Below are 288,358 nucleotides of genomic sequence, written 5' to 3'. Positions count from 1 at the left end.
CAGTGAAACTTTCCTGGGTCAACAAGCGGAATGATAATCATCTCTCCATAATAGAGGGGGTTAAATCGCGTAAATATAAATGTGTCGTTAAACCCGCCACCACCCGACACAGCCAATTAGTTAAGGCTTGTCACGTCAAAAAAACATGCCAATTAGTTACTAGTACAGCACACCGGTGTGTTGGAGAGTAAACGCACAACATTTACAATTCGAGTACGACGTTTCGCCAGCGATCACAACCGGCATAATCAGGCGAGAGCCAGATTTGTTATGGATATTATTGGTCGCGAAAACCTCCGTGCTAAGTCATCATCTCTGTCGGGGTCGTTATCTCTTGGTTGCCTTATCTGCCCGTCTCTGTCTTTCTGTCTCTATCTCTACGTATCTGTTTCACCGTCTCTGCACTGCAAGAGATACAGCGCCGCGGTGGCGAGATGTTAACAAACTCGCCTGGTATACAGGATGGGTTGTGGGTTCGATCCTGACTGACGCCTGCTGTTGTATATTTGGAGTTTGCGTGTCTCTCTCTCTCTCATCATCATCACGGTGGCTAGGAGATGTTAACTACCTCGCGTGGTCTACAGGAGGTCGTGGGTTGGATCCCGACCCTGACGCCCGCTGTTGTATATTTGGAGTTTGCGTGTTTCTCTCCCCGTGGTCGTTTGGATTTGTTCTGGGTCCTCCGGTTTTTCCCTCCACATTAAAGTATTTGGCTGTAATAATAATTTCCACGTGATAAGCCACTTCGTTGAGTTATCATTTGTGGCCATGTCGCTTCTGAGTTGGGCTTTACTTGGTAAAATAAAAAATACTTAATAGTTTAGTTTTTATGTTTTACGTCTACTACAAGACAAAGACCCCCCGTATAGCTTTAACAGACTTTTGGGGCAAGTGTTATGCGCGAGCACCTATCAACGACGGCACACGAGTGGGTGGGTGGCTAACACCACGCCCGGCCGCCTTTGTCTCTGCAGTGGCGATGTTTACACATTGCACCAGGCACTCATTTGAGGATGAGATGACCTAAGGGGAGACCCAGAATCGGTTTAGAAAATCGTCACTCTTATTGCGACGAATATCGGGAGCGAGAATCGAACCGGGTTCGTAGCGCAGCGTGCTAACCACTGCACCACCGCTCCCCACCGATAAGGGTACAGACACAGACACACTTTATACATGGATGTCGCTCTCTCTGTCTCCATGACTATGTCTCCCCATCTCTCTCTCCGCGTCTCTCCTGTCTCACTTTACGCATGCGTCACTGATAAACGTATAGATTCTTCTAATTCACAAGCTGATTCAATAATTATCTCCCACTCTTGTGTGTCTGGATGTGTATGTGCGTGGCCACCCAACCCCTCGTGTGCCGTGCCGGCCTTCATAGGTCCCACGCTAATGGCACTTGCCTCAAAAGTCTGTTAAGGCGTAGTACTAATCACATACCTGCATTTCCCATAAATATGCTAAATAAATATGCTAAATTCCTCTTGATATGCAAATTATTTTGTCAAGGCGCCCTTCCCCCCTTCCAACCCAGCTTAAATATACGCTCCAAGCGTGGTGGTGTTTCATTCAGACGCTGTCTCCCCGACAAACCTGGTCTTCACCTGAGGACGGCTGCTTGCGTTGTGGCCGAAACGTCGTGAGAATTATTTTATTATGTTTTATTTTTATTATTTTATTACTTCCCTTCTACGTGACTTTACCGAAAGAACCAGCAAGATGAATCCCTGCAGTCACGAAAGCTTTAAATCGAAATTTAAATCTGTTAAGGCTATACGGGGGATCTTTGTCTTTGTAGTGGGGAGCGTTTGCGCAGCGATCAGCCGTCGAACCCGCGACCCGAGCTCGCTTCTGGCTCACGGCCAACGCCGGTGGCGATCATCTGAACCGGTCCTAGTCCTTCCCTGGATCGACTCAGCCTCAAAATGAGTACCCGGCGTGGGTGTGTAAACATCACCACTTGGCAGGCAAAGGCGGCCGGGCATGGTGCTGGCCACCCACCCCCTCGTGTGCCATGCCGGCTTTCATAGGTGCTTCTCGTGGACAGCACTTGCCCCTGAAGGCTATATGGGGGAACTTTGTGAGTGCGAGATGTACAGTACATCACACCCTCTCCCCCCCCCCCGTGTCTATCTCGTACCGTGTGGCTTTCCGAGTACTGTACAAGAGGTTCTGATAACACCCGTGAGATCATTCTGGACCAAATCATTCCTCTATATCCGATTCGCTTGCGTTCTACATTCATTCATTCATTCCAAGCAACACTCACCCGATCATGCCAACACCCTCCGAACACCGCTGACCGCTGAGTCTCGTCGCTCATGCACAGGAGGAGCCTGCGAGAGCGCTTAGCGGCCTGCGTCCATCGTTCTCCCGGAGTGGGGCAGCTGACAGTTTTATAGAATTGGCAATTAAGCTTAAAAAAGCAGGCTACAGTCGACATTATAGATTACCAGTACGCTCACCGAGATTAAGAACCAGGCTACAGTCGACATTATAGATTGCCAGTACGCTCACCGAGATTAAGAACCAGGCTACAGTCGACATTATAGATTGCCAGTACGCTCACCGAGATTAAGAACCAGGTTACAGTCGACATTATAGATTGCCAGTACGCTCACCGAGATTAAGAACCAGACTACAGTCGATATTATAGATTGCCAGTACGCTCACCGAGATTAAGAACCTGGCTACAGTCGACATTATAGATTGCCAGTACGCTCACCGAGATTAAGAACCAGGCTACAGTCTATATTATAGATTGCCAGCACACTCACCGAGATTAAGAACCAGGCTACAGTTGACATTATAGACTGCCAGTACACTCACCCAGCTGAATAACCATTGCTACAGTCTACGTTATAGATTGCCAGTACGCTCACCGAGATTAAGAACCAGGCTACAGTCGACATTATAGACTGCCAGTACACTCACCCAGCTTAATAACCATTGCTACAGTCTACATTATAGATTGCCAGTACGCTCACCGAGATTAAGAACCAGGCTACAGTCGCCATTATAGATTGCCAGTACACTCACCCAGCTTAATAACCATTGCTACAGTCTACATTATAGATTGCCAGTACGCTCACCGAGATTAAGAACCAGGCTACAGTCGACATTATAGACTGCCAGTACACTCACCAAACTCAATAACCAGGCTATAGTCTATATTATAGACTGCCAGTACACTCACCCCGCTTAATAACCAAGCTACGGTCTACATTATAGACTGCCAGTACACTCACCCAGCTTAATAACCAAGCTACGGTCTACATTAAGGACTGCCAGTACACTCACCCAGCTTAATAACCAGGCTACAGTCTACATTAAAGACTGCCAGTTTCCTCACTCCGATTAAGAACCAGGCTACAGTCTCCATTAGTGTTTTTTTGTTTTTCAATTATTTTCATTTCATTTTTTTTATTCACTTATTTTTATATCTACGCGACTTTACCGGAAGATATTCTTAGGTTTTTTCGGTAAAGTCACGTAGGTAAAACATTAAAATTTATAAAATAAAAATTCAATAAAAATCACGACGTTCCGTCTTCAGGTGGAACCGTCACAGCACGATTGCTGTATCAAGTAAGATACAGCAATCGTGCTGTGACGGTTTTATTTTATTTTTATTTTATTAATGAAAATTTTTAACCTACGTGACTTTACCGAAAAAACCTAAGAATATGAATCCTTGCAGTCACGAAAGCTTCAAATCTAGAATTTACCGAAAAAACCTAAGAATATGGCTATTTTCTTTTTAAAAAATGCCCCCACCTCCGCCACTCCACCTCCCCCACACATTTCCCACCGACGCCCTCTGGCGCCTGGCCAACGATGGAGGAGTAGGCCAAAACACCATCGAGAGCAGTGGTTCTTCACCTTTCACTGCAGCCTTGGACCCCTTTGCTCCTCAGTCGTTAACAACGAAAGCCGTCTCTGGTGTGGACCAATCAGTTTCAAGGACAAATGCACTATATTATCAGGGTGTGTTTTTTGGTTGCATTTTGACCACAAGTATTGTGGTTAATGCACACGTGATTCCTCGTAAAAAGGTTTCAGTTTTGTTGCCAGAAAAAAGGGGGGAAAAAACCCTTATTATTAAAGTAAGTTGTAACTTAACGTGTCTGTGATTAATTTGTGTGTCGATAATTTACCTTCTAAATATAAAAAAAAATCTGCCCGTGTCTCGCACGCACAGAAAGGGCATCTCGCAACCCCAGAGGGTGCGTGCCACCCCAGGTGAAGAGGCACTGGGCTAGAGGCTAGGCAGGTGCATAAGCACAGCACTCGCTGGGCCGTGGCCAGTGCCATCAATGTGTGTGTGTGATGCATCTTTGAGCATCTATTACTTCATCGGTATTGTTATCATGATTATCGTAATCGATGTTCCATACCCCCGCCCTGTACTGCACCAGTGCCGCCTACAATCCACCGCTGGTTGAACCGAGGGGCAGTTCACTTCGCCTTGTCGCTTGTGGGCGGTTTGCTCACAGCCATACTTCACCATGCCCGTCGTCAGCCGGTGTCGTGCGTGCCCCGAGTAACTGATGTCATCGCCGTGCCCGGCAAACTTGACCTTCTGACCTGACCCTCGTATGGTTAACAAGGTGAAGACGATAATTGTCTTTTTACCCTTCTATCTGGCAACAAAACTGACACCTTTTTTTTTTACAAGGAGTCATGTTTGCATAGACCACAATACCTGCAGCCATAATGCAAACAAAAAACATAACTCTGATAATGTATGCACTGTCCTTGAAGTTGATTGGTCCACACCCGAGACAGCTTTCCTTAGAGCCTAGTCTCACATGGGTTGGACCAGATGACGCCAAAAGGCGCACAACTCAAAGACAATGCACCATCAGAGTATGAGAGCTCGGGGTAAGCATTTACACCATTGGAACCTCATTTGCCAGTAAAAAATATGATAATTATTTTTTTACCCTTCTATCTGGCAACAAAACTGACGGGCTACATCGTAGGTGCGGAAACATAGAAGTACAACACAACAATTGACTTTGGGCCGCACTGCCCTCTGCTGACCGCCACGGCACTGCCTGGAATACGCCTGTAATACCTGGGGTGCACGGTGGTAGGTGGGGAGCGGTGGTGGAACGGTTAGCGCTACGCTGCGCTACGAACCCGGCGACCCGAATTCGATTCCCGCACACGGCCAACACCCAGTGACGATTATCTGAACCGGTCCTGGGCCTCCCCTAGGTTGACTCAGCCTCAAAATGAGTACCTGGTGCGGTGTGTAGTAAACATCGCCACTGGGGAGACAACGGCTGGCCACCCACCCCCTCGTGTGCCGTGCCGGCCTCTATAGGTGCTACTCGCTAATATCGCTTGCCCCAACATTCTGTTGAGGCTATACGGGGGATCTTTGCCTTTGCACGGAGGTAGTCGCCCACCCAATCGCGATCCAGGCTCGAACCTGCTTAGCTTCCCGAGATCTGAGTGCCATCGAGCGCACGTCTGATGCTTCGGTCACGGGGCCGTGTCGCCCATGGGATGAATGGGATGAGGGGGCTGGGGGCGGGGTGTTGTTTGACCATACTTCACCGCGCTGGTCAGTGCGGGTTCGTGAAGGGTGGGTGCAGGGGGAGAGATTAGCCGCGGCGGTTGGGAATCGAACGAATGTTGTGGCAGGGATTCTTAGAGCACAGCGCGCTAACCACTGCGCCACCGCTCGCTCCCCCCCCCATATGTATGATTAATATTTACGGTCCTTTGAAGATGAACGGAAGCCATCAAGGGCGCGCTCTCGCTCTCTCTCTCACCTCGTATCTGCTGCGTATCGCTCCTCGTGTCCGTCTCTCCACGCCGTTGTACTGTACTCAGACACGTCGCCCTGAGACGTGGGGGGAGAGGCGATGGAGGCGTCGTCGGGCTGGAGTTGAGACGGGGGATGGAGGAGGAGAGGGGGGGGAGAGAAATGAATAATGACCATCAGCCATGTGCAATCCACTGCTGGATGAAGGCATCCCACCCCCCAATACAATCGCCACCTCCGCCTAGCGCAAAACGCGAACGGTGAAGAATTGTCGGTGTCAGTGTAACGCGTCGGTGTCTTTCGCGAGCAATGTCATCATCCGTAGTAGAGGTGTTTTTTTTGTGTGTCGTCAAAGGTGTGTCACGTAAACGGAACGTGCCAGTTAGTTACTAGTAGAGCACACGGCGGGTTTGTGTGTCGGAGAGCAAATCCACACACACAATTTTTTTTTTTAAATGTGCTGACGGCGGCGGCCAAAGGAGATGTGGAGCCACGCGAACGAGAGAGAGAGAAGGGGGAGGGGACCTCCACCGTGGAGACGGAGTGTGTGAAGGGGTTCTGGATGGATGGATCGATAGATAAAACATCGCGGGGTGGATCGTAAGAGGGAGCAGGGAGAGGATGACTTCATTCAACAGTGGATAGATCAAGGCTCACGCTGCTGCTGATGATGATGATGCAGGATACATTTAAATTGCTATAGTGTTAATTAACATGGTTATTGACAGCTGCATCCGTGCAGCAACACAACCGCGGCGTGTAAAAAAAATACAGAAATCATGAAGACGAACTCAAAAAAAACAGATCGATGTAATATTCTAATCGACAATGAAATTCGTTATTTTTTTTTGGTTGTTAAATTATCCAAACATCAAATGTCCAACTCGAGGTTTGTAGCATACACACCGTGCAGACGCCGTCACAACAACCACCGTCTGTGGCGATGGTGTTGGTGGTGGTGTTGGTGGTGTTGGCTGCGTTGTGCGCTCGTCTCCGATGGACATCCGCACGAAGTGTGTCGTGAGAGAGCGCGCTGTGTGTGTGTGCCGTGTGTGCAGAGAGAGGGAGGGAGGGATGGAGATGGATGGGGAGTGAGACGGTGAGGTGGGAGGAGGAGTTGGTGGTGGTGGTGAGGAGGGGGGGGGTCACGTGACCCGCAGACCAGCATCCGCGCGCCTCGTCGCCAGGGAAACGCTCATCGCGCGGTTGCCTTGGCGACCACCCGCGGAGCCAGACGGAGGAGAGAGAGCGAAGCAATGAAAATAACACGACTGCAGCACGCGGTGCGCGTGTGTGTGTACACGTGTGTGTGTGTGTACACGTGTGTGTGTGTGTGTACACGTGAGTGTGTACACGTGTGTGTGTACACGTGTGTGTGTGTACACGTGTGTGTGTGTACACGTGTGTGTGTGTGTACACGTGAGTGTGTACACGTGTGTGTGTACACGTGTGTGTGTGTACACCTGTGTGTGTGTACACGTGAGTGTATGTGTGTGTACACGTGTGTGTGTACACGTGTGTGTGTGTACACGTGTGTGTGTACACGTGTGTGTGTTTGTACACGTGTGTGTTTGTACACGTGTGTGTGTGTACACCTGTGTGTGTGTGCACGTGAGTGTGTGTGTGTGTGTACACGTGTGTGTGTACACGTGTGTGTGTACACGTGAGTGTGTGTACACGTGTGTGTATATACACCCAGGGATGTGTACACGTGTGTGTACATCCGAGGCTGTGTACACGTGAGTGTGTGTGTGTACACGTGAGTGTGTGTATACACCCAGGAATGTGTACACGTGTGTGTACATCCGAGGCTGTGTACACGTGTGTGTGTACACGTGAGTGTGTGTGTACACGTGTGTGTATACACCCAGGAATGTGTGCACGTGTGTGTGTGTACACGTGAATGTGTGTGTGTACACAGTGTGTGTGTATATACACCCAGGAATGTATACACGTGTGTGTACATCCGAGGCTGTGTACACGTGTGTGTGTACACGTGAGTGTGTACACGTGTGTGTGTGTACACCCAGGGATGTGTACACGTGTGTCTGTATATGTACACCGGGGATGTATACACGTGTGTATGTGTGTGTACATCCGAGGGTGTGTACACGTGTGTGTGTATACACTTAGGGATGTGTACACATGTGTGTACATCCGAGGCTGTGTACACGTGTGTGTGTACACGTGAGTGTGTGTATGTACACGCGGGTGTGTGTGTGTGCACACACGGGTACACACAGATTGGTGTACACCAAGATATGTGTACCTTCTCGTACGCACACGTACAAACACGAAGATCACCCCTATAGCGTTAACAGACTGTAGGGGCAAGTGCTGTTAGCGAGCAGCACCTATGACGACCGGCACAGCACACGAGGGGGTGGGTGGCCAACATGGCTCCCGGCCGCCTTTGTCTCCCCAGTGGTGATGGACACACTCCTACACACACACACCTGTAATGACATGCACACCGTGAACATTCACCTGTGTACACACGTGCACATGTACACACCCCCACCCCCTTGTACACCGAGTTCCTCCGTTCCTACCCCGTGGAGCCACTGGTCACGACTCGCACTCCGGTCCAGTGACTGCGCGATCCGGGCCGGGTGATGCTTCCAGCCCTCAACACGATCACCCTTACCATCATCATCATCATAGCAGATCCATCATCATCATCACTGTCATCATATCAGCAGTATTGCTGCCATCATCATCAACGCATCGTCATCACAATCACCATAGCAGTAACATCACAACCTTCAACACATCATCGCTATCATCATCATCATTATATCAGCAGCATCACTGCCATCATCAACACAGCATTGTCACTGCGACTACTATCATCATCATCAAAAGAGCATCATCACGATCATCATATCAGCAGCTTCAGTACCATCCTCATCATAAACGTATCGTCATCACAATCATCATAACAGTAACATTATCATCATCATCACTACCATCAACACAGTATTGTCACTGCTACTACCATCATCTTTATCGACAGAGCATCATCACGATCATCGTATTAGCAGCATCACTCCCATTAGTCAGCAATACGGAATAATCACAAACATAGCACTATCACTACCCTCATCAACACATACACCAGTGTCATATCAGCAGAATCATAATTACTAATATAGCTGCAATATACTGGTAGGAACCTCCTGGTTACACCAGCCCACAGGGGATTATTGTGTCCGTCGTGCAGGGAGGCGCTGGGTGGGGAGGGAGGGGCTTGAGGGGCTGGGTGGGGAGGGTGGGGAGGGGCTGGGTGGGGAGGGTGGGGCTGGGTGGGGGGTGGGAGGGGTGGGGCTGGGTGGGGAGGTGCTGGTCACCCCGTGGTGCCCTTATACAACTCAACGTTTAACCTACTCACGCCGGCTTGTGCCCACCCTCACAGTCGGGCATATTTGCGGAATACACCACGCCGCCGTTGACCCTGGCCATTGACCGAGCAACCCAACGTTCCTACCAGCTCCCTCCGCAGGAATGTGTTGCCAGCAGCATCACAATCATCAACAAGGCGTCACAATGACTATGATCATAGCGGCAACACAGCATCATCACCATCATCACCATCATCATTATCATCATCACGACCACCATCATCACCACCAATGACAGCATCATCGATTCTTATGAATCATCACAATGTATAATTATGATTGACTGCAGTGTTACGAAGTTGTGTTATTGATTAACCCTTCCGTTTCGCTGACCCGTGGCTTCCTCCTCACCCCCCTCACCAGCTCTGTGTGAAAAGCTGTGCTTGAAAAAAGAAAAGGGCGACGTTTCGGGCAATAGCCCAAAAGATCGAAGTGGTTTTTTTTGTTGCCAAGATTCTGGCGAATTGCCCGATGATGCTGGATGCAATTACCAGCGAAACGTCGTACTCAAATTGTAAATTGTTGTGGTTTCACGCTTCAACACACCGGTGGGCTAAAGCAGTGAACTAATTGTCTTTTGTCAACGTGACACTTTTTTACTGATTGGCCGTGTCGGGTGGTGGAGGGTTACGACACATTTATAAATAACGCGATCTAAACCCAAAAACGTTGATTATGAATAATATTGGTCGCGAAAGCCTACGTGTTAAACTGATGGTACGTATGTTGAACTTCTATTCGCAGTGTACGTAGCCAACGGTGCTAATGGGAGATGCGGGGTAAGGGGTCGTCCATAAATGACGTCACGCACCTTAGGGGGGGGGGGTGGTCAGACATTTGTGACGATGTGTGACGAGGGGTGGGGGGTGTTTGAGAAATGTGACGTCACATCAAAATGCGCAACTTTAAATACATATAGACAACACGTTCTACTTAATTAGACTTTTTTTTATAAATGTTTTCTCCTACAACATCAGAGTGCAGCGCCACATTAAATACGCACTACAATGACAATAGTTTAAAGCGATTTGAAGCATGTTTTATTTGGGGGGGGGCAGAGCTTTGTGACGTCATATTTGAGGGGGGGTCTGACTTTTTGTGACGCCGTGTGACGAAGGGGGAGGGGGGGTCAAAAATCGTCCAAAATTGCTGAACGTCATTTATGGACGGCCCCTAAGGACAACAAACTCAACACAAAAGGCAGTTCTAACGCACCGCATCGATGCAAAATTATCATCGATGCGGTGCTAATCACCTGTTCACAACCCTGAGCCGGTGGTGGAAATTCCACATTCCCATGACAACATCATCACTACCATCGTTGGAACCTCATTTGCCAGTAAAAAATATGATAATTGTTTTTTTACCCTTCCATCTGGCAACAAAACTGACACCTTTTTTACAAGGAGTCATGTTTGCATAGACCACAATACCTGCAGTCATAATGCAAACAAAAACATAACTCTGATAATGTGCACTGTCCTTGAAGTTGATTGGTCCACACCCGAGACAGCTTTCCTTAGAGCCTAGTCTCATGGTTTGGACCAGATGACGCCAAAAGGCGCACAACTCAAAGACAATGCACCATCAGAGTATGAGAGCTCGGGGTAAGCGTTTACACCATTGGAACCTCATTTGCCAGTAAAAAATATGATAATTGGTAAAAAAAGGTGTCAGTTTTGTTGCCAGATGGAAGGGTAAAAAAACCAATTATCACTACCATCGTTTTAACACGGCTCCATCACAATCATTGCAGCATCACTACCATTGCCAACACTTACACCATTAGCATAGCAGCAGCATCACTGTCATAGCATTTTAGCAGCAGCATCACTTCCATCACCACGGTATCATCACCCTCATCATAGCAGCAGCATCATCACTACCATCATCATCAACCGTGTGCTCTGTATGTCAGCGGAGTGGCTCTACTCGGCCTCAAATGAGTACCCGGTGGCGCTGTGTAAACGCCTTCAAATTGTTAACATCGCTACTCGGGAGACAAAAGCGGCCGGGGATGGTGCTGGCCACTCCATTTCCTCGTGCGCCGTTCCGGCCTTCGTAGGTGCTCGCTAACAGCACTTGCCCCAACAGTCTGGTACGGCTATACGGAAGATCTTTGTCTCTGTGGTGCTCGCTAACAGCACTTGCCCCAACAGTTTGGTACGGCTATACGGGAGATATTTGTCTCTGTGGTGCTCGCTAACAGCACTTGCCCCAACAGTCTGGTACGGCTATACGGGAGATCTTTGTCTCTGTGGTGCTCGCTAACAGCACTTGCCCCAACAGTCTGGTACGGCTATACGGGAGATCTTTGTCTCTGTGGTGCTCGCTAACAGCACTTGCCCCAACAGTCTGGTACGGCTTTACGGGAGATCTTTGTCTCTGTGGTGCTCGCTAACAGCACTTGCCCCAACAGTCTGGTACGGCTATACAGGAGATCTTTGTCTCTGTGGTGCTCGCTAACAGCACTTGCCCCAACAGTTTGGTACGGCTATACGGGAGATATTTGTCTCTGTGGTGCTCGCTAACAGCACTTGCCCCAACAGTCTGGTACGGCTATACGGGAGATCTTTGTCTCTGTGGTGCTCGCTAACAGCACTTGCCCCAACAGTCTGGTACGGCTATACGGGAGATCTTTGTCTCTGTGGTGCTCGCTAACAGCACTTGCCCCAACAGTCTGGTACGGCTTTACGGGAGATCTTTGTCTCTGTGGTGCTCGCTAACAGCACTTGCCCCAACAGTCTGGTACGGCTATACAGGAGATCTTTGTCTCTGTGGTGCTCGCTAACAGCACTTGCCCCAACAGTCTGGTACGGCTATACAGGAGATCTTTGTCTCTGTGGTGCTCGCTAACAGCACTTGCCCCAACAGTCTGGTACGGCTATACGGGGGGTCTTTGGTTTTTTTTTAACTCTCGGGGGGGGGGGGGAGAGGGGGGGCAGAATGGTAGAGGGGGGTAGAGAGGTGGGGGGGATAGAAAGGTGGTGGGGAGGGTAGAGAGGTGGGGGGGGGGATAAAATGGTGGGGGGGGGGAATAGAGAAGTGGGGGGGATAGAAAGGGGGGGGGGGATAGAGAGTTGGCGGGATAGAAAGGTGGGGGGGAAACAGATAGGTGGGGGGGGGGTAGAAAGGTGGTGGGGGGGGGGTAGAGAGGTGGGGGGGGGGATAGAATGGCGGGGGGGGGTATAGAGAAGTGGGGGGGATAGAAAGGTGGGGGGGGGTAGAGAGGTAGGGGAATAGAAAGGTGGTGGGGGGGTAGAGAGGTGGGGGGGGGGATAAAGGTGGGGGGGGTAGAGAGGTGGGGGGGGGGGCTAAATCCGCTGGCGCCTTCCAACAATAACAAAAAAAACCACTCCGTCTAATTCTGGCCGCAACTCAATGTCTCACTCGACTACCGATCGGCAGTTCCACAAATTAGGCAACTTCACAGCCAGCAATTGTCAAAACCATTCTAATAATACGCAAACGGTGCCATTTTGTTGGTGATTGTGCATATTTTTGGAACACGCTGGGGCTTATTTGTGGAATGTCTTAATTTGGCGGACGCAACACGCAGGCATCGAACGCTCCATCACCGTCATCCTTCCCAGCTCAGATGGCTCCACAGTGACATTTTGCGAGCCTGTCACCCTTTTTTAAATCCTTTATATTAAGTTCGCTTGCTTGCTTGCGTGCTTGCTTGCTTGCGTGCTTGTTTGCTTGCTTACGACCGTGCAAATCTTTCGGTCGTTTTTTAACCCACTTCCCGTGATCCAATCGAGCTGACATTTTCCACACAGACTCGTTGTGTGTGACAATTAATTTTCGTGCAAAATAATTTCAAAAATTTTACACTGTTTAGGGAAAACAAATTAAATATTTAATTACCAATTGCTTAATACTGGCAGACAATCATCTGACCCATAGGTGGCAGCCATCTCAAGCCAGAGGACGAGAGGACTCTAGCCGCCACGCATATAAAGGATTTATAGTGAAAAACTTTGTTTTTACGGGTTAATTTTTTTATTCTTGGTTCTTTCGGTAAAGTCACGTATAAGGGAAATAATAAAATAATTAAAATAAAACATAATAAAATAATTCTCACGACGTTTCGGCCACAACGCAAGCAGCCATCCTCAGGTGAAGACCAGGTCTGTCGGGGAGACAGCGTCTGAATGAAACACCACCACGCTTGGAGCGTCTATTTAAGCTGGGTTGGAAGGGGGGAAGGGCGCCTTGACAAAATAATGTGCATATCAAGAGGAATTTCAGTCAAAGATAAGTGTGATTTGTAGAGTATCTTGTCTAACTGATCTAGTTCGATGCGCGTAAGTCTGATTTTCTCTGAGATAAGAGCTAAGCTAGTTCTAGACAGAATTCGTTTAGCATTAGAATAAGTTACAGCAGCAGCAGAGGTTAGTGTAAATGCGATTGGTATTACCTTCGAACCTGTCACCCTTATCGAGAAAGGAGAACGAATTTTGCCTCTCTCCATTCCTGTCCCAATTGGTTGACATACTATCTCAATCGTCGCCATCACTTGTCATCATGAGCAATGGCAGAAATCGTTGTCTCTCCACTGATGGATGTGGGCCTCCCCCCGCGTCGTCTGTGCCATCACTCACGGTCAAATACATATTCTTAGATTTTTTTTCCGTAAAGTCACGTAGGTAAAAAATTCAAATTAATAAAAGTAAAATAAAATCAAAAAAATCACGACGTTTCGGAGGCAACACAAGCTTCCGTCTTCAGGTGGAACCGTCACAGCACGATAGCTGTATCAAGTGAGAGAAATTCCAAGAACACAGTATTTGTATATATACTGGTTGAGGGTGGGAGGAGCCAAGGTAGGCCGCATCATCTCTACATAACAAAAAAGGCTCAGTCCCTTTCACATTCACCTTTACATCATCCGCACCTAGTTTACACAACAAAGGCTCATTCCTAACAGCGTGCTTCAGCCGCACCGAACCTCACAAAAATAATATCCAGGGCCACAGTCATCCCTGGGGCACGGCGAATCAGGGCGATCGCCCCGGGCCCCAGGCTTTTGGTTGGGGGGGGGGAGGTTTTTCGATGTCACGGTGTCAGATGTAATACTCGCGGTTCAATTTGAAGGCGTTAGGGGACCCTATACAGAGTGATTTGCCCAGAGATGAAGCGGTGAGTCTCATTTATCGGCCATCATCCCATATGCACCGTATGAACGTTGGTGGCCACGGAAGGTAATGACAGGGGAGTCAGTTGTGAGTGCGAAAGGACTGGTGGCCACCGGAGGTAATTACAGGGGTGTCAGTTGTGAGTGCGAAAGGACTGGTGGCCACGGGAGGTAATGACAGGGGAGTCAGTTGTGAGTGTGAAGGGACTGGTGGCCACGGGAGGTAATGACTGGGGTATTAGTTGTGAGTGTGAAGGGACTGGTGGCCACGGGAGGTAATGACAGGGGTATCAGTTGTGAGTGCGAAGCGACTGGTGGCCACGGGAGGTAATGACAGGGGTATCAGCTGTGAGTGCGAAGGGACTGGTGGCCACGGGAGGTAATGACAGGGGAGTCAGTTGTGAGTGCGAAGGGACTGGTGGCCACGGGAGGTAATGACAGGGGAGTCAGTTGATGAGTGCGAAGGGACTGGTGGCCACGGGAGGTAATGACAGGGGTATCAGTTGTGAGTACGAAGGAACTCACGCACCACGGAGATCCAGTGGTGCGTGCGCACAGCATCAACAACAACAACAAAAACAATATATTGCAGAGAACAAGACAAGGGTCCTTAGGGAATATTGCCCAACTACCAAACGAGGTATTTGACGGCCCAAAAGGAAACACACGCGAGCCAAAACCAGTGTAAATGTGAAGCTGAAAAAGTTAGGTACAGGTACACGTATGTTGAACTTCCTTCGCACCGTACGTAGCCGACCGTGTTAGTCTAACAGTGACATAAACACACGCACACAGAAAGAAGACAGTGAAAAACATGTGGGAGCAGGAGGCGTCAAAAGAGGTTAGGCACACGCGCAAGTAAGCTCTGTGTTTTTTGGTTGAATGGGGAAGTGATGGAGGGGGCAGTGAAGGGAGTTGACCAAGCTGTGAATGAGCAAAAATTGTATGATGTGATTGTAAATTAAATTTCAGTGTATTTTCCTTCCTCAAAAGTAAAAAACGTAAACATATCGGTGAAACTGCAGGAAATGTCGGTGATGCGTCCCTAAAAGGTGCGATGACGAATATCGAAACGACGTAAATCAAAGCCGTTTTAGAAGGGTGTGTCGTGGAGGCGAAGACTGAGAGGTGACGGATACGAGAAAGAACGGACAATGCTGTCAGCAACGTAAGTGTGGATTGAGGCGACGCAAATCGGGTCATGGTATGAATAAATGACGACGTATTTGCTAAACGACATAAATTGGGATATTACTGGATTCCTTCCGATATTAGGAAGCCATAGGAGCTGTGTACTTTGAAATTTAGATCGAAAACTCATTTCTTCATAACTGATTATCGTGTTTAGCTTGTTGTCCTTCGCTCGCACCTCTGTTTCGCACGGTTGGCTCCGTACGGTGCGAAAGAAGTTCAACATATTATTATTATAACATGTATTTTGAGGTGCTGCTATACATTTCCACATGATAAGCCACTAAGTTGAGCTATCATTTGTTGACAGTTCGCTTCTGAAAAATAAGCTAATATCTCAATGGGCTTTACCTGGTAATAAAAAAAAGTTTAGTTTTATTTGTATGTATATTTAAGTGATTTTTTTACCTTTCCTGTACCTTGCACTCCTATTGTGTAGTTTGTATCATTTGTTGTAACAAAGTTTTGACCTGCCCCCTACTGGACTTCTGTGGAAAAAAATTGCCTTATAGCTCATAGGATTCCTCCTCGAGTATTCTTAAATATTCAGATTTTGTGTTTGGTGGGGGGCCATCAGTCTACGTTCCGTTCACAGCGGGCTGCAACTCCTTTCACCACAGCCGCACTTGACATCTGTGACAAAGAACTTCAAATCTCATCTGATTTCCTGCTACAGTCTAAATAAATATCCCCATTCTGAGTCCTTACGTAAGATGGCCGCGGCGCCCAACACTTCACCGGTGACCCCCCCACATCTCCCGTACCCTCACGTAAGATGGCCGCGGCGCCCAACAACCGGTGATCCCCCACATCGCTCGTACCCTCACGTAAGATGGCCGCGGCGCCCAACACTTAACCGATGACCCCCTCCCACATCTCCCGTACCCTCACGTAAGATGGCCGCGGCGCCCAACAACCGGTGATCCTCCCACATCGCTAGTACCCTCACGTAAGATGGCCGCGGCGCCCAACACTCTTAACCGATTACCTCTCCCCCATCTCCCGTACCCTCACGTAAGATGGCCGCGGCGCCCAACAACCGGTGATCCCCCCACACATCGCTCGTAACCCTTACGTAAAATGGCCGCGGCACCGAACACTTAACCGTTAACCCCCCCATCTCCCGTACCCTCACGTAAGATGGCCGCCGCCTGTCTACGTTACGCGGTGATGTCACGGAACCCCTTGGCTGCCCCGCCTCCTCCCCCCCCCATCCCCCCTTCGCGTTATAAAAGCCGCCGCGTCACGTGACGCCGTCCCTTTCCCAAGCACCCCCGCGCGCAGCAGCAGCAGCACGAGGAGGAGCGAGACGCGTGCCCGGCTCACCGCTGTTCGTCGCTTCAGAGAGTTCATCTCATTGTCTGTGGGACGAATACGTCGGCCGGCGGTCACGATGGTGAGCGTCTCTCGCCTCGTGACCAGCACGCCACACTCGCTCGCGAATGGTGTTTGGTGTATCACGCGGTGCAAGTTGACGTGGTGGTGGTGGTGGATTTTAACGACTGGGTCCGCCATTGCGGCCTGTGTGATGCGAGCCCTTGGGCAGCAGGCATTGTAAGAGACGCACTTTCTCCCCGCGTTTTAAAAAAAAAAATATATATATATAAAGGATACGTTGACCCGTGGTGGTTGCGAGCGGCGTTTGGCTATGAGGATAAACCATATATATGACTTTGCGGTGATTCACCTATACGCTATTCTGAGCCAAACGCACCCAACGACAGCACGTGTGTGCAGCGATTCCAACATCCATCAGCCCCTTGCGCGGTCGATAAAGTAGGGTGTGGGATCAACAAGGAGACCTACGTTTTGGGTCTAGGATGTGATTTGGAATACTTTCTCGCGTGACAACTTTGTGTTCCTATATATTTTTGTGCTTTTTTTTTACTTTTACGTTCCGGCAGTTTTTATTTTCTTTGTCATCGCTATATGTATTTGGTCCCTGTATACAATTATTGCAGTGGTTATTAACCTGTGGGGTGCGAGATGCCCTTTATGGGGGTGCGAGAAATGCCCGCATTTTGTTTTCGAAGGTAAATCTAAACGCAAATTAAGCATGGCCACGTTAAGTTACAACTTTGTTTACTCAAACCTATGTATTTGTTAACATACATTTTTTTGCGAATTAGAACAAAAGGGGGGGGGGGGTGCAAGGCTGCAGCAGTCAAGGTTAAGAACCACTGAATTATTGTAAAGCGTTGTGGGATGCAATTAACATGAATTAAAATAATAAATTATTCAAATGCAATTACATATGATTGACGTCATGCACAGAAACGAGTGGTTTACTGGATTGTATTTTTAGTTTACTTAACGGATTAATCGCCCCAAATTTGCCCCTCGACATGAAGAATATATATAATTTATACATCTCATCAGCAACACAGGCATCCGAGAATGCATAATTTAAGCAGCTTCGGAATAATGCGAGCAAACTGGGCCTGTTTTTGACGTTCGTCATCGCATCAGCAGTTAGGCTTACTTGAACCAATTCTGGAGTACTGCCAGATGTTCATAGGCAATGGCCGTCTTGCTGTACATGTATGTTACGTGTTGGATATACAGTAGTGTGTAACCCGTGTGTGTGTGACTCCGCCAGGCATACAAAGACGCAGGCAAGGCTCCCGTGGACTCGGAGGTGTCCATCCATCGCATCCGCATCACCCTCACCAGCCGCAATGTCAAGTCTCTGGAGAAGGGTGAGTGGCCGCGGATTCTTGAATCCATCTGTGCGGAGTGTTGAGTGTGGATATGAAGCCAAACGCGCCCGCTAATGGGATTCATGGCCAAACATCCCCATGTAGTGTGACCCTCTTATTATTTTATTGCTGGTGGGCAGCCCATCCTATAAATCGTGTGACATGATACTTTATACGACTCACCTAAAGCCACTCACCAGTTAACGCAATGTTTTGTTGCTTCCCAATTGACACAACATCAGAGCGCTAGTAACTTTCGTAAACGTAACGTTCAAGGTAGCATTAAGCCAGAATCTAGAGTGCTAAGGCAAGTGTCTTTAGAACGGGTGGTGTTGACAGGTATCTATAAAAATGAGATCTTTATTACAGGTATTTCTAACAATGGTAACATTTGAACAGGGGATCGTTAATATCACAAGGTGTTGTTAACACGGTTAGCGGAGTTGACGCGGTAATAGCGAGCGGCGTTTGGCGATGAGGACAAACCACAGCTATGATTCACAGTGATTCACCTATACGCTATTCTGAGCCAAACACCTCCCACCGCTCGTGTTTGCCGAATTATCATCCCTCCGCGGCCGATAAAATGGTTACCGCTTTGTGGGAAACCAATCAACGAAATGTTGATTAATCTATTACATTTCGATTTAAAGCTTTCGTGACTGCAGGGATTCATCTTCTTGGTTCTTTCGGTAAAGTCACGTAGAAGGGAAATAATAAAAATAAACATAATAAAATAATTCTCACGACGTTTCGGCCACAACGCAAGCAGCCGTCCTCAGGTGAAGAACAGGTCTGTCACCTGAGGACGGCTGCTTGCGTTGTGGCCGAAACGCCGTGAGAATTATTTTATTATGTTTTATTTTTATTAATCTATTACAGTAGGTGCTTGCATTCACCGATAGGCGCTCGACTCCTGATAATTATTTGCCAAAACATGTTCCGTGGTGCCACAGTGGTTGGCATGCCGCACGATGAATCCAGTGACCTGTGGTTGATTTCCTGCCACGGCTAATATCAGTGACGAGTGATGGCTGAACCGGTAACCCACCTGCCCCCCCCCCCCCACCAGCATTCACCAAACCACACTGACCGTAACGTGCTGAAGTTGAAGTATGACAAAATAATATTCTTAGGTTTTTTTCGGTAAAGTCACGTAGGTGAAAAATAAAAATTAATAAAAATAAAATATAAATCACGACGTTTCGGAGGCAACACAAGCTTCCGTCTTCAGGTGGAACCGTCACAGCACGGTAGCTGTATCAAGTAAATGATAAATTCCAAGAAAACAGTCCTTGTATATATGCTGGTTGAGGGTGGGAGGAGCCAAGGTAGACCCTGAATATTATTTTTGTGAGGTTCGGTGCGGCTGAAGCACGCTGCTAGGAATGAGCCTTTGTTGTGTAAACTAGGTGCGGATGATGTAAAGGTGCGTGTAAATGGGAAATAACTCGCACGGTCTGCCAGGTGTGGGGGGAGTCTCTGATCCAGTGGTGGAGTGACAAAAGGGGGCTGTACATGTACAATGTTAACTTGCGCAGGTGCAGAGGAGGTGTGCGCAGTGCGGTCACTTGATTGGCAATAACTGCCTTTGCTGTCTTAATAATTTCCCTCCCCGGGGCGTCTGTCCGCTGCGCAGTCTGCGCCGACCTCATCCGTGGCGCCAAGGACAAGAATCTTCGCGTGAAGGGACCGGTCCGCATGCCCACCAAGGTGGGGCCTTCCTGCACCAGTTGCTCGCTGCTTTCTTCTTGCTTTAGTTATCATCACTATGAGACATCTCCTTTACCAGTGGCAAACTATAGTAATAGGTTTTACTGGTAGGAACGAAGTGAACCAGCCTACAATAGATTATATCGTCCGTCCGATGTCCGATTAGGTGTGGCAACATCGCCCCCTACTGCAAACACTTGGCAGGACCCTACAAAAACCTTTAGACTCAGTGAGGCTTTCCTGGCTAAACAAGTGTAACATTCCCTTATAATTCCCTGAGATAGTTTTTAATTAAAACATTAAAATTAAAAATTAACTCAGCGGCCTAAAGCCTACAGCTAGGCCTAAAGCCTAGAACTAGGCCTCAAACTCTCCCTTCGTATCGTACCCCCGCCATTTCATTTTATTATAGCCATTCATTTGTTCGTTCCTACCAGCCCACCCCGCAGGGACCTGTTTACCCTTTCAACTGGTACAAAAACTGACACCTTTATACAAGGCATCATGTTTGCAATAACCACAATACAAGCAGTCAAAATGCAAACAAAAAGAAACAACTCTGATGATGATAACAGGACAGTGCATATCATTATCATCATCAGAGTTGTTTCTTTTTGTTTGCATTTTGACTGCTTGTGTTGTGTGCATTGCAAACATGATGCCTTGTATAAAGGTGTCAGTTTTTGTACCAGTTGAAAGGGTAAAAACCTATTACTACTTTATTTATCATCGTTCCATTTTTTTTTTTCCAGGCAGATAGTCGATCTTTGCAGTTTTGGTTGCACAACTTCTCTGCTTCTGCTCCCTAAGACTATGTCTGGGTATCTAGGACAAGTGCAAGATTTCGTTTCACTGTGCAGAAACTATGCAAAACAAAACTTTGGATCAGATTGATCTGACAATCGGGAACACATCCCTCCCGTGAAAGACGGCGATGGTTTTGGGGAGGTCTCCATTCGGCGCTGGGATAGTTTCACGGCTGGTGACAGTGGCGACAGCGACGGTGGTGATGATGTCGCTGCTTTGTGCAGGTGCTGCGCATCACAACGCGCAAGACCCCGTGCGGTGAGGGCTCCAAGACGTGGGATCGCTTCCAGATGCGTATCCACAAGCGGCTCATCGACCTGCACAGCCCCTCCGAGATCGTCAAGCAGATCACCTCCATCAGCATCGAGCCAGGCGTCGAGGTGGAGGTCACCATCGCCGACGCTTAGGCTCTCGCCCGATGACTCGCTCACTCACCCGATCGCTCACCCACCCGTTTGATTGCTCGCTCGTGTAAGCGCGTGCTTGTGCGTTTGATTACGTAAAGGAACACTCGGGTGGGCCTGCGTGACCACGTACTCGCACATTGTGTACACCGTACTCACACTGAGTAAGCATAGCGCGCGCGTGCACACAACAGTGTACACGTTGTACGCTAACGCGGGATGGTGTTGCGTCGGGCAGTGAGTGCAGCGGAAACCGAGTGCCATCGAGCAGTGGAGAACCGATGCCCACGTGCATTTGTTAAAAGAATTTGAAAAATAAAAATGAAAAATTTTGAAGTGTCTTGTTTGCTTGTTGGTTGATAGTGTTTGGTGTGTTTTTTTTCATCCTGATCGTGTAAAGCATATGTAATAATCCTTCTTGAGACGGCTTCGGAATCAGTCCTTTTTATTTCCACTTCCACAAATACACTTTACTCACACACTCTCCGTTGCTGGCAGACAACGGAGAGAGGGCAGACTTCACACCAAGTCCCCACCGCGCACGTGGCACCCAGAGCCCCCGTACGCGTGTGACCCTGCTCTTGTCGTTCCCAAGTCTGCTCTCGATCATTCTCTCTCTTAATCCCTTCGTCACGTGGTACCCCCCAGCCAATCCTCCATGGACAGCCTTGACCGTTCTCGATGGTTCCCTGTCAATCCCGGGACCACGCCTCTGATCCGGCTCCCCATTAGCTGGGGCCCCGAATGGCCAGGCCAATCACCCCTGCTGACATGCCGTGATCATGCCGGGGCCATGCTCCCTGTCTCAACCCTTATTGGCTACAAAGCAGGACCGGCAAGCCAATCCCCACGTGAACCCTCTATGGCTGTTATTACACATACATTTGTGAAAAGGCCAGTTGGCTGAAACGCCAGGCTCTTGCTGACGTGAAAACTTGTTTTATTGTTTTTTCTTGAAATAAGTTAGGACTTTAACTTGCACAAATGGAACCGCATTTGCCAGTAGCAAAATATGAAAATTTATTTTTTACCCTTTTATTTGGCAACAAAACTGACACCTTTTTTTACAAGGAGTCATGTTTGCATTGACCACAATACCCGCAGTCGGAATGCAAACAAAAAACAACTGATAATGTAGGCACTGTCCTTGAAATTGATTGGCCCACACCCGAGACAGCTTTCCTTAGAGCCTAGTCTCAATTTCAAGGACAGTGCATACATCAGAGTTATGTTATTTGTTTGCATTTCCGACTGCAGGTTTTGTGGTCAATGCAAACATGACTCCTTGTAAAAAAAGGTGTCGGTTTTGTTGCCAGATAAAAGGGTAAAAAACGAATTATCAGACTTAAATTAATGGATGACTTGTATACCAATTAAACTAATAAATGCCCCCTGGTGGACTGCTATGATCTGTTGGCTGTCCAGCTGCTATGCACATGCCTCAACTCTCGGCGTGTGCAGTCCTCAGAATCAGAATATTTCGACTACAAGAATCCAATAAGCTATTAAACTTTCACGGATGTCCGGTATGGGTGGGTCAGCAAGTTACGACATACTCTTGTGTGGAAACCTCAAAAGGTCCGAGGGCTGAGTCAACCTCCAACCACGATGTGAACGCTCAACCTGCCGATTGTGGCCCACTGACTCTACCGCTGAGCCACCATGCTCGCCTCGTGGTGGAATGTGTCCACTCATTGTCAAAGCTCGGTGCACGATTGGACGTAGAAATATTGTGAGGTTACTTCTAGACTTCACTGCTATCAACAGAGCCAAACTATAACATCAAGAAAGATGACGGTAACGCCAGATTCATAGAGCCAGAATAAGGCTATGTTAAGGGTAAAACACTTGAAACACGAGTCGGATGACATGCTTTATTCGGAACTGAGAAACCCGCCTCTGGCTTGGCTCGGAGCCATGCTGGAGCCAGCTCTCGAGTATGGGTCACAAGCATGCTCAATATTTCTAGATTTGAAGCTTTCGTGACTGCAAGGATTCATACTGTTAGGTTTTTTCGGTAAAGTCACGTAGGTAAAAAATAAAATTAAAAGTTAATAAAAGCAATAATGGAAATAAAATAATAAATCACGACGTTTTCGGAGGCAACACAAGTCTCCGTCATCAGGTGGGACCGTCACAGCTAAAATTGATGCAAAAAAAAAATTGATGCAGTCATTTTAGCTGTGACGGTCCCACCTGATGACGGAGACTTGTGTTGCCTCCGAAACGTCGTGATTTATTATTTGATTTCCATTATGACTTTTATTAACTTTTATTTTTTACCTACGTGACTTTACCGAAAAACCCTAACAGTATGCTCAATATTCACATGAGTTGAGCCAGAGCCAAGGATGAGCCGCTTACTCCTCTGCCGTCGAAAGCAACCGAGAGGGGGAGGGAGGGACAAGCCGGAGCTAAGCCGTGACTCAAGAACACGGACGCCCCATTGACGTGTCACGTTCGTATCTTAGCGTTACAGCTCGGTTAGGGTCTCTCGCGGTTCTGCCCAAAGTTATCCGGGCCGAAGAATCACAGAGCCGCACAATGCGGACAAGCCGGCCTGCAATGAGCATCACCTGGTCGTCATTTTTGGATGCACGACGGACGGACACAATAATCCCCTGTGGGCTGGTGGAACCAGTGGGTTCCTACCAGTATTAACGACTGCACAGCTCTGCTCTCTCTCTGGATGTCTTCCCTCTCTACTGCCGTGACTCTTCCACCGTCGCGTCTCTCTCTCTCTCTCCACGCTCGCCGCTGGCTGGCGGCGAATTTTCTAATGAAGATAACATTTTAAGTTAATGAGAAACCGCTGCAAGTCTGATTTGTGCCTCGGGCGAGGTCTCGGAGCGGCTGTGAAGGCATCCGATATTCCTTCAATGCGATGAGCTTCGCATTGCAGCCACGCCGTTTGCGACCCATTCAGGGCGATGAAAAAGGCACCCATGGCTGCAATGACGATGTCACAACGCTAGGTTGCACTGTGCAGACATCACAGGTGATGGTCTACACTCTACACGCTCGACGCTTTTGCAGTGTCCAAGGGGTTATATGGTGTGGCCTGGATGGTCATGGTGACCGCATTTGAATGCTTTGTTTATAAATGCCTACCATTAAAGATAAGAGTTGTATCACTTTCACCGTAAGGCCAATAACATTAGAAGTTTTTCTTAAAACAAATTTTCAGATCACAACAGCGCCTCCTAGTGGAAATGTCACGAGCCGCCACCGCTTGCCTGGTATGCAGTGGTCGTTGATTCAGCCACAAGTCTTGAATATTACAGGTAGGAACAGCAGTTCCACACTGCCCACCAGGGATTGTCCGTCTGTCGTGCATAGCCTCGCCCTCGATTTGTATTTCAGAGCGCTTCGGGCAGGCTCGGCACCACGTGGCGTGCCACCCCACGCAGCTTGTGCCACGTATCGCAAGAATGTGCTGTCCAACAAAGTTCCTACCTGCCCATTGCGAAGGAACGTGTTTGGAGTTTGCATGCTTTATACTCTTTGTCTTTTCGGTAAAGTCACGTAGGTAAAAAATGAAATTAATAAAATAGAAATAAAATAATAAAAATCACGTTTCGGAGGCAACACAAGTCTCCGTCATCAGGTGGGACCGTCACAGCTAGATTTGCTGTATCAAGTGAGGCAGGGATTCCAAGATACAAGTTCTTAAATACAAGTTAAGGGGGAGCTAATCAGAATGTGGTAGCCAATGAATGGAACGTATTAGGAGGGGGGGGGTGGGGCTAAAAGAGAGCACGATGTGTACATGTTTGTGCACAAGCACCTGTTGGTGCACATGATAGAAGAGAACGAAAATGCCCATGTTTTTACCAGTGTTGGCTGACAAATCAAATACGCATGCTTTCACCACTGTTGTGCGGATTTTTTGCCGGGTCCTCCCGTTTTCCCTCCACATTTACAAACATGTTTTAGAGTATTTGGCCGCTCTACATTTTTTACCAGACGCATGCAAAGGTGTGCTGCTCAGACAACTCGCATCTACGTGCATTTTGTGCAACCAAATTGCACTTACAATGCTCTCAGCCTTGTCTAGACCACCAGCTCAAAAGAACTATTATCGTTTAGGCCACCATTATCAAAGGGAGTTGATGTGACCATCCCATTATTTCTAATGATAAACTCATAACACCATGCCCTTGAAAATCATATAGTTGTTTCCAGGCAATGGACATTCTCACATTTATGTTCTATGGAGACGTACCCGTTGCCTGAAACGCGGCCTATTACGTATATTTCCTTGTAAGGTCACAATGTTTTTGACTAACGTGTTGAGTTTCTTGTTGTCATTTGTGCTTATGCACCAGATAACACTGGTCAACAAAAAAACATTTTTTTCTGGCCTGGACTTTTGCAGCTGTTTGACTAATTTCAGGGTGCCGATTCCAAATCTGATCTCAGATTTGCTCCATCACATCTCATTTTTATGCTAGCGGCATACCCCATTTCATTGATTTTACCCAAAATTAACTCCGTCACTTATGATTGCAAGTTGTTGCGAGTCAATGACTGCTTTAGTGTTAAAATATGGTGCTATATTTTTAGGATAGTGTGTTTATAATATAATTTTATGTAGATATCCACATTTATTTAATATTTTTCTTCTGCAGTTTTTATTGAAAATCCAATATATCTCAAAAACCTGATGTGATAGACAAAAACTGATGCCAGATTTGGAATCGGCACCCCAAAATTACCTTAAAACCGTTGGAATACCTTATGCCAAAAAAAGTGTGTTGACCAGTGTAATGTGGCGTTCATGAGGTTGTGTAACGCGTTTCGAAGAGCTAAACAAACACAACAGGAGGGAGACGGCGGCAGGTTGAGTGACACTTTTATTGTTCCATCGCGATCGTCGGGACGATGCAGGAGCAGCAGCAAGAGCTTCACTTGCCCTTGAAGTACTCCTCCAGCACGTCCTTGGCTTGCGTCTCCTTGCCGTAGTCCTGCAGAGAAGCGCACGCGAAAACACAAATACAAAGATCACCCATGTAGCCTACACAGGCCGTTTGGGGCAAGTGCGGTGAAACAAGCGCGCCTATGAAGGCCGGCACGGCGCAGGTTTGAGGGGACGGGGAAGTGCACGCGAGAACACAAATACAAAGATCACCCATGTAGCCTACACAAGCCGTTTGGGGCAAGTGCGGTGAAACAAGCACGCCTATGAAGGCCGGCACGGCGCAGGTTTGAGGGGACGGGGAAGCGCACGCGAGAACACAAATACAAAGATCACCCATGTAGCCTACACAGGCCGTTTGGGGCAAGTGCTGTGAAAGCAAGCGCCTATGAAGGCCGGCATGGTGCAGGTTTGAGGGGATGGGGAAGCGCACGCGAGAACACAAATACAAAGATCACCCATGCAGCCTACACAGGCCGTTTGGGGCAAGTGCTGTGAAAGCAAGCGCCTATGAAGGCAAGGCACGGCCGCAGGTTTGAGGGGGTGAGTGGTGTCGCCCAGCAGTATCGATGTTAACAAACGCAACACCAGGTAGTACTCATTTAAGGCAGTCGACCTACGGAGGGCCCAGGGTCTGGTAGGACATTCATCACTGTTAGTCTGAGCTGCGAATATAACTCGGCTCGTTACGTTGGCAACGCATTACGCTAACACTCCCTAGTACGAAAAAAAACAAACGTGCAAAAATCCTCGTGATTACATGCTGGGACGCACCAGTCCGTTACATTACAGGAGGACTCACAAATGAGCATGCACGAACACACACGAACGAACACACACGCGCACACATGAACACAACGCTCGTGATGACACGCTGGGCCGCTGAGTCCCACTTATCTTACGTACCTTCACGACCACGCAGCTGCATCCGACCACCTTGCGTGGTTTCCCCTCGCGGTCGATCTTGCAGAGCCCCGACCACTCGCCAAGCTTCTTGTTATCGTCCACCTGTGTTGTGCATCAACACCATCATCGTCGTCATCGTTAGCGTCAGTTCCACTGCTACCACCATAACAATCATCACTGCCACCATCATTAACGTCACTAAATACTACCATCAAAACAAAAATCCCCCGTAACATTTAAAATATTTTTGGGGCAAGTGCAGTTAGCGAGCATCCATTAAGACCAACGCAGCTCATGAAGTTGTGGTTGGCCAGCACCATGTCTGGCCACCTTTGTCTCCCTCATGATATTGACACACCGCACCAGGTAATCTCTTTAAGGCCGATTCGCCATAGGGGGAGACCCAGGAATGGTTTAGATATGTCACGGATGTTGGTCCTGAACGGGAATCAAACTCGGGTAGTCGGGTTCAGAGTGGACCCTGGGGGGGGGGACAAACCACGTTGCTGCTCAGAAGACGTTCTCACTCATAGAGGAGTGATTGGGAATCCGACGTCAAGTTCATCAACACAGCTACGCGGGTACTGGGCCTAGAGAGCCCTGGTGTGGCACCAGGAGCCCTCATAAATAAAAGCAGGCTTCAACCCGACTCAAAGAACCAGGCGCATTAACAACAAAGCCTACACCATCCTAAGGAGTATCTGAGTTTGGCTCTAAGAACCTGAAGCATTAACTTTAAAACTATTGGGACTTGTGTTTTAATCTGCCTCCAAAAACATCAGGTGTTGCTCCACAAACATAAATGTACGTTGTAGTCCCATCAGCCTTTCTTGGTTTTCCAGACCAATGTTATCCAGCAGCATTTGCTTAAGCGAGCAAACTGTTGACCAGGTTTCGACATTTTTGGTTCTTTCGGTAAAGTCACATAGAAAGGAAATAATAAAAATATAAAACTATAAAAATTCTCACGACGTTTCGACTGCAACACAAGCAATCATCATCAGGTGTGAAATCCACAGCAAGAAAATTGTCTTGCTGATAATTTTCTTGCTGTGGATTTCACACCTGATGATTGCTTGTGTAGCAGTCGAAACGTCGTGAGAATTGTTATTGTTTATATTATTTATTATTTCCCTTCTACGTGACTTTACCGAAAGAACCAAGAATATGAATCCCTGCAGTCACGAAAGCTTTAAATCAGGTTTCGACAATCTAGGTCGATCAACAGACAGGTTTGTTAAACAAATGCTGCTGCATTACAAGATGTCCGCATACAAATACATACTTAATTGCTCTAGACGCACCCAAATCACCCTGGCAAGAGGCAATGTTGTTTCACGGCTCTCATTGGGTTCATTGCAAACTCCACACATTACGACAATAACATTGTGTGGCTATAAAAATAAAAACGCCTAGAATGGGTGACGTTCCAGGTAATGGCCCTTCTTCACAACATGTTACATTATTTGTCCTTGTAAGGCCAGTGTTATTATTGATGCACGTGTCGAGGTTGTTCATCGCGCTCACGCACCACTACCAACACAGCAGCAGCGTCGCCAAATATACATGCGCTACCGAATCTCCCGGGATAAAGGACGCACAATCCAGCCAACGGACCTTGATGAGGTTGATCTGGTGCTCGTTGCACAGGGCCTCCACCAGCTTCACGTACATGGGCTCATCGCAGTTGCTGGCGAGGACGCACAGATGGGCGTGCCGCCTGCACACGCAAACACGACACCGCGGCAAAGTTAAAACACAAGAACCATTTGCCGCTTCTTCGTATTGGCCGATGTTGTCATAAGAGCCAGAACTGCGATATTACATCGAGGTGGGCGAGCTGGATAGTTGCGTCAAGAGTAGGACGTCACAACAGCGCTAGAGCCAGGCAATGTGCACTCTGAAGCAAGAGCACTGATACGGCACGCTCGCAACACAACCGGAGTATTGTACACATTAAACAATCACACACGGAAAAGCATGCGTACGCACGCAACACGGAATAATGCACGTACACGCAATATCACGCAAAATATATCAGCAAAGGGTAGCATCACTGCCATTATTATCACACCAGAGCGAAAACAAAGATCCCCCCCCTGCGTAGCCTTAAACTTTTGTGCAAGTGCTGTTAGGGAACACCTCTGAAGGCCGGCACGGTACACGAGCGTGTGGGTGGCCAACACCACGCCCGACCGCGTTCATCTCCCTAGTGGCGCTGTTTACACATCACGCTGCACCACTGCTCCCCACTTGAGCACATCCTCACAACCACGCGCACAAAGGCCAATGAGCACAAGCACGACACGTGAGCTGTTGAGGTTGTTATCTGGTGCCGAGGCCTTTAGATATTGAAGGTGTGTGGCTGCGGCTATTATTTTGTAAGCGTGGCCGCGGTGGCATCTGCACACTGCCGCTCGCTCCTCACTTGTCGAGGGCCTTTGCCGCCTCGCGGAGACCGCGGGCGAGTCCGTCGTGGATCAGCGCCGTCTTTAGAACCTCCTGCAAGGCCGTGTTCACGTCCATGGGTCCGCCGCTGACACTGAGGACGCACGCGCAGTGACACACGCACACGTGAGAGGAGAGTTATACTAAACTATTGCAAACAATATAGCTGAGTTAAATTTCGATTTAAAGCTTTCGTGACTGCAGGGATTCATCTTCTTGGTTCTTTCGGTAAAGTCATCACGTAGAAGGGAAATAATAAAAATAAAACATAATAATTCTCACGACGTTTCGGCCACAACGCAAGCAGCCGTCCTCAGGTGAATAACAGGTCTGTCGGAAAGACAGCGTGACTTTACCGAAATAACCAAGAAGATGAATATAGCGGCGCTTCGTGGCGGCGATGGCGTGTACACGTGTTGTAGGAGTATATCGTCAGTGATCATCTTCATCATAATTATCATCAATGCTATACTGTGGAATTAACCTCATCGTAAATCCGTGAGTCTGCTACGCAATCGCTTTTTAGTACTCGGCAGAGTATGCGTTGCTGGTAACGTACCAGTGAAAGTGACACCAGTACGATACTAAACTTTTTATTTTACCAGGCAAAGCCCACTGGGCTACACAGCTCTTTTTCAGAAGAGACCTGGCTGATCACGTGCTCATTAAGAGCAGCCAATTACTCGAACCTACTGGGGACACGTTCGTGCAGATGCAGTGGCACACGTGAGTGGAGACAATTCGAACACATCCAGTGGACCTACCCCGCTGCTGCTCAGAAGACGTTCTCACTCATCGAGGAGTGATTGGGAATCCGACGTCAAGTTCATCAACACAGCTACGCGGGTACTGGGCCTAGGAAGCCCTGGTGTGGCACCACGAGCCCTCGTCAAAAAAAGTGTGCCGTTCCTGGCCCTTCCCCCCCTCAACCATTATATATACGGGGTGGTATGTCTTGTGATCTCTCATTTACTTGATACAGCTGTCGTGGCTGTGACGGTTCCACCTGAAAACGGAGGCTTGTGTTGCTTCCAAAACGTCGTGATTTTTTATTGTTTTATTTTACGTTTATTAATTTACATTTTTTTACCTACGTGACTTTACCGAAAAAACCTAAGAATATGAATCCTTGCAGTCACGAAAGCTTCAAATCTAGAATAAAAGGAGGCTTCAGCTTGGCTCAAAGAACCTGGCGCACTAGCAACAAAGCCTACAACATCATCGTGAGGGTATCCCCGAGTTTGGCTCCGAAACCCTCGAGAAACTCTTAAAACTATCGCGACTCGTGTGTATTAATCTGCCTCCGAAAACTACCGTGATCACAAATCCATCGAGTGCTACTCCACAAACATAAATGTACGTTTCGATTTAAAGCTTTCGTGACTGCAGGGATTCATATTCTTGATTCTTTCGGTAAAGTCACGTAGAAGGGATTATTTTGGCTTCCGACACCGATTTTATCCAGCAGAATTTTGCTTAAGCGAGCAAACTGTTAAGTGTGAACAAACGCCTAGAAAGCCCTCTCGTGTGTGGCTCTACCTGGGGAATGAAAACTGTACCCCCCCCCTCCACGAAGTGCTCTTGCCAATAACATCTGGTTGTCAGACCAATTGTATTTTTGTTTGCATACACGTGGGGGCCTTTGTTGGCGAAACTAATCTGCCACTCAAAGCGCAATCACATTCATACTCAACATGGCATAATAAAAGGCTAAACAATATATGTTGAAACACGTTTGCGTACATATACATGCGAGGAATACAATTCTGCTGATATTTGAAAAGAACAAATACTTTGGGGCTACGCGCCTCGCACATGAACACAGAACTTTAATAGGTCACAAGTTAACCTCAGTCTGGGCCCTCAATAATTCACAACGGAAATGTAAAATGTTACGAGGGCTACTTAGTCGGCTTGCTATACGGACCTCAATAATTATAACGCAACGATTGGAATCCAGAGAGCCCTTAACTCTGGCACCGCGAGCCATGGGGCACAGCACTTTGGGACTACTAAAGCAGCCCGAGTCGGACTATGAATCTGAAACTTTAACGATGATAATTGAAACCACAAATATGTCCTTAAGTCTCAAGAGCAGACTCGAAAACTCAGCTTACACGACGCCTCACGTGCCACCAGGGAAACCTAAGAATCGTACACAACCTCACGTTTATTTCTAAACTTCGTTAACAAGTTCCCAGATTCCTGCTCAACGATGGCTACAATTAATAGCTGGGGTGGGTGGCTTGAGGGGGGAACGCAAACTCGTCCCATTACAATGCTCGGGTCAACTTTATAGGTCCGCGCGTTATCAACTCGGGTATGTAAAGCAGTGAACACTTACGCCTCCGCCTCCGCCATTTCGCTCGTTCACCTGCGAAAACAAAGGCGACGTGATGAGTGGGGCTGCTCGCCGCGACACCGAGGCGCGCGTACATGGCGACGAAACGCGCGGATGGTGTCGGATGGAGGCGGATGGCGCGCGATGGAACGGAGAGGAAAACTCACTAATGGCTTCCTCGGCTGCCGGGCACGGGAGAGAGAGAAGGCGGACGTGACGTCACTCTTTATATGTAGTGGGGGGAGGCAGTGCCTGCGTGACGTCATGTAACCCGTAGAGTGTTCTGAGCGTGACGTCACGCACTCGTATACCGGGACGGATTACCGGGAAAGGGTTGCGACGTCACGTTCCATCGAGCACGCGGTGGTTGTACTGACGTCATGAAACGCGGTCCTACCGAATACTTATGACGTAATTTTTCCATACACTTTAGCCATAATATATTTGTAAACGTGAAAACATGCACAGTACTATAATAGAGTTTTATTTGGGTTAGATCGCGTAAATATATTAATATATAAACTGGTATACAGGAGGCTCATGGGTTCAATCCCGACCCTGATACCTGTATATTTGGAGTTTGCATTTCCTCCCCGTGGTCGCGTGGATTTTTCTCCGGGTCCTCCGGTTTTCAACCTCCACGTTTAGAAGTATGCCTTGAGAGTATTCGGCTACTATACATTGCCACGCGGTAAGCCACTTGGTTGAGCTGTCATTTGTGGCCAAGTCGCTTCTGGAAAAAAAGAGCTGCACACAACTCAGTGGGCCTTACGTGGTCACAAAAAATATAGTTTCATCTTCTTGGTTCTTTCGGTAAAGTCACGTAGAAGGGAAGTAATAAAATAATAAAAACAAAACGTAATATTATTATTTGGCATTCCTTTCCTTTGTTAATGCTAATCCCTGCACCCCCCCTTGGTGCTCTTCATCCTGCATAGTGCGTGGGCATGGTATGACTTTGAAGCCCCCCCGCCCCCTGCGCATTTCCCATGTATATGCTAAACTCATCTTGATATGCACATTCTTTTTGTTAAGGCGCTCTTCTACCACCCCCAACCCAGCTTATATGTAAGTTCCTAGCTTGAAGTGTCTCATTCTTCACCTGAGGACGGCTGCTTGCGTTGTGGCCGAAACGTCGTGAGAATTGTTTAATTTTATTATGTTTTATTTTTATTATTTTATTACTTCCCTTCTACGTGACTTTACCGAAAAAACCAAGAAGATGAATCCCTGCAGTCACGAAAGCTTTAAATCGAAAATTATTATTTTATTTTATTATATATTTTTTTTTATTACTTCCCTTCTACGTGACTTTACCTAAATAACCAAGAAGATGAATCCCTGAAGTCACGAAAGCTTTAAATTGAAAATATAGTTTAGTTGGAAAGTGTAAAAATCGCTAGATTTGAAGCTTTCGTGACTGCAAGGAATCATCTTCTTAGGTTTTTTTTTTTTCGGTAAAGTCACGTAGAAAGTAAAATAAAATAAAAACAAAAATCACGACGTTTCGGAGGCAACACAAGTCCCCGTCATCAGGTGGGACCGTCACAGCCAGATTAGCTGTATCAAGACTTGACTCCGAAACGTCGTGATTTTTGTTTTTATTTTATTTTACTTTCTACGTGACTTTACCGAAAAAAAAAAAAACCTAAGAAGATGTAAAAATCGCCACGTGGGAGAAAAAAGGAGACATCGCCAGGTAAACACCGCCACGTGGGGATATCTTAGACATCGTAAACATCTTGGTTCTTTCGGTAAAGTAACGTAGAAGGGAAGTAGTAAAATAATAAAAATAAAACATAATAAAATAATTCTCACGACGTTTCGGCCACAACGCAAGCAGCCGTCCTCAGGTGAAGAACAGGTCTGTCGGGAAGACAGCGTCTGATTATTTTATTGTTTTATTTTTATTATTGTATTATTTCCCTTCTACGTGACTTTACCGAAAGAACCAAGAAAATGAATCCCTGCAGTCAGGAAAGCTTTAAATCGAAAAATCGTAAACATCGTAAACATCGCCACGTGGGAAACAAAGGAGGCCAGGCGCGGGTGCTAGCCACCCATTCCCTCGTGTGCCACCGTGCCGGCCTTCATAGCTGCTATTCCCTAACAGCACTTGCCCCAACAGTCTGTTAAGGCTATACGTGGCATCTTTGTCTTTGGTGGTTGCTACGATTTACAGAATTCAGCTATTTCTAGATTCGAAGCTTTCGTGACTGCAATGATTCATACTCTTAGTTATTTCGGTAAAGTCACGTAGGTAAAAATGAAATAAAAATTAATAAAAATAAAACAATAAAAATCACGACGTTTCGGAGGCAACACAAGCTTCCGTCTTCAGATATTTTGCTGTGACTGTTTCACCTGAAGACGGAAGCTTGTGTTGCCTCCGAAACGTCGTGATTTTTATTTAATTTTATTTTTATTAATTTTAATTTCATTTTTACCTACGTGACTTTACCGAAAGAACTGAGTAGAATTCAGCTACGCACCGTTTCCACAAGAGGGCAGTGTTGCTGTTCTGTGGGTACGCTCCCTCCGTGACTCTCCAATACGATGAAAGATCTACAGATATTGACGATTATCGCGATAATATCAGCCCCCCCCAAAAGCATTGTTAATTGAATTATATTAAGCGCTTGTCTTGGTTTGTTTAATGTGCTTTGGTGAACTTCACCTGGAGTTGACTCATCACAAACCTTGCCACGTGACCAAAATAACATTAAATAACCCGATGTGTGTCCTGACTTTTGTGGCCACCCTATGGACAAACTCGACGCGTTTGGGCATGCAGGGAAATATATAATGCCCGACGTTTCGGGGCAATGGCCCTTCTTCACAGCAAATAGAGAGTACTCTCCTTTTGAGTTATTTGTTGCAGCGAATATCACGAACTACAATTACATATTTAAGACGAATCAAATGAGCCGCTGTAAATATCTATTTCTAAATCCGCTTCTGGGAATTGCCCTTCGATTTACACGTGAGCTGAACTAATGACAAAATAAGTGGCATTGCCCGAAACGTCGTCTGCTATTATATTCGTTGTATTTTAAGGTCCCATGCGCGGTGTTATTGACACGGAATGTGTTGAATTTTGTTTGCTTTTTTTAAATCCTTTATATTAAGTTCACTTGCTTGCGCGCTTGCGCGCTTACGACCATGCAAATCTTTCGGTCGTTTTTTAACCCACTTCCCGTGATCCAATCGAGCTGACATTTTGCACACAGACTCGTTGTGCGTGACAATTAATTTTCGTGAAATTTTTTTTCCAAATTTTTACACTTTTTAGGAAAAAAAAATTATATTTAATTACCAATTGCTTAATGGTGGCAGGCAATCATCTGACCCATAGGTGGCAGCCATCTCAAGCCAGAGGACGAGAGGACTCTAGCCGCCACGCATATAAAGGATTTATAGTGAAAAACTTTGTTTTACGGGTTAATTTTTTCCCAAATAAAAATTGGCGCATTGCTAAATCAGGAATCCGAATATTGGCTTATACTGGAAGAATCCGATGAGCTATAAATATGTTTTCACACCAGGAGGGTCTTAACGACACAAGTCAGGTCAGATAATCACACGGCCCTCTACCTAAACATAAACTACGGGATGAAAACAAACGGACGATACGATAATCGCGGATCTTAAATATATAACGTACGATATATTTTTCGACCAGAGTGAAACTAACGGGGCGACGGCTATTTGAGGACACGCGTGTGCTGCATCAATTGCACCACGACACCTCGCTGACCTCGTCAAGGAGGGTAAACCATCACGCCAACTCCGGGGGTCATCCTCGCAGCAGCAGCAGCAACAGCAGCGGCGGTGGCGGCTTTTGGCGAATCATCGAATAAAGACGGGCACTGAATGGCGCGCTTTCAGGATGGGCTTTTGCGGCCGTCTGGAACGTTCCTCCTTCCGATATTAAAAAGCCACTGTAGCGATGCACTTTTCAATCTACACCGAAAACTCATTTCTTTAGAACTTATTTTTCGTGTTTAGTTTGCTGCCCTTCCATCGCGCCTCCGATTAGCACGGTTGTCTACGTACGGCGCGAAAGAAGTTCAACGCAAATACGTACAATTAATATGTACCAGAGACACACACGTGCACACAAAGACAAATATCCTCCGTATAGCCTTAACCGACTTTTGGGGCAAGTGCTGTTAGCGAGGAACTATGAAGGACGGCACGGCAAAAAAAGGGGTGGGTGGGTGGCCAGCACCAAGCCCGACCGCCTTTGTCTCTAGAGTGTTTATGTCTATATATCACACTAGGTACAAGTTTTACGCTGAATCAACCTAGGGGAGGCCCAGGACCGGTTCAGATAATTGCCACTGCTGTTGACCCTAAGTGGTAATCGAACCCGGGTCGCCGGGTTTGTAGCGCAGCACGTTAACCGCTGCCCCACCGCTCCCCGAGCAAAAGACAAAGACCCCCCGTATAGCCTTAACAGACTGTTGGTGCAAGTGTTGTTAGCGAGCACCTATGAAGGCCGGAACAGCACACGAGGGGGTGGGTGACCAGCAACCACCCTCGACCACCTTTGCCTCCCTAGTGGCGATGCTTACACACCACACCAGGTACTCATTTGATGCTGAGTCGACCTAGGGGAGGCCCAGGGCCCTTTCAGATAATCGTCACTGGTGTTGGCCGTGAGCGGGAATCGAACTCGGACGCCAGGTTCATAGCGCAGCGCGCTAACCTCTACACGACTGCTCCCACTGCACACACTCTCACACACACAGACACACACTCTCACACACACGCACACTCTCACGATCGCCCCGGTATCCCTGATCTCCACAGAGACCTCTCTGTCTTTAAAGAGCACTCGGCTCTTTCGTCAGTATCATGAATAATGCATTCAGAAACTATCGCCATTAGAACCACCACCATCAGCACCACCACGATCAGCACCACCATGAGCCAACTACAATCATTAGCACCACCATCAACACCAAAAACAAAAATCCCCCGTATAGCCTTAACAGACTGTTGGGGCAAGTGCTGTTAGCAAGTACCGATGAAGGCCCGCACAGCACACGAGGGGATGGGTGGCCAACACTACGCCCGGCCGCCTTTGTCTCCCCAGTGGCGATGTCCACACATCGCACCAGGTACTCATTTGAGGCTGAATCGACTTACTGGAGGCCCAGGGCCGGTTCAGACAATCGTCACCGGTGTTGGCCGTGAGCGGGAATCGAACCCAGGTCGCCAGGTTCGTAGCGCAGCGTAGCGCTAACCGCGACACCACCGCTCCCCATCAACACCACGACCACCACCAACATTTGCACCACCACCATCAACACCACCAACATCTGCACCACCACCATCAACCCACTAATACTATCAGCACCACCATCAGCATCACCACCATCAGCCAGCAGCACAACCACCATCATCAGGCGACTACCATCATACTATTTTCAGCCCACTGCCATCATCAGCACCAGCACCATCAGCACCACGACCATCAGGTCACTGCCATTATCAATGCCACTATCATCAACACCGCCATCAGCACCACCATCAGCACCACCACCAGCATCAGCACCACCATCTTCAGCACCACGACCATTATCAATACCACGATCATCAACACCGCCATCAGCACCACCATCAGCACCACCACCAGCATCAGCACCACCATCTTCAGCACCACGACCATTATCAATACCACGATCATCAACACCGCCATCAGCACCACCATCAGCACCACCACCAGCATCAGCACCACCATCTTCAGCACCACTACTATCAGCACTACAAACAAGATCCCCCGTGTACACGTTCATTCACCCACACACAGACACACTAATACATGCCTCCCTCCCCCCACACACACAGACAACGATCCCCGTATAGCCTTAACAGACTGTTGGGGCAAGTTCCGGCACGGCACACGAGGGGGTGGGTGGTCAGTACCACGCTCGGCCGCCTTTGTCTCCCTTGTGGCGATGTTTACACACCACACCAGATCTTCATTTGAGGCTGAGTCGACCTAGAGGAGGCCCAAGATTGGTTGAGATAATCGTCACTGGTGTTGGTCGTGAGCGGGAATCGAACTCGGGTCGCCGGTTTCATAGCGCAGTTCGCTATTCACTGCTTCAACACTCCCCAAATCCCCCCACCCACTCACAAACTCACAAATCCACTCACTCACACATTCCTCCAAACACTCACACATTCCCTCACTCACTCGCTCGCACACTCCCCCTCTCACTCACACACTCACTCACTCACACAAACCCCCACTCACTCACACGTCCACTCACACACTCACGCATCCACTCACACACTCACTCACACACTCACCCGCTCCTTCATCCCTCCCTCCTTCAAGCCGCCCACGTGCTCATGAATTATACAGGGGATGGATACCCGAGTGACGTCAATGGCCCGGATAAAACCCGACAGCTCTTTCCCGCAACACTCTCGGCCAGCCGCTCCGCTTTTAATTAAATGCTATTCCTGGGCAGGCAACCCCAATCAATCCTCCAGAGAGACCCTTTATTTAAACAGGTGAGCGCCCACGGACATCAGGCACCAACTTTCTCAATGCTCAGTCCGGTCCCTCCATCGTCGATCCACCGGGCGGGTTTGGCAGTCGGTTGCGGTGGTGGCGGTGATGCTGTCTTGGCTGGGTCACGTAGCCCGCATGCCCAGCCACCGCATGCCCAGCCACCTCATGCCCAGCCACCGCATGCCCAGCCACCACATGCCCAGCCACCGCATGCCCAGCCACCGCTTGCCCCAGCCACCGCATGCCCAGCCACCGCATGCCCCAGCCACCGCATGCCCCAGCCACCGCATGCCCCAGCCACCGCATGCCCAGCCACCGCATGCCCCAGTCACCGCATGCCCAGCCACCGCATGCCCTGGCACCGCATGCCCAGCCACCGCATGCCCCAGCCACCGCATGCCCCAGCCACCGCATGCCCCAGCCACCGCATGCCCCAGTCACCGCATGCCCAGCCACCGCATGCCCAGCCACCGCATGCCCAAGCAGCTTCTGTTTGGCCGGATAGAAAGGGCTAAACGGGGACGACACGGGCTAGAGAAGAGATGGAGTGATGTAGTACAGGAGGATGTGGAGCTGAGTGGATTTGCCGACGACTGGTACTAGCAGTGTCAATATCGGCCTCGATGGAGGAGGCTCGTGAAGGACGCTGCTACTGGGCAGTTGGAGGCAGTCGCCCTCCGACAAGAACTGAGGGCAGAGGAGCGACACTCATAACAACGAGTGGAGCGCCGGCCGGATAAAATTCAGCAAGTTTGCACAGTAGGTGCCTCTGCAAGTCATCTTAGTCAACCAACCCATAGCACCTGCTGGGTCTGTCCCGTGGCCTCCTGTCAGCGAGCCTTCGACACTTCACGTGGCCTCAAAGTGCACCTGGCCTGGCACAGGCGTCGTGGTGACATCACCGCCACTTAGTGGCGAATGGCGGGTGTTGGTATTGGATGATGGTGGTGGTGGTGAGCGGCGTTCTTCATTGTAAGGTCCGCGGGCCACTGGCAGGCCCAGGTGGCCCTTGAGTGCGGCCCCCGACAAAACACAAAGAGCGAAAACACCCCCCACCCCCCACCCATCATTGCTGCCGTCAACCCACCAATGGTTTCAAATGCTGTGGTGGCCCTCACACACACCGATGATGTCCTATCGGCGAAAGTGCCCCTCCCCCTCTGAAAATAAGTGAAGGGGACCACTGGTGGTGGTGGTGGTGAGGGTGGTGGTGGTGGTGGGGGTGGTGGTAGTGGTGGTGGTGGTGGTAGTGGTGGTGGTAGTGGTGGTGGTAGTGGTGGTGGTGGTGGTAGTGGTGGTGGTGGTGGTAGTGGTGGTGGTGGTGGTAGTGGTGGTGGTGGTAGTGGTGGTGGTGGTGGTGGTAGTGGTGGTGGTGGTGGTAGTGGTGGTGGTGGTAGTGGTGGTGGTAGTGGTGGTGGTGGTGGTGGTAGTGGTGGTGGTGGTGGTAGTGGTGGTGGTGGTGGTGGTAGTGGTGGTGGTGGTGGTAGTGGTGGTGGTAGTGGTGGTGGTGGTGGTAGTGGTGGTGGTGGTGGTGGTAGTGGTGGTGGTGGTGGTAGTGGTGGTGGTGGTGGTGGTAGTGGTGGTGGTGGTGGTGGTGGTCCTGGTGGTGGTGGTGGTGGAGGTGGTGGAGGTGGTGGTGGTGGTGGTGCTGGTGGTGGTGGTGGTGGAGGTGGTGGTGGTGGTGGTGGAGGTGGTGGAGGTGGTGGTGGTGGTGGTGGTGGAGGTGGTGGAGGTGGTGGTGGAGATGGTGGTTGGTGGTGGTGCTGGTGGTGGTGGTGGAGGTGGTGGTGGAGGTGGTGGTGGAGGTGGTGGTGGAGGTGGTGGTGGAGGTGGTGGTGGAGGTGGTGGTGGAGGTGGTGGTGGAGGTGGTGGTGGAGGTGGTGGTGGAGGTGGTGGTGGAGGTGGTGGTGGAGGTGGTGGTGGAGGTGGTGGTGGAGGTGGTGGTGGAGGTGGTGGTGGAGGTGGTGGTGGAGGTGGTGGTGGCCACCCGAGTTCGATCCCCGCTCACGGCCACCGACAGCAGTGACGATTTTCTGAACCGGGCCTGGGCCTCCCCTAGGTCGACTCAGCCTCAAGTGAGTACCTGGTGTGGTTTGCGGAGAGCCACGGTGGAGGGATGTTAACTGCCTCGACTGGTATGCAGGAGGTCGTGGGTTCGATCCCCGGGACCCTGACGCCTGCTGCTGTATATTTGGAGTTTGCGGTGTCTCTCTCTCTCATCATCATCACGGTGGCGAAGATATGTTTAACCCACGACGAAGTAGTGAGGGAGACGCCAGGAGACGAGGGGCGAGACACAACGTTTTTTATTTGACTTGATTCGTGCCACGTCGAACAAACACGGGATGGCTGCTCGTCGGCATCTCCTCGCCCCCTCGGTTGAAGTTCGTGAGCTGAACCAGAGAGCGGCACACAGACACAGACAAAGATCACCCGTGTAGCCCTGTGACAATGTTGGGGCAAGTGCTGTCAGCAAGCAGCTGCAGCAGCACCGATGTGTCGCTAGTTTGTGATCCCCCTCCCGCCGCCGCACCTCCGATTAGCACGGTGGGCTACGTACGGTGCGAAAGAAGTTCAACACGCGTACGCACACGGCCGGCGCGGCCCACGAGGGGTTGGGTGGCCAGCACCACGCCCGGCCGCCTTTGTCTCCCCCAGTGGCGATGTTTTTATTTTACTTGACACACCGCTACCGGGGACTCATTTGAGGCGGAGTCGACCTAGGGGGAGGCCCAGGCCCGGTTCCGAAAATCGTCACCGTTGTCGGTGACCGTGAGTGGGAATCGAACTCGGATGGTCCAGGTTCGTAGCGCAGCGCGCCGACCGTTGCGCCACCGCTCCTCACGCTCGGCACGAAGCGTCGCAGCCCCACCTCGCGTCCCATGGAAAACTTATGGGCTCCCAGCAGAGGTCGCAACCGGGTACCCGATACCCGTACCCTACTCGATACCCGGCTACCCGTACCCGGCCGGGTGAGTCTCACGCACTGCACGTGAGTCTCACGCACTGCACGTGAGTCTCACGCTCTGCACGTGAGACTCACGCACTGCACGTGAGTCTCACGCACTGCACGTGAGTCTCACGCACTGCACGTGAGTCTCACGCTCTGCACGTGAGACTCACGCAATGCACGTGAGACTCACGCTCTGCACGTGAGTCTCACGCATTGGACGTGAGACCCACGCGTTAGGCGTGAGCCTCGTGACGGCGTCACCACGCGGCCCAATGAAACATTTGGTCGCTCGCAGCTGCTGGCGAGTTCCGATGCTGCCGTGTTGATCATTCACAACGTTGGGGGGCATTGCACCTCGCGACTTGCGGGGGGGGGGGGGTGATGGGGGGGATGGGGGGGAGGGGCTGTGGGGAGAGGAGGTAAAAGTGGTGGTGGTGGTGAGTGTAGCGGTGTGCGCAACGCTGCGCTACGAACCCGGTGACCCTAGTTCGATTCCCGCTCACGGCCAACGCCAGCGAAAATTATCTGATCTGGTCCTGGGCCTCGCCTAGGCCGACTCAGCCTTAAATGAGAACCTGGTGCGGTGTGTAAACATCGCCACTGGGGAGACAAAGGCGGCCGGGCGTGGTGCTGGCCACCCACCCCCTCGTGTGCCGTGCCGGCCTTCATAGGTGCTCGCTAACAGCACTTGCCCCAACTGTTTGTTAACGCTATACGGGGGATCTTTGTCTTTGGTGGGGAGAAGAATGGAAGGAGCGGTGGTGTAGTGGTTAGCGCGCCGCGCTATGAACTCGGCGGCTCGAATTCGATTCCCGCTCACGGCCAACACGAACACCACTGACGGTCATCTAAACCGGTCCTGGGCCTCCCCCACGTCGACTCAGCCTCAAATGAGTTCCTGGTGCGGTGCGTAAAAGACATCGCCACTATGGAGACAAAGGCGGCCGGGCGTGGTGTTGGCCACCCACCCCCTCATTCTGCCCCAACATCATTTTGAGGATAAAAGGGGGGATCTTTGTCTTTGTGTGTGTGTGTTTTGATACATGTGTAAATCCGCACTCTCTGTGTGTGTGTATCATGTGTATGTGCACGTGGATGGACACAGTGGTTAACGCACTGAGCTACGAACCCGGCGCTCCGGGTTCTATTCGAGCTCACGGCATGTGCGGTGTATAAACATCAGCATTGGGGAGACAAAGGCGGTCGGGCGTGGTGCAGGCCACCCACCCCCTCGTGTGCCGCGCCGGCCTTCATAAGTGCCCTACAAAAGTACTTGCCCAAAGAGTCTGTTGAGGCTATAGGGGGGATCTTTGTCTTTTTGCATATGCGCGCGCCCGTGTGTGTTGGTATCCTGTGGAGAGCGGTGGCGCAGTGGTTAGCGCCACCTCGCTGTGAAGACGGTCACCTGCGTTCGATTTCCGCCACGGCTAACATCAGTGGCGAGTCTTAACTGAACCCCCCTCCCCACCCCCCTTTGACTATCCCCATTAAAATGGTGAAGTATGGTTATGAACCCCTCATGACTGCCACAGCAATCACGGCCTTCATCCAGCAGTGGATAGAGAGAGTTGTAGCGAACTTTGGCGTTGGATGATGAAGAATCACGTGGGATTTAAACATCGTACAATCTATCATTGCATCGATGGTGACGGTGATTAGGGTGATGATGGTGATGGTTATGGTGGTGGTGATAATGATGATGGTGACGATGATGGTGGCGGCGATGATGACAATTATTATGGTGATGCTGTTGGTGGCGATGATGATGGGGATGATGGTCGCAGCGATGGTGATGACAATGATGTTGGTGATGTTGATGGTCACGATGATGATGGTGATGGCGATGATGATGGTGATGATCATGGTAGCTATGAGGATGATGTTGATTCGACGAGGAGAAATTATTTCACAGCGGACTCACAGTCTCGGTTCGATCCCCTGTCATGCTTTGATCAGAGCAAGGATTGGCTCCAGAGCTCGGGGCTAGGGTTAGAACCCGGGACAGGGTTATGATTCGGGCTCGAGTTGAGAGGAAGGGCCATGGCTAGTGCAGGGTGCGGAAACCCAAAGAACAAAAAGAGCGAAACAGTTACACTGGTCAACAACAACAACAACAAATTCAATTTTTTTCTGGCCTGGACTTTTGCAGCTGTTCTAGACTAATTTCAGGGTGCTGATTTCAAATCTGATCTCAGATTTGCTCTATCGCATCTCATTTTTTATGCTATCGGCATACCCCATTTTAATTGATTTTACCCGAAATTAACTCCGTCACTTATGATTGCAAGTTGTTGCGAGTCACTGACTGCTTTAGTGTTAAAATATGGTGCTGTATTTTTAGGATAGTGTGTTTATAATATAATTTTATGTAGATATCCACATTTATTTAATATTTTTCTTCTGCAGTTTTTATTGAAAATGCAATATTTGATATCTCAAAAAACCTGATGTGATAGACAAAAACTGATGCCAGATTTGGAATCAGCACCCCAAAATTACCTTATAAACCGTTGGAATACCTTATACCAGAAAAAGTGTGTTGACCAGTGTAAGCAGTCAACGCCACGCAAGTAAGTCCCTTCAAGAGCCGCCTGGAGCCCCTGGGGCTGAGTGTTCGGGCGACGGTTTAGGTCTCGGGTGTAGCTTCGGAGCTCGAAACGTCGACATTCTGTCAAGTGCCGCGCCTGGAGATCGGAGCGAACCGGTGACCATGACGTCACACGCGCGTGAGTGGCACTGAGGATCAGGCGTGGGAGGCTTTCGCGGACAATATCATCCATAATATAGAGGGGGGAGGGAGTTAGATCACGTAAATATATCACTGTGTCCATACTATTTGGTACTTTCGGTAAAGTCACGTAGCTATAAAATAATTAAATCACGACGTTTCCCAGAAAACCACCTGATGACGATTGCTTGTGTTGCGCCCGAAACGTCGTGATCTAATGTATTTTATTTTATACCTTTACCGAAAGAACCAAAGAGTATGGATCCCTGCAGTCACGAAAACTTCAAATCTAGATATCACTGTGTCGTTAAACCCGCCACCACCCGACACATCCGATTAGTAAGGGTTTTGGCACGTGAACAAACCTATTGGCATGTTCTCTTTGACGTGACGCACCGATACTGTGGATGGCACTGATGGCGTTTGTTGTCATCGATGACGCTCGTTACCCTCATCGGTGTTCTACCGGCAGCAGTCTAACGTCACTCTTCTGCTGCTGCTGCTGCTGCTCTATTTAAGACCGGGAGCAAGATGAGAGCCTCACCATTCTGGCAAATCGCCCGATGATGCTGGATGTAATTACCAGCGAAACGTCGTACGACTCACATTTTGAACGATGTTGATTCTCTCTTCAACACACCGGTGGGCTAAAGAAGTGAATTATTTTGTCTTTTGTCAACGTGACACTTTTTTACTGTTTGGCCGTGTCGGGTGGTGGAGGGTTACGACACATTTATAAATAACGCGATCTAACCCAAACACCGATATAATGAATAATACTGGTCGTGAAAACCTACGTGTTCAACTGAGCAGTCTTACAGTTCAATTATAACAATAGTGACCACGACATTGACGCCGTGCCGCTGCTGATGATGGGTGGATTTATTTATCGATTTAAAGCTTTCGTGACCGCAGGGATTCATCTTCTTGGTTCTTTCGGTAAAGTCACGTAGAAGGAAAATAATAAAATTATAAAAATAAAACATTATAAAATAATTCTCACGACGTTTCGGCCACAACGCAAGCAGCCGTCCTCAGGTGAAGAATGAAACACCACCAAGCTTGGAGCGTATATTTAAGCTGGGTTGGTGGGAGAAGAGCGCCTTGACAAAGGAATTTGCATATTTATGGCAAATGCATTTCCCATAAATATGCTAAATTCATCTTGATATGCAAATTCCTTTGTCAATGCGCTCTTCTCCCACCAACCCAGCTTAAATATACGCTCCAAGCTTGGTGGTGTTTCATTCTTCACCTGAGGACGGCTGCTTGCGTTGTGGCCAAAACGTCGTGAGAATTATTTTATTATGTTTTATTTTTTATTATTTTATAATTCCCATTCTACGTGACTTTACCGAAAAAACCAAGAAGATGGATCATCTTCTTGATGATTCCTTGCAGTCACGAAAGCTTCAAATCAAGAAGATGGATTTATTTACCTTTACTTGATTTGGGGGGGGGGGGGGTGGCGGGGATGGGGGGGGGGTGCAAACAATAAGGGCGAGGCCGGGGACAATATTTTCCGGAGCTCAGCCCCAAAGCTCCAACACGAGTCACGGTGCAGTAGCGGATCCACGGAGTTTGGGGGTGAGGGAGGGGATTTGGTCAATCGCTCGGATGAAGCTGATTATTATTATTGATCAAAAACGAATCGATCCGTCAATGCAACGAGTCCCGGATTTCTGTACCGCAGAGGTGGCAAACACGAGGTTTAATCGATGCATTCATATTCTGGCGCACATCTTATTGATATTCGACGGGTACAAAAAAAAATCATACATCGAATGAATCTGATTATCGATTCAAACTCATCAATGTACGGGGGAGGGTGGGGGGGGGGCACTGTTTAAATAGCTTGACATTTCCAGACTTCCCATCACCACCGCCACCGCCCACCCACAAACTTGAGAAGAGTCTTGAGGATGCGCCTCCCCACGCGTTGCTTTACTCTGACCACGTGGGGAGGTTATGAGCGGAAATCAAACACCCGGACAATCACTGCGTCAGGCGAGAGCACACGGAGAGACACGCAACAACCAACACGACGACGCATATGAAGCAGTCTCGATATCGCAAACACCGATACACAGAAACAACAGCAGCAGCAACAGCAGCCCGACCCGACATCGCATAGCAGTCGGCGCGTGGCACAAGCAGCGGCTGTCACGTGGTACAGCAGCAGGCACATGGAGCCAGGAGGCGGTACATCAGCATCACCGCCGCGGTCAAGCCCACATCATCTTCTTGGTTCTTTCGGTAAAGTCATCACGTAGAAGGGAAATAATAAAATAATAAAAATAAACCAATAAAATAATTCTCACGACGTTTCGGCCACAACGCAAGCGGCCGAAACGTCGTGAGAATTATTTTATTATGTTTTTTTTTATTATTATTTCCCTTCTACGTGACTTTACCGAAAGAACCAAGAAGATGAATCCCTGCGGTCACGAAAGCTTTACATCGAAATTTAAGCCCACATCAATTATCACGCGTCCTCCCGGACCTGAACTTCTCGCCTTGGTGGTGGTGATGATGGTGGTGGTGATGATGGTGGTGGTGGTGATGGTGGTGGTGATGGTGGTGGTGATGATGATGGTGGTGGTGACATTGATTTATTTCCGATTCATAATGGAACAATTCTTCGGAATGGAGTTAGATTGCCACGCGAGTTAAATGTCTGTGTCGTGCACCCTTCCTCCACCCGACACGGCAGCCTATGGATGAAGTTGCCACGCGGTGAACAAACGCGGCCGATATATTTTTCACTCCTTCAGTAGCAGCAGCAGCAGCCAATTGGGAAGTATGGTAGTGACAACATCAGGCAGTCGCGAGAAATCTGACTTGTGGCAAGATTTGTGGCAAACGCCTCACGATGCTTGCTGTATCCACCCGCGAAACGTCGGACTACCCAGTTGTTTAGTGTGTGTGTGTGTGGATCATTCGCTGGTAGCTACATCAGGCAGTCGCCAGAAATCTGACTCGTGGCAACATTTGTGGCAAATGCCTCACGATGCTTGCTGCATCCACCCGCGAAACGTCGGACTATGTTCGCTTCCCGCTCACGATCAAGAACGGTGGCGAATAATTACCCGGTGCGGTGTGTAAAGCATCGCCACTGGGGAGACAAAGGCGGCCGGGCCTGGTGCTGCCACCCACCCCGTCGTGCCGACCTTCATAGGTCCTCACGCACAGCACTTGCCCCTAGCGGTCGGTTAAGGCTACACGAGGGGGGGGGTGGCCTGTGTCTTTGACATTGCCACTTCTCCCTCGTTCTCATTTGAGGCCGAGTCAACCTAGGGGAGGCCCAGGTCCGGTTCCGATAACCGTCACTGGGTGTTGGCCGTGGGCGTGGATCGAACCCGGGTCGCCGGGTTTCGCAGCGCAGCGCTAACCACTACACCCACCGCTCCCACGACCGCTCCTACGACGCGCGCGTGCGGAGATGCGACGCAAACACAACCGCGTCATTCAGACGCTGTCTTTCCGACAGAACCTGTTCTTCACCTGAATACGGCTGCTTGCGTTGTGGCCGAAACGTCGTGAGAATTATTTTATTATGTTTTATTTTTTATTATTTTATAATTCCCATTCTACGTGACTTTACCGAAAGAAGCAAGAAGATGGATTTATTTACCTTTACTTGATTTGGGGGGGGGGGGGGGGTGGCGGGGATGGGGGGGGTGCAAACAATAAGGGCGAGGCCGGGGACAATATTTTCCGGAGCTCAGCCCCAAAGCTCCAACACGAGTCACGGTGCAGTAGCGGATCCACGGAGTTTGGGGGTGAGGGAGGGGATTTGGTCAATCGCTCGGATGAAGCTGATTATTATTATTGATCAAAAACGAATCGGTCCGTCAATGCAACGAGTCCCGGATTTCTGTACCGCAGAGGTGGCAAACACGAGGTTTAATCGATGCATTCATATTCTGGCGCACATCTTATTGATATTCGACGGGTACAAAAAAAAATCATACATCGAATGAATCTGATTATCGATTCAAACTCATCAATGTACGGGGGAGGGTGGGGGGGGGCACTGTTTAAATAGCTTGACATTTCCAGACTTCCCATCACCACCGCCACCGCCCACCCACAAACTTGAGAAGAGTCTTGAGGATGCGCCTCCCCACGCGTTGCTTTACTACGACCACGTGGGGAGGTTATGAGCGGAAATCAAACACCCGGACAATCACTGCGTCAGGCGAGAGCACGCGGAGAGACACGCAACAACCAACACGACGACGCATATGAAGCAGTCTCGATATCGCAAACACCGATACATAGAAACAACAGCAGCAGCAACAGCAGCCCGACCCGACATCGCATAGCAGTCGGCGCGTGGCACAAGCAGCGGCTGTCACGTGGTACAGCAGCAGGCACATGGAGCCAGGAGGCGGTACATCAGCATCACCGCCGCGGTCAAGCCCACATCATCTTCTTGGTTCTTTCGGTAAAGTCATCACGTAGAAGGGAAATAATAAAATAATAAAAATAAACCAATAAAATAATTCTCACGACGTTTCGGCCACATCGCAAGCGGCCGAAACGTCGTGAGAATTATTTTATTATGTTTTTTTTTATTATTATTTCCCTTCTACGTGACTTTACCGAAAGAACCAAGAAGATGAATCCCTGCAGTCACGAAAGCTTTACATCGAAATTTAAGCCCACATCAATTATCACGCGTCCTCCCGGACCTGAACTTCTCGCCTTGGTGGTGGTGATGATGGTGGTGGTGATGATGGTGGTGGTGGTGATGATGATGGTGGTGGTGACATTGATTTATTTCCGATTCATAATGGAACAATTCTTCGGAATGGAGTCAGATTGCCACGCGAGTTAAATGTCTGTGTCGTGCACCCTTCCTCCACCCGACACGGCAGCCTATGGATGAAGTTGCCACGCGGTGAACAAACGCGGCGGATATATTTTTCACTCCTTCAGTAGCAGCAGCAGCAGCAGCCAATTGGGAAGTATGGTAGTGACAACATCAGGCAGTCGCGAGAAATCTGACTTGTGGCAAGATTTGTGGCAAACGCCTCACGATGCTTGCTGTATCCACCCGCGAAACGTCGGACTACCCAGTTGTTTAGTGTGTGTGTGTGTGGATCATTCGCTGGTAGCTACATCAGGCAGTCGCCAGAAATCTGACTCGTGGCAACATTTGTGGCAAATGCCTCACGATGCTTGCTGCATCCACCCGCGAAACGTCGGACTATGTTCGCTTCCCGCTCACGATCAAGAACGGTGGCGAATAATTACCCGGTGCGGTGTGTAAAGCATCGCCACTGGGGAGACAAAGGCGGCCGGGCCTGGTGCTGCCACCCACCCCGTCGTGCCGACCTTCATAGGTCCTCACGCACAGCACTTGCCCCTAGCGGTCGGTTAAGGCTACACGAGGGGGGTGGGTGGCCTGTGTCTTTGACATTGCCACTTCTCCCTCGTTCTCATTTGAGGCCGAGTCAACCTAGGGGAGGCCCAGGTCCGGTTCCGATAACCGTCACTGGTTGCTGGCCGTGGGCGTGAATCGAACCCGGGTCGCCGGGTGTCGCAGCGCAGCGCTAACCACTACACCCACCGCTCCCACGACCGCTCCTACGACGCGCGCGTGCGGACATGCGACGCAAACACAACCGCGTCATTCAGACGCTGTCTTTCCGACAGACCTGTTCTTCACCTGAGGACGGCTGCTTGCGTTGTGGCCGAAACGTCGTGAGAATTATTTTATCATGTTTTATTTTTATTATTTTATTATTTCCCTTCTACGTGATGACTTTACCGAAAGAACCAAGAAGATGAATCCCTGCAGTCACGAAAGAAGCTTTAAATCGAAAAACACAACCGGCTTGTGGACACATCACGTGGGTTGGCGGAGAGGCCTCGTCTCTGCGTGCAGCACGCGGCTGGCTGTGTCGCTCCACAGCTGCGGATGTCGTCAAGAGACGGGGGTGGTGACGAGTCGGCGCCTCGCAGCTTGGCGCAGTGAGCAGTGCACCACCGCGTGGTGGGACCGAGGGCGGGGGGCGCGGGGCGGAGGGCAACACGGGGAAACGGCTGCAACGGGAACTCCGATTTCTGAGCATCACGAGGACGAAGATCTCTAAGAATCATCTCTGAGAATCATCTCTAAGAATCATCTCTGAGAATCATCTCTGGGAATCATCTCTGGGAATCATCTCTGAGAATCATCTCTGGGAATCATCTCTGGGAATCATCTCTGGGAATCATCTCTGAGAATCATCTCTGGGAATCATCTCTGAGAATCATCTCTGGGAATCATCTCTGGGAATCATCTCTGGGAATCATCTCTGAGAATCATCTCTGAGAATCATCTCTGGGAATCATCTCTGGCAATCATCTCTGGCAATCGTCTCTGGGAATCATCTCTGAGAATCATCTCTGGGAATCACGAGAGCACTCCAACGGTGTTCTTCACTCGTTTCCAGAGAGAGAGAGGGGGTGGGGGGCCGGAATTGGAGTGGAAATTTCGCCAAGAAGACATCAACGATATGAGTGTCGCCACACATTTGCAACCGTTTGGGTTGTTTTGACAGCACCACGGGCGGTGTTTTCATATTTGTGAATTGTCAGGGGCCACACTAAAGGCCCACCAGGGGCCGCCAGGGCCCCGCTGGTCCTGACACTTTAACTCGACATCATCTAGATTTCTCTCGTGTGTCTGTGTGTACATATACAGGGTGGTCCATGGGGAGCGGTGGTGCAGCGGTTAGCGCTACGCTGCGCTACGAACCCGGCGACCCGAGTTCGATTTCCGGTTCTGAAAGTCAGGTGCTCGCTGACTTTCAGAACGGGCACTTTCCCCGAACGGTCTGTGGAGGCTATACGGGGGATCTTTGTCCTTGCGGTGTAACGCGACCCGGGTTCGATTCCCGCTCACGGCCCAGCATCAGCGATGATTATATCCGAACCGGTCCTGGGCCTCCCCTAGGTCGACTCAGCCTCAAATGAGTACCTGGTGCGGTGTGTAAACATCGCCACTAGGGAGACAAAGACGGCCGGGCGTAGTTGCTGGCCACCCACCCCCTCGTGTGCCGTGCCGGCCTTCATAGATGGTCGCTAACAGCACTTGCCCCAACAGGCTGTTAAGGCTACACGGACGGTCCTTGACTTTATACAGGGTGGCCCAAAAGTCAGGACACATATGGTACCTTTCATTTTAACACTGGCATTAAAAATTTTAATTGCTTATTATTTCAGTTAATATCGTATCTATTGTCATTATTTATATCTATTTGTTTCTTCTTAATGTTCAGATGACGTTCAAAAATGGAACGAATTGGAATTGAGACGGAAGATAATTGCGAAGTGTTAAAAGGTTAAAACTGTAATTTTTATTTTTTTAAGTCCGAAATTAATTTCAAGAGAGAATTCATGCAGCATTCAGTCATGTTAATGGACGTTAGGTTGAACGATTTGTTGAAGTAAATGCAATAACCCTATGTGTCCCGATTTTTCTGCCACCCTGTATACGTGAAGTATTGGAAAATGACGGCAGGAAACTCCTTGACGGGAACACACTTCTTTTATTAAATCTTGACTTGTAACGATACAACGCGTGGCCTCTCTTCTTCACAATGCGGTCACCATACAACGGTACAACTCGTGACCTCTTCTCTCCGCCCTACGCTTCTCTTGACTCTCTTAGATTCTGTGCTGCTGGCTCTCTGTGCCTCGTGTAGACTCCGCGCCTCGGCTACACTCTTCTCTCGTCTCGTGTAGACTCTGCGCCTCTGCTACACTCTCCACTCGCCTCGTGTAGACTTTGCATCTCTCTCTGGCTACACCGTATGCATACTCGGCTCGTGTAGACCTTTCTCTCTCTCTGGCTACACACTATACATTACTCAGCTCGTGTAGACCTTTCTCTCTCTCTGGCTACACCGTATGCATACTCGGCTCGTGTAGACCTTTCTCTCTCTCTGGCTACACCGTATGCATACTCGGCTCGTGTAGACCTTTCTCTCTCTCTGGCTACACACTATACATCGCTCAGCTCGTGTAGACCGTTCTCTCTCTCTGGCTACACACTATACATTACTCAGCTCGTGTAGACCGTTCTCTCTCTCTGGCTACACACTATACATTACTCAGCTCGTGTAGACCGTTCTCTCTCTCTGGCTACACACTTATACCTTACTCTCCTCTACTCTCCATTACTCTCCTTTACTCTCCTCTCCGGGCTCTATCTCTGCACCTTCGTCTTCATTCTTAGATGGTTCCACTTCTGCCCCCCTACTCCTCTGTGCATCACCTTATATATCTCTTCTTCCCGGGAGACGGAGCGGATGCGGACCTCAACGTCGGCACCGCTCCTCAGTTACCCAATCACCACGCGCTATCTCTACGATCCGTTTCCGCCCAGCGCGTGTTTCCACTCCCCGACCAATCACACCGCGCTGCCACCCGATCACTCCCTCTCAGCGCGTCACCGGCACACAGCCAATCAGCAGCACTACCCCCACCCGCGCACTGACGCCTGCTCCTCCCCGTCAGCGCGCGTCACCACACACACACCCGTACATACGCGCTGGCACACGACGTATACACCCAGCGCGTATCACCACTACATCACCCCCTCCCACATAGCTCGCAGCCGGCTCGGCTGCTAACAACAACCAACCGCAACGATAAGACGACAACCAACAAAAAAAACCCGTAACCCCCCCAGTGTGCCCCGTAACATAACAACAACAACAACAAGAATAACTATGTACAGATTGACAATGAACACGAAAAGTCAACAATAACACGATACAAGCAAATTCCAAAAAACGAACGCGCCCCACGTCCCTGCGACTACACGCAGTGACGAGGCGCTCCAACTGCCCCGACTCCTCACGAGGCAGGTCATGCAAAGTAGCACGACCTGGCGCGAGTCCGTCTGGCTGGTCCGTCGTATGGGGCGGGACACTGACGACCGTCTGGCGGTTCCGGCTGCTCCAGACGGCGCGGAACGGGCCTGAAAGGGCCGGCCCCGCCGCGGAGATCCGGCCGCCGGTGATCGGCAGCTGTCAGTTCCGAGACACCGGGAATTGTAGAGATGACTTGGGCTCTCGGTCGTCGTCCAGCCGAGCTCCCATGGCGCGCTGCCGCGGAGCGCGGCACCCGGACGCCACGTGGCCCCGGAGGCCGCAGTTATAGCACGTGACGAGGGTCGGAGTAGATCTTGGTTGCTCCGACTTTCGGCCCGATCGCAGAGGCGACCGGGCCCCCGGCCTCCAGTCCCCTGGTCGTCCCGTGGCGAACGCCTCCTCTCGTGGGCTGACGACTTGGGGTTCGGTGACCACCGAACCCGGGGCTGCGACGACAGCAGCGTTGCAACCAACGCCTTGTTTCCGTTGTAGGGCCTCGTGCGCTTGAATACTCGTGGCGACTCTCAAAGAAGAAATATCAATCTCGTCAGCTGTGTTGATAGGGACCCCCAGGTCCTGCGCCAACTTAAGCAGCTGCTCCAAAACCATCGCGTCTTGGCCCTCCTCGTCCATCCGAGGGAACGCAGCATCAGCAAGAGCCAGCAACGCCGTGCGATAGGCCAGCGCGGTCTCCGTGGCCGCTTTCCGTCTTGCGTAGAAATGATGGCGGCACGCCGAGGGAGGTCCGTAGACCCTGGCCAACAAACCCAGCGCATCCTTCAGCGTGGAGCGGTCCGACTTCCGTGCAGCCCTGAAGGCCGCGAGCGCATCGTCGTCCAGCATGGCGGGCAACGCCCGCAGCGCCGTAGCATCGGACCACGCTGACATCTCTTGATGCGCCAAAAACCTTCGCTGAAATTGGCCCCAGTCTCCGCCTTCCGCCTTGAAGGCTGACAACGTGGGCAGACGCTGCTGAAAAATGAAGTCATCCGCCTCGTGGTTCCTCTCCGCCTCTCCGTCGGTGTGTAAGATGGCGGCTCCAGCAGCAGACGTAAAATGGCGGACCCCCTCGCGCGCTGATGACGTCGATGCGCGCGCTTGGGAACCCACCACCACGTGGCGCTCGCCGTTCCCGCCAAAAGTAGGCCCAGGCGCAATGGCGGGAATCCCCCATTCGTTTTGGCGGGAATCTGCGGGGCGACCTTGTAAAATGTCCCCCACCGTCCCCGCTCCTCCCGACGAGCTGATCTCCGCCAAGATGGACGCGGCGGCGAGCAGCAGCTCCACCAGTCGGGAGTGCGCCTCACGAAGCCCGGCGTCGGTCCCCGGTCGCTCGGCCGGCGCCGTCGACGGATCCTGTAGCGTGGGCAAGTCCTCCTCCTCACCCCCCGCCACCAGCGGCCCCGAGTCGTCCAGGTTTTCCTCGCGGTCAATCCCGTGGGTCCTACGGGTCTTCCTTGTCTCCATGCTTGGAAGCCCGTTTCACTTCTGACGCCAGATGAAGTATTGGAAAATGACGGCAGGAAACTCCTTGACGGGAACACACTTCTTTTATTAAATCTTGACTTGTAACGATACAACGCGTGGCCTCTCTTCTTCACAATGCGGTCACCATACAACGGTACAACTCGTGACCTCTTCTCTCCGCCCTACGCTTCTCTTGACTCTCTTAGATTCTGTGCTGCTGGCTCTCTGTGCCTCGTGTAGACTCCGCGCCTCGGCTACACTCTTCTCTCGTCTCGTGTAGACTCTGCGCCTCTGCTACACTCTCCACTCGCCTCGTGTAGACTTTGCATCTCTCTCTGGCTACACCGTATGCATACTCGGCTCGTGTAGACCTTTCTCTCTCTCTGGCTACACACTATACATTACTCAGCTCGTGTAGACCTTTCTCTCTCTCTGGCTACACCGTATGCATACTCGGCTCGTGTAGACCTTTCTCTCTCTCTGGCTACACCGTATGCATACTCGGCTCGTGTAGACCTTTCTCTCTCTCTGGCTACACACTATACATCGCTCAGCTCGTGTAGACCGTTCTCTCTCTCTGGCTACACACTATACATTACTCAGCTCGTGTAGACCGTTCTCTCTCTCTGGCTACACACTATACATTACTCAGCTCGTGTAGACCGTTCTCTCTCTCTGGCTACACACTTATACCTTACTCTCCTCTACTCTCCATTACTCTCCTTTACTCTCCTCTCCGGGCTCTATCTCTGCACCTTCGTCTTCATTCTTAGATGGTTCCACTTCTGCCCCCCTACTCCTCTGTGCATCACCTTATATATCTCTTCTTCCCGGGAGACGGAGCGGATGCGGACCTCAACGTCGGCACCGCTCCTCAGTTACCCAATCACCACGCGCTATCTCTACGATCCGTTTCCGCCCAGCGCGTGTTTCCACTCCCCGACCAATCACACCGCGCTGCCACCCGATCACTCCCTCTCAGCGCGTCACCGGCACACAGCCAATCAGCAGCACTACCCCCACCCGCGCACTGACGCCTGCTCCTCCCCGTCAGCGCGCGTCACCACACACACACCCGTACATACGCGCTGGCACACGACGTATACACCCAGCGCGTATCACCACTACATACGTATGAATACTTTTAAACGCCCATTGCTGTTTTGACGCCTGGCACTCACGCCAATATAAATTTTTTATTCACTTCTCCGAGTTGGAATTTGGTCAAACTATTGTGAAAACTACACAAATAATTTAACCAGCTGAGGTTGTATGTTTGTGTGTTTTAATGCAGTGTTTGGTAGCTGGGCTTAGGCTTGATAACCCAGTTTAGCCACAACTCAAGTCTCCGTGAGTGAGTAGGTCTCTGTGTATGTCTATAGGAACCCTATGTACGTTATTGGGTCTCTATGTGAGTCAATATTTCTCGATGTATGCCTATAGGTCTCTATGTAAGTCATTGGGTCATCGCGAGTCTATGGATCTGGCTGTAAGTCTATTGGTTTCCATGAAAGTTTCTGGGTCTCTATACGTCAATATGTATATATATATCGTTTAACACGTAAACTTTATATTATGAATGTATCTACATGTAAGTCATTGGGTCTCGATACTAGCCAGTGGCGACTGAGACCTATGTTTGCCCAGAAGAGCCCCACTGAGGCTCAAGACTCCTTTTCAGGAGGGTCCTGCTACATTGGGATGAATGGCCAATTTTGTTTTCAAATTCACGCAACATATCCACTCTCCGTTGGTGTGGAGCAGCATGGGTCGAATACAAATGCAGGGACGCCTCTACTTACGAACATTCGACTTACGAACTTTCAGAGATACGAACAAACTCGTCCGTATGTCCAGTTGCCTGTTCGAAGCGAGAGTCGTAAGTTCAACTGCCGCGCAATAAATAGCGGTGGTGGCATCTACATCTACAGAACGTGAAGAACTAGTGGCATCTACATCTGCAGAACGTGAAGAACCAGTGGCATCTACATCTACAGAACGTGAAGAACCAGTGGCATCTACATCTGCAGAACGTGAAGAACCAGTCATCTACATCTGCAGAACGTGAAGACACCAGTGGCATCTACATCTGCAGAACGTGAAGAACCAGTGGTATCTACATCTGCAGAACGTGAAGAGCCAGTGGCATCTACATCTGCAGAACGTGAAGAACCAGTGGTATCTACATCTACAGAACGTGAAGAACCAGTGGCATCTACATTTACAGAACGTGAAGAACCAGTGGCATCTACATTTACAGAACGTGAAGAACCAATGGCATCTACATCTGCAGAACGTGAAGAACCAGTGGCATCTACATCTACAGAACGTGAAGAGACCAGTGGCATCTACATCTGCAGAACGTGAAGAACCAGTGGCATCTACATCTACAGAACGTGAAGAACCAGTGGCATCTACATCTACAGAACGTGAAGAGACCAGTGGCATCTACATCTGCAGAACGTGAAGAACCAGTGGCATCTACATCTACAGAACGTGAAGAACCAGTGGCATCTACATCTACAGAACGTGAAGAACCAGTGGCATTTACATTTACAGAACGTGAAGAATCAGTGGCATCTACATCTGCAGAACGTGAAGAACCAGTGGCATCTACATCTGCAGAACGTGAAGAACCAGTGGCATCTACATATGCAGAACGTGAAGAACTAGTGACATCTACATCTGCAGAACGTGAAGAACCAGTGGCATCTACATCTGCAGAACGTGAAGAACCAGTGGCATCTACATTTACAGAACGTGAAGAACCAGTGGCATCTACATCTGAAGAACGTGAAGAACCAGTGGCATTTATATCTGCAGAACGTGAAGAGCCAGTGGCATCTACATCTGCCGAACGTGAAGAACCAGTGGCATCTACATCTGCAGAACGTGAGGAACCAGTGGCATCTACATCTGCAGAACGTGAAGAGCCAGTGGCATCTACATCTACAGAACGTGAAGAACCAGTGGCATCTACATCTGCAGAACGTGAAGAGCCAGTGGCATCTACATCTGCAGAACGTGAAGAACCAGTGGCATCTACATCTGCAGAACGTGAAGAACCAGTGGCATCTACATCTGCAGAACGTGAAGAACCAGTGGCATCTGCATCTGCCGAACGTGAAGAACCAGTGGCATCTACATCTGCAGAACGTGAAGAACCAGTGGCATCTGCATCTGCCGAACGTGAAGAACCAGTGGCATCTACATCTGCAGAACGTGAAGAACCAGTGGCATCTGCATCTGCCGAACGTGAAGAACCAGTGGCATCTGCATCTGCCGAACGTGAAGAACCAGTGGCATCTACATCTGCAGGAGATGATAAACTCTTAAAGCCATTCCCCCGTGTTTAGTGTAGATGCCGTAACACGTTTGGAATCGACGGGTGTAAAGTTGGGAATCGACTTGTGAATAGACTTCTGGAACATAACTCGTTCGCAAGTCGAGGAGTCGCTGGAAATAATTTCGTCACTGCGTAAAAATACAAATGTGTGATCGAGTCCATGGGCCCTCTTTGCTGCTTTCCAGACCAACATTATCCACGAGCTTGTTTGCCCGTCCAAGGACGGGTGTATATTGCAGTAAATCTGAAATATTCAATTGAAAAATTGTTCAGCTCATGACTTTTAATGAGGGGGGGAGGTTGCCACATGTGGAGTGACGTCACCCGCTAATGGTCATTGGGGAGGGGTGCGGCATGTGGAGTGCCGTCACTCCCTCATGGTTATTGGGGAGGGTTGCGGCATGTGGAGTGACGTCACCCACTCATGATTATTCATGAGGGGGGGGGCTTCATGTGGAGTGACGTCACGCGCGGGACACACACACATTCTTGGCTTATTATTCGAGTATGAGCAGCCAGCAGATTGTGTTTAAGCGAGCAAACTCTGAACTGGCTTCGACCCATTCAACTATTATTTGCTCAACTTTTTTTCACCAAGCAAGGCTCGCTGAGCTATGCATCTCTTTTTTCAGAAGCTGCCTCGCCACAAATGATAGCCCAACGAAGTGGCTTATCACGTGGGCATCTATAGCTCAGTGAGGCCTTTTCTGATACGATTTTTAAACGTTTAGCTTAAGTTTATTACAGTTGTACTGGTGTCACCTTCACTGTACTCATCAGCAAACGCATGCTCTGCTGAATACTAAAAAGCGATTGCGTTGCAGACTACGTCACGGATTCACGATTAGATTAATTCCACAGAATATCGATGATGACTGATGCAGATAATTACTGACAATCTACTTCTACTACACCGTGTGTACACGACATGACCGCTACAACACGACGACGACTACCACGCATTACGAGGGACGACATCGCTACTACTCCAGCCTTGGAATCGATAAACTAGAGTGGCCTTTCTATTTTTTTTGTACATAGGAAAATAAAACATTTTCTGTTGTGTAAACGTTCGCACGGCTTCCGAACCCACATCGCAAGTTACGCCCCTCAACCGCCACCGCAAGTTAAGCCCCTCAACCGCCATGGTAAGTCACGTCCCTCAACCACCATCGCAAGTCACGCCTCTCAACCGCCATCGTGAGTCACGCCCCTCAACCGTCATCGTGAGTCACGCCCCTCAACCGCCATCGTAAGTCATGCCCCTCAACCGCCATCGCAAGTCACGCCCCTCAATCGTCATCGCAAGTCACGCCCCTCAACCGCCATCACAAGTCACGCCCCTCAACCGTCATCGTGAGTCACGTCCCTCAACCGTCATCGTGAGTCACGTCCCTCAACCGCCGTCGCAAGTCACGCCCCTCAATCGTCATCGCAAGTCACGCCCCTCAACCGCCATCGTAAGTCACGCCCCGCAACCGTCATCGTGAGTCACGCCCCTCAACCGTCATCGTAAGTCACGCCCCTCAACCGTCATCGTGAGTCACGTCCCTCAACCGTCATCGTGAGTCACGCCCCTCAACTGTCATCGTAAGTCACGCCCCTCAACCGCCATCGTGAGTCACGCCCCTCAACCGCCATCGCAAGTCACGCCCCTCAACCGTCATCGTGAGTCACGTCCCTCAACCGTCATCGTGAGTCACGCCCCTCAACCGTCATCGTAAGTCACGCCCCTCAACCGTCATCGTAAGTCACGCCCCTCAACCGTCATCGTAAGTCACGCCCCTCAACCGTCATCGTAAGTCACGCCCCTCAACTGTCATCGTAAGTCATGCCCCTCAACCGCCATCGTGAGTCACGCCCCTCAACTGTCATCGTAAGTCACGACCCTCAACCGTCATCGTAAGTCACGCCCCTCAACTGTCATCGTAAGTCACGCCCCTCAACTGTCATCGTAAGTCACGCCCCTCAACCGCCATCGTGAGTCACGCCCCTCAACCGTCATCGTAAGTCACGTCCCTCAACCGTCATCGCAAGTCACGTCCCTCAACCGACATCGTAAGTCACGCCCCTCAACCGTCATCGCAAGTCACGCCCCTCAACCGACATCGTAAGTCACGCCCCTCAACCGACATCCTCAGTCACGTCCCTCAACCGTCATCGCAAGTCACGTCCCTCAACCGTCATCGCAAGTCACGCCCCTCAACCGTCATCGCAAGTCACGTCCCTCAACCGTCATCACAAGTCACGCCCCTCAACCGACATCCTAAGTCACGCCCCTCAACCGTCATCGCAAGTCACGTCCCTCAACCGTCATCGCAAGTCACGCCCCTCAACCGACATCCTAAGTCATGCCCCTCAACCGTCATCGCAAGTCACGTCCCTCAACCGTCATCGCAAGTCACGTCCCTCAACCGACATCCTGAGTCACGTCCCTCAACCGTCATCGCAAGTCACGTCCCTCAACCGACATCCTAAGTCGCGTCCCTCAACCGACATCCTAAGTCACGCCCCTCAACCGTCATCGCAAGTCACGCCCCTCAACCACCATCGCAAGTCACGTCCCTCAACCGTCATCGCAAGTCACGCCCCTCAACCGACATCCTAAGTCACGCCCCTCAACCGTCATCGCAAGTCACGTCCCTCAACCGTCATTGTGAGTCACGTCCCTCAACCGACATCGCAAGTCACGTCCCTCAACCGTCATCGCAAGTCACGCCCCTCAACCGTCATCGCAAGTCACGTCCCTCAACCGACATCCTAAGTCACGTCCCTCAACCGTCATCGCAAGTCACGTCCCTCAACCGACATCGTAAGTCACGTCCCTCAAACCGTCATCGCAAGTCACGTCCCTCAATCGACATCCTGAGTCACGTCCCTCAACCGTCATCGCAAGTAACGTCCCTCAACCGACATCCTAAGTCGCGTCCCTCAACCGACATCGTGAGTCACGTCCCTCAACCGTCATCGCAAGTCACGCCCCTCAACCGTCATCGCAAGTCACGTCCCTCAACTGACATCGCAAGTCACGTCCCTCAACCGTCATCGCAAGTCACGTCCCTCAACCGTCATCGCAAGTCACGCCCCTCAACCGTCATCGCAAGTCACGTCCCTCAACCGTCATCGCAAGTCACGCCCCTCATCCGTCATCGCAAGTCATGCCCCTCAACCGTCATCGCAAGTCACGTCCCTCAACCGACATCGCAAGTCACGTTCCTCAACCGACATCGCAAGTCACGTCCCTCAACCGTCATCGCAAGTCACGCCCATCAACCGCCATCGCAAGTCACGCCCCTCAACCGACATCCTAAGTCACGCCCCTCAACCGTCATCGCAAGTCACGTCCCTCAACCGTCATCGCAAGTCACGTCCCTCAACCGACATCCTAAGTCACGCCCCTCAACCGTCATCGCAGGTCACGTCCCTCAACCGATATCCTAAGTCACGTCCCTCAACCGTCATCGCAAGTCACGTCCCTCAACCGACATCGTAAGTCACGCCCCTCAACCGTCATCGCAAGTCACGTCCCTCAACCGATATCCTAAGTCACGTCCCTCAACCGACATCCTAAGTCACGTCCCTCAACTGTCATCGCAAGTCACGCCCCTCAACCGTCATCGCAAGTCACGCCCCTCAACCGTCATCACAAGTCACGTCCCTCAACCGACATCCTAAGTCACGCCCCTCAACCGCCATCGCAAGTCACGCCCCTCAACCGTCATCGCAAGTCATGCCCCTCAACCGCCATCGCAAGTCACGCCCCTCAACCGCCATCGTAAGTCACGCCCCTCAACCGCCATCGCAAGTCACGCCCCTCAACCGTCATCGCAAGTCACGCCCCTCAACCGCCTTCGCAAGTCATGCACCTCAACCGCCACCGCAAGTCACGCCCCTCAACCGACATCGTGAGTCACGTCCCTCAACCGACATCGCAAGTCACGTGCCTCAACCGTCATCGCAAGTCACGCCCCTCAACCGTCATCGCAAGTCACGTCCCTCAACCGTTATCGCAAGTCACGGCCCTCAACCGACATCCTAAGTCACGCCCCTGAACCGTCATCGCAAGTCACGTCCCTCAACCGTCATCGCAAGTCACGTCCCTCAACCGACATCGTAAGTCACGTCCCTCAACCGACATCGTGAGTCACGTCCCTCAAACGACATCGCAAGTCATGTCCCTCAACCGTCATCGCAAGTCACGCCCCTCAACCTTCATCGCAAGTCACGTCCCTCAACCGTCATCGCAAATCACGCCCCTCAACCGACATCCTAAGTCACGCCCCTCAACCGTCATCGCAAGTCACGTCCCTCAACCGACATCCTAAGTCACGCCCCTCAACCGTCATCGCAAGTCACGTCCCTCAACCGTCATCGCAAGTCACGTCCCTCAACCGACATCCTAAGTCACGTCCCTCAACCGTCATCGCAAGTCACGCCCCTCAACCGTCATCGCAAGTCACGTCCCTCAACCGACATCCTAAGTCACGTCTCTCAACTGTCATCGCAAGTCACGTCCCTCAACCGACATCGTAGATCACGCCCCTCAACCGTCATCGCAAGTCACGCCCCTCAACCGTCATCGTAAGTCACGCCCCTCAACCGACATCGTGAGTCACGCCCCTCAACCGCCATCGCAAGTCACGCCCCTCAACCGACATCGTGAGTCACGCCCCTCAACCGTCATCGTAAGTCACGCCCCTCAACCGTCATCGCAAGTCACGCCCCTCAACCGTCATCGCAAGTCACGCCCCTCAACCGTCATCGCAAGTCACGCCCCTCAACCGTCATCGCAAGTCACGCCCCTCAACCGTCATCGCAAGTCATGCCCCTCAACCGCCATCGCAAGTCACGCCCCTCAACCGACATCGTGAGTCACGTCCCTCAACCGACATTGCAAGTCACGTCCCGCAACCGTCATCGCAAGTCACGTCCCTCAACCGTCATCGCAAGTCACGCCCCTCAACCGTCATCGCAAGTCACGTCCCTCAACCGACACCGCAAGTCACGCCCCTCAACCGTCATCGCAAGTCACGCCCCTCAACCGTCATCGTAAGTCCCTCCCCTCAACCGACATCGTAAGTCACGCCCCTCAACTGTCATCGTAAGTCCCTCCCCTCAACCGACATCGTAAGTCATGTCCCTCAACCGCCATCGCAAGTCACGCCCCTCAATCGTCATCGCAAGTCACGCCCCTCAACCGCCATCACAAGTCACGCCCCTCAACCGTCATCGCAAATCACGCCCCTCAACCGACATCCTAAGTCACGCCCCTCAACCGTCATCGCAAGTCACGTCCCTCAACCGACATCCTAAGTCACGCCCCTCAACCGTCATCGCAAGTCACGTCCCTCAACCGTCATCGCAAGTCACGTCCCTCAACCGACATCCTAAGTCACGTCCCTCAACCGTCATCGCAAGTCACGCCCCTCAACCGTCATCGCAAGTCACGTCCCTCAACCGACATCCTAAGTCACGTCTCTCAACTGTCATCGCAAGTCACGTCCCTCAACCGACATCGTAGATCACGCCCCTCAACCGTCATCGCAAGTCACGCCCCTCAACCGTCATCGTAAGTCACGCCCCTCAACCGACATCGTGAGTCACGCCCCTCAACCGCCATCGCAAGTCACGCCCCTCAACCGACATCGTGAGTCACGCCCCTCAACCGTCATCGTAAGTCACGCCCCTCAACCGTCATCGCAAGTCACGCCCCTCAACCGTCATCGCAAGTCACGCCCCTCAACCGTCATCGCAAGTCACGCCCCTCAACCGTCATCGCAAGTCACGCCCCTCAACCGTCATCGCAAGTCATGCCCCTCAACCGCCATCGCAAGTCACGCCCCTCAACCGACATCGTGAGTCACGTCCCTCAACCGACATTGCAAGTCACGTCCCGCAACCGTCATCGCAAGTCACGTCCCTCAACCGTCATCGCAAGTCACGCCCCTCAACCGTCATCGCAAGTCACGTCCCTCAACCGACACCGCAAGTCACGCCCCTCAACCGTCATCGCAAGTCACGCCCCTCAACCGTCATCGTAAGTCCCTCCCCTCAACCGACATCGTAAGTCACGCCCCTCAACTGTCATCGTAAGTCCCTCCCCTCAACCGACATCGTAAGTCATGTCCCTCAACCGACATCGCAAGTCACGCCCCTCAACCGACACCATAAGTCACGTCCCTCAACCGTCATCATACGTCCCTCCCCTCAACCGACATCGTAAGTCACGCCCCTCAACCGACATCGGGAGTCACGCCCCTCAACCGACATCGTGGGTCACGCCCCTCAACCGTCATTGTAAGTCACGCCCTTCAACCGTCATCGTAAGTCACGCCCCTCAACCGACATCGGGAGTCACGCCCCTCAACCGTCATTGTGAGTCACGTCCCCTCTACCGACACCGTAAGTCACGGCGTCATCTCTTCCTCTCCGTGCTCTCTCTCCATCTCCCTCTCTTCTCTCGTGTTGTGAAAAGGCACTTGGCAGTCTGGAGAAGTCCCAACACGTGCAGTTGTCATCTGCGAACGATTACAGACAACAGTCAGCCGTGATCAATCCACTGCTATTTACTACTATAATAAGCCAAGAATGTCTGTGTGTCCCGCGCGTGACGTCACTCCACGTCGGCCAGCCCCCCTCATGAATAATCATGACCAAGTGACGTCACTCCACATGGAACCCCCCCTCATTAATAATCATGAGCAGGTGACGTCACTCCACATCGAACAGCCCCCCACATTAATAATCATGAAGAGGTGACGTCTTCCAAATGGACACCGCCTACATTAAAATTAATTAGCGGGTGACGTCACTCCACATGGGGGAGGGGCGAGGCGCCTCCTCCCCCCTTCCTGGGCGTCAACTGACAACCCTCACTACTACAAAGGCAGAACCCTCACGTCACGTGATCTCCGTCACGCTGTTGAGACATCAAAGTAAAAAGGACGTCATGATGAACAAGGGATTATAACCTTTACATGAAATAGGTCTGTGTCACCGCGCCCTTACAAATTGCACACGAATTGATGCAATGAATATATCACGTCGCAGTCTGATTTTTGCTTGCAAGTTTCAGATTTACTGCAATACACCCGATCCTTGGACGGGCAAATAGGCGAGTTTTATATAAAAGAGGCAACGTAAAACAACTTTTATTTTACCAGGTAAGGCCCACTGAGCTGTATGGCTCTTTTTCAGAAGCGACCTGGCCACAAATGATAGCTCAACGAAGTGGCTTATCATCACGTGAAAATGTATATCAGCTAAATACTCTTAAACGAATCTTGATTGTAAATGTGGAGGAAAAACCCGGTGGATCCGGGGAGAAAAAAACACGGGGAAAGAGAGAGAACTCTAAATATACAGCAGCAGCAGGCGTCAGGGTCGGTATCGAACCGACACGACCTCCTGTATACCAGGCGAGGTAGTTAACATCTCGCCACACACAGGATTATTGTTATTATTTTTATTGATGAATGTGTTGAGTGTGTTGTTGTTTGTGCCGCACTGCCAACGCAGCAGCAGCATCGCCACATAACGCGATACGATTTGTGGCTCAGATCAACGTCAATGATGGTTGATGATCATCATACGAATAATGATTCATATGGCAGATATACATAACTACGATTACTTCTGCTTCTGATGATGATCATCATCATCATACTCACCCCAATTGTAGGTCTTTATCCATGTTCGTGTGCTGCTCAGTGTGATGTGTACGGTACTGCATGTGTACTGTAATGTGTCCTGTACTGCATAATGCAATGTGTACTGCATATGTAATGTGTGCTGTATGCGCGTACTGTACGTTGAACTTCTTTCGCACCGTACAGAGTAGCCAGCAGCGCTAATCGCAGAAGGTGTTGGCTCTGATGTGTGTACGATCGTGTATTGAATGTGAAATTACTTTAATGAATAACAATACAGAGACGCCTCTACTTACGAACATTCGACTTACGAACTTTCAGAGATACGAACAAACCTGTCCGTATGTCAAGAGGCCTGTTCGGACTGAGAGTCGTAAGTTCAACTGCCGCGCAATAGATGGCGATGGTGGCATCTACATCTACAGAACGTGAAGAACCAGTGGCATCTACATCTGCAGAACGTGAAGACACCAGTGGCATCTACATCTGCAGAACATGAAGAACCACTGGCATCTACATCTGCAGAACGTGAAGACACCAGTGGCATCTACATCTACAGAACGTGAAGAACCAGTGGCATCTACATCTGCAGAACGTGAAGAACCAGTCATCTACATCTGCAGAACGTGAAGACACCAGTGGCATCTACATCTGCAGAACGTGAAGACACCAGTGGCATCTACATCTACAGAACGTGAAGAACCAGTGGCATCTACATCTGCAGAACGTAAAGAACCAGTGGCATCTACAGCTGCAGAATATGAAGACACCAGTGGTATCTACATCTGCAGAACGTGAAAAACCAGTGGCATCTACATCTGCAGAACGTGAAGAACCAGTGGCATCTACATCTACAGAACGTGAAGACACCAGTGGCATCTACATCTGCAGAACGTGAAAAACCAGTGGCATCTACATCTGCAGAACGTGAAGAACCAGTGGCATCTACATCTGCAGAGCGGGAAGAACCAGTGGCATCTACATCTGCAGGAGATTATACAACTTTAAAGCCATTCCCCGTGTTTAGTGTACACGCCGTACAACACGTTTCAAATCGACAGGAGTAAAGTTGGACTTACGAACAAATCGACTTACGAACAGAGCCATTGTGACGCAAGGGGTCACGCGGGTTTCATTGCTGCCCGCGAGTTCGAATATTTGATGCTGGCGTGGGCCATTGTCAGGTGGAATCTTCGAGTAAGATGTGTGCGTGTGTGCGTGTGTGCGCGTGTCGTAGACTTCTTCTCCACCTTACACAGCAGCCTTGCTAACACAAGTTGTCACGTGAAGCGTGGTGGCTTGTGTTCTTGGTTCTTTCGGTAAAGTCACGTAGAAGGGAAATAATAAAATAGTAATTAAGCATAATAAAATAAAATTAGCACGACGTTTCGGCCACAACACAAGCAGCCGTCGTCAGGTGAAGAAACAGAGCTGTCGGAAAGACAGCGTCTTAATGAACACTGCTAAGCTTGGCAGCGAATTTTAAGCTGGGTGGGAGGAGCAGAGTGCCTTGACAAAGGAGTTTACATATCAACAGAGGACGGCTGCTTGTGTTGTGGCCGAAACGTCGTGAGAATTTGATTTTATTATATAAAATTTTTATTATTTTATTATTTCCCTTCTACGTGACTTTACCGAAAGAACCAAGAATATGAATCCCTGCAGTCACGAAAGCTTTAAATCGTGGTGCCTTGGTTATGGAACATCAGTGCCGATGAGACAAAGTTCGGCCGGGCGTGAGCGCTGCCGGCCTTAATAGGTGCTCGCTAACAGCACAATGGTACCGCGTGGCCGTATGGCTGAGCATAATGTACGCGGCGTTACGTGTGCACCGCGGCAGGTGAAACCGGTAACCGTTAAACCGGTGACCGATTTGAGGATCGACTACCGGTTCTGAAAGTCAGGCGCTCACTGACTTTCAGAACCTGCACTTGCCCCGAACGGTCTGTGGAGGCTATACGGGGGATCTTTGTCCTTGCGGTGTAACGCGACCCGGGTTCGATTCCCGCTCACGGCCCAGCATCAGCGATGATTATATCCGAACCGGTCCTGGGCCTCCCCTAGGTCGACTCAGCCATAAATGAGTACTTGGTGCGGTGTGTAAACTTCAGGACTGGGGAAGCATTAGCGGTGAGGCGTGGTGTGTATACGTGTGTGTATTTGTCTTTGTGTATGTGCATGCTTGTTTGTGTGCGTGAGTAGTTGTGTATGTGTATATAAGTGTGTTTGTGTGTAGGTGTGTGCGTGTAGGTATGTATGTGTCTTTGGTATATAAGTGTGTACGTGTGCGTGTGAGTATGTGTAAGTTTGTACGTGTGCATGTATGTATGTGCGTGTGTATGTATCTACGCGAGTGTGTATGTATGTATATAAGTATCTATGTAAGTATGTGTGTAAGTGTATGTGTAAGTGTGTGTATGTAAGTGTGAGTGTGTGTATGTGAGCGGTAGTGTAGCGGTTAGCGCTACGCTGCGCTACGAACCCGGCGACCCGAGTTCGATTCCCGCTCACGGCCAACACCGGTGACGATTATCTGAAACGGTCCTGGGCCTCCCCTAGGTCGACTCAGCCTCATATGAGTACCTGGTGCATCGCCACTGGGGAGACAAAGGCGGCCGGGCGTGGTACTGGCCACTCACCCCCTCGTGTGCCGTGCCGGCCTTCATAGATGCTCGCTAACCGCACTTGCCCCTACAGTTTGTTAAGGCTATATGGGGGATCTTTGTCTTTATCTTTGTAGTGTATGTGTGTATGTATGCATGTAAGTATATGTATGCAAGTGTGTGTTTTAGTGTATATGTAAGTGTGTCTGTGTAAGTGTGTGTATGTAAGTGTGTGTGTATGTAAGTGTGTGTGTGTAAGTGTGTGTGTGTATGTAAGTGTGTGTGTAAGTGCGTCTTTTGTGTTTGTAAGTTTGCATGTACGTGTGTGTAAGTATGTGTGTATGTAAATGTGTGTATCTAAGTGTGAGTGTGTGTATGTAAGGGTGTGTGTAAATGTGTGTATGTAAGTGTATGTACGTAAGTGTGTATGTAAGTGTGTGTAAGTGTGTGTGTGTCTAAGTGTGTGTAAGTGTGTAAGTGTGTGTAAGTGTGTAAGTGTAAGTGTGTAACTGTGTAAGTGTGTGTAAATGTGTAAGTGTGTGTAAGTGTGTGTAAGTGTGTACGTGTGCAAGTGTGTGTTTAAGTGTGTGTGTGAGTGTGTAAGTGTGTAAGTGTGTGTAAGTGTGTGTAAGTGTGTGTAAGTGAGTACGTGTGTAAGTGTGTAAGTGTGTGTGTAAGTGTGTGTGTGTAAGTGTGTAAGTGTGTGTAAGTGTGTGTAAGTGTGTGTAAGTGTGTGTAAGTGTGTAATTGTGTGTAAGTGTGTAAGTGTGTGTAAGTGTGTGTAAGTGTGTAAGTGTGTAAGTGTGTGTGTAAGTGTGTGTGTAAGTGTGTAAGTGTGTGTGTAAGTGTAAGTGTGTGTAAGTGTGTGTAAGTGTGTGTAAATGTGTAAGTGTGTAAGTGTGTGTAAGTGTGTGTGTAAGTATGTAAGTGTGTGTAAGTGTGTGTAAGTGTGTGTAAGTGTGTAAGTGTGTGTGTAAGTGTGGAAGTGTGTGTAAGTGTGTGTAAGTGTGTGTAAGTGTGTAAGTGTGTGTAAGTGTGTGTAAATGTGTAAGTGTGTAAGTGTGTAAGTGTGTGTGTAAGTATGTAAGTGTGTGTAAGTGTGTGTAAGTGTGTGTGTAAGTATGTAAGTGTGTGTAAGTGTGTAAGTGTGTGTGTAAGTGTGTAAGTGTGTAAGTGTGTGTGTAAGTGTGTAAGTGTGTGTGTAAGTGTGTGTGTAAGTATGTAAGTGTGTGTAAGTGTGTGTAAGTGTGTAAGTGTGTGTAAGTGTGTGTGTAAGTGTGTAAGTGTGTGTGTAAGTGTGTAAGTGTGTGTGTAAGTGTGTGTGTAAGTATGTAAGTGTGTGTAAGTGTGTGTGTAAGTGTGTAAGTGTGTGTGTAAGTGTGTGTGTAAGTGTGTAAGTGTGTAAGTGTGTGTGTAAGTGTGTGTGTAAGTGTGTAAGTGTGTAAGTGTGTGTAAGTGTGTGTGTAAGTGTGTAAGTGTGTGTGTAAGTGTGTAAGTGTGTAAGTGTGTGTAAGTGTGTAAGTGTGTAAGTGTGTGTAAGTGTGTGTGTAAGTGTGTAAGTGTGTAAGTGTGTAATTGTGTGTAAGTGTGTGTGTAAGTGTGTAAGTGTGTGTAAGTGTGTAAGTGTGTCAGTGTGTGTAAGTGTGTGTAAGTGTGTAAGTGTGTGTGTAAGTGTGTAAGTGTGTAAGTGTGTGTTGTTAGGCGCGGCACACTGGACTCGCCGCCAGGCGAGACAGCAGTCGGGCACAACGCCTGTAATCTGCACACGGGAACATCAACAACATCACCACCATCAACATCAACACCATCAACATCACCACCATCAACATCAACACCATCAACATCACCACCATCAACATCAACACCATCAACATCAACACCATCAACATCACCACCATCAACATCAACATCATCAACATCACCACCATCAACATCACCACCATCAACATCAACATCATCAACATCACCACCATCAACATCAACACCATCAACATCACCACCATCAACATCAACACCATCAACATCAACACCATCAACATCACCACCATCAACATCAACACCATCAACATCAACACCATCAACATCACCACCATCAACATCAACATCATCAACATCACCACCATCAACATCACCACCAGCAACATCAACATCACCATCAACATCACCAGCAACATCACCACCAGCAACACCACCATCAACATCATCACCACCATCAGCATCACCACCAGCAACACCATCAACATCACCACCAGCAACACCACCACCATCAACATCATCACCACCATCAGCATTACCACCATCAACATCACCAGCAACATCACCACCAGCAACACCACCACCATCAACATCATCACCACCATCAGCATCACCACCATCAACATCACCAGCAACATCACCACCAGCAACATCACCATCAACATCAACATCATCAACATCACCATCAACATCACCAACATCAACATCACCACCATCAACATCACCACCATCAACATCAACATCATCAACATCACCACCATCAACATCAACACCATCAACATCACCACCATCAACATCACCACCATCAACATCACCACCATCAACATCAACACCATCAACATCACCACCATCAACATCACCACCAGCAACATCAACATCACCATCAACATCACCAGCAACATCACCACCAGCAACACCACCATCAACATCATCACCACCATCAGCATCACCATCAACATCACCATCAACATCACCACCATCAGCATCACCACCAGCAACATCACCACCATCAACATCATCACCAGCAACATTAACATCACCATCAACATCACCACCATCAACATCACCAGCAACATAACCACCGTCAACATCACCACCATCAACATCACCACCATCAACATCACCACCATCAACATCACCATCAACATCACCACCATCAGCATCACCACCAGCAACATCACCACCATCAACATCATCACCAGCAACATTAACATCACCATCAACATCACCAGCAACATAACCACCGTCAACATCACCACCATCAACATCACCACCATCAACATCACCACCAGCAACATCACCATCAACATCACCATCAACATCATCACCATCAACATCACCACCAGCAACATCACCATCACCTTTAACATCACCAGCAACATCACCACCATCACCATCAACATCACCATCAACATCACCATCAAAGTCATCACCATCAACATCACCACCATCAACATCACCATCAACATCACCACTATCAACATCACCACCATCAACATCACCATCAACATCATCAACATCACCAACATTAACATGATTATCACTACCATCACCATCACCACCATGAACATCACCACCATCAACATCACCACCATCAACATCATTCACATCACTACCATCAACATCACCATCACCACCATCAACACCACCACCACCACCATCATCACCGCCATCATCATAATAAACACAATCAGCAGCATCATGATCGTCACCATGATTACACACATCATCAACTTCATCATAATCATCACAGACATCATCACCATCATACTCACGATCAGCATCAACACCATCGATACTAAAACCATCAACCCCATCAATGCCACAAATGCCGTCACCATCGTAATCAATATCACTACCACCAACAACACAAATGCCATCATAACACAAATCAACACAAAGGCAATCATAACCATCACCACCGTCAACACCGCCACCATCATCACCATCATCACCACCATCACCACAATAATTCAGTGATGAATATCTGAACCTGTCCTGGGCCTCCCCTAGGTCGACTCAGCCTCAAATGTGTACCTGCTTTGGTTTAGGACTGCAAACATCAGAACTGGAGAGGCGAAGGCCCCACTGGTAGTGGCTCTGGCCACGCTACCAGCTGACAGCACTTGACCCAGCAGTCTGCGTGACTATACGGGGGATCTTTGTCTTCGTGTGTTGGCAGTGTGTGTGTGTGCGTGTGTGTTCACTCACACGCGGGTGTCGTGCAGTCACGGGAGGTGTGGTACAGGCGGTAGTAGTGAGCGCTGCACTGCCGAGGGAAGAACAGGTGACCTACACACACACACGTTCACAAAAGACAAAGGTCCCCCGTATAGCCTGAAACAGACTTTTGGGGCAAGTGCTGTTCGCGAGTAGCGCCTATGAAGGCCGGTACGGCACATGGCGGTGGTGAGTGGCCAGCACCACGCCCGGCCGCCTTTGTCTCCCCCAGCAGCGATGTTTACACAATGCACCAGGTACTCATTTGAGGCTGAGTCGACCTAGGGGAGGCCCAGGGCCGTTTCAGATAATCGTCACTGGGTGTTGGCCGTGAGCTGTCAGGTTCGTAGCGCAGCGTAGCGCTAACCGCTACACCACCGCTCCCCACGTGAACACAATCAACACTTGAACACACGTACACAGAGGTGAACACTCACACACGGGTGAACTCACGCACGCAGATGAACACGCACAGATGAACACACACACAGGTGAATACACCTACACACACACACGTCATCACACATAGGTGAACACACACACACGTGAACACACACACGTGAACACACGTACACATAGGTGAACACACACACACAGGTGACCTACACACACGTCATCACACACAGGTGAACACACACACACACGTGAACACACAGATGAACACACACAGGGGAACACACACACGTGAACACACACACGTGAACACACAGGTGACCTACACACACACAGGTAAACTCACACACAGGTGAACACACACACGTGAACACACACAGGTGAACACACACATATGAACACACACACAGGCGAACACACACACGTGAACACACACACACACATATGAACACACACACAGGCGAACACACACAAGTGAACACACAGATGAACACACACAGATGAACACGCACAGGCGAGCACATCTACACACACACGTCATCAAACATAGGTGAACACACACACACGTGAACACACACACACAGGTGAACACACACAGATGAACACACACACACACGTAGGTGAACACACACAGGTGAACACACACCTGTGTGGTGTCTCAGGTACTTGCTCTTCAGCCCGGCATCCCTCGGGACCAGCGCTGCGGAAACACACAGCACACCACAAAGGTCCCCCGTATAGCCTCAACGTGCTGCTGGGGCAAGTGCTGTTAGCGAGCAGCACCTACGAAGGCCGTCACGGCACGCGAAAGGTGAGGGCGGCCAGCACCACGCCCGGCCGCCTTTGTCTCCCCGGTGGCGATGCTAACTACACAACGCACCAGGTACTCATTTTTAAAACTAAGCCTACCTAGGGGATGGCCCAGGATCGAGTTCAGATATTCGTCAAAGTCGTTGGCCGTGAGCGAGAATCGAACTCGGATATGTTAGCGGGTTCGTAGCGCAGTGCAGCGCTAACAACCACACGACCGCTCCCCAAAGAAACACGCACACACACAACTACTTGTGCCAGGCTGGGTGCACCTTGAGGCCACGTGAAGGTTCCTAGGCTCGCTGACAGGAGGTCACGGGGACAGACCCAGGTGCTTTGCGTTGACTGGCTGAGAATGAGATGACCGGCAGATCGATTCACCACCTGCGCGCCCCACAGTGCCAACTCTCTGTCGTGAGCGTCGCTCCTCCGCCCTCCGTCGTTGTTGTGGTTGTTGTTGGAAGGCGACTGCCTCCAATTGCCCAGCAGCAGCAGCAGCAGCGTCATTCGCGAGCCTCCTCCTCCACAGAGGCCGATCTTGACACCTCCGGTACCAGTCATCGGCAAATACACTCAGCCTCCACATCCCCCTGCACCACATCAGCTCCATCTCTTCTCTAGCAACGTTTAGCCCCCTCTATCTCGCCAAACAGATGCTGTTTGGGCATGCGGTGGCTGGCCATTGCGGGCTTGCATGACCCAGCCAACGCAGCCTCGCCTGCCGGAGGCGCTCACTCGATGGGACTTTGTCCAGAATCTGTCAAGGATTATGTGAGATCCTCACCACTGGAATCCGGTCTGGTTAAACCCAGGATGGATCACAGGCGGCCCAGCCTGAATGTTTCAAACCGGCGCAGATGTGCCTTGAAAGGCCTCGGCATGTTGCAAGCAGCCGAGAATGGAGGGACTAACTGTAGTCGAAACGAAGCCGGCAGCATCGTGGGGAGAGACAGACCAGGTAGCTTCCACGCAGCGTTACGCAACCAGATGGAAAGATAACGCCGCTCGGTCGGAGCTGGTCGTAAGCAGACTGCCTAGATCATGGAAACTTCTCCACTCTTGCCCCAAAAAGTACGTGAAGGCGATACGGGGGACCTTTGTCTTTGTGTGTGTATGTGTGTGTGTCTTGCTGTGTGCGCGTGTGTATGTTGTAGGGAGCGGTGGTGTAGCGGCTAGCGCACTGCGCTACGAACCCGGCGACCCGAGTTCGACTCCCACTCACGACCAACACCGGTGACGGGGTCCTGGGTCTCCCCTAGGTCGACTCAGCCTCAAATGAGGACCTGGTGCAGCGGTGTAGTAAACATCGCCACTGGGGAGACAAAGGCGGCCGGGCGTGGTGCTGGCCACCCACCCCCCTCGTGTGCCGTGCCGGCCTTCATAGGCGCTGCTCGCTAACAGCACTTGCCCCAACAGTCTGTTGCAGGCTATACAAGGTGGGGAGGATCTTTGACTTTGTGACCCCCCCCCCCCCAGGCGTTGCCCCCCCCCCCCTCAACACATCGCTTCGGGCCCCCCTCTCGCATGAGCGCGCCCCCCGTGTCAACAGCGCCGGCAGGGAATGCGGCCCGCGCGCTTTGATTGCTGGAGCGTGGGGCGCTGTCTCCAGCGGGGTGCCGCATCACCGGGAGGGAGATGGTGGGGGGAGGGGCAGAGAGGGGGGAGGGGCAGAGAGAGAGAGAGAGGGGGGAGGGGCAGAGAGAGATGGTGGGGGGAGATGGTGGGGGGAGATGGTGGGGGGAGGGGCAGAGAGAGAAGGGGGGAGATGGTAGGGTAGGGGGAGGGGCAGAGAGAGAAGGGGGGGAGATGGTGGGGAGATGGTTAGAGAGAGAGGGGGGGGGGGAGAGGGGGGGGGGGAGATGGTGAGAGGGAGAGAGGCGGACGGAGCGACATGGACAGAGGAGGAAGAAGGGAGATGAAGAGAGGGGAGGAGGAGGAGGAGGGGGATGGAGGGGGATGGAGGGGGATGGATGGAGAGTGGGAGAGGGAGTGTGATAGTGAGAGAGGGGGGGACGGAGGGAGGTGAAGAGAGAGATGGATAATCGTGGTGGAGGTGGTCGTGGTGATATCGGTGGGTAGTTCGTTGTGGTTGCCACTATGTCGGCACGCTCCGAACACAATCACTCAATCCGCCCATTGCTAAATAACCCACGACATCGCTGTGGACACCCAGACAGAGTGCCATGCACACACGCGGTCCCTCCACACGAACGACTGCACAGGTCCCGACCACACATGTCCCATCAGCAGCATTGATTCAGCACAGGCAACACTCTGGATCGGCTTCGCCATTCAATGTCTCATCAGCAGCGCGAGTCAGGCTCGCTCGGACCAATGTTGACGAACTGCGCGATTTTGATAGTCAAGGACCGGTTTTGACACTCCGTGCATCATCAGCAGCAGTCAGACTCGCTGGCGAATTGATAGTGGATGTTTAGTAAAGGACCCCTCCTTACGATATGGGTCATCGTTCGACACAGAATGATGCACTGCACGGCAATACGTAACGCACACTCATCGTGACCGTCGTTGTAGAGAATATCAATAACATCATAGGTGAGTCTTGTAGATAAACACAATAAATAAGTCCCGAGTGAGTGGATGGGTGATTGAGTCGATGGGTGGGTGAGTGAGTGGATGGGTGGTTGAGTGAGTGAGTGGATGGGTGGTTGAGTGAGTGAGTGGATGGGTGGTTGAGTGAGTGAGTGGGTGAATGGGTGGTTAAGTGAGTGAGTGGATGGGTGGTTGAGTGAGTGAGTGGATGGGTGGTTGAGTGAGTGAGTGGATGCGTGGTTGAGTGAGTGAGTGGATGGGTGGTTGAGTGAGTGAGTGGAGGGGTGGTTGAGTGAGTAAATGTGTGGATGGGTGGTTGAGTGAATGCGTGGATGCGTGGTTGAGTGAGTGGGTGGAGGGGTGGTTGAGTGAGTGAGTGGGTGGATGGGTGGTTGAGTGAGTGAGTGGATGCGTGGTTGAGTGAGTGAGTGGATGCGTGGTTGAGTGAGTGAGTGGATGGGTGGTTGAGTGAGTGAGTGGATGCGTGGTTGAGTGAGTGAGTGGATGCGTGGTTGAGTGAGTGAGTGGATGCGTGGTTGAGTTAGTGAGTGGATGCGTGGTTGAGTGAGTGGGTGGATGGGTGGTTGAGTGAGTGGGTGGATGGGTGGTTGAGTGAGGGAGTGGATGGGTGGTTGAGTGAGTGAGTGGATGCGTGGTTGAGTGAGTGGGTGGATTGGTGGTTGAGTGAGTGGGTGGATGGGTGGTTGAGTGAGGGAGTGGATGGGTGGTTGAGTGAGTGAGTGGATGCGTGGTTGAGTGAGTGGGTGGATTGGTGATTGAGTGAGTGAGTGGATGGGTGGTTGAGTGAGTGGGTGGATGGGTGGTTGAGTGAGTGAGTGGATGCGTGGTTGAGTGAGTGGGTGGATTGGTGATTGAGTGAGTGAGTGAGTGGATGGGTGGTTGAGTGAGTGGGTGGATGGGTGGTTGAGTGAGTGAGTGGATGCGTGGTTGAGTGAGTGGGTGGATTGGTGATTGAGTGAGTGAGTGAGTGGATGGGTGGTTGAGTGAGTGGGTGGATGGGTGGTTGAGTGAGTGGATGGGTGGTTGAGTGAGTGGGTGGATGGGTGGTTGAGTGAGTGGGTGGATGCGTGGTTGAGTGAGTGGGTGGATGCGTGGTTGAGTGAGTGGGTGGATGCGTGGTTGAGTGAGTGAGTGGATGGGTGGTTGAGTGAGTGAGTGGATGGGTGGTTGAGTGAGTGAGTGAGCTGATGGGTGGTTGAGTGAGTGAGTGAGTGGATGGGTGGTTGAGTGAGTGAGTGAGCTGATGGGTGGTTGAGTGAGTGAGTGGATGGGTGGTTGAGTGAGTGAGTGGATGCTTGGTTGAGTGAGTGGGTGTATGCGTGGTTGAGTGAGTGAGTGGATGGGTGGTTGAGTGAGTGAGTGGATGGGTGGTTGAGTGAGTGAGTGAGTGGATGGGTGGTTGTTTTTAGAGTGGCTCCTTCACGTTGTTTTTTTTTACATCCCATCAGACCCACGGCCCTCTGGGAGTGCATATTTTCAGCCGCATTGATCGCGTGCTGCTATTGATAACCAAGCGAGAGGCTATATTGCCGATATTGTCTCTCTCTCAAGGGAGACCGGCATCACAGAACACAAACAGCAACACCGACCAGCACAAATCAATACTTTCCCAATATTCTTGGTTCTTTCGGTAAAGTCACAATGTAGAGAGATAACCCAGTCAGAACAGCGGTTCGACTCTGCCGACGGGCCGCCCCGGATAATACTGCAGCTGTGTGCGCATTCACCATAAAATTCCAACGCGCCGTTAGTGTTTTGGTTGAGTGAGTGAGCCGATGGATGGTTGAGTGAGTGGATGGGTGGGTGGGTGAGTGGATTGGTGGTTGAGTGAGTGGATGGGTGGTTGAGTGAGTGGATGGGTGGTTGAGTGAGTGGATGGGTGGTGGAGTGAATGAGTGGATGGGTGATTGAGTGAGTGGTTGGTTGAGTGAGTGGATGGGTGGTTGAGTGAGTGGATGGGTGGTTGAGTGAGTGAGTGGATGGGTGCGTGACTGCGTGGATGGGTGGTTGAGTGAATGAGTGGATGGGTGGTTGAGTGAGTGGATGGGTGGTTGAGTGAGTGGATGGGTGGTTGAGTGAGGGGATGGGTGGGTGAGTGAGTGGATGGATGGGTGGTTGAGTGAGTGGATGGGTGGGTGAGTGAGTGAGCCGATGGGTGGTTGAGTGAGTGGATGGGTGGTTGAGTGAGTGAGTGAGTGGATGGGTGGTTGAGTGAGTGGATGGGTGGTTGAGTGAGTGGATGGGTAATTGAGTGAGTGAATGGGTGGTTGAGTGATTGGATGGGTGGTTAAGTGAGTGATTGGATGGGTGGGTGACTGAGTGGATGGGTGATTGAGTTAGTGGATGGGTGGTTGAGTGAGTGGGTGGGTGGTTGACTGAGTGAGTGGATGGGTGGTTGAGTGAGTGGATGGGTGGTTGAGTGAGTGGATGGGTGATTGAGTGAGTGGATGGGTGGTTGAGTGAGTGAGTGGATGGGTGGTTGAGTGAGTGAGTGGATGGGTGGTTGAGTGAGTGGATGGGTGGTTGAGTGAGTGAGTGGATGGGTGGTTGAGTGAGTGGGTGGGTGGTTGACTGAGTGAGTGGATGGGTGGTTGAGTGAGTGAGTGGATGGGTGGTTGAGTGAGTGGGTGGGTGGTTGACTGAGTGAGTGGGTGGGTGGTTGACTGAGTGAGTGGATGGGTGGTTGAGTGAGTGAATGGGTGGTGGAGTGAGTGAGTGGATGGGTGGTTGAGTGAGTGAGTGGATGGGTGGTTGAGTGAGTGAGTGGATGGGTGGGTGGTTGAGTGAGTGGATGGGTGGTTGAGTGAGTGAGTGGATGGGTGGTTGAGTGAGTGAGTGGATGGGTGGTTGAGTGAGTGAGTGGATGGGTGGTTGAGTGAGTGAGTGGATGGGTGGGTGGTTGAGTGAGTGGATGGGTGGTTGAGTGAGTGAGTGGATGGGTGGTTGAGTGAGTGAGTGGATGGGTGGTTGAGTGAGTGAGTGGATGGGTGGTTGAGTGAGTGAGTGGATGGGTGGTTGAGTGAGTGAGTGGATGGGTGGTTGAGTGAGTGAGTGGATGGGTCGTTGAGTGAGTGAGTGGATGGGTGGTTGAGTGAGTGAGTGGATGGGTGGGTGGTTGAGTGAGTGGATGGGTGGTTGAGTGAGTGAGTGGATGGGTGGTTGAGTGAGTGAGTGGATGGGTGCGTGACTGAGTGGATGGGTGGTTGAGTGAGTGGATGGGTGGGTGGTTGAGTGAGTGGATGGGTGGTTGAGTGAGTGAGTGGATGGGTGGTTGAGTGAGTGAGTGGATGGGTGCGTGACTGAGTGGATGGGTGGTTGAGTGAGTGGATGGGTGGGTGGTTGAGTGAGTGGATGGGTGGGTGGTTGAGTGAGTGGATGGGTGGTTGAGTGAGTGAGTGGATGGGTGGTTGAGTGAGTGGATGGGTGGTTGAGTGAGTGGATGGGTTGTTGAGTGAGTGAATGGGTGGTTGAGTGAGTGGATGGGTGGTTGAGTGAGTGAGTGGATGGGTGGGTGGTTGAGTGAGTGGATGGGTGGTTGACTGAGTGAGTGGATGGGTGGTTGAGTGAGTGGATGGGTGGTTGAGTGAGTGGATGGGTGGGTGGTTGAGTGAGTGGATGGGTGGGTGGTTGAGTGAGTGGATGGGTGGTTGAGTGAGTGAGTGGATGGGTGGTTGAGTGAGTGAGTGGATGGGTGGGTGGTTGATTGAGTGGATGGGTGGTTGAGTGAGTGAGTGGATGGGTGAGTGGTTGAGTGAGTGAGTGGATGGGTGGTTGAGTGAGTGAGTGGATGGGTGGTTGAGTGAGTGAGTGGATGGGTGGTTGAGTGAGTGAGTGGATGGGTGGTTGAGTGACCAGGTGGGCCACTTGACCCATCCGTGAAACACAGCAGCAGCGCCTTCCTTCGTGAAGACAGCTCGAATACCAAATAAACTGTGGGAATGTTTACATCATAACGATAGTATTGTTGTAATTAATATATATCGTTTCTTTAAAAACCCGTAAATATGTCAACACTTTGGCTGCCACTGGTGTCTCCTGGCCGAGTTGCGCTGAGACATCCGATCGCCGCGCCAAAGTGAAATGCGTGTATCGTCTAATAGTATAATAATTATTATTATTGTTGTCTTGATGATGTTAATGATGGGATGTAGTCAATATTGTGAGGTTTAACCGCAGCTCAGAGTCAACTCGTAAACATGTGACGGTCGTGATGATGATGATGATAATGACAACAACGATGTTAACTCGTAACGCTGCGTCGTTGCCATTGCCATACGGGATCCACTCCTCGCTCTCTTAGAAAGAGAGGACGACTCAGAGAGAGAGAGAGGACGACTCAGAGAGAGAGGACGACTCAGAGAGAGGACGACTCAGAGAGAGAGAGAGGACGACTCAGAGAGAGAGAGAGGACGACTCAGAGAGAGAGGATGACTGAGAGAGAAAGAAAGGACGACTCAGAGAGAAAGAGAGGACGACTCAGAGAGAGAGGACGACTCAGAGAGAGAGGACGACTCAGAGAGAGAGGACGACTCAGAGAGAGAGAGAGGACGACTCAAAGAGAGCGGACGACTCAGAGAGAGAGAGAGAGGACGACTCAGAGAGAGAGGATGACTGAGAGAGAAAGAAAGGACGACTCAGAGAGAAAGAGAGGACGACTCAGAGAGAGAGGACGACTCAGAGAGAGAGGACGACTCAGAGAGAGAGAGGACGACTCAAAGAAAGAGAGGACGACTCTGAGAGAGAGGGGACGACTCAGAGGGCGAGAGGACGACTCAGAGAGAGAGGACGACTCAGAGAGAGAGGACGACTCAGAGAGAGAGGACGACTCAGAGAGAGAGAAAGAGGACGACTCAGAGAGAGAGAAAGAGGACGACTCAGAGAGAGAGGACGACTCAGAGAGAGAGAGGACGACTCAGAGAGAGATGACGACTCAAAAAGAGAGAGGACGACTCAAGAGAGAGGACGACTCAGAGAGAGAGAGAGAGGACGACTCAGAGAGAGAGGACGACTCAGAAAGAGAGGACGACTCAGAGAGAGAGAGGACGACTCAGAGAGAGAGAGAGGACGACTCAAGAGAGAGGACGACTCAAGAGAGAGGACGACTCAGAGGGAGAGAGAGAGGACGACTCAGAGAGAGAGGACGACTCAGAAAGAGAGGACGACTCAGAGAGAGAGAGGACGACTCAGAGAGAGAGAGAGGACGACTCAAGAGAGAGGACGACTCAGAGAGAGATGACGACTCAAAAAGAGAGAGGACGACTCAAGAGAGAGGACGACTCAGAGAGAGAGTGGACGACTCAGAGAGAGAGAGAGGACGACTCAGAGAGAGAGAGAGGACGACTCAAAAAGAGAGAGGACGACTCAAGAGAGAGGACGACTCAGAGGGAGAGAGAGAGGACGACTCAGAGAGAGAGAGGACGACTCAAAAAGAGAGAGGACGACTCAAGAGAGAGGACGACTCAGAGGGAGAGAGAGAGGACGACTCAGAGAGAGAGAGGACGACTCAGAGAGAGAGAGAGGACGACTCAGAGAGAGAGAGGACGACTCAGAGAGAGAGAGAGAGGACGACTCAGAGAGAGAGAGAGGAGGAGGAGCCACGGACGAGCTCGAAGGCAGCAGCAGCCACGCAGGGGCAAGGAGCCGGCGCCACCAACAATCCCTCCCCCCCAAGTTCTGCGGTCCTCTCGTCCTTAAGGTGTTTCCAGCCCAATGGCTGAGTCCTCACACGCGAGACCGCTGGGGGCGTGGAGCGGTGGCGCAGTGCTTAGCCCACCGCCAGTGAGGGGGGTGGGGTGGCACGTGCCCCCCCCCCAATGATCCGATCGAAATCCTTTATTTCGATCGGATCATTGGGGTTTATTAGTAATAAATCGGCATTTTGCTACCCCCACTGCCACTGTGTAGCACATTATGATGTGCCAGGGACTCTATGAGATGATGGGACAATAGTCTGAGTCCATAATTGACAATAAGTAACGGCAAAGCAGTTATAAGTGACTCACAGAATTGTTCGCAGTTGCGTCAACAGTCCACACGACTTCCCTGAAGGCATCAACAGCTTCAGCGAGCGCGATGCCGATCACACAACGCGGTTCGAATTCGACCCTCGATCGACGGCTGCATCATCGCCGCACACGCGCCGAACAAGAAGCAAGGGACAAGTCCTTACTCACTAACAACTCCTCTATCATTCTTCATCGCTGGAGGGGGGGGGGGGGGGGGGCAACTCGTAGCTTTGGCCACCAGAGAGGGAGTGAGGGAGCGGGGCAAGGCACCCCCCCCCCCCCGCGCTAAGTTACTCTACTAGTAGACAGGCCATCATCCAGCATTGGATTGCCACGTGGTCGACTTTGAGCGGCATTCGAGACCCTCCCCTTCCTGCGTCTTCTGCGAGAGCGCTCGGGCAAAGGCGATCGGAAGAAGTAGCAGTTCCTTCGAGACTCGCACTGACCCGATTGTTGAGTCGAGTCCGTCGTGGACATCTGCTTTTGAGAAGTGAAAATCTGAACGCATTCGTCAATAGCCTGGGACACGACGAGGAGGAGCAGAAGGAGGAGATGGAGGAGATGGAGGAGATGCAGGAGGAGGAAATGGGGGAGGAGGAGGGGGACGCAGGATGAGGAGATGGAGGAGGAGATGGAGGAGGAGGAGGGGGCAGGAGGAGGAGATGGAGGAGATGGAGGAGGAGGAGGAGATGGAGGAGGAGGAGGAGATGGAGGAGGAGGAGATGGAGGAGGAGGCAGGAGGAGGAGGGGGGGGCAGGAGGAGGAGATGGAGGAGGAGATGGAGGAGGAGGAGGGGGGCAGGCGGAGGAGATGGAGGAGATGGAGGAGGAGGAGATGGAGGAGGAGATGGAGGAGGAGATGGAGGAGGAGGAGGAGGAGGAGATGGAGGAGGAGGCAGGAGGAGGAGGGGGGGGGCAGGAGGAGGAGATGGAGGAGGAGGAGGAGATGGAGGAGGAGGAGGGGGGCAGGCGGAGGAGATGGAGGAGGTACGTCTGTATATTAAACTTCTTTCACACCGTACGTAGCCAACCGTACTAATCGGAGGTGCGGGGGGGTAACGACAACAAACTAAACACAAAAAGCAGTTCTACAGAAACAAGTTCGTCCATCTAGATCGTGATGATGATGATGATTTAAAGTTTGCATAGCTCCCAGTGGCTTCCTCATATCGGAAGGGAAGAACGTTCCAGACGGCCCCAGAAGCGCCATCTGAAAGCGCCTCGCGATGCGGTGACCACCACCGTCCTTTTTGTTCGATGGCTCGCAGCCCAAAAGCCGCTGCTGCCGCTGCTGCTGCTGCGAGGGTGACCCCCGGAGTTCGCGTGCCTGGTGGTTTATGCTCCTGGACGAGATCAGCGAGGTACATGTGTATGTTGAACTTCTTTTGCACCGTACGTCGCCAACCGTGCTCATCACAGGAGCGGGAGAAGGACAACAAACTCAACACAACAAAAGCAGTTCTAAAGAAGTGAGTTTGCCAATCTAGAAGATGATTTAAAAGTGCATAGCTCCAGTGACTTCATAACATCGGAAAGAAGAGCGTTCCAGACGGCCGCAGAAGCGCGTCTGAAAGCGCCCCGCGATGCGGTGACAATCGTCGTCTTTTTGTCCGATGGCTCGCAGCCCAAAAGCCGCTGCTGCGAGTATGACCCCCGGAGTTCGCGTGCCTGGTGGTTTATTCTCCTGGACGAGACCAGCAAGGGAGTTGTGGTTCATCTGTGGCAAGCGCTTTGTGTGTGCAATGAGCGCGACCCTCGTTAGAACCACGTGTTCGTTCGGCAAATCGGAAGCCAATGCAGCTCGGCTCGCACTGGACGGACACGGTCGCATCTCGCAGTGCCCGTCACGACACGTGCCAGAGAATGTTGTACACCACTGCAGCTTGGGGTGGGAGTGGAGGGGGAGGTACAGGATGAGGAGGAGGCTGTGGTGATGATGATGATGTCCCCCAGTGATGAGGGTTACACGCAACGACTCGTTCAGGGCTGAGTCGACCTAGGGGAGGCCCAGAACCGATTCAGATAATCGTCACTGGTATTGGCCGTGAACGGGAATCGAACCCGGGTCGTTGGGTTCCATAGCGCAGCGCGCTAACCGCTACACAACCGCTCCCCACGGATTCACACACGCACACATACTGCTCACGGATTCACACACGCACAGACTACTCACGGATTCACACACACGCCGCTCAGATTCAACACATACCGACAAGGGCTGGTTAGCGAGCACCTATTAAGGCGCGGAACGGCACACGAGAAGACGGCGGTGTGCCCAGAACTACACCCGACCGCCTTTGTCTCCCCACGGCTGATACACGAACGGCGTACGGACACGCGGCACCAGCTGCTCACTTCAGGCTGAGTCGACGTAGGCGAGACAGACCGAGGGCCCGTTCAGGAATCCCTTGCCAGTGAAAAGTGCGCGTGCCATGAAGACAAAGATCCCCCGTATAGCCTTGACGGACTGCTGGGGCAAGTTGTGTGTAGGCCAGGACCACGCCCGGCCGCCTTTGTCTCCCCACAACTGCTTCTCGCGCGCACCGCAACAGGTGCTCATCGAGAAAGGCTGAGTAGACCTAGGCGAGGTCCGGGACCGGTTGAGATATTCGTCACTGAGGATGTTGAACCGTGAGCGGGAATCGAACCTAGGCGTTTGCCGGGTTCGGTGCGCCAGTGCGCTAACTATCGCGCCACCGCTCCCCACAATACAAAGACAAATATCCCCCGTGTAGCCTGTGGCAGTCTGCTGGGGCAAGTGCTGTTAGCGAGTAGCACCTATGAAGGCCGGAACGGTACACGAGGGGGTGGGTGGCCAGCACCACGCCCGAACGCCTTTGTCTCCCTAGCGGCGATGTTTACACACCGCACCAGGTACTCATTTGAGGCTGAGTCGACCTAGGGGAGGCCCGGGACCGGTTCAGATAATCGTCACTGATGTTGGCCGTGAGCGGGAATCGAACCCGGGTCGCGGGGTTCATAGCGCAGCGCGCTAACCGCTACACTACCGCTCCCCACGATTCACACACACACCCGCACACACACACAGACACAGACTGCTCACCCACACACAGACACACACACTGACTGCTCACACACGCACACACACAGATACACACACACTGACCGCACACGGATTCACTCACGCACACACACGCACACACACACACTGACTGCTCACACACGCACACACACAGACACACAAACACACACCCACACTGACCGCTCACGGATTCACTCACGCACACACACACACACACTGACTGCTCACACACGCACACACACAGACACACAGACACACACACACTGACCGCTCACGGATTCACTCACGCACACACACGCACACACACACACTGACTGATCACACACGCACACACACAGACACACAGACACACACATACACTGACCGCTCACGGATTCACTCACGCACACACACGCACACACACACACTGACTGCTCACACATGCACACACACAGACACACACCCACACTGACCGCTCACGGATTCACTCACGCACACGCACACACACACACTGACTGCTCACACACACACAAACACACAGACACACACACACATACACAGACTGCTCACACATACACAGACACACAGACACACACACTGCTCACACACACACACGCACACACACACAGACACAGACTGCTCACACACGCACACACAGACACACACACACTGACTGCTCACACACGCACACACACAGACACACAGACACACACATACACTGACCGCTCACGGATTCACTCACGCACACACAGACACCGACTGCTCACACACGCACACAGACTGGTCACGGATTCACACACACACATACACTGACTGCTCACACACACACAAACACACACACACACACTGACTGCTCACACACGCACACACACACAGACACACAGACACACCCACACTGACCGCACACGGATTCACTCACGCCGCTCAGGTCCAACACGAGCAGGCGATCGCAGTCGTGGTGCGGGTAGCGAGGAGGGCGAGCGCATCGCGTGAATTCTCATCGTGTTCGACAGGAGCTCGAGATGGGGGCGACTTTCGGCGCGAGCGGAGCTGGAGTCAAGTCCCAAGCTCACACCATCGCACACTATTTTATTATTATTGCTTCGGTCTTGCTACACAATAATAATAAATGAGAAACACAAAATCTGGAGAATGTTGGAACGCTCGGAACGGCGGGCGTTGATTTGTTCCACTCACAGGAGACTCTCTCAGTGCAGAGAGAGAGAAAGAGAGAGAGGAGTGATGGAGGGAGGGAGGAGATCCACGTCGCACCGAGTCTCGCTCGAAACAGTTGCAGCAGCAGCAGCAGCATCGGTGGACCGAGAAGTTCGCCTCCAGTTGAGTGCGACGCACAAGGCGATAGAGAGCGAGTGGCGCGTACATCCTCGCTTCACTCGTTCGTGTGCGCACACACACACTGCACACACACCACACACACACACCACACACACACACCACACACACACCACACACCACACACACACCACACACACACCACACACACGCCGCACACACACACCGCACACACACACCGCACACACACACCACACACACACCACACACACCACACACACCACACACACCACACAACCACATACACCACACACACACCACACACACACCGCACACACACACCACACACACACCACACACACGCCACACACATACACTACACACACACACCACACACACAAACACCACACACACCACACACATACACCACACACACCACACACACACGCCGCACACACACACTATCCACACACACACGCCACACACACACATACACGCTGCACACACGCCGCACACACATACACCACACACACACTCTACACACACTATACACACACTCCACACACACCACACACTCGCTCCACACACACACACTATACACACACACTCTCCACACACACACACTATCCGCACACACTACACACACACACGATCAACACACACACTCCACACACACACTCTCCACACACCGAAACCACACACACACACTATCCACACACACACACTATCAACACGTACACACTATCCAGACACACACTTTACACGCGGAGAAAAGACAAAGATCTCCCGTATAGCCTCTAACAGACTGTTGGGGCAAGTGCTGGTATAGCGAGTAGCAGCACCTGTGAAGGTCGGCACGGCACACGAGGGGGTCGGTGACCAGCACCACGCCCGACCGCCTTCGTCTCCCCAGTAGCGATGTTTACTACACACCGCACCATGTACTCATTTGCGGCTGAGTCGACCTAGGGGAGCCCCAGGATCGGTTCAGATAATCGTCACCGGTGTTGGCCGTGAGCGGGGACGCGAACTCGCTTCGTTGGGTTCGGAGCTCAGCGTGGTGCTCCCCGTTGCACTCCCGCTCCCCAAGACAAAGATCCTCCGTATAGCCTTTACCAGACTGTTGGGGCAAGTGCTGCTACAGCGAGTAGCACCAATGAAAGCCGCCACGGAAAGACGAGCGGTTAGTGTGACCAACACCACGCCCGGACACCTTTGTCTTCCCCATTGCTGATTTTTTCCAAAAATTTTAAACACACCAATAACTCATTTAAGGCTGAATCGACCTAGGGGAGGGAGGAGGCCCTGCACCGGTTAGAGATATTCGCCACGGATGTTGGGCCGTGAGAGGGAAAGGGGGGATCGAAATCGCAGTCGCTGGCATCGCAGCGACTTGCGCTAACCGCTGCGCCACCGCTCCTCACTCTACAACGCACCCACTGCCCCAACTCACCGAGCGCGAACTCCAGATGCGGTCTCAGCAGCGGTCGTACCCTCTGCCCTCGCCGCACTCCGCCTCCCTTCTTCACGAGGGTCCTCAACCCCCCGTACTCCATCCCCGCACGCAGCAGCTGCATCTGCTGCTGCATCTGCTGCTGCATCAGCTGCAGCTGCTGCTGCTGCGGCCGCATTTGCAGCCCGAGCCGTGCGGCCGAAGCCCCCACGAGAAGCGACCTGAGCCCCGACGGAGGCCTCGCCCGAACCGTCGAGACCATCGCCGCCGAGGCGCGAGACGGTGGCGCGCTGGACAGCGCCACCGCCATCACCACCAGCGCCACCGCCAGGGCCGTCAGCGGCGTCGGCGTCGTCATTGGCGGTCGGCGGGACGATCTGCTGCCCGCAGTTGTCGTGGGTGGTGCGTGAGTTGGTGAGTCGTTGACTCTCATCGGGTGGTGGGGAATGAATGGGGGGGTGGGGGGGGTGGGGGGCTATAGGGTTGGGATTGGTGGTGGTTGGGGAGGGAGGTTGTGGGGGTTGGTGGTGGTGGTGAGGAGTAGAAGTGTGTGTGCGTGTGTGTGTTTGACGCACCAATGTGCAACACTGAGAGAGAGAGAGCCGCAGTGCAAGCGGGAACACGCAGCAGATGCACCACCACCACCGCCGCCGCCGCCACTCCACCGCTCACACTCTCAGTCAATCGCGCTGCCCTTTATATGGGACCGGGGTCCGGGTGGGTGGGAGAGGGATGGAGCAAGGGGGGGGGGAGGGGGGTGGGGTGGTGCCATTGCATGGGAGAGAATGAGGGGGTGGAGGAGGAGGAGAGGGAGGGAGAGGGCAGACTGTGGTCGAAGGATCTCTCAGAGTCCGAACGCTATAGCCCTCCTCCTCCTGTTGTTGTTGTGGTTGTTGTTGTGGTTGTTGTGGTTGTTGTGGTTGTTCTCCATCCACTGCTGGATGAGGGGCTTCCCCGCGGTGCGTCCGTCACGCAGGAGGCGGGGAGGGATGCGATGATACGGAAGGCGAAAGAGGAGGCGGCGGGGGGGGGGGGAATATGGCACACAGGTGTCATACACATATTCTTAGGTTTTTTCGGTAAAGTCACGTAGGCAAAACATTAAATTAATAATAAAGGCTCAGTCATTTGTTATGCAGTCTATTCGTAGTCTCAAGCCGCACCTTACCATAATAATGAAAAGTGAGCCGTTCCTGGCCCTTCCCCCCCCCCTCAACCATTATATATACGGAGTGGCATCTCTTGTAATCTCTCATTTACTTGATACAGCAGTCGGGCTGTGACGGTTCCACCTGAAGACGGAAGCTTGTGTTGCCTCCGAAACGTCGTGATTTTAATTTTAATTTTACTTTTATTAATTTTAATTTCAATTTTTTACCTACGTGACTTTACCGAAAAAACCTAAAAATATGAATCCTTGCAGTCACGAAAGCTTCTAATCTAGGTGTCATACACGTTTTTAGCTGCGTAATCTTATACACGTGTCCACGTACGGCCCCTGTTCGCGTGTCCGCGGGAGGGTGAGCGGGGCTGGTGTTGAGTGAATTTCTCTGTTGAGTGAATCCCACGAGACGCCTTGATGGGAGAATGCATTATCGATCTCTCTCACACACACACTGGCGTACACACACACTGGCGTACACACACACACTCACACACACTGGCATACACAACAACAACAGCCATTCGCCACTAAGTGGCGGTCACGGCGCTTGTACCAGGCTAGGTGCACGTTGAGGCCACGTGAAGTGTCGAACGCCCGCTGGCAGGAGGTCACGGGGCAGACTCAGGTGCCATGGGTCGACTGACTGAGATGACCGAGATGACTGGCTGATGCTCCACCTGTGCCCCCTACTGTGCCAACTTGCTGTGAGCGTCGCTCCTCCGCCCTCCGTTGTTGTTGGAGGGCGACTGCCTCCAACTGCCCAGTAGCAACGTCCTCCTGTACCACATCACTCCATATCTTCTCTAGCCCGTGCCGCGCCCGTTTAGCCCCCTCGATCCGGCCGAACAAAAGCTGTTTAGGCATGCGGTGGCTGGGCATGCGGGCTACATGACCCAGCCAACGCAGCCTTGCCTGCCGGAGGAGCTCACCGATGGGACTTTGTCCAGATCTTTCAAGGATTTGTGAGCTCCTCACACACACACACACTCACTCTGGCGTACACACACACACTCACACCGGTGTATATACACAAATATATACACTGTGCATACACACACTGGTGTACACACCCACTCACTCTGGCGTACACACACTCTGGTGTAGACACACACACTCACTCTGGCGTACACACACACTCACTCTGGCGTACACACACACGTGTACACACACACTGGCCTACACACACCCACACACACTGTGTGTGCCTTCACAGACTATTAGCGAGTACCTATGAAGGCCGGCACTGCGCAAGAGGAGTGGGTGACCGCCATTGTCTCCCCCGTGACGATCTTTACGCATTGCACCCAATGCTCATTTGAGGCTGAGCCGTCCCAAGGGACCGGTTCAGATAATCGTCACTGGCGTTGACCGCGCACGCGAATCGAACTCGGGTCGCCGGGTTCGTAGCGCAGCGCGCGAACCGCGACGCCACCGCTCCCCAAAGACAAAGATCTCCTGCATAGCCTAAGTATACTGTTGGGGCAAGTGCTGTTAGCGAGCACCTGTGAAAGCCGGCACGGCACACGATGGGGTGGGCGGCCAGCACCACGCTCGGCCGCCTTTGTCTCCCTAATGGCGATATTTTTACGCACCGCACCAGGTACTCATTTGAGGCTGAGTCGACCTAGGGGAGGCCCTGGACCGGTTCAGATCATCGCCACTGGGTGTTCGCCGTGCACGGGAATCGAACTGGGGTGGCCGGGTTCGTAGCGCAGCGTGCTAACCGCTACGCCACCGCTCCTCACATGCACACACGCGCACCGGCATAAATATAAAGACCCCCCGTATAACCTTCAGCAGACTGTTGGGGCAAGTGCAGTTGGCAGCATCTCTCCTGTGAAACCGGCACGACGCACGCGTGCGGGTGGGTGGGTGTCCACGACCACCTCCGGGCGTGTTCGTCCACCCAGCGCTGATGCGGTTGTATTCTTCTTCGAAGGCTGCTGAGTCGACTTACAAAGGGAGGTTGAGTTACCGGTTCGGACAAATTGCCTCCGATATTGACCGTGAGCGGGAATGCGAACTCTGGGGTTCGTAGCGCAGCGCGCTAACCACTGCGCCACCGCTCGCTCCGTGACGCGCACGAAGACAAAGATCCCCCGCGTAGCTTTAACAGACCGTTGGGGCAAGTGCTGTTTGCGAGCAAACTATGAAGGCCGGCACGGCACACGAGGGGGTGGGTGGCCGGAACCACGCCCGGCCGCCTTTGTCTCCCCAGTGGCGATGTTTACACATCGCACCAGGTGTACATTTGTGAGGCTCAGTCGACCTAGGGGAGGCCCAGGACAGGTTCAGATGACCGTCATTAGCGATGTGGCCAGGTTCGTAGTCCAGCGCGCTAGCAACTGCACTACCGCTCCCTCCCACCACGGCATACCCACACACACAGATTTGTACACACACACACACAGATTCGTACACACACAGATAATCGTACATACACACAGATTCGTACACACACACATACAGATTCGTACACACACAGATAATCGTACACACACACACAGATTCGTACACACACATACAGATTCGTACACACACACACACAGATAATCGTACACACACACGCGCACGACCGCGTTAAAAACAAATGCAGTTATCGTGCAGTGTGGACCGCTCTCTCTGCTGGAAAGGAGGTCACGGAACAGACCCTGGTGCCACGGGGTTGGCTTACCGAGATGGCTGGCAGATGCATAAATCCATAGGAATGATAAGACTCTCTCTCTCATCATCATCACGGTGGCCAGGAGATGTTAACTCCCTCGCCCGGTATACAGGAGGTTGTGGGTTCGATCACGACCCTGGCGTCTGCTGTATATTTGGAGTTTGCGTGTCTCTTTCTCTCTCTCATCATCACGGTGGCTAGGAGATGTTAACTGCCTCGCCTGGTATACAGGAGGTCGTGGGTCCGATCACAACCCTGGCGTCTGCTGTATATTTGGAGTTTTCGTGTCTCTCTCTCATCATTATCACGGTGGCTAGCAGATGTTAACTCCCTCGCCTGGTATACAGGTGGTCGTGGGTCCGATCCAGACCCTGGCGTCTGCTGTATATTTGGAGTTTTCGTGTCTCTCTTTCATCATCATAAAGGTGGCTAGGAGATGTTAACTACCTCGCCTGGTCTACAGGTAGTCGTGGGTTCGATCACGACCCTGACGTCTGCTGTTGTATATTTGAGTTTGCGTTTCTCTCTCTCATCATCATCACGGTGGCTAGGAGATGTTAACTACCTCACCTGGTATACAGGTAGTCGTGGGTTCGATCACGACCCTGACGCCTGCTGTTGTATATTTGAGTTTGCGTTTCTCTCTCTCATCATCATCACGGTGGCTAGGAGATGTGAATTACCTCGCCTGGTATACAGGATGTCGTGGGTTCGATCACGACCCTGGCGTCTGCTGTATATTTGTAGTTTTCATGTGTCTCTCTCTCATCATCATCACGGTGGCTAGGAGATGTTAACTACCTCGCCTGGTATACAAGTGGTCGTGGGTCCGATCACGACCCTGGCCCCTGCTGTATATTTTGAGTTTTCGTGTCTCTCTCTCTCATCATCACGGTGGCTAGGAGATGTTAACTCCCTCACCTGGTATACAGGAGGTCGTGGGCTCGATCACGACTTTGACGCCTGTTGTATATTTGGAGTTTTCGTGTCTCTCTCTCATCATCATCACGGTTGCTAGGAGATGTTAACTACCTCGCCTGGTATACAGGATGTCGTGGGTTCGATCACGACCCCAACGCCTGCTGCTGTTTATTTGTATTTTGCGTTTCTCTCTCTCTATCTCATCATCACGGTGGCTAGGAGATGTTACCTACCTCGCCTGGTATACAGGTGGTCGTGGGTCCGATCACGACCCTGGCGCCTGCTGCTGTACATTTTTTGGAGTTTGCGTCTCGCCCCGCCGTGGTCGCGTGGATTTTTGTTCTCCGGGTCCTCCGGTTTTCCCTTCCCACATTTGGAATCAACATCAACGCGTTGAGAGTGTTTCTAACGAGATGAGCTACCTCGCTGAGCTGTCAGCTGTGGCCAGGTCGTTCCTGAAAACGAACTACGTAGCTCAGTGGGCCTTACCTGGTGAAATGAAACGTAATTTAATTTATGTTGGATGTTGAAACGGTCGCTGTTAACGAGTTCGGTTCATGCTCACGCCCACCAACATGAGTGACAATAATCTGAACCTGTCCTGGGCATCCCCTAGGTCGACTCAGACTCAAAAACGAGTACCTGGTGCGTTGTGTAAACATCGCCCAGAGAGATACAAATGCGGCCGTGGGTGGTTCTGGCTTTAATAGGTGCTCGCTAACAGTACTTGCTCCAACAGTCTGGTAATGCTAAACGGGGGAATCTTTAGTCTTTTTGAGTGAGTGGTTGTTTGCGAGTGGAGTTTGTATGATCTCCCCCTGTTCTACAGAGTGAGTGAGTGGAGTTTGTATGATCTCCCCCTGTTCTACAGAGTGAGTCAGTGGAGTTTGTATGATCTCCCCCTGTTCTACAGAGTGAGTGAGTGTAGTTTGTATGATCTCCCCCTGTTCTACAGAGTGAGTGGAGTTTGTATGATCTCCCCCTGTTCTACAGAGTGAGTGTGTGGAGTTTGTATGATCTCCCCCTGTTCTACAGAGTGAGTGGAGTTTGTATGATCTCCCCCTGTTCTACAGAGTGAGTGAGTGGAGTTTGTATGATCTCCCCCTGTTCTACAGAGTGAGTGAGTGGAGTTTGTATGATCTCCCCCTGTTCTGTAGAGTGAGTGAGTGGAGTTTGTATGATCTCCCCCTGTTCTACAGAGTGAGTGAGTGTAGTTTGTATGATCTCCCCCTGTTCTACAGAGTGAGTGAGTAGCGTTTGTATGATCTCTCCCTGTTCTACAGAGTGAGTGAGTGGAGTTTGTATGTTCTCCCCCTGTTCTACAGAGTGAGTGAGTGGAGTTTGTATGTTCTCCCCCTGTTCTACAGAGTGAGTGAGTGGAGTTTGTATGTTCTCCCCCTGTTCTACAGAGTGAGTGGAGTTTGTATGATCTCCCCCTGTTCTACAGAGTGAGTGAGTGGAGTTTGTATGATCTCACCCTGTTCTACAGAGTGAGTGAGTGGAGTTTGTATGATCTCCCCCTGTTCTGCAGAGTGAGTGAGTGGAGTTTGTATGATCTTCCCTGTTCTGCAGAGTGAGTGAGTGGAATTTGTGTGATCTCCCCCTGCTCTACAGAGTGAGTGAGTGGAGTTTGTATGATCTCCCCCTGTTCTACAGAGTGAGTGAGTGGAGTTTGTGTGATCTCCCCCTGTTCTACAGAGTGAGTGAGTGGAGTTTGTGTGATCTACCCCTGTTCTACGGAGTGAGTGAGTGGAGTTTGTATGATCTCCCCCTGTTCTACAGAATTAGTGAGTTGAGTTTGTATGATCTCCCCCTGTTCTACAGAATTAGTGAGTGGAGTTTGTGTGATCTTCCCCTGTTCTACAGAGTGAGTGTGTGGAGTTTGTATGATCTCCCCCTGTTCTACAGAGTGAGTGAGTGGAGTTTGTATGATCTCCCCCTGTTCTACAGAGCGAGTGAGTGAGTGAGTGGAGTTTATATGATCTCCCCCTGTTCTACAAAGTGAGTGAGTGGAGTTTGTGTGATCTCCCCCTGTTCTGCAGAGTGAGTGAGTGGAGTTTGTATGATCTCCCCCTGTTCTACAGAGTGAGTGAGTGGAGTTCGTGTGATCTCCCCCTGTTCTACAGAGTGAGTGAGTGGAGTTTGTGTGATCTCCCCCTGTTCTGCAGAGTGAGTGAGTGGAGTTTGTATGATCTCCCCCTGTTCTGCAGAGTGAGTGAGTGGAGTTTGTATGATCTCCCCCTGTTCTACAGAGAGAGAGAGAGTGGAGTTTGTATGATCTCCCCCTGTTCTGCAGAGTGAGTGGAGTTTGTATGATCTCCCCCTGTTCTACAGAGTGAGTGTGTGGAGTTTGTATGATCTCCCCCTGTTCTACAGAGTGAGTGGAGTTTGTATGATCTCCCCCTGTTCTACAGAGTGAGTGGAGTTTGTATGATCTCCCCCTGTTCTACAGAGTGAGTGGAGTTTGTATGATCTCCCCCTGTTCTACAGAGTGAGTGAGTGGAGTTTGTATGATCTCCCCCTGTTCTACAGAGCGAGTGAGTGAGTGGAGTTTGTATGATCTCCCCTTGTTCTACAGAGTGAGTGAGTGGAGTTTATATGATCTACCCCTGTTCAACAGAGTGAGTGAGTGGAGTTTTTATGATCTCCCCCTGTTCTACAGAGCGAGTGAGTGAGTGGAGTTTATATGATCTCCCCCTGTTCTACAAAGTGAGTGAGTGGAGTTTGTGTGATCTCCCCCTGTTCTACAGAGCGAGTGAGTGGAGTTTGTGTGATCTCCCCCTGTTCTACAGAGTGAGTAAGTGGAGGTTGTGTGATCTCCCCCTGTTCTACAGAGTGAGTGAGTGGAGTTTATATGATCTCCCCCTGTTCTACAAAGTGAGTGAGTGGAGTTTGTGTGATCTCCCCCTGTTCTACAGAATTAGTGAGTGGAGTTTGTGTGATCTCCCCTGTTCTACAGAGTGAATGAGTGGAGTTTGTGTGATCTCCCCCTGTTCTGCAGAGTGAGTGAGTGGAGTTTGTATGATCTCCCCCTGTTCTACAAAGTGAGTAGAGTTTGTATGATCTCCCCATGTTCTGCAGAGTGAGTGAGTGGAGTTTATATGATCTCCCCGTGTTGTACAGAGTGAGTAGAGTTTGTATGATCTCCCCCTGTTCTTCAGAGTGAGCGAGTGTAGTTTGTATGATCTCCTCCTGTTCTACAAAGTGAGTGCGTGGAGTTTGTGTGATCTCCCCCTGTTCTACAGAGCGAGTGAGTGAGTGGAGTTTGTATGATCTTCCCCTGTTCTACAGAGTGAGTGAGTGGAGTTTGTATGATCTCCCCCTGTTCTACAGAGCGAGTGAGTAAGTGGAGTTTATATGATCTCCCCCTGTTCTACAAAGTGAGTGAGTGGAGTTTGTGTGATCTCCCCCTGTTCTACGGAGTGAGTGAGTGGAGTTTGTATGATCTCCCCCTGTTCTACAGAGTGAGTGAGTGGAGTTTGTATGATCTCCCCCTGTTCTACAGAGCGAGTGAGTGAGTGGAGTTTATATGATCTCCCCCTGTTCTACAAAGTGAGTGAGTGGAGTTTGTGTGATCTCCCCCTGTTCTACAGAGTGAGTGAGTGGAGTTTGTATGATCTCCCCCTGTTCTACAAAGTGAGTGAGTGGAGGTTGTGTGATCTCCCCCTGTTCTACAGAGTGAGTGAGTGGAGTTTGTATGATCTCCCCCTGTTCTACAGAGTGAGTGAGTGGAGTTTGTATGATCTCCCCCTGTTCTACAGAGCGAGTGAGTGAGTGGAGTTTATATGATCTCCCCCTGTTCTACAGAGTGAGTGGAGTTTGTATGATCTCCCCCTGTTCTACAGAGTGAGTGAGTGGAGTTTGTATGATCTCCCCCTGTTCTACAGAGCGAGTGAGTGAGTGGAGTTTGTATGATCTCCCCTTGTTCTACAGAGTGAGTGAGTGGAGTTTATATGATCTACCCCTGTTCAACAGAGTGAGTGAGTGGAGTTTTTATGATCTCCCCCTGTTCTACAGAGCGAGTGAGTGAGTGGAGTTTATATGATCTCCCCCTGTTCTACAAAGTGAGTGAGTGGAGTTTGTGTGATCTCCCCCTGTTCTACAGAGCGAGTGAGTGGAGTTTGTGTGATCTCCCCCTGTTCTACAGAGTGAGTAAGTGGAGGTTGTGTGATCTCCCCCTGTTCTACAGAGTGAGTGAGTGGAGTTTATATGATATCCCCCTGTTCTACAAAGTGAGTGAGTGGAGTTTGTGTGATCTCCCCCTGTTCTACAGAATTAGTGAGTGGAGTTTGTGTGATCTCCCCTGTTCTACAGAGTGAATGAGTGGAGTTTGTGTGATCTCCCCCTGTTCTGCAGAGTGAGTGAGTGGAGTTTGTATGATCTCCCCCTGTTCTACAAAGTGAGTAGAGTTTGTATGATCTCCCCATGTTCTGCAGAGTGAGTGAGTGGAGTTTATATGATCTCCCCGTGTTGTACAGAGTGAGTAGAGTTTGTATGATCTCCCCCTGTTCTTCAGAGTGAGCGAGTGTAGTTTGTATGATCTCCTCCTGTTCTACAAAGTGAGTGCGTGGAGTTTGTGTGATCTCCCCCTGTTCTACAGAGCGAGTGAGTGAGTGGAGTTTGTATGATCTTCCCCTGTTCTACAGAGTGAGTGAGTGGAGTTTGTATGATCTCCCCCTGTTCTACAGAGCGAGTGAGTAAGTGGAGTTTATATGATCTCCCCCTGTTCTACAAAGTGAGTGAGTGGAGTTTGTGTGATCTCCCCCTGTTCTACGGAGTGAGTGAGTGGAGTTTGTATGATCTCCCCCTGTTCTACAGAGTGAGTGAGTGGAGTTTGTATGATCTCCCCCTGTTCTACAGAGCGAGTGAGTGAGTGGAGTTTATATGATCTCCCCCTGTTCTACAAAGTGAGTGAGTGGAGTTTGTGTGATCTCCCCCTGTTCTACAGAGTGAGTGAGTGGAGTTTGTATGATCTCCCCCTGTTCTACAAAGTGAGTGAGTGGAGGTTGTGTGATCTCCCCCTGTTCTACAGAGTGAGTGAGTGGAGTTTGTGTGATCTCCCCCTGTTCTACAGAGCGAGTGAGTGAGTGGAGTTTGTATGATCTCCCCTGTTCTACAGAGTGAGTGAGTGGAGTTTGTATGATCTCCCCCTGTTCTACAGAGCGAGTGAGTGAGTGAGTGGAGTTTATATGATCTCCCCCTGTTCTACAAAGTGAGTGAGTGGAGTTTGTGTGATCTCCCCCTGTTCTACAGAGTGAGTGAGTGGAGGTTGTGTGATCTCCCCCTGTTCTACAGAGTGAGTGAGTGGAGTTTATATGATCTCCCCCTGTTCTACAAAGTGAGTGAGTGGAGTTTGTGTGATCTCCCCCTGTTCTACAGAATTAGTGAGTGGAGTTTGTGTGATCTCCCCCTGTTCTGCAGAGTGAGTGAGTGGAGTTTGTATGATCTCTCCCTGTTCTACAAAGTGAGTAGAGTTTGTATGATCTCCCCATGTTCTACAGAGTGAGTGAGTGGAGTTTGTATGATCTCCCCGTGTTGTACAGAGTGAGTAGAGTTTGTATGATCTCCCCCTGTTCTTCAGAGTGAGCGAGTGTAGTTTGTATGATCTCCTCCTGTTCTACAAACTGAGTGCGTGGAGTTTGTGTGATCTCCCCCTGTTCTACAGAGCGAGTGAGTGAGTGGAGTTTGTATGATCTCCCCCTGTTCTACAGAGTGAGTGAGTGGAGTTTGTATGATCTCCCCCTGTTCTACAGAGCGAGTGAGTGAGTGGAGTTTATATGATCTCCCCCTGTTCTACAAAGTGAGTGAGTGGAGTTTGTATGATCTCCCCCTGTTCTACAGAGTGAGTGAGTGGAGTTTGTGTGATCTCCCCCTGTTCTACAGAGTGAGTGAGTGGAGTTTATATGATCTCCCCCTGTTCTACAAAGTGAGTGAGTGGAGTTTGTGTGATCTCCCCCTGTTCTACAGAATTAGTGAGTGGAGTTTGTGTGATCTCCCCCTGTTCTACAGAGTGAGTGAGTGGAGTTTGTGTGATCTCCCCCTGTTCTACAAAGTGAGTGAGTGGAGTTTGTGTGATCTCCCCCTGTTCTACAGAGTGAGTGAGTGGAGTTTGTGTGATCTCCCCCTGTTCTACAAAGTGAGTGAGTGGAGTTTGTGTGATCTCCCCCTGTTCTACAGAGTGAGTGAGTGGAGTTTGTGTGATCTCCCCCTGTTCTACAGAGTGAGTGGAGTTTGTGTGATCTCCCCCTGTTCTGCAGAGTGAGTGAGTGGAGTTTGTATAATCTCCCCCTGTTCTACAAAGTGAGTAGAGTTTGTATGATCTCCCCCTGTTCTGCAGAGTGAGTGAGTGGAGTTTATATGATCTCCCCCTGTTCTACAAAGTGAGTGAGTGGAGTTTGTGTGATCTCCCCCTGTTCTACAGAATTAGTGAGTGGAGTTTGTGTGATCTCCCCCTGTTCTACAGAGTGAGTGAGTGGAGTTTGTGTGATCTCCCCCTGTTCTACAAAGTGAGTGAGTGGAGTTTGTGTGATCTCCCCCTGTTCTACAGAGTGAGTGAGTGGAGTTTGTGTGATCTCCCCCTGTTCTACAAAGTGAGTGAGTGGAGTTTGTGTGATCTCCCCCTGTTCTACAGAGTGAGTGAGTGGAGTTTGTGTGATCTCCCCCTGTTCTACAGAGTGAGTGGAGTTTGTGTGATCTCCCCCTGTTCTGCAGAGTGAGTGAGTGGAGTTTGTATAATCTCCCCCTGTTCTACAAAGTGAGTAGAGTTTGTATGATCTCCCCCTGTTCTGCAGAGTGAGTGAGTGACGTCACGCGATTTTGGACGAGTTTTGACCCCCTCCCCCCCCCTTCGTCACACGGCGTCACCCCCCTTAAATATGACGTCACAAAGCTCTGCCCCCCCCCCCCCCCAAAAAAAAATGCTTCAAATCGCTTTTAACTATCGTCATTGTAGTGCGTATTTAATGTGGCGCTGCACTGATGTTGTAGGAGAACACATTTAATTAAAAGTCTATTTAATTAAGTAGAAAGTGTTGTCTATATCCATTTAAAGTTGCATTTCTCAAACCCCTCCCCCGCCCCTCGTCACACATCGTCACAAATGTCTGACCCCCCGCCCCCCCCCCCAGGTGCGTGACGTCATTTATGGACGACCCCCTAAGTAGCAGAGGGAATGGGTGGAAGCAAGCCAGTGTGGGAGCTGCAGTAAAGTCACGGGCGCCACGGTGCCCGAATGTGAACTCCCTCGCCCGGTGTACAGGAGGTGCGTGGGTTCGACCCCGACCCCTTGACGCCGGCTTCCTCATTGATCGTCACGGCAAGCGTCGTGATAAAGGAATCTCCAGCCGAGCACGGCGAGCGTGATGACAGCGAGTGTGACGATCGCGTAAGCAACTTTGGTCGTGGTAAATAGGAGGACGCACTGATTGGTGGGACTGCGTGTGCATAGATGGACAGGTGAGGGTGAGAGAGGCATGTGAGGGTGAGAGAGGTGAGGGTGAGAGAGGCAGGTTAGGGTGAGAAAGGCAGGTGAAGGTGAGAGGGGCAGGTGAGAGGGGCAGGTGAGGGAGAGAGAGGTGAGGGTGGGAGAGGCAGGTGAGGGTGAGAGAGGCAGGTGAGGGTGAGAGAGAGAGAGAGGTGAGGGTGAGAGGCACAGGTGAGGGTGGGAAAGGCAGGTGAGGGTGAGAGACAGGTGAGAGTGAGAGGGAGGGGTGAGGGTGAGAGAGAGAGAGAGAGGTGAGGGTGAGAGGGGCAGATGAGGGTGGGAAAGGCAGGTGAGAGAGAGAGAGAGGTGAGGGTGAGAGGCACAGGTGAGGGTGAGAGAGGCAGGTGAGGGTGAGAGAGGCAGGTGAGGGCGAGGGGGGTAGGTGAGGTGAGTCAGGGAGGGAGTCTCCTCGCTTGCCGCATTCCCAACTCGGTCTACCGCACACACACAGACACAGATCCCCCGTACAGCCTTCACAGGCTGTTGGGGAAAGTGCTGTTTGCATATTTAAGGCACGCGAATGCACACCCCCCCACGCCCCACACACACCCCACACACACACACCCCACAGACCCCACACACACCCCACAGACCCCACACACATCCCACATACACCCCACACACACATACACCCCACACACACCCCACACACACACACACCCCACACACACACCCCACACACCCCACACACTCCGCACACCCCACACACACACACCGCACACACACACACCCCACACACACCCCACACACACACACACCCCACACACACACACCTCACACACCCCACACACCCCACACACTCCGCACAACCCACCCACACACACACACCCCACACACCCTCCACACACCACCACACACACCACCACACACCCCCCACACACACCCCACACACACCCCATACACACACACCCCACACACACCCCACACACACACCACACACACCCCACACCTCCCCCCCCCACACACCCCACACACACCCCACACCCCACACACACCCCACCACACACCCCACCACACACACCCCACACCCGGACCCGCTGTGCGGGACGCGACTCAGCGAGCGACACGGACCGCAGCCTTCTGCTGCTGTCAATCCGCCTCCTCCTTAAACAGATCCCGGTGATGGAATACTCCTGGCCGCGTGGCTCCCCCCCCACCCCTCCTGTGCCCCCCCCCCACCCCTCCTGTGCCCCCCCCTCCACCCCTCCTGTGGCCGTCTCCCCCCTCCCACTCAAGCCCCCCCCCCACCCCACCTCTCTCTCGGACCCCCTCCCCCCTAAGAAGGATTTCTTTTTTTACGAATCAATTCCAGGGGGTAAAAAAAAAATGTTGCCCTCAAACCGCGATTTCTCGGAACTGGGCGAGTGACCACGGCCACTGCCCCCCCCCCCACCATCTCCCGCATTACGTCAATGGTTGTGCCCCCCCTCCCCCCCAAAACCCTCCCCTCTTCCACCCCTCCCCCCGGACTCGACCCCCACCAAGATTCCAAGACTCGATGAGCAACCCACTTCTCCACCCCCCTCCTCCCCCTCCTCTCCCTCCACCCCCCCCCCCCCCCCCGTGTCGCCTCCAACAGAGTTTTGTCGGCAAGTCTGTTAACCTCTTCTTGGTTCTTTCGCTAAAGTCACGTAGAATAGAAATAATTAAATATAAAAATAAAACATAATAAAATAATTCTCACGACGTTTCGCAAGCAGCCGTCCTCAGGTGAAGACCAGGTCTGTCGAGAAGACAGAGTCTGAATGAAACACCACCACGCTTGGAGCGTATATTTAAGCTGGGTTGGAGGGGGGAGAGTGCCTTGACAAAATAATTTGCATATCAAGAGGAATTTAGCATATTTATGGGAAATGCAGATATGCGATTAGTACTTCTTCTGAAATGCTGTTAACCTGTTAACCTGTGAAGGCCGGAACGGGAGTGGGGGTGGGGGGGTGATGATCAGTAACTACGCCGGACCGCCTTTGTCTCCCAAGTGCTGATGTTGGCACACGCGCACGCAACAGGTGCTCGTTTGAGGCTGAGTTGACCTAGGAGAGATCCAGGACCGGTTAAGAGAATCGTCACCGGTGTTAGCGGGAATCGAACTCCATCAACGCCGCCTTCATCACCACCACAATCGCTGCTACCTCCACCACCACCACCACCTCGACACAGAACAACGTCAATATCACAGAATGATTGTCTCATCTGTTATTCTCATCCGATACAGAACACGCGTCTCATCCAATACAGAACAATTGCAGATTTATGAAACTTCCTTCCCGCAGGCATCTCTGTATATCTACGACTATATTTGTATCTCTGCGGGTCTCTCTATTTGTTTATATGTATCTCCATGAGGATCTATGGCTCTCCTTATCGCTTCGCGTCGCTATGGGTCTCTGTCAGAATCAGAACATTTATTTCTCTTGGAGGAATCCGATGAGCTATCAAGCTATTTTTCCCACAGATGTCCATTAGGCGCAAGGGGTAAGGACGTTAAAACAACAAACAGCACAAAAACTCGATAGGAGCGCAAAGTACAAGCAAGGTAAACAAATCACTCAAACACATTGAAATGAAACTAAACCATCCCCATCCTATAATAATAGGGGGTTTTCCCCCTTTTTTTCTGGCAACAAAACTGAAAGCTTTTTACAAGGATTCATGTCTGCATTAACCACAATACTTGCAGTCAAAATGCAAAAAAAAGCACACTATGATAATATAGTGTATTGTCCTTGAAACTGATTGGTCCACACCAGGGTCGGCTTTCTTTTGAGCCTCGACCCAATTGGTGCTTGACCAGAGGACGCCAAAAGGCGTACAGCTCAAAGGCAATGCTGCACTATCAAAGTAATGAGGCCTCGGGGTGAGCATCTACATCATTAGACCTCCTTTGCCAAAACTCATCGAGGTAAAAACGTATTGTTCAAAAGCGACCTGGCTGCAAAGTGACAAAGCTCAACAGAGAGGCTTATGGCGTGGACATTTATAGCAGCAAAATAATCTAAATCGCCTAAACGCACGTGTCTAAATGTGGGTCTCTATGAGTACCTGCGTGTATCTGTGTATCTCTTTGTAGCGCTGTGGGTCTCTATCTTCTACGATATAGGTGTTTGGGTTAGATCGCGTAAATATGAATGCGTCGTTAAAACAGAGGTGATATTAAAGGAACGAAACGGGAGGATTTCTCCACTAATCTGGCTGTCGCGTGAGGAAGCTGGTTATAATTACTCGCGAAACGTTGTCCTTAAATTGTAAATGTCGTGGATTTGCTCTCAAACACACCGGTGTGCTGTACTAGTAACGAATTGGCACGTTCTGTTTACGTATCAAAAACCTTACTAATTGGCTGTGTCGGGTGGTGGCGGGTTTAACGACACAGTTTTCTATTTACGCGATCTAACCCCCCCCAAAAAAACCCTATATTATGGACGATATCGGTCACGAAAGCCACCGACGTGTTAAACTGGTTCTCGATCTCTACGGGTCTCTATGAGTATCTATGTGTATCTACGTATCTCCATGTGTCGCTATGGGCCTCTGTGTATGTCGACGAGTCTGTATGGGTCTCTCCGAGTCGTGATATGTGGTCCACCGGTGCACGGCGCATGGCCGCGATCGCAGTATCTGTGGCAAGTCGAGTGATTTGACACCCAAGAATCGCAAGACTGACAGTCGCTCTCCGTGGTGCTGAAACGCAGAACGTGGCGTCGAGCAGAGAACAGCCGATGGGGTCCTGAATCAGCACGAAACGGGACCGCCACAGATCCTACACAATCACTGTGTAGAGGTGTTACGGGGGGGCGAACAAATACACCAGGGGTGCATCTTCTTGGTTCTTTCGGTAAAGTCACGTAGAAGGGAAGTAATACAATAATAAAAATAAAACATAATAAAATAATTCTCACGACGTTTCGACCACAACGCAAGCAGCCGTCCTCAGGTGAGAGAACAGGTCTGTCGAGAAGACAGAGTCAGACTCTGTTGCCGAATCAGACTGTTTTCTCGACAGACCTGTTCTTCATCTGAGGACGGCTGCTTGCGTTGTGGCCGAAACGTCGTGAGAATTATATTATTATGTTTTATTTGTATTATTTTATTACTTCCCTTCTACGTGACTTTACCGAAAGAACCAAGAAGATAAATCCCTGCAGTCACGAAAGCTTTACATCGAAATTTACACCAGGGGTGGTTATACCGCACGCGGAAGGATGCTTACATCCACGTCCGCATCGTTTAGCCTGGGGGGCTGTAACGGCGCTGTGATTCCCCCACGGCTCCACCCCTCGGTGGGGGAGTTGCTATATAAGGCGGTGAGCCGGTGGGCTCGTGGTTCAATGTTTAGCTGAAGCCAGTGAAGAAGGAAGACCGGCTAGATAGGCCCTGGGACTCCCCTGGATCGCCGTCCTTCTAAGGAGCGACCAGGGCAAGCCAGTGGCGTGGCCCCGAGAGCCCAGAGCCGATGCTCTTGTAAGAGGCGGTCTGGTGACTAAGGGTGCCGTGATCCCAGCTTGGCCAGAGCTGGGTCAGCTAGCCTCCCCTAGCTCTGTAGTGGAGGACCTGGGAGTAGGCTAGCCGGGATAGAGACAGTGGGATCTCCCTGTTAGACGGGTGAATGGGCCGATACCCCTTCGAGTGTTGTATACCTTGGCCCGTATTGAGTGAAACGTTTAATAAATAAGTGTGCCTCCGACTACGTCGTCCAAGTCTCATTGAACCTACTACAACTGCATCACCGCTCAAATTTATTTTACACGGTGACCTATGAACAGTTGTTCAGCAACTCCTGACGTGCTTGTTGCATAATGCACAGCAGCTCCGAAAACTTTCTGCTCGTCGTATGTTGTGCGTGTCGTTAAGAAATAATGATTTTCCCGCATCCACTATTCATATTGTTGTTCCGCAACGATGGGTCTACTCCCGTGGCTTTACAGAACTGTCATTCGAACTCTGCAATCTGCAGCATCAGCAAGAGCGGCAGCATCACCGGCAGCGGTGGTATCGGTAGCAGAATCAGAATCATCATCATCATCATCAGCAGCAGCAGCAGAACCGTTTATCATACGTAGTGATGGTAGAGTGTTTGTAAATCACGACTGCTGGCCACCCGCCCTCTCGTGTACCGCCCCGGCCTTCATAGGTGCTCGATAACGGCACTTACCCCAACAATATGTTTAAGGCTATACGGGGGATCTTTGTCTTTGTATGTATGCCAAAACCGATGCGTATGTATTAATGTGTGATGTGTGTGGGGTGGGTGAGTGCATGAGTAAATGGATGATTGAGTGGGTGGATGAGTGGGTGGGTGAGTGAGTGTGTGAGTGTGTGTGTATGTATGTGAGCGAGCGAGCAAGGGAGTGCATAATAGTGTGTGTGAATGCGTAGATAAGCGAGTGGGTGAGTGTGTGAGTGAGAGTCTGTGTGAGTGAGCGTCTGAGTGGGTTAGTAAATGCGTGAGTAAGTGAGTAGATGAGTGGGTGAGTGTGAGCGATAGTCTGAGTGAGCGTCTAAGTGGGTTAGTAGATGCGTGGGAGTAAGTGAGTAGATGAGTGGGTGTGTGCGTGAGCGTCTGAGTGGGTGATTAGATAAGTGTGCGAGTAGATGTGTGGGTGAGTGTGTGAGAGTTTGTGTGAGTGAGCGTCTGAGTTGGTTAGTAGATGCGTGGGAGTGAGTGGGTGATTAGATAAGTGTGCGAGTAGATGCGTGGGTGAGTGTGTGAGAGTCTGTGTGAGTGAGCGTGTGAGAGTCTGTGTGAGTGAGCGTCTGAGTGGGTTAGTAGATGCGTGGGTGAGTAAGTAGATGCGTGGGTGAGTGTGTGCGTGAGCGTCTGAGTGGGTGAGTAGATAAGTGTGCGAGTAGATGCGTGGGTGAGTGTGTGAGAGTCTGTGTGAGTGAGCGTCTGAGTGGGTTAGTAGATGCGTGGATGAGTGAGTAGATGCGTGGGTGAGTGTGTGCGTGAGCGTCTGAGTGGGTGAGTAGATAAGTGTGCGAGTAGATGCGTGGGTGAGTGTGTGAGAGTCTGTGTGAGTGAGCGTCTGAGTGGGTTAGTAGATGCGTGGGAGTGAGTGAGTAGATGCGTGGGTGGGTGTGTGCGTCAGCGTCTGAGTGGGTGAGTAGATAAGTGTGTGAGTAGATGCGTGGGTGAGTGTGAGCGATAGTCTTGAGTGAGCGTCTGAGTGGGTTAGTAAATGCGTGGGAGTGAGTGAGTAGATGAGTGGGTGAGTGTGTGCGTGAGCGTCTGAGTGTGTGAGTAGATAAGTGTGTGAGTAGATGCGTGGGTGAGTGAGTAGATGAGTGGGCGAGTGTGAGCGATAGTCTAAGTGAGCGTCTGAGCGGGTTAGTAGATGCGTGGGTAAGTGAGTAGATGAGTGGGTGTGTGCGTGAGCGTCTGAGTGGGTGAGTAGATAAGTGTGTGAGTAGATGCGTGGGTGAGTGTGTGAGAGTCTGTGTGAGTGAGCGTCTGAGTGGGTTAGTAGATGCGTGGGTGAGTGAGTAGATGAGTGGGTGCGTGTGTGAGTGAGAGTCTGTGTGAGTGAGCGTCTGAGTGGGTTATTAGATGCGTGGGAGTGAGTGAGTAGATGCGTGGGTGAGTGTGTGCGTGAGCGTCTGAGTGGGTGAGTAGATACGTGTGCGAGTAGATGCGTGGGTGAGTGTGTGAGAGTCTGAGTGGGTTAGTAGATGCGTGGGTGAGTGAGTGTCTGAGTGCCTGAGCATATGAGTGTATGAGTGAGTAGATGCGTGCGTGGTTGAGTGCTCGCTAACAGCAGTGCTATGGGGAAGCGGAGGTAGTGTCCAACATCACGCCCGGCCGCCTTTGTCTTTCATGCAACAGCTGCCGCCGTTTGTCACTAAGCGGTGTGAAAGCCTCGCTGCCAGGAGGTCACGGAACAGACCCAGGTGCTATGGGTTGCCCGACCGAAGATGACCGGCAGATGCAGCAGCTGTGATCCCCTACAGCGCCAAAATCGCTGCCTTTTAGCCGCCCGGCGCTCCGCTCGTTGTTGTGAGCGTCGCTCCCGCGTCCTCCGTTGTAGCTGGAGGGCGACTCTCTTCAACTGCCCACCAGCCTCAATGCGCACCGAGCATATCACTGCCCAGTAGCCTCCTTCACAAGCCTCATCCACAGAGGCCCATCTTGATATCGCTGGTACCAGTCATCGGCAAGTCCGCTCAGCTCCACACTCTCCCATAGCGCATCAGTTCCATCTCTTCTCCAGCCCCTGTCGCGCCCGTTCACCAACCTCTATCTGAGCAAACAGAAGGTTTACACGATGAGACATCTCCTTTACCAGTGGCAAAATATAGTAATAGGTTTTTACCCTTTCAACTGGTACAAAAACTGACACCTTTATACAAGGCATCGTGTTTGCAATAACCACAACACAAGCAGTCAAAATGCAAACAAAAAAGAAACAACTCTGATGATGATAATGATATGCACTGTCCTTGAAGTTGATTGGTCCACACCCGAGACAGCTTTTTTTAGAGCCTAGTCTCCATTGGTGTTGGACCAGATGACGCCAAAAGGCGTACAACTCAAAGACAGCGCACTATCAGAGTATTGAGAGCTCGGGGTAAGCATTTATACTATGAGACCTCCTTTACCAGTGGCAAAATATAGTAATAGGGTAAAAACCTATTACTACAAACAGAAGGTGTTAAGGCGTGCGGTGGATCGGCATGCGGGCTACATGACCCAGCCAGTGCGGCCTCGCCTGCCGGAGGAGCTTAATGGTGGGGGATTCTGCCCAGATCTTTCAAGAATTTGTGAGCTCCTCACGTAATCCAGCCTGCAGGTTAAACCCAGGATGGATCGTAGGCAGGCCATCTTGAACTTTTGAAACCGGCCCAGATGTTCCTTTAAAGGGTCTTAACATACTTTTGGGGGCAAGTAAGCTTAGCAACCACCCAATAAGACCCATCGCATCAGGTAACCCATTTGAGGCCGAGTCGACCTAGGGGAGGCCCACGACTTGTTCAGATTATCGTGACTGATGTTGAGCGTGAGCGGTGATCGAACTCGGGTCGCCGGGTTTCTAGGGCAGCTCTAAAATGACACACACAGTCACATAAACACACAATCACACACAGTCACACACACAGTCACACAATCACACACACAGTCACATAAACACACCATCACACACAGTCACACAGTCACACACACAGTCACATAAACACACCATCACACACAGTCACACAGTCACACACACAGTCACATAAACACACCATCACACACAGTCACATAAACACACCATCACACACACAGTCACATAAACACAATCACACACACAGTCACACAATCACACACAGTCACACAAATACACTCACACACAGTCACATAAACACAATCACACACAGTCACACAATCACACACACAGTCACATAAACACACAATCATACACACAGTCACATAAACACGATCACACACACATTCACATACACACACAATCACACACACAGTCACATAAACACACAATCACACACTCACACACACAGTCACATAAACACAATCACACACACAGTCACACAATCACACACACAGTCACACAAATACACAATCACACACACAGTCACACAGACACACAGTCACACAATCACACACAGTCACATAAACACACAATCACACACACACAGTCACACAAACACACAATCACACACACACAGTCACACAAATACACAATCACACACACAGCCACACAATCACACACACAGTCACACAAATACACAATCACACACACAGTCACACAATCACACACAGTCATATAAACACACAATCACACACAGCCACACAATCACACAGTCACATAAACACACCATCACACACACAGTCACACAAACACACCATCACACACACAGTCACACAATCACACAGACACACAGTCACACAATCACACAGACACACAGTCACAAAATCACACACAGGCGTGCGCGCACACACAAGTAGACAGGCAGTACACGACGCCTCTCTCTGCACGTTATGTATTGTCCATGGAAATTGCAGGCTCGGGTTAATTACATTGTATGTACAGTTACAAATGGTGAAAACACACATCATACACGACGTCAAATTAGCCAGACAAATTATAAACATCGTTAAATGTACAAAATACTCGAGGTATGCAGATACATATTAATTAGCACAGTCCCAATACAAAGATATATAAACACAACAGCTTGCTCTGCGTGCGCGTGTGTGTGTATGTGGATGTGTGAATGCGTATGTGCCTAAAGTGAGTAATTGGTTCAGCAATGGGGAGACAAAGGCGGCCAGGCGTGGTGCTGGCCACCCATCCCTCGTATACCGTGCCGGCCTTCATAGGTGCTGCTCGCTAACAGCACTTGCCCCAACAGTCTGTTAAGGCTATACGGGGGATCTTTGTCTTATAGGTGTGTATGTAAGGTGTATGTACATGTGCTCTTGGATCTATGTGAATGTCTATGTACATTAACGGGTGTATTCTGTGTGCGTTTGCATGTGTAAGCCTAAAAATATATGTACGTATGTATAAGAGTGAGTATGTGGGGAGCGGTGGCGCAGTGGTTAGCGCACTGCAGTCCGAACCCAACCACCTGAGTGTGATTCCCGGCCACGGTGAACAATCAGTGGCGGGTGATGTCTAAACCTGTCCTGGACTTCCCCCTAGGTCGACTCAGCCTTAAGTGCGTATCTAGCAAAATGCGTAATCATCATTCACCGGCGAGACAAAAGCAGCCGGGCGTGATGCTAACCACGCCACTCACCCCTTGTGTCGCCACGGCCTTAATAGGTGCTCCCTAACAGCACTTGTCCCCAACCGTCTCTGAAGGCTATACGGGGGACCTTTGTCTTTGTGGTATCCGTGAACCCGGCCTGGATCCTACCCTAGATCGACTCAGCCTAAAGTGAAGTTATCATCACGTTAAGATTAAAAAAAAAATCAGCTCTGGGGAGACAAAGGCGGCCGGGCGTGGTGCTGGCCACCCATCCCCTCGTGTGCGGTGTCGGCCTTCGTAGACGCTGCTAGCTAGCAGCACTTGCCCCAACCAGTCTCTCAAGGCTATACGGGGGATCTTTATCTTTGTGTTATCCGCAAGCCCGGCCGAGAACCTACCCCTCTCTTAGATCGACTCCGTCTAAATGACCGTTCTATCACTTTGAGATGAACATCAGCTCCGGGGAGACAAAGGCGGCCGGGCGTGCCGCGACTGGCCACGGACCAGTGTCACGCGCGCGCACACGTGCGTCCGTGATGTACAGGGAAAAGCAAAGGTCACCCATATAGCCTTGCATAGACGGATGGGGGCAAGTGCTGCGAGCAAACACGCCTGGCACTGACCTCAAAAGTGATCGTTCGTTTGAGGCCGAGTCGACCTAGGGTAGACCCAGGCCCGGTTCACACATACAAAGATCCCCCGTGTAGCCTGTAACAGATTGTTGGGGCAAGTGCTGCTAGCTAATCGCACTTGCCCCACCAGTCTCTTAAGGCTATACGGGGGATCTTTACCGATGAAGGCGGGCACTGCACACGAGGGGGTGGGTGGCCAGCACAACGCCCGGCCGCCTTTGTCTCCCCAGTGGCGTTGTTTACACACCGCACCAGGTTACTCAGTTGAGGCCGAGTCTACCTAGGAGAGGCCCAGGACCGGTTCAGATAATCGCCACTGGTATTGGCCGTGAGCGGGAATCGAACCCGGGTCACCGGGTTCGTAGTGCAGCGTAGCGCTAACCGCTACACCACCGCTCACCGATGTGTGTATGTCACACACACACACACATATACAAACACATCAAAACGTCAACGGTCTCCCATATAAAGCATTATTATTATCTAGAGCGTCGGGGGACCAGAACTACAATTGAATCTCACACACGGCCACACCAGCTACTCAATTCAGGCTGAGTCGACCTAGGGGAGGTCCGAGACAGGTTCAGGTACCACTGATGTCAGCCGTGACCATGAATCGACTTGAGGTTCTCAACTGCTGCGCCCCCCCCCCGCTCCCACACAACAAGTGCGCGTTGTTTACTTTGCACGCGAGAGGCAGCACGACGATCCGTGCCCACCCCCTCTCGAAGATTCGATTAAACAATCGATTATTCGTACCAACAGCGGTCAGTGTTGCGGCCTCGAGTGGCTGCAAGGTAGGGTGTGGGGAGGTGGGGGGGAGGGGTCACGTAAAACGTCATTATTTACAACACGCGCGCATCTAAAGGAGGCTGATTCCTACACACGCATGCGTCGCGAGCCTGAATAATCGATATGCGATTCGTCGATAACACCCCCCGCCGCCCACCCACCAACCATGCAGAGTCAACAGCACCAGCGCGTGATTGATGATGACGATCACAGTCGGACTCAGGACCTCTATTCGGTACTTCTGTTCAGCATCTGAATGCAGGAATCTCTCTATTTGCCATGCCCACTCCTCGCCTCTATCCCCGTCGACATTTCGATGGGGTGGGGTGGGGGGGTGGGAATCTCTCATTTCTTGGGGCATCTCCACGTTCGTCGGCTCGACGAGAGCGAATGTCTCCGCGCTCGCCAAGAATTGACGAAGCGAGCAGCGATGGAAGATTAGGCCAAGGGAGGGAGGCTCTCGCTCGAGCAGTTGGTCTCGCTCAACATTTTTGTTTGTCTACTGCTCTGTACCCAACCACCCCACCACCTTGTTGGATTTTGTTTCAACCGAGTTCATAAAGTGATCGTCGATATTTTAACCGAATGTGCTTCTTGTGAAGCTACCCCCCCCCGCCCCCCACCACAAAAACTTAGCAAAGCAACTGCAGGCGAAATAAAACAAACGCACAGACACATTCAACGGGACGCTCGGCGCGCGTGACGATCTTTGTTCGCGCTCGCTGGCTACTCTGGTAAATCCGCACTGTTTACGATCGATTAAAAAACACACATGCAACCGATATATCGTTCTCGGTTAGCACGTGGATTCAAATGTGTATCGTTAAGTTATTTTAACATTTGCAGATTCACAAGTGGATTATTCGCCAACGGCTCTCACGCGTGATACAATTTCGCACAATTTCAAACCACCGCACGTAGCCCCCCCCCCCATCCCCACTCCAGGGGTCGGCATGCCCCCCCCCCCCTCGCCCTCTCCCCCCCGGTGGAGAACCACCGCTCTAGAGCTCCCCGTAGTAGGAGGCCCTATGATGTCCAGCACTGGAACTTCAGGGCCGCGCCTTCACCTTTGCCTACGACGGCTGTCCCATGGGAAGAAGAATGGACCCGACCCCCCTTGGCCACAGAGTAACGTGGAATTGCCGCCGGCTGAATGACGGCACCGTGCCCGTTGAGCGGGGGCGAGACGCTGCGACACCACGACCCGAGTGGGAATCAAAACCGAGAAGCTCTGTGTCGTGCGTGGGCTCCCGTCTTGACCACAACAAGAAATACGCCAAGCGGCCAACAACAATCGGTGCTTGATTTCGGCCGGAACGCTGTTCTGGAAATGATTTGGCAGCAAGCTCAACGTATCTTGCCTTTATTATTAGTTTTTATATATAAATCACTTAATCCGATTATAGGATTATAATCGGCAACAATGAATGATATCGGATCATTATAATCATTACTATGGATAGGCGTACCTTTTACTCTAGTGGTAGTGTCTTACGCCGAAATTCTTACTCGACAGCAGCCAGCCTAGGTAACTGCGTTCTGGCAAATCTGGTTTGTGCAACATTTAGGCAAGCTCAGCCATAAACAGACGCAACAACTCTGGAGCAGAGATTACATTTTTAAAAACCCAGTTCCGTCTCCACCCCCACCTTCCATTATGAAAATAAAAAAAAATCCCATTCCGATTTGAGCCGCCTTTATTGTACCGTAAGTTTTAAACAACCGACTGGAAGAATCACAAATGAAAGCGTATACAGGGACTACTCTACTTACGAACAGTTGAGATTAAACTTTAAGAGACACGAACAAAACTGTGCGTATGTCCAGTTGCCTGTTCGGACAAAGAGTCGTAAGTTCAAACGCCGCGCAATAGATGGCGGTGGTGGCATCTACATCTACAGAACGTGAAGAACCAGTGGCATCTACATCTGCAGAACGTGAAGACACCAGTGGCATCTACATCTGCAAAGAACCAGTGGCATCTACATCTGCAGAACGTGAAGACACCAGTGGCATCTACATCTGCAGAACTTGAAGAACCAGTGGAATCTACATCTGCAGAACGTGAAGACACCAGTGGCATCTACATCTGCAGAACATGAAGAACCAGTGGCATCTACATCTACAGAACGTGAAGAATCAGTGGCATCTACATCTGCAGAACGTGAAGAACCAGTGGCATCTACATCTACAGAACGTGAAGACACCAGTGGCATCTACATCTGCAGAACGTGAAGAACCAGTGGCATCTACATCTTCAGAACGTGAAGACACCAGTGGCATCTACATCTGCAGAACGTGAAGAACCAGTGGCATCTACATATACAGAACGTGAAGACACCAGTGGCATCTACATCTGCAGAACATGAAGACACCAGTGGCCTCTACATCTACAGAACGTGAAGACACCAGTGGCATCTACATCTGCAGAACGTGAAGACACCAGTGGCATCTACATCTGTAGAACGTGAAAACACCAGTGGCATCTACATCTGCAGAACGTGAAGACACCAGTGGCATCTGCATCTGCAGAACGTGAAGAACCAGTGGCATCTACATCTACAGAACGTGAAGACACCAGTGGCATCTACATCTGCAGAACGTGAAGACACCAGTGGCATCTACATCTGCAGAACGTGAAGAACCAGTGGCATCTACATCTACAGAACGTGAAGACACCAGTGGCATCTACATCTGCAGAACGTGAAGACACCAGTGACATCTACATCTGTAGAACGTGAAAACACCAGTGGCATCTACATCTGCAAAACGTGAAGACACCAGTGGCATCTACATCTGCAGAACGTGAAGACACCAGTGGCATCTACATCTGCAGAACGTGAAGAACCAGTGGCATCTACATCTACAGAACGTGAAGACACCAGTGGCATCTACATCTGCAGAACGTGAAGACACCAGTGGCATCTACATCTGCAGAACGTGAAGACACCAGTGGCATCTACATCTGCAGAACGTGAAGACACCAGTGGCATCTACATCTGCAGAACGTGAAGACACCAGTGGCATCTACATCTGCAGAACGTGAAGACACCAGTGGCATCTACATCTGCAGAACGTGAAGACACCAGTGGCATCTACATCTGCAGAACGTGAAGAACCAGTGGCATCTACATCTGCAGAACGTGAAGAACCAGTGGCATCTACATCTGCAGAACGTGAAGAACCAGTGGCATCTACAGGAGATGATGTAACTTTGAAGCCATTCCCCCGTGTTTAGTGTAGAAGCCTTAACACGTTTGGAATCGACAGGAGTAAAGTTGGGACTTGCGAACAAATCGACTTACGAACATACCTCTGGAACCTAACTCATTTGTAAGTAGAGGAATCCCTGTAATCCGATGCCGTGAAATGACATCATGAAACAGCCACGAACGTGCCCGGTAAACTTGGAGCGTTGGCACCAACGTTGGGTCCAACGGATGCAACCACATTTCATATTCACCGGCTACTTGCTCAGAAAAAACCATGCAACGTTGGGCCAACGCTGGCGCCATCTAGGTGCGAAATCTGCACCTCAACGTGATGACGGCCTCGTGGGGAGACCGGTGGTTGGGCAGGGCCAAGGGAAGAAAACACAAAATGTCACCCAGTTCTTAGCATGGGCTGCCCGGTCGAGTTGAGGATTACGATTGGTTAAATTTCGATTTAAAGCTTTCGTGACTGCAGGGATTCATCTTCTTGGTTCTTTCGGTAAAGTCACGTAGAAGGGAAATAATAAAATAATAAAAATAAAACATTTTTTTCTTTTTTCCCTTTTATTAGTCACTTAGAAGGGAAATAATAAAATTATAAAAATAAAACATGTTTTATTATTATTATTTTATTATTTCCCTTCTACGTGACTTTACCGAAAGAACCAAGAATATGATTGGTTAATTTCACACCTTGGCTGTAACGACCATCATTACACCTACACTGAACGATTTTTTTACCGTACCAGGTACGGCCCACTGAGCTATGTAGCTCATCTTCAGAAGCAACCTGGCCACAATTGATAGCTCAATTAAGTGGCTTATCACGTGGAAATGTATTGCAATCGAATACTCAAAACGCGTGATTCTAAACGCGGAGGTGAAAACCGTAGGACCCGGAGAAAAATGCACGCGATATCGGGAGATAGAACACGCAAACTCCAAATATACAGCTGGCGTCAGTGTCGGGATCGAACCCACGACCTCCTGTAGACCAGGCGAGGTAGTCGACATCTCCTAGCCACGGTGGCGCCCCAATTACGATTGGTAGTTCGTGCTTTGGGTCAGACCACGTGGGTATATTTTGTCAGTTAACAGCTGTGCACCCTGCACACCCGACACGGCCACACACATCAAGTTGACGCCTGAACATCTGTACCGAATGCTGTAGGGGTTGTTTTTTTCTCTCTCCAAGTAACCGGTTGCGCTGAATAGCAAGGGAAATGTTTCATCTTTGAGAACACACGTCACTTTCAAGTATCGAGAACAATTAACCGTTATTTGACTAAGTATGCAACGGTTAGATATACGATCATCTCGACTAACCTGCATCAGTTCCTTCCTTAAAACAACCTCCATCATTTCTCCCCTAGCCCATCATCATCATCATCATCCTGCGACTACTCCCTGCCCCTGGTCTCCAGCTTCGACCAGGCCGACCCCCATCACTACCCCAACCACTATCACTACCCCAACCACTATCACTACCCCAACCCCCATCACTACCCCAACCCCCATCACTACCCCAACCCCCATCACTACCCCAACCCCCATCACTACCCCAACCCCCATCACTACCCCAACCCCCATCACTACCCCAACCACTATCACTACCCCAACCCCCATCACTACCCCAACCCCCATCACTACCCCAACCACTATCACTACCCCAACCCCCATCACTGCCCCAACCCCCATCACTGCCCCAACCCCGACCACTGCCCCAACCCCCATCACTACCCCAACCCCCATCACTACCCCAACCCCGACCACTGCCCCAACCCCCACCACTACCCCAACCCCCATCACTACCCCAACCCCCATCACTACCCCAACCCCCATCACTACCCCAACCACAACCACTACCCCAACCACTATCACTACCCCAACCCCTACCCCTACCACTACCCCAACCACTATCACTACCCCAACCCCTACCACTACCCCAACCACTACCACTACCCCAACCACTATCACTACCCCAACCCCTACCACTACCCCAACCCCTACCACTACCACTACCCCAACCCCTACCACTACCCCAACCACTATCACTACCCCAACCCCTACCACTACCCCAACCACTATCACTACCCCAACCCCTACCACTACCCCAACCCCTACCACTACCCCAACCCCTACCACTACCCCAACCCCTCCTTAACCACTCCCGCCTGTTCTCCTGTCACCATAGCGACACCACCAACACTTTCAATAATCCCACTCTTCATCTCAACCACTGTCATCATATGTAAAATCTTATAATTGTACAACCACTATCATCTGCCGAACCTCCGATTAGCAAGGTTGGCTACTCACGGTGCGAAGGAAGCTCAACATGCAGTTCAATTGTTAAGCACCTCTGAAATAAGGCGCTATTTCTATACACACGCACACAAAAACACGTAAAAAGATAGCAAAATATATTCCAGATTTGAAGCTTTCGTGACTGCAAGGATTCATATTCTTAGGTTTTTTCGGTAAAGTCACGTAGGTAAAAAATTAAAATTAATAAAAGTAAAATCTAACCCCCTCCATCTCTCTGCCCCCGCCCCCTCTGCCTATTTAAGGCCACTCAACAGAGACGATCTCCCTCTCTGTACCTGTGTTACTCTCTCTCCATGTATCTTGGTGATATCTGTCTGCTTATATGTCTGTCTATAGTTTTTCTGGTTATAATGTTTTGTTCCTATTTCATTTATACCTGATGATGATTGCTTGTGTTGCAATCGAAACGTCGTGATTTTTATTTTATTTTAATTAATTTTAATTTTTTACCTACGTGACTTTACCGAAAAAACCTAAGAATAAAAATATATTCCCTTGGCTTTTCAACTTAACTGGTGACCTTGACAGAAGCCCTATCGAACGGCACATGCGTCCCAGGCGACGACCGATTTTGTTTCGCTGCGTCAGGTGGTGGAGGGTTCATCGCGCTGACCAACAAAGACACCCAGATCTTGTCTTAGCGGAATTGACATCGCGCCTTGGCCAATGGTACTTGACGGAGAATGAAAAACGGCGCAACGTGTCAATCCAACGGCGGAGACAACACAATACGAGGAGAGGAATCAGATCTTCCGATCTCCAGCTGCTCAGCACTCCCTGGTCGAAGCTGCGCTCTTACGGCCCGATCGGGGCCTTTGCGAGCGTGGCACCCGCAAGCTATGGAACGCCCTGCGGCCCCGACTTGACATCAGGCAATCGGAGCCGGTAGATAGATTCAAGTCTGCTTTGAAAAGCCATCTCGTATGAAGCGGCCTTCCCTCCTTAGTTCGGTCGGTTGGCCCTCTGGCTCTTGTTTTTTGTTTCGCTGATTGTTAATGCATTGCGCATTGGGATCCTAGGAAGGCATGCGCACGATACATTTGCATTATTATTAGAATGGAGCGAACCTGCGACGCGTGAATTAGGTACGAGCAAAATTGATGACGGTAAATGATGAATGGATTGAATGATTGGGGAACGAGTGGTAAGCCATGTAATGAGATTGTGGAGAGGGAACAGGAACGAGTGGTTGGTTATGAGCGGGAGATTCAGGGGGTCGTGGGGCGAGCTTGGGGGCAAACTAAAATAACGGAAACACGACTCTTGACGAGTCGCGTTCGTGAGCCGGCTGCACCAACACTCGCTCTGTGGTTCTCTACGTGTTAAGATGTTTCCAGCCAGATACTGACGAGCGGTACATTTTACACGCGGGAGGGGAATTCGGAGCAACCCCGGAGAAAACCCCCGAGTGCGAGGGGGCAACGCTCGATCCACCGTGCAGATGGGGACAATGCGATGTCAGTTCACTTCTTTGCTGTAACCGCATTCTCCTGGCGAGCCAGGGGAATGGCACCTCCTCCACTCCCCAGCACACGGGAAAGAAGGGCAGAGAGTCTCACAGCATCAGTGCTGCGTTGATCCACCAACCCCTCCACACACAGGACTATGGGCAGCCACCGCTGCCACCACCACCACCACCACCCAGGGCCTTTTTAGCCCACGTAGGTATCTTCATACCTCACCCGTACCCTGTGATCGATCGCCAAGGGTCCGTTAGGGGCTCACCTTTCTCGGGACGTCTCCACCGCGTGATGAAGTTGAAACGTCCCGTGGCCAAACAAAAAAAAACCTCATCGAAATGAGAACAAAAGACAGCGGCACAATCGGAAATAACAGCTGGCAACGAAATTCATCAACAACTCGGTATGCAGCGTTCAAAAAAAGAAATGACGCAGGCCGGGGATTTGTAATCGTCTCCCGAAGCGACACGTGCTATTGCCATTCATTTCAAACGCAACTCTAAACCGATAGAAGAAATAACAAACAATAACAACAATGCTACTGTGCGTGTCTTTTCTTGTCTTCTTTGCGGTTTGTGCCACGCGGCCTCCGGCGTGCGAGACTCGAGTTTCCAGTTCCCGATTGAAGATTCGTCCCCCGGCACGCGCGGCGAAACGTCGGACGACGCCGTCGCTCCAAACGGCGCGTTGGTAGGAGTTCAACGAAGCGACAACAACAGAAACCTGCCGAGCGTTCGAGGATGAAAAGGCAAAACGTCTCCTGGAGACTCTGGGCACGATCGATGGCAAATTGGCGAGGACTACGCGACAAAAAAAACCAGGCCTTGGTTTCCGTCGACAAGAAACCAGGCCGTGGTTTCTGTCGGGACAAGGGAGGCGAGCAGGGGAAGAGGCCCGATGCGCCGTTGGGGGAGCCCTCTGTAAATTTGGCCGCAATTCCAATCAACTCGGCAAATCTTCCAGAATCCGTTTGGCGGAACAGAAACGCGATTTCGTGCAAACTCGTGAGCGAAACCAATAGGGGCGAATTACTTCCTAGGGAAGGGGGGGGCAGCACAAGGCGATTGTTCGACCACTCGTTCAACACACCTTGCGTACCCATCACCACCACCACCACCAACAAGAAGCAATGCTTCCGAGCGAATTCTCACGCCGTCGACGGGAAAACCGAGTCGACAGGAAAACCTCGCAGGACCTGCGATCGCTGTCCGGGTCCGCCCGAGCGAGTTTTTGCTCCGCAGGACTGCATCGACACGGGGGGGGGGGTTGAACCGGGCTGAGTGGACAGCCGAGATCGACAATTGACGCAGGAGGGGTAAAGGCGCAGCCCTGCGAGTGCTCGCTTGCGCACGGCCACTGCTGGAGGAAGAGGCCCCTGTACTAGAGGCCGCTCTAGAGGGCGGAACGACGCTGGGAAAATAAACAAACCCGGAATATAACGCACGCAGTGGCGGCAACAACAACAGCAACAACACAGATAGAATAAAACATCCCATTTAACATTCGCCGGTTAGAGCTCGCAGGTTATACATATATATGTATGTATACCTTAAGCCGGGACCACACCTGGGCCATCAGTTGCATGGGACCCAAGTTGGCGGCCAGTTGCACGCAATTTAGTTACGTGCAACTTGGTTGCGTGCAACTTGGTTACATACCCGTGCAACTTTGTTACACGGCCGTGAAACAACTTGGTTGCGTGCAACTTGGTTACATACCCGTGCAACTTTGTTACACGGCCGTGAAACAACGTGGTCGCACGGCTCGTGCGACGTGGTCGCACGCAACTGTGGCCGCACCGGCCTCTCGCCTCGGCTCTTGGGGGTCAAGTGCAACCGAGTCGAGTCGCCTGTGCGCGGACGTCGGCATGGGCGGCTTCGTACGCCCCGAGTGCTCGGCTGCTTGCGACGCGGTCCGCGCGCAAACCGAGTCGCTCGTGCGTTGCGGCAAACGCTCGCCGGCCGTCCGTGTCCCTCGCCGCGCAACCGCTCGCTCGGACGCCGACTGAGAGGCGCTTGCGGGGCGACGGACGAGTCGAGGCGAGCGCTCTGCTCAGGTGTGGAACCCCGCGGTTGACACGAAAACAAACACGCGCATGCAACACGCGCGCGCGCACGCATCGCTCTGTAAAGTGCAATGATAACAATAAGAGGTCGTTGGTAAGAGCCGCGAGGTTTGTAGGCAGCTTAACCATTCCTTTCACACGGGTAAAACGGCTTAATAACAATAATACTTGGACGCGTTTGCAAAATCAAAACGAATGATCATCGCAGTGCAGCACCACAAAATGTTATTTGACCGGAGGCAGCGGCGGGGAGAGAATTAGGGTCGGTGGGTCCATAAGTAACGATGTGTGCTGCATAGATGTCTCTCTCACACACAGCTCACACACACACAGCTCACATGGCTCACACACACAGCTCACACACACACAGGTCACATGACTCACACACACACAGGTCACACGGCTCACACACACACAGGTCACACGGCACACACACACACAGCTCACACACACAGGTCACACACACACAGGTCACACGACACACACACACACACGGCTCACACACACACAGGTCACACGACTCACACACACACAGGTCACACGGCTCACACACACACAGGTCACACGGCTCACACACACACACAGGTTACACGGCTCACACACACACACATCACACGACACACACACACACACAGGTCACACACACACACAGGTCACACGGCTCTCACACACAGTCACACAGCTCTCACACACACACACAGGTCACACGGCTCACACAGTCACACACAGTCACACAGCTCACACACACACACAGGTCACACAACTCACACACACAGGGAAAGAGTCTTGAGATCAGAGACACACACACACACAAAGATCACAGGCATCCTCGTGTCACTCAAACCTCAGAGACAAAAGCAAACATCTCACACATCCACTCACGACAAGAGTTCACACACACACGAATATGTATCGATATCACGTGCACAAAACAGACACAGATTATAGATATACACACACACGCATACTGCAAAGACAAAGATCTCCCGAATAGCCTTTAACAAACTATTGAAGGCCGGCACGGCACACGAGCGGGTGGATGGCCAGCACCACGCCCGACCGCCTTTGTCTCCCCAGTGGCGATGTTTACACACCGCACCAGGTACTGGTTTTAGGCTGAGTCGACCTAGGAGAGGCCCAGGACCGGTGCAGATATTTGTCACGGGAATCGAACCCGGGTCGCCGGGTTTGTAGCGCAGCGCGCTAACCGCTACACTACCGCTCCCACACCCAGACACAAAAAAGACACGCACACACACAAACGTACTCGCACAAATACACTCGCACAGACACACACTCTCACAGATACACTCGCACACAGATACACTCGCACACATTACCGGGCACACGTACACACATTCACACACGCACGCACAGCAGCAGCGCAAGCCATGGCGATTGATTGGGAGTAATTTTAGAACAGCAAAATAACGAAGCCAAGATAACTGCACGACCCATCAACTCCCACCTCCACCACCGCCGCCTCCTCCTCCGCTCTCTCCACCTTCACCCGAGGCAGCAGTGTTACCATCCTTACAGAAAGTGAACCTGGCCCCTGCCATGTGAACGTGGACTTTCCACCAAACAGTTCGGGGACCTACAAACAGATCCGATTTCCGCTGGCTCACAGAGTCACCCTGGCACGAGATTTTCGCGACACTAGGCCAAGCAATTCTGGGTTTGATCCCTGGGTCTGGGTCTCTCTCTGTCTTGGGGTGTTTCCATGATCGACGTGTCGGAGATGTCGACAACCGGGGGTTCAATCGCTGCATCTGGGTCTCGGGTCCATTCCCAAATCTCTTGGTGGGGTTCATAACAAAGGTGCTACCCCTTTCCCCTCCCTTTGATGCTGCTAATCCTGCATAATGCACGGGCATAATATGACTTTGAAACCCCCCCGCCCACCTCCTACGCATTTCACAAGCAGTACTAATCCCATATCTGCATTTCCCATAAATATGCTAAATTCCTCTTGATATGCAAATTATTTTGTCAAGGCGCTCTTCCCCCTCCAACCCAGCTTAATTATACGCTCCAAGCCTGGTGGTGTTTCATTCAGACGCTGTCTTCCCGACAGACCTGTTCTTCACCTGAGGACAGCTGCTTGCGTTGTGGCCGAAACGTCGTGAGAATTATTTTATTACGTTTTATTTTTATTATTTTATTATTTCCCTTCTACGTGACTTTACCGAAAGAACCAAGAAGAAAAAAACAAAGGGGATGTCGACACGCCAAGAGAGCCCGAGTGCGATCCCTGGGTCTGGCTCTCTTTCAGTTTAATTCGAGAGAGGGGGCCGTGTCGGAGACACCGATTTCGATTCGCGAGCCTGAGTCTCTCTTCACTTTCTTTCCGAATATCAACTAGCGCAGAATTTGGGGGGGGGGGGGGAGGGGTCACGTCATGTCACGGTAATGTGGAATTTCCACCGCTAGCTCAGGACCGACGGAGGGAGGCAGGGGAGAGGCGTGGCGGAGTTCTGGCTACGGAGCTTGCGGCGGTTGAGATTCGTCCCGCAATTTGTGTGCAGGACGGAGCGCGCGGCGCGTGGCGCGCGTGGTGCGTGGTGGCGCGCGTCACAATCTCTGACGCTTGTTCCATCTTGCCAGATGGATTCTCTTTATATTTTCTGCCCACGAATTAATGTCCGCTGTGGTCGCGCGTTCTCTCTCTCTCTCTCTCCCCCACACACACACACACAGAGGAGTTTCGCAACGGCCCCGTCTCTCCCGAATCTCTCTCCCGTGTCTCTCTTTCTCTCTCCCGGCAGGTTCATAATGGCCATGTCGGAGAGAGAGCTCCATATCCTTGGTCAGATTGTTTTCTTCATCAATATTTTCAGGAGGTTCATACAACGGCCACGTGAAGACTCGCTGAGCCAGCAGTGGAAAGAACCTGGCTTCGTACCCTGGGACAAGGTCTGTCTCGGGAGGGAGGGGGGGGAGGTGGGTAGGGAGATTCACAATGGCTATGTCAACTCAGAGGATGCTGACCACTGGCTTAGATCCCACAGAGCCACTTCTTCTCTTGTTGTAACCCTTGTCGTAACCCTTGCCTTAGCTTGGCCTTGCCCACATGGTGCAGTCGCTTTACACGAGCCGGGGCGTTACGACATCTCAATGGCATGGCATCGCGCGTGCGAAACCACGAGTCGGCATGGGTGGCGCGTTCATGCGAACACCCCTGCAGCCGCCGGATGCGCTAGCAATTCATGGATAAAACTAGATTTGAAGCTTTCGTGACTGCAAGGATTCATACTCTTAGGTTATTTCGGTAAAGTCACGTAGGTAAAATTTTTTTATTTTATTAATTGATATAGCAATCGTGCTGTGACGGTTCCACCTGAAGACGGAAGCTTGTGTTGTCTCCGAAACGTCGTGATTTTTTAAAATTAATTTTATTTTATTTTTTTACCTACGTGACTTTTACGAAAAAACCTAAGAGTATCATGGCTAAAAAACTAAAATATTAAAAAAATACCGCGTACCTGGAATCAAACCGCGGACCCTGGATCGTCGGATTGCCAGGGATGAGGGTGAGCGTCGCACCCCTGATCGGACGATACTTTTACCAAGTTAAATGGACGAGATGCTTGTTCAGTTGTGCATTCACGCGTTCGCTCGAGAGTTAGACGGCTTCGCTTCGTTTCGTTTTTTTGCGGAGGACAATCTCAATTCAACGGATTTAGAAAAGTAAAAACGATTTGGGAATCAATTCCAGAATTGGGCCTAGGAATTGACACGCACGCACGCACGCGTGTGGACGCACGTGCATATAGAGGCGCACATGCACACGTGCGCAAGCATGCCCGCAGACGCTCATGCAAAATAAAGTAAAAGCCGGACGCCGGATGATTATTTTTTTCACGTATGTAAATCGATTCCGGAATACGTTCCCATTCTGTTCGTCTCGGCTTGAAGCATTGGGGGGCGGAGCCCGAGTCCACGGGGGGGGGGGGGGGGGGAGGTGTGGGGACTCAGTTTAGCCAATCGGAGAGTGCCCGCCTAACGACTTTTGACCAATCCAACACGATGGGGGGGGGGGGGGGGAGGTTGCGATTACGATCGACAAGCTGTCAATCCGACCGAGCGATGAGATGCGACGCACGGAGCTCCCAGAGATCCAGACGAAGCTTTGTAGCACCACGTGGGACTCGTCGCCGTCATCGTCGTCGTCGCGCAAAAAAAACAGCCGCGAGATCCGGCAGACAGAAGTGACGGCAAAAGTCTGGCATCCGTGAAGACACCGACTCGGACCCACCACCACCCTCCCCGCACCCGCCGATTTGACAATTCCACCAAAATAAATCTCGACCGCGACATCCGGGCAGGGGCCGGTCGCGACCTCCACGGCCCGCACCTGGGCAACATGCGGGGCTCGCGACGTGGCGGTGAGGAGGGCAGGAGGTGGTGGCCGCCCTAGAGGAGGGGGTGGCCCCCGAGGGCGGGGAAGTCGTCCGCCCCGGGGCCGCCGCCGCCGCCGACGGTGGGCCCGGCGAGCGAGGAGCCCGAGGCCGCGGTGTCCGCATGTGGCGGCTGCTGCGGTGGCGGCGGATGTGGTGGCGTGGACCGCCCGACGGAGGTCCGGCGGCCCCACGGCTCGGCCTTGACCCGGTAGAACTTGGTCCCAACCGGGACGCGGAAGCGGTTTTGGGCCTAGGGGTGGAAACGTAATGGACACACGCGCGCGCACATGCACACGTATGTGCACGCACGCAACGTGCACAGGTACGCATATGAACGCGCACGCACACATATGTACACACATACGTACGTGCATACCCAGTACATACACATGTACGAACATACACAGATACATACATGCACAGATATGTTTATACACACGTACATACATATAAACAACAACAACAACCGCCATTCGCCACTAAGTGGCGGTGACGTCACCACGACGCTTGTGCCAGTCCGGCAAAACAACCCCCTACCTCCTCGCGGTGCCGGACGGGCAACACTGTCGTGGACAGTGCTGTGTGGGGAGGATCAATGCCCATTGGCCTCTCCCCTCATGGCGTCTGTGACCACCACAGTGGCTAAACGGGGGCTCTGGACGGGTGCGAGGGGCTGGTAACCCCTCCACCCTCAATTAATTACCACCAGACTACGATATAAACGTACATATATATACACACATCTACATACGTCCATACATGCGCACGCATGCACGTACACTACCAGGTGACTCTTGCTCGTGAAACTCATCGTGCCCTCTGCTCGCCTGGTTAAACTAAACATAAACTTGAATCGACATACATGCACGCACACAAAGACTTGAACGGACTGTCGGGGCAAGCGCTGCTACCGAGCAGCACCTGTGAAGGCCGGCCACGGCACACGAGCGGGGTGGTGTGGCCAGCACCACGTGCCGGCCACCTTTGTCTCCCCAGTACACATCGGGTACTCATTTGAGGCCGAGTCGACCTAGCGGGTGTCCAAGACCGGTTGAGAAAATCGCCAGCAAGGCGTTGGTGGGTGCGAGCGGGGGAATCTGGCTGTCGCCTGATGAAGCTGGTTGTAATTACTGGCGAAACGCCGTACTCAAGGTTGTAAATGTTGTGGCTTGGCTCTCCAACACACCGGTGTTGCTGTACTAGTACACTACACTATACACTACACTACTATACATTACACTATACACTACACTATAAACTACACTATACACCACACTACTATACACTACACTATACACTACACTAATATACACTACACTACTGAACACTACACTACTATACACTACACACTAGTGCTGTACTAGTGACGAATTCGCCACGTTCTGTTAACGTGACAACCCTTACTAGTTGGCCGTGTCGGGTGGTGGCGGGTTTAACGACACATTTATATATGTACGCGATCTGACCCAAAAAAAATGATATTATGGGGGAATCGAACTCGGTTCGCCAGAGTTCACAGCGCCACAGGCTCTCCCCCCCCGGCCCCCACCACACACGCAGAGACCTCCGACCCCCGGCGATCGACTGTATAGAGGTCCGCACGGGAGACGAATCGTGCACGGGGCAGTACAGCAAGTGGGCAGTTTGGCGGCCGGCGGCCGGTTCGTTCAAAAAGCCGCTGCCGCTCTGAACTCAATTGACTCTCCGATGTTCACGGCCGGCGGGAGGCTGACCAATGCCGTAAGGGAACGCGGATTTTTTAAGAGGCACCGCCCCGTCGCCCACAACAACAACAACAACAACCGCCACCACCAAAGAGACCGCAAAGAGAAGCGCGCGGTCGGCTCCGTAAAACCCACGATGCCTCACGGGCCCACGAGCTCCATCACGCCGTTCCTTTTAATCGCGGTCACTGGGCACTTCCCCCCCCGCCCACTCCACCTGCCAAACCACCCCCCCCCCCCCGTCCACCCCCGCGCATGATCAATAGCTCTAGAGGGCGAAGCACCCCCCCCCCCCCATCTCAAACCCCCACCAGCACCGTCGCAGGCAGATGAGAGAGCAGTAGCAGGGAACGTCCGCGAGAGTTGTCTAGCAGGTGACTGGACTGCCAGTCATACGCACAGGTCAGAGGCCATTCAGGCAGACGGATGTTCTCTCAAGCCAGAGGCCATTCAGATAGACAGCCAGACATCCAGACAGGTCAGAGGCCATTTCAGATAGACAGCCAAATATCTGCACAGGTCAGAGGCCATTCAGATAGACAGCCAAATATCCGCACAGGTCAAAGGGCCATTCAGATAGACAGCCAGACATCCAGACAGGTCAGAGGCCATTTCAGATAGACAGCCAAATATCCGCACAGGTCAGAGGCCATCCAGATAGACATCCAAATATCCAGACAGGTCAGAGGCCATTCAGATAGACAGCCAGATATCCTGACAGGTCAGAGGTCATTCAGATAGACAGCCAAATATCCACACAGGTCAGAGGCCATTCAGATAGACAGCCAAATATCCACACAGGTCAGAGGCCATTCAGATAGACAGCCAAATATCCACACAGGTCAGAGGTCATTCAGATAGACAGCCAAATATCCACACAGGTCAGAGGCCATTCAGATAGACAGCCAAATATCCACACAGGTCAGAGGTCATTCAGATAGACAGCCAAATATCCGCACAGGTCAGAGGCCATTCAGATAGACAGAAAAACATCCGCAAAGGTCAAAGGGCCATTCAGATAGACAGGCTGATATCTGCTCAAGTCAAAGGGCCATTCAGATAGACAGCCAGACATCCGCACAGTTCAGAGGCCATCCAGATATGCACACAGGTTGCCCATCGTAGTTCCACACTCTAGCGCAGGGGTCGGAAAATATAAAGATTCGGTACAAAACTCAACATTTTAAGAGCCGCACGTGGGACTTAGCGGTGAGCACTGGGGAGGGCAGGGGGAGGAGGAGAGCTCTTGACAAGGTCTATCACATGTGCGGGGTGAGAGTTCACCTTCTTGGCCTGGCAGTACTCCTTCTCGGTGATCCTGCCCAGCACCCAGGGCTTGCGTGGCACGCCAGGGACTGTGGAACCAAAGAACCGCACGCGCACACACACAAAGGTAAAGACAAAGATCCGCCATGGTGGCAAGAGGTTATAACTCCCTCGCCTGGTATGCAAGAGGTCGTGGATTCGATCACGACCCTGACGCCTGCTGCTGTATATTTGGAGTTTGCGTGTCTCTCTCTCATCATCATCACGGTGGCTAGGAGATGTTAACTACCTCGCCTGGTCTACAGGAGGTCGTGGGTTCGATCTCGACCCTGACGCCTGCTGCTGTATGTTTGGAGTTTGCGTGTCTCTCTCTCATCATCATCACGGTGGCTAGGAGATGTTAACTACCTCGCCTGGTCTACAGGAGGTCGTGGGTTCGATCTCGACCCTGACGCCTGCTGCTGTATGTTTGGAGTTTGCGTGTCTCTCTCTCATCATCATCATCACGGTGGCTAGGAGATGTTAACTACCTCGCCTGGTCTACAGGAGGTCGTGGGTTCCATCCCGACCCTGACACCTGCTGTATATTTGGAGTTTGCGCGTCTCTCTCTCCCCGTGGTCGCGTGGATTTTTCTCCGGGTCCTCCGACTTTTCCCTCCATATTGAGAAACACGCGTTTAGAGGATTTGGCTGCTATACATTTGCACGTGATAAGCAATTTTCTTGAGCTATTATTTGTGGCCAGGTCGCTTCTGAAAAACGAGCAATATAGCTCGGTTGGCTTTATCAAGTGCTGTTAGCAAGGAGCATGTATGCAGGCCGGCAAGTCACACACGAAGGGGTGGGTGGCCAGCACCGCGCTCGGCCGCCTTGGTCTCCCTCGTTGCGATGTTTACACACCGCGCCAGGTACTCATTTCAGGCTGAGTCGACCTGGGGGAGACCCAGGACCGGTTCAGCTAATCATCACTGGTATTGGTGGCAATGAGCGGGAATCGAACTCGAGTCACTGTGCTTGTAGCGCAGCGCGCTAACCACTGCCCCACTCTCACCCACACACAAAGACAAAGATCCCCCACATAGGCTGAACAGACTGTTGGGGCAAGTGCTGTTAGCGAGCAGCACCTGTGAAGGCCGGCCACGGCACACCAGCGGGGTGGTGTGGCCACATGCCCTGACACCCACACACAAAGATCCCCCACATAGGCTTAACAGACTGTTGGGGCTGTTAGCGAGCACATGCCCTGACACCCACACACACTCTCACACTCTGCGGAACAGAGGGGGAGAACGCACACAAACCCAACGCAGAAAGGCGACCCGAATCGCAAATCGAACCCGGGCCCCCATCTTCTTACCGCCAAGGCTCCGCACCCAAATCTAGGCGTTCAACACTTCCGTTAAAGCGTCTCCTGCTCGCGTCTGCGCGCGTCTACCCGCGCGTGCGTACGTACGTTCATGTGTATCAGCCACCCTCCCTCCTCCTTTCAGCCACCCCCCCCCCCTCTAACCAGCCCCCCTTCTCGAGTTCAGACCCCCCCCTCCCACCCCAAGTCAAGTAATTTGGTCATTACACAGGCGGCTGGCTCGCGCGCCCTCCCGCCCGGCCGCGTGTAATGCGACGAGGACGACGACGATCATTATTGTGATGACGCCCCGAGTCGGAGCATCACGCGGCAAAGGAAGCCCCCCCCCCATCCCCCTCTTTGGCATCGATCTCCCACCGCCGATCGATGCGGCTCGCCGCGACCGCTTGTACTCGGCCGACGAGTATGTTATTGCATATATGTATTTGTGTGTGTGTGTACGAAGCTCAATAAATAAGTGGTTAAGTGTCGGTCACGCGCATGACTGCGTGCGCGCGTGTGTATGTGTGTGCGTCGGGCGTGGGGAGCGATAGTGTAGCGGTTAGCGCGCTGCGCTATAAGCCTGACGACCCGGGTTCGATTCCCGCTCACTGCCAACACCGGTGACGATTATCTGAACCGGTCCTGGGCCTCCCCTAGGTCGACTCAGCCTCAAATGAGTACCTGGTGCGATGTGTAAACATCGCCACTGTGGAGACAAAGGCGGCCGGGCGTGGTGTTGGCCACCCACCCCCTCGTGTGCCGTGCCGGCCTTCATAGGTGCTCGCCAACAGCACTTGCCCCTACAGTCTATTAAGGCTATACGGGGGATCTTTGTCTTTATCTTTGTCGGGCGTGGTGCTGGCCACCGACGCGCTCTCGTGTGCCGTGCCGGCCTTCCTAGGCACTGCTCGCTAACAGCACTTGCTCCAACAGCCTGTTGAGGCTATTCGGGGGATCTTTGTCTTTGTAGTGATAGTGTAGCGGTCAGCGAGCCGTGCCGTCCTTCGAACCCCGGCACCCCGAGTTCAATTCCCGGTCACAGGCAACAGCGGTGACGATTATCTGCACCGGTTATGGGCCTCCCCTAGGTCGACTCAGCCTCAAAATGAGCACCTGATGTGGTGTGAAAACATCGGCACTCGACAAAGGCGGGCCGGGCGTGGTGCTGGCCACTCACCCCTTCGTGCGCCGTGTCAGCCTAAAAGTCCGTTAAGGCTATATGGGCGATCTTTATATCTATTTTGTAGTTCGATACATACAAAAAGACACAGATGCTCCTGATAACCTTAACAGACTGTGGGGACAAATGCTGTTAAGCGAGCATCTACGAAGGCCGGCACGGCACACGAGGGGGCGGGTGGCCAGCACCACACCCGGCCGCCTTTGTCTCCCGAGTGCCGACGTTTCACACACCGCACCAGGTACTCATTGGAGGCCGAGTAGGGGAGGCCCAGCACCGGGAATGGAACTCGGTTCACGGGGAGCATAGCGCAGCGCGCTAACCGCTACACTACCACGTGCAGGCATCACACGCACGCACGTACAAGCACAAATATTAAATCGCCGATAACCTTGCAAATTGTATAATGCACGAGTGTTGTTCAATGAGAGAGTAGTAATCCACTTTAAACTATTATTATTTTACCAGGTAAGGCCCACTGAGCTACGTGGCTCTTTTTCAGAAGCAACTTGGCTATCACAAATGATAGCTCAACAAAGTGGCTCATCTTGCAGAAATGTGTTGCAGCCAAATACTCTAAACGTGTGATGTCTATTAGAAGTGTGGGGGGGGGGGGGAAACGGAGGACCTGGATAAAAATCCACGCGACCACGGGGAGAGAGAGAGAGAACACCAAAGATACAGCAGGCATCGGGATCGAACCCACGACCTCCTGCATACCGGGCGAGGTAGTTAACATCTCGCAGCGTGCCAAGAGAAACGCTGGCAGGGAAGATAAGTGATTACGCCTCGTTAGGTGAGGAGTCCAATAGGGATGTTGCGATCTTGACGGGGCATCGCCTCGCTGGGCGCGCGTGGGTGTGACAGATCACGGGGCAGAGAGATAGAGGGGGGTGGGGTGGGGGGGGATCCGAGGAGGAGCTGTAAGGAGCGGGCTCACAGGCACTTGGGGCTCGGTGGTGTGGACGGTAGCTTCAGGCGCTGCGTATATACGCCGCGTGTACATTGTACGCATGATGTGTAAACGTTCGTTCGTTTTAATACATATGCCCGATGCAAGCAGATTCTGCCGAACTCACGACTAAGCACGCACGAGCGTGTGTGCATGACTCGTCTGTGTGTGTGCGCGCGAGTGTGTGGAGAGCGTCAGTGCAGCGATTGGCGCGCTGCGCTCCGAACCTGACGACCACGAGTTCGATTATTGCTTCACCCTCGGTCGACTCAACCTCAAACGACTACCACCCTGGTACCCATGCGTAGACATCGCCACGAGGGAGACAAAGGTGGCCGGGCGTGGACACGGCCACTCGCCTCGTGAGTTCGAAGAGCGCGCTCGACTCTCATTGGACGAGGAGCCTCCAAAGGCGTGGGGCGGCGCGCCCAATCGGATTTGAATTTGGCGAGCCGCTCGAATCGGATTGGTCGGAGGGGGGGGGGAAACGAAGAGGGGGATTGGTCGAGAGTCGTGGAAAGTTCGGGAAAGGATGGTGAAGAGAATAGAAAGGGGAGGCTAAGAAGGGAGTTCTCGGAGCGCTTGAACGGAGTTCCCGATGTGTGACACGCTGTGCGGGAAAGACGGCACGAGGACGAAGTTCAAGACTCACCGGCTGGAACTCCTTTACGCGTGTTGTGTGTGAGTGCGCTTCCGCGTGTCATTGTTTGTATGTATGTCTGTTGAACTTCTTTCGCACAGTATCGAGCCAACTGTGCTAATCGGAGGTGCGGGGGAAGGACGACAAATTGAACACTATAAGCAGTTCTAAAGAAATGGTTTGAAATCGAGATGATTTAAAAGTGCATAGCTCCAATGGCTTCCTAATATCGGACGGAAGAGCTTTCCAGACGGCCGCAAAAGCGCATCTGAAAGCGCGATGGATTGACCGTGTAAGTTTTTGGCGTGCACGTGTGTGTGTCTACGCGAGTCTGTGCGTGTACGAATGTGTGTACATGGCGCATGTGCTTCTGTACGTATTGAACAGGTGCTGGGCCTCCCCGTGGTGGACTCAGCCTTAAATAAGTGTGTAAACATCGGCACTGGGGAGACAAAGGCGGTCGGATGTAGTGCTTGCCACTCAGCCTTCATTGGTTGCTCACTAACAGCACTTGCCCCTTCAGTCTGTGAAAGGCAATCCGGGGCATCTTTACCTTTGTGTGTGCGCGTGTGTTGCCGTGTGTGTGTGTGTGGAACAACATCTGAGACTCAAGGCCGAGCACTCAGCCCCCTGGCTCCACCCCCCCCAGCCGCATAAACAATGACAAAGATCCCCCCTGGAGCCTTAACAGACTGTTGGGGCAAGTGCTGCTAGCGGGCAGCTACGAAGGCCGGTACATGAGGTGGTGGGTGACGAGGACCGCGCTGGGCCAGCGCGGATATTTTTACACGCAACGCCAGGTACTCATTTCAGGCTGAGTCGACCTAGGGGGAAAACCGATTCAAATTTTCGCCGAACCGATGGTCGCCCCCCGCTATCGAACTCGGGTCGCCGGGTTCGTAGCGCAGCGCGCTAATCACCGCACTACCGCTCCCCACACACACGCAAACACACGTACACACTCACACACGCAAACACGCGTACACACTCACACACGCAGAAGCAATTGCGACATGAACACGCATCCTTACATGCCGACACACACATACACAAACTCAAACAAAAGACAAAGATCCCCCGTGAAGCCTTAAGAGACTCTACGGGCAAGTGCTGTTAGCGAGTAGCACCTACGAAGGCCAGCACGGCATACGAGGGGGCGACTGGGCAGCATAACGCCCGGCCACCTTTGTCTCCCCAGTGGCGATGTTCACTACACGCCACACCGGGCTACTCACCTGAGGCCCAGTCCACCAAGGAACCGGTTCAGATAATCGCCGCCTGCCGTTGATGCCCGTGACTAGGAATCGAACTCGGGTCGCCGGGTTCGTGACCGCAGTGAGGCGCGCGAGCGCGTGCGCTAACCGCTGCGCCACCGCTCCCCACAAAAACACATGTTCACGCACGCACGCACGCGCGGCTGTCGCCAGGCGCACCGGGTTGCCGGCCTCGGCCGAGCTCCGACATCCATCAACGCCTAATTTACACCAAGAACTCGGGGGTGGCTGGGGAGGCGGGGGGGGGGAGGCAGCCTCCAACAATTTCCGCTCCGCCAGCAGTGCCCGCGCCGATTCAGCAGGGCCCCCCCCCCCCTCCACCGTACAGCGCTCCACCCCCACACCCTCACTCAGCCCCAAACAACAACAGCAACCGCCGTCACCGCGGCGCGCCCGTGCCATGCTAGGTGCGCCTTGAGGCTGTCGCGCGAAGCGTCGAAGGCTCGCCGCTGGGCAGGAGGGAGGGTTACCGCCAGGGGGTTGCTGGCTCGTCGAGACGACTGGCGGACGCGCCGGCTGTGCCGCCCCTAGCTGCGCCGACTCGCTGCGTTTCCCGCGACCCCCCCCCCTCCCCCCGGTGGCGCCGCTCGTTGTTGTGAGCGTCCGCTCCTCTCTGCACCTCTTCCGTTGTCCCGCGAAAAATATATAAACACAAGCCACAGCAGCAAAGGTGGACCCCTAGAGAGCTTTGGGTGGCCATTTGCCACCAGCAAGTGCTCATCAACATCAGCACCATCACCATGACAACCGTCACCAGCACCAGCAAAAGTGTTCATCAGCATCATCACCGTGACAACCGTCACCAGCACCAGCAAGTGTTCATCAGCATCATCACCGTGACAACCGTCACCAGCACCGGCAAGAGTGTTCATCAGCATCATCACCATGACAACCGTCACCAAAACCAGCAAGTGTTCATCAGCATCAGCACCATCACCATGACAACCGTCACCACACCAGCAAGAGTGTTCATCAGCATCATCACCATGACAACCGTCACCAGACCAGCAAGTGTTCATCGGCATCAGCACCATCACCATGACAACCGTCACCACCACCGGCAAGAGTGTTCATCAGCATCATCACCATGACAACCGTCACCAGCACCAGCAAGTGTTCATCAGCATCAGCACCATCACCATGACAACCGTCACCACACCAGCAAGAGTGTTCATCAGCATCATCACCATGACAACCATCACCAGCACCAGCAAGTGTTCATCGGCATCAGCACCATCACCATGACAACCGTCACCACACCAGCAAGTGTTCATCAGCATCAGCACCATCACCATGACAACCGTCACCACCACCAGCAAGTGTTCATCGGCATCATCACCATCCGTAGTATCATGATTGCTACCACCAGCATGACTAGCATTAGAACAACCACCACCATCACCACCACGTGAATCACCACCATCAGCATTACCACAGCACAATCACAAGTGCCACTGCCACTACGACCACCACCACCACATCACCAGCAGCAAACAGCATCACCACAGCACCAATCACAACAACTGCCGGGCGCCACTAAGTGGTGGTGACGTCACCGTGGTACTTGTACAAGGCCAGAGCACTACCGCCTTAACCACCAGTAAAGACAAAGATCCCCCGTGTAGCCTTCACAGACTGTCGGGGCGAGGGCTGTTAGCGAGCAGCACCTATGAAGGCCGGAACGGCAAAGGAGGGGGTGGGTGGCCAGCACCTCGCCCGGCCGCCTTTATCTCCCCCATGGCACTGTTCAGACATCTTATCGGGTACTCAGTTGAGGCCGAGTCGCCCCAGGGGAAGCTCAGGACTGGTTCCGATAATCATCACCGGTGTGGGAACGGAACCTCGGGGTCACAGCCGGGTTCACGGCCCGGCGCGCTAACCGCAGCGCCACCGCTCACAACAGCAGCAGCACCGCCACCACCGGCGCCACCGGCCGCACCATCCACGCCGCCGGCAACTCCACCACGACCACGGCCGCCGCTGCTGCCATCAGCGGGCGTGTGATGCGTGCATGGATGAGATACGACCTCCTCCTCCTGCAGCTCCCCCCCTCCCACGCGAGGGCATCAATAACGCCTGCTGCTGCTTCCGCTGACACCACGCGAGCCGCGCGCGCTTCTCAACTCAATCGCCAATTTTGCGACCGGCAAACACGTTTTTTTTTTACAAAAGTTATTTCCCTGCCACCGTCCCCCCCCCCCCCCCGGTTTAGTTTTTTTAATAGAATTTTGTTGGAATATATGTGTACGCGTGCGTCTGTGCGTGCGTGCGTGCGTGGGGGGAGCGGTGGAGCGGCGGGTTAGCGCCGCTGCGCTGCGAACACGGCGACCCGAGTTCGATGCCCGCTCACGGCCACCGGCCACGATTGTCTGAAGCGGTCCCCGGAGGCTCCCCCCCCCCCTCCTCTCGCCCCGTAGGTCGATTTTGCTGTTCTATAAATTACCCCCGATCGATTGCGGTGGCTCGTACTGCCACTGTGTGCGTGTGTGTGTGAGTACCTGGTGCAGTGTGTAAACATCGTCACTAGGGAGACAAAGGCGGCCGGGCGTGGTGTTGGCCACCCACCCCCTCGTGTGACGTGCAGCCTTCATAGGTGCTAGCTAACAGCACTTGCCCCAACAGTCTGTTAAGGCTATACGTGCACATAGCCTGGCACAAGCGTTGTGGTGATGTCACCGCCACTTAATGGCGAATGGTGGTTGTTGTTGGGTCAGTGAGTCCCTTTGTGTAAGTGTGTGTGTCTTCTTGGTTTTTTCGGTAAAGTCACGTAGAAGGGAAGTAATAAAATAATAAAAATAAAACATAATAAAATAATACTTCCCTTCTACGTGACTTTACCGAAAAAACCAAGAAGATGAATCCCTGCAGTCACGAAAGCTTTAAATCGAAGTGTGTGTGCGTGTTTGTGTGTTCGTGCGTGCACGAGTGACTGCGTGTGCGCGTTTAGCAAAACATCAGCACTAGGGAGACAAAGGTGGCTGGGCGTGCCCTGGCGACACCTATCCCCTCGTGTCCCAGTGCCGGCTTTGGTAGAAGCTTACTAACAGCAGCACTTGCCCTTACACACTGCTGAGGCTGGACGGGGGATCTTTGTCTTTGTGCGTGCGTGTGTGAGGGTGAGAGCGTGGGGAGCGGCAGTGTAGCGGTTAGCGCTACGCTGCGGCGCTACGAACCCGGCTACCCGAGTTCGATTCCCGCTTACGGCCAACACCGGTGACAATTAACCGAACCGGTTCTGGTCCTCAAAATGAGCACCTGGTGCGCTGTGTAAACATCGCCACTGGGGAGACAAAGGCGGCCGAGCGTGGTGCTGGCCACCCACCCCCCTCGTGCGCCGTGCCGGCCTTCACAGGTGCTGCTCGCTAACGGCACTTGCCCCAACAGCCTGCCGAGGCTAAACAGGGGATCTTTGTCTCTGTGCGTGCGTGCGTGCGAGCGCGTGAGTGTGTGCGAGCTGTAATTCACTTGCTGCTCTGGCGTCACCGCATCCCAACCCCGGGGGGGGGGGGTGCGCAGCGATAGCAGCGGAGGGGAAGAGGCAATCCCTAAGGTGCCGCGGACCACGCGGACTCCCCCGTAATGCGACCGTAATGGACAGCGTAATCAGATTACTGTCGCGCACCCCGAACTCCTCCGCCGATTACTTTGCTTCTTAGGGAAATGGATTCCTCCTCCAATTTTCTCGCCTCGTCACCGCCGCCCCCACCCCGTCAATTGCATCGACGCCTGCTCGTCACCCCCCCCCGCCAGACCCCCCCCCCCCTCCTCCTCGCGCCCAACCGCCCCCCCCCCCACCAACCCCACGCCACATTCCCATATCTGCTCCCCCAAATATCCGATGATGTAACGGGCCGGGCGGTGCTTCAGCACGTAGATTTGGTGGGGCGGTATGTTGACTCGGCCCATCATCATCCCTTCCTGTGGGGGTGTCGATAAAACGAGTACCGCTTTGTGCGGGACCCCATCTCCCCCCCGTCATGAGAATGTGGAATTTCCACCGCTGGCTCTGCAGGGTTGCGAACGAGGGGTGAGCACCGATGCGGCGATGCGCATGTGAGATCACCGGTACTGGGGGCAAGGTTAACACAACAGATCGAGGTGCCAATGTTTACAAATCGGAAAGAATTGATACTTTGACGGGTGATTCTGTGCCGAGGAGGTCGTGGGTTCGATCTCGACCCTGACGCCTGCTGTGTATTTGGAGTTTACGTGTCTCTCTCTCATCATCATCAACACGGTGGCTAGCAGATGTTAACTACCTCCCCTGGTCTACAGGAGGTCGTGGGTTCGATCACGACCCTGACGCCTGCTGCTGTATATTTGGAGTTTGCGTGTCTCTCTCTCTCATCATCATCAACACGGTGGCTAGGAGATGTTAACTACCTCGCCTGGTCTACAGGAGGTCGTGGGTTCGATCTCGACCCTGACGCCTGCTGTGTATTTGGAGTTTACGTGTCTCTCTCTCATCATCATCAACACGGTGGCTAGCAGATGTTAACTACCTCCCCTGGTCTACAGGAGGTCGTGGGTTCGATCCCGACCCTGACGCCTGCTGCTGTATATTTGGAGTTTGCGTGTCTCTCTCTCATCATCATCGCGGTGGCTAGGAGATGTTAACTACCTCGCCTGGTGTACAGGAGGTCGTGGGTTCGATCCCGACCCTGACGCCTGCTGCTGTATATTTGGAGTTTGCGTGTCTCTCTCTCATCATCATCACCGTGGCTAGCAGATGTTAACTACCTCCCCTGGTCTACAGGAGGTCGTGGATTCGATCCCGACCCTGACGCCTGCTGCTGTATATTTGGAGTTTGCGTGTCTCTCTCTCATCATCATCGCGGTGGCTAGGAGATGTTAACTACCTCGCCTGGTGTACAGGAGGTCGTGGGTTCGATCCCGACCCTGACGCCTGCTGCTGTATATTTGGAGTTTGCGCATCTCTCTCTCTCTCATCATCATCACCGTGGCTAGCAGATGTTAACTACCTCCCCTGGTCTACAGGAGGTCGTGGATTCGATCCCGACCCTGACGCCTGCTGCTGTATATTTGGAGTTTGCGTGTCTCTCTCTCATCATCATCGCGGTGGCTAGGAGATGTTAACTACCTCGCCTGGTGTACAGGAGGTCGTGGGTTCGATCCCGACCCTGACGCCTGCTGCTGTATATTTGGAGTTTGCGCATCTCTCTCTCTCTCATCATCATCACCGTGGCTAGCAGATGTTAACTACCTCCTCTGGTCTACAGGAGGTCGTGGATTCGATCCCGACCCTGACGCCTGCTGCTGTATATTTGGAGTTTGCGTGTCTCTCTTCTCTCACGGTGGTCGCGTGGATTTTACTCTGGGTCCTCCGGTTTTCCCCTCCACATTAATAATTATCAACGTGCATTTTGAGAATTTGGCTGCGATACATTTCCACGTGACAAGCCACTTGGTTGAGCTATCATTTGTGGCCAGGTCGCTTCTGAAAAACGAGCTACGTAGCTCAGTGGGGCCTTACCTGGTAAAATAAATTTTTTAAAAATATGGGCATATGGGAGGTGTGTGTGTGTGGTGAGTACATTGAGTATGGGTGATAATAAGTCTGTTGAGTGTGTATGGGTCTATGGTAGGTGTTGTGTGAGTGGTGAGCATATATTTGACGGATGATAGGGGGCTGGAGAAGCGTGTTGAAGTAGGGCTTGTGGGATTGGGTTATTGGGGTAGCGATATTGGGGTAGGGGTGTTGGGGTAGGGGTGTTGGGGCAGGGATGTTGGTTGGGGTAGGGGTATTGGGGTATTGGGGTAGGGGTATTGGGGTAGGGGTGTTGGGGTAGGGGTGTTGGGGTAGGGGTGTTGGGGTAGGGGTGTTGGGGTAGGGGTGTTGGGGTAGGGGTGTTGGGGTAGGGGTGTTGGGGTAGGGGTATTGGGGTAGGGGTGTTGGGGTAGGGGTGTTGGGGTAGGGGTGTTGGGGTAGGGGTGTTGGGGTAGGGGTGTTGGGGCAGGGATGTTGGTTGGGGTAGGGGTATTGGGGTATTGGGGTAGGGGTGTTGGGGTAGGGGTGTTGGGGTAGGGGTGTTGGGGTAGGGGTGTTGGGGCAGGGATGTTGGTTGGGGTAGGGGTATTGGGGTAGGGGTGTTGGGGTAGGGGTGTTGGGGTAGGGGTGTTGGGGTAGGGGTGGTGGGGTAGGGGTGTTGGGGTAGGGGTGTTGGGGTAGGGGTGTTGGGGTAGGGGTGTTGGGGTAGGGGTGTTGGGGTAGGGGTGGTGGGGTAGGGGTGTTGGGGTACGGGTGTTGGGGTAGGGGTGTTGGGGTAGGGGTGTTGGGGTAGGGGTGTTGGGGTAGGGGTGTTGGGGTAGGGGTGTTGGGGTACGGGTGTTGGGGTAGGGGTGTTGGGGTAGGGGTGTTGGGTAGGGGTGTTGGTTGGTGCGGGGGTGGTGGGGTCGTAGTGGAGAGGGGGGTGTGTGTGGTTGTATTTCGTCTTAACTAATGTCAGCGTCTCGGCAATTGCACCGGCACGGGGTCCCCGGCATCGATCCGGCACAGGGCTCGCGCGGACACGACGCCCGGCAGTGACAGAGAGGAGAGAGATTCTGTAACATCTCAATGGCGAGGGCGGCTGCTCTGCCTTCAAAGTAAGCTCGCGCTACGATAAGGACATTACAAAGATAAAGACCCCCCCGCCCCCCACCATAGCCTCAACTGACTTTTGGGGCAAGTGCTGTTGGTGAGTACCTATGAGGGCCGGCACGGTACATGAGGGAGGTGGGTGGGCAGCACAACGCCCGGCCGCCTTTGTCTCCCTAGGTACTTGATTTGAGGCTGAGTCGACCTAGGGGAGCTCCCAGAACCGGCTCAGATAATCGTCACTGGCGTTGGCCGTGAGCGGGAATCGAACTCAGGTCGCCGGGTTCGGAGCGCAGCGTAGCGCTGACCGCTACACCGCCGCTCCCACACCCAGACAACAAAAAGACAAACGCTCACACAAATTCACATTCTTACACAAATTGACATTCTTACACAAATTGACATTCTTACACAAATTCACATTCTTACACAAATTCTGGTTTCGGTGGCCGTGAGAGGCAATCGAACTCGGGTCGCCAGGTTCGTGGTGCAGCACGCAAACCGCTACGTCCCCACGCACCACGCACCGGCCTGATGACCCAAACAATAATACATGCACACACGGGATAGGCTTCGCAGAATGTTGGGGCAAGTGCTGGTAGCGAGCGTCCATGAAGATCAGCGCGGCGCAGGATGGGCGGTGCTGCGGCCAGCGCCACGCCCGTCCGTCTTTGTCTCTCCCAGTGGCGACGTTGACACACCACACCAGGTCAGTTGCGTGCGGTGAAGTCAATGGCTGGGAAGGCACTGGCTCGTGTCAGAGCCAGATTCACACACCGAGGGGGGCGTGGCCTCACAGAGGGGGGGGGCGTGTCCTCACTGAGGGGGCGTGTCCTCGCTGAGGGGGCGTGGCCTCACGGAGGGGGCGTGTTAGACACGTCCCCCTCAGTGAGGCAGATGTGATAGCTGCCTCCCCTGGTGCTTTTTCATTGCAGTTTCATGACGAGTCCAGCGAGCCTAAATATCTTTATACACATACGTGAAATACGTTACCTGGGGTATGGAAGGCGAGGACACGAAATGAAGGGGTCTACAAACATTACATTTGTGATGTCCTGAGATAGTAACAGGCACGCGCTTATTGCCCGCGCTCCATCCAGTTACTGAGGGGTTGCGCAATCAGAGGGGAGGCTGAGCTCGTCGCTGCCTCACCTCTCGTCTCTTCCTATATTTGCAGCGGAGCTCCGCAAATTTGGCGATTTTGACGATAAAAATGATTGCAATCGTACAGAAATTACATTTATAAGACAGATCAGTGGAAACATCTTAATATTTATTTTATCTGATAATTCTTTTTTTTTACTTTTAGTAACAGCTATTTTCATTGGAGTATGACAGGTGAGGCTGTGCCTCCCCTGCCTCCCCTGACCGCACGTCCCTGCACCAGGTACTTGTTGATTTACCGCCGAGTCTCTAAACTATTTTTATTTTCGTAGGTGAGGCCCACTGAGCTGTATAGCTCACGTTTCAGAAGCGACCGGTCCATCACAGATGTTCGCTCGACGAAGTGGCTTACCATGCGGAAATGAACAGCAGCCAAATACTCTCAATGCGCGATGTTGATTCCAAATGTGGAGAGAACAACCGGAGGACCCGGGGGAAAATCCACGTGCCCACGGGGAGAACATAGAAATTCCAAATATACAAGCATCAGGGTTGGGATTGAACCGAAGACCTCCTGTATACCAGGCGAGGTAGTTAACATCTCCTAGCCACCGTGGTGCCCCAGGGGGAGTGCACGGGCAAGTTCAGACAATTGTCACCGGTGAGCGAAAATCGAACTTCGGATGCGGGAGTTCGTAGCGTGCAGTGCGCTAACCACTGTGCCACCGCTCCCCACTGACTACTCAATCGCTGACACTCAATGAAGTTTTCATGGTCGCCGTCATCATCATTCACGCTGCTCGAATTAAAACATTTCCTTCACTCACTGACCAAGAACGGTCCATGCCAGGCCACCTTTGCCTCTCTCGTGGCGATGTCTACGCCTCGGGACCAGGGTATGCATTTGAGGTTGAATCGACCGAGGCGAAGCAATAATCGAACTCGTGGTCATCAGGTCCGTAGCACAGCGCGACAATCGCTGCACTACTGCTCTCCACACGCACTCGCGCGCACACACAGACAAGTCGGGCACGCACACAGGTGCGTGTATAGTCATGAGTTCGGAAGACTTTGCTTGCATCAGATAAATGTATAAAAACCTCACATGTCCCTCCATCCCCGCCATTCGTATCTCTCTCCTCCCTCCATCTCCCTCCACCGCTCTCCTCCCTCCATCTTGCTCCATCTATCCCCCTCCATCCCCTCCATCCCCTCCATCCCCCTCCATTTCCCTCCATCCCTCCGTCTCTATACTCCCTCCGTCTCCGTCCATCTCTCTCAATCTCTCTCCTCCCTCCATTTCCCTCCATCCTTCCATCTCGCTCAATCTCAATCCCTCCCTCTCTCTCTCTCTCTCTTCTCCGCTCACACACTCCTAATGCTGCCCCCCTCAACCAACAACAACCAACACCTCCTCCCCCTTCCCGCAGTGAAAGTGACGCACGGACGCCCCCCTTGGTCGCGAATTCGTGTGCCAGCGGCAGAGTGAACGATTAGTGGAGAGAGAGGGGGGCAGATGGGAAAGAGAGGGGGGGGGCGATGAGAGAGAGGCAGGGGAGAGAGTGGACAAGAGAGGAACACGGGGGGGGGGAGATAGGAAGGAGAGGGGGGGCAGAGTAGAAACATAGCGAAGAGAGAGAGTGGAGTGTGAGACAGAAGAGAGAGAGAGTCACAGGGGGAAAGAGTCAAGAGAGAGAAGCCTGTGGAGACAGAGAAACCGAGAGACCGAGAGCCCGAGAGACAGAGAGACAGAGAGACCGAGAGGGTAGATAGAGGAGAGTGGGGACAGATGGACATAGACAAAGAGAGAAGATGTAGTGAGAGAGAAAGAAGAGAGAGAGAGAGAGGGGAGAGTGGGGCGAAATTGTGAAAGAGGGAAGAGAAATGTGTGGGGAAAGAGAGTTAAGTGTGTGCGTGCGCGTGCAAAGAGAGCTGTGTGCGTGTGTGTGGAATGAGAGTTGTGTGTGTGTGTGTGGAAAGAGAGGTTTGTGTGTGTGTTTAAAGAGAGTTGTGTGTGTGTGCAAAGAGAGTTGTGTGTGTGTGTGTGTGTAAAGAGAGTTGTGTGTGTGTGTAAAGAGAGTTGTGTGTGTAAAGAGAGTTGTGTGTGTGGAAAGAGAGGTTTGTGTGTGTGTAAAGAGAGGTTTGTGTGTGTAAAGAGAGGTGTGTGTGTGTGTGCAAAAAGTTGTGTGTGTGTGGGCAAAGAGAGTTGTGTGTGTGTGGAAAGAGAGGTTTGTGTGTGTGTGTGTAAAGAGAGGTTTGTGTGTGTGTGTATGTAAAGAGAGGTGTGTGTGTAAAGAGAGTTGTGCGTGTGTGTGTAAAGAGAGTTGTGTGTGTGGAAAGAGAGGTCTGTGTGTGTGCGTGTGGAAAGAAAGTTGTGTGTGTGTGCAAAGAGAGAGGTGTGTGTAAAGAGAGGTGTGTGTGTGTGTGTGTAAAGAGGTTTGTGTGTGTGTAAAGAGAGGTGTGTGTGTGTAAAGAGAGGTGTGTGTGTGTGTAAAGAGAAGTGTGTGTGTGTAAAGAGAGGTGTGTGTGTGTGTGTGCAAAGAGAGGGGGATGATACAAGTGAGAGATGGAGAGCAGGAGAGAGGCAGGGTGGAGAGAGTGCGACGATGGGGAGAGCGTGAGCTGGCAATCCAGCTCACTAACGTAGATTTTATCGGGCGAGGGCCAAGTGAGAAGATGACTGCTATCCGTAACACCCACCACCCTGCTATTCCACATCACACTTGTGATGATGCGTGCGTGTGTTGTTTGGCTGGGGTGGGGAGTGGTAATGCAGCGGTGAGCGCGCCACGCTATGAACCCGGCGACCCGAGTTCAATTCCTGGGCACGGTGAACACCAGCGACGATTATCTAGCTGAGTGGGTGGGTCAGTAGGCGAGTGGGGGGGTGAGTAGGTGAATGGGTGAGTAGGTGAGTGGTGTGGGTGAGTAGGCAGGTGGAGGGATGAGTAGGTGAGTGGGTGGGTGAGTAGGTGAGTAGGTGAGTAGGTGAGTGGGTGGGTGAGTAGGCGGGTGGGGGGATGAGTAGGTGAGCAGAACGGGTAGGCGAGTTCCAGGACCGATGGAACCGCTGAGTAGGTGGGTGGGTGAGTAGGTGAGTGGGTGGGTGAGTAGGTGAGTGGGTGGGTGGGTGAGGAGGTGAGTGAGTGGGTGAGTAGGTGAATGGGTGAGTAGGTGAATGGGTGAGTAGGTGAGTGGGTGAGTAGGTGAATGGGTGGGTGAGTAGCTGAGTGGGTAGGCGAGTAGGTGAGTGATGTGGGTGAGTAGGTGAGCAGAGTTGGTGGGCGAGTTGCAGGGCCGATGGGACCGCTGAGTAGGTGGGTGGGTGAGTAGGTGAATGGGTGGGTGAGTAGGTGAGTGGGTGGGTGAGTCGGTGAATGGGTGAGTGAGCAGGTGAGCGAGCGCGTGGGCGAGTTCCAGGACCGATGGGACCGCTGAATAGGTGGGTGAATGGGTGGGCGAGTAGGTGAGTGGTGTGTGCGAGTAGGTGAGCGAGCGGGTGGGCGAGTTGCAGGGCCGATGGAATCGCTGAGCAGGTGGGTGGGTGAGTAGGTGAATTGGTGGGTGAGTAGGCGAATGGGTGAGTTGGTGAGTAGGTGAATGGGTAAGTAGGTGAGTGGGTGGGTGAGTAGGTGAGTGGGTGGGTGAGTAGGTGAGCAGAGCGTGTGAGCAAGTTGCAGGGCCGATGAGACCGCTGAGTAGGTGAGTGTGTGAGTAGGTGAATGGGTGAGTAGGTGAGTGGGTGGGTGAGTAGGTGAGCGGGTGGGTGAGTAGACGAGTGGGTGGGTGAGTAGGTGAGTGGGTGGGTGAGTAGGTGAGCGAGCGCGTGGGCGAGTTGCAGGAACCGATGGGAACCGCGAAGCTGCGAGGTCCAAATCTCGCTGTCCCCGAGCGTGCCACGCAACGACCAGGGTCACGCCACGAGCTGCCCACCGGAGTCAGCGGTGGCTCGCGGCGCGGTGCGGTGAGGAGTGCGGCGAGGCCCGGGCCCACACTGACCGGGGCGTAGCTCCAGCGGCGGCAGCGACTCGGCGTGCAGGAAGTAGAGGGTGGGCCCCACCGTGAAGACGACGTAGTTGTCGTGCCGCTCGTCCAGGATGATGAGCACCAGGTCTCCCACCTGGAAGCTGCGGCGACACGCGACGCGTTAAACGCGCGCGCACAGAGCGCTTGCCACGGATGGACCGCTGCTGCAAGTCGTCGCTGATCTCGTCAAGGAGGGTAAGCCACCATCATCATCATCACGCGAGCTCCGTCCGGTCATCCTCGCAGCAGCCGCGGCTTTTGGCTGCTGGCCGTCGAACAAAGACGGCGGTGGTCACCGCATCGCGGGGCGCTTTCAGATGCGCTTCAGCGGCCGTCTGGAACGCTCTTCCTTCCGACATTAGGAAACCTCAGGAGATATGCACATTGAAATCTAGATTGAAAACTCATTTCTTTCGGACTACTTTTTGAGTTTAGTTTGTTGTCCTTCGACCGCACCTCCGATTAGCACGGTTGGCTACGTACGGTGCAAAAAAAGTTCAACATACATACATACATACAAAGATCCCCCATACAACCTTAACAGACTGTTGGGGCAAGTGCTGTTAAGCGAGCACCTATGAAGGTCGGCCGCCTTTGTCCCCTGAGTCACAATGTTTACACACCGCAGAAGGTATTCGCTCGAGGCAGAGTCGACCTAGATGGGAGGCCCACGGCCGGTCCAGATGTTCCTCACCAACGTTAGCTGTTGGTCGCGAGCGGGAATCAAACTCCGGTAGCGGGGGTTCATAGCGCAACGACACACTGACCGTCGCACCGCCACAGACACACACACACCGATATAACGATCCTTGATGACGTGTGTGTGTCAGATGTGGTACGGGAGGATGTGGAGTTGAGTGGTCTTGCCGAAGACTGGTAGCAACGGTGTCAGGTTCGGCCTCTATGGAGGAGGCTCGTGAAGGACGCTACTGGGCGGTTGGAGGCAGCCGCTCTCCAACAACAACTGAGGGCAGAGGAGCGACGCTCACAACAACGAGCGGAGGGCCGGGTGGCTAAAATTCAGCAAAGTTGGTACAGTAGGGTGTACATCTACCGGTCATCTCAGTCAGCCAACCCCAAGGCACCTGGGTCTGTCCCGAGACCTCCTGCCAGCGAGCCTTCGACACTTCACGTGGCCTCAAAGTGCACCTGGCCTAGCACAGGCGCCGTGGTGACGTCACCGTCACTTAGTGGCGAATGGCGGGTGTTGGTGGTGGTGTCAGAAAGTCTCTCTTCTCCCCGTGTGCAGCTATTTATTTGGAATTCAGCCGCCCGTTAATAAAACGTGGACAATCAAGTGCAGCGGGTCGATGCCTCCCAGCCTGGCGATAACAGCCCTCCTTACGTTCCTCGCGTAAAATATTACCCTCCAGTTTTCAAGGGCACGCAAACGAACAGCTCTGTCTTAAACCGGGGCATGTCAACAGGTCTGCCACCCAGGCCTCCCTCTTTCCACTGACACATCCGCGAGCCGTGCCAATGCACAGTGCAAAGAAAAAAATATAAAACAGGCGCCGTTTAGTGGCAACGGCCCTAATGTATAGCGCATACATCGACACAGTAGATTGGTGGTTTTCAGAACAATGTTCTCCATCAAACTTCCTACGACTACGCGCTAGCAGGGGAGAGCAATACCCACCGCCGACTTGCTACATCGTCCCCCGAATGCTCCGGGAGAATCCTCGTTAGCTTTTGGCACCCTCGGTGGTTAACCGGTCAATGTCTCAAGGACCGACTTCGCTCTCTCCACATCCCTCCCTCCCTCCCAATCGATGGGATTAATTTACAGAGCGCGCTCTGGCCATTCATCACGCTCACTGGGCCCGGCGCGCAAATAAAAATACCGCCTGTCACTTTCTCCCGACTCGCCAACGGAGAGGGGGCAACAACGAGCGGCAACGAGCGGCAACGCCGCGCGGCAACAACAAGCGGCAACAGCAGCAAGTGCAGTTTAACACGTAGGCTTTCGCGACCAATATTATTCATAATCAACGTTTTTGGGTTTAGATCGCGTTATTTATAAATGTGTCGTAACCCTCCACCACCCGACACGGCCAATCAGTAAAAAAAGTGTCACGTTGACAAAAGACAAATAGTTCACTGCTTTAGCCCACCGGTGTGTTGAAGCCACAACATTTACAATTTGAGTACGACGTTTCGCTGGTAATTGCATCCAGCATCATCGGGCAACGACGAGCGCCAACAACGTCCTCCGCGGAGGCGGAGCGAGGGGATCGGCTCGCGTGCGCCAGCCGGACGGGTCGCTACGTCGCCGGGCCGCGAGAGGCGAAGATGACGACGACGACGATGACGACGATGGGGAAGAGGCGGTCATCAGCCCAGCAGTAGATCGATCTCGGCCGGCAGGTCACGACGACGTTGGCAACGGCGACCGGTTGCGCGCGACGAGGTTGCGGGGGCAACAGGTCTGCGCGTCGGGTAGCGCGCGCGCGCTGAGCGACGCATCTTGCGGAAGCCACTTTTTTCTCACTTCCCCCCCCCCCCACCCCCCCCCCCAAACCGGCCCACAAAACGCCGCCGGCCAGAATCTGCGGCACTCTGGACCCCTTAATTTGGTTTCTGCCCACTTGAAAATAAATAAATAACCCTCCCCAGCTTCGCCCGAGAGCCGCGTGCCAAGACAGATATTGATATTGCGCCCGTGACCTCTCCCCCGCTCGCTCTCTCCCCCCCCCCCCTCGACCCTCCACCCCCCGACGCCTCGGGGGGGCCCCGTGACTTCCTGAGCCCCCCCCCCAACCCTGTCCCGTTCCATCGCACGCACACACACAGGTTACTCCCCCATTCTCTTATTGCCAAGGCGGCCAATTACATTTTTGTATTGGAGGGGGGGGGATGGTGGTGGGGGGTGGTGGGGGGAAGTGGGGGGGGGGCAGAAGTGGGGGGGTGGTGTGGGGTAGTGGGGGGGGGTGGTGTGGGGTAGTGGGGGGGGGGTGGTGGGCGGAAGTGGAGGGGGTGGTGGGGGGTAGTGGGGGGGTGGTGGGGGGTAGTGGGGGGGGTATTAGGGAGGGAGGGATATTGCCACTGTCCCCCGACAGCAGGTGGGAGAATGCGCAGACTCGGGTGCCACGGTGGCGAGGAGATGTTAACAACCTCGCCTGGTATACAGGAGGTCGTGGGTTAGATCCCGACCATGTTGCCTGCTGTATATTTGGAGTTTGCGTGTCTCTCTCTCATCATCATCATCATCACGGTGGCTAGGAGATGTTAACTACCTCGCCTGGTACACAGAAGGTCGTGGATTCGATCCCGACCCTGACGCCTGCTGCTGTATAATTTGGAGTTTGCGTGTCTCTCTCACATCATCATCACGGTGGCTAAGAGATGTTAACGACCTCGCCTGGTGTACAAGACGTTGTGGATTCGATCCCGACCCTGACGCTTGCTGTATATTTGGAGTTTGCGTCTCTCTAATCATCATGATCATCATGACGGTGGCTAGGAGATGTTAACTACCTCGCCTGGTACACAGGACGTCGTGGATTCGATTCCGACCCTGACGCCTACTGCTGTATATTTGGAGTTTGCGTGTCTCTCTCCGCGTGGTCGCGTGGCTTCTTCGCTGGGTTCTCTGGTCCCCCCCCTCTCCGACAATTAGAATCAACATCACGCGTTTAGCTGCTATGCATTTCCACATGACGATAAGCCCACTTCGCTGAGCTACCATTTGTGATAGCCAGGTCACTTCTGAAACAAAGAGCTATATAGCTCGGTGGGCCTTACCTGGTAAAATAAAAAAAAAACTGCTTAGTTTCAGTTCAGTTTAGACTCCACTCAGGAAGTCACCCGGGTTAGGAATTGAACCCAGGCCCCTTCTTTCTTGCGGTGAGGCCACGAGCGACGTCACCGCAACGTCACCACCCTTCCGTGTCCCCCACCCCCCCCCCCCCAAGACGATCACGGTGATGAGGAACACAACGACGATGACGATGATGACAGTGGCGGCGGTGATCACGACGGTGGTGACGACCATCAGCTGAGTTGACCCCCCGCCCCTCCCAACCTGGATTTCACCTCTCCCATCACCACGAGTCGGCAACCCCCCCCACCCCCACCCGCTACACGACAGGGGGCTGGGGGAAGCAGCGATGGGACGTGGCCAAAGGGGGGTTAGAGCCATCGACGGCGAACAGCCTCAAGGATCTTCGTCGAGAGCCTCCCCCGCCCCTTCGGCCAATCTGCTCAGCGGTGGCGGCGACGCACGATGGAGAAGGCCCACCAGCGGGAAAACTCTAGGGGACGGCGTGCCGACCAAAGAGGCCGTCGCCGCGGACGGGGCCAGTGGAACCTACTTGCTGTACTACCTCTCAGCAGGGGCGGGGCGGGGGGGGTCCCGTCTGCCAAAAGGAAAAATAAATTTTCGCTCACCCGCCCCCACAGCCTACCTGCCCTCCCCAGCTGTCTGCTCTCCCACTCGCTCGCCCGCCCGCCCGCCCACCGCTAATTGGGAATCGATGATTTAAAATGGAAACACTTGATATGCCGCCGTGCCTCTGGTGTCGTGACGTCGGCGGCAGATCGATGGCCTCCGTGTTGCGCCGAATGCTTCGTGCACTTGTTAAGAAAGCGCTGTGGTGAGTGGGAGGGTGAGCGGGTGGGTGAGCGGGAGAGTGAGGGAGTGTATATGAGTTAACGGGAAAGTGGGTGATTTAGTGAGTGAGTGAGTGAGTGGGTGCGTGAGTGAGTGAGCGGGTCATTGAAGGAGGGGATGAGTTAATGGGGGAGTGGGTGATTTAGTGAGTGAGTGAGTAGGTGAGTGAGTGGGTGAGTGAGGGAGTAGATGAGTTAATGAGTAAGTGGATGATTGAGTGAGTGGGTGATTGAGTGAGAGAGTGAGTACGTGAGTGGGTGAGTTGGCGAGTGGGTGATTGAGTGGATGAGTCTGTGGGTGAGGGATCTGAGTGAGCGGGTGAGTGAGTGGATAAAAGGGCGAATTAGCTTACGAGTAGGTGATTGAGCGGGTGATTGAGAGAGTGGATGAGTTGGTAAGTGGGTGACTTGGCGAGTGGGTGAGTGAGTGGGTGATTGAGTGTGTAAAAGGGTGAACGAGCCGCTGAGTGGCTGATTGAGCGGGTGATTGAGCGAGTGGTGAGAGAAGCGGATAAGTGAGTTAAAGGAGGCGCCCTTCTGCCAGCAGCAGTGCGAGCGAGCAATTGCGGGGCGGCACCTTTACCTTCATATTATTGTTGTTGTTCTTGTCATTGGAATACAAATCATCTCTTACACCACCACTTAATCAGCAGAGGCTGCCTCTACTTTCCACGTCACTGCTGCCAACACTGGAGAGAGGTGCACGGCGATTTGGATGTGAGACGTGAGAAAGGTCGAAGGTTAGATGGAACGGGGTTGGTGGGGGGGGTAAGGTTATAGGGGGATGGTGGAGAAGGGGGGGAAGGGGGGGGTGGCGCGGGGGGAATGCGTGGGAGGTACGGTGAGGCCGTGGAGGTTTTGTCAGGCCAAGATAAGCGAGGATTGCATGCTCAAAATATGCACCCTGCTTCCACACAAGCAACGATTTCCTCTATCTCTTTGGCACCTCTCCCCTGCCGCCCACACCTGGAGCGAGGGCGGGAGCGAGCGAGCGAGCGAGCGAGGGAGCGAGCGAGGGAGTTGTGGCGTTAACCGAGACATTGAAGGAAGAGAGGTCACGAACCCATCCCAAGCCAATGTCAAAGGTCAATCTAGCTGTATTTACGCTTCCCTCTGGTGTCCAGTTTGACCTCACCCAGGTGATAACCGCACCGACCCAAACACCCCGACCCAGTCACACCGACCCAAACACCCTGACCCAGTCACACCGACCCAAACACCCTGACCCAGTCACACCGACCCAAACACCCTGACCCAGTCACACCGACCCAAACACCCTGACCCAGTCACACCGACCCAAACACCCTGACCCAGTCACACCGACCCAAACACCCTGACCCAGTCACACCGACCCAAACACCCTGACCCAGTCACACCGACCCAAACACCCTGACCCAGAAACACCGACCCAAACACCCTGACCCAGTCACACCGACCCAAACACCCTGACCCAGAAACACCGACCCAAACACCCTGACCCAGTCACACCGACCCAAACACCCTGACCCAGTCACACCGACCCAAACACCCTGACCCAGTCACACCGACCCAAACACCCCGACCCGGTCACACCGACCCAAACACCCCGACCCGGTCACACCGACCCAAACACCCCGACCCGGTCACACCGACCCAAACACCCCGACCCAGTCACACCGACCCAAACACCCCGACCCGGTCACACCGACCCAAACACCCCGACCCGGTCACACCGACCCAAACACCCTGACCCAGTCACACCGACCCAAACACCCCGACCCGGTCGCACTGACCCATCCACACCATCCCGGCAGGGGCCAGCACACCGGTCGGCCATCCACCCCGGCAGTTGTCACGCGCAGCGCGCTACGAAACGGTGCTGCGTGACGGCGCCGCGATGGACCGAGTTTGCGGTGGCCGGAAATCGTCGCACGGAACGGGGTGCGTGGGGGGGGAGGGGGAGAGGGGGCGACTCACTCTTTGATGGCCAGCTTCTCGGGCTGGCGAGGAGACACGGGCGCCACGCTCTGAGACATCTGTAATAGAGACGGGAGAGGCATCGCTGCGATGGTAACATTCGGGTCCGCGTGCGTATGGGCAAAGAGATCCCCCCCCGTGTCGCCTTTAACAGACTGTAGGGGCAAGTGCTGTTTGGCGGGTTGTACCTATGAAGGCCGGCACGGAACACGAGGGGCTGGGCGGCCAGCACCACGACAATCTGAACCATTGTTGGGACTCCCTAAGGTCGACTCAGCCTTAAATGATTACTTGGTGGGGTGTGTAAAACAAAGCCATTTGGGAGACAAAGGTGTGGTGCTGGCCATCCTAAACTAAAACAATTTTTATTTTAGTTTACCAGGTAAGGCCCGCAAGGCTATATATTGGTTCTTCAGAAGTTATCAAGCCACAAATGATAGCCCAATAACGTGGCTTATCATGTGAAAATTTATAGCAGCCAAATACTCGATACGCATGTTTCTAAATGTGGAAGGAAAAACCAGAGGACCGAGAGAAAAATCCACGCGACCACGGAGAGATCATGCAAACTCCAAATATACAGGATCAGGATCGAACTCACGACCTCCTGTATACCAGGCAAGGTAGTTAACATCTCGCCACCGCTGCGCCCACCGCTTCGTGCGCCGTGCCGGCCTTCATAGGTGTTACTCGCTAATAACACTTGCCACAACAGTCTATTGAAGGCTATGCGGGTTATCTTTGCCTTTTGCGGGTTGCGTGTGTGTGTGTAAGTAAGCGTCTGCGTTAATAGTCTTGCGCGTATCTGGCTATCTCAGCGCAATCACTAATGACCGCACGTGAATCAATACAATTAAATATTTGCATTTGTAAAAATAAATAAGTTAACTCTGCACCAGCTCGACCCTTTGAGGCCTCATCAGCAGTGCTGGATTCGCGAAACGAGCGACTGCCGTGCGATAAAATTTCGATTTAAAGCTTTCGTGACTGCAGGGATTCATCTTCTTGGTTTTTTCGGTAAAGTCACGTAGAAGGGAAGTAATAAAATAATAAAAATAAAACATAATAAAATATTTTATTATGTTTTATTTTTATTAAAAACCAAGAAGATGCCGTGCGATGTTCCACAGCCCGACAAAACCTGCGGCGAGTTCTGCCCACAAACGTCTTCATCTGCTGCGAGCCACCGGCGCTAATCGGATATCATTTAATTTATTTATCAAAAACACAACCAAGCATGCGGTCGTGGGGGGGTCCTGCAGATTGGGGGGTGGGGGGGGTGGCGGTTGCACCAAACGAGAGCGGCTAAGATCCAACGGTCGGCCGAACGGCAAGACCAATAATCCCGGGGTCATGACCTCCGGCCGGTAAGTGTCCGCCGCTGGCGAGCCTGACGCCCCGGAGTGTGCGAGTCTCATTTTATCTTTCATTTCGGCGTCGACTCGTGACGTTTTTATTGAAGGAAGCTACCGACAAAAATATAACGCGCGGCCCATCGATCTCGCTTCTACTTTGACTCCCCGCGTGCGCACGCAAGCTCTACCCCTCCCCCCCTCCTACTCCTCCTCCCCTCCCTCCTTTCTCTCGCTCTCTCTCTCCCTTGATCGCTCTCGCACACACTCCTCCGATTGCTCTCAAATGCTCTATCTAATGTGCGGAGTTTGGATGATCTCCCCCTGTTCTGTAGAGTGAGTGAGTGTAGTTTGTATGATCTCCCCCTGTTCTGTAGAGTGAACGAGTGGAGTTTGTATGATCTCCCCCTGTTCTGTAGAGTGAGTGAGTGGAGTTTGTATGATCTCCCCCTGTTCTGTAGAGTGAGTGAGTGGAGTTTGTATGATCTCCCCCTGTTCTGTAGAGTGAACGAGTGGAGTTTATATGATCTACCCCTGTTCTGTAGAGTGAGTGAGTGAAGTTTGTATGATCTCCCCCTGTCCTGCAGAGTGGAGTTTGTATGATCTCCCCCTGTTCTAAGAGTGAGTGAGTGGAGTTTGTATGATCTCCCGCTGTTCTGTAGAGTGAGTGAGTGGAGTTTGTATGATCTCCCCCTGTTCTGTAGAGTGAGTGAGTGGAGTTTGTATGATCTCCCCCTGTTCTGTAGAGTGAACGAGTGGAGTTTATATGATCTACCCCTGTTCTGTAGAGTGAGTGAGTGGAGTTTGTATGATCTCCCCCTGTCCTGCAGAGTGGAGTTTGTATGATCTCCCCCTGTTCTAAGAGTGAGTGAGTGTAGTTTGTATGATCTCCCGCTGTTCTGTAGAGTGAGTGAGTGGAGTTTGTATGATCTCCCCCTGTTCTGTAGAGTGAACGAGTGGAGTTTGTATGATCTCCCCCTGTTCTGCAGAGGGAGTGAGTGGAGTTTATATGATCTCCCCCTGTTCTGTAGAGTGAGTGAGTATAGTTTAAATGATCTCCCCCTGTTCTGTAGAGTGAGTGGAGTTTGTGTGATCTCCCCCTGTTCTGCAGAGTGAGTGAGTGGAGTTTATATGATCTCCCCCTGTTCTGTAGAGTGAACAAGTGAAGTTTGTATGATCTCCCCCTGTTCTACAGAGTGAGTGAGTGGTGTTTGTATGATCTCCCCCTGTTCTGTAGAGTGAGTGAAGTTTGTATGATCTCCCCCTGTTCTGCAGAGTGAGTGAGTGGAGTTTATATGATCTCCCCCTGTTCTGTAGAGTGAACAAGTGAAGTTTGTGTGATCTCCCCCTGTTCTACAGAGTGAGTGAGTGGTGTTTGTATGATCTCCCCCTGTTCTGTAGAGTGAGTGAAGTTTGTATGATCTCCCCCTGTTCTGCAGAGTGAGTGAGCGGAGTTTATATGATCTCCCCCTGTTCTGTAGAGTGAACAAGTGAAGTTTGTATGATCTCCCCCTGTTCTACAGAGTGAATGAGTGTAGTTTGTATGATCTCCCCCTGTTCTACAGAGTGAGTGAGTGGAGTTTTTTATGATCTCCCCCTGTTCTACAGAGTGAGTGAGTGTAGTTTGTATGATCTCCCCCTGTTCTACAGAGTGAGTGAGTGGAGTTTTTATGATCTCCCCCTGTTCTACAGAGTGAGTGAGTGGAGTTTGTATGATCTCCCCCTGTTCTACAGTGAGTGAGTGGAGTTTTTATTATCTCCCCCTGTTCTACAGAGTTAGTGAGTGGAGTTTGCATGATCTCCCCCTGTTCTACAGAGTGAGTGAGTGGTGTTTGTATGATCTCCCCCTGTTCTGTAGAGTGAGTGAAGTTTGTATGATCTCCCCCTGTTCTGCTGAGTGAGTGAGTGGAGTTTATATGATCCCCCCCTGTTCTGCTGAGTGAGTGAGTGGAGTTTTTATCATCTCCCCCTGTTACACAGAGTGAATGAGTGTAGTTTGTATGATCTCCCCCTGTTCTACAGAGTGAGTGAGTGGAATTTTTATGATCTCCCCCTGTTCTACAGAGTGAGTGAGTGAGTGGAGTTTGTATGATCTCCCCCTGTTCTACAGAGTGAGTGGAGTTTGTATGATCTCTCCCTGTTCTACAGAGTGAGTGGAGTTTGTATGATCTCCCCCTGTTCTACAGAGTGAGTGAGTGGTGTTTGTATTGAAATCGGAGGCAGGGCGGAGTGACCCTACGAAGACTCCGACCCTAACTTCCTAATTTGCATTTACAAATTGAAAACGTATTTATTTTACAACTCCGTTTTGTGTTTAGTTTCTTTTCCTTCCCCCGGCACCTCCGATTAGCACGGTTGGCCACGTGCGGTGTGAAAGAAGTTTAACGTACAGTGCTGCTCGATTAACCTGGGTGGTCACCCAAGCTGACAAATGCAAAACCATTAAAGTCACAGCTACGGAGCGAGAGGACTTCGTCACGTCGCACCCACCAGCCTCTGGACGAGCCGGGAATGTTCCTTCTCCTTCTGGTGCAGGGCCTGCAAAGACAAAGGTTCCCCCGTGTAGCCTTAACAGACTGTTGGGGCAAGTGCTGTTCGCGAGCAGCGGCACCTACGAAGGCCCGGCACGGCGTTCCCGAGGGGGTGTTGTAGCCCGCCCCGGCCGCCTTTGTTGCCGATGTGGAAATGCACGGCGCCAGGTACTCATTTGAGGCCGAGTCGACCTAGCGGAGGTCTAGCACCGGTTTGAATATTTGTTATTGGTCGCGAGAGGGAAACGAACTCGTGTCGCCGGAACCCGTGGCGGTGGCGCAGAGTGCTACGTTGGGGTCACCGCTCCGCACACTCGAGCAACACACGCGACACAAACGTTGCACAACGCCGGCCCATCGTCCCTCGCGGGTCGATAAAATCGGGACAAATTTTACGGGGAGGCAACAAGCGGCCGTCCTGCGCAAGTAATGGGTCCTGCCGTGAGATTGTGGAATGTCCACCAATGCGCTGGCTGAGGGCCAACGAGAGAGAGAGAGAGATGACGGAGCGCTTGTATAAGCGCGGCGATCCATTCCTTTGGCCGTGCCGGTGGTGGAGGGTTCTTCTTTACGACTCAAACGTGGCCCATCTCCACCACGACTCAACGGAGAATCGCGTTGGCCGGGGGAATACGTCCGCGGGAACGTCGCCCGTGAAGGTTCACGTCGAGTCTTACCAAAATAAAATAACTTTATTGGTTTCGATTTAAAGATTTTCGTGCCTGCAGGGATTCATCTTCTTGGTTCTTTCGGTAAAGTCACGTAGAAGGAAAATAATAAAATAATAAAAATAAAACATTAAATAATTCTCACGACGTTTCGGCCACAACGCAAGCAGCCGTCTTCTGCTTGCGTTGTGGCCGAAACGTCGTGAGAATTATTTTATTATGTTTTATTTTTATTATTTTATATTTTTTATTATTTTATATTTTCCTTCTACGTGACTTTACCGAAAGAACCAAGAAGAAGAACTTTACTGGTGCCGAGGCATAGCACAGCTTGGCGCCAGCTATCGTAGAGTGCGGTCATGTCGCCACCGTTCTCTGCGGTGAGTAACAATGTCTTTAAAAACAACGGCGCTACTACGCCTCTCTAAATAAAATTAATGCCGAGCCGCTTGTGGGTTCCGAGATTCAGCGGTGAACGGGGACACCCACCCACCCACCCTGCAACTTGCAAGACGTCTCGGAACGGGAGAGGGTCAACTGCGACCTCGTCTTCCCAAAAAACTCTGAACTGGAGTCGACCACCCTGGGTCTCTCATCAGCAGGGGTGCGGCCTGCACGCCGATTAAACCATCGTGCTCACCTTCTCCAGCATCAGCACCCTCTGCTTGTCTTCGCTCGGAGCGTTCTCCCTGCAGTGGGGGGACACAGCCGGGGTTAGACGCACGAACAAACGCCGTCACTTCCTTCCATCTGCCGGGGCAGCTCACGCAGGCAACGTGCGATCGACGCCCAAGAGCCAGGGCGGAGAGACAAACATGGGCGAGGCGGCGTTACGTGGGGCAGTGGTGGTGCCTACGCCGCCGCACTCGGCCGCCTGCAATCCAGCACTGTGAAGGCAGCGGCGAGGGGTTGGTGGATCGCCGCAGCACAGATGCCGTGAAACTCCCTTCCCGTGGGCGTTGAGGAGGAGCTGCGGGCCATGGCTCGCCAGGAGAAGGCGGTACAGCAAGTTTGTACAAGATGTTGCAAATCCGTCGCGGCGCGACCTCCGCGCGACCCCAACGTCTCACCTGAGCGCGATGACACTCGCATCCAACCCATCCCCGGCCATCGCCATCGCTGCCCCATCACCGCCGCCGCCATCACCACCAACACTGTCACCGCACTCCACAGGGAGGAAGAGTAGAGGAGTACGAGTTCTCTCAAGGGGCATTGCGGCCGACACCACCCCAGCACCACCACCAGCGCCACCGCCACCGCCACCTCCACCACCAGTAGACTCTTTCCTCCCTTCCCTCGCCTCCCCGGCGCCCAGCACGCCGGACGTGAGTCCCCACGCCACGGCCTGCAGCAGGCCCGGCTGCCCCGCGACCGCACTCGTGCAGTGTCCCACCGAGGAGCCGCGAGCCCTGAGCCAGCCTCTGGGCTGCAGCGGCTGTGTCGGCTGTGTCGGCTGTGTCGGCGGCTGCAGCGGCGGCGGTTGTTGCGCCCGAGCTTCGGCGACGTTGGGGGAAGACGGAGACGCGGCGGCGAGGTCGTGAGTTCCTTTCAAGCGGGCGACGGTCTCCTCCAGGAACGTCTTCTCTGACAGCAGCTTCTCGATGGCCTCTGCGGGGAGGGGCGAGAGGTGAGCGCGGCCGCTCGCAGTGGCGACGCTCGCGCCTCACGGCAACAGCGGCCTGGGTTCGGCCCCCCGACTCGGGCGCCTCTCTAAGTGGAGATTGCACGTAACCCCACCCCCTCCCTGTTCTGCAGAGTGCGATTGTATGTTTGTGAGAGTGTGCATGCGTGTGTGCGAGAGCGTTTCCCCAACAGTCTATTAAGGATGTACGAGGGATCTTTGCCTTTGTGAGAGCGTCAGAGTGCGAGTGACCCTGAGAGCGTGTGTGAGAGCGTACGCGTGGGAGAGCAGCACCTATGGGGAAAGGGTAGTGTAGCAGTTAGCGCACTGCGCTAGGAACCTGGCGACCTGGGTCCGATTCGTGCTCACGGCCAACACCCAGTGACGATTATCTAAACCAGTCCTGGGCCTCCCCTAGGTCGACTCTGCCTCAATTGCGTACCTGTGTAAACATCAACAGTGGCCACCCACCCCCTCGTGTGCTGTGCTGACAAAGGTGGCAGAGCGTGGGGCTGGCCACGATAACCCCCAGAGTCCCGTGCCAGCCTTCACAGTAGATCGTGAACAGCACTTGCCACAAAATATTGTATATGTGTGCGAGTCTGTGTGTAGTGATTCGCATGCTGCGCTATAAACTCGGAGACCCGAGATCGATTCCCGCTCATGACCAACACCAACGACAATTATCTTGACCGGTCCTGGGCCTCCCCCAGGTCGACTAAGCCTCAAATGATTTACCTGGTGCAGTGTGTAGTAAACATCGCCACTAAGGAAATACAATTTGCCGGACGTGGTTCTGGCCACCCACCCACTTTCGTGTGCCGTTCCGGCCTTCATAGGTGCTCGCAAACAGCACTTCCCCCAACAGTCTGTTAAGGCTACATGGGGGGTCTTTGTTTTGTGTGGACTTGCTATTGGCTAAGTTGCATCTCCCATCCTGACAAAATCACCTGCAAATCACTCGATAGGCATCACAACACACAAATCAGCAGCAGCAGCAGCAGCAGCATCGCCCAGCCCTACAGCATAAACCTGGCAGGACCCTCCTGCAAAGGACCCATTGAGGTTTTCCTGTGTGAACAAAGCATGACCCTGTGAATAAATAATAATACATCAATAATACCAATTTTTAAAAATCAAACCCGGAAAACCCCCGGCAATGATTGCCCCCGCTAGTTCATTGGGAGCTAAACACGCCTCGCAATGTATTTAATATTCCTCTTCTCACGGAACCTTTGCTGCTGTTGTCGTTCTTTTATTTATTTCCACCTCTGGCCGACTCGCGAGGGACGTGACAGCCGAGAAGGTGGGGGAGGGGGAGGGAGGAGGTTGAACGACGCCGCACCCCCCCCCCCTCAACCCCCCCCCCCCCACCTTCCCACCTTGAAAGATTAATGCCGAGCGCGTATTGACGCGGCTGAACCGCGACGCGCCTGAGGTTGCAGGGGTGGAGGAAGCGCGTGGGAGGGATTCGTCTGTTTGTCGTGGGGGGGCGGGGGGGTTTGTTGGGGGGGGGGGGGGAAGGGAGGAGTAGGTGGGGGGGGGGGGGCTAGGGGGGAGGAAGATGGAAGGCCGAGGTCAGTAAGGTAAGCGTGTGGACGTCAAGATGGGTCGGTCGATAGGAGGGGGCGACCGAGTGCTTGTGTGCGCGTGTGTCTGTGTGTGTGTGCGCGCTCACGTCGAACACCGATGACGATTGTTTTAAACGATCCTGGGCCTCCCCTGGGTCGACTGAGCCTTAAATGAGTACCTGGTGCGGTGTGTAGCCAACATCGCCACTCGGGAGACAAAGGCGGTCGGGAGTGGTGCTGGCCACCCACCCCCTCGTGTACCATGCCAACCTTCATAAGTGCTACTCACTAACAGCACTTGCCCCAACAGTCTGTTAAAGGCTATATGGGGATATCTTTGTCTTCGTGCGTGCATGTGCACTTGTGTACCTGTGCGTGTGTTCATGTGCGTGTGTTCATGTGCGTACGTGCGCGTGTGTGTATTATGCAGTGGAGAGCAGTGGCTGAGTGGTTAGCGCACTGCGCTAAGAACCTGCTGGCCCGAGTTCCATTCCTGGCCACGGCTAATGTCAAAGGCATCAGGGATGACTCTCTGAGAACAGGTTCCGGACCTTAAGAGTTGGGATTCGTTGAACTGTCATCATCATGATCATCACCACCATCACCAGCCATTGTCTATCAACTGCTAGATGTAGGCCTACACTGTCGCCATCCCTCACGGTGAAGCGCTGCTACGATCCATCACCCCGCCCGTGCCCGCGCACGAACTGCAATTTCAGCGCTCCACTTCCGTGGCAGTCGTCCTCTCGCTTCCTCTGACTTCCGTTCCGTCACCAGTGTCACCCCAACGTCCGTCACCAAAGTGTATAATTATTGCACTTGACGCGTCGGCTTTGACGAACAATATAGTTCACGATAAAGCATTTTTGGGGTTAGATCGCTTCAATGTAACTGTGTCGCGCACCCACCGCCACCCAACGACTCTCACGGTTGACTAGGTATGGCGCGAAAGAAGTTCAACATACATAGAGCACCAGGTAAGGCCCACTGAGCTATAAAGCTATTTTACAGAAGCGACCCAACCACAAATGATAGCTCAACAAAGTGGCTTATCACGTGGAAATTTATAGCAGACAAATACAAAAAAATGCGTGATGCTGATTCTAAGTGTGGAGGAAAAAACCGGAGGACATGGATAAAAATCCCGCGACCAAGGGGAGAGAGACACGCAAACTCCAAATATACAGGTGTCAGGGTCAGAATCGAACCCACGACCTCATGCATACCAGGCGAGGTAGTTAACATCTCGCCACCGTGGCACCCACAACCCAGCGGACCCCGCAAGGCCTTCTGGGAGTACGTCATTTCAGCAGGTTATAGTACTAAGTCCTCTATGTTAATCCAAATCTCATTACTAATTATAATTAATATTAAAAATCATTATTATTAGCAATGCAACATGTAGTGACGCAGTGCCCCATCCACAGATACGCAGTGCCCCATCCACAGATACGCAGTGCCCCATCCACAAATACGCAGTGCCCCATACACAAATACGCAGTGCCCCATACACAAATACGCAGTGCCCCATACACAGATACGCAGTGCCCCATACACAAATACGCAGTGCCCCATACACAAATACGCAGTGGCCCATACACAAATACGAAGGAGACATCATGGCGATTCGCTACTTCGCTGCTCCTGACGTGGTGGTCTGCTGGCTTTGACCACCCGAGTGTGAAATTGTGGTTGTTTGCTCTGCATCTACGTCGGCCGTACGACAAGAATACCCAGTGGCGGGTGAACCCCAAAGAAAAGGAAACTCTCAGCGGTTACCGGCATTATGTAGCACCGCCACGACCCGCCGCGAGCCGCCCTCCCAACCCCACCCCTGGTGGGGGCATTAATTCTCTCATTAGCGAGCGCCGCTCACCGTCAATATTGAACCAAGCGCGTGGATTAACCGCTCCCGCCCAACACAAATGGCAGGGACTGCAGAGTTCACCGGCACCGCTTAGCGCAGCAGGGGTTCGGTGGGGTGGTTGGGGGGGTTGTTAGCCTCGCTCGCTCAGTTGCTGAGGTCAGGGCCCCCCCTCCAGGGCCCCCCCCCCCAGGGGCCCCCCTACCCAAACCACCTAAGCCTCAAAACGTGAGGAGGCCAGCGACAAACAGCACCGGGTAAGGTTGTGAAAGCTAAGGGTTGTGCGCCTTTTGGCGTCATCTGGTCCAACCCATGTGAGACTAGGCTCTAAGGAAAGCTGTCTCGGGTGTGGACCAATCAACTTCAAGGACCGGGCACATTATGAGAGTTATGTTTTTTGTTTGCATTATGACCGCAGGTATTGTGGTCTATGTAAACATGACTCCTTGTAAAAAAAGGTGTCAGTTTTGTTGCCAGATAGAAGGGTAAAAAACCAATTATCATATTTTTACTGGCAAATGAGGTTCCAATGGTGAAGCTAAGGGTTCTAGATTTGAAGCTTTCGTGACTGCAATGATTCATATTCTCAGGTTTTTTCGGTAAAGTCACGTAGGTAAAAACATTAAAATTAATGAAAGCAAAATAAAACAAAACAAAAATAAAATTCACGACGTTTCGGAGGCAACACAAGTCTCCGTCATCAGGTGGGACCGTCACAGCCGAATTAGCTGCATCCCACCTGATGACGGAGACTTGTGTTGCCTCCGAAACGTCGTGAATTTTATTTTTGTTTTGTTTTATTTTACTTTCATTAATTTTAATGTTTTTACCTACGTGACTTTACCGAAAAAACCTGAGAATAAGCTAAGGGTTGTTAACACGCTTCATGAGTTGAGCAAGGTTGTTGTTGGTGTGATTATATTATAAAAGCTTGGGGAAAGATGACGATGGGAGGGAATTCCGAAGTGGAGCAGTGTGAGTGGGAAGAAGCAGAAAGAGTGTTGTTGTGACAGACAGTGTGGTGAGTGGGTTTGGATAAGTAGGTGGGTGAGGGGGGGGTGAGTGTGTGAGTGGGTGGTTGAGTGTGTTGCTGTGACCTACGTTGTGGCAAGTGGGTGAGTGTGTGAATAAATCGTTGAGTGTGTTGTTGTGACCTGCAGTGTGGTGAGTGGGTTGAGATGAGTAGGTGAGTGAGTGAGTGGGGGGGGGTGAGTGTGTGAGTGGGCGGTTGAGTGTGTTGCTGTAACCTACGGTGTGGTGAGTGGGTGAGTGAGTGGGTGAGTAGATGGTTGAGTGTGTTGTTGTGACCTGCGGCATAGTGAGTGAGTGGGTAAGTGAGTGGGTGGGTGAATGGATGAGTGACAGGTTGAAATCGTGTGTGAGTGGGTGAGTGTGTGGGTGAGTGTGCGGGTGGGTGCTTGACTGGATGGGTGAGTGTGTTGCTGTGATCTGCAGTGTGGTGGTTGAACAAAGTGTGGTGGATGAGAGTGTGTAAGTGGGCGGTTGAGTGTTTTGCTGTGACCTATGGTGTGGTAAGTGGGTGAGTAGATGGTTGAGTGTGTTGTTGTGACCTGCGGTATAGCGAGTGAGTGGGTGAGTGGGTGGGTGAATGGATAAGTGACAGGTTGAGTTCGTGTGTGAGTGGGTGAGTGTGTGGGTGAGTGTGTGGGTAGGTGGAGTGGGCGAGTGAGTGGGTGAGTGGTTGGTTAAGTGTGCGAGTTGTTGTGACCTGCAGTGTAGTGAGTGTGAGTGGGTGAGTACGTGGGTGAATGTGTGGGTGGGTGCTTGAGTGGATGGGTGAGTGTGTTGATGTGATCTGCAAGTGTGGTGGTTGAACAAAGTGTGGTGAATCTATGCTTTGCACAGCGGTGATCGTTGTTGGGACTGAAAGGAGACTTGCTGTCATCTTTATCCGGGGTCTGCAGTGTTTCTCTCCACCACAGAAACATCACCGCCGATTTTCTCTCTCTGGTGAATTTGGAGTTTGCGTGTCTCTCTCCCCACGTGGTCACAGTGAGCCGCTTCATTGGGTGATCATTTGTGGGCAAGTCAGTTCTGAATAAGAGCTACACATTCTAGATTTGAAGCTTTCGTGACTGCAAGGATTCATATTCTTAGGTTTTTTTGGTAAAGTCAAGTAGGTAAAAAATGTAAATTAATAAAAGTAAAATTAAAAAATTAAAAAATCACGACGTTTCGGAGGCAACACAAGCTTCCGTCTTCAGGTGGAACCGTCACAGCACGATAGCTGTATCAAGTGAGAGAAATTCCAAGAAAATAGTCCTTGTATATATACTGGTTGAGGGTGGGAGGAGCCAAGGTAGGCACCTGGATATTATTTTTGTGAGGTTCGGTGCGGCTGAAGCACGCTGTTAGGAATGAGCCTTTGTTGTGTAAACTAGGTGCGGGTGATGTAAAGGTGCGTGTAAATGGGACTGAGCCTTTTGTTATGTAGAGGTGGTGCGGCTGAAATCGCTGCCAGGAAATGAATAAGAGCTACACAGCTCAGTGGGCCTTAGTTGGTAACATGTACGGACGTACGTTGAACATCTTTTTCCACCGTACATAGCCAACAATGCTCATCGGAAGTGCGGCGGGGGGGAAAGGGCAACAAACTAAACACAAAAAATTTCTAAAGAAATTAGTTTGTAAATCTAGAAATGAAAAAAATCGAAATCTGGTTAGGGTCAGGGCCCTCTGCAGTCTTGCTCTGCGCTGCCTCTGATTTCCCACTGGTGCTGGAGGCCCCAGTGAGCTATGTAGCTCTTAAATTTCGATTTAAAGCTTTCGTGACTGCAGGGATTCATCTTCTTGGTTCTTTCGGGAAAGTCACGTAGAAGGGAAATAATAAAATAATAAAAATAAAACATAATAAAATAATTCTCACGACGTTTCGGCCACAACGCAAGCAGCCGTCCTCAGGTGAAGAACAGGTCTGTCGGAAAGACAGCGTCATTATTTTATTATTTCCCTTCTATGTAGCTCTTTTTCAGAAGCGACCTGGCTATCACAAATGATAGCTCAACGAAGTTGCTTATCACGTGGAAATTTACAGCAGCCAAATACTCTAAATACGTGATGTTTATTCTAAATGTGGAAGGAAAAACCGGAGGACCCGGAGAAAGATCCAAGTGCCCACGGGGAGAGAAAGAGACACGCAAACTCCAAATAAGCAGCAGGCGTCAGGGTCGGGAACGACCCCACGACCTCCTGTATACCAGTCGAGGTAGTTAACATCTCCTAGCCACCGTGATGGTGATGAGAGAGAGAGAGACACGCAAACTCCAAATATGCAGCAGCAGGCGTCAGGGTCGGGAACGACCCCACGACCTCCTGTATACCAGTCGAGGTAGTTAACATCTCCTAGCCACCGTGATGGTGATGAGAGAGAGAAAGACACACAAACTCCAAATATACAGCAGGCGTCAGGGTCGTGATCGACCCCACGACCTCCTGCATACGGAGTGAGGAAGTGGCACGGGGGAGGGGGGGGGGTCGCGTGGATACGGGGGCCCACCCGGACCTTGACGACGGTGGGGCACGCGATGGCAGCCGTCTGCTCGGCTCACCTTTGTCGCGGTCGTGCTGCTCGAGGAGCCTCTGCAGCTTCTCGCCCAGCTCCGTGATCACCTTCCCCTTGATGAGCCTCTCCCCCCCGGCGGAGCCCTGCGCAATCCGCACCGCCAACCACAACGATGACGACGATGAGCGTCGAGAGTATTCGAAGGTTCATTCGTGAAAGCGTTTACGAAACCGTCTCACGGCGTACGGATCGGAGAAATGGACGTTCGCGAAGAAAACGGAGCCGGTCGCGAAAAATAAATAAAACTGAAGAGCGCGCCCAGAAGCGTGGACAGGAGTCGCGCTCGCAATTAGTTGCGCTCGCAATTAGTTGCGAGCGCAACGACGTTAAGAAAAGTGAGTGGGCTTGGGCAGGACACGTCACGGCTGCACTGCGGCGGTCACACGGCGCATGCGGCTGGCTCTCAGGCCCTCCTGGTGGAGAGTCCTGGGTCGAAACGCCATCAGGAGAAAAGAAAAAGAACACCTGCTCGAAAGTCCTCCCTGCTAAATAGTCCTGGTCGAGAGTGCTGGGTGCCCTCTGGAGGAGTGTACCAGGTCTCCAGCCGCTAGGCGATCTCTAGAAAATACATTAGACTGTCGATTATCCGTGCTAATGATGGGGATGGCTGCGGGTAATTCAAAATTGCGGAAAGTCCAAAAATATAACCATTTTCCGCAGACCTCTATGCAAAAAACCACTAATCTATATATATGAAAGGGATATCTGTGAATATGTGTGTCTGTTCGAAATGTTTAGCATACTTCCCAACATGCAACAAACTTTTGCATGTGGGTAGTTTCCAGACTGGACACAATGGGATAAGTATAAAAATTGACTTTTGTATTTTGGGGGGGGGGGGGGGGGGAGGCGCAATAATGGATATATATTTTGCACGGCAAGTGAGCGGTGAGGTCACATCTGTGATGTCACCTGCATACTGACGTCACGCATCCCTCCACCCTCCGCGTAGGCCGTGTGTTAATCCAAGACAAGAATCCAACTCTCGGGCGAAGCCGCGTAGCAAAGCTAGTATAGGTAAAAATTAAGAACGATTGCAAATCATCTAATGCGCGTGCTCAATGATAACACGTTCCTGCTCCTGTGCAGAAGACTCTGCCCACCAAGTGAATAGCAGAGCCACGCCAATCAAAATCAATCAAACTCCGCCCACTGTTGTAACGATATGCAACTACTGTACTAGTTAGAAATGAAATAAAACAAATCACGACGTTTCGATCGCAACACAAGCGGTCGTCATCAGGCAACTACTGTACTGTAGAGGCGATCACGTGCATTTCGGGTTAACCGGAGCATAGATTTGCTCTGTTTAAGCACGTGAATTGTGTTAAACATTTCCCAAGTATAACAATGTATAAATGTTTTATAGATTATTAATTTGGGCTTAAGCGAAAGTCCATGAGTTGTTCATTTATGTAAAAATCTCAGGTGCGCGGTTACTCCGCAAATCAGATGAACCGCATGCGGATAATCGAGGTTCGACTGCGCATGGAGGTGACTTTGCAAGGCCACGAAAACAGCAGAGGGCATCACCTGCGGCTCGCTAGACGCCCCGGTCTTGAGCCCCCTTTCGGCTGCAATCGTCAGGCCCTGCTGCTGCTGATGCTGCTGATGCTGCTGCTGCTGATGCTGCTGCTGCTGATGCTGCTGCTGGTGCTGCTGCTGATGACGCCCCGCTTCGCTCCCCGCCGTCTTGAGCGCCACCCCGACTGGCTTCTCTCTACACGAGCGGCAGACGTGACAAGGGGCCAGGGACGGACACGGACACGGCAGAGGTTCCGCGTAAATATACGGATATCCGTTTCCGTAGCCAACACTACAAAAACACAGTGAGCCCTACTCTTGCTTCAGCAATTGTTTCTTGCTGTGGTTGTCTCACCTGATGACGGACGCTTGTGTTGCGCACGAAACGTCGCGATTTAATTTATTTTGTTTTATATCTACGTCACTTTACCGAAAGAACCAAAGAGTATGGATCCCTGCAGTCACGAAAACTTCAAATCCACAGTGAACCCACTGAGTTTTGCATCTTAGCCCCTGTTCTGGTGACGTACGTGTACGTCATCAGTTCTTTAACCCTTTCGCGTTTCAAGAAAGGGTTAATGAGCTGGTTAGTGAGTAGCCGTACTTCATTGGAATGGACTCAGAAGAAAAAACTAAAGTAAAATACAGTAAAACCTTGGATTGCGAGCATAATTCGTTCCGGAAACGTGCTTGTAATCCAAAGCACTCGTACATCAGTTGTGATCACGTGACGCTCGGCAGACAAAGCGTATGCACGTACTGCTCGTATTGCAAGACCTCGCTCGTTTATCAAATTAATATTTATTTAAAAAATGTGCTCGTCTTGCAAAACACTCGCAGACCAACTTACACGCAATCCAAGCTTTTACTGTAACCTTATCAGTACCGAGGCTCCCGCAAGGCGTGTGGGCACGGTTTGGCGCCGGCTATCATAGAGTGCGGCGGTCGTGCCGCCCACAGTTATCTGCGGTGAGTAAAAATGTCTTTAGAAAACAATGGCGCTACTACGCCTCCCTAAATAAAATTAACGCCAAACCGCTTTGCGCGTTCCGAGATTCAGCAGCGGTGAAAGGGGACACCGACCCACCCTTGCAACTTGCAGACGTTTCAGAACGGGACAGGGTTAATGAGCTGGTGACATTTTTGGAGCACGGCCCTTCACAATCCAAGATATCCCTGAGCATCCTGAGGATGCTCGATGCAGCTTCAAGCGGAACGTCGCATACCCGGCTAATAGATCTGGCACTGCGCACGATGGGGTCGTGTGAGCAGCCACCGCCCCCGGTGTGAACGTTGACATGGCACTCACTTCAGGCCCAAGTCGTCCTAGGGGAGGCCCAGCGCCGGACTGGTTCAGGCATTCGTCACGGATGTTGACCCAGAGCGGGGGATTAGACCCAGGTGAGCGGGTTCATTGCACAATGCGGTAAACCACTGGTGCACAAGCACATCTCTCTGCTATGAAAAAGGGCCATTCCCAGAAACAAAATATTATTTAAAAATATTTTATCGTTCAGGGCCTCGCTGTAATTGCTCGACGGTTTGGCATGTTGCTTCAAGTAGGCAGGGTCACTCACCTCCGCCTCCCCCTGGAAGCCTCGCGAGACCTCCACTCCACGTCCAGCACCCCCTCCTGGAGCTCCACGGTGAGACCTCCTGCCTCCTCCCCCTGCTCCTCCAGCCGCTGGGCCCTCGTTTCAGCCTGGCGGAGCTCCGCGGTGAGCCGCGCCACCTCCGCCTCGTGGCAGCTCAGCAGCTCGGCGACGGCCAGCTCCCGCTCATGCTCCAGCAGCGCTGCCAGGCCGTGCAGGCTCGCCTCCCGCTCCGCGGCCCTGTCGGCGAGCTCTGCTTGCAGCTCGTGCCGCCTCTCAGTCTCGTCGGCGAGCGCCGCCACCAGCTCGCGGTGCGCTTTGACCTCGTGAGCGAGGTCTGCCTCCAAGAGAATCCTCCTGTTGGTCTCCTGGGCGAGGCCCGCCGCCAGGCCGCGCCACCTCTCGGCCTCCTGGGTGAGCTCCGTCTCCAGGCTCACTCTCGTCTCGGCCTCCTGAACGAGCTCCGCCTCCAGGTTGCGTCTTCTTTCGGTCTCCCGGGCGAGCTCCACCATGAGGCCCGTCCTCTTCTGCGCTTCCTCAGCGAGCTTCGTGTCAAGAGCTTGGTGACTCTCGGCCTCCTGGATGAGCTCCATTTCCAGGCGTTCTCGCCTCTCGGACTCCTCACTGAGCATCGTTTCCAGGGTCTGGCTTCTCTCGGTCTCCTGGGTGAGCTCTGCTGTCAGGCCTTGGCTCCTGGCGGTCTCCTCGGCAAGCTGCGCTTCCAGGCCCACCGTTTTCTTGGATTCATCAGAGAGCTTCGTCTCAAGCGCTCGGCGCTTTTGAGCCTCTAGGGCAAGCTCCGTCTCCAGGCCTACTCGCCTCTCAGCCTCCTGGACAAGCTCCGTCTCCAGGCCAACTCTCCTCTCGGCCTCCCGAGCGAGCTCCTTCTCCAGGCCCATTCTCTTCCCAGCATCCTCGGCAAGCTCCGTCTCCAGGCCTACTCGCCTCTCGGCCTCCTCGGCAAGCTCCGTCTCCAGGCCTACTCGCCTCTCGGCTTCCTGGGCAAGCTCCGATTCCAGAAAATGCCTCCTTTCGCTCTCCACCACGAGCTCCTTCTCCAGGGTCACTCTCTTCTCAGCTTGCTGAGTGAGCTCCGTCTCCCAGCCCACCCTCCTCCCGGTCTCCTGGACGAGGTCAGTCTCCAAGCTCATTCTCCTCTCGGTCTCCCGAGCAAGCTCCTTCTCCAGGCCTACTCTCCTCTCGGTCTCCTGAGTGAGCTCTGCCGCCAGCCCACGGTGCTTCTCGGCCTCCTGGGTAAGCTCGACCTCCAGGCTCATTTTCCTCTCAGCCTGCTGAGCGAGCAGCACTTGCTGACTGTTCCTCCTCTGTGCTTCCTGGGCGAGCTCCACCCTCAGGCCTTGACACCTCTCGGCCCCCTCGGCGAGCTCCGTCTCCAGGTCGCTTCTCCTCTCGGCCTCCTGGGCGAGCTGCACCTCTAGCCCTCGAACCCTCTCGGCCTCACAGGTGAGCTCTGCATCCAACCCACGCACCCTCACCTCCTCCTCTTCTCGTTGTTGCTGCTGTAGTTGAGCCAGGTGATGCGAGGGGTCAGCGAGAGGTCGCCTTTCCACGTCGTTAGCTTCGCTCGTGCTGTCTGCAAATGTCAATTCGACAACAAGGAGGGGGAATCGTCATGCCCACGCGTGGAGTTTGCGATTCAATTGCCCCGGGAAGTTAAACTAAACTTTTTTATTTTAACAGGTAAGGCCCACTGAGCTACGTAGCTCTTTTTCACAAGCGACCTCTACGCTGCCATTCCGTCACCAGTGTCACCCCATCGTCCGTCGCCCAAGGGCATTTGACGCGTAGGCTTTCACGACCAATATCGTTCACGATAAAGCGATTTTGGGGTTAGATCGCGTAAACATAACTGTGTCGTGCACCCACCGCCACCCTCTGATGTGTACGTTTGGCTACGTATGGTGCAAAAGAATTTCAACATACATAGGATGCCATGTAAGTGCTAATGGGCTATATAGCTCTTTTTCAGTAGCGACCCGGTCAAAAAAGATAGCTCAACGAAGTGGCTCATGTGAAAATGTATAGCAGCCTAATCATCTAAACGCACGTTTCTAAATGTGGAAAACCGGAGGATCCGGGGAAAAATCCCCACGACTACGGGGAGAACATGCAAACTCCAAATACAGAGGGGGTAGGGTCGGGATGGAACCCACGACCTCCTGTACACCAGGCGAGGTAGTTAACATCTCCTAGCCACCGTGGCACCCCCAGTATTAAATGAGCGAAAATAACGATGGGGACGTAGCCGCGGTGTGATGGTTAACGCACTGGACCTCAATCCAAAGATCGCCGGTTCGATTCCATCTCCCGGCGCGGCCCTTGAACTGACTATGCGAGTCTCTAAACTCCGCCCAGTAGTATAAACGGGCACACACTGCGGTCACTCGATCGGCAGCTCCGCGTGGGGGAGGTGGAAAGCGTGCGTACCCAGCTATGGGGGCAGCACTATACCAAGCTCCATCGAGTGGAGTCCGTTCCGCCGGAAGTGGATGCGAGCGAGCAATTGCTGCTGGGCTGCACTTTCATCACGATCACTACCACCCCCCTTTTGCGAGGAGGGGCAATGGCCAAGGCTTAAATCGGCAAGCGATGCAGCATTTCATATTAAGCAACACCAGCCATGATCAATCCACCGCTAGATGCAACAGAACCTTTTCCCTCTTCTCTCCCCGACGTTCATCCCGACTTGCGCTGGCGGCGTCGAAATGTTTTTCAGAAGCGGCGCGACCAGGGCCGGATTAAGATTTTGTAGGCCCCTGGGGGCTACACAGGTACTGTGGTGAGGCCCCCAGTAATTTTCGATTTAAAGCTTTCGTGACTGCAGGGATTCATCTTCTTGGTTCTTTCGGTAAAGTCACGTAGAAGGGAAATAATAAAATAATAATAAAACATAATAAAATACAATTCTCACGACGTTTCGGCCACAACGCAAGCAGCCGTCCTCAGGTGAAGAACTTTACTTTATTATTTCCCTTCTACGTGACTTTACCGAAAGAACCAAGAAGATGAGCCCCCAGTAAAATTTTCAAAAGGAAAACAAATTTAAGGAAAAATACCTTTTTTTTTTACAAGGCTAACTACAAATAAAATTCAGCATTCACGAATGAAATCGCTTTTCACTTCATCTCTGGAGACCCTCTGGGCTGCAGCGCCTAAAGCCCCCGTGCCTTAATCGGGCACTGGGTGCGACCCCTTTTCGGTGTCACAGAACGGAACCCACGGAAGCTGCACAAACTGCCCCTCCACATTAAGCGGTCCCCTTCGCTCGCCAGTTTCTGCTCCTCACTCAAAACTCACTTATTGTTACCCCCAGCTCACCCCACGACCACCCCTTGGTCTTCCCCTCATAACCACGACCGTTACTGTTCCCTCATCCCATTCCCATTCCGTGGACATCACTCATTGACCCCAATCGTTCATACTCTTATTTCTTTCGGTAAAGTCACGTAGGTAAAAAACGAAATTAAAATTTATAAAAACAATAAAATCACGACGTTTCGGAGGCAACACAAGCTTCCGACTTCAGGTGAAACCGTCACAGCAAAAAATCTGTGACAGTTTCACCTGAAGACGGAAGCTTGTGTTGCCTCCGAAACGTCGTGATTTTATTGTTTTTATTTTTTATTAATTTTAATTAATAACTAATTAATTAAAATTAGCATGAATCATTGCAGTCACGAAAGCTTCAAATCCCAATCATTCAATCCATTCATCATCATTTACTGTCATCCATTTAGCTTTCACGGAATTCACGCATCTCAGGTTTGCCCATTGCGTCCTCCCATCTACTTCGTTCACCTCACCTCCACCATGACATTCATGTGTACCGTTGTTGATTCTTTGTAAAGTGCCCGAGTTAAGGCTTTTTATGAATTCCAAAATAAGATCACAGAGATACCTCTGAGATCCCTTCTTCAAGGGACCTCAAGTCCATACACAGCAAAGGGGAACCCATTCCTATCTACCCACTCTGCATGCGAGAGGAACGTTCATCGCACGGCAGGCAAACGGACAAATCTGTAATTTACACCATTGGTACCTCATTTGCCAGTAAGAAATATGCTAATTGTTTTTTTACCCTTTTATCTGGCAACAAAACTGACACCTTTTTTACGAGGAGTCATGTTTGCATAGACCACAATACCTGCAGTCATAATGCAAACAAAAAACATAACTCTGATAATGTATGTTTGCATTATGACTGCAGGTATTGTGGTCTATGCAAACATGACTCCTCGTAAAAAAGGTGTCAGTTTTGTTGCCAGACAAAAGGGTAAAAAAACAATTATCAAATCTGTAATTCTCAAGAGCTGTCATTCAGCCAGAATGAACGCGGCGAACCATTTTTTTTTTTACGGTGCATCCATCGGGGCGACCGTGCTCGCGCGGACCTGAGCTAGACTCCAGGTGTGCCGGTAGGGCCTCCTCCAGGTGCCGGCGGGCGTCGGCGAGCAGGCCGGCGAGCTGGCGCCCGTCGCTGCGCACCTGCTCTCCGAGCCCGGCCAGCTCCCGGCGCACTCCCGCCGTCGACGCCCGCAGCGCGGTGAACGCAGCCGCGCACCCGCGGCCTGCGGAGGTGAGCACGGCGCCAGCGCGTCAATAACAACAGTAATGATCTTCTTGGTTCTTTCGGTAAAGTCACGTAGAATTGAAATAATAAAATAATAAAAATAAAACATCATAAAATAATTCTCACGACGTTTCGGCCACAACGCAAGCAGCCGTCCTCAGGTGAGAGAACAGGTCTGTCGAGGAGACTCTGCCGAAACGTCGTGAGAATTATTTTATTATGTTTCATTTTTATTATTTTATTATTTCAATTCTACGTGACTTTACCGAAAGAACCAAGAAGATGAATCCCTGCAGTCACGAAAGCTTTAAATCGAAACAATAATAATGACGATATTCGTCGCCGCTCAACGCCGCCGCCGCCTTTGTCACCGCTCACGCCGACTGAGACTCGCATCGCCGAGTTAACCACGGCGTGCCACGGTGGCCAGGAGATGTTAACTACCTCACCTAGTGTACTGGAAGTCGTGGGTTTGATCCCGACCCTGACGCCTGCTGTATATTTGGAGTTTGAGGTGTCTTTCTCTCATCATCATCATCACGGTGGCTAGGAGATGTTAACTACCTCGCCTGGTATGCGGGACCGTCGTGGGTTCGATCTCAACTCCGACGCCTGCTGCTGTATATTTAGAGTCTGCGTGTCTCTCTCTCTCTCTGTGGTTACGTGGATTTTTCTCTGGGTCCTCCGGTTTTTCCCTCCACATTTAGAATCAACGTCACACGTTTAGAGTATTTGGCTGCTATATTATTTCCACGTGATGAGCCACTTCGTCATTTATGACGGCCAGAGTGATACAGCTCAGTGGGCCTTAGCTGCTAAAATAAAAAATAGTCTTAGCTTAGTTTAAAAGCTGGAGGTCAGCGGGAGCCAAGCGGCCATGAAGGACCGGCGCTAACCAACAATTGCCCGATCTTTGTGGTCCTCAAGATATAAATATATATAAATGTGATTTCAGACAATGAATGAGCTGTTGATGCATGTGGCAGGAAGCCAGAGCACCCGGATGAAAACCCACAAATGCCCAAGCAGCTTCTATTTGGCTGGATAGAGGGGGCTAAATGGGCACGACATGGGCTGGAGGAGAGATGGAGTGATGGGGTGCGTGGGGATGCGGAGCTGAGTGGACTTGCCGAAGACTGGTACCAGCCTCTGTGGAGTAGGCTCATGAAGATTGCTAGTGGGCAGTCTCCCTCCAACAACAACGGAGGGCAGAGGAATGGCGCTCACAACAACGAGCGGAGCACCAGGCGACTAAAATATAGTAAGTTGGCACAGTAGGGGGTACAGCTGGTGCATCTGCAAGTCATCTCAGTCAGCCAACCCATGGTACTTGGGTCCGTCCCGTGACCTCCTGTTAGTGAGCCTTTGACACTTCACGTGGCCTGGCACAGGTGCTGTGGTGATATCACCATAACTTAGTGACGAATGGCAAGTATTTGTATCATCTTCAGTGGGGAGCAGTAGTGTGGCGGTTAGCGCGCTGCTGTGCTACGAACCTGGCGACCCGAGTTCAATTCCCGCTCACGGCCAACACCAGTGACAATTATCTGAACTGGTCATGGGCCCACCCCTTGGTCGACTTGGCCTCAAATGAGTACCTGGTGCGGTGTGTAAATATCGCAACAAGGGAGACAAAGGCGGGCATGGTGCCGTCCACCCAGCCCCTCGTGTGCCGTGCCGGCCTTCATAGGTGCTCGCTAACAGCACTTGCCCCAACAGTCTGTTAAGGCTATGTGGGGGATCTTTGTCTTTGTATCATCTTTATAACCGACGTCGTTATCATGACTGTGTATGTGTGTGGATGAGTTTGGCTGTGAGCCTCCGACACTTCATGCGGAGTTCACTTAGCCTGGCACAAGCGCCGTGGTGACGTCACCGCCACTCAGTGGTGAATGGCGACTGTTGTTGTTGTTGTGTTGTTGTTATGTTGTTGTGTTGTTGTTGTGCTTATCTGGTAGCAGGTTGGCACAGTGGTAACCGCTCGTGCCTAAAAGCGAGAATGGGCCTCAGTTCGATTCCCGACTCTGGCAACTTTCCGTGTGGGGGTTGTATGTTCTACCCCTGTTTTGTGTGGGGTTTTCCTCAGTTTCTCGTAGCATCTCCAGAGCTAAATAAACCATTGAAATGTAAACGGTATTTTGACCAAACCTGCCAATGCTGGAAAATTACACTGCAAAATCACTCAAATCGGATCGCACATCAGCGGAAGTAGCAGCAGCAGCGGGCTACATCCCCCACCCGCTATTGCCAAACACTTGGCAGGACCCTCTTGAAAAAATAACTCTTGATGACTCTGGCAAGCTTTCCTGGGTAAACAAGTGTGATGATGACCATAATAATCAGAAAAGATAAACACACGAACGAGTCGACACACCTCGAGCAACGGCGCTCCTCGAGCGAACGTCGGACCGATTCGACGGCGACGACCAAGAGTCGGGGTGAGGCGAGGACAAACGCGAATCGCCCATCGCTCCATCGCCACCATCGCCATCGCCATCACCATCGCCGCCCTCCCTCCGCATCCGTCGCTGGCTGTCGATGGCGTTGATGACGGACGCGTACAGGGATTCAACCACTGCGCCCGGGCTCTGCAGGAGGCCCGCCGACCGGGGGCTGATGGCCTGGGCGGTAGCGGCCACAGTTGACGCTGCCGCGGTCAACGCTGCGCTGGAAAGCGGTGGGTGCGTCTCCGCCGCTGGGTGGTTGATCGTCTCGAAGTCGAACACCTGCCGCGAGCGATGACGACACGGGCGAGCGGGTGGGTGGGTGGGCGGAAGGGGTGAGAGCGCAAGACCGTGACGACCCTTTGGATCTGAGCTCCACATCGCGGTTCGAATCGGGTGGCCCGATCCTGGTTAGCAACACCGTGGAGACACCCGCGAGCCGGACCCACTTCTCTCAGAGTGCTCGTTAGTCGACGCTGTAACGTCGCTCGGGGGAGAGGTGGGGCCCACTGCGTGCTGGCGTCGTGAATTAAAAATTTGAAAAAATGTCAATAAGTTACCCCAAAATTTAATCAGTTGGGATCACGCACATCGTGCCAAACAAACGAGCCGCGGCACAACCCGTAAACGCATGGGAGAGGAGACATACAGGAGACAGCCGGTCGACACGGAGAGGACACGGAAGAGGCAGGCATTCGACATGCAGGAGACACAGAGGAGACACGCAGGAGATATGGGGGAGACGCGCACGAGAAAGGCAGAAGACACGGACGAGGCACGGACGAGACACGCAGGAGACAAGAAGGAGACATGCAGGAGACCAGCAGGAGACCAGCAGGAGACACGCAGGAGACAATGGATACGAGACAGAAGGACACCGGTAGGCGTCTACCTGCGAGTCGATGCTGTCCGGGGACAAATCCCTGTTGTCCCTCGTGAGGAGGTCCACATCGTGCCCCCCGTGGGCCCCCGCGTCCTCGCGTCCCGGGTCGCCCGTATCCCCGTGCGACGGCGGCGACAGGAGCAGGAGGCTGCCGGGGCGGTCGGGAGACGCGGGGCTCTCCCCCTCCCAGCTCCCGGCCTCCCCACGGCCATCGCTCCTGCCCACCAGCTGCGGGGGAGGGCAGCACAGCGGAAAGGTTGCACAACAGGGTGCAATGATTGCAGGTGGCCTGGGTGAGACGAAGCTCGCGATGGAGATGCCGAGCCGGCAACGCCGAGTTCCTGGGTTTGGTGGCTGGACTCTTAGCCGCGATTAAACCGCCTTCGCAAGTGTGGCGTGTTGGTGGTCTCAGCCTGGTCACCAATAATTCACACAGAGACCCACAGACTCTCAGAGACCCAGAGACTCTCACAGAGACCCACAGACTCCCACAGAGACCCACAGACTCACACAGAGACCCACACTCACACAGAGACCCACAGACTCTCACAGAGACCCACAGACTCTCACAGAGACCCACAGACTCTCACAGAGACCCACAGACTCTCAGAGACCCACATACCCTCACAAAGACCCACAGACTCTCACAGAGACCCACAGACTCTCACAGAGACCCACAGACTCACAGAGACCCACAGACTCCCACAGAGACCCAGACTCACACAGAGATCCATAGACTCTCACAAAGACCCACAGACTCTCACAGAGACCCAGAGACTCACACAGAGACCCACAGACTCTCACAGAGACTCACAAAAAGACCCACAGACTCACACAAAGACTGACAGACTCACACAGAGACCCACAGACTCTCACATAGACCCAGAGACTCACACAGAGACCCACAGACTCACACAAAGACTGACAGACTCACACAGAGACCCACAGACTCTCACAGAGACCCAGAGACTCACAAAGAGACCCATAGACCCATGACGAACGTGCCGAGTTTATTTTGTTATGTTTGTGTCTGTGTGTGTAGTTATTTAGTGGTCACTGGGAAGCCAAAGGAGGCCAGGCGTGGTGCTGTATAACAGCACTTGCCCCAATAGCTGGTCTGTTAAAACTATACGGTGAATCTTTGTATTTGTCATTTAGTTGTGGCACAGCAGTTAGCGCGCTGCGCTATGAACCCAGTGACCCGAGTTCGATTCCCGCTCAAGGCCAACCAGTGACGATTATTTGAAGTGGACTTGGAACCTCCCCTAGGTCGACTCCACCTCAAATTAAGTACCTGGTGCGGTACATCGTAATCGTCGCCACTGGGGAGACAAAAGTGTCCGGGCGTGACGTTGGCAACCCACCTCCTGCTCGTGTGCAGTTGAGGTCTTCACAGGTGCTGCTCGCTAACAGCACTTGCCTCTACGGTCTTGTCCAAGACTATAAAGCAGGGGATCTTTGTCTCCGTACTGGTTTAGTACGTGGGTGCAGATGACCGTGCGCTCGCCGGTAACTGGCACCAGTATATGGGTACCATGGTGGCGAGATGTCATCTCCCTCACCTGGTATGCAGGAGGTCGTGGGTTCGATCCCGACCCTGATGCCTGCCTTATATTTCCCTCTGGTCGCGTGGATTTGTCTCCGGGTCCTCTGCTTTTTCCCCTCCACATTTAGAATCAAAGTCACGCGTTTAAGAGCATTTGGCTTGCTATGAATTTCCACACGACGATAAGCCACCTTCGTTTGAGCTATCATTCGCGATGGCCAGGTCGCTTCTGAAAAAGAGCCACGTAGTTCAGTGTGTGTGGGCCCTTACCTGGTGCAATCAAAAAATCGTTTTAGTTGTGAGTTCAGTTTGGTGGCGGTGTAGGCGACTGCGTGGCGTGGCGTGGCCGGGCCGCACCGTTTTGGTGGAGAGGAGCTGAGCGAGGGCGAGCGACGCGTCCTGGGCACCGCGCACGGCCCGCGCCAGCCTCCGTCCGCGTGCCGAGTGCTCCCGCAGCAGCTCAAAGTCGCACAGCGTCGGGAGCCTGCGCGGCGAAAGCGGGGGGGGTGGAGAGGGGGCGACGTCCCCGGCGGAGAGAGACGCCGCGTACGGAAGGAAAGATTCACCCCGTTGTTGTTAAGTGTTGTTTTTATTCTCACCCTTGTTTTTACCCAGGAGGGCATCGCCACCCAGCTCAGCCTGTCACGGCCCACGCTGAGTTTGCGTCGTCGAGCAGGAAACCAGAAAGCCGGAAACTGGAAACCGGATACGAGAAACCAGATACCAGAACCTGGAAATCAGAAACAAGATACCAGAAACCAGATACCAGAACCTGGAAATCAGAAACAGGATACTAGAAACCAGAGACCAGAACTTGGAAATCGGAAGCCGGATACTTGAAACCCGATACCAGAAACCAGACCCTGGAAATCGGAAACCTGACACTAGAAACCGGAATCCAGAAACCGGATACTATACACCAGAAATCTGAAACCAAAACATGGAAATCAGAAACCAGATAACGGATACCAAAAACCGGAGTACCTGGAGAAAGCTCATTACTCGTGCCCATGAAAGGGTAGCTGGGGGGCTGCTAAATCTTTAGTGATGATAAAACATAATTTGGAGAAATTTAGCATTCTCAGGAAGAACGTAATCAACCAGGTAGGGTGTTGACTGTTATGTTATCCGACTCTCTGTTGTATTACATTACATTTCTAAGTATACTAGATTTGTGTTTCTATTTCATTTATACCTGATGATGATTGCTTGTGCTGCAATCGAAACGTCGTATGCTAGTATTTAATTTATTATTTTATCTTCATACGTGACTTTACCGAAAGAACCAAAGAGTAGTACCGCCTGATGATGCCAGTTTCCTCTGTGAATGTCTGCCCTGTCCACCTCGCGTTTCTGTGGCACACGCCGAGGGGGGGCTCGAGGCTGCCGGTTCTGGGAGTGGACTCGTCTCGTCGTCGTTGTCGTATCGTCACCATCGTCGCTGAACATCTCCGCGAGATATTGCGCTACGAAGGACAGTTGACTATCTCAGTCAGCGCTGTCCAGCGTTGGACGGCTGGTGTTGTGTACAGGCTCGGCTGAGCTACTGTGGAGAGTGTGCGGACGAGACCGTGAAAGTTGCTAATCAAGACAGTGTCTCCTAGAAATTCTCTGAATCGTTGATACTACACATACGTACAGAGAGTTTCACGCCGCGAGGTGTGTGTGAGAGTCTCATTGGCCAATGTGTGAACAGGGTGGGGGGGTGGGGGTGGGGGGGGACTCGCTTGGCAGTGTTATTTGTGGGAGGGGGGGGGGGGGTGTGGGGTGCTCACTGCAGGTAGGGCTGCATCTCGGGGGGGCTGTGGCTCTGCAGGAAGTGAAGATCTTCGAGCGTCACCGCGGGAAGCTGCTCGTCAAAGGCGCGCGGCTCACGCGTCTGGCACGCACGCACACATACACACAATGACAGAGGTTCCCCCGCATAGCTTTTAACAGACTGCTGGATCAAGTTGGTGTTGGCGAGTAGCACCTATTAAGACCGGCACGGCCAACGAGGTGGGTGGGTGGTCAGCACCAAGCCCGAATGCCTTCGTCTCCCCAGTGCTATGTTGTGTTAATGTGGTTGAACTACTTCGCACCGTACTATTTGGAGGTGCGAGAAGAACAAACTAAACACAAAAAAGTAGTAATAAAGAAATGAGTTTGCCAATCTAGATGATGATTTGAAAGTGCTAAGCTCCAGCGGCTTCCTAATATCTGAAGGAAGAGCGTTCCAGACGGCCGCAGAAGCGCATCTGAAAGCGCCGCACGATGGGATGACCACCATCTCTTTGTTTGATGTCTAGCAGCCAAAAGCCTCTGCTGCTGCGAGGATGACCATCTGGTCCAACATCAATGGAGACTAGGCTCTAAGAAAAGCTGTCTCGGGTGTGGACCAATCAACTCCAATGATAATGCATAGCATTATCATTATCAGAGTTTTCTCTTTTTGTTTGCATTTTGACTGCTTGTGTTGTGGTTATTGCAAACATGATCCCTTGTATAAAGGTGTCAGTTTTTGTACCAGTTGAAAGGGTAAAAACCTATTACTATGTTTGCATTTTGACTGCTTGTGTTGTGGTTATTGCAAACATGATCCCTTGTATAAAGGTAAAAGGGTAAAAACCTATTACTATGACCACCGGAGTTTGCGTGATGGGTAACACTGCTCCTTGACAAGTGCCAACGTTTACAAAGCGCACCAGGCGCTCGTTTATCAGGCAGCGCGGCTCTGATGCCGCGTGCCACTGATGGTGGCCGTGGGCCGAGCGTGGGTGTGGAACTCACGCAAAATGACGACGGAGGCCACGACTCGAGCCCCTGGAAGAGCCGCCCCTTGAGGAAGCTGTGGCCTGGGGAGATAAAACCATGAGGGGAGACGACACCACGGGGAGACACCACGGGGAGACGTCATGGGGAGACACCACGGGAGACACCAGGGGGAGACACCAGGGGGAGACACCAGGGGGAGACACAATGGGGAGACAAGGAAAGACAGCATGGGGAGACAAGGGGAGACACCACTGGGAGACACCAGGGGGAGACAAGGGGTGACACCAGGGGGAGACACCAGGGGGAGACACCAGGGGGAGACACCACGGGGAGACACCAGGGAGAGACACCACGGGGAGACACCACAGGGAGACACCAGGGGAGACACCACGGGGAGACACCAGGGGGAGACACCACGGGGAGACACCACGGGGAGACACCACGGGGAGACACCACGGGGAGACACCACGGGGAGACACCAGGGGGAGACACCAGGGGGAGACACCACGAGGAGACACCACGGGGAGATACCAGGGGGAGACACCACGAGGAGATACCAGGGGGAGACACCAGGGGGAGGGAGACACCACGGGGAGACACCAGGGGGAGATACCAGGGGGAGACACCAGGGGGAGACACCAGGGGGAGGGAGACACCACGGGGAGACACCACGGGGAGACACCAGGGGGAGGGAGACACCACGGGGAGACACCACAGGGAGACACCACGGGGAGACACCAGGGGGAGACACCACGGGGAGACATGAGGACAGCATTGGAGACAGATGCACACACAATACGGTTACACATTGAGTGACTGTGGTGTGAAACTAGGGATCGGATGCAGGTTTTTGTATGGGATTAGCAAGGGTTCTGTACGGGATTAGAGAACGGTTATGTCTGGGATGAGAGAAGAGTTCTGCAGGGGATGAGACGATAGTTCCGTGTCGAATGAAATGAGGGTTCTGTATCGGATCCATCGCTCACCGAAGATCTGTCTGAACGCCTCTCTCCGCTCTCTCTCAGCCTGGTAGAGCTCTTTCCCATCACGCACCAGCAAACTCGCCCACTGCTCCGTCCAGACAAAGACAAAGATTCCCCATGTAGCCTTCCCCAGACTGTTGGGGCAAGTGCTGTTTGTGAGCACCTATGAAGGCCGGCACAGCACACGAGGGCGGCGGTGGCCAGCACCACGCCCGGTTGCCTTTGTCTCCCGATTGGCAATGTTCAGACATCGCACCAGGTACTCAATTGAGACTGAGTCGACCAAAGGGTGACCCCAGGACCAGTTAAAATAATCGTCACTGGTGTTGGCCGTGAGCGGGAATCAAACTTGGGGAGGCCGGGGTTCGTAGTGCAGCGCGCGAACCGCTGCGCCACCGCTCAACATAGACGCACACAGACAGACACGGGCGCGCGCGCACACACGCAGGCAGACATGGGCGCACGAAGATCGCCACATTGATCCTCACAGTCCATCGGGGCAAGGGCTGTGAGCACGTCACGTAGGCACAGCTCATGGAGGGGTGGTGTGGCCCGATGACCAGCAAACACTACGCTGCAATTAAACCATCATCACGCGAACTCCAATTATCCTCGCAGCAGCAGCAGCGGCAGCGGCTTTTGGCTGCTAGCCATCGAACAAAGACGGTCACCGCATCGCGCACCTTCAGATGCGCTTCTGCGGCCGTCTGGAACGCTCTTCCTTTCCGATATTAGGAAGCCGCTGGGAGCTATGCAGTTTTAAATATAAATTGAAAGCGAATTTGTTTAAAACAGCTTTTTCTGTGTAGTTTGTTGTCCTCCGATGAGCACGGTTGGCTACGTACGGTGCAAAGTTCAACATACATACTCGATTAGGATTTAATACTTTCATTTATATAGCGTCATTCATGTTACTAGCATCCCATAATGCTGTACATTAATTATATATAAGCGCTAAACTCCATTTACAGCCACTACTGAGCAAATGAAAACCTACTACCAAGCTAAATCCAAAATGAATAAACTAATTTAAAAAATGGCACCAAAACAAAAGGCACAAACAACAACAAAAATTATCACGAACAAATAAATTAGTCCATTCGGTCGACACATCCCAGACCATAATTTACACGGGATAATTAAACATAATTTCACCGCAGATTATCTGCTCGCCTCTCGTAGCGAGAGAGAGAGAGTTAGTTAGTTTATTACGTATTTGAGGCAGGTGGCCAAGAATGGGCAAAACTTTTCACGGAGGCAACTGCAAAGCAGCACAGACTGAGTGTTTCTAAAACCAACATTAAAAACCAACAGTAAACATATTTAAGAATCAGAGTCAAGAGACACAACAGATATACTAATCTTGATTTGAAGCTTTCGTGACTGCAGGAATCCATACTCTTTGGTTCTTTCGGTAAAGTTACGTAGACAGAGAAATAAAATAAAATATAAAATAATATATCACGACGTTTCGATCGCAACACAAGCGGTCGTCCTCCGCCCGACCGCTTGTGTTGCGATCGAAACGTCGTGATATATTATTTTAAATTTTATTTTATTTTCTACCTACGTGACTTTACCGAAAGAACCAAAAAGTATAAGAACAGATATACTTTGAAAAGAAGAAGAATAATAAATCAATCTCATCAATGGTTCTCATGCTATCCGGGACACAGTGCCAAACCAGGCTGCGATTATTTTTATTATTTCACTCAAGACACACCGAGCACCGACTGAACGCCGCGAGCCAAACGTTTGCAATTTACCAGGTAATTTCTCATTTACTTCATACAGCGAGCGTGCTGTGACGGTTCCACCTGAAGACGCAAGCTTGTGTTGCCTCGGAAACGTGATGATTTTTATTTAACTTTTATAAAAAATAAAAAAATGTTTTACTACCTACGTGACTTTACTGGAAAGAGTATTACACAAGGAGTTCGTTGATCGCAATCGATCTGGGTGACCGAGGAAGGTAAAAGATCCCTTCAGAACGGCACCGGACGACGTCCTTGGCTCACAGGCGCTAGCACGAAGAGCAGGAGGAACCACAGGCGAGCGGGGAAGGCAACAGCAGCGGCAGCCACCCGGCGGGGTGGAGCCGGCGCTACTAACAATTGCCCGAGCTCTGCGCTCCTCTGTGCATTAAAGGCCGTGGTTCTTCTTAACCTGGGGTGCACGCACCACCTGGGGGTGCGAGATGCCCTTTCTGGTGGGGTGCGAGACACGGCCAGGTTTTTTTCGAAGGTAAATCATCGAAACGCAAATTAAGCACGGGCATGTAAGTACAACGACTTTGTTTCATAAAACCTTACGTATGTATTAACACTGTACGATTGATAACCTCAGGGGTGCAAGGCTGTCGTAAAGGTTAAGAACCACAGCACTAAGATGTTGTCGGACAGTTAATGAGGAAACGGGAGAAAATAATAATTTCCATTTGTGATGAAACACAGCAATCGTCACGCTCCCCCACCCACCCCTCGTCCCGACTGCGACAAACATGGCAGGACCCTCCTGAAATAAAACTGTCATGAGACTCAGGAAAGGCTTTCCATTGGTAAACAAGCCGAGTAATCACAACAACGAGAAAGCTATCGTGTTTGTAAATCATCAGATGCTGCTGCTGCGGCAGTGGTGCACAAGAGTGCGTCAAACAACACCACAGCCTTGAAATGGAATAAATAAAATGAAAAATGTGTAATTGGGCGACAATTTAGGGCAATGAAAAACGTGCAAAGCGATTAAAACGAGGGTAATAACGATCATAACAACTATAATTAAAATAATTGGCAGGCACGCGGGCAACCACCCACTCACTCACCCACTCACAAACTCACTCACCCACTCCCCGAGCTAACGACCCGCACACCGACTCAGTCACTTACCCACCCACCCGCCAACCCACTCACCTGCCCACTTAACCACTCACCCACCCACCAACTCACTCACCTAGTCACCCGCCCACCCGCCCACCCACGCGCTTACCCACCCAGCCGTTAAGCCACCCACCCGATCACCCATCCACCCACCCACCTACCCTGCCCGCTCAATCGCTCACCCACCCACTCACCCAACCAACAACCCAATCACCCGCTCACTCGCTCACCCACCCATCCACTCACTCATCCACACACCTGCCCAATTGCCCACCCACCCACCCGCCTGTCCGCCCGCCCACCCACCCGCTCACCCGCCCACTCATCCACAAACCCACTCACCCACCCACTAACCCAATCACCCTCTCACTCGCTCACCCACCCGTCCACTCATTCGCTCACCCACCCGTCCACTCACTCGTCCACACACCCACCCGCCCAATCGCCCACCCACCCACCCGCCCACCCGCCTGCCTACCCGCCCACCCACCCACTCACCTACCCACTCATCCACCAACCCACTCACCCACCCGTCCACCCACCCGCCCACTCACCCGCCGGTAGTGCGCGGAGAAGGCGCGCCGCCGCAGCGTCTCGGTGGCGGCCAGGCAGTAGAGGCGCGGGGCAAGCGCCACCTCGCGCGCGGCACCCACGCGGCCCGTGAGCTCGCGCAGCACGTGGCACAGCGCCTGCAGCTTCTCGCGGCCCAGGTCGGCGTGGTGCATCACATAGTAGCACCACCTGCAGACGCCACCAAAGACGCTCCGTCACGCCCGGGGGGTAGGCCGCGACGCTGAAACGCTCGTGCTCAAGGCTTTGTTGTCTGTCTCAGCTGGCAAGGCCCCGTTGAGCCGAGCAGCTCCATTACCCACAGAGCTACACAGAGGGCCATAGAGCTATGTAGAGAGCCACAGAGTTACATAGAGATCCATAGTTACTTTGAGACCTTTAGAATGAATTAGAGAGCCATAGAGCTACGTAGAGATCCACAGAGTTACATAAAGATCCATAGTTACTTTGAGACCTTTAGAATGAATTAGAGAGCCATAGAGCTACGTAGAGAGCCACAGAGTAACATAGAGATCCATAGTTACTTTGAGACCTTTAGAATGAATTAGAGAGCCATAGAGCTACGTAGAGAGCCACAGAGTAACATAGAGATCCATAGTTACTTTGAGACCTTTAGAATGGATTAGAGAGCCATAGAGCTACGTAGGGAGCCACAGAGTTACATAGATATCCATAGTTACTTTGAGGCCTTTAGAATGAATTAGAGAGCCATAGAACTACGTAGAGATCCACAGAGTAACATAGAGATCCATAGAGTTACACAGGGACCCATAGTGTGCTTCATAGAGACCTATAAGGATTACATAGAGACACACAGACTCAAGACATTATTGTTTCAGCTGGCAAGCCCATCCACTCACCCACCCACCCACCCACTTACTCACCCACGCGGCTCACTCTCTCACCCACTCACCCACTCCAGATGGGAGGGTGGGAATATTGAGAAGCGTGACCAATTCACTGCAGGACCGTAGGGGCCGAGCAATTTTCAGTTCCGAAGTTCGGAATGGACAACGGACCAACGAGGGGCCGAGCCGAGGTCCCCGTCGTGAACGTCTCGGCTTTGGTAAAGTAAAGTCACGTAGAAGGGAAGCAATAAAATGATAAAAATAAAACGTAATAAAATAATTCTCACGACGTTTCGATCACAACGCAAGCAGCCGTCCTCAGGTGTTCCATTCTTCACCGGAGGACGGCTGCTTGCGTTGTGGCCGAAACGTCGTGAGAATTATTTTATTATGTTTTCTTTTTATCATTTTATTATTTCCCTTCTACGTGACTTTACCGAAAGAACCCAGAAGATGAATCCCTGCAGTCACGAAAGCTTTAATTCGAAACTTGGTCAAGTAGCCAGCAGGGTCGGGGAAACCGCGTCTCACGAGCGGCTCACACGGTCGGAAGCGCAGGCAGCGCCCACCGCTGCCGCCTCCACTCACCGCAGGCGTTGCCACGGCCACCGCCACGGCCATGGTGGCGCCGCCAAGGGTGCCACCACAGTTGAGGTGGCGCCATCATTGCCGCCGTTCAAGGCCGTGGTGGTGGCGCCACCACCGTCACTCACCGCAGGCGCACGTGCAGGTTGTCCGTGAGCTCCTGCTTGGCGGTGGCGCAGCGGTGCTTGACGTCCAGCAGCTTCTTGTGGTTGCTGAGCATGATCACCAGCTGGTTGGCGTGGCTGCGGCACAGGTCTGGCAGGACCGACGGGTCCTTGAGGTTCTCCGCGCGCTTTTGATTCGCCAGGAAGCCCTGCGCCGCAAGCGCGCAAATACAGTTATTGTTGAACAAGCTGCTGATGGGCGCCCCGAAGGTCAAACACTGCCCCCCCCCCTACCCTCTAACCACCGCCACCACCCCCGCCACCACCCCCCCCTCCACCCCAGTGGGCCCTGCAGTAGTTGGGAATTGAGAGCCTCGCTTCTTCCTGGCACGACGCCCATCGCAAGCTCGGAATTACATTTGAAATAGGACCAAGAAAAAATTACACGGGGGATTGTGGGTAAACCTGTCGCCGTGACGATGGCCCGGTCGCCGTGGGAGAGGGACCGGTCGCCGTGGTTACCTGCGCCAGCTCCTTCTGCTCGGTGACGAGGCGCTGGCAGGAGGCGAGCAGCTGGTCGAGCACGAAGAGCCGGTCCTCCAGCCCGCGGATTGACTTCATGCTCGGGTTGTCCATCTTGGCCAGAGTTTCCTGGCAGTCGCCCAGGAAGGGCTGCACGATGCCGGGCTCCAGCTGTCGGGCAGCGGTGACCGCAGACGCCAATCGTTAAACCCCGCGGTCATCGCCGTCGTCGTCGTGGTCGCTATCATCATCCTCATCACCACGCACTCTCCTACCTCTCCCCTCTCATCTCAGTCTACTACTCCCTTCCATGCACTCTCCTATTCTCTCATCTCACTCTACTCCCCTCAACGCACTCTCCTGCCTCTCCCCTCTCATCTCACTCTTCTCCCCTCCACTCACTCTCCTACCTCTCCCCTCTCATCTCACTCTTCTCCCCTCCACGCACTCTCCTGCCTCTCCCCTCTCATCTCACTCTTCTCCCCTCCACGCACTCTCCTACCTCTCCCCTCTCATCTCACTCTTCTCCCCTCCACTCACTCTCCTACCTCTCCCCTCTCATCTCACTCTTCTCCCCTCCACGCACTCTCCGACCTCTCCCCTCTCATCTCAGTCTACTCCCTTCCACGCACTCTCCTACTCTCTCATCTCACTCTACTCCCCTCCACGCACTCTCCTGCCTCTCCCTTCTCATCTCACTCTACTCCCCTCCACGTACTCTCCTACTCTCTCATCTCACTCTTCTCCCCTCCACGCACTCTCCGACCTCTCCACTCTCATCTCAGTCTACTCCCTTCCACGCACTCTCCTACTCTCTCATCTCACTCTACTCCCCTCCACTCACTCTCCTACCTCTCCCCTCTCATCTCACTCTACAACCCTCCACGCACTCTCCTACTCTCCGCGCATGAAACTTGGATTTGAGGCCCTCAACCAGCAACGGATGGGCAAATCAGGCCGTGCATGCACACGAGCGCGCGCGCTCGAACATCGAACACACGCAAGCACACACAAACCCCGCATGCACATGCAAAAAAACACAAAGAGCCCCCATATAGCCTTGAACAGACTGTTGGGACAAGGTGCTGTTAGCGAGCACCTATAAAGGCTGGCACGGCACACGAGGGGGTGGGTGGCCAGCACCACTCCAAGCCGCCTATGTCTCCCTAGTGGCGATGTTTACAAACTGCACCAGGTACTCATTTAATCTAGGGGAGGCCCAGGACCAGCTCAGTGCTCTAACCGTTACACGCACGCACGCGCACACACACAACACATTCACGTACACAAACCCTTAGAAACGCACAGACACACACACAAAAACCCACATGCACAAATCATTCCACACGTATGCACACAAATGCACACAACACGCACGCACCTTTCCAAACACACACAGAAACCCTTCCCCACGCACACAAACACACACACACGAAAACCCGCACACACAAACCCTTACACACGCACGCACGCACACACAAGCACGCACCCTGCTCATCGACTCGAAGCACTTTCGGACGAGCGTCTCCACATCGTTGGGTCGATCTTGAACGTTCACCCAGTCGAGCAACGACACGTTGAAGCTGCTACCCGGCCACCGTCATCGTCTCCACCGCCGCCCTCGGGGCCCGGTGACAGTCGGCCGTCGTCGGCGCCGCCGCCTGGACATTTCGGAGGCGGCGTCCCGGGCCCTTCGGGAGGGGCCGGGCCGGCCCGAACGGGCGGCCGCCCCGCTGGCCGCGAGCTGGCGGAGGAGGAGAGGTCGGCGGAAAGGCGGCCGGGTCGGACGTGGTCGGCGAGCCGGCACAGGCTGTCGCGCCGGCGGGAAAAGGAGGAGACGGAGGAGGCGGAGGCGGTGAGGCACTGGAGCAGCGGATCTGAGCCATGACGGTGACGGCGTCGCCCAGCCTAGCGCACACGCACGCGGGAGAGGACGGGGTGAGAGGGGCGGGGAGAGAGGGACGGGGTGAGAGGGGACAGGGAGAGAGGGACGGGGAGAGAGGGACGGGGTGAGAGAGACGGGGAGAGAGGGACGGGGAGAGAGGGACGGGGAGAGATGGGCGGGGAGAGGATGGGCGGGGAGAGAGGGGCGGTGTGAGAGGGACGGGGTGAGAGGGACGGGGAGAGAGGGACGGGGAGAGAGGGACGGGGAGAGAGGGGCGGGGAGAGAGGGGCGAGGTGAGAGGGACGGGGTGAGAGGGACGGGGTGAGAGGGACGGGGAGAGAGGGGCGGGGGAGAGAGGGACGGGGAGAGAGGGGCGGGGAGAGAGGGGCGGTGTGAGAGGGACGGGGTGAGAGGGACGGGGAGAGAGGGACGGGGAGAGAGGGACGGGAGAGAGGACGGGGAGAGAGGGACGGGGAGAGAGGGGCGGGGAGAGAGGGACGGGGAGAGAGGGGCGGGGAGAGAGGGACGGGGCGAGAGGGACGGGGAGAGAGGGACGGGGCGAGAGAGGACGGGGAGAGAGGGGCGGTGTGAGAGGGACGGGGCGAGAGGGGCGGGGAGAGAGGGACGGGGCGAGAGGGACGGGGCGAGAGGGACGGGGAGAGAGGGGCGGTGTGAGAGGGACGGGGCGAGAGGGGCGGGGAGAGAGGGACGGGGTGAGAGGGACGGGGCGAGAGGACGGGGAGAGAGGGACGGGAAGAGAGGACGGGGCGAGAGGGGCGGGGAGAGAGGGGCGGTGTGAGAGGGACGGGGCGAGAGGGGCGGGGAGAGAGGGACGGGGCGAGAGGGACGGGGCGAGAGGGACGGGGAGAGAGGGGCGGTGTGAGAGGGACGGGGCGAGAGGGGCGGGGAGAGAGGGACGGGGTGAGAGGGACGGGGCGGAGAGGGACGGGGAGAGAGGGACGGGAAGAGAGGGACGGGGCGAGAGGGGCGGGGAGAGAGGGACGGGGCGAGAGGGACGGGGCGAGAGGGGCGGGGAGAGAGGGACGGGGCGAGAGGGGCGGGGAGAGAGGGACGGGGAGAGAGGGGCGGGGAGAGAGGGACGGGGAGAAAGGGGCGGGAGAGAGGGACGGGGAGAGAGGGACGAGGAGAGAGGGGCGGGGAGAGAGGGACGGGGTGAGAATCACAACTCGGCACGAATCCAGGAAGGTCGTGCGGGTGCGGCCGAGTGAGTGAATGAATGAGTGAATGAATGAGTGAGTGAACGAATGATGTGAACGATCCACGCACTCCGAGAGCTGGGCGAGGATGTCGCGGCGTGACTCCAGGAAGGCCGCGTAGGCGCGCGTGAAGGCCGTCAGGAGGCCCGCGAAGGCCGAGCTGCAGTCGTCGAGGTTGGCGGTGACGGCCGCCCAGCCCTGGTGCTGCATGTGCTCGTCGTGCACCAGCGACTCGCACACCATGCACAGCCGCTGCGCCAGCTCCTGCATCTCCTGTGCACGGGCAGCGCCGTGAGGAGGTGGGGGGGGGGGGAAAGGTGGGCGAAGGAAGAGGTGGAGGAGGAGGTGGCGCTAGGAGGGGGAGGAGGAGGAGGGGGAGGTGGGGGGAAAAGGTTGGAGGTGGTGGGGGGGGAGGAGGAGAGGGGGGGGGAGAGGTGGAGGAGGTGGTCAGGGATGTGGCGGGGGAGCAGGAGGAGAGGGTAGGAGGTGGGGAGGAAGAGGTGGAGTGGGTGTGGGAAAGAGGGAGGTGAATGAGGTTGGGAGGAGGATGGGGAGGAGCAGGAATCCAAGCGGTGAGACATGACGCAGGTACGTACACAGGTACGTACACACGGACGATCGTACGCAGGGACACACGCGCAGGCACCACACAGATGTGGGAATCGAACTCGGATCACCAGGTTCATAGCACGACACGCAAGCCGCTGCACCAACACTCCCCGCACGCAACACGCGCACGCACAGACACAAACACGCGCACAGCGGACAAGCACATGGTGCGAGCACTGCTGCTTGTGGTGGTGACGGCGGTGGCGGCGATGCGTTACCAGCGCGAGCTGCGTGCGCAGCGTCACGGTGTGGAACACCGCCGGCATGATCACCGACTCCTCCACCTTGGGCTCCATCTGCGCCTCGCCGGGCAGCACCACACGGCTCACGCACGGCGCCCGGTCGTGCAGGATCAGCTCCTTGCTGAACAAGAAGATCGGGTTGGTGTCCTAGGCGAGAGACGCACGGAGAAGACGCGTGACTCTCCCTCTCCTTCCGGGGGTTCATTCTGTCTTGCCACTTGAATGAAGACAGAACGAACCAAAATGCCCTACGCGAGACTTCCAAAACAAGTCTTCTTTGGCGAGCTGAAGAATGGCAAGCGAGCACAAGGTGGCCCCAAAAAGCGCTACAAGGACACCCTTAAAGCTTCCTTGAAGAGCTTTGGATTCGACCTGAAAAGCTGGGAATCCCTAGCACAGGACCGACCTGCCTGGAGAAGAAAAGTACAGGACGGTGCAGTCCTCTGTGAGAGTAGGAGAAGCTCCTGTGCCATCTTGAAGAGGCAGCAGCGCAAATCTACCAAGGAACGACTTGTGGCTGCACCTCAGAGCTCTACATCCTCCCTGACGTGTCCGGTGTGCCACAGAGAATTCCGGGCTCGGATTGGCCTCTTCAGCCATCTGCACACTCATCAAAACCCAATAAAATGACAAACGTGCCATGGTCATCATCAACTTTGATGGTACGAACAAGAAGAAGGGGGTTCATAATGGCCATGTCGCAGTCACCGAGCCAGCAAGGTCAGAGGATACTCAGTTCGAACCCATCTCTTTTTCCCTGGTGGTCATTTTAAAACAATCACGTCAACTCGTAACGATGCGCCACCGCCGCTGCCGCTGCCACTTCACAGCATCCGTTCCTCGCCCTCGTAGACAGAGAGGAGGACTCAGAGGAACCACAGACGAAGCGGGAAGGCAGCCACGCGATTTAGACGGCGCTACGAACGATTGCCCGAACTCCGAGGTCCTCTACATGTTAAGGTGTTATAGGCCAATTAACGAGGGGTGTTTATTACAAGTGTGGGAGGAAACCGGAGCACCCGGAAAAAAACCCACGCGTTCGAGCGAGGGGGAAACGCTCTATCCCCCATACAGACCAGAGGTCGCAAACGGGTTTTGATTCCTTACCCGTACCCGGCCGCACCAGGGTCGCAAATGGGTACCCGTACCCGGCCGGGTACCCGTTCCCTACCCGTACCCTACCCGAAATGAGTGTGCTGCCCTTTCCTGGCAGAGCCGCGGTACAGCTCCTCCTGCTCCTTGACGCCCACCCACGGGGAGTTCCCCAACACAGGGATGCACGCTGCTGGGAGGGACGATGTCCCGTGGTCGATACTAACAACAGGACGATCGAATTGGTGCCTTAGGCGAGAGGCTACGGAGAATAGAGAAGTGTGTCTGCCTCCCTCCCTCTCGCTTTCTCAAGAGGGTTTGTAATGGCCATGTCGGAGCTACGAGCAAACAGTGATTCAAGCTCACAGCGCCCCTGGAGTTTTTTTTATCATGACAATAATGATTATATCATGACGATAATAATTCTATCATAAAGATAACAACAATAACACTTATACAATGATGAAATTAATCATCATCAACGTGATAATAAATACCATCACGATAATTATATCACCAGGGGCAGAACAACAATTCTTACGACAACGGCCGCCACACACCGCTGAGTGATCGTGAAGTCACCACAGCACCCGTGCCAGGCTAGGTGGCAGATGCACACGCCTACCACACACACACACACAAAAGACAAATACAAAGATCCTCCATATAGCCTTAACAGACTGTAGGGGCAAGTGCTGTTAAGCGAGTAGCACCTATGAAAGCCGGCACGGCACATGAGGTCGTGGGAGGCCAGCACCACGCCCGGCCGCCTTTGTCTCCCCAGTGACGATGTTTACACACCGCACCAGGTACTCGTTTGAAGCAGAGTCGACCTAGGGGAGGCCCAGTAACGGTTTAGATTATCGTCAATGGTGTTGGCCGTGAGCGGGAATCGAACGCGGGCCGCTGGATTAATTGCGCAGCGCGCTAACCGCTACACCTTCACACTCGCACGCGCACTCACAGACATACACGGATGGTCGGGAAACTCACGTGCAGGCCACGCTATACAAATGATATCGGCCAAAACGCAGCCAACCCACCGACCTGGGTTCTTGATTTGCGCCACCCTCCACCCAGACTGTCCAGGTCAGGCTTCAGCTGCTGCCAAGTGGAGGAAAGCGTTCTCCACCAGCGGCCAGCGTGCCAGGGCATTACAGTCGCTACGCGGGTGCCTCTCCCCTCTCATCTCAATCCACTCCCCTCTCACCTCACCGTACTCCCCTCTCATCGCACTCCACTCCCCACTCATCTAACCCCACTCCCCTCTCATCTAACCCCACTCCCCTCTCATCTAACCCCACTCCCCTCTCATCTCACTCCACTCCCCTCTCATCCAAACCCACTCCCCTCTCATCTCACCCTTCTCCCCTCTCACCTCACCCCACTCCCCTCTCATCTCACCCCAAACCCCTCTCACCTCACCCCACTCCCCTCTCATCTCACTCCACTCCCCTCTCATCTCACTCCACTCGCCTCTCATCTCACTCCACTCCTCTCTCATCTCACCCCACCCCCCTCTCACCTCAACCCACTCCCCTCTCATCTCACCCCACTCCCCTCTCATCTCACTCCACTCCCCTCTCATCTCACTCCACTCCCCCCTCATCTAATTCCACTCCCCTCTCATCTAACTCCACTCCCCTCTCATCTCACCCCACTCCCCTCTCATCTCACCCTACTCCCCTCTCATCTCAATCCACTCCCCTCTCATCTCACCCCACTCCCCTCTCATCTCACTCCACTCCCCTCTCATCTCACCCCACTCCCCTCTCATCTCACTCCACTCCCCACTCATCTAACCCCACTCCCCTCTCACCTCACCCCACTCCCCTCTCATGTCACCCACTCCCCTCTCATCTAACCCCACTCCCCTCTCATCTCACCCCACTCCCCTCTCATCTCACCCCACTCCCCTCTAATCTCACCCTCCTCCCCCCTCATCTCACTCTACTCCCCTTCCATAAACCCTCCTACCTCTCGTCACTCATCTCACGCTACTCACATCCACGTGCTCTCCTACCTCTCCCCTCTCATCTCAGTCTACTCCCTTCCATGCACTCTCCAAGCACAGATAAGTGCTGTAACCTGCAGTATGGCGAGTGAGTGAGCGGGTGAGCGAGCGGGTGAGCGAGCGGGTGAGTGCGCGGGTGAGTGAGTGAGCGAAAATAAAAGAGTGGGTGATAGCGTGAGCAGGTGAGGGAGGGAGCGAGTGAATGTGTAAGTGAACGGGTGGGCGAGAAGGTGAGCGAGAGTATCGCTGTGACCTGCAACTAAGGGCTGTAGGTTATATTGACATGTCGCCCGCTAAACCAATTGCACGTACAAGCTGGTCAAACAGCACGACAAGAAGATCGTCGGCTTCATCAGCGTTATGAGCCATGTTCAATCCACTGCTGGATAAAGGCCTCCCTAAACCAGTCGCCATCTCTCGCGGTCTGGAGATGCAACCCTCCACCTCGCCCCGGCAACACACGCCGATTTCCATTACTCCATCTCCGGAGAGGACGTCTTCTTACAGGGCGATATTCACCCCTTTGGCTGCCACTCCACCGTCATCCTCGCCCACTGACCATCGTCCCAATTAGCGACCCGTCCTGCCCAAGCACCACCTACGCTTCTCGACAATCAGCATGACCTTCTTGTTTCGATTTAAAGCTTTCGTGACTGCAGGGATTCATCTTCTTGGTTCTTTCGGTAAAGTCACGTAGAATGGAAATAATAAAATAATAAAAATAAAACATTATAAAATAATTCTCACGACGTTTCGACCACAACGCAAGCAGCCGTCCTCAGGTGAAGAACAGGTCTGTCGAGAAGACAGAGTCTGAATGACACACCCCAGGCTTGGAGAGTCTATTTAAGTTGGGAAAAAAATCAACATGACGTTTTCGAATCCACGTGCTCCTCTACTCCATTCCCTCTCTCTACACCTTCTAACTATTCGCTTCACGTTTCCCCCCCCCTCCCCCTCTCCGAAAGCAAACCGATCGCGCGACGGCACAACTGCGCTCGCTCGAGTAAAGTCGACTGCTCCTCCACACAGCAGCAGCCTCCGCTGCCCCTCCTCACTCGCTCGGACGCTCGGTGCAAAGTGTCAATGAGCAGGTGGCGTCTATAAGTGGCAACTTTTTAAATAAACAACCGCGCAGTGCGGAGGCTCGCATTGCCCGACCTGTAAACAAAAACGCAGCAGCAGCAGCAGCAGCACAGAAACCGGGGGAGGTGATGATGGCGGTGACAGTGACGGTGAGGATAGTGGCGTTGATGGTGACAGTGGCGGTGACGATGGTGGCGTTGACGGTGACGGTGGTGGTAACGGGGGTGGCAACGGTGATAGTAGTGATGACGGTGGCGGTGGTGACAGTGGCGGTGATGGTGGCGGCGGTGGTGGCAGTAATGGTGGCGGTGGTGGTGATGGTGGCGGTGGTGACTGTGGTGCAAACGATGTCAAATGCGTCGTTCAGATAAAGCGCAGACACAGACCGAACCCTGGATTGATCGCGGTTTGCACTGCAGAGTCTGGCCTACACCAAGTCACAAGATGAAAGCACTTCCATGCAGTACTCCTTCCATGGTGAAGTACGGTCAAACAACTCTCACGACCGACACGGCGGGGGGGAGGGGGACAGGGGAGGCTTTCATCCAGCAGTGGATAAATAAAGGGGCTGCCACAATCCAGTGTCTCCCACACCTCAAAAAGTGCGTGGGGCAGGACTCCTTATCTGTTGGCGGAAATTCCATATTCCTCTGATGGGAACCAATATGGCTGTAAGAAAACCATCGCTCATGTCAACGTCTTCAACAAATCCACTGCTGGCTGGGGACCTCCTCTCACCGCCTTGCTGCCACCTCCCACGACTCCGCGATGCAACAATACAACTCGGTTCTGCGCACGAGCGGATTTCATAGCTCCGTCTCCACGGTGGAGGTCCTCTGTCGGGCGCCCTCTGGTGACCCCTGTCGTGTGACCTTCCGCTCCGTCGTCAAGTCTCGCCCCACCGGCCATCGTCGTCCCCCCACGGCCCCCCCCCCCCGTCCCCCCTCCACCCCCCCCTGCCACCCGCCGCCCCCACCTCTGCCATCCCCCGCCCCCTCGCCCCCAAGCTTCTGGTCAGATGTCTGAGATTCCTTCCACATTTCTTCTTAAAAAAACGACACACAGAGAACGACCCCATCCCCCCCCCCCCCCCCCAACGTGACCTTACAAAGACAAAGATCCCTGTGGTAGCCTCCACAGGCTGCAGCAGAAAAGTGTTCAATAGTCAGCAGCTCTGAACCTCCAAGCCACCCCGGTCAACTCCCCAAATAGAAATACACACTGGTCTCACGATAACAATAATAATAATAGGTCGAACGGAGGTTTCCAGGTTCACCGGGTTTCCAGGTTCACCGGGCAGCGCACAAACCACAACGCCACCGCTCCACCCCCACAACTGGAATACGGTTGGGCCACAGTCACAGGCAGGGAGGGGGGGGGGAGCGGATTTGATGTCAACATCGGCAGCAACAGCCGGAGAGCTGGCGCCACACCTGAGCCATCAGTTGTGCAACCAAACCATCGTCTCCTCTCGAAATGACCGCACGGAGTTATCATCGCCTGCAGCTGCTTTACCCCCCCACCTCCGCACCTGAGTGAGCGGTTGCGCAACAAGGAAATTAGGTGGCGCATTTCGTTGATCGTAACGAGCAGTCAAGAGTTCACGTACATCCACTCATCACTTGGCTGAAAACATCTTGATACGTAGAGGACAACGGAGTTTGGGCGACCGCTGGCGGAACCGGCTCACCGCCGCCCGGTGGTGACTGCTGCCGTTCCGGCGTCGGTCTGTGCATCCTCGGCAATTGTGACAGATGCAACTTGCACGAACGACAACGGCGCGATGTATAGAGCTCAAGAATTGTTGTTAGTATTATCATCACATATTTGCGAGTCACCAATCATTGTCATTATTAAGACAAAACACGACGCGACAAATCGCCGGCGGGCGGATCGACGCTCGAAAGCAGTCGCGGCAAATAAACTCAACACGCTCGTCAATAACACCGCGGCCTTGCGAGGACTTGTCCGTGACGGGCGACGCTTCGGGCAAGTGGCCCTTTTCACGGCGCGTAGAGAGTGAGAGGCGCCAGGGAGACCGAGCGGAGAATACAATTTGCTTGAGGGGCAGATTTTGTTGTCCAACGCCTTCGAGCAAACCGGTTGCTCAACGGCTCGCAAACCGATGGCTCGTGCGAGCGAGTCAGTTGCGTGCAGCCGACCCGCCGGGGCGTGGAGGTGCTGCTCTTGCGTACCGTGCCAGCGCTGTAGCTGCACACCCTCCGCTCGCCCGCCAGGCACTCGCCGCCGCTGACCACCAGCACCTGGTGCTGAACCCCGATGCGGTACTTGGTGTGGATGGCCTGCCTCAACTCCGCCACGCTGCAATGCAATGCAAATGTTGTACTAGATTAGAACAAAACCGTTTTTTTTTTTCTGGCTGGATTCAAACCTGGATTCCTGGCTGGCTGTCTGTCGCACGGCCAAGTGCGAGTGCTCAGTGGTGACATCAATTAGCACGTCTGCACGATGACTTCAATTAGCACGTCTGCACGATGACTTCACCCTCAACACCCCCCATCTACCCTCCACCCCGGCCGCAAATCATATCATATACTAAATAAAAACACAGTTTTGCTTGATAGCTGGGTGGGTGAAGTGGGGGTGGAGGGGGGAGGAGCGGAGGGAGGGGAGGGTCACGTTATATCCAAGGGACGTGCGTGCAGGCTGCTAGTACATTTTGTATAATAACGTCTAGACGCAACTGCATCTCCAGAGACTACACTGGGGGGGGGGGTGGGGGGAGTGGGGGGGACAAAATAACAAAACTTAAAATTACGTTTTAGGTCTCGACTTGAACAAGAGATGGCAGCAGAGTCTCAACCGCACACAGTTCAAGAGCAAATTAATTCCAGACTACAGGAGCAGCAGCCGAGAAGGAGCGACCTCATCCCATGGAACGAAGATTGATGGCTGTGGGCGGCTTTGCGAGTAGGAGGCGGCCTCTAATGCTGCTGGAACGGAGATGACGTCCAGAAGAATAGCGTGAGATGAGAGGGGAGAGGTAGGAGGGAGTTTAGGGGGGGAGTAGAGAGAGATGAGAGGTAGGAGAGTGTATGGAGTGGAGTGAGATGAGAGCTAGGAGAGTATGCGGATGAGAATAGAGTTAGATGAGAGGGGAGAAGTAGGACAGTGTGTGGAGGGGAGTACAGAGAGATGAGAGCGGAGTGGTAGGAGAGTGTGTGTGTGGAGGGGAGTGGAGTGAGATGAGAGGTAGGAGAGTATGCGGATGGGAGTAGAGTGAGATTAGAGGGGAGAGGTAGGAAAGTGTGTGGAGGGGAGTAGAGTGAGATGAGAGGGAAGAGCTAGGAGATTGCAAGGAGTGACCAGCCCGCAAGCCCCCTCTCCCCCCCCATTCTGTTTTGCATATAACATGTGTTTATAATTTAACATTGGCTGTGTCGTGCCCCCCCCCCCCGCTCTGCTGAGTTTCTCTATGATGCCCCCCTTTTTTTTAAAGGCATTTGCCTTGTGTCGGACCGGCTGCCCGTCACGGGCTTGAAGTTTTCTGCAACGTGGGCAGAACAGAATCCAAAGTGAGTGCGCAACAAGCTGTGTTGAGGAATTGGCAAGAAGAACTTTGGCAACTGACTAATAATACATAACATATGTAATACCGGGCCTTGGAGATGGCTATGCACGTGTCCTGTAGCCCAGCACTGTGGAGGCAACAGGGAGGGTCGGCTGATCACCGCACAGATGTTGGGGAACTCCCTTCCCATGTGCATCGAGGAGGTACCATTCCCCTGTCTTGCCAGGTGAAGGCCGTAGAGGGAGTGGACTAATCTCCATCTGTTCCCATCTGTACGGGGATAGAGTGTTTCTCCCCTCGGACGCGTGGGTTTTCTCCCCGTGTTCCGATTTCATCCCACACACTTGCGTTGCACTTCCAGGCTGAGAGAATAAGTACTCGTCTTAAAGTGGCTGAAAACATCTTAAAATAAAAAAGTAATGCTACACTCTCCTGATAAAGAGCACTCGGGAGTCAGTGTGACTTTTCAGGACAAATAAGTAAATTATTAACGTTAATATTTGGTGGTGAAACCCAAGAACAAACTTGGATCAAGCTTGGATTGGCGTGTTAGCGTGTTAGCGTGTGTGTGAGATCGTGTACATATAAGTGTGTAAGAGTTTGCGTGTGTAGTGTAGCGGTTAGCGCGCTGCACTATGAACCCAGCAACACGAGTTCGATTCCCGCACACAGCCAACAATAGTGACGATTATCTGAAACAGTCTTGGGCCTCCCCTAGATCTACTCAGCCTCAAATGAGTACCTAGTGTGGTGTGTAAACTTCGCCACTAGGGAGACAAAGGCCGCCGGGCGTGGCACTGGCCACCCACCGCCTCGTGCGTCGTGTCGGCCTTCATAGGTGCTCGCTAACAGCACTTGCCCCGACAGTCTGTTACAGGCTATACGGGGTAACCTTTGTCTTCATGTAAGAATCTGAGCGTACACGCTTTTGCGAGCGCTTATTCGCGAGTGTGTTACACTGCTGCGTGTACAAAGCTGATGCAATTTTTTTCACGTTAGGCAACGTCTCTCAGGGTAAGCAATACGACTTCTTCGCTTCCGTTTTGCAGCACAGTTTCAAATTACTCAGCCATCAAGCTAAATCGCGGCCCCAGGTCCTGAATCATTCATGAAGTAGAGGCCGGAAGCACCGACCCCTGCCCTCCCCTCTAGCCTGGGCGGTTTAGCCCAGGGAGTCGAGCCAGGAGGATTTAGGCAAGGAGAGGTACCTGTTCGGCCTATGAATCAAAAATTATTTTGGCATGTTCGGTAAGCAGTGGGTGTACCCACACTTGACCCCACCGCACGCGACCTGCCAATCAGCTCCGGTGAATCCCATTTATACTGCTCGGTGGATAGAGGTGGGGAAGGGGGGGGGGGATCTAAGAGGCGTGGACCGTTGGTATCAACTGCCGCTCCGGGAGACGGAATCAATCCGGCAACCTCTGGATCGCAAGTCCAGTCCCGCTGACCATTACACCACGGGAGCATTCCAGATAAGAGAAGAAAATAACAAAACATTACAAAGGTGAAATGTTTAATGTCCCTACCTACGAAAGACCCGTTCGGTTTTATGATGAAGCGCCTCATTTCCATCACGAGCGGAAGAAATACAGCCACGGTGAACCGGTTTGCCATGAGGACTATGTGACCCCGTTCAAACAATCAGAACGCACTTGGCTTGTGAAAGAAATGTTTTGAAGACTTTTGGATAAAAGTTGCTCTGTATTGCCCATCTACATACTCTGTGTTGCAGCCCACGTTACTGAACAAAGCAACATTGACACCAATTGTGTTCTAAAACATCACGTTGCACTGCATCGCTTAATTTCCATCTTAAGCGCGTGTGCATGTTGTGACCATGTGTGGAAGCGCGTGTGTGACCGTGTCTGTGTGTCTATGTGTCTATGTGTGGGGAGCGGTAGTGTGGAGGCTAGCGTACTGCAATATACGAAGCCAGTGACCCGAGTTTGATTCCTTCTCACGGCCAACACCAGTGACAATTATCTGAACCGGTCATGGGCCTCCACTAGATCGACTCAGCCTCAAATGATTTCCCAGTGCATTGTGCAAAAACATCACCACTGGAAAGGCAAAGGCAGCCGGGTGTGGTGCTGGTCTCCCACCTCCTCCTTGTGTGGTGTACCGATCTTCATAGGTGCTCACTAACAATACTTGACCCGAAAGTTTGTTCAAGGATATACGGTGGGGTGGGGTGGGTCCATGTCTTTGCGCGAGCGAGTGTGCGGGGCGTACGTTTGGAGTGCCAGCTCGGTGTCGAAGGTGAGGGTGGCACCCGTGTTCACCAGGAACACAAACAGCTTCATGTTTGGTTCCTACAGCCGTGAGTCCCGCCAGTGAGTCCAAACACAGCCGCTCACGATCGCGTCACTTCCTCCGCCAGTACCTGGATCGCGTGGGACAGAGGATTCATAATGGCCAATGTTAGAAACACCAAGCTGGTACAATGGAGATCGAGCCTCGTTACTCAGTGTCCCTCTTTCAGGTGGCGCATTATGGCCGTGGCACAGCCACTCAGCAAGCACAGCAGAGAAACTGGGTTCAAATCCTGGGGTTGGGCGTCTCTCTCCGGGTTGTCCATAATGGGTCCTTATCATCTACGATTCACACATAGACAATCACATGCACAGGGTTACAGCGGACACGTGTTTCTGTACAGCTAAGCCCCCAAGTCCCTCGGCTCCAAAGCCTAACATTCTGTGCCCCAAACTCCTGGGTTCCCAGATCACAAACAAATACAGGGTACCTTGTTCTGAATGTTTGATTCCAGGATCCAGGTCCCAGATCTCAACTCCCCCTGCCCTACCCAAGCACCAGGTCCCAGAACCCTAATTCAGGAGTACGAGGTCTTGATGACGCGGGACGTAGTTACTGTACCAGCAAAACGTCACAGTACTCATTTTGTAAATGTTATGGATTTACTCTCTCAACACACCAGTGGGCTGAAGTAGTAACTAATTGCAAAGGTTTTGTTTAGGTAACAAACCTCACGAATTGGCTGTGTCGGGTGGTGGTGGGTTAACACCACATTTATACTTACATGATCAAACCCAAAAAAAACTTTATGATGAATAATGTCAAAGAGAGTACAAGGTCACGTAGCTAAAAATAAAATAAAAACAAATCACGACGTTTCTATTGCAACACAAGCGGTCGACTCTAAAGGCTTTTGCTGAAACGTCGTGATTTTTTTATTACATTTTATTTCTAAGAACGTGACTTTACCAAAAGAACCAAAAAGTATCGATTCCTGCAATGACGAAAGCTTCAAATCAAGATAGAGTACAAGGTCTATCTCTAATCTCCATGCTCTTGTCATATTGGTCTCTTATGAACAGTTATCAGGCACTGATCACAAGGACCCTCGCTATTTCCAGCTCAGAGGTTCCATTCCAGCTCCCGAGACGAGAGTTCCTCTTCGGAGATCCCAGCACCTTAATGGGTACGAGCATTCCAGGTCTCAAGAGCCTAGTCCAGGCAGTGGCGGATTAAGCTAGTGCGGGGCCTGTAGCATATGTAATAAAGGGGCCCTAAATAAATAAAAACATCAATATTAAAACACACATTTTTAACTTGCATAGTAAAGTAAATGTATTTTTCTCATTTTCTATACAGACAGATAATACGACAAATCGCTAACCTTAAACACCCAGTCGTTCATAAAAGTTGAAGGCGGTATAGTACCATAGTAATAGAGCAAGTGCAGAACACTGAACCGGAATTGATAGCTTGAAAGAATTTAGCGCGGGGCCCTTGAAAGTGCGGACCTACTTGTTCTACTAGGATAATCCGCCACTGAGTCCAGGGTATATGTTCCGGAGTAAAAAAAAAACAATACTGGTGCCGGTTTTCCAAGATCTCGGTTCCAGATCCAAGCTTAGGTTCCCCAGTTTCTCGGTTTTTCCAGGTCTCAGTTTTCCAGGGCCCTGCTCCTGGTTTTCCAAGTCTCGGTTACCCAAGTTCCATATTACTCACTGGTCCCAGATCCCCGATCCACAATTTCCAGTTTCCCAAGTCGCTGACCCCAAATCCAGAATTCCACAGGATCCACCCTCCTGATTCCTAGTCCTAGATTCCAGAACCCAAGTAGTCCCCCGTCTTCAAAGCCTAGTTTCCCCACGTTCACAGTACCCGATCCCTGGTTCCATCCCACCCCCAATACTCTCTGATCACTGGGTCCCCTGACCAAAAGACCTGGTACCCCCCCCCCCCCCCCAGGTCTTGATTTGCCTGGTGCCCCGTTGTTTCCCAGGTACCATATTGAAAGACAACAAAAACAACAACTCCCGGCCTCAAAGGCCCCGGTGACATCAGCATCAGCTGTGACTCCGCGTGTTACGCAATCCTCCCCCAACAACAACAAACCCAACCACCACCAGGGCATCAACAACAATACCAGCACCGCCACAAATACTACAACACCACCACCACCAAAGACCGTTACGAATTAATCGCCACTGTCATTTCAACAACAAACACCCACCGAGACAAGTGACAACAAAGAGTGGGGTCGGGTAGAGGGGGGTGGGGGGGGTTCAAGCAGCAGGCCTCGGCGAGTGTTGACGCCCCTACCGGGCACCTCGCGCCTCCGCCGGTAGGGCATCTATCCGAGCCCCCTTGATTCGCGCTTCGGGCCTCGCCGATTACAAACAAAAAATGACAGAGAGCGCCGCGTTCTGGCCGTAAGGCAGGCGGGGGGCCGAGCCCCTTCCCCCCCCCCTACCCACCACATACACACAGCCCCATCGACGTTTTGCGAGTAGCCCCTTACCCGTGGCGCCGACCAGGCGGTTCGCTTGCGGAGCGACGAGGCCATGAGCGCGACTCTCAATCGGCGGCGCGTGAATCGTCGAGCGGGCCCGGGGGGCGGGGCAGGCCAAGCGGTGGGGGGTGGTGTGGGGGGGTGGTGTGGGGGGGTGGTGGGGGGGTGGGGGGTGGTGTGGGGGGGGTGGTGTGGGGGGGTGGTGGGGGGGTTGGGGGGGTGGGGGGGTTGGGGGGGTCCACCACCTCCCGGCGTGAGTTGTGGCCATCAGGGGGCAGTGTTGTGCCTCTTTCTATATCTTCAGTTTCGATGTAAAGCTTTCGTGACTGCAGGGATTCATCTTCTTGGTCCTTTCGGTAAAGTCACGTAGAAGGGAAATAATAAAATAATAAAAATAAAACATAATAAAATAATTCTCTGTCTGAAATTCATTCAGACTCTGCCTTCTCGACAGACCTGTTCTCCCACCTGAAGACGGCTGCTTGCGTTGTGGCCGAAACGTCGTGAGAATTATTTTATGTTTTATTTTTATTATTTTATTATTTTCCTTCTACGTGACTTTACCGAAAGAACCAGGAAGATATATCTTCAGTGTTGCGATGTTGATTATGATGCCAAGGGTGGCACAGTCGGGTTTTTTTTACAATCGGGTTTAATTTTTATTTTTTTATATTAAACCCGAACATCTGAGATTGGGAGAAATCCGGTGTAATTGGTTATAATTGCAGAACCGCACTTCTCACCGATGGGCTTCATCCATTCCAAGCTTAGGAACTCACTGGCGCCCACGATTGTGGAGAAGCTCGTGTTCATCAAGACCAACCTGCCCACCGCATTCTACGACTACCCCGTGCCCGACGGCCTCCCCCCGAGTATACGATAGCAGCACCGACGAGGAAGCAGCCTAAGCCTTGGATCAGAGTTTCGTATTCATTAAACCAAGTTGTAATTCCCCAAAATCGGGTTTAATTGTATTAAAGAAAAAACCCGATGCCTGTCGCTGGAAAACTCGTTTTTTTTCCACCCATGGATTATGCACGATGTAACCACCACCAGACAACCACCTCCACTCCACCACCTGTCCACCACCAGTCCACCTCACCTCCACCGTGTTCGTGTGGTTGGTCTCCACAGCCACCAACTTTGTGCCTCACTCCAACCTCACCACCGTCTGCAGAGGGTGACATCGATTATTCACTATGTAACACGAATTTTGTCCCTGGTTAGTAAGTGTTCTTTTCTAATTGCTTATGCCTCAAAAATGTAGAAAATTTCTATTATTCCCCCACAAACTTTGCTTTTGTGGCCGGGACTTTACGTGAAGGGATGACGCAAATTCGCCCGTTTTCTCATTGGAAATAGGTACATTTCAAAATATCACTGTCCTGGTCACAAAAGCAAAACTTGTGGGGAATAATAGCCGTTTTATGTTCCTTTGAGGCATAAGCAATTAGGAAATAACACTGACTACCCAGGAACAACAAATAAATAAAGTTGTTACACAGTGTTAGTAATGGAGTGGGTTATTAACTTTGCTTTTGAGTCCTGGTCACAAATGCAAAGTTTGTGGGGAATAATAGCCATCTTCTGTACTTTTGAGGCATAAGCAATTAGAAAATAACACTTACTACCCAGAAACCCCCCCAAAAAAGTTGTTACACAATGTTACCTGTCAACATCATCGTCAACACTAGGCGGGAGGAGGGGCGTGAGGGAGACAAAGGCGGCCGGGCGTGGTGCTGGCCACCCACCCGCTGCTACTGCTCGCTAACAGCTACTTGCATTTAACAGTTTGTTAAATGCAATACAGGGAGGTTGGTGAGGGAGTCTTTGTCTTGACACATCTGTCAACCCCTTGTCAGTGCCCTACCTTATTACAGACCAATTCAGACCTCAGTGGTCAACCCGTGCTCCTTATACATCTCAACGTTCATCCTACAAAGTACCAGCACAATGGAGAAACACAAACAAATAAACACATTTTTTGCCCGTATTGAAACGGCTGTATGCCGTATGGACATGAAAACTCAATTTGCCTGTACAGGAATGACGAGGTGAACCGCATGGGTTAACAGCGATGTCTTTATAGTGTCCTGCCACTACCCAAAAGCCACCAGGGCTTGCTAGGTCTCTAGGTGGACCAACACTCAGTGGAGGAGGCAGGGCAGGGGAGTGGGTCCAATGTTATTGTTGGAAGGAACGCGAAGATTCACGTGGTTCATCAGAAAACATTATTTTTTATCTTCATTTGAAGCTTTCGTGACTGCAGGAATCCATACTCTTTGGTTCTTTCGGTAAAGTCACGTAGTTAGAAAATAAACCACGTTTCCCACCTGATGACGGACGCTGGTGTTGCGTCCGAAACGTCGTGATTTATTTTATTTATACCTGCGTGACTTTACCGAAAGAACCAAGGAGTATTATTTTAAATGTTAATTCTCGTCAGGCCCACAACAGGGTGTTAAACGAGTGCGGCCTCCAACACTTTATCATCTTCGCCGTTCACTCTGTGCGCTCGTGGCCACCTACGGACCAAATAAGTAGACCCATTAAGGACCCATAATAGAGACCCGTCGAGAAACATTAAAGACAAGTCACTGCTCCTCACATAAACACCCCCCCCCCCCACCGTATAGCCTCAACAGACTGGTGGGGCAAGTGCTGTTAGCGAGCAGCACCTATTGAAGATCGGCTCGGTAACACGAGGGGGTGGGTGGCCAGCACCACGCCCGACCGCATTTGTCTCCCCAGTGGCGATGCTTTCACACACCGCACCGGGTACTCGTTTGAGGCTGAGTAGACCTAGGTGAGGCCCAGGACCGGTTCAGATTATCATCACTGGTGCTGGTGGCCGTAGCGCAGCGCGCTAACCACTCTACTGCAACCGCTCACAGTCACAATCACAACATTAATCCCAAACACCTTGGAACATATTGCAATAGGCAAGAATATAAATGATGATGTTATACTGTAGTGAGGTATTGACGATGATGATGTTGCTGATCAGAAACCACGGAACAATAGCTGGAGAGTGGTACAAGTAAGCATGAGGTGGTGCATTGTTGGAATTCAACTGGTGGACGACGAGGAAGAGCCCGTACCCTGGCTCGCCAGAAGAGGGCGATACAGCAAAGTGTAGACTGATATCATCATCTGTTCCTTCTGTACGGGAAAGGGTGTTTCCCCCTCGCACACGTGCGTTTTCTCCAGGTGCTCGGGGTTTCTTGCACGTGCTTAAACGCCCGTTGCAGTACCTGAAAACATCTTAATAAAGAGAGGACCGCGGAGCTTGGGCAATCGTTGGTAGTGCTGGCTGACCGCCTGGCCGCTGCTGCTACTACCTTCCAACTTGATTGTGGTTACTCAGCGACAGCGAGCGATTCAATTTGCATGAACGACGACGCGATATATATTTTTTTAAAACTCTATCATGTTTTATTACTACTACTACTCCGACAATATAAAAGAAGAACACGTGGATTGGAAGAATAAGTGGAGCGGGACGCCATCGCGAGAAAGGCCGACGATGACCGCTTGGTCGAGACGAACGACGGAGCGACAAAGGTGGAGGATGCCGCGACAGAGAGAGCATCAATCTTAATTTGGAACTTTCGTGACTGCAGGAAGTACTCTTTGGTTCTTTCGGTAAAGTCACGTATAAAGATCAAATAATAAATTAAATAATAGCATACGACGTTTCGATTGCAACACAAGCAATCATCATCAGGTATAAATGAAATAGCAACAAAAATCTAACCAGAAAACTATAGACAGACATATAAGCAGACAGATATCACAAAGATACATAGAGAGAGAACACACATAGGCACACAAGAGAGAGAACGTCTCTGTGACGAGGCCTTAAATTTTCTGGTTAGATTTTTGTTGCTATTTCATTTATACCTGATGATGATTGCTTGTGTTGCAATCGAAACGGTCGTATGCTATTATTAAATTTATTATTTTATCTTTATACGTGACTTTACCGAAAGAACCAAAGAGAGAGAGCGCATCATCCCGCGTGCAACTGGAGGCAAGATGAACCCGGCTCCTGTGCTGGCTGGCACCGTGAGGGGATCGCGATGGCTTTGGGAGGTCTTCAAAGTCCACGATGACGACGACGATAATTAGACTTTCTATTTCACCTGGAAGAATCCGATGAGCTTATGAAGCTCTTATTTTCACAGATGTTCCAGTCGGGGCGGGTCAGCGAGTTGCGTCAACAACAAACGATTAGAGAAAAACGATATAAGTGCAAAGAGGTAAGCAAGTTACGTAGGTAAAAAATAAAATTAAAAGTTAATAAAAGTAATAATGGAAATAAAATAAAATAATAAATCACGACGTTTCGGAGGCAACACAAGTCTCCGTCATCAGGTGGGACCGTCACTGCTAAAATTACTGCATCAAGTCAATTTAGCAGTGACGGTCCCACCTGATGACGGAGACTTGTGTTGCCTCCGAAACGTCGTGATTTATTATTTGATTTCCATTATTACTTTTATTAACTTTAAATTTTATTTTTTACCTATGTGACGTTACCGAAAAAACCTAAGAGTATGAATCCTTGCAGTCACGAAAGCTTCAAATCTAGAGGTAAGCAAGTTGCTAAGAATAAATGTATTTACAAAGATTCGGAGTACAGTCATACCTCGGGAAACGACCGTTTGGAATACGTCGAATTTGGTATATGTCTTGGGATACGACATATTGCTTGGGATACGACGCGCTTGCTAGAACTTGTATGGGTCGGGATGAGTCACCGCGTACCCGCGTAGACCCCGTTCACGACTCCTCCCCTTCCTCACCACCATCCTCGTAGGCTATCAACTCCTCTCAGCAAGGTATAGTGACGTTACATTTTACTGGTAGGAACGAAGTGGACCAGACCACCAATAGATTAATGTGTCCGTCCGTCCGTCCGTCCAGCTGTCCGTCTGTCCGACAAGATGGCCGCCCGCTCCCCCTGCGATCCGTGAACTAAATGAACTAAACAAGATGGCCGTCGCATCCGGCGCAGCCAATGACATCGCCTGTTGCAATCCTTGCTCTGTGGGCGCGCGAGTCAGTGGGGAGGGGGGTGTGGACGTCATCGCTCTGTGGGCGCGCGGGTCAGTGGGGAGGGGGGTGTGGACGTCATCGCTCACCCCCCATGCACAAATCATTTTCTTTTTAACTCCTCTATACCCGGTCGATATCCCTGTACCGGTATTAGTATTATTCCTACCAGCCCACCCCGCAGGGTCCTTTTATTTTTATTTAAATTTATTTTTTATTCATTATGCATTTATTTTAATTTATGTATGCATTTTAGTAATAAGTAGTGTCTAAATTATTTTATACAACCCCATTAATGTATAATATGCCATGTAAAATATAATTTCTTATACTCTGGAACTGATGATTTCGTTTCCCTTTATTTCTTATGGGAAAAATTCGTCTCGTATACGTCATTTTCGGTATAAGTCCTACCTTCTGAAACGAATTAATGACGTATACCGCGGTACCACTGTATAAATTGCACAAGTACATACATTTACTGCCGACTTGTCAACACCAAATGCAAGCTTGGGCAAGGCAGAAAAACAACAACAGTCCCAGATCACACCAAGACAACAACACACAGTAGTCCCTCAATTACCTTGCCGCATTAAAGTTGAACTATTCATACAGGAACAAAGTTACAAACCCCATTTGCAAATGTGGATGTATCTGGCACTATTCATGAATCAAGCCCCACGGTAACCCCCCCCCCACCCCGTGAGCGACCAACCGTCACTCACAGGGGAGGGGGGGCAAAGGACCCCCCCCATGAGCGACCAACCGTCACTCACAGGGGAAGGGGGCAAAAGGACCCCCGTGAGCGACCAACCGTCACTCACGGGGGAGCAAAATACCCCCCCCCCCCCCGTGAGCGACCAACCGTCACTCACGGGGGAAGGGGGGGGGCAAAGGACCCCCGTGAGCGACCAACCGTCACTCACGGGGGAGGGGGAGCAAAGGACCCCCCCCCCCCCGTGAGCGACCAACCGTCATTCACAGGGGAGGGCAAAGGACCCCCTCCGTGAGCTACCAACCTTAATTCACCAATTCAAAGTCATGAACTTTATTAATCGTGGATAAATCCGATGAGCTATGAAGCTCTTTTAAACGGGTTCAGAAAATTACACCAATAACAAGTGAAAAGTATGAAAAAAGTAAGCTAATCCCGAAAACGAAATGAGCTCCACTCTTTTTTTATTAAACCAGGTGAAGCCCACTGAGCTATTTAGTTCTTCAAAAGCGATAGACAGGCCCATGTCTTCTAGATTTGAAGCTTTCGTGACTGCAAAAATTCATATTCTTAACACGCGAGAACATCAGCGTGTCTGTGCCTGCACCCCAAGGTGAGTGTGCGATCAGGTGACGTGACCTCTCATTCAGGTGGCAGCCACCAACGCAAGGGCCGCTTTGGAGCCACTGCTGTTGCCCTTCACGAGTAACACGGGGAGCTCAAAACTCCCAGCAGCCAACGTGACAGGCACATCACATTTTTCGCGAACTTGAGCCTGACACTTCAATGTGGAGCAAAATCTTCGTGATTAAGAGTAGCAGCACGGGTGATGGCTGAGGCCACTGAATATCCACGCCAGCCCCATCGGCAGTGCGGCGCCCTGCGATGACACCGGCTTCCGCCACCACCGTGCCCTTTATGCAGACGAGGACGACGGCATTCCGGCGGCACGGCTCTCGCTGTTTGCGCCGGAGCGGCTGAACCTCAGGTGGGAGAGTGACGTCTGCAAGGGTGCCGGCCTGCGCAACCTGGGGAACACCTGCTTCCTCAATGAAACGCTGCAGTGCCTCGCCTACACGCCGCCGCTCCCTAACTACCTGCTGCTGCAAGAGCACTGCAGCACCTGTAAGTACCCTCCCCCTGGCACTCTCGTTTACCCATGGGCTAGGTTATTGTGTCAGTTATACTGGTAGGAACGAAGTGGACCAGACCACCAATAGATTATATCGTCCGTCCGTCCGTCCGTGTATCAACATCGACCCCTACTGCAAACACTTGGCAGGACCCTACAAAAACCTTTTGACTCAGTGGGGCTTTCCTGGCTTAACAAGTGTAATAATACATTATGTTTATATTATTTGGTTATTCGTTCCTACCAGCCCACCCCGCAGGGTCCTGTTTTTGCCGCGATACATTTCCCACGTGATAAGCCACTTAGTTGCGCTATCATTTGTGGTCCAGGTCACTTTTGAAGAAGCTCATAGCTCAGTGGGCTTTATCTGGTAAGATTAAAAAAAAGTTTTTTATTGTAGATTTTATAAAAAGTGATTTGTTTACCTTACCAATACTTTGTACCCCTATCGTTTATTGTATTGTTTGGTGTTGTAATGTTCTGACCCCGTGGCCATACTGGACATTTTTGAAACAAAACTTCTTAGCTCATCGGATTCCTCCAGTATAAATATTCAGATTTTGATCAACACGAGCACATGTGGCGATAACGTTTAATAGGTCGGACAGATGTTGCCTTGGTTTGTTAAGCATCTTATGATGCAATCGGTACGTAGACGCAACATTAACTACGATTGTTGCTGGTGCCAGGATTCGAGCCTTTGTTGTTACTCCCCAGCCGGGCTGAGTGCGAGTGGCGTGCGCTGACGGATTATGCCACCTGTGCCCTCGTTCGCAGGCCAACAGAGCGAATTTTGCCTGATGTGCGTCATGGAGCGTCACGTCGTCAGCACGTTCAACAACTCGCAGCGAGTGCTGACACCCAGCGTCATCACTAAGAACATCACGCCTGAGTCCCACAACTACGTTCACACTTGCACTCGGAGGAGACGTTATCCCCGCGATCTTTCTCCATCCGTGTTCCAAGTCCTTTGCACCACTCCTTTTGACATATCTGTTGGAGAGCTCTTGAAGGCTGTCATCAGATCCTGTACCTGTCACTTTGTCCCCATGTCCATTTGTCTGCAGGCATCGCCAAACACCTGCGCATTGGGAGACAGGAAGATGCCCACGAGTTTCTGCGATACGTGGTCGATGCCATGCAAGCCTCATGCCTCTATGGCCACAGCGAGTGAGTACTGCGCTCCAGTCAACATGCGGCAGTCGTTCTGCAGTTCGGTTCCTCACGGCTTCCTCTTGGTTTTCTGCACGATTGTCCTTCAACGTCTGTGAAAAGCTACTCGCACTTTTGTGTGAAAACCTGGGAGATGCAGAGAACCGGCCCTGCTGGCACCACGGTTCTTTCACCTTGTCCCTGACGTGGGCCATCTTTTGTTTGCGCATTTCACGTTGCCGATAAATATCGGTGAATCGATGTCTCGATGTTCGGTGGCCCCGTGACGACATTCCTCGTGTTGACGAGCGGCACGTGGCACGCAACAGCACCGCGTGATGGCTGCCAGCTTTCCCCCAGCTCTGTGGCTGTGCCGTGAAGGTGGCTGCCCTGTGCAGACGCGACCACGTTTCGTTGCTACAGAGCATGCGTTGCAGTGCTGAAGGGAAAGAGTGAATCGACAGCTCGGGCAATGGTGTAACTCTCACACACGCGTGTGCATCCGGTAAAGGTGCTACTACTGCTGCTGCTGTAACCACCGTGTGGTGTCGTTCTCTGTGACGTGCCAGGCTGGACAGATACACGGGGGCTACCACCCTCATTTACCAGATCTTCGGGGGTTACCTTCGATCACGTGGTGAGTTGTGCGCACTCCTCTAGAAACTTGTTCACCGCGAGCAGCAAGCGCACCATCACAGTGTAGACGCGCTCGCGTCGCAGCGTTTGCACACTCGCACACACGTGCTACACAGAATAACCTTTTACCAGTTGGTGAAAACTACCAATTACCTATGTCAGTGGGGAGCGTGCATTTAGTTTTACTAAGTTACATGTGACGTCCCTTCCTAATGCGTGTGTGCTTGTGTTTTGCAGTGGAGTGCATGCAGTGCTGCAACCACTCCGACACCTTTGACACGTGCCTGGACATTGCACTCCATATTAATGTAAGCAATGACGAAGCCATCGCTTAACAGTTATACATCTACGTACGGTGCGAAAAAGTTAAATGTACATACATCACAAACATGAACAACCGCCATTCGCCACTAAGTGGCGGTGACGTCACCACGGTGCTCGTGCCAGCCTGAGTGGACATTAAGGCCACGTGAAGTGTCGAACGCCCGCTGGCAGGTCACGGGACAGACCCAGGTGCCATGGGTTGACTGACTGAGATGACTGGCTAATGCACCACCTGTGCCCCCTTCTGTGCCATCATACATCACACACATACATGAATCAGCCACTTAACATCCAAACACACTGCCGGTAGTGTGCGTGATCTCTCCTTTTGCGGTCGTACGATTTCATACAAGATGCGGGTTTTCGGAGTTGCCGTCACAATATAATTCTGCAGATGTTCATGGAATGCTTCTTAGAGTCCTCATTTGCCTTTCACTCTGTCGGCCAACAGAACTCATCAGATCTTGTGGAGGCGTTTGAGGAGTTTTTTTAACAAGGAGACGCTGGACGAATACACCTGCAGAATGTGAGTGGGCATCGTATTTCGACACCCTGGAATCATTTGTAGCTTCAAAAGTCGGCTGATTAGATCATAACACCTTCCTGATTACTAATCTAGTATATAATTACAATAACACCCCCCCCCCGCCTCAAATCGTTGCACCTGATGAGCCAAATGATGACGTCACCCTGCTGCTGCTCTATTTAAGACCGGGAGCCAGAGCAGAGCCTCACCATTCTGGCGAATTGCCCGATGAGGAGGGGGGTTGGTGGTGCGATGCCTCTGTATCTCTGCTGGTGTCGTGCCAAGTCTCGGCTCCCTGGCTGCCTGGCCAGTGGCAGCCTCGCAGGTCCTCGGGGCCATGGCGACCAAGCGCTCTGGGGTGGTGAGCCAAGGTGAGCGGGTCGGGTTGGCTGCTGCAGAGGCGGAGGATGGTGAGGTGGGACTGCCTGGAGGAGGGAGACCCGCAGAGGAGAGGGACGAGGCGCGAGCGTCGACCTCGAGGCGAGCGGAGGAGGACGCCTGGTGGCAGCGGGCGAGGAAGGGAGAGGAGCCGAGGAGGAGTGGAATGGTGTCGGCCAGCCCAGGAGAGGATGCGGAGGAAGCACCGACCTCGGCGGGCCTGCAGGCGCAAGGTGCCCAAAGCGACGCTGTCCAGGCAAGTCCTGGACCTGTGGGGGCAGGGCGGCCCCAGGAGCGCGCAGGGCGGTGGCGCGGAGGATCGGGGGGAAACTTCACCCCGATACACGCCAAGCGGCACAATTGTGTACGGATGTCCTTCAAAGAGGACATGCCAGAGGAAGTCACTATCGACAGACCGAGGTTCGTGCGGTCTGTGATGATAGAAACTCTGCGAGTGGATCCTGCGGATCTGTTTTGTTTGATAGCCCTGCCGGGTGGCCGGGCTTTTGATGTGAGCTTCAAGACAAGTAACTTGCTGCAACGCTTTATGACTTTGTTCGAGGAGGCGGGGGAGAGGCCACTGTCACTGCTTAAGCTCCAACTGCTCTCCGAGCTAGACACAAAAATTGTCACCGTGTTTTTGTATAATGAGACTCTGCCAGACCACGACGTCGAGGTGTGGCTGAGGCAGCACTGCCTGGTGCTTTCGGACAGTAAACGGGTCCAAGACTCTTTAGGGATCTGGACGGGCGCCAGACAATGGCGAGTGAGGTTGAGAACGGCAGAAGGGGCTCTGCAACACATCCCGAGCGCCCTGAACATTGGTGGCAATAGGGGCTACGTGGTGTACGCGGGGCAGCCGAAGCTCTGCAGGCGATGTGGGGGGAGCGGCCATCTGGCTGCAGCGTGCGAGGCACGGATATGTTTCCGATGCAAGGCACGGGACCACGTTGTGACAGAATGCTGCGCCCCGGCATTGTGCAACCTATGCGGGAATAAAGACCACCTGTACAGGGACTGCCCGCTGTCGTACGCAAACAAGGTCCGCGCACATAGGAGCAGGGTGGCGGATGGAGAAGGGGGGGGTGGCCGAGGACGGGCTGAAGCCAACGCAGCCCGGCGGGAAGATGGAGGACGGGGGTGGAGAGGTGGGCAGGCAGGGTACGCCACTGCAGGACGAGAGGGACGAGGGGGAGATGACGTCGGAGGAAGACGCGGATCCCACGGGCCAGCAGGTGGAGCACCCCGGGGACAAGGACGAGGAGGCCATGGGAAAACCCCCCGACCCAACGGTGGTTGACTGGGCGGAGGCGGTGGAGGCGGGGGAGGACGGAGAGGAGCAGCAGAGGGAGAGCACCAGGAGGGAGAAATTCAAGAAGGTGGTGAAAAGGAAGCGGAAAGCGCCGCGTGGTCCAGCGAGGACGACCCGCAAACGGGACCTGGAGGCAACAGACTCCTCGATGGACGCGAGGTCGTCGGAAGATGGTGCCGTGGCGGCTAAGACCAACCAGGGAAGAGGGCTGCCCAAGGAGCCTAGGAGAGGGGAACAGTTGCAGGGATTAGCTGACACAAACCTGTACGAACTATTGGACGACGAGTCTGGGTAGGGAGAGGCAATTCTGGGTATGGACCTCACGGTAGCATCAGTAAACGTGAGGGGGATGTGGGGCAGGGCGAGGAGGGGGGCCATTCTACATTATCTACGGTCCCTGAAAAAGGACGTTTACTTTTTACAGGAGTGCCACTTGCCATACTCCCTTGGTCGAGAGGATCTGGCTAGGGACTGGGAGGGACACTGCTTCTGGTCCGGAAGCAATGTTAATAGGTGCTCAGGAGTGGTTATCCTCCTAGGTAGAAAGAACATAGAGGTGCAGGAGGCCCGAGAAGTGGTCCCGGGACGACTCCACTATGTCGATGTTGCATATGGTGGGGCGGCGGTCCGGCTGATCAATGTGTACGCCCCCACAGGCTCTCCGGAACGTGTGGAGTTGCTAGAGAACGTGGCAGCCTTGCTGCTAACACGAAGGCACATCGTCATGGGGGGTGATTTTAATTGCCCGCTAACCCTGGCGGACACGCGGCCAGTCGCCGGATGTCGAAAGTTGGACCCCTACTCTAGGAGGCTGGGGGCTTTGGTTGGAGATTTTGATTTGATTGACTCTTACCGGTCGTTACACCCAAAGCGACCAGGGTTCACGTGGTCGAGTTGTTTGGGAACCTCACACTCGAGGATTGATTTCCTCTTTGTCTCTGGCAAGGTTAAGGTGGAGAGGGTGGAAAACGAACCTTTCTCTTTTTCCGACCATAAGATGATAGCTGGGGGGCTCAGAATCCCAGATGGGCTGAGGTTGGGAAGGGGAATCTGGCGCATGAACTCGGGACTGCTGGAGGACAAAAAGGTGGTGGAGGAATTTGTCAGGCAGTACGAGGAATGGAGGAGCCTGCGGTGCTGCTTTGGCACGATAGCTGAATGGTGGGGAATGGTGAAGGGGCGAATGTGTACGCCCCCACGACGTGCACAGAAAGAGTGGACCTATGGAATAATGTAGCGACCCTGCTCGTGACGAGACGGCAAGTTATAATGGCTGTAGAATTTCCACCACTTGCTCAGGGCTATAAACAGGAGATGAGCACCGTCTTCAACGCTCAAATGAGCGCGACATCAAGTCATCACTTTGACGTGTCACTTAGACGGTGCCCATCTCTGCTACCCACCCCACCACCGCTGCCGTTTCCTCTCCTAACGTTTGTCAATGTGCGCTGCCTGTAGAACATCACCTACCCGGAGCACCTGGACATGCAACCCTTCACCTCAACGTCTCAGGGCGAGCCCGCGATCTACTCCCTGTACTCGGTGCTGGTGCACAAGGGAGCCGACTCCAACAGGGGTCATTATTATTGCTACAATAAGGTAATTCCACTTGTTACCATCAAACAATAACAACGCACATCTGCAATGCGCCCATGTTACAAATGTCCAATAGGGAAGAATAATTAAAAGTCTTGCGTCTGTTCTTGCGTCTTGATGTACTTATGCAATTTCCACTTGCAGTATTTACTTTATTTATTTGTATTTAGTGACTTCCTTAGCATTCCTACACTTTGCACTCCAATCGGTGTTGTATTGTTTGTTGTTGTTGTTGTAACTTTCTGACCCGCCCCTACTGGACATCTGTTGAAAAGAGCTTCGTAGATCGACTTCTTTCAGTACAAATAAAGATTCTGATTCTGATTAAATTGATACAAGGTCATCCATGCAGTGATATGTTCAGGCAGATTGTTCCGTAACTTCAGCACCATCATAGCAACCGTAGCACGCTCTGCAGCTCTGACAATGGGGTGATGCTCTTCACGAACTTGTTGTCTAGAGTGTGTATTGTGTGTTGTAATTACATAAACCAAGGAAGTTGGGTGCAGTTGTGTAAACATTGTAACCGAGTGTAGCTGTGCTCTGACTGTGCGCAGATCAGCGATGGACAATGATGCTGCATGAACGACTCCATCGTGCGGCACGTCGACACCAAGGCTGTGATGAACGAGCAGGCCTACATGCTCTTCTACATTCGGTAAGTCGCCTTCTCTCCCCTCCACTTTAACCTGCACTTACAACCGTCCCCCAGACCAGCTCACTGGAAAGATATTGCCTTGTGCGAGCAGCAGCAGTGTCTCCTTTAAAAGCAGGTGTTAACGGTTTGCGACGCGTTGGTGCGTGCATGCAGGTCCCCAGAATTGAACGCGCCGCCAGCGGACAGCTACTACCCGCTGGAGCACGTCAAGGCGACGTCCCGGCAGTGCCTCAAGCGGCCCCACTCGGCGAAGGTAGACCCCGGACCCCGTCTCTGGACAGCAGCTCTCCTCACCGGCGCACAAGGTAAAGGATGGATTTGAAACGTCGCCCCGTGTGCGTGGAAATGCCCGGGGAGAATGTACACCCTGACAGCGCGTCATTTTATGTTAAGGGAATGGTGAAGTACAGCGATCTTCTTGTTTATACTTTAGACTGGTTTTGTTTCATTCACCCAATGTCGAGCGGTTTGGACTTTAGCGCCATCATCTTCTTTATCTCCAGAAACCCAAGATGTCGGACCGCCCCAACGGGAGCAACTGCAAGTGCGACGGCAGGAACAGCAGCAGCAGCTACCGGCAACACCAGACACGCAACAGCCGTTGCCGCTAGTCCCAGAGCAGCCACCACCCCGATCTCACCGCAGCCGGAGCCATTCCACCAGCAACCACCGCCAGTCCTGCAGCAGCCACCGCCACGGCCGGTCTCATAGAAGCCGCCGTCAGCACCACAGCAGCTGCTGCCACCGCGTGTCCCACAGCAGCCAGGTGAACAGCAGCCAGTCCAAGAGCAGCCACCAGTCCCACCACCGCCACCGCCACTCTGGTCGCAAAGCAGCCACCACCAAGAGAAGTCGGTTCTTAAATTCCACGATCACGTGTCTAACCTTTTGCTTCCTCTCAAATTAAGACTAATTTTGAGAGGCATTTTACGAAGGCACCAGGCAGCGGCTCACCATGGCGTCGCCCGCCCCCCAAAATGTACTCGTCGCCGGCTCCAACACCAGCCCCTGCAATCACTTGAACATCATTGGAATCACCTTGGACTCGACATTCTCGCTCGACGACCACATTCTCAACACAATAAAGAGCTGCAATGACTAGCTCAGGGCCTCATGGCACGCCCGTCCAATGCTGACAGCCGTCCAATGAGATGGAGAACATTTAAAGCAACTCCGACCTCAAAATCCACGAAGAAAAAAAATTAATTAAATAATACTGTACGACGTTTCGATTGCAATACAAGCAATCGTCATCAGGTAGAAAGCAAACCTAGTAAACTTACAAATACAATGCAATCCAACAGAGACACAGAGTGAGACATTCATCAATATGTTGTGTGTCTCTCTCTGCTTGTGTGTCTGTCTGTGTGTCCCCGTGTCTGTGTTTTGTCTCTCTCTGAAATGTAGCAATCTTTGGAAGAAGGTAATCAACCAGGTAAGGTGCTGACTCTCGTGTTAGCCGACTCTCTGTGTTGGATTGCATTGTATTTCTAAGTTCACTAGGATTGTTTTCTACCTGATGACGATTGCTTGCGTTGCAATCGAAACGTCGTATTCTATTATTTAATTTATTTTCTTTCCACGTGACTTTACCGAAAGAACCAAGGAGTAATTCCTGCAGTCACGAAAGCTTCAAATCAAGTTTTAATCCACGAAGACTTGAAAAACCCAGCACGAAAGCGCTTAAAACCACGCCAGCCATTCTGGGAAACAGGAGCCAAGATCCATGCAGGTAGCACCAACCCAGTATGTCTTGGGGTTGCTGTTTATTCCCTGGCCAATCGTCAACAGAGTTGGCATCAGGAACGTTATTGTGATGGTGACCGCAAAATGAACTGTCCCATTACAAATGAAGACAGAGGTTGTGTCCTCCGCAACGCGAGGCCGGAGTGCGGTCTCAGTGAGGTCGTGCAAGGTATTCCCGTACGCTTCTTGTCTCTGTTCATTTAAAATGCGGGGCTTTTATTTTGCGTTGTGTCGGGGATTTAAAGAGTCACCGCTGTTGCAAAGTATTTCTTTATTTATTGAACTGTGAATACGTCGGCATTTTTTAAACTACATATCTGTTACACCATTGGAACCTCATTTGCCAGTAAAAAATATGATAATTGTTTTGTTACCCTTCTATCTGGCAACAAAACTGACACCTTTTTTTACAAGGAGTCATGTTTGCATAGACCACAATACCTGCAGTCGTAATGCAAACAAAAAAACATAACTCTGATAATGTATGCACTGTCCTTGAAGTTGATTGGTCCACACCCGAGACAGCTTTCGTTAGAGCCTAGTCTCACACGCCTCCACACACACAAACACACCTGCGCCTTTTGGCGTCATCTGGTCCAACCCATGTGCCAGATAGAAGGGTAAAAAAACTATTATTACATATCTGTTACTTTTTTTTACGTACGGGGCGTGCACATTTCAATGGACACGCTAACCGTAACGCCAAGACCTTACCACGTGAAATGTACGGATAGATTATGAACTTCGCCAAGCACTTTATTTCAATCTTCCACGATGCCTCCAGAAACAGCGGTTTCTGAACTCGTGAATGTAGATCGGTGGCACTTCGGTCTCCTCGGGGTTTTTATCGTTTGTACAAAAGCAGCTCAAAGTGTGGGAAGGGAAAGCGAGATTAATGTTTTCCACAGATGTTGTCGACCTCGTTTTGTATTTGCACTTGACATCAATATGTACTTGTCGTGACAAAACTGGTCTCGCTTCCATTTCTTACTTTGCCATCGCAGTGTGTGTGTGTATGGGTGTGGATGTGTTTGTTTATGTGTGTATGTGTGTGGATGTGTGGATGTGTTTGTTTGTGTGTATGTATGTGCTTGTGCTCGCTAACAGCACTTGCCCCAACAGCCTGATTGTCTTTACGGGGGATCTTTGTATGTCTGTGTGTTGATGGGTGTGTACGTGTTTGTGTGTGTGGATGCGTGTGTATGTGTGTTTAACTTCTTGAGCACCGCACACAGCGCCAACCGTGATAATCTGAGGTATGGGGGAACGACAACAAACTAAACACAAAACGCAGAAGTGGCGTGCATCTAGCACAGGAGTACACTTGTATATACACGTGCACTTGTTGTACTTGTCAGAAATGTTTGTGGGTAAGAGGTCAAGACCGCGTTGCTGACCTAATTAAATGTTGAATATGAAAAGTGGATAAAAGGTAAAGGTACAGCCCCTGCAGTTGTTCACGCCACTGCCGGCAAATGGGGCCACCACGAGCGGGAGCTGCAGAGAGCCCCTGTGAGGGTAATTGGCCTACTCCTCCACAGGGGGCAGGACGTCTTGGAAGAGGAAGTCGTCAAATATGAAGTTAGATAAACCTGCCGCTTACAACATTTGACCGTAACGCGTTTGGTGGCGAAGCGCTTCTTGCCGGGCCCAAATCCAGGGCAGCTTGCGAAGAAAAACGGGGCCCAGAGAATGTTGACTCCAGCACTGGGGGGGGGGAGGTGCCGGTACACTGGGACAACTGCTGTGGGTGTGGTTTCTCAATCGCCCAGCCACGTGGAGGAGTCGCCACTGATATGAAACGCAACGCCATCGTCTCATCTAATCAACCCGTTCGCCCGCGAAGCGGTGGCCCGGCCGTTAGCTCACACTGCTAAGTTCGATTCCCGGCCACGGCTAACGTCGGTGCTGAGTGACATCTGAACAGATCGTTGGGCTGCCTCACCTTCACACCAACTCATCCTGACCAGCATGGTGAAGTATGGTCAAATACCCCCCCCCCCCATTTACTGACACAGAGTGGGGGGTTCTTACCTCCGCTGTGGATTGACAGAGGGCCGCCGTCGATGCTTAGCCCACGGCAGGATAATCGCAGCATCCCTCTGCAATTGCTCTGCTGTGACACCTGAAGGCACACAAACAACACAAGTGGGTGGCCAGGTGCAGGGAGGGTGACGTCCTCATTCAATGAACAAAAAACGAAAAGGAACCCGCCACGGATATTCACCAAGCGGCAATGAGAGCTTCGTGGAGATGCTGCTGCTGTCAGAAACCCGCCACACGATGCCGTGCAGGCACCAGTTGACAATCTCAACCCCACACATCCGCTACTTTTCTTGTCAACACCCTCAGCATTAAATGAACACTGCAGAGTTTTACAGTTCAACATTCAATGATTGTCCTACACCAGGGGTCGGCAACCTACGGCTCCGGAGCCGCATGCGGCTCTTTACGGGCTGCTTCTTGACGATATGTACGTATGTACAGTATGTACTCTAATGCATTGCGGCTCTTGAAATACTGAATTTTGTACCGAATTGGAAAGAAATGGCTCTTCTTGTTATTTTGGTTGCCGACCCCTGTCCTACACGAAGGGCTCGTTTAGTTAAATGCTGTTTGAGGAGTCATTCGATTTAACAACGCAAAATGTTAAAGATCGTTACTCAATCGCTACAGCTGTTCAGAGAGCTATTGTGGAACTCTACTAAAGCCAAGAAAAGTAACTTAAAATGGTAAATTGTGAATTTAATATGGTAATGGTTTGGGAAAAAAAAAACGTTGCACGGTTAAAGATGCAACTGCTGGCACAGGGCAACCGCAGCTCAAGTGTGAACGCCTTCACTATGAGAGGGGTGACCCTGCAGAGTTGAGTGGAGATCTCTATCCCATATTCTTAACTTTTTTCGGTAAAGTCACGTAGGTAAAAAATTAAAATTACATCAGCCTCACCTTAACAACTCTTTTCAACCAGTCTACACAACAAAGGCTCATTCCTAACAGCGTGCTTCAGCCGCACCGAACCTCACAATAATATTATTATTCAGGGCCTACCTTGGTTCCTCCCACCCTCAACCAGTATATATACAAATACTGTGTTCTTGGAATTTCTCTCACTTGATACAGCTATCGTGCTGTGACGGTTCCACCTGAAGACGGAAGCTTGTGTTGCCTCCGAAACGTCGTGATTTTTTATTTGTTTTATTTTACTAATTTTTTTTACCTACGTGACTTTACCGAAAAAACCTAAGAATATGAATCCTTGCAATCACGAAAGCTTCAAATCTAGAATCTCTATCCCACCTTGCATCGAGTAGTAAACGCGTGTTTAACACCGATATATTTTTTTTATTTTATCGGGTAAAAGGCCAACTGAGCTCTTTGTCAGAACGAACCTGGTTATCGACAAATCACATCTGAACGAAGTGGCTTATTACGCGGACATGTATAGCAGCAGCCAGCAGCCAAACACGATGTTGAGTCTAAATATAGATGGAAAAACCGGAGGACCCGGAGAAAACTCCACGCGACCACGGGGGGAGAGACGCGAAAACTCAAAATAGTCGGGCGTCGTGATCGAACCCACGACCTCCTGCATACCTGGCGAGGTAGTTAACATCTTAGTTAACACCTCGTCACCATGGCGACCCGAGGCCTTCATCCAGCAGTGGAATAACAACACGGCATGACATCATTGCGGGTTTAGAACGACACAAGACAACAACAACCTCCAGCATTTTTCGATTTAAAGCTTTCGTGACTGCAAGGATTCATCTTCTTGGTTCTTTCGGCAAAGTCACGTAGAAGGGAAATAATAAAGTAATAAAAAATATTATTTGATAAAATAATTCTCACGACGTTTCGGCCACAACGCAAGCAGCCGTCCTCAGGTGAAGAGGACGGCTGCTTGCGTTGTGGCCGAAACGTCGTGAGAATTATTTTATTTAGTTTTAGTTTTATTATTTCCCTTCTACGTGACTTTACCGAAAGAACCAAGAAGATGAACATCCAGCATGTGCGTCGCAACCAACACGGCACGGCGTCGATCCAATAACCGACGACACCACCCCACTGATTTCTTCCCGACATCAGAGGAGAGACTTTTAAACATAATAGCGGCGACGTTGACATGATTGGTGGTGGTCGCACAGTAAACACCACCCCTGGTTACTTATCTTTGCCCACGTGTCACTCACCGTGCCCGGCGCTGGCATTGAAGGCAATGCCCCCCACCCCAACTCCTACCCACGATGGGAGACCCGTCCCGGACTAGTCCATTGTACGATGATTAGGAGGGGGGAGATTTGAATTGGATTAGTCCATCTGAATTGGATTAGTCAGATCATCTGATTCTAGATTTGAAGCTTTCGTGACTGCAAGGATTCATATTCTTAGGTTTTTTTCGGTAAAGTCACGTAGGTAAAAAAAAAATCAATTTTATTTTACTTTTATTAATAAAAAAATGTTTTTACCTACGTGACTTTACCGAAAAAACCCTAAGAATATATAGTCCATCTGAATTGGATTAGTCCATCTTGCGTTTAAGATAGAGGGGTGGGTGGGAGGGGCTGTTACCTGATTTGCAGGATGTGAAACGGAGTGGAGACTTGCCGCTGACAACAAGCTTCAGGAGGCTCGTGAAGGACGCTCCCGGATCTGTTGCAGGCAGGCAGTCAGTCGCCCTCCAACAACAACGGAGGGCAAAGGAGCGACGCTCAACAACAACGAGCGGAGAGGCGGCCGGATAAGAATGCAGCGAGTTTCACGCAGAAGTCGCAAACGGGTTTTGATTCCTTACCCGTACCCGGCTGCACCAGGGTCGCAAACGGGTACCCGTACCCGGCCGTACCCTACCGGGTACGGGTATCGGGTACCTGATTGCGACCTCTGGGATGAAGCCATGTTGCAGGCGCGGGTGGGTTGATTCTAGGAACTTGAATTGTGAGAAGAGACAAGACGTTGGGAGAATGAGTGACAAACGGTGACTCACCAGTGACTCACGGTCTACCCGTACCCGTACCCGGCCGCACCAGGGTTGCAACCGGGTACCCGTACCCGGCCGGGTACGGGTAGCCGGGTAGGGTACGGGTATCGGGTACCCGGTTGCGACCTCTGGTTTCACGCAGTCGGTGGGCCCGAGGCAGTCAACCCATGGCACCTGCAGCTCCTGTCCCGTGACCTCCTGCCAGCGAGCCATCGACAACTCCGCGTGGCCGCAGAGTGCACCTAGCCTGGCACAAGCGCCGTGGTGAATGGTGGCTGCTTGTTCTGCTGGAAGTTGAATCCAATGATTTTCTGTGTGTGTGGGGGGGGGAGAGAGATCAGTGTTGGACGAGTTCATAGTAGATGTTTGATAGGGGGGGGGTGAGGGACGGGGGGGGGGGAGGGGCCTGACTTGGACAGACCAGTCCATGTTGGGAGCGAGTTGGGGGGGGGGTTGGGGAGGGTCTGTTCTCCCCTGGGCCACGTGACCTCGTGGTCTATAAATGGCCTCTCTCTCGACGCGTGCGTCTCTCGTTACACGAAGAGCGGTGGAACATTCTCCTCCTCATCCTCCTCATCCTCCCTCGTCGTGGTCGTCTCGCTACACGACGAGCGGACGGGGAGACTCGCGGGGGGACGACAACGACGACGAACGAGGTCGACCATCAGCCCCCTTGCCGGGGTGGACGAAGGAGAGGGGACGAGGTGAGGAGGGTTTTGAGCGAGGTGGACCAACGTTGAACCTGACGGACGGAGTGAGGAGGGAGCCGATGGTGGACGGCTTGAGGAAGGTGGAGGAGGGAGAGGCACTCGCCGACACACACACACAGCTCCCCCGTGTAGCCTTCACAGATTGTTGGGGCAAGTGCTGTTAGTGAGCACCTATGAAGGCCGGCACGGCACACGATGGGGGGGGGGGGGGTGGCCAGCAACCACGCTCGGCCGCCTTTGTCTCCCTCAGTGGCGATGTTTACGACACACCGCACCGGGTACTCATTTGAGGCCGAGTCGACCTAGGGGAGGCCCAGGACCGGTTCAGATAATGGTCACTGGTGTTGACCGTGAGCGGGATTCCTCCGATTCTGAACTCGGGTCGCCGTGTTCGGAGCGCAGCGCTCTAACCGCTGCACCACCGCTCCCCACACACCGACATGTACAGGCAGATAACAACATACACAAAGCTCCCCCGTGTAGCCTCCACAGACTGTTGGGGCAAGTGCTGTGAGCGAGCAGTACCTATGGACCCCGGCGCGTTGCACTTACGAGGGGGTGGTGTGACAAGCATGATGCCCTGCCGCCTTTATATCCCCAGTGCTGGTGTTCACACACCGCACCAGGTACTAATTTAAGGCTGAGGCCACCTAGGGGAGGCCGTAGCGACGAGGTTGTCTGCCTGTTTTGCAGCTGTAGCCACGAGGTTGCCCATATGTATGTTACAGCTGTGGCAACGAAGCTGTCTGCCTGTGCGTGACAGCTGTAGTGACGAGGCTGTCCGCCTGTGTGTGACAGCTGTAGTGACGAGGCTGTCCGCCTGTGTGTGACAGCTGTAGTGACAGCTGTAGTGACGAGGCTGTCCGCCTGTGTGTGACAGCTGTAGTGACAGCTGTAGTGACGAGGCTGTCCGCCTGTGCGTGACAGCTGTAGTGACGAGGCTGTCCGCCTGTGTGTGACAGCTGTAGTGACGAGGCTGTCCGCCTGTGTGTGACAGCTGTAGCGACAGCTGTAGTGACGAGGCTGTCCGCCTGTGTGTGACAGCTGTAGTGACGAGGCTGTCCGCCTGTGCGTGACAGCGGTGGCGACGAGGCTGTCCGCCTGTGTGTGACAGCCGTGGCAACGAGGCTGTCCGCCTGTATGTTACAGCTGTAGCAGCGACGAGGCTGTCCGCCTGTGCGTGACAGCCGTAGTGACGAGGCTGTCCGCCTGTGTGTAGCAGCTGTAGCGACAAGGCTGTCCGCCTGTGCGTGACAGTCGTGGCGACGAGGCTGTCCGCCTGTGCGTGACAACTGTAGTGACGAAGCTGTCCGCCTGTGCCTGACAGGTGTAGCGATGAGCGTGCGGAGGGACGGCGCGGGGCCGGACTCGACAGCGTCGCTGCTGCTGCGCGAGTCGCAGGCGCGCGACGACCTGGAGCGCCAGCTGCTGTGCCCCATCTGCCTGGAGATGTTCTCCAAGCCCGTGGTCATCCTGCCCTGCCAGCACAACCTGTGCCGCAAGTGCGCCAACGACGTGTTCCAGGTGCTCGCCCCGCACGCTCGCCTGTACACTCGCCTGTACACTCGCCTGTACACTCGCCTGCACACTCACCTGTACGCTCGCCTGTACACTCACCTGTACACTCACCTGTACACTCACCTGTACACTCGCCCGCACTGCACTCACCTGTACACGCAGCTGTACACTCACCTGTACACTCGCCCGCACTGCACTCTGACCTGTACACTCGCCTCCAAGCTCACCTGTACACTCGCCTGTACGCTCACCTGTACACTCGCCCGCACTGCACTCTGACCTGTACACGCAGCTGCACGCTCACTCACCTGTACACTCACCTGTATATTCACTTGTGCAGTGTCCCGCGTGCACGCTCAGCTGTACACTCATGGGGCATGTCACAGATTTTCAGCAGGGGTGGGTCACAAAGTTACAACATTCGTGGCAATGCCTCTCTTGTCTTCCCCCGGTCCCCCCCCCCCCATCGCTGTCCCTCCCCCCTCCAGTCTCGTGGGGGGGGGCCCTCAATCGGCGGGGGGGGCCGCTTCCGTTGCCCGTCGTGCCGCCACGAGGTGTTGCTGGACCGCCACGGCGTCTACGGCCTCCAGCGGAACCTCCTCGTCGAGAACATCATCGACATCTACAAGCAGCAGCAGCAGCAGCTGCCCTCGCGGGGAGCAGCAGCAGCAGCGTGAGGGCAGGGGGGCCATGGGGCAGGGCACTGGGAAAGAGCAGGGGTGGCCCCTTCCCCCTGGATCAGACAGAAGGCATCGTGGTCCAGTCGTTTACAGTCTCTGTATGATATCGTTGCGATGGGGCGGGCGAATGATCGGTAATGCCGCCTTTGCACGTCACGAGACCGCGTTCTGAAATGCCCGCGCCTTCGATAGCAACGTCGATCACGTGGCTACGGCATCGGCGGACGTGAAGGTGCGATCCGGCGTATTTCCCGAGCGACGTGTCGGCAGGTCACCGTTGATTTTACCGCAAGAAACCAGTCGGTCCGGGTCCGTTCAGGCCACCACAGATGATTTAGCTAGAGCCACAGTCTAGCAGGCGAAAGCTCGGAAAAGAATCCCGACAGTGCTGAGGAACGGCGTTCAACAGACGTTCGTTGTTTTCCCAAGCAGCAGCTCGAACGACGGTGATTGTCAACGAGTCGCTCGCGACTTTCACGCAGATGTCTCCACGGTGAATCGGTACGATCCCACCCAAAGGCGTAGCTAGGATATTTTGATATATAAACTTTTAGGTTGAGGTGTAGATTTGTGCAGTAGTTTCAGGCTGCCGCGCCCGCCGCAATAAGTTATAATGTAGCGTTGTAAGCCTCATTTTGGCGCCCCTTTACCTTGGCGCCCGGGGACACATGTACCCCCCTGCCCCCCCCCCCAGCTACGCCTCTGATCCCACCACACAGTAGCGTACCCGTCGGCTGAAGCCTCGCGCTTAACTGACGCCCGTCCGGGATAGTCCGTCATGCGCCCAGGTCTCGGCAACGGGCCAACATGTCGAGTCCACAATCGTTGACCAAGATCCTGGATCCAGCGTCGTCGCGTTGACCTCGGAGCTCGTGCCGTTGATCACTCCGAAGCGGAGGAGCCCCCTGGTCCGGCGTTATGGCTCGATAGCCGACATCAGCAGCGGTACGGCGATGAAGTCGCCCTTCCGTGATCGTGCGCGTGTTGGGGCGGAAGAAGAGCCGACCCAGATCTCCGGCACAGCCATGCCCCGAGGCATTGCAACCAGCGACCAACACGGTCGCGGGTAGGGGGGGTCGGCATTTGCACATCGGGTCGTAGCACTTTGAGTAGTTTGAACCTTCATCAATATCATCGTCGTCGTTGTTGTGGTGGTGGTGGCGGTGCCCCCCAGGGGCCCCGGCAGCCGCAAGGTCGATGAGCCGCACTGCGTGGAGCACGAGGAGGAGCGCGTGAACATCTACTGCGCCTCGTGCCGCACGCCCACCTGCTCCCTCTGCAAGGTGTTCGGCTCCCACCAGCACTGCCAGGTGGCGCCGCTCGGCGTCGTCTACGAACAGCACAAGGTGGACACCTCCTCGCTCACCCACGCACCTCCTCCTCCTCGCTCACCCACGCACCTCCTCCTCCTCGCTCACCCACACACCTCCTCGCTCACCCACGCACCTCCTCCTCCTCGCTCACCCACACACCTTCTCCTCCTCGCTCACCCACACACCTCCTCCTCCTCGCTCACCCACACACCTCCTCCTCCTCGCTCACTCACACACCTCCTCCTCCTCGCTCACCCACACACCTCCTCGCTCACCCACGCACCTCCTCCTCCTCGCTCACCCACACACCTTCTCCTCCTCGCTCGCCCACACACCTCTTCCTCCTCGCTCACCCACACACCTCCTCCTCGCTCACCCACACACCTCCTCGCTCACCCACGCACCTCCTCCTCCTCGCTCACCCACGCACCTCCTCCTCGCTCACCCACACACCTCCTCCTCCTCGCTCACCCACACTCCTCCTCCTCCTCGCTCACCCACACACCTCCTCCTCCTCGCTCACCCACGCACCTCCTCCTCCTCGCTCACCCACGCGTCTCCTCCTCCTCGCTCACCCACACACCTCCTCCTCCTCGCTCACCCACGCACCTCCTCCTCCTCGCTCACCCACACACCTCCTCCTCCTCGCTCACCCACACACCTCCTCCTCCTCGCTCACCCACGCACCTCCTCCTCCTCGCTCACCCACACACCTCCTCCTCGCTCACCCACACACCTCCTCGCTCACCCACGCACCTCCTCCTCGCTCACCCACGCACCTCCTCCTTGCTCACCCACACACCTCCTCCTCGCTCACCCACGCACCTCCTCCTTGCTCACCCACACACCTCCTCCTCCTCGCTCACCCACACACCTCCTCCTCGCTCACCCACACACCTCCTCCTCCTCGCTCACTCACACACCTCCTCCTCCTCGCTCACCCACACACCTCCTCCTCCTCGCTCACCCACGCACCTCCTCCTCGCTCACCCACACACCTCCTCCTCGCTCACCCACGCACCTCCTCCTTGCTCACCCACACACCTCCTCCTCCTCGCTCACCCACACACCTCCTCCTCGCTCACCCACACACCTCCTCCTCCTCGCTCACTCACACACCTCCTCCTCCTCGCTCACCCACACACCTCCTCCTCCTCGCTCACCCACACACCTCCTCCTCGCTCACCCACGCTCCTCCTCCTCGCTCACCCACACACCTCCTCCTCCTCGCTCACCCACACACCTCCTCCCCCTCCTCGCTCGCCCACACACCTCCTCGCTCACCCACACACCTCCTGCTCCTCCTCGCTCACCCACGCACCTCCTCCTCGCTCACCCACACACCTCCTCCCCCTCCTCGCTCGCCCACACACCTCCTCCTCCTCGTCGCTCACCCACACACCTCCTCCTCCTCTTTGCTCACCCACACACCTCCTCCTCCTCGCTCACCCACGCACCTCCTCTTCGCTCACCCACACACCTCCTCCCCCTCCTCGCTCGCCCACACACCTCCTCCTCCTCCTCGCTCACCCACACACCTCCTCCTCCTCCTCGCTCACCCACACACACCTCCTCCTCGCTCACCCACGCTCCTCCTCCTCGCTCACCCACACACCTCCTCCTCCTTGCTCACCCACACACCTCCTCCCCCTCCTCGCTCGCCCACACACCTCCTCGCTCACCCACACACCTCCTGCTCCTCCTCGCTCACCCACGCACCTCCTCCTCGCTCACCCACACACCTCCTCCCCCTCCTCGCTCGCCCACACACCTCCTCCTCCTCGTCGCTCACCCACACACCTCCTCCTCCTCTTTGCTCACCCACACACCTCCTCCTCCTCGCTCACCCACGCACCTCCTCTTCGCTCACCCACACACCTCCTCCCCCTCCTCGCTCGCCCACACACCTCCTCCTCCTCCTCGCTCACCCACACACCTCCTCCTCCTCCTCGCTCACCCACACACCTCCTCCTCCTCGCTCACCCACACACCTCCTCCTCCTCGCTCACCCACACACCTCCTCCTTCTCCTCGCTCACCCACACACCTCCTCCTCCTCGCTCACCCACACTCCTCCTCCTCGCTCACCCACACACCTCCTCCTCCTCCTCGCTCACCCACACACCTCCTCCTCCTCGCTCACCCACGCACCTCCTCCTTGCTCACCCACACACCTCCTCCTCCTCGCTCACCCACACACCTCCTCCTCCTCGCTCACTCACACACCTCCTCCTCCTCGCTCACCCACACACCTCCTCCTCCTCGCTCACCCACGCTCCTCCTCGCTCACCCACACACCTCCTCCTCCTCGCTCACCCACACACCTCCTCCTCCTCGCTCACCCACACACCTCCTCCTCCTCGCTCACCCACACACCTCCTCCTCCTCGCTCACCCACACACCTCCTCCTCCTCGCTCACCCACACACCTCCTCCTCCTCGCTCACCCACACACCTCCTCCTCCTCGCTCACCCACACACCTCCTCCTCCTCGCTCACCCACGCTCCTCCTCCTCCTCGCTCACCCACACTCCTCCTCCTCCTCGCTCACCCACACACCTCCTCCTCCTCGCTCGCCCACACACCTCCTCCTCCTCGCTCACCCACACACCTCCTCCTCCTCGCTCACTCACACACCTCCTCCTCCTCGCTCACCCACACACCTCCTCCTCCTCGCTCACCCACGCTCCTCCTCCTCCTCGCTCACCCACACACCTCCTCCTCCTCGCTCACCCACACACCTCCTCCTCCTCGCTCACCCACACACCTCCTCCTCCTCGCTCACCCACACACCTCCTCCTCCTCGCTCACCCACACACCTCCTCCTCCTCGCTCACCCACGCCCCTCCTCCTCGCTCACCCACGCTCCTCCTCCTCCTCGCTCACCCACACTCCTCCTCCTCCTCGCTCACCCACACACCTCCTCCTCCTCGCTCGCCCACACACCTCCTCCTCCTCGCTCACCCACACACCTCCTCCTCCTCGCTCACCCACACATCTCCTTCTCCTCGCTCACCCACACACCTCCTCCTCCTCGCTCACCCACACACCTCCTCCTCCTCGCTCACCCACGCACCTCCTCCTGATTCCATCGCACAACTCCACTCACCTCCACACACCTCCATGCACCTCCGAACACATCCACACACCTCCTGATTCCATCACACACATCAACACTCCTCCTGATTCCATCACGCACCTCCACACACATCCACACATCTGCTGATTCCATTGCACACTTCCACACACCTCCTGATTCCATCATGCACCTCCACACACCTCCACACACATCCACACTCCTCCTGATTCCATCATGCACCTCCACACACACTCCTGATTCCATCATGCACCTCCACACACTCCTGATTCCATCACACACATCTACGCACATCCACACACCTCCACACATCTGCTGATTCCATTGCACACTTCCACACACCTCCTGATTCCATCATGCACCTCCACACACTCCTGATTCCATCGCACACTTCCACGCACATCCACACACATCCACACACTTCTGATTCCATCGCACACTTCCACGCACATCCACACACATCCACACATCTTCTGATTCCATTGCACACTTCCACACATCTCGACACGCCTCCACACACCATCGCGCCGCTCCTCACCCCCCCCCCTCCTCACACCGCCACGTGACATTGGAACTGGTATATCCCTCCCAGTAGGGTGAGCTGAGTAATGATGATGTTAGTGGTAATTATAATGATGATGTTAGTGGTAATTATAATGATGATGTTAGTGGTAATTATAATGATGATGTTAGTGGTAATTATAATGATGATGTTAGTGGTAATTATAATGATGTTAGTGGTAATTATAATGATGATGTTAGTGGTAATTATAATGATGATGGTGATGCTGCTTCTGTCGCTGATGTCGTTAATTATGTTGGTGATGACGGCAATGGCAGTGATGATAATAATGATGATGACGGTCTTTTTAATGATGCTGGCGATGTTGATGGTGGGTGATGGCAGTGATGGTGATGGTAACGATGGCCCATCGCATCCGACTGGTGTTGGTGTTGGTGCTGTTGGTTATGTTGATGATTGTACTGATGGTGATGTTGTTGGTGATGTCAGTAATTCCCCCTCTGCCCCCCCCATCCCCCCCCGTCCTGTGCAGGGTGAGCTGAGTGATGGGCTGGCGCAGGTGGTGGGGAGTAGCGAGCGACTGCAGGAAGGGCTCATGGAGCTGGAGGGAACGCTGCTCTCTCTCGACGTGAGGGAGCCCGCCACGGCAACCACCGCAGCCACAACATCTACAGCCACAAGCACAACACCTAGAACCATTACAGCTACAAGCACAACAACCACTACAACCACAAGCACTACAACAACCACTACAACAACCACTACAACTACAATCACAACAAGCACTACCACAGCCACAACCACCGCAGCCACCGCAACCACAACATCTACAGCCACAACCACAACACCTAGAACCATTACAACTACAACCACTACAACCACTACTACTACAACCACAACCACAAGCACTACAAGCACTACAACTACAATCACAACAAGCACTACCACTACCACAGCCACAACTACCACAGCCACAACTACCACAACCACAGCCACAACCAAAGATCCGCCGCATAGCATATGACAGACTGTTGCGACAAGTGCTGTTCGCGAGAGGGGTGGTGTAAGCCAGAACCATGCCCGGCCACCTTTGTCTCCCCAGTGGTGATGTTTACAAACCACACCATGTAATAATTTTAAGGCTGAGTCGACCTAGGAGAGGCCCAGGATCGATTCGGATATCCGTCACTGGTGTTGGCTGTGACTGCCACAGTCACAATCAGAACTTGAATCACAACACTCACTCCCACACCCCCCCCCCATTACCCCTCCCCCTTGGCCCCTCCACCACACATCCCCCTCCCATTCCCCCCCCCTCACTTCTCCTATTGCCCCCTTTCCTTCCCATCTCCCCCTGCCCCTCCTCCTCGACCCCCCCTCCCATCCCCCTCCCCCTCTATCCCCCTCCCCGACCATCCCCCTCGATCCTCCTCGTGCCCCTCCCACCCCCCTCCCGCCCCCCATACCCCTCCCCCTTTATCTCCCGATGCCCCTCCCATCTCCCCCTGCCCCTCCCCCTTTATCTCCCCATGCCCCTCCCACCCGACATACCCCTCCCCCTTTATCTCCCGATGCCCCTCCCATCCTCCAATGCCCCTCCCCCTCTATCCCACCGTGCCCCTCCCATCCCCCATACCCCTCCCCCTTTATCTCCCCATGCCCCTCCCATCCTCCAATGCCCCTCCCCCTCTATCCCACCGTGCCCCTCCCACCCCCCATACCCCTCCCCCTTTATCTCCCCATGCCCCTCCCATCCTCCAATGCCCCTCCCCCTCTATCCCACCGTGCCCCGCCCATCCCACAAATGGCCTTCCTCCTCCACTGCCCCCCCCCCACCTCTGCACCTTCCCATACCCCAATGCCCCTCCCCCTTCATCCCCCTCCTCTTCCCTCTCCCCCCCCCGCCACCCAGGAGAGCTCGAAGCTTCAGCAGCGCATGATCGGGGAGGCCTTCGAGGCGCTCTCCCAGGTGCTGGAGGGCCGCAAGCGGGCCCTGACGGCCGCCGTGCAGGCCCAGCAGGAGGTGCGGGCGCGCGCCATCCGTGCGCGGGTGGCGCGGCTCGCCCAGCGCGTTGACGACGCCTCCAAGCTGGTGGAGGCGGCGCTGCAGCTACTCGAAGAGCCGGGCGCCGCCAAGTTCCTACAGGTGTGGCCGCGGTTCGAACCCCCCCCCCGGCGGGGGCCGGGCCTGGATAATGCCACGGCTACGCGCGCGGTGCATTCTGGGATTACGTGGATGTCACGCACTCCCAGAAGACCTTGGCGGGGTGGGGGGGGGTGTGAGAAATGTATTTGTTCACGTCGAGGGATGGAGATGTGGAGGGAGTGCGTCGGTCTGCTTGTATAGTTTATGAATGTTAATAATAGTAGTAATAAAAGGAACTCCTAGTTGTGGAAATAGATAAGAGTATAAAATATGCAGGAAGTGATGTGAAGAGGGGAGGGATCGCACACAGATGCTGTGAAACTCCCCTGCCGTGGGCGTTGGGTCGGAGCCCGTACCCTGGCTCGCCAGGACAAGGCGGCACAGCAGAAATGTGGACTCCACCTGCTACCGTCTGTCTGGGATCGAGTGTTGCACGTCGGTTTTCTCCAGTTGCTCCGGTTTCCTCCCACATGCAAACATGCAAACACCTTAATATGTAGAGGATGGGCAGAGCTTGGGCAACTGTTGGTAGCGCCAGTGTCTGCCTGCCTGCTCTTCTGCGGCTCCTCCTCGTACCTCCGATTCGTCCTCTCTCCGACAGCGAATGAACACTGCGGGAGCAGCAGCAGCAGCAGCAGCAGCCGCAGCAGCGCATTAGAAGCTAAATTAGCTGATTATAATATTAAGATTCTCAGAGACCGCAGATGGGAAGGTGATACGCGGTGAAGTTTGGGGGGAGCCTGGTGATGATGTTGGGGGTGCGTGGGGTGGTGGTGGTGGTGGTGAAGCCCTTGGGTGAGGAGGGTCTGGCATGCAGAGGTGGTGGTACTCACGGAAGCCCGTGGGACCCATGGGACCCGTGGAATCTGTCCGTCGTTTGTGTTGTTTACCTTTGCCGATGTTTGACTCATTTCCCTGCCCTCTCCATATTTCCCGCAGAGTGCCACGGGCCTCATCGTAAGGTCAGTCGAGGGAAGTCGGGTCAGCTCTGTGTGTGCACGTGGTCAGAGGGTCATGACCTCATGGACTGGGGTCGTGACCCCCACCGTGTGTGACTGTGTGTGTGTGCGTGACCGGCGTTAACTGCGACTGACTGGTTTGTGTGTGTGAGACTCTCTGTGACTTGTGTTTTTGTGTGACTGTTTCTGTGAATGTACTTGTGACTGTGTGTGCTTGTGACTGTTGTGGGGAGCGGTAGCGTAGTGGTTAGCGCACTGCGCTACGAACCCGAGTTTGATTCCCACTCACGGCCACCAACACCTGGTGATCACTATTATCTGAACTGCTCCTGGGCCTCCCCTAGGTCGACTCAGCCTCAAATTAGTACCTGGTGCGGTGTGTAGTTAACATCGCCACTCGGGAGACAATGGGCGCTGGGCATGGTGATGACCACCCCACCCCCTTACGTGCGCCGGCCTTCATAGATGCTCACTCACAGCACTCGCCCCAAAAGTCTGTGAAGCGGTATATGGTGGATGTGTGTTGCTTGTGACTGTGCGTGCAGCTGTTGTGCAACGGTTAGCGCGCTGCGCTCCGAATGTGATCCCCTGAGTTCGATTCCTGGCCACGCCTAATATCAGCGCCATCCAATCCGTTGCTGGACTCCATCATCAGTTCGGTGCGGTGTAATTGCGGGCGGGCGGGCGTGTTGGAGGGCCGTGGGCCCCACTCGTGCTCCTTGGCGGCCTTGACGGGCACCGGCGCGCTGTGGCGTGTGGGGGGCGCAGGATGTCCGAAGTGGCCACCGCCGCGGACGCCATCCCCGCGGGGTCGGGGGTCGATGACCTCGGGAAGTTCCGCGTCGACTTCTCCCGCGAGGCCGACATCCTGCGGAGACTCGACTTCGTGCCGGGTGAGGCCCGGTGGGAGGAGGGCGGGGGGAAGGGGGGGGGCAGGTCGGAGTTTTGGGCAGGGGGGGTGGGTGGTTTCTACAGTCGGAGGATCACAGTGTCAAGGTCAGACACAATGTTCGGGGTTCATCAGTACGTGACGTCGTCATCTCATCCCATTGGGGTCCCTACCAGAGTGGGGTCCCTCTCCTTCCCTTCATGAGCCCCCTTCTTACGGGACTCGTGGGAAACGCCCCGGGCCACTCCCCCCTCCACCCTCGCTTCCTGTGTGACGATGCAGACGAGGTGACGGTGGAGGAGAAAGTGGAGGAGCCGAGTGGTGCCGGTGAGGTCAAGGAGACGGCAGAAGTAGCAGCGGCGGCGACAACGACGACGACAGCGGTGGCGGCGGCGACGACGACGACGACGGTGGCGGTGGCGGCGATGACGACGACGATAGCGGCGGCGGCAGCGGCGGCGGCGGCGGGGGCTCAAGGCGAGGCCTCCGTTGGGCCGGGGGAGGCCCCGAAAACGTTGGGGCCCGAGGAGGGGCCTCCGCAGCCGGGACCCAGGGGCACCGACCCCGACCCGGGCTCGAACCCTAACGCCGCGGACTCCGCGGCCATCGACTCGGCGCGGGGGGAGCGGAGCAGGGAGCCGGAGGTGAGGGCGCGGTGCCAGGGTGCCACTTGTGAGCCTACTTGACGCAGGGATTTGAGCAAGTTTCATCGACATTTGGTGCCACGAGCTCCGGCTGCCACCTGTCCCTGGTTTCCCCAGGACTGTCCGTCGTCCTCCTGTCGAGATAGTTGTAGGTGAGCGAGTGAGTGGGTGGGCAGGTCACCAACACCAGGTGACAATTATCTGAGCCGGTCCTGGTCCTCCGCTAGGTAGACTCGGCCTTAAAATTAGTTCCTGGTGCGGTGTGCAGACATCAGCACTAGGGAGACAAAGGCGGCCGAGCGCGGTGCTGGCCACCCACCCCCTCGTGTGTCGTGCCGGCATTCATAGGTGCTCGCTTAACAGCACTTGCCCCGACGGTCTGTTAAGGCTACACGGGTGATCTTTGCCTTTGTGTGCAGGTGCGGTCGTACAAGATCCCCTCGGCGGGGGCAGGACCACGGCAGGACCCCCCTCAGCCCGCCGCGACCCCCGTTGGGGTACCAAGGGGACCCGGGGTCGTGCGGAGCGCGGCACGGGGCCCGCCGACGTCCCCCTCTTTGTGGCCAGGAGGCGGGGGGGGCCCCCCACCCCGAGGCGGCCTGTCGATGAAGGTGAGTGGGGGGATGGGGAGGCCCAGAGGATCCTGAGCGGAAACGGGTGTTTTGCGTTGCAAAGGGGGGCCGCTTCCGTTAATCACGTAATATAATTGCGATCGACGACTATAATAATGAATTCAACTCGTGTCACGCTGTGCACCCCTCGTATCCGCTCCTCGCTCTCGTAGAGAGAGAGAGCGAGGGGGGGTGATGACGCGGAGACGCGATGAGGAGCAGTCACAGACGAGCAGGGAAGGCAGCAACCGTGCGGTGGGGAGCTGGCGCTGACCAACAGTTGCCCAAGCTCTGGAATCCTCCGTATACTAAGGCGTTATCGGGCATTTAACGGGCGTTTATTATGCATGTGGGAGGAAAGGAGCGCCACGGTGGCTAGGAGATGTTGACTACCTCGCCTGGTATACAGGAGGTCGTGGGTTTGATCCCGACCCTGACGCCTGTTGCTCTATATTTGGAGTTTGCGTGTCTCTCTCATCATCATCACGGTGGCTAGGAGATGTTAACTACCTCGCCTGGTGTACAGGAGGTCGTGGGTTCGATCCCGACCCTGGTGCCTGCTGCTGTATATTTGGAGTTTGCTTGTCTCTGGTTCCTCCGGTTATTCCCTCCACATTTCGAATGAACACGTAAGTTTCGAGCATTTGGCTGCTGTAAGTTTCCACATGATAAGCCACTTCGTTGAGCTATGATTTGTGGTCGCTTCTGAAAAAAAGCTACACAACTCAGTGGGCCTTATCTGGTAAAATTAAAAAAAAGTTAATTGTTTAAACCGGAACACCCGTAGAATAACCGCACTTTTTGGCAGGTGTGGAGTCTTCATTTTTGCTGTGCCGCCCTCTCCCGGCGAGCCAGGAGTATTACACCTCCAAGGCGCCCACTCTCGGGCAAGAAGGGAGGTTTGACAGCATTAGTGCGGTGATCCACAACCCTGCCTCACTGCCAGAGGTCGCAATCAGGTACTCGATACCCGTACCCTACCCGATACCCGTACCCCACCCCATACCCGGCTACCCGTACCCGGCCGGGTACGGGTACCCGTTTGTGACCCTGGTGCGGCCGGGTACGGGTAGACCGTGAGTCACTGGTGAGTAACCCTTTGTCACTCATTTCCCAACGTCTTGTCTCTTCTCACAATTCAAGTTCCTAGAATCAACCCACCCGCGCCTGCAAAATGGCTTCATCCCAGAGGTCGCAAATGGGTACCCGTACCCGTACCCTGCCCGATACCCTGCCGGGTACGGGTATAGGGTAGGGTACGGGTACGGGTACCCATTTGCGACCCTGTTGCGGCCGGGTACGGGTAAGGAATCAAAACTCGTTTGCGACCTCTGCTCACTGCTGCCTCTACACAAGGCTGGATCACGGGCAGCCACGCGCATAGCCACCACCGCTAAACCTCGAGTTGACCAGCGGAAAATCTGCGACGATCGTGACAACGATTATCGTGATTATCCTGACTATTCTGATCGCGCGTGTGTGAGTGCGAACACGCGTGTGTACCAGGTAAGGCCCACTGGCTATCACAAATGATAGCTCAACGAAGCGGCTTATCATCACGTGGAGATTTATAGCAGCCAAATGCTCTAAATGCGCGATGTTGATTCTAAATGCGGAGGGGAAATCCGGAGGACCCGGAGAAAAATCCACGCGACCACGGGGAGAGAGAGAGCGAGAAAGACGAAAACTCCAAATAGTCAGGCGTGTCGAGGTCGGGGTCGAACCCACGACCTCCTCCGTGCCAGGCGAGGTGGTTAACATCTTGCCACCGCGCGACACCCCTAACACACACGTGTGTGTCACGTGTGTGTCACGTGTGTCAGGCCCTGGCCGTGCGCGTGCCCCTCCTGCTCTGTGCGGCGGCGCTCTGGGAGATGTGGGGGTGCTACGAATACCTCGCCCTCACCCGCCTGCAGGGGGGGGGGGCCTGCCCCTGATGGGGGGGGGGGGGGTGTGGGGGGATAGATGGGGTGTGGGGGGGGGCCAACCCCAACCCACCAACACCCCCCACCAACCCCCTTCCTCCACCACCCCCCTTCCCCCCAGAGGAGACTCGCACAGGTAATGGGAGGGGCGAGGGGTGTGGTGGTGGTGGTGGTAGAGTTGGGGGGGGGTGGAGGGGGGCTAGTGCCCCCCCCCCCCCCCGCTAATGCCGCTTTATCGTCAGAATATTGATTTGGACCAGAAGTATGAATGTTGCAATTGCACCGCAAGATGCTCCAACAATCCGAACCAACGTCTGTGCGGCATGTTAACCGCGGTCACATCTGCTCGTGTTGATCAGAATCAGAATGTTTATTCGTACTGGAGGAATCCGATGAGTTGTAAAGCTCTTCTTCTCACAGATGTATCAGCAGGGGCGCGTCAGAACGTTACAACAGCAAAACTACAGAAACACGATAGGAGTAGCAAAGTAGAGAAAACAAGGGGTAAGCAAGCCACTAAATATAAATAACACTGGTCAACAGCAAAAAAACATTTTTTTCTGGCCTGGACTTTTGCAGCTGTTTTAGACTTATTTCAGGGTGCTGATTCCAAATCTGATCTCAGATTTGCTCTATCACATTTCATTTTATGCTATCGGCATACCCCATTTTCATTGATTTTACCTGAACTTAACTCTGTCACTTATGATTGCAAGTTGTTGCGAGTCAGTGACTGCTTTAGTGTTAAAATATGGTGCTGTATTTTTAGGATAGTGTGTTTATAATATCATTTTATGTAGATATCCACATTTATTTAATATTTTTCTTCTGCAGTTTTTATTGAAAATGCAATATTTGATATCTCAAAAACCTGATGTGATAGACAAAAACTGATGCCAGATTTGGAATCAGCACCCCAAAGTTACCTTAAACCCGTTGGAATACCTTATGCCAGAAAAAGTGTGTTGACCAGTGTAAGTAATCCATTCACTAATTACACAGGTGCGATTTAGCAAGCTTGGGCAAGGCAGCAATGAATATTGGACATCTCGCCAGGACGCTGCATGGCGAGTAAGCACGCACAGGTACCCATGATGTGGTGTGCTGGGCCGCTGTGTAGGCAGCCTGGAGTAGGTGGCACGCGCCTCATCGATAGCCAGAGCGATGGTGAGATAGGCGTGTACTGGCTGTGGTGCAGAGGTCGCAAACGGGTTTTGATTCCTTACCCGTACCCGTACCCGGCCGCACCAGGGTTGCTAACGGGTACCTGTACCCGGCCAGGTATGGGTACGGGTTACCCGTACCCTACCCGATACCCGGCCGGGTACGGGTAGCCGGGTATCGGGTAGGGTACGGGTATCGGGTACCCGATTGCGACCTCTGGGATGAAGCCATGTTGCAGGCGCGGGTGGGTTGATTCTAGGAACTTGAATTGTGAGAAGAGACAAGACGTTGGGAAATGAGTGACAAACGGTGACTCACCAGTGACTCACGGCCTTCTCACTCATTGGTTGGGGTGAGTCACGTGCGGCTACCCATACCCGTACCCGGCCGCACCAGGGTCGCAAACGGCTACCCGTACCCGGCCAGGTACGGGTAGCCGGGTATCGGGTAGGGTACGGGTATCGGGTACCCGATTGCGACCTCCGCGTCTCGTTCACATTGACACAACCTCCCCCGCCCTGCATTCGACGCATTCCCCGACCACCACCACCACCACCACCCCGACCACCACCGTCATCATCATCATCACTCTGCTCGTTAACCCAGGATAGCCTCACCGAGCCCCAAGACTCGTTTCGGGAGGGTCCTGCCAAGTTTTCGCAGTCGGGGGATGCCGGTGTTCTCTCCTCTGGTTTGCTCGTGATTATGTTAGCCAATGGGACGTTTTGGCCAAGAGCATGCGCACAATCTCAGCCAATACCAGCCGCCTAAATGCACACGGTGTCCATACGCACTCTGTTCATCACGCAGCTCCTCTGCATTTGAACAATCTACGTGAATTCTCCCCTGCTTGTATGTGTATGCATGTTCAACTTCTTTTGGCGCCTTACGCAGTTTACCGCGATAATTGGAGGTGCTTAAGAATGTACACGGTGCTCGTTTAACAGCACGTGCCCCCAACAGTCTCTGTGGGCTACCTGGGGGATCTTTGTTGTGTGCTGTGAGTGTTGTTGTGCCCACACGTGCATGCGTGTGTGTCTGTGGTGAGCGGTTAGTGCACTCACGCTGCAAACTTGCCGGCCTGTGTTCGATCCCTCCTCGCGGCCAGCAACATCGGTGGTTAATATCTGAACTGGTCCTGGGCCCCTCCCCTAGGTCGACTTAGCCCTAAATGAGTACCTGATTCATCGTGTGACCATCGCCCGGTGCGATCCGTAAACATCTCCACGAGGGAGACAAAGGCGGCCAGGCCACCCCCATCATTGGTGCACCGTGGCCAGCCTTAATAGGCGCTCGCTAACGGCGCTTGCCTCGACAGCTTGTGTAGGCTACACGGCGTTGGGGTGCGGCATCTTTATCTTCGTGTCTCTCCAGGAGGAACGGAACGATGCCGGGACAATGAATGGAGGAGTAGGAGGAGGAGGGACCGCGACCGCGACCGGCATCTCCGCTGGTACCGGCGCCGCTTCTCGGTTGTCGGAAGGAGGTCGCGAGTCCCTCCGGGAGGAACGGAAAGACGCGGGAACCACGAACGGAGCAGGGGCCGGTGCCTCGACGGGCACCACCGCCGGTGCCGGGATCGGTTCTTGGTGGGCGGAAGAAGACCCCGAGTCGTCGGACGGGAACTCGACGTTCGTCTTCTCGTTCGCGTGGCTCAACTCGCAGCACAAGTAGCCCTGGAGGGAGCGGGGGGTGGGGGGGGGGCTTGGCTATGAGGTGGGTGCTGTAGCTGTGATTGGGCAGGGTGAGGGAGTCTGGGTATCTTGTGTGAGCCTATGAATATAAGTATAAGGTTCTGTGTGAGGATGGGTCTCTGAGTGAGTCTATGTGTCTATGACTGAATCTATAGGGCTCTGTGATTATGGGTCTGAATGAGTGAGTCTATGGGTCTGAATGAGTGAGTCTATGCGTCTGAATGAGTGAGTCTGGGTCTGAATGAGTGAGTCTGTGGGTCTGAATGAGTGAGTCTATGTGTCTGAATGAGTGAGTGTGTGTCTGAATGAGTGAGTCTGGGTCTGAATGAGTAAGTCTATGGGTGTGAATGAGTGAGTCTATGAGTCTAAATGAGTGAGTCTATGTGTCTGAATGAGGGAGTCGATGCGTCTGAATGAGTGAGTCGATGCGTCTGAATGAGTGAGTCGATGCGTCTGAATGAGTGAGTCTATGGGTCTGAATGAGTGAGTCTATGGGTCTGAATGAGTGAGTCTATGGGTCTAAATGAGTGAGTCTATGTGTCTAAATGAGTGAGTCTATGTGTCTGAATGAGTGAGTCTATAGGTCTGAATGAGTGAGTCTGTGGGTCTGAATGAGTGAGTCTATGTGTCTGAATGAGTGAGTCTGTGCGTCTGAATGAGGGAGTCGATGCGTCTGAATGAGTGAGTCTGGGTCTGAATGAGTAAGTCTGTGGGTCTGAATGAGTGAGTCTATGCGTCTGAATGAGTGAGTCTGGGTCTGAATGAGTAAGTCTGTGAGTCTGAATGAGTGAGTCTGTGGGTCTGATTGAGTGAGTCTATGGGTCTGAATGAGTGAGTCTGCGTCTGAATGAGTGAGTCTATGCGTCTGAATGAGTGAGTCTATGGGTCTGAATGAGTGAGTCTGGGTCTGAATGAGTGAGTCTATGGGTCTGAATGAGTGAGTCTATGGGTCTGAATGAGTGAGTCTGGGTCTGAATGAGTGAGTCTATGGGTCTGAATGAGTGAGTCTATGGGTCTGAATGAGTGAGTCTGGGTCTGAATGAGTGAGTCTGTGGGTCTGATTGAGTGAGTCTATGGGTCTGAATGAGTGAGTCTATGCGTCTGAATGAGTGAGTCTATGGGTCTGAATGAGTGAGTCTATGGGTCTGAATGAGTGAGTCTATGGGTCTGAATGAGTGAGTCTATGGGTCTGAATGAGTGAGTCTGGGTCTGAATGAGTGAGTCTATGGGTCTGAATGAGTGAGTCTATGGGTCTGAATGAGTGAGTCTGGGTCTGAATGAGTGAGTCTATGTGTCTGAATGAGTGAGTCGATGCGTCTGAATGAGTGAGTCTGTGGGTCTGAATGAGTGAGTCTGGGTCTGAATGAGTGAGTCTATGGGTCTGAATGAGTGAGTCTGTGCGTCTGAATGAGTGAGTCTATGGGTCTGAATGAGTGAGTCTATGGGTCTGAATGAGTGAGTCTGTGGGTCTGAATGAGTGAGTCTATGTGTCTGAATGAGTGAGTCTGTGCGTCTGAATGAGTGAGTCTATGGGTCTGAATGAGTGAGTCTATGGGTCTGAATGAGTGAGTCTATGGGTCTGAATGAGTGAGTCTATGGGTCTGAATGAGTCTGTGCGTCTGAATGAGTGAGTCTATGGGTCTGAATGAGTGAGTCTATGGGTCTGAATGAGTGAGTCTATGGGTCTGAATGAGTGAGTCTATGGGTCTGAATGAGTGAGTCTATGGGTCTAAATGAGTGAGTCTATGTGTCTGAATGAGTGAGTCTATAGGTCTGAATGAGTGAGTCTATGGGTCTGAATGAGTGAGTCTGTGCGTCTGAATGAGGGAGTCGATGCGTCTGAATGAGTGAGTCTATGGGTCTGAATGAGTGAGTCTATGCGTCTGAATGAGTGAGTCTGGGTCTGAATGAGTAAGTCTGTGGGTCTGAATGAGTGAGTCTGTGGGTCTGATTGAGTGAGTCTATGGGTCTGAATGAGTGAGTCTGTGTCTGAATGAGTGAGTCTGGGTCTGAATGAGTGAGTCTATGCGTCTGAATGAGTGAGTATATGGGTCTGAATGAGTGAGTCTATGGGTCTGAATGAGTGAGTCTATGGGTCTGAATGAGTGAGTCTGGGTCTGAATGAGTGAGTCTATGGGTCTGAATGAGTGAGTCTATGGGTCTGAATGAGTGAGTCTGGGTCTGAATGAGTGAGTCTATGTGTCTGAATGAGTGAGTCGATGCGTCTGAATGAGTGAGTCTGTGGGTCTGAATGAGTGAGTCTGGGTCTGAATGAGTGAGTCTATGGGTCTGAATGAGTGAGTCTATGGGTCTGAATGAGTGAGTCTATGGGTCTGAATGAGTGAGTCTGTGGGTCTGAATGAGTGAGTCTATGTGTCTGAATGAGTGAGTCTGTGCGTCTGAATGAGTGAGTCTATGGGTCTGAATGAGTGAGTCTATGGATCTGAATGAGTGAGTCTGTGGGTCTGAATGAGTGAGTCTATGTGTCTGAATGAGTGAGTCTGTGCGTCTGAATGAGTGAGTCTATGGGTCTGAATGAGTGAGTCTATGGGTCTGAATGAGTGAGTCTATGGGTCTGAATGAGTGAGTCTATGGGTCTGAATGAGTCTGTGCGTCTGAATGAGTGAGTCTATGGGTCTGAATGAGTGAGTCTATGGGTCTGAATGAGTGAGTCTGTGGGTCTGAATGAGTGAGTCTATGTGTCTGAATGAGTGAGTCTATGGGTCTGAATGAGTGAGTCTGCGTCTGAATGAGTGAGTCTATGCGTCTGAATGAATGAGTATATGGGTCTGAATGAGTGAGTCTATGGGTCTGAATGAGTGAGTCTGTGCGTCTGAATGAGGGAGTCGATGCGTCTGAATGAGTGAGTCTATGGGTCTGAATGAGTGAGTCTATGCGTCTGAATGAGTGAGTCTGGGTCTGAATGAGTAAGTCTGTGGGTCTGAATGAGTGAGTCTGTGGGTCTGATTGAGTGAGTCTATGGGTCTGAATGAGTGAGTCTGTGTCTGAATGAGTGAGTCTGGGTCTGAATGAGTGAGTCTATGGGTCTGAATGAGTGAGTCTATGGGTCTGAATGAGTGAGTCTATGGGTCTGAATGAGTGAGTCTGGGTCTGAATGAGTGAGTCTATGGGTCTGAATGAGTGAGTCTATGGGTCTGAATGAGTGAGTCTGGGTCTGAATGAGTGAGTCTATGTGTCTGAATGAGTGAGTCGATGCGTCTGAATGAGTGAGTCTGTGGGTCTGAATGAGTGAGTCTGGGTCTGAATGAGTGAGTCTATGGGTCTGAATGAGTGAGTCTATGGGTCTGAATGAGTGAGTCTATGGGTCTGAATGAGTGAGTCTGTGGGTCTGAATGAGTGAGTCTATGTGTCTGAATGAGTGAGTCTGTGCGTCTGAATGAGTGAGTCTATGGGTCTGAATGAGTGAGTCTATGGATCTGAATGAGTGAGTCTGTGGGTCTGAATGAGTGAGTCTATGTGTCTGAATGAGTGAGTCTGTGCGTCTGAATGAGTGAGTCTATGGGTCTGAATGAGTGAGTCTATGGGTCTGAATGAGTGAGTCTATGGGTCTGAATGAGTCTGTGCGTCTGAATGAGTGAGTCTATGGGTCTGAATGAGTGAGTCTATGGGTCTGAATGAGTGAGTCTATGGGTCTGAATGAGTGAGTCTGTGGGTCTGAATGAGTGAGTCTATGTGTCTGAATGAGTGAGTCTATGGGTCTGAATGAGTGAGTCTGCGTCTGAATGAGTGAGTCTATGCGTCTGAATGAGTATATGGGTCTGAATGAGTGAGTCTGCGTCTGAATGAGAGAGTCTATGGGTCTGAATGAGTGAGTCTATGGGTCTGAATGAGTGAGTCTGTGGGTCTCTATTTGAGGTGGGAATTTGGGACTGAGGCCAGATCTTGGTGCTCGCTGCGTGCCTCGGCTGTGCAGCAGCAGCAGCGTGATAGGACAGAGGATGCGTTGAAAAGTGTCTCCGCTGATGAACCCGTTGGGAATTGCGAAACATCTGCGGCAATCGTCATCTCCCCTTCGCGTCAATACTTGGCAGTGAGCCTCCTGAAAGAGGTCTTCGAGACTCGGTGACGCTGGTTTTCTGGGTAAACGGCGGGTAAACAATCATTTAAAAAACATAAAGAGTAAGTTATTTTGGTCGTTGTGGAGGCATATTAGCACGTTTGGCGATGTACGCTGCAACATACATTCACTCCCCCACTTACGAACATTCGACTTCCGAACATTCAGAGATACGAACAAACCCGGATGTATGTCCAGTTGCCTGTTCGGACCCGAGTCCTAAGTTCAACTGCTGCGCACAAGACGGCGGTGGTGGCATCTGCATCTACAGAACGTGAAGAACCAGTGGCATCTACATCTGCAGAACGTGAAGAACCAGTGGCATCTGCATCTGCAGAACGTGAAGAACCAGTGGCATCTGCATCTGCAGAACGTGAAGAACCAGTGGCATCTACATCTGCAGAACGTGAAGAACCAGTGGCATCTGCATCTGCAGAACGTGAAGAACCAGTGGCATCTACATCTGCAAAACGTGAAGAACCAGTGGCATCTGCAGAACGTGAAGAACCAGTGGCATCTACATCTGCAGAACGTGAAGAACCAGTGGCATCTACATCTGCAGGAGATTATACAACTTTTAAAGCCATTCCCCCGTGTTTCGTGTACACGCCGTACAACACGCTTGTAAACGACAGGAGGAAAGTTGGACTTACGAACAAAATCGACTTACGAACAAAATCGACTTGCGTACAAACCTCTTGAACCGAACTCGTTCGTAAGTAGAGGAGTCCCTGTGTTTGGCTGCAATAAATTTGCACGTGATGATGACTTGTCATGGCCAAGTCGCTTCTGAAAAATAGCTACAGTACATTGCTCAGCGTGGCCTTACCTGGTAAAACAATTGTTTAAAATGTATACCAGTAAAACCTTGGATTGCGAGCATAATTCGTTCAGGAAACGTGTTTGTAATCCAAAGCACTCGTATATCAAAGCACTCGTGTATCAGTTGTGATCACGTGACGCTCGGCAGACAAAGCGTATATACACGTACTGCTCGTATTGCAAGACCTCGCTCGTTTATCAAATTAATATTTATTTTAAATGTTTGCTCGTCTTGCAAAACACTCGCAGACCAAGTTACTCGCAATCCAAGGTTTTACTGTAGTTCAGTTTAATAAAAAAACAGTGGAATCAAAAAGGGAGTCCGTGAGAAAATATTCACACCTTGCGCCATTCCACTAGCCTCGCCAGCAAACAACGGGGCAGCGTTAATCTCCCCTTGGTGGCCGCGAACCAATGGTGGAAATTCCACGTTCCTGTGGGCTTCTAGGATTTTTCCTTGGGCCACCAGGCCATTTATTTTTCCCACACGTGCACCTCAAACTACTTTGGTGAGGATTCGACCGAGCAAGCAAAGGCCAGGGGTGGTGGTGGTGTGTGGGGGAGGGTACCCTCTTGAGCATGTGGTGTTGATACTCCCCGTTTGATAATATAATGGCTGTGTTGGTAATACATCTTTGTACCGTGCGGTGTGTGTTGGCGATTGAGACGGGATAGACGCGGTAAGACGCGGGGTACACGTGGTATCACACGGGGGAACACGCGTCTTAAATTAAATGACCCCGCGGTTGTAGGCGCTCCCTGTCCTCCCGGCTGTCGTTAGACCTGGGTTGCGAACCCGGGTCAGGGACCGAGCGGGTGCAGTTTGAAGCGATAACTGAGACTTGCGATTTCTCAGAAGCGGCACTAATGAGGGCTGGACGCGCGGTGTCACCTAGGTCACCCACATGCGCGCAGACACCTACAAAAGACAAACACCAAAGACCCCCCCGTACAACCTTAACAGACTGTTGGGGCAAGTGCTGTTAGCGAGCACCTGTGAAGGCCGGCACGGCACACGAGAGGGTGGATGGCCAGCACTACGCCCGGCCGCCTTTGTCTCCCCAGTGGCGATGTTTACACACCGCACCAGGTACTCATTTGAGGCTGAGTCGACCTAGGGGAGGCCCAGGACCGGCTCGGAGAATCCTCGCCGAGCGGGAGTCGAACTCGGGTCTCCAGGTTCGTAGTGCAACGTGCTAACGCACACAGAGACCCATATACTACATGAATAGACACCAATACACAGGCATAGACACACATAAAGACCCATGCACACAGACAGCCATAGAGACCCACACACATGCATCGGCAACTGCCGTTCGTCGCCACGTGGCGGTGACGTCACCACGGCACTTGTGCCATGCTAGGTGCACCGTGGGGCCCACTTAAAGTGTCAAAAGGCCGCCGGCAGGGGGTCACACAGCAACAGACCCAGGTCACGCAACCGATCCTGGGATGACCGGCAGATGCACTAATCGTGCCCCCTACTGCGCCAACTCGCTGTGCTTTTATCCGCCCGGCGCTCCGCTCGTTGTTGTGAGCGTCGCTCCTCTGCCTCCAGCTCCCCGGCATCGTCCTTCACGAGTCTCCGCCACAGAGGCCGACCTTGGCACCGCCGGTATCAGTCATCGACAACTCGACTCGGCTCTACATCCTCTCCTACCCGCATCAGTCCACCTCTTCTCTAGCCCGTACCGCGCCCGTTTAGCCCCCCCCCGACCCCAGACTATCCGGTCAAACAGAAGCTGCTTGGGCATGCCGCAGAGGTCGCAAACGGGTTTTGATTCCTTACCCGTACCCGGCCGCACCAGGGTCGCAAATGGGTACCCGTTCCCTACCCGTACCCTACCCGAAATGAGTGACAAACGGTTACTCACCAGTGACTCACGGCCTACCCGTACCCGTACCCGGCCGCACCAGGGTCGCAAACGGGTACCCGTACCCGGCCGGGTACGGGTAGCCGGGTATCGGGTAGGGTACGGGTATTGGGTACCCGGTTGCGACCTCTGGCATGCCGGTGGCTGGGCATGCCGGCTCCATGCCCCAGCCGACGCAGCCTCGCCTGCCAGTTGCGCTCGCTGATGGGACTGTGTGTCCCAGATCATAGACGTCCGTCGGGACACGGTCGTGCGCGCGCGCACACGTGCGCAGATTGCACTAGAGAGACGGTTACCGCTTGGTGACTTTCAGCAACGGTCATTGACCCCGAAACACGGCGGCGACCTCTCCGTTGGCACTGGGGGGGGGGGCTGTGCGTGCCCACGAGCGCGTGTCCGTTCATGCGGGGAGCGGTGGTGCAGCGGTCAGCGCCGCTCCACTGCGCGTACGAACCCCGGCGTTGGCCGAGTTCCATTACCGCTCACGGCCAACGCCGGTGACGATTATCCGAACCGGTCATGGGCCGTACCCGAGGTCGACTATACGCATCAAGCGAGCACCAGGTGTGGCGTGTAAGCGACGCCACTGGGAAGACAAAGGCGGCCTGCGCGTGGTGTTGGACACCCAACGACCTCGTGTTCCTCCACAGGTGCTCGCTAACAGCACTTGCCCCAACAGTCTGTTCAGGCTATAGGAGGAACATTTGTCTTTGTATGTGTGTCTGGTGTGGCCAGCACCAAAGACAGAGGACCCCCGTATAGCCTTAAACAGGCTGTAGTGGAAAGTGCTTTCGCGAGTACCTATGAAGGCTGGCATGGCACACGAGGGGGGGGGGGGGGATGGCCAACAACACGCCCGGCCGCCTTTGTCTCCCGAGCGCTGACGTTGACACACCGCACCAGGTACTCACTTAAAGGTCGAGGGATCTGGGACCCTGTTTCAGATATTTGCCACTGCTATTGCTAGTGAGCTCGAATCGAACTCGGGTGGCCAGTTTCGTAGCGCGGTGCGCTAACCACCCCACCACCGCTCCCCTCCCCCCCCCACTCATACACCTCATAGAATGTCAGTCCAGCTCCTCTCGGCCGTTACCTTCTGCCCGCCCCCATCTCCCCCCACCCCCATCGCCCCCCCCCCAACGCCCACCCCTCCTTCCCCCGCCCCCCACCTTGGCCAAGGTCGGCAACTGTTTTACAACCAGAAAAAACATAAACCCCCCCCCCCCGCTCCCCCCGCCCCCCTCCTCTCTCGTCTGCTACGTCACCCCTCTTGGGTTTACAGCCCGGGCGGAAGAGACACTTACCCCCACTCCTTACCCCCCCTTACCCCCCCCCCTTACCCCTCCCTTACCCCCCCCCCAACACTCACCCAGCCACTGGTGATGTCACCTGGGCCGGTGACACCACGAGGCAGCGTGGCAGCGCGTGGCTCCACACACACACAGAGAGAGAGAGGGGATCGCGTAAATGTGTAAATGTTGTGTCGTTAAACCTGCCACCACCCGACGCAGCCAATCGGCGAGGTTTGTCACGCCAACAGAACGTGCCACATCGTTGCTAGTACAGCAGCACACCGGCGTGTTGGAGAGAAAATCAACATTTACAATCTGAGTACGACGTTTCGCCAGTAATTACAACTGGCATCATGAATCTGGCTGTCTACCTGATGAAGCCAGTTGTAATTACTAGCGAAACGTCGTACTCAGATTGTAAATGTTGTGGCTTTTCTCTCTAGCACGCCGGCGTGTGCCGTACTAGTAACGTTCTAGTAACGTTCTGTTTACGTGACAAACCTTACTAATTGGCTGTGCCAGGTGGTGGCGGGTTTCAAGACACATTTATGTTCACGCGATCGAACTCAAATCACTATTATGGATGATATTGATCGCGAAAGCCTCCCACGTGTTAAACAGAGAGAGCAAAGTTCGCGGTTCGAATCCACCAGGTCGCCGCCCTGGTTAATACACGCACACCTAGCACGACCTCGCATAAGCGCTGATTCGTTTGGCGCGCTCTTTGACCAGGAAAGCTTTTTTTTTACTGAAAAAAAAATTTGAATGAAGAAAATCCAAAAATCTGCAAAGCGCTCACGAGTGAGAACACGGCAGCAGCGCGGGCCGTGGAACACGCCGTTGGCTCAGCCAATGAGAGCGACGCACGCTCTCAGCCAATCAGCATCCCCCTACACCCCTCTTCAAATGTTATTCCAGGACACGTTGTTTAGGCAAGCGAGAGTTCACGAGACCGGGAGACACAGAAATCTCAGCCTCTCAGCCTCCACCTAAACAAACAAACCAGAAACCCCGCGGCAGAAGACTTCGACTGAGGGCGTCGCTGAGATCACGGCGGGTCTTGGAGCCGGTCTCTGGAACAAAAAAAAAATGTCCTCCCGATTGGGTTGCACAATCAAGCAGCAGTAGCAGCCAGAGGTCGCAACCGGGTACCCGATACCCGTACCCTACCCGATACCCGGCTACCCGTACCCGGCCGGGTACTGATACGGGTAGCCGTTTGTGACCCTGGTGCGGCCGGGTACGGGTAAGGAATCAAAACCCATTTGCGACCTCTGGCAACAGCTCCTACATATAGCCTCGTCTCCCACCGCTGCCTTGCAGGAACACAGACACAGACAGCGACGCTGGGTTTGCGATCTTCCACGGAAGCTGCTCCATGGTCCCATCCTAAACAGCATCCACTAATCATGGCAGCAGCAGCAGCAGATGCGGATACACCTGATGATGATAATGATGATGGCGATGCACAAGTAGAAAAGTAAAAAACCTTTCCAGGAGCGTGCGAGTTTGATGGAAGTTGTGATAACGACGCGCCAAGAAGACGCAGACCCCTTCTCCCGTAACGCCGTAACAGACTGTTGGTTTCTATGGAATAACTTCGTCCCAAATCACAACCTCCACCTTGCGAAAGACCCAACGCGGAAGGTCCTTGGATTTGGTCTTCCACGAAGGTCGTGGTTCACCCTGAACACAAACCAGGACAGCAGCAGATACGGACAGCTGATGATGATGGACAAATTGAAACATGGAAAAAACCCTCTTCAGTAGTAGCGTGGCGACTGTGGTCATCCTGAACTATAGAGACCGTACATCGTGTAACGACGCAATGCCCCGATCCACAAAATACAAAGAGGCCATCACAGCGATATCAGTATATACAAATTATAATCGGTGCTTTACCCGATCGGGCAATAAAACAGCAGGTGTTAAGGTATTCAAACACCAAATAGATAAATTTTGGTTCTTTCGGTAAAGTCACGTAGGTATAAAATAAATTAAATCACAACGTTTCGATTGCAACACAAGCAATCATCATCAGGTGGGAAAACCACAGCGATATTTTTTTTTCAAGGCATTACTCCCACGTACTTGTGGTGAGCATGCAAATAAACACGCTCTGATAACACTGGTCAACAAAAAAAACATTTTTTTCTGGCCTGGACTTTTGCAGCTGTTTTAGATTAATTTCAGGGTGCTGATTCCAAATCTGATCTCAGATTTGCTCTATCACATCTCATTTTATGCTATCGGCATACCCCATTTTCATTGATTTACCCGAAATTAACTCTGTCACTTATGATTGCAAGTTGTTGCGAGTCAGTGACTGCGTTAGTGTTAAAATATGGCGCTGTATTTTTTGGATAGTGTGTTTATAATATCATTTTATGTAGATATCCACATTTATTTAATATTTTTCTTCCGCAGTTTTTATTGAAAATGCAATATTTGATATCACAAAAAACCTGATGTGATAGACAAAAACTGATGCCAGATTTGGAATCAGCACCCCAAAATTACCTTAAACCCATTGGAATACCTTATGCCAGAAACAGTGTGTTGACCAGTGTTATTAACAGATGACGTTGTCTTTGAAACGGATTGGCATTAACCAAGCCACTGCTGCCTTCTCTATGGCCTCGTCTCAACACCAATGTCAGGGGAACAGTAACAAAGACGACGCACTGATCAGAGCATTTACAGCTCGGGTTGCAAAACGTATCTACGTGGTGTTTGGACATCTTAACACGTTGTTGTTGTATTGCCAGAAAGGTGTAAAACAGCGACTATTATTTTCTCATACTTATGAAACTGGCAAACAAAGGTCTTATGGCACAGCGATTATGATTCACTACTCCGTTGCTGCTGGTCCTGACGGCGGCTGTTTTCTGAATGTGACATTGTCCCTGTTGCACTGCCATCTACATCACCACGGTGGCTAGGAGATGTGAACTACCTCGCCTGGTATGCAGGAGGTTGTGGGTTCGAACCCGACCTTGACCCCTGCTGTATATTTGGAGTTTGCGTGTCTTTCTCTCTCATCATCATCATCATCACGGTGGCTAGGAGATGTTAACTACCTCGCCTGGTATGCAGGATGTCGTGGGTTCCATCCCGACCCCGACGCCTGCTGTATATTTGAAGTTTTCGTGTCTCTCTCTCATCATCAACACGGTGGCTAGGAGATGTTAACTTCCTCGCCTGGTATACAGGAGGTCGTGGGTTCCATCCCGACCCTGACGCCTGCTGTATATTTGGAGTTTGCGTGTCTCTCTCTCTCATCATCATCACGGTGGCTAGGAGATGTTAACTACCTCGCCTGGTATACAGGAGGTCGTGGGTTCGATCCCGACCCTGACGCCTGCTGCTGTGTGTTTGGAGTTTGCGTGTCTCTCTTTCATCATCAACACGGTGGCTAGGAGATGTTGACTACCTCGCCTGGTATACAGGAGGTCGTGGGTTCCATCCCGACCCTGACGCCTGCTGCTGTATATTTGGAGTTTGCGTGTCTCTCTCTCTCATCATCATCACGGTGGCTAGGAGATGTTGACTACCTCGCCTGGTATACAGGAGGTCGTGGGTTCCATCCCGACCCTGACGCCTGCTGTATATTTGGAGTTTGCGTGTCTTTCTCTCTCATCATCAACACGGTGGCTAGGAGATGTTAACTTCCTCGCCTGGTATACAGGAGGTCGTGGGTTCCATCCCGACCCTGACGCCTGCTGTATATTTGGAGTTTGCGTGTCTCTCTCTCTCATCATCATCACGGTGGCTAGGAGATGTTAACTACCTCGCCTGGTATACAGGAGGTCGTGGGTTCGATCCCGACCCTGACGCCTGCTGCTGTGTGTTTGGAGTTTGCGTGTCTCTCTTTCATCATCAACACGGTGGCTAGGAGATGTTGACTACCTCGCCTGGTATACAGGAGGTCGTGGGTTCCATCCCGACCCTGACGCCTGCTGTATATTTGGAGTTTGCGTGTCTCTCTCTCTCATCATCATCACGGTGGCTAGGAGATGTTGACTACCTCGCCTGGTATACAGGAGGTCGTGGGTTCCATCCCGACCCTGACGCCTGCTGTATATTTGGAGTTTGCGTGTCTTTCTCTCTCATCATCACCACGGTGGCTAGGAGATGTTAACTACCTCGCCTGGTATACAGGAGGTCGTGGGTTCGATCCCGACCCTGACGCCTGCTGCTGTGTGTTTGGAGTTTGCGTGTCTCTCTTTCATCATCAACACGGTGGCTAGGAGATGTTGACTACCTCGCCTGGTATACAGGAGGTCGTGGGTTCCATCCCGACCCTGACGCCTGCTGTATATTTGGAGTTTGCGTGTCTCTCTCTCTCATCATCATCACGGTGGCTAGGAGATGTTGACTACCTCGCCTGGTATACAGGAGGTCGTGGGTTCCATCCCGACCCTGACGCCTGCTGTATATTTGGAGTTTGCGTGTCTTTCTCTCTCATCATCACCACGGTGGCTAGGAGATGTTAACTACCTCGCCTGGTATACAGGAGGTCGTGGGTTCCATCCCGACCCTGACGCCTGCTGCTGTGTGTTTGAAGTTTGCACGTTTTCCCCGTGGTCGCGTGGATTTTTCTCCAGGTCCTCGGTGTTTTTCCCTCCACATTTAGAATCAACAACATCGCGAAATTCGTGAGTGTTTGTCTGCTGCTATAAATATCCACACGACGACGACGATGAGCCCACTTCGTCCATCATTCGCGATGACCAGGTCGCTTCTGAAAATGAGCCGCAAAGCTCAGTGGGGCCTTGACCTGGTAAAATAAAAAAAATAAAAAAAATCTGCTTTTGTAGTTTTACATCAGCCATACGACAATAATACAAATAAAAAAATAAGAGGAGGGAGGAGGAGGAAGAAGGAGGAGACTGGAGGCCGTGGCGGCTGTGGCAAAAGCCGGCAAGGGATTTACGAGGCCATCAAACACGGCTCATCTCACACGGAGCCCTTATCAGATCGAGATAAGCGCCGAGTCTTTCGCCCCAACTCTCCCTCCCCTCCCTCGCCCGCCCGCGAGATAAGAGACTCGTAATGGCCACGTTCACGCCCACAGCAGTTCTTGCGCCACCGCTAATGAGGGGCCAGGGTTCACAGATCGAGAGGCCGCGGGCGACGGCAAATGAAGAAACGTTGGAGGTGCTTGGTGTCTGTGTGTGTCTGTGTGTCCGTGTGTGTGATTGTGTGTGTGTGCGGCACGGGCTAGAGAAGAGAGGGAGTGATGTGGTACAGGAGGACGTGGAGCTGAGTGGACTTGCCGATGACTGGTACCAGCGGTGTCAAGATCGGCCTCTGTGGAGGAGGCTCGTGAAGGACGCTACTACTGGGCAGTTGAAGGCAGTTGCCCTCCAACAACAACGGAGGGCGGAGGAGCGACGCTCACAACAACGAGCAGAGCGCCTGGTGGCTAAAGCACAGCAAGTTGGCACAGTAGGGGGCACAGGTGGTGCATCAGCCAGTCATTTCAGTCAGTCGACCCGTGGCACCTGCTGGGTCTGCCCCGTGACCTCCTGCCAGCGGGCGTTCGACACTTCACGTGGCCTCGAGGTGCACATGGCCTGGCACAAGCGTTGTGGTGACGTCACCGCCACTTAGTGGCGAATGGCGGTTGTTGTTGTGCGTGTCTGTGTGTGTGGGGAGCGGTAGTGCAGCGGTTAGCGCGCTGCGCTATGAACCCGGCGGCCCGAGTTCGATTCCCGCTCACGGCCAAAACCGGCGACGATTATCTGAACCGGTCCTGGGCCTCCCCTAGGTCGACTCAGCCTCAAATGAGTACCTGGTGTTTTGTGTAAACATCGCCACTGGGGAGACAAAGGCGGTCGGGCGTGGTGTTGGCCACCCACCCCCTCGTGTGCCGTGCCGGCCTTTATAGCTGCTCGCTCACAGCACTTGCCCCTACAGTCTGTTACAGGCTATACGGGGGTCGTTGGCCTTGGTGTGGCTCCTAATGGCTGTATCAGTGATACTGAGACCGACATCTATTAACCACCCCACGCACACCCCACGCACACTCGCCACCCCACCTCCCACCTCTCCCTCCCTCCCTCGCGTCCCGCTGCAGAGTGATTTCGGTGGGTGGTTAGTATTGCCTGTCTCGTTTGTATCGTCTGGTTGACATTGTCTCGTTTGTCTTGTCCGTCTCGTTTGTTTGGCGCAGGCCGACCGCCACACTTAGGTTACCATAAAACATTCATCGGAGGCAAAATGTCACGGGCTGAAAGGCATCTCTCTCGCTCTCCGGAAAGGACCTCTGTGCACCAGCGTGCACGGCACCCTCGTGGTGTTCACCTTCTGAAGCGCTCGCTCGTCACCGTGGCGTGCGCGATGACCACCACCACAGCCACCACAGCCACCACGTGACTTTTCTTTCGTATTGTGCGCGGTGCTTTCAGCACCACATCGCGTGGATTTGTAACGTTTGTTTTATTTTGTGTTGCTGGTGACTTTGTGTGTATTTCATATTGAAATCGCCTCCAGTGCTTTTGCAGCTGGCGGCAATAAAAGTTGTTTAAAAGTCAAAAGTCTATGTCAGTGAGCCATGATGTCCTCTCGTAAAGCCGTTGGTGATCGTGGCCTTCCTTCCGCGTCGCTCTGTCCATGAGATTTACCCAAGAACCTTGGGATTGGATGTCTCCTCCCAGTGGCATCCCACTGTTCAAATTGCCCTTGCGGTGTGACTCAGTGTGTCTTCTTTGCAAGGCCAGCGGGCCATTGGAAGGCTCCCTGGTGGCCTTCAGTGCGGCCCTATGATGCGCGGCTCCCGACAATACACATCATACTCTGAGTTCTTTCGGTAAAGTCACGTAGGTAAAAAATTAAATTAAAAATAATAAAAAATAAAATAAAAATCACGACGTTTCGGAGGCAACAGAAGTCTCCGTCATCAGGTGGGACCGTCACAGCCAGATTTGCTGCCTCCGAAACGTCGTGATTTTTATTTTATTTTTAAATCCTTTATATTAAGTTCACTTGCTTGCTTGCTTGCGCGCTTACGACCGTGCAAATCTTTCGGTCGTTTTTTAACCCACTTCCCGTAATCCAATCGAGCTGACATTTTGCACACAGACTCGTTGTGCGTGACAATTTATTTTCGTGAAAATTATTTTCCATAACTTTACACTTTTTAGGAATTTTTTTTAAATATTTAATTACCAATTGCTTAATGGTGGCAGGCAATCATCTGACCCATAGGTGGAAGCCATCTCAAGCCAGAGGACGAGAGGACTCTAGCCGCGACGCGTATAAAGGATTTATAGTGAAAAACTTTGTTTTTACGGGTTAATTTTTTATTAATTTTAATTTCATTTTTTACCTACGTGACTTTACCGAAAGAACTAAGTGTATGAATCCTTGCAGTCACGAAAGCTTCAAATCTAGAATACACATCATCGTTCTGCTGTGAAATCCCCAATGGTGTCAAATGTGTGGCGACCCTCACACGCTGATGATGATGTCTTATCGGCGAAAGTGCCCCCCCCCCCCCCCTCTGAAAATTATTGAAGAACACCGGTGTAACTTAATTCCGATGTCTTCCCTGGCTTCTTTTTGTGGTGTCTCTACTGTTCCCAGACGAAGGCAGCAGTGGCGGTTTTTTGTACCGCCCGATCATCACGTGGCCTATCCCAGAAAGTATACGTCTTAAAATGTAAATATTAAATACAATTAGAAAAATATATTGGGATTCATAACAACCACCGTTTCGTATGACCCAAAGTGCCTCCTTCACCCCCCATGACCCCCCACTCCCGTGTCTTACCCACAATCCCCGTGTCTTTTTGGGCCCCATGTTCCCCCATGTCTTTCCCATAACCCCCGTGCCTCCTCTAAGTCCCATGCCCCGCCACCCCCACCGTGTCTCTCCCATGACCCCCGTGTCTCCTCTGGTTCCCATAACCCACCGTGTCTCTCCCATGAACCCCGTGTCTCCTCTGAGCCCCATGTCCCCTCCGTGTCTCTCCCATGACCCCGTGTCTCCTCTGAGCCCCACGTCCCCTCCGTGTCTCTCCCATGACCCCGTGTCTCCTCTGAGCCCCATGTCCCCTCCGTGTCTCTCCCATGACCCCGTGTCTCCTCTGAGCCCCACGTCCCCTCCGTGTCTCTCCCATGACCCCGTGTCTCCTTTGGGTCCCACGTCCCCTCGTGTCTCTCCCATGACCCCCTTGTCACCTCTGAGCCCCATGTCCCCTCGTGTCTCTCCCATGACCCCCTTGTCACCTCTGAGCCCCATGTCCCCTCCGTGTCTCTCCCATGACCCCCGTGTCTCCTCTGGGCCCCATGTCCCCTCCGTGTCTCTCCCATGACCCCGTGTCTCCTCTGAGCCCCATGTCCCCTCCGTGTCTCTCCCATGACCCCCGTGTCTCCTCTGAGCCCCATGTCCCCTCCGTGTCTCTCCCATGACCCCGTGTCTCCTCTGAGCCCCATGTCCCCTCCGTGTCTCTCCCATGAACCCCGTGTCTCCTCTGAGCCCCACGTTCCCTCCGTGTCTCTACCATGACCCCCGTATCTCATCTGAGCCCCATGTCCCCTCCGTGTCTCTCCCATGTCCCCGTGTCTCCTCTGAGCCCATGCCCCCTCCGTGTCTCTCCCATGACCCCCGTGTCTCCTTTGGGTCCCATAATAATAACGATGCAATTTATAACGCGCGCAAATTTGTGGATGTAACGGCTGCAACTCAGATGCGCGGAGCCAAGCTCAGAGTCGCTCGAAAGCGCGTGGTTATAGAGGTGAGTTTTTAAGTGTCTCTTAAAGGAGGCGATTGAGGTGATGCTGCGAATGTGCAGAGGGATGATGGCGTTCCAGACTGTTGGGGCTGCCACCGAGAAGCGGCGCATAGACATGACCATGCTGGATCTTGGTATCAAGAGGAGGTCTCTCCTATGACCACCGTGTATCCTCTGAGCCCCACGTCCCCTCCGTGTCTCTCCCATGACCCCGTGTCTCCTCTGAGCCCCAGATCCCACCCGTGTCTGCTCGCCTTTGGGTCAATGCCCGTCTGGGCACAGGTGCCGTTACGGGCAGGGTGTATTTGGGTAGGGGAGTAATTGACAAACCCTCGCTCTCCCTCTCATCTCACCCTCTCATCTCGCCTCCCACCCTCTCAACCCCTCTGAGGAGCAATTAAGGCCATTAAACCCTTGCCGTTGCGTGATTGCGCGATCTTATCAGCGATTATGGCGCGATATTCTCGAAAGTTACGGCTCTGGTGTTTCGGGGCGGTGCTCCCCGAGAAAATCGCGTATTTAAGGCGCCTCGCCGCAGCTGAGTCTTCACTCCTCCACCTCTCCGGCTCTCCCGACTCCTTCGTCTCTCTCTCTGTCTGTCTCTCTGTCTCCAGGAGAACCTCGTGAACGCCATGGCCGCCTTCATTGGAAAGTGGGAGCTCGAGAGCCAGGAGAACTTCGCCGAGTTCATGCGACTCAGCGGTGAGAGAGCGCTCTGCCACTCGACACCGTCCTCCTCCCTCTCCTCCTCCTCTTTGCTTTATCCTTACCTTGACCATCACCACCTCCTCCTCTTTGCTTTAGCCTTAGCTTGACCATCAAAACCTCCTGATTCTCTCTTCACTTTATCCTTACCTTGACCATCACCACCTCCTCATGCTCTCCTCGCTTTATCCTTACCTTGACCATCACCACCTCCTCATGCTCTCTTCGTATTATCCTTACCTTGACCATCACCACCTCCTCATTCTCTCCTCGCTTTATCCTTACCTTGACCATCACCACCTCCTCATTCTCTCTTCGATTTATCCTTACCTTGACCATCACCACCTCCTCAATGTCTCCTCGCTTTATCCTTACCTCGACCATCACCACCTCCTCATGCTCTCTTCGCTGTATCCTTACCTTGACCATCACCACCTCCTGATTCTCTCTTCGCTTTATTCTTACCTTGACCATCACCACCTCCTCATTCTCTATTCGATGTATCCTTACCTCGACCATCACCACCTCCTCATTCTCTCTTCGATGTATCCTTACCTTGACCTCCGAGCCTCATAATTTTCTTGAGCTCATTATCCTCATCCACACCCCTTTCATGACCCTTCGCGCCTCCCCGTGACCTCATTCTCCCAATGTTATTCTCTCCACCTCACCATCCTCGTGGACTAATTGTATCGCATTACCTTCCTATTCTTCTCTGAACTCGTCCTGCTGACTTCCTTCTCTTGACCTTATGATCTTTATCCTGACCTCCTCCTCTTCGTGACCTCTCCCATCCTCGCCTCCACCTCTCTTGCACTCTTCCTCTTCATTTCACGTTGTCTCATCATAATCTCCTTGAACTTATCTTGGCCTTGTGCCAGTGGCGTAGCTAGGATATTTTGCGCCCGGGGACGAACTATAAATTGGCGCCCCCCCCCCCCCCCCCCGTTTAATCACATACCAAAATGTAATTACACGACACGTAGGCTGTGTGTGGCGGGATATATAAACTTTTAGGTTGAGGTGTAGATTTGTGCAGTAGTTTCAGGCTGCCGTGTCCGCCGCAATAAGTTATAATGTAACGTTGTAAGCCTCATTTTGGCGCCCCTTTACCTTGGCGCCCGGGGACATATGTACCCCCCTGCCCCCCCCCCTAGCTACGCCTCTGCCTTGTGCCCCCCCCCCAATCCCCCCACCCAACCTCCCCTATGACCTCCTCCCTCTGACATCCGCGCCTCCGATTAGCGCGGTTGGCCACGTACGCTGCCAAAGAAGCTCAACACACGTACGTACATCTCTCAGAGGTAGCTCTGTGATGTCCACTTCCGCGGGGCCCGTTGTCCAACACCGAGGAGCTGCACTGACATAAACTCCCCCCCTCCCCCTCCGTCCCGTGCCCGGCTAGGTGTGCCCGAGGACAAGATCCAGAGCGGCGAGAAGCTGGTGTCGCACACGGAGATCACGAAGAGCGGAGACTCCTTCACCATCTCCAACATCAACCCCAAGAAGACGCTGGTGAACACCATCACGCCCGGCAAGGAGTCGGACTTCGAGACCCTCAGCGGCAAGAAGGGCAAGGTGAGTGGGGCAGTGGGGGGCGGTGGGGGGCAGTGGGGGGGGGCACTGTAGGGTAGAGAGAGAGGGGGGGGGCAGCAAGAGATCAGCAGGAAGGGCAGCTGGGGGGGGGGGGGTAGAGGGGCGGGTAGCGAGCGTGGTTTGGAGGTGTGTCGCGATGTCCGCGGTTCTTTCTTTCTTTAACGAAACCATTTCGGAAATTGAGATGCAAAGGCGCGGGCCCTGCAAGTGCGTTTGTCTCGCGCCGCTGCTGGCGGAGAGGGGGTCTCCGCCAGAGGGGAGCTCAGGAGTCGACAGCGCCGCGGGGCTACGACACCAGAGACAATTTCACGATACGGCGATTGATAACACCGGTCAACACACTTTTTCTGGCATAAGGTATCATTTTGGGGTGCTGATTCCAAATCTGGCATCGGTTTTGGTCTATCACATCAGGTTTTTGAGATATCAAATGTTGCATTTTCAATAAAAACTGCGGAAGAAAAATATTCAATAAATGTGGATATCTACATAAAATGATATTATAAACACACCATCCTAAAAATACAGCGCCGTATTTTAACGCTAAAGCAGTCACTGACTCGCAACAACTTGCAATCATAAGTGACAGAGTTCATTTCGGGTAAAATCGATGAAAATGGGGTGTATGCCGATAGCATAAAAATGAGATGTGATAGGGCAAATCTGAGATCAGATTTGGAATCAGCGCCCTGAAATTAGTCTAGAACAGCTGCAAAAGTCCAGGCCAGAATTTTGTTTTGGTTTGTTGACCAGCGTAATGAATGGGGTTTGTTATTATTGTTGTGGGGTGGGGTTAGATCGTGTAAGTATAAATGTGTCATCTTCTTGGTTCTTTCGGTAAAGTCACGTAGAAGAGAAATAATAAAATAATACAAATAAAACATAATAAAATAATTCTCACGACGTTTCGGCCACAACGCAAGCAGCCGTCCTCAGGTGAAGAACAGGTCTGTCGGGAAGACAGCGTCTGACTTTACCGAAAGAACCAAGAAGATGAATCCCTGCAGTCACGAAAGCTTTAAATCGAATATAAATGTGTCGCCGTGAAGCCAACGTCACCCGACACAGCCAATTTAGTGAGATCTTGTCACGTGAGCAAAACGCGTCGATTAGTTACCGGTTGAGCATTCGCTGTGTGTTGGAGAGTTAAACCCATCGACCGCATTTGCGATTCGAGCACCGTGTGACGTCTCTCCGGTGACATCGACATCAACGACAAGCAGGCTCATCGGGCGATTTGCCAGAATTGGAAAGCAGTCCTCCTGTTTCAGAGTCTTAAACGAAGTGGAGAACACAATGGTGTCATCACCGCCAGCCTATCAGGTGCGAAGATCAGAGGGGAGTTGATTGCGATCTCCTCAATTATAACGGATTAGGGGCCGTCCATAAATGACGTCACGCACCTGGGGGGGGGGGGTCAGACATTTGTGACGATGTGTGACGAGGGGGGGGGGGTTGAGAAATTTGACGTCACATCAAAATGCGCAACTTTAAATAAATCTAGACAACTCGTTCTACTGAATTAAATAGACTTTTTAATGTTTTCTCCCACAACATCAGAGTGCAGCGGCACATTAAATACGCACCACAATGACAATAGTTTAGAGCGATTTGAAGCATGCTTTATTTTTTTTGGGGTGGGGGGGCAGAGCTTTTTGACGTCATATTTGAGGGGGGGTCTGACTTTTTGTGACGCCGTGGGACGATGGGGGTGGGGGGGGGGGTCAAAAATCGTCCAAAATCGCGTGACGTCATTTATGGACGGCCCCTTACGTCAATCTGAAAATATGCAGTACATCTTACCAGATGGGTTTGATCACAGTTGCTCCAATATATGATGCCTTGAATAGGCATGCATTCAAAGGCGTATTACTTAACAATACGTTTACAAGACAGCACTAAGCCGGTAGCTGTCAGAACGGTTCCAATGACAAATTGTATTTCTCCTCAATTTCAATATATTTTTTTAACGAGTCTCGGCCAGGAAAATTTGTATTTCTCCTCAATTTCAATAGATTATTTAACGAGTCTCGGCCAGGAAAAATGCCGTTTTACGCAGCACATCAAATCCATCAAGACCAATTGAATGTCCTTGTTGGCACGCGTGCCTCGACTCCCAACGCTTTATGCATTACATTTTGTATTACGGATGTTGAACTTCTTTCACACCGTACGTGAAAGATCGGAGTGTGTGCGGGGGAAATGACAACACGCTAAACACGCAAAAAAGCCGTTTCACATCGAGGAGTTTGTGAAACGAGATGATGATGATTTAAAAGTTTGCACGGCTCCCAATGGCTTCCTGATATCGGAAGGAAGAGCGCGTTCCATCACCACCGTCTTTGTTCGATGACCATGGCGATAACCACGATCATCGCGACACGGCGATCTGCTGTCGAGCGGCCTCCATTGGAGAGGCTCCCGTCCGGTAGCAGTGGTGGCGAGAGAGCGGGGCAGTTGCAGGGGCTGCGCCTTCACCCCGTTGCGTCACTGACCCCCCCCCCCTGCTGCACCCCCCCACCCCCTTTACCCATTGCGTCACTGACCCCCCCCCCCCGCTGCACCCCCCTCTCCCCCACCCCCTTTACCCGTTGCGTCACTGCCCCCCCTCCCTGCCGCCCCCCCCCGCTGCACACCCCCCCCCCCCCCGCGCCCCCCCCCACCCCCTTTACCCGTTGCGTCACTGTCCCCCCCCGTTGCCCCCCCCCCTCCCCCACCAGGTCCTCGTGACCCTGCAGGGCGACACCAAAATGGTGGCGCAGCTGCCCAACCTCACGCACACCCTGGAGGTCGTGGGCGGCAAGCTGGTGGAGGTGAGTAGGCCTCCACGGGTACCACGCACGGGGAGTTGGTGGTGGTGGTGGTTGGTGGTCGTGGTTGATGATGGTGGTGGTTGGTGGTCGTGGTTGATGATGGTGGTGGTTGGTGGTCGTGGTTGATGATGGTGGTGGTTGGTGGTCGTGGTTGATGATGGTGGTGGTTGGTGGTCGTGGTTGATGATGGTGGTGGTTGGTGGTCGTGGTTGATGATGGTGATGGTTGGTGGTCGTGGTTGATGATGGTGGTGGTTGGTGGTCGTGGTTGATGATGGTGATGGTTGGTGGTCGTGGTTGATGATGGTGATGGTTGGTGGTCGTGGTTGATGATGGTGATGGTTGGTGGTCGTGGTTGATGATGGTGATGGTTGGTGGTCGTGGTTGATGATGGTTGGTGGTCGTGGTTGATGATGGTGATGGTTGGTGGTCGTGGTTGATGATGGTTGGTGGTCGTGGTTGATGATGGTGATGGTTGGTGGTCGTGGTTGATGATGGTTGGTGGTCGTGGTTGATGATGGTGATGGTTGGTGGTCGTGGTTGATGATGGTTGGTGGTCGTGGTTGATGATGGTGGTGGTTGGTGGTCGTAGTTGATGATGGTGCTGTGAGTGTCGTGGTGGTCGCCTCGATGGTGATCTAAGAGGCCGTCCATAAGTGACGTCATGTACCTAGGGGGGGGGGGTCAGACATTTGTGACAATGCGTGACGAGGAGGGGGAGAAATGTGACGTCACATCAAAATGCGCAACTTTAAATAAATATAGGCAACACGTTCTACTTTATTAAACAGATATTTTAATGTTTTTTCCTACAACATCAGAGTGCAGCACCACATTAAATACGCACTACAATGACAATAGTTTAAAGCGATTTGAAGCATGTTTTATTTTCAAAATGGAAATATGGTTTTTGGTGGGGGGGGGGGGGCAGAGCTTTGTGACGTCATATTTGAGGGGGGGGTCTGATTTTTTGTGACGCCGTGTGACGAGAGGGGGGGGGGTCAAAAATCGTCTCAAATCGCGTGACGTCATTTATGGACGGCCCCTACCCCAAAAACCTATATTATGGATGATGTTGGTGGTGTTGACCATGCCCCGATGTTCTTTCGCTCCTTCCCAGACGCTGGATGCCGGCTCCGTTGTCTTCAAGAGGGTCAGCAAGAAAGTCTGAGTTCGACCTCTGAACCTGGTTCAACTCCCGACCTCCTAACCCGACCTCTATACTTAAATACTGCCCCCTGTCCTGGTTCAATTCCAGACCTCTATACCTAAATACTGCCCCCTGTCCTGGTTCAATTCCAGACCGCGTTCCATGATTTCCCCGAAGCTGTTCACCGTCGTGAGCCGACAACAGCAACATCATTAGCCCGTAGTGGTGATGGCATCATCGCTGTGATGTTGGTGATGGTGACTTCCTCTGTGTTGTGATCCTATCTCGACCAATAAACTCTCCGATGTTCCCATTGATCTGTTGCTGTCTGGCGTGTCCGTGATGGTCACCGCGGTGATGGTCGTGATGGAGATGATGATGTTGATGCTGATGAACATTGCTGCTCTTGAAAGTGACTATGATTATGATGGTGGTGGTGGTGTTGGTGGTGTTGCTGGTGATGATGATAACTATGAAGGATTGCTGATGGTGATCCATATTGATTGTGATGATGTTGAGACAATGGTGAGAATGATGGTGGTGATGATGATTTTGTTGCTGATGCAAATGTTATGGATGACGGAGACAATGATAATATTTATTGTGGTGGTGATGATGTTGCTGATGATGCTAATGTTATTGATGTCGGTGGTGATGTTGTTAACGATGGTGATGATGTTGTTGCCAGTGGCAGTGATGATGATGGTGGTGCTGGTGGCGTGGATGATGACTTGAGTTGTATGGTGGTGTCAGTGATGATGATGTTGATGCTGCTGATGGTGGTGGTGGTGATGACGAGGATCATGGTGATGATGATGGCGATGTCTTTATTATACAAGGACAATGCCTTTGTATAAAACAGCCACGTGCACACCGTGTTCACAAAGACACGGTATCTTGAACATCGCCATCATCACCATAATATATTATTTATATCCAGAATTAGAATATTCATTTATACTGGACGAATCCGAGAAAGCTCTTTTTCACAGATGTTCAGCAGGGCCAGGTCAAAACAAACAATACAAAAAACGACAGCAGTGCAAAGTATGGGAAAGGTAAACAAAGCACTTAAAATCATATATATGTGCTAATAAAACTCAACGATGTTTTCGTATCTTACCAGGTAAGGTCCCACTGAGCTATGAGCTTCTTCTTGGTTCTTTCGGTAAAGTCACGTAGAAGGGAAATAATAAAATAATAAAAATAAAACATAATAAAATAATTCTCACGACGTTTCGGCTACAACGCAAGCAGCCGAAACGTGAGAATTATGTTATTATGTTTTATTTTATTAGTTCCCTTCTACGTGACTTTACCGAAAGAACCAAGAAGATGAGAAGATGAATCCCTGCAGTCACGAAAGCTTTAAATCGAAAAATATGAGCTTTCTTTTTCAGAAGCGACTTGGACACCACGTGATGAAGTGGCTCGTCGCGTGGACATTTATAACAGCTAACACATTCCTGCGGAGGGAGCTGGTAGGAACGTTGCCGGCGTGAGTAGGTGAAACGTTGAGTTTTATAAGGGCACCACGGGGTGACCAGCCCCACCCAGCCCCACCCTCCCCACCCAGCCCCTCCCTCCCCACCCAGCCCCTCCCTGCACGACAGACGGACGGACACAATAATCCCCTGTGGGCCCGTGTAACCAGAGGTTCCTACCAGTATAATCTAAACAACCTAAACCCGTCTTTCTAAACCACTCCTCCCGCAGCCGGAGACACAAGAACAGGGAGTTATTTAAACTCATTAGATCTTCTGGTGGCGGTGGTGCTTCTGTTGCGTTGGCACTGGTGCACAAACAACAACAACAACAACAAAACCCGTTCCGTGTCAATAACAACACCACCACTATAGTGTGTGGCCTCAAAAGGGGGATATTTTTTTATTATAAATAACACTTGTTTACTCACACTCACTCATCCTAAACAACTTACTCACCCAAAGAAAGATGACCCGTATAGCCTGAACAGACTATTTACGCGTTCTACTTCCTCCCCCCCCCAAATATTATGGATGATATTGGTCGCGAAAGCCTACGCGTTAAACTGAACAGAGTGTTGGGACAAGTTCTGTTAGTGAGCACCTATGAAGGCCGGCACGGTACACGAGGGGGGGGGCAGGGGATGGGTGGCCAGCACCACGCACGGCCGCCTTTGTGTCCCTCGTGGCAATGTTAACACACCACACAGGTACTCATTTGAGGCTGAGTCAACCTAGGGGATGCCCAGGAGTGGTTCAGATAATCATCACTGGTGTTGGTGTCCGTGAGCGTGATTCGAACCTGGGTCGTAGCGCAGCATGCTAACCACTGCACTGCCGCTTCCTACCCACTCACTCACTCACCCACTCGCTCACTCACCCACTCACCAATCACTCACTCACTCACCCACTCACCCATTCACTCACTTACCCACTCACCCACTCACTCACCCACCCACTCATCCACTCACTCACCCATTCACTCACTCACCCACTCGCCCACTCGCTCACTCACCCACTCACCCACTCGCTCACTCACCCACTCACCCACTCGCTCACTCAACCACTCACCCACTCGCTCGCTCTCTCACCCATTCACCCACTCGCTCACTCACCTACTCAGCCACTCACCCACTCACCCACTCGCTCACTCACCCACTCACCCACCCACTCACCCACTCACCCACCCACTCACCCACTCACTCACCCACTCACTCACTCACTTGCCACACTGCCGGTCATCTCGCTTCTCTCACTGCTTCTTCCCATCGCACCACTCCACCTTGCAACATTTCCCTTCTTCCATCATCACCATCATCACCACCACCTCAACTACCATCATCACCCTCTCTTTCCCCCACCACGCTCTTAACAACAATAACAATAACCTCGCTGCTCAACGCTAAACCGTGCTACAACCTAAACCGTGTTACACAATAATCCGTGCTGAACTCGAAACCGTGCTACACAAGAAACCGTGCTGAACTCTAAACCGTGCGACACTCTAAACCGTGCTACACAATAAACCGTGCTTCACAATAAACAGTGCTTCACAATAAACAGTGCTGAGCTCTAAACCGTGGTACACCCTAAACCGTGCTACACAATAAACCGTGCTACACAATAAACCGTGCTACACAATAAACCGTGCTGAACTCTAAACCGTGCTAACTCCCACTCCTCTTGTCTTCTATGACGAGGGCAACACTCACCCTCGTCCCTTGCGGAGGATATCAATAACAAAAGCGAGAAGCGGACAACTGCATGGGTCAAACAAAGCCTGACTGCTGATGAGACGTTAAATGCCGAAACTAGTCCTTAACTAGGCACATCGGCCATCAGCACCAGCGTTGCTTCAAAGCGAGCCTGGCTCTGCCTGCTGCTGCTGATGATGATGACGAGAAACACTGGCTGTTAAAACCGGTCGAAAAGTCTCTTTGCTTTGTTCTGTTTAACGAATGCTGCTTAAATTATTCCGTGGCCAGAAGGAAGGCCGTGGGGCTGGTGGCATGTGTAAAATACAAGCATATCTTCATGGAAATACTAATAACAACAATGATTATTTTACGCAGTGTTCGCAGGGCATTGCCTGCTTGTTCACGCTCGTGCAGAGTCAGCACCGCGCGGTCCCTCCACTCGCTCGCCCGGGGGCTGCCCCTGGCCTCGTGGTTCGCACGTGGCCGTCTTGGGCCCGCGGGGCAGCGAGCAGGGAGGGGTATGTTGTTTATGCCATTTATTGTGAAAATTCCGTCAGTTCCAATGATTGCTTTTTCATTGCTTTCATAGCTTTATTTTGGTGATTTCGAAAAGTGTATTGGTTTAGCCATGTTTGCTTGTTGTAGTACAGAGTTAGACTGATGGCCTTAATCTAAGTTGTCTTGTGGTTGTTGTTGTTGTTGTTTGACTTGCATCCCACTGGGATTTTTGCACACAGCGTTGGTGTACGGTGATTTTTTTCTGCAATATTTTGCTGTCTTTTCTTGGATTTTCTGTTTGCACTTAGTCACATATTCACTTTAAGATGTTTTTTGTTCATGTTTTTGTTTTCTGTTTGTTGCGGTTGCACCCGATTCAAGAGCCGAATGGCTCACAGGGCTAGTACCTAATAAATGAACTTGAAACTTGAACTTGAATGACCCCCCCCCCCCCGTGGTAGATTGTTCAGTGGGCCTTACCCGCTATTTTTTTATTTAGTAAAATTGTAATCGGCCATTGTCAATTCACTGCTGGATGAAGGCCTCCGCCTCCTCCTTCTCCTCCTCTCCCCGAAGCCACCGCCACAAACTCGCTCCGTCTCCTCTGTGGATGCGTCCCCTCGCGTTCCATTCCTTGGCTCCCACATTTATGGACGGCCCCTTTACGTATCCTTGGTAAACGTTGACTCTTTTCGATTTAAAGCTTTCGTGACTGCAGGGATTCATCTTCTTGGTTCTTTCGGTAAAGTCACGCAGAAGGGAAATAATAAATTAATACAATTATCACGACGTTTCGGCCACAACGCAAGCAGCCGTACTCAGCGTTGTGGCCGAAACGTCGTGAGAATTTCATTTTAGTATTTATTATTTTATTATTTCCCTTCTACGTGACTTTACCGAAAGAACCAAGAAGATGAATCACGTTGACTCTCTCCCGAGTCGTTTGGACGGCGGAGGCAAGGTGCCTTGATCCTCTGCTGCGCTCTTCTGGCTCAGGAGACCTGTGGCTGTAGCGCATGAAATCGCGTCGTCATCAGTGTAAGAAGACACGTGGACCCGCGTGCGTTCCACTGGCCGCTTCAGAACCACGGGACAGGAGCGAAAAACGCAGAATACAAAACGTGGTAGAAGCGTGGACGGACGCGGCGTGCGTGCGTGTGAGTGACACGTGGATTAGAGAACGCACGCGGATGAATCACATTGACCGTGGTGATGATGATGATGAAAGCAAAGTGAATTGAGTGCTTGGAATTGCGCTGGGAGGCAGCGATAGGAGCACGTGGTTTAGAGAAGACACGCGCAGGTTTGGGGCCGTCCATAAATGACGTCACGCGATTTTGGACGATTTTTTTATTCCCCCCCCCTTCGTCACACGGCGTCACAAAAAGGCAGACCCCCCCCCCCTCAAATATGACGTCACAAAGCTCTGCCCCCCCTTCAAATAACACATGATTAAAATCGCTTTACACTCATTGTAGTGCGTATTTAATGTGGCGCTGCACTCTGATGTTGTAAGAGAAAACATTTGTAAAAAGTATATTTAATTAAGTAGAACGTGTTGTCTATATTTATTTAAAGTTGCGCATTTTTACGTGACGTCACATTTCTCAACCCCCCCCCCTCTCGTCACACATCGTCACAAATGTCTGACCCCCCCCCCTCCCTATAGGTGCGTGACGTCATTTATGGACGGCTCCTTGGAGACACAAATCCGGACCGTTGAGAATCAGAATCTTTATCTCTCGACTGGAGAAATCCGAGAATCTACGAAGCTCTTTTTCTTTGCACAGGTGTCTAGCTGATAATTGTTTTTTTACCCTTTTATCTGGCAACAAAACTGACACCTTTTTTTACAAGGAGTCATGTTTGCATAGACCCCAATACCTGCAGTCATAATGCAAACAAAACACATAACTCTGGTAAAGTATGCACTGCCCTTGATAGTTGCATACATTATCAGAGTTATGTTTTTTGTTTGCATTATAAAAAAGGTGTCAGTTTTGACGCCAGATAAAAGGGTAAAAAATCAATGATCATATTTTTTTCTTCTGGCAAATGAGGTTCCAATGGTTTAGGTGTCGAGCCTGGAAGAGAAGTGAGTTGGGCTCGGGCTGAAACGCATCATGGCCACACGGGACGATGTCGTCCCATGGTCGAGACTAGTAACGGATTGGCAGCCACAAGGTCCGAGAGGATGTCCATCTAGGAACTAAACTTTGCACTATTCCAGATGTGAAGCTTCCGTGACTGCAAGAACCCGCGCTCGTTGGTTATTTCGGTAAAGTCACGTGGGTAGAAAAAAATAATAGATCACGACGTTTCGATCGCTGCGCGAGCAATCGTCATCAGGTGGGACAACCACAGCAAGAATAAACTGCTGAAGTAGGCGAGATATTTGCCGTGGCACGAAGTTATATCGGCCTCGGCTGCAGAAAGAACCAAAGAGTATGGATTCCTGCAATCACGAAAGCTTCAAATAAAAACGCCACACTATTTTATTTGATCTGGTAAGGCCCACTGACCTACACTTTGTAGTTCTTTTTTTTTTAAAGAAGTGACCTGGCTGCCACAAATGATAGCTCAACGAAGTGGCAACGTCATGATCATCATCACGTGGAAATGTATAGTCAGCCCAAATGCTTTGAGCGCGTGATGTCGATTCGAAATGTGGAGGGGGGGAAAACTGGAGGACCCGGAGAAAAATCCACGAAACCACGGGGATGGATGGAGAGACACGCAGACTGCAAATATACAGCAGCAGGCGTCAGGGTCGGGATCGAACCCACGACCGACCTCCTGTAGACCAGGCGAGGGAGTTAACCGCTCATCAAGTGGAGACGGAGCGGTGAAATCAGTTTGCGTGCAGCAGCGATCGTGAGAGGTGGCGATCGCCGCTTCATCCAGCAGTGGATTGGCCGTGGCCGGTGATTGATGATGACGGCGGCTGGACTCGATATATTATATTCTTAGGTTTGTTCGGTAAAGTCACGTAGGTAAAAAAATAAAATTAATAAAAGTAAAATAAAAATAAGATAAAAATCACGACGTTTCGGAGGCAACACAAGCTTCCGCCTTCAGGTGGAACAGGCACAGCACGATTGCTGTATCAAGTGAGAGAAATACCAAGAAAACAGTATTTTTTATATATACTGGTTGAGGGTGGGAGGAGCCAAGGTCGGCCCTGAATATAATTTTTTATTTTTGTGAGGTTCGGGGCGGCTGAAGCACGCTGTTAGGAAAGAGCCTTTGTTGTGTAAACTAGGTGCGGATGATTAACCACTGGCACGTCGATTTCCCACGAAGTAGTACTGCTTATCACTGTATCGACCCTGACTGATGATGATGGTAACATTTAATATTCACGCTATACTTCCAGCGCAACGCTAGGACTGTCACGAGGCTGCTGTGTGATGACCCCCGTGTAGCCTTAACAGACTGTTGGGGCAAGTGCTGTTAGCGAGCAGCACCTATGAAGGCCGGCACTGTGGCACACGAGGAGGTGGGAGGCCAGCACCACGCCTCGGTCGCCTTTGTCTCCCTCGTGGCGATGTTTACTACACACCGCACCAGGTACTCAGTTGAGGCTGAGTCGGCCTAGGGGAGGCCAAGGATCGGTTCAGATAATCCTCACTGGTGTTGTTGGTTGGCTTTAGCGGGAATCAAAGTAACGCAGAGCTCGCTAACCACAGCGCCACCGCTCCCCTTATGTTATGGCCCCTCCTCCTCACACAAGCCCCTCCCCTTCACACAAGCCCCTCCCCCTCACACAAGCCCCTCCCCCTCAAACAAGCCCCTCCCCCTCACACAAGCCCCTCCCTCTAACACACAAGCCCCTCCCCCACAGCCCCTCAGACTCAGGCTCCTCCCCTTCACACACAAGCTCCTCCCCCCTCCACCACCTCCGCGGCTCCACGTGGGCCCAGCTGAAGGGGCAGTGGAGTTCAACTCGCGGTGAGGCTTCTCCTCACCAGGTGAGTGGCGTGTGGCCGAGCTGTGGGTGGGTGAGGGTGAGTGAGTGTGAGGGTGAGTGAGGGTGAGTGAGTGTGAGTGAGTGTGAGGGTGAGTGAGGGTGAGTGAGTGAGGCTTCTCCTCACCAGGTGAGTGGCGTGTGGCCGAGCTGTGGGTGGGTGAGTGAGTGAGGGTTAGCGAGTGAGTGAGGGTGAGTGAGTGAGGGTGAGTGAGTGTGAGTGAGTGTGAGTGAGTGAAGGTGAGTGAGTGAGGGTGAGTGAGTGAGTGAGAGTGAGTGAGGCTTCTCCTCACCAGGTGAGTGGCGTGTGGCCGAGCTGTGGGTGGGTGAGTGAGTGAGGGTGAGCGAGTGAGTGAGGGTGAGTGAGTGAGTGTGAGTGAGTGAGGCTTCTCCTCACCAGGTGAGTGGCGTGTGGCCGAGCTGTGGGTGAGTGAGTGAGGGTGAGCGAGTGAGTGAGGGTGAGTGAGGGTGAGTGAGTGAGTGAGTGTGAGTGAGTGAGGCTTCTCCTCACCAGGTGAGTGGCGTGTGGCCGAGCTGTGGGTGGGTGAGTGAGTGAGGGTGAGCGAGTGAGTGAAGGTGAGTGAGTGAGGGTGAGTGAGGCTTCTCCTCACCAGGTGAGTGGCGTGTGGCCGAGCTGTGGGTGAGTGAGGGTGAGTGAGGGTGAGTGAGTGAGAGTGAGCGAGTGAGTGAGGGTGAGCGAGTGAGTGAGGGTGAAAGGGTGAGTGAGTGAGGGTGAGTGAGTGTGGGTGAGTGAGTGTGAGTGAGGGTGAGCGGTGGCGCAGCGGTGAGCACGCTGCGTTACGTGACCTACGACCCGAGTTCGATTCCCGCTCACGGCCAACATCGGTGACGATTATCCGAACCGGTCCTGGGGGCCTCTCTCCTAGGTCAACTCGGCCCCAAATGAGTACCTGGTGGGCGGTGTGCAGTAAACATCGTCACTGGGGAGACAAAGGCGGCCGGGCGTGGTGCTGGCCACCTCGCACCCCTCGTGTGCCGTGCCGGCCTTCATCGGTGCTACTCGCTAACAGCACTTGCCCCGACAGTCTGTTAAAGGCTATACGGGGATCTTTGTCTTTGTGTGTATGTGGGCTACCCCTAGGTCGACTTGGCCTTGAATTACAACGAGTCGCCGTCTTTGGTGTGGCACACCAGCAGCGTGTTGTGGTGGCGTGGTAGTGACCCCTCGTGGTAGTTGCAGTGTTGGTGATGGTTGTTGTAGTGGTGGTTGTAGTGTTGGTGGTGATTGTCGTGGTAGTTGCAGTGTTGGTGATGGTGGTTGTAGTGGTGGTTGTAGTTGTAGTGGTGGTGATGGTTGTTGTTCGTGGTGGTTGTTGTAGTGGTAGTTGTAGTGTTGATGGTGGTTGTAGTGGTGGTTGTAGTTGCAGTGTTGGTGATGGTTGTTGTAGTGGTGGTTGTAGTTGTAGTGTTGGTGATGGTTGTTGTTAGTGGTGGTTGTTGTAGTGGTAGTTGCAGTGTTGGTGATGGTTGTTGTAGTGGTGGTTGTAGTGGTAGTTGTAGTGGTGGTTATTGTTGTTGCAGTGTTGTAGTGGTGGTTGTAGTGGTGGTTGTAGTGGTGGTGATGGTTGTTGCAGTGTTGGTGATGGTTGTTGTAGTGGTGGTTGTAGTGGTGGTTGCAGTGTTGGTGATGGTTGTGAAGTGGTAGTTGCAGTGTTGATGGTGATTTAGTGTTGGTGATGGTTGTGTAGTTGTAGTTGCAGTGTTGGTGGTGATTGCAGTGTTGGTGATGGTTGTTGTGGTGGTGGTTGTAGTGGTGGTTGTACTGTTGTAGTGTCGTTGATGGTGGTTGTTGTAGTGGTAGTTATTATTCGTGATTGTTGTTGTAGTGGTGGATATTATTTGGTTGTTGATGGTTGTCGTGTGAGTGGAGTGGTGGTCAGTATTAGTTGGCAGCGTACCGCTCAGCACGCACAATTAACACCGCAACTAATTAACTAATCCGAGCAATTAGGACTAATTAATTATAACGTCATACAATTACCAACATCGCCGACGTAACCGATATTTTGCCAGTCACGTACCGACGACGTTAATCACTGACTCGGTTATTTAATACACATTTGGTGAGGGAAATAAACTGTTAAATAAAGAATTTGTTTGACTAAAATAGCAATAGTAAAAATTTCATTCATCTTCTTGGTTCTTTCGGTAAAGTCACGTAGAAGGGAAATAATAAAATAATACAAATATGAAACAATAAAATGACGATTGCTTGTGTTGCAGTCGAAACATCGTGAGAATTGTATTGTTTTATATTTTTATTATTTTATTATGACTTTTCCGAAAGAACCAAGAATATAAAATGTCTTCTTGGTTCTCTCGGTAAAGTCATCACGTAGAAGGGAAATAATAAAGTAATAAAAATAAAACATAATAAAATAATTCTCACGACGTTTCGGCCACAACGCAAGCAGCCGCCCTCAGGTGAAGAACATGTCTGCCGGAAAGACTCCCTGCAGTCAAGACAGCGTCTTGTACATTTGCACTCCGCTGGCGAATGAAGTTGGCTAACTATGCGGTGGTCTTAACAACGGAGGAGTTTGTGGTGCGTCAATTGCATAGCCGTCAACCCATCACGGTTCAACCCCGTCTTCTTGTACAGGGAAATTGAGTTTTCAGGTCCATACGGCGTACAGCCGTTTGAATACAATGCGAAAAAATGTGTCTGTGTTTTTGTTTCTCCCTTGTTATAGGACTTTGTAGAATGAACGTTGAGATTTATAAGGCTGAGCAATAATGTCTGAATTGGTCTGTAATAATGTCTGTAATAAGGCGGCAGGGCACTGTTAAGGGATTGACAGTTGTGTCAATGTTCAACCCGAAGCTGGAGTCAACCCTCGACCTTGAACCTGATTTGACCTCTTCCCACGCACGCCGGCCTGATTGGAGGCTGCCATTTCCCCCTCATTCGCTGGGACCTCCGTCCGGTTAATAAGAACAATAATTTAAATGTATTAAGCACCCGTGAAGAAATCGTTCTCAGTGGCGCTGTGCGTGGAACGCCGGAAAATAGTTTTAACAACAACCAAGTAACGAAGAAAGGATAAATGCGGTTTTAAAATAACTAAAGAGAGAAAGCAGTTAGCCCGTTACCCCATCTTTGTATATCTCCTGCATTTAATAAAAAAAATCCGTGGAAGCACTCACAGTTTCTCGGTCATCACTGGGTCTATCACCACACGATACCGGTTACCAGACCTGGGTAACCGGGCAATTCCCGGACAGGTGGAAAGCCTAATGGGTGGGAGAGTGGCTGAGTCGGAGAGTGGCTGAGTGAGTGACCGAGTAAGTGAGTGGCTGGGTGAATAACTGAGTGAGTGAGTGGCTGGGTGAGTGAGTGGCTGGGTGAATAACTGAGTGAGTGAGTGGCTGGGTGAGTGAGTGGCTGGGTGAATAACTGAGTGAGGAGTGGCTGGGTGAATAACTGAGTGAGTGACCGAGTGAGTGAGTGACCGAGTGAGTGAGTGGCTGGGTGGGTGAGTGGCTCGGTGAGTGAGTGACTCAATGAGCTACTCGGCAAATGAATGAATTGATGGATAAGTGAGTTAATGAATGGGTATGGTTGCCACCATATTCCATAGACCAAACCCACGACAGATCCCAATCCCCTCGGACTGTCCTGGTCTGACCTGGACAGATGGCAACTCTACCCCCCTCCCACCCCAATTTGCTCTAATAATAACACTGAGGAGTTGTCGTGCGTAACAGTCAGTGACTTATTTAGTACAAGCGAGCCAGCTCTGCTGACATTGAAATTATGCAGTCCCAGAAGAGGGCCCTTTGTGCTGATTGGATGTGTAAAATTACACTTTGTTTATGTGGAGGGACCGCCATGTGAAGGAGGCACGTCTATTTGGTTATTTATATTCACCACGATGTGAATTATTGTTTTAGGTCGAATGTAACCTAACCCTCACCCCCCCCTCTCTCCACTCACCCCGACGTGACCCCACTCACCCCCACGTGACCCCACTCACCCCACGTGACCCCACGTAACCCCACGTCTCCACTCACCCCACGTGACCCCACGCCTCCACTCACCCCACGTGACCCCACGCCTCCGCTCACCCCACGTGACCCCACGCCTCCGCTCACCCCACGTGACCCCACGTCTCCACTCACCCCACGTGACCTCGTGTCTCCACTCACCCCCATGTGACCCCTTGTCTCTACTAACCCCCCCCTCCTCCACGTCTCCACTCACCCCCACGTGACCCCACGTCCCCACTCACCCCCACGTGACCCCTTGTCTCTACTAGCCTCCTCCGCATCTCCACTCACGCCCACGTGTCCGCGTGTGCAGGTGTATCGCGTGGCCATGCCGTGGCGCGCCCTCCTGCTGTGGCCGGCCGTGCTGCTGCTGTCCCTGCTGCTGCGGCTCCTGCGGGGGCCCCTCCCCCCGGGGCTGGAGTCCCCCCGCCGACTCCGGCTCCTGGAGGCGGCAAACCTGCTGCTCGCCAGCCTGGTGCGGCCTGCTGCTGCCTGCTGCCTCCCCCTCTCTCTCTCCTGCTGTCCCCCCTGCTGTCTCCCCCTCTCTCTCTCCTGCTGTCACCCGCTGCTGTCCCCCACCCCTGCTGCCTCCACTGCTGCCTCCCCCTCTCTCTCTCCTGCTGCCCCCCACCCCTGCTGCCCCCCCCCCCTGCTGTCCCCCCTGCTGCCTCCCCCTCTCTCCTGCTGTCACCCGCTGCTGTCTCCCCCTCTCTCTCCTGCTGTCCCCCCTGCTGTCTCCCCCTCTCTCTCTCCTGCTGTCACCCGCTGCTGTCCCCCCGCTGTCTCCCCCTGCTGCCCCCCCCCCCGCTGTCCCTCCTATTGCCCCCCCTGCTGCCCCCCACCCACCCCTGCTGTCTCCCGTGGTCCTTTTGCGATCGAGTGGCGAATGCTCACGATGATCTTTCTCGGAGAATTTGATCTGCGGCTCAACAAGTAACAAATCAAACAAACAAACCACAGCAACACGCTCCATTTCAGTAACCACACCGCGTGGGGTCTTAATACTAGAAATACTACGACAGGCGACGTTTCGGGCAATGGCCCTTCTTCACAAGCAGGGGAACGTCACGAACGCAACCACGTCTGACAGGGCATTGATAACGGCGTGATTCGCACGCTCCCTCTTTAGAAGTTTCATTGTCGCGGTCGCGGTCACGCTCGGCTTTACTCACGGCATTTTATTCCCCCCCACCCTCCCTACCCCCCCCCACCTCCCTCCCCCACTTCCCTCCCTCCCATCGTCCCACCGTGACCCACCGTGACACGGCGATCGGAGATTGCGCCCAGTGGGCGCCGCAGCGTCTCACGGACTTGGGCCCCGTCCGGCGTAAGGACGGACATCGCGTTCCGTCACCTTCGCCCTGACCCTCTGAACCCCACACCCACCCCACCCACCCCCAAACTCTCGCGCAATGCTATCAGGATGAACAGCTTTAACTCGACGCATTCCTTGCCGATAACTGTGTGGCCTTGGAAATAAAAGTATAGAATAGGCGACGTTTCGGGAGAAACGGCCCTTAAGCATAGCACATCAAAGACTGTCACGAGGCTGCTGTACAAAAAAACTTTGCTCACTCACTCACTTACACTCACTCACTCTCACACACTCACTCTCACTCACTCACACTCACTCACTCTCACACACTCACTCTCACTCACTCACACTCACTCACTCTCACACACTCACTCACTCTCACTCACTCAAACTCACTCACACTCACTCACTCACACTCACTCACACTCACTCACACTCACTCATCCATACAACGTCCTCACTGCCCCACTCACTCACTCATCCAAAGACCCCACGTCCAACACCAATGGAGATTAGGCTCTAAGAAAAGCTGTCTCGGGTGTGGACCAATCAACTTCAAGGACAGTGCATATCATTATCAGAGTTGTTTCTTTAGTTTGCATTTTGACTGCTTGTTTTGTGGTTATTGCAAACATGATGCCTTGTATAAAGGTGTCAGTTTTTGTACCAGTTGAAAGGGTAAAAACCTATTACTAAAAGACCCCACGGTTCAGCCTTCAACAGACTGTAAGAGCAAGTGCTGTTAGCGAGTAGCACCTATGAAGGCCAGCACAGCACGGCACATGGGGTGGGTGGCTACCACCACGCCTGGTCGCCTTTGTCTCCCGATGGTCCATGTTTACACACCGCACTAGGTACCCTACTTGAGGCTGAGTCGACCTCGGGGAGGCCCAGGACCGGTTCAGATAACCGTCACTGATGTTGGCCGTGAGCGGGAATCTAACTGGGGTCGCCAGGTTTGTAGCGCAGCGTAGCGTTAACCACTGCGCCACCGCTCCCACACACACACACTCACTCACCTGTGCGCTCGCACCCAGGCATGGCTGGGCTCCAGGCTGGGCTTGGGGAGCCAGGTGCTGCTCATGCGGCGTCTGCGGGAAGCCGCTCTCCGCCCGTCGCACGCGACCCCCGACGACCCCGCCGTGGCCGTGCGCAACTCGTGCATCGACGGGGTCCCCGTGCGCATCTACACTCCCCGGCGAGCGGGGGGCTGGACAGCGGCGGAGACACACCGACCGCGACCCACCATCATCTTCTTCCACGGCGGCGGGTGGATGTTCGGCAGTGTGGGTGCGTGTGCGCGCACGTGTGCGGGCAGCGGTGGTGTAGCGGTTAGCGCGCTGCACTACGAACCCGGCGACCCGAGTTCGATTGCCGCTCACAGCCACCAACACCAGTGGCGATTATCTGAACCGGCCTTCGGTCTCCCCTAGATCGACTGGCGATGTGTAAAACATCGCCACTGGGGATACAAATGTGGTCGGGTGTGGTGTTGGCCACCCACCCCCTCGTGTGCCGTGCCGGCCTTTATAGGTGCTCGCTCACAGCACTTGCCCCAACAGTCTCTTAAAGGCTATACGGGGGATCTTTGTGTGCAGTGTGTGTCTGGCTAAACACCCTTCACCTCCACACTGGTGTCAAATTGTGCATTGTGGTGAGTGACACCGTTGTGTGTTTTGAGCAGTGCCAAGGGGCGGGGGGGGGTCTCTAGGCCGTTGGTAATCAGCCGATAACCCTCATGGCGCTCACGGCCACCACAGCTGCTAACGGGGGTCCGGGGAGGGGAGGTGGTGGGCGCTGGATGGCTGCAAGGGGCTGGTAACCCCCTCCACTAGGAATTCATTCAACAGACCCACGAAGAAAGAATGTGCGTGCCAGAGGCCCCCGGGGGAGAGACCGGGGTCTGTAACATCTCCTCGCCAAATTGTGTTTGGCGGAGCCAGGAGACTCAGAATCTTAATTTAGACTGGAGGAATCCGATGAGCTATGAAGCTTTTTTCACAGATGTGCAGTATGAACTGCACCCCCCCACCCTCTCCTCGGGGTTCTTATAGAAACAACAACAGCAAATCACTGTTGTTTGTGGCCGTATGGAACGTCCCAACTTTCCTCCTTGGCTCTCCCCCCCCCCCCCCTCTTATCCTATATAATCACGGTTCTCTAAACAGCTCTCTCTATTCACCACAGTAATTTTGCTGTGGCGGTTCCACCTGAAGACGGAGGCTTGTGTTGCTTCCGAAACGTCGTGATTTAATTTAGTTATCATTTTATGTTTATTTATTTATTTACGTAGTGATTTTATTTAGTTGTTCTCATTTTCTATTTATTTATTTACTTAATTTGTGATTTCATTTAGTTTTCATTTTTATTATTTTTTTCCTACGTGACTTTACCGAAAAAACCAAAGAGTACGTCCCAACTTTGTTGACGGAGGGGATGAGAGGCTGCCCATCCCTCTGTCGGGAGCTGGACTGGTCACGCCTGGACCTTAGTGAAATACCGGAGGTCCGGGAGACTTGTTCAGGCTCTAGCCACGGAGGATGAGCAGTTTGTACTTATCCGTAATAGAGATTTCTGTTTGGGTTAGATCGCGTAAATATAAATGTGTCGTGTAACCTGCCAACCATCTGACACAGCCAATTCGTAACGGGACAGACCTTACCAATTGGCTGTGTCGGGCGGTGGCGGGTTTAACAATACATTTATATTTACGTGATCTAACCCATAAAAAAATGCTTTTATGGATAATATTGGTCTCGAAAGCCCAGGTTGTATTTAGTTCTCTATTCAATCCTCTACTCGGGCACAGTAAAACTTCAAACAACAGCGAGTAGCTCTTCCGAATAAAATAAACGAAGGGGGCGTGGGAACGGGTTGACAAGGTTTGGGAAGCTGCGAGTCCCAGTCTGCTGTGGCCTAGCATGCCTCGTAGTGGGGTCGACGACGATGATGATCGTAATGATGATGGTGATGATAACATGAACTTGTATGAATCGCAGACAGCTACGACCACGTGACAAGGTTTCTGGTGAAGCGCACAGGAGCTGAGCTGATATCCGTGGAGTGAGTACCTACAAAGACAACGACACAGATCCCCAGTGGAGCCTTTGTGCGTGTGCAGTCATCAGCAGCTGGGCTGACACCACCGACACTGGCTACACTCAGTAACCCGGTTTAATCTAAACAAAGATGCCCCGTATAGCCTTTACAGACCTTTTGGGGCAAGTGCTGTTAGCGAGCAGCACTCTATGAAGGACGCCATGCCACACCGATAAAGAGGTGGGTGGCAAGGACCACGCCTGGCCGCCTTTGTCTCCCAAGTGCCGATGTTTTACACATCACACCAAGCACTCATTTGAGGTTGAGTCGACCTAGGGGAGGCTCAGGACCGGTTCATATATTTGTCACTGGTGGTGACCGTGAGCGGGAATCAAACTCGGGCCGCCGGTTTGTAGCGCAGCGCGCTAACCGCTACACTCATACACGCGCACGCATGTACGTGCGTTCAGATGTATACGCACACATTAGCGTTCGGACACGCACGCACAAACACACGCATCGTCACGTGTCTCCGTGCAAGACTCCACTTCTGACCTGTACTTTGTGTCTTTGTGCAGTCTCATCGATGATGATGATAGCGATTATGGTGATCCCTTGTTATCTATGTTAATCGAGAACCCCAGTCTCACTTGCTCTGCTCTGTCCTCTCATCTCTTCCTGTTTCATCTCATCTGGTCGTGTATGTGTTAAACAATCCGAGTAACTGGTATCGGGCAAACACCAAAATGCTGAAAATATGACCTGACAATCACTCCATAGGGATCGCACTCAGCAACAACACCGCCCTCCTACCCTGAACACTTGCCAGGGCACTCCTGAAAAAGAGTCCTGAGACTCAGTGAGGCTTTTCCTGGGTAAACTAGCATGACAATAATAGAATATGGTTCAACCTGGTCTCGTATTATCCCAGACATATCTGGTCTGCATCTTGTCTGGTGTCATCTGGATTCTTCATGTCATATGTGGTGTGTAATCTGGTCTCATCTGGTTTAAACTTCTCTTAGATTAATCTAATCTGGTCTCATCTGGTCCTGGACGTATATCTAATCCGATCTAATCTGCTCCCAGACTTATTTAATCTGTCCCAGTCTGATCTAATCTGGCCTCATTAGGTCCTGGAGTGATCTAATCTGGTCTCATCTGGTTCCAGACTTATCTAATCCGGTCCCATACTGATGTTATCCGGTTTCATTCGGTCTCCTGCGATCTCCCCCTGGCAGGTACCGGCTGGCCCCGGAGCACCCGTTCCCGGTGCCGCTGGGCGACTGCGTGCGCGTGGCACGCTCCGTACTGGGTGGCGGCACCGTGGGGCCGGTGGCGCTGTGCGGGGACAGCGCGGGGGGCAACCTCGCCACCGCCGTGGCGCTCACGCTCGCCAGGGACGCACGCACGGGAGGGCGGGTGAGCGAGAGGGTGAGCGCGAGGGTGAGCGAGGGGGTGAGCGAGGGGGTGAGTGAGGGTGAGTGGAAACCTCGCCACGGCCATGGTGCTCACGCTCGCCAGGGACGCACGCACGGGGCGGCGGGTGAGCGAGAGGGTGAGCGAGAGGGTGAGCGAGAGGGTGAGCGAGAGGGTGAGTGAGGGTGAGCGGCAACCTCGCCACCGCCGTGGTGCTCACGCTCGCCAGGGACGCACGCACGGGAGGGCGGGTGAGCGAGAGGGTGAGCGAGGGTGAGTGAGGGTGAGCGGGAGGGTGAGTGAGGGTGAGCGGGAGGGTGAGTGAGGGTGAGCGGGAGGGTGAGCGAGAGGGTGAGTGAGGGTGAGCGGCAACCTCGCCACGGCCATGGTGCTCAACCTCACCAGGGTCGCACACAGGGGGCGGCGGGTGAGCGAGAGGGTGAGAGGCTTAGCGAGGGTGAAAGATGGTGTGAGTGCGAGGGTGAGAGGTTAGTGTGATTGAGCAATGGTGAGGGTGAGTGAGAGGGTGAGGGATGGTGTGAGTGAGGACAGAAAACGATGATGATGATGTAACGACATCGATGAGCTTTCAACAACACGCGCACAGACACGCGGAGAAAAAGCACTCGGCCCTTTGCGGATTGTGCAAAACCATCAGCAGTTCCTGAAGAACTCCATAGCAGAGATCGCAAACGGGTTTTGATTCCTTACCCGTACCCGTACCCGGCCGCACCAGGGTCGCAAACGGGTAGCCGTACCCGTACCCGGCCGTACCCTACCCGTACCCGGCCGGGTACGGGTAGGGTACGGCCGGGTACCCGATTGCGATTGCGACCTCTGGGATGAAGCCATGTTGCAGGCGCGGGTGGGTTGATTCTAGGAACTTGAATTGTGAGAAGAGACAAGACGTTGGGAAATGAGTGATAAACAGTTACTCACCAGTGACTCAGGGTCTACCCGTACCCGGCCGCACCAGGGTCGCAAACGGATACCCGTACCCGTACCCGGCCGGGTACGGGTAGCCGAGTATCGGGTAGGGTACGGGTATCGGGTACCCGGTTGCGACCTCTGCTCCATAGTTGGCCTTCTTGTCTTCAGCAACGATGAAAATAAACTTGAGCGACTGTGACCGAGCGAGACAGAGATAGGCAACCGTAGAGCGGGGGTTTCCTCGTCATCAGGACTCACCAGCACAGTAGCAGTGAGTCACCAGAATCTGAATATTTATATTTTAACTGTAGAACGTTTTCACAGGTGTCCAGTAGGGGCAGATCAGAAAGTGACAACAACAAACAATACAATAGGAAAGGTAAGCAAGTCACTGAAAAAAATATTTTTACTTTCATTGTTTTTTTTCAGTAAAGTCACGTATGTAGAAATAAAATACAATTTTAATAAATAAAATAAATTACAATTTTATTTGATTTCTACACACGTGACTTTACCGAAAAAAAACCAATGAGTATAATTTCTGCAGTCATGAAAGCTTCAATTCTATATTAAAAATATATACATCTGTGTTTAATTTACCAGCTAAAACCCCACTGAGCTATTAGCTTATTTTTCATCACAAATGATGGCTCCGACGAATTGGCTTATCATCACGTGGACATATACAGCAGCGCTCACTGCTGCAGAGTCCGCTTCTGGGAGCCGTCGTACGCTGTGGAGTCACTAGGCCCAAACTGTGGGGCCCACGCAGTTGCTTGGCTCATGCCAACAACACTGGTCAACAAAAAAAAACATTTTTTTCTGGCCTGGACTTTTGCAGCTGTTTTAGACTAATTTCAGGGTGCCAATTCCAAATCTGATCTCAGATTTGCTCTATCACATCTCATTTTATGCTAGCGGCATACCCCATTTTGATTGATTTTATCCGAAATTAGCTCTGTTACTTATGATTGCAAGTTGTTGCGAGTAAATGACTGCTTTAGTGTTAAAATATGGTGCTGTATTTTTAGTATAGTGTGTTTATAATATCATTTTATGTAGATATCCACATTTATTTAATAGTTTTCTTCTGCAGTTTTTATTGAAAATGCAATATTTGATATCTCAAAAACCTGATGTGATAGACAAAAACCGATGCCAGATTTGGAATCAGCACCCCAAAATTACCTTAAAACCGTTGGAATACCTTATGCCAGAAAAAGTGTGTTGACCAGTGCACTCATCGCTCCCGACTATTCGCACTCGCAGGAGGGCACGGGGCCGGTGGGCTGTGTGAAGCCAGTTCAACACCTCGTGGTAGGCTTTCACGGACAATGTTATCCATCGTCGAGGTTTTTTTTGGATTAGATGGCAAAAAATTAACCCGTAAAAAACTAAGTTTTTCACTATAAATCCTTTATATGCGTGGCATCGGTTTTATTTTATTATTCATTTCTGTTTTTCTTGAGTAAGAGTTTCATTTTTATCACGTTGGTATTTTAAATAAAATATGAAAAAAAAAATTCCTAAAAAGTGGAAAATTTAGGAAAAAAAATTTCACGAAAATAAATTGTCACGCACGACGAGTCTGTGTGCAAAATATCAGCTCGATTGGATCACGGGAAGTGGGTTAAAAAACGACCGAAAGATTTGCACGGTCGTAAGCGCGCAAGCAAGCAAGCAAGTGAACTTAATAGTAAGGATTAAAAAATATCAATGTGTTGTTCAAACAAAACGTGTCAATTTAGTTACGAGTTCAGCACAGGCCGGTCGCGTGTTGGAGAGTAAACCCACTACGACGTTTATAATTCGAGTACTGTGGCATTTCGCCGTTAATCATAACAACAACCAGGTGTATCAGGCGAATAGCCAGCATTGTGAAACCGCTAACCCGCTCGCTTGTCACAGTTCCTATGATTCTAGATTTGAAGCTTTCGTGACTGCAAAGATTCATATTCTTAGGTTTTTTCGGTAAAGTCACGTAGGTAAAAAATTAATCCGCACCTAGTTTACACAATAAAGGCTCATTCCTAACAGCGTGCTTCAGCCGCACCGAACCTCACAAAAATAATATTCAGGGCCCACCTTGGCTCCTCCCACCCTCAACCAGTATATATACAAATACTGTTTTCTTGGTATTTCTCTCACTTGATACAGCTATCGTGCTGTGACGGTTTCACCTGAAGACGGAAGCTTGTGTTGCCTCCGAAACGTCGTGATTTTTATTTTTTATTTATTTAACTTTTATTAATTAAAAATTTTTACCTACGTGACTTTACCGAAAAAACCTAAGAATAAGTTCCTATGATCACTGTTTCATTGGTTTCGTGGCTTTATTTTCGTGATTTCGAAAAGTGTATTGGTTTAGCCACGTTTGTTTGTCGTAGTACAGAGTTAGTCTGATGGCCTTAATCTAAGTTGTCTTGTGGTTGTTGTTGGTTGTTTGACTTGCATCCCACTGGGATTTTTGCACACAGCGTTGGTGTACGGTGTTTTTTTCTGCAATATTTTGCTTCCTTTTCTTGGATTTTCTGTTTGCACTCAGTCACACATAGTCACTTTAAGATGTTTTCTTGTTCATGTTTTAGTTTTTTGTTTGTTGCGGTTGCACCCGATTCAAGAGCCGAATGGCTCACAGGGCTATACCTAATACATGAACTTGACTTGAACTTGAACCCCTCCCCCCCGCAGCCCCTCCCCTCGGCCCAGCCGGTGGCGCTGGCGCTGCTCTACCCGTCGCTGCAGATGATCGACCTGAATCTGGCGTCGCACGCGCAGAGCGATGCCGTGCCGGTGCTGTCACGTGCACGCACCGCCGCCTGCTGCCTCGCCTACATAGGGGCACCGCAGGTGCGGGGCTGGGGGGGGGGGGCGCAGGGGTTGGTGGGTGGGTGGTGGGAGGGGGAGCGCCGCCGGTGCAGGGAGGAGGCGCCGCAAGCGTGGGGGGCTGTAGGTGCGGGGGGGGGGGGGGGCGCGGTGGGGTGGGGGGCGAGGAGCCGTGGGGGTGGGTGGGGGGAGTGCCGCAGGTGCAGGTGGGGGGAGGTGGGGGGAGGCGGGGGTCGTGGTGGGGGCAATGGAGATGGTGGGAGGCGGTGCCGATGTGAGTAGGGGTGGTGGAGGTGGTGATGGCGGTGGTGGTGAAGGTGGCGTTGGTAGTGACGGACTTGGAGTTTAAGGTTGTGGTGCAGATGGTGGTGGAGGCAGTGATGGTGGTGGTCGTGGTGGGGGCAATGGAGATGGTGGGAGGCGGTGCCGATGTGAGTAGGGGTGGTGGAGGTGGTGATGGCGGTGGTGGTGAAGGTGGCGTTGGTAGTGACGGACTTGGAGTTTAAGGTTGTGGTGCAGATGGTGGTGGAGGCAGTGATGGTGGTGGTCGTGGTGGGGGCAATGGAGATGGTGGGAGGCGGTGCCGATGTGAGTAGGGGTGGTGGAGGTGGTGATGGCGGTGGTGGTGAAGGTGGCGTTGGTAGTGACGGACTTGGAGTTTAAGGTTGTGGTGTAGATGGTGGTGGAGGCAGTGATGGTGGTGGTCGTGGTGGGGGCAATGGAGATGGTGGGAGGCGGTGCCGATGTGAGTAGGGGTGGTGGAGGTGGTGATGGCGGTGGTGGTGAAGGTGGCGTTGGTAGTGACGGACTTGGAGTTTAAGGTTGTGGTGTAGATGGTGGTGGAGGCAGTGATGGTGGTGGTCGTGGCGATGGTGATGGAGGAGTCAGCGTTTCCCTTGGTACCACACACATCGTCGCACGCACCAGATTTGGCGATGGCCTTTGCGACGACCAAGACGGTGGTCGCACTGCTAGCCACCACATCCCTGATGATAACACAAACGGTGCTGCTGATGAATCAACTGGTGGTGACGCTGCTGCTGCTGGTGACGCTGCTGCTGCTGGTGACGCTGCTGCTGGTGATGACGCTGCTTCTGCTGGTGACGCTGCTGCTGGTGATGACGCTGCTGCTGCTGGTGACGCTGCTTCTGATGGTGATGCTGCTGCTGCTGGTGACGCTGCTGCTGCTGGTGATGCTGCTGCTGGTGATGACGCTGCTTCTGATGGTGACGCTGCTGCTGCTGGTGATGCTGCTGCTGGTGACGCTGCTGCTGGTGATGACGCTGCTTCTGATGGTGACGCTGCTGCTGGTGACGCTGCTGCTGCTGGTGACGCTGCTGCTGGTGATGACGCTGCTTCTGATGGTGACGCTGCTGCTGGTGACGCTGCTGCTGCTGGTGACGCTGCTGCTGGTGATGACGCTGCTTCTGATGGTGATGCTGCTGCTGCTGGTGATGCTGCTGCTGGTGACGCTGCTGCTGGTGACGCTGCTGCTGCTGGTGACGCTGCTGCTGGTGATGCTGCTGCTGGTGACGCTGCTGCTGGTGATGCTGCTGCTGCTGGTGACGCTGCTGCTGGTGACGCTGCTGCTGCTGGTGATGACGCTGCTTCTGATGGTGACGCTGCTGCTGGTGACGCTGCTGCTGGTGATGCTGCTGCTGGTGATGACGCTGCTTCTGATGGTGATGCTGCTGCTGCTGGTGATGCTGCTGCTGGTGACGCTGCTGCTGGTGATGCTGCTGCTGGTGACGCTGCTGCTGCTGGTGACGCTGCTGCTGGTGATGCTGCTGCTGGTGACGCTGCTGCTGGTGATGCTGCTGCTGCTGGTGACGCTGCTGCTGGTGACGCTGCTGCTGCTGGTGATGACGCTGCTTCTGATGGTGACGCTGCTGCTGCTGGTGACGCTGCTGCTGGTGACGCTGCTGCTGGTGACGCTGCTGCTGGTGACGCTGCTGCTGGTGACGCTGCTGCTGGTGACGCTGCTGCTGGTGACGCTGCTGCTGGTGACGCTGCTGCTGGTGATGCTGCTGCTGCTGGTGACGCTGCTGCTGCTGGTGACGCTGCTGGTAACGAGGGTCGAGGGGCACTCACCGTTGCTCCCCTCCCCTGTGACCGCTCCTCATCACGCGCCACCTAGCCCAGTCTTATCAGTGACCCCGAAGTAAAAAAAAAAATTTTAGTCAGATATTGAGCCCTGTGTCTGTGTTGGCCGACCCCCCGCGCCTCCCCCTGCCCCCTGCCCCGCGCCTCTCCCTGCCCCCTGCCCCGCGCCTCTCCCTGCCCCCTGCCCCTGCCTCTCCCTGCCCCCTGCCCCGCGCCTCTCCCTGCCCCCTGCCCCGCGCCTCTCCCTGCCCCCTGCCCCGCGCCTCTCCCTGCCCCCGCAGGAGCTCGTGCCGGCCTTGCTGAAGGGGCAGCACAGCTCCCCGCGTCACCGCGCCGGCCTCCGGGCCCTCGTGCAGGAGGAGGAGGAGGCAGCTTTGGCGCAAGAGGGCGGAGAGGGAGCGGCTCACGGGTTCACAGCCTCCACGCACGAGGATCCCAGCGTGAGGAGGAGGAGGAGGATGAGGAGGAAGCTGAGAACGTCTCAGCCAGGAGGCGTCACGCCGTGTGGGGTGCCCGGCGTGGGTGACGCTGGCGGAAAGGCGACGGAATATTCCGGTGATGGAGGAGGTGTCGGTGGAGGAGGTATCGAGCGTGGGTTTGACGGCTTCGCTAGTGGTGTCGGCGAAGGCGGTTACGGTGTGTATGACGCCTGTGATGATGGCGATGGTGATGATGAGGATGGTGGTGGTGTCGATGACGGCGGCGAAACCGGCGTTGCCAACGATCGCAACGCCGGCCTCGCCGCGGCCGACGGCGGCGCGGAGCGGCGGCCTCCTCCCCCAGGCCTCTCCTGGATGGCGCGCGCCTGCCTGGACCCCCTGCTGTGCCCGCTGGCGGTGGGCGACGGGTGGCTGCGCCGCCTCCCGCGCCGCCTCTTCGTGCTGAGCTGCGAGCACGACGTGCTGCGCGACGAGGCCCGGGCCCTGGCGGCACGCGCCCGCCGCTGCGGCCTGCGCGTCACGCGGCACCACGCGGCGCACGGCTTCCACGGCGTCCTCAACTTCTACGGGAGGGACGGGCGGGGGACGGCCGCGGGGTGGCCCGGCGGCGATGGCGGCGGCGATGGTGGTGGTAGAGGCGGTGGAGTTGATGGAGGCGATGGTGGTGGAGGCGGTGGAGTTGATGGAGGCGATGGTGGTGGTCTTGGTGGAGCTGATGGCCGTGTTCGTGATGGTGGAGTCGCTACGGTTGATGTTCACAGCGATCACGACGATGCTAGTGGTGGTGGTGGACACACTCGTACCCGTCACATCGCTGCCAACAATGACAACAACCCTGCTGCTGCTGATGGTGATGATGATGATGCCGACGACGATGATGAATCCTCCGACCGTGCTGCTGATGTCGACGATGACAGTGACGATGACGACGGTGGAGGAGGAGGTGGCGATGGTGCCGAGCGGCCTCCGGCCAGCGGGCCGTGCTGGCTGTGCGCGTGGTTCTGGCCGAGCCCCGTGTGCTGGCTCTGCTCGAGGCCCATCATCGCCTTCCGCTGCGGCGAGGAGGCCCTGGAGGCCACCGCCGCGTTCTTGCGACGCAGCCT

At 52.6% G+C, this 288,358-nt stretch overlaps 9 protein-coding genes and 2 non-coding genes across 11 annotated transcripts in view; 8 read left to right on the top strand and 3 right to left on the bottom strand.

Moving 5' to 3' along the window:
- LOC144940623 (regulating synaptic membrane exocytosis protein 4-like) overlaps window positions 1-6,865 on the bottom strand; it is a 24,479-nt gene extending 17,614 nt beyond the window's left edge. The window contains exons 1-2 of the mRNA XM_078866879.1: window positions 6,689-6,865; window positions 5,790-5,899 (exon numbers count right to left, since the gene is read on the bottom strand). The gene's annotated coding sequence lies outside the window, so the exon portion shown is untranslated. The remainder of the gene's footprint in view (window positions 1-5,789; window positions 5,900-6,688) is intronic.
- A 9,889-nt stretch (window positions 6,866-16,754) lies between these two features.
- On the top strand, window positions 16,755-21,473 carry RPS20 (ribosomal protein S20). Its single transcript, XM_078866878.1, has 4 exons — window positions 16,755-16,910; window positions 18,114-18,213; window positions 19,853-19,926; window positions 20,958-21,473. The coding sequence occupies exons 1-4, from the start codon at window positions 16,908-16,910 to the stop codon at window positions 21,138-21,140; spliced, it is 360 nt and encodes a 119-aa protein (XP_078723004.1). The 5' UTR covers window positions 16,755-16,907; the 3' UTR covers window positions 21,141-21,473.
- LOC144940965 (small nucleolar RNA U54) lies at window positions 17,158-17,224 on the top strand. The gene has a single exon (XR_013639178.1). It is a non-coding gene; the product is annotated as a small nucleolar RNA U54 (small nucleolar RNA).
- Window positions 18,683-18,748, top strand: LOC144940964 (small nucleolar RNA U54). Its single transcript, XR_013639177.1, has one exon. It is a non-coding gene; the product is annotated as a small nucleolar RNA U54 (small nucleolar RNA).
- A 4,502-nt stretch (window positions 21,474-25,975) lies between the features above and the next one.
- On the bottom strand, window positions 25,976-31,992 carry RPS12 (ribosomal protein S12). Its single transcript, XM_078866877.1, has 6 exons — window positions 31,918-31,992; window positions 31,754-31,783; window positions 29,390-29,503; window positions 28,579-28,681; window positions 26,962-27,063; window positions 25,976-26,104 (listed from the first exon to the last, which is right to left on the bottom strand). The coding sequence occupies exons 2-6, from the start codon at window positions 31,768-31,770 to the stop codon at window positions 26,045-26,047; spliced, it is 396 nt and encodes a 131-aa protein (XP_078723003.1). The 5' UTR covers window positions 31,771-31,783; window positions 31,918-31,992; the 3' UTR covers window positions 25,976-26,044.
- An 84,115-nt stretch (window positions 31,993-116,107) lies between these two features.
- On the bottom strand, window positions 116,108-202,500 carry LOC144940619 (uncharacterized). Its single transcript, XM_078866876.1, is given in 28 exon segments — window positions 116,108-124,488; window positions 127,247-127,317; window positions 144,324-144,451; window positions 150,918-150,976; window positions 154,760-154,807; window positions 156,109-156,157; window positions 156,539-157,076; window positions 164,094-164,190; window positions 165,641-165,827; window positions 167,209-168,817; window positions 171,636-171,812; window positions 174,189-174,540; window positions 175,151-175,369; window positions 177,045-177,171; window positions 178,463-178,566; window positions 179,457-179,521; window positions 180,428-180,509; window positions 183,855-184,041; window positions 185,432-185,616; window positions 185,930-186,100; window positions 187,419-187,514; window positions 187,517-187,806; window positions 187,809-187,837; window positions 189,102-189,304; window positions 189,859-190,029; window positions 196,270-196,396; window positions 199,842-199,992; window positions 202,378-202,500. Coding segments are annotated over 27 exon segments (5,679 nt in total). The 5' UTR covers window positions 199,913-199,992; window positions 202,378-202,500; the 3' UTR covers window positions 116,108-124,251.
- A 6,471-nt stretch (window positions 202,501-208,971) lies between these two features.
- LOC144940860 (ubiquitin carboxyl-terminal hydrolase 36-like) lies at window positions 208,972-211,404 on the top strand (the record flags this gene model as incomplete). Its single annotated transcript, XM_078867351.1, has 5 exons — window positions 208,972-209,330; window positions 210,103-210,165; window positions 210,276-210,443; window positions 210,995-211,062; window positions 211,299-211,404. Coding segments are annotated over 5 exons (756 nt in total), but the record flags the coding sequence as incomplete, so codon positions are not given.
- Window positions 211,405-223,145: 11,741 nt separating this feature from the next.
- On the top strand, window positions 223,146-230,505 carry LOC144940859 (tripartite motif-containing protein 54-like; the record flags this gene model as incomplete). The annotated part of the gene is made up of 5 exons (XM_078867350.1): window positions 223,146-223,286; window positions 224,620-224,816; window positions 225,299-225,483; window positions 226,665-226,836; window positions 230,494-230,505. Coding segments are annotated over exons 2-5 (558 nt in total), but the record flags the coding sequence as incomplete, so codon positions are not given.
- A 437-nt stretch (window positions 230,506-230,942) lies between these two features.
- Window positions 230,943-240,433, top strand: LOC144940889 (uncharacterized). The gene is made up of 7 exons (XM_078867386.1): window positions 230,943-231,049; window positions 232,334-232,567; window positions 233,507-233,529; window positions 234,295-234,419; window positions 234,698-235,059; window positions 235,479-235,670; window positions 240,134-240,433. Exons 1-7 carry the CDS (start codon window positions 231,017-231,019, stop codon window positions 240,431-240,433), a joined length of 1,269 nt encoding a protein of 422 aa, XP_078723512.1. The 5' UTR covers window positions 230,943-231,016.
- Window positions 240,434-257,832: 17,399 nt separating this feature from the next.
- Window positions 257,833-263,808, top strand: LOC144940888 (fatty acid-binding protein 1, liver-like). Its single transcript, XM_078867385.1, has 4 exons — window positions 257,833-257,965; window positions 259,374-259,546; window positions 262,285-262,377; window positions 263,497-263,808. The coding sequence occupies exons 1-4, from the start codon at window positions 257,896-257,898 to the stop codon at window positions 263,545-263,547; spliced, it is 387 nt and encodes a 128-aa protein (XP_078723511.1). The 5' UTR covers window positions 257,833-257,895; the 3' UTR covers window positions 263,548-263,808.
- A 7,305-nt stretch (window positions 263,809-271,113) lies between these two features.
- On the top strand, window positions 271,114-287,118 carry LOC144940858 (arylacetamide deacetylase-like). Its single transcript, XM_078867349.1, has 7 exons — window positions 271,114-271,176; window positions 275,497-275,658; window positions 277,536-277,788; window positions 279,498-279,561; window positions 280,779-280,959; window positions 284,578-284,684; window positions 287,097-287,118. Exons 2-7 carry the CDS (start codon window positions 275,512-275,514, stop codon window positions 287,116-287,118), a joined length of 774 nt encoding a protein of 257 aa, XP_078723475.1. The 5' UTR covers window positions 271,114-271,176; window positions 275,497-275,511.
- Window positions 287,119-288,358: the final 1,240 nt, after the last annotated feature.

Source organism: Lampetra fluviatilis, chromosome 23 (assembly GCF_964198595.1).
Source record: "Lampetra fluviatilis chromosome 23, kcLamFluv1.1, whole genome shotgun sequence".
In the NCBI taxonomy this organism is placed as follows: Eukaryota; Metazoa; Chordata; class Hyperoartia; order Petromyzontiformes; family Petromyzontidae; genus Lampetra; species Lampetra fluviatilis.
The sequence above is the reverse complement of the archived record's forward strand: the minus strand, read 5'-3'. Positions and strand labels throughout refer to the sequence as shown.

What these genes read in the sequence shown, in the direction of transcription:
- RPS20 (XM_078866878.1), top strand. An exon ending in TGTCAAGTCTCTGGAGAAGG is followed by an intron (nt 18,214 to 19,852) that starts GTGAGTGGCCGC and finishes TCCGCTGCGCAG; the next exon opens with TCTGCGCCGACCTCATCCGT. An exon ending in CGGTCCGCATGCCCACCAAG is followed by an intron (nt 19,927 to 20,957) that starts GTGGGGCCTTCC and finishes TGCTTTGTGCAG; the next exon opens with GTGCTGCGCATCACAACGCG.
- LOC144940888 (XM_078867385.1), top strand. Translation starts at nt 257,896, where the DNA reads ATGGCCGCCTTCATTGGAAAGTGGGAGCTCGAGAGCCAGGAGAACTTC. An exon ending in CGAGTTCATGCGACTCAGCG is followed by an intron (nt 257,966 to 259,373) that starts GTGAGAGAGCGC and finishes GTGCCCGGCTAG; the next exon opens with GTGTGCCCGAGGACAAGATC. An exon ending in TGGGCGGCAAGCTGGTGGAG is followed by an intron (nt 262,378 to 263,496) that starts GTGAGTAGGCCT and finishes GCTCCTTCCCAG; the next exon opens with ACGCTGGATGCCGGCTCCGT.
- RPS12 (XM_078866877.1), bottom strand. An exon ending in ACCAGATCAACCTCATCAAG is followed by an intron (nt 27,064 to 28,578) that starts GTCCGTTGGCTG and finishes TGCACAACACAG; the next exon opens with GTGGACGATAACAAGAAGCT. An exon ending in GCAGCTGCGTGGTCGTGAAG is followed by an intron (nt 26,105 to 26,961) that starts GTACGTAAGATA and finishes GCTTCTCTGCAG; the next exon opens with GACTACGGCAAGGAGACGCA.
- LOC144940889 (XM_078867386.1), top strand. Translation starts at nt 231,017, where the DNA reads ATGGAGCTGGAGGGAACGCTGCTCTCTCTCGAC. An exon ending in GCGCCGCCAAGTTCCTACAG is followed by an intron (nt 232,568 to 233,506) that starts GTGTGGCCGCGG and finishes TATTTCCCGCAG; the next exon opens with AGTGCCACGGGCCTCATCGT. An exon ending in GAGGCGGCCTGTCGATGAAG is followed by an intron (nt 235,671 to 240,133) that starts GTGAGTGGGGGG and finishes GTGTCTCTCCAG; the next exon opens with GAGGAACGGAACGATGCCGG.
- LOC144940858 (XM_078867349.1), top strand. Translation starts at nt 275,512, where the DNA reads ATGCCGTGGCGCGCCCTCCTGCTGTGGCCGGCCGTGCTGCTGCTGTCC. An exon ending in ACCTGCTGCTCGCCAGCCTG is followed by an intron (nt 275,659 to 277,535) that starts GTGCGGCCTGCT and finishes GCTCGCACCCAG; the next exon opens with GCATGGCTGGGCTCCAGGCT. An exon ending in ACGCACGCACGGGAGGGCGG is followed by an intron (nt 280,960 to 284,577) that starts GTGAGCGAGAGG and finishes TCCCCCCCGCAG; the next exon opens with CCCCTCCCCTCGGCCCAGCC.